We start from the raw sequence: 206,152 nt of genomic DNA, 5'->3' as shown, positions 1-206,152 counted from the left end.
ACTGGGCAGCTAAATGTCTTTGGATCCCACAAACATTCTCCTGCAAATGCTCACTCTTCCCAATCCACCAGGCCTACTCCAACCATAGCTCCAGAGCAGCTAAACAAGCTTTTGTATAATTGAGAGGCCTTAGTTTATGACCTCCCTGACAATATTTTATATTCCCTACTAGACCTTTATTCAGATTAAAGTTTCAAAATGAGGCTTATTTTGTCTTCAATTTCCCAACAGGTGAGAAGCAGGAGATGGCCAATTTCCATCGTTGCAACCAGACTGTGGAACGGCCTGCCGGATGAGATCCATCTACTTACATCCTTAGACAGCTTTAAAAAGGCTGTTAAGACGGATCTCTTCCGGCAGGCCTTCCCAGAATAGAGAACCCGGCCTTAGAAAAACGTCTGGGTAAGATACTGCTGTTCCCACTGGTTGCTTGTTGGTATGATGTTGTTGACCTTCTGGTCAGTTTTTAACTTGTATGTTTGTTTGTTTGTTGTTGTTTTTTGTTCTGTTTTTTAAATATTGCATTGAATTTAATACTTTTTTAAGGAGGAGAGGGTATCAGGGATTTTATATGTTTTGTATTTTTAACCTTGTTAGCCGCCCCGATTGTTCTCAGAGGGGCGGGATACAATTATTATTATTATTATTATTATTATTATTATTATTATTATTGTAGGCAATTTGCCAGAATTTGGAATTAATATGTTGAAAATGCTAATAGTTGTAACATAAAAAACTAGCAATGACTGGCCAAGAAAATTATTTGGGGGGTTGTGGTTAGGGTTGCCAGATTGAACACTGGAGACAACTCTTGTCCTTTAATGGTAATACAGTCAGCCTTCCATATTCATGGTTTTTTTGATCCATGGTTTCAAGCATCCAAGGTTTGAAAATATTTTTAAAATATATACATTTTAAAAAGCAAACCTTGATATTGCCATTTGATACATGGGGCACTATCTTACTGTGCCATTGTATTTAATGGGCTTGAGCATCCACAGAATTTGATATCCGTGAAGAGGGGGGGAGGGTCCTGGAACCAAACTCCAGAGGATACCGAGGGACCACTGTATAAAAGAGAGACTTTTAGCCGGCATTGCTTGTCACATAATTAGATAACAAGCAAGACCTGATGAAATTCCTCTTCTACACTGTCGTTAAAGATACAGGAGTCCTCTTCATTTTAATCTCTGGCAATATCAACCCAGTATACTGCTTTTAAAAAAAGATGAATTTTATGTTGGGCATAATTAGAAAGAGAATTGAAAATAAAGCTGTTGGTATTATACTGCCTTCATACAACTGTATGATGTGACCATGTCTGGAATGCTGTGTACAGTTCTGGTAAAGGCCGGCACTGAGGTGGAGTGGGGGCATGGCATCCCACGACACATGCCCCGACTCTGCCCCCATGCCTGTGTGATGCTGCGTGCCCCATTGCACAGTGGGCGGCATCATGGCGTTCCTCTGGTAGAGCAAGGACTGTACAGCTAAATATAAATAAAACAACACTTATTTTTCAAAGAGTTTGGCAAGGACGCTTTTCTGTGTGATATTTGGGTGACGCTGCAACACATGAGAAAACACCGCGGAGCTCTAATTATTGAGTTTGCAGTACATTAATTTACAATTACATTGCACTAAACATAATTCATGGATTTTATCATGCTTGAAGTCTCCTTCATTTATAGTCATGATTTGTTACCAAGGGAGGAAAAAGAGAGGGGGGCCATGTTAGGTAAGTGTCTCACTTGCTACAGAAGCACGCAGGGATTCTTGAGTTTGGCAGGCTAAAGGCTTACTTATTCATTTGGTAATTGTGGGAGAAGGTGTGAGCATGCAGCACATGGGGAGGAGAGAACAATGTTCTGGAAAACAATGGACTCCAGCTTCCTTTCCTTTCAGAAAATTGTTGCCAGCCAGCTCAGCTTCAGTCCTAATGGGTTTGATAAGTTCCCACAAATGTGGGTGGCTCCAATGCTTGCTCAAGGTAACCTACGGTGCCTGTGGGTGGTTCTGAGTTGAGTATGAGGGGAACATTGAACCATCTGGATAGATCCTTCCTTCCTGCAATTACCTTGTGAAAGGAAAAAGGCAGTAGTCCCCGAGACAAAAGAACGAGCTTGATCACTAGTTGGGAGTGGCTGATAAATAAGAGATATCTTTGGATAAAGATCTCAGAACTTGTTTGGGAACGGTCTTGAATTCTAACAGCTGTTCTTAAAAGTAAGCAAGACAATCCCACCTGGAACCACCAGTTTCCTGAAATGGTAGGTCCTACTAAGTGGTCTAATTTCTCCTTAGTAGTGTAAAGTGAGAATAAAAGAATCCAATTGTCTTAAATGGTCCTAATTTAGAACCCACCACTTACCTTCTGTAATTTTCAATACAACAGTTTTAAAGGTAAAGGATTAGGGAGGTGTGCCGGTCATATATGGAGATGTATTTTTTTAAAAAGGAAATTATTCTGAAAATGGCTATGTTTTCAACCATACTTTCAACAATTGGCTTTGCAGTAACCCAGATTAAAGCTCTTGGTGGTCTTTGTGTGAATCACTTGAGATTTTTTTCTCAGGAAGTATGCACCTTCTGAGGAAAGGCTAAAGATGGGTGAATCTGTTAATTTCACTTCCTTCCACTTCCAAATGTTGTAAACTTTGGAAAATTTTGTTAAAAAGTGAACCGAAAAAAAGTTCATCCATCCGCAGGGGACAGGCAAATCTGTCACTTTTGCTTCCTCTCATATTTATAAATTGTGGTAAATTTTGGTCATAAATGTATTGAATCAATATTCTCAATTCTTTCTAGTGGCGGCTCTATGATCATTCCTGCATTTTTATGTATTTATTAATTAAGCTTGTATTCACTCATTCCCCTAGAATTTAGATGGTACTTAGGATGGCTATTTACTAAATGTTTCAAAGGCCAAAGGTTTGGTGAATTAATTTTTTTAAAAAAGGACCTTTTGATCATACAGCTATTACCCAATATGGCTAATGATAATTCAAGCACAATATAAATGCAAGAAAAACAATAAGAAAATATAAAATAAAATAAAATTTAAAGTAAAAAACCAGCAAAAAGGCAGATAAAGCATGGATAAAATAAATAAAAATAAAATCAATTGCAATATATTTATTAATTATGTTAGCAGTCAAAGGCCTGGCAACCATAAAACAGACATAGGTATAACAATTCTATGGACACAATTATCCCTTTCCTCAGAGTTTGCATTTCTACTACCTCATCTGAGTTGTAAAGCTGTTTATGTCTGGGTTTTGTACAAAAAGAATTCTCTACATGTCTCTTCCTGAAAAGAAATGGAAGTGGTTGGTGGGGATGGAGTCACAATTCGACTAAGAGGATAAGTTATGTATGTAAAGGTGTGAAAGGACAAAATGAGTTTATCAAATCCACACAAAATGGAGAATCCAAGACCGTTTTTAGGATCATACTTAAGAGTCAACATCTTCTGATATTAGCAGCTCATTAAGATACTGTACTTTATACTGAGTTATAAAAGAGACCAAATTTCAAACAATTTCACACAGCTTTCTTGCACTGTATGCAGAATAATGACCCACGTTGTGACAGTTTGAGCACACTGTAATGTATAAATAATTGATTAACTATCTTTTCTACTTTGTTCTCTTCTCACCCTCATATTTTGACCTTCATCTTCCTTATTTGTTTGTTTTTCTCTTCCTCCTCTTTCTTCCTTCCCCCTCCTTTTCAATAAAAACTGAATATGTAATAAGTGAGTGCATTAAGTAAAAGTAAAATTGAAAATTAAAAAAGCCTGATGAATTTCAACACAGCTTTGGCCTAAATCCAGATTTTACTTCCAGCTATACTAGAGATGTACGAAAGCTTCATTTACACTGCAGAATTAATGCAATTTCAGGCCACTTCAAATGCCATGGCTCAAAGCTGTGGAATTCTGGGATTTATTTAGCAAGGCTAAACATTTTGGTCATGTTTATTGCTTGGCGAAAACTAGCAAGCCCTTTGCAGCAGAGGCGGCAGTAATAAATCTCGAGCTACCTCTTGCTTGCCTGCTTAGGCACCAGATGACACAAGGACAAGTTTTGTGGCCCAAAACAGAGGACATTTTGGAATTCCTCCCTGACCCCCAGATAGAAGGTTGAAGCATAGGACATGTCTGGGAAAAGGAGGACCACTGGGCACCCTGCATTGGAAGGACACTATGATGCTGACTTTTCACCAAAGCAATATATCTAGGTAGATTTTTCTCTCTTCAAAGACCAATATTTTTGTCCTCAGCATTTCTTCTTGAGTTTGGCAGAAGCTTGACACAGTTCTAAAGAGGCTTTTATCATTGGGAACTGCCTGCTGTGCTGTGCTATTTTCAGACAACACCATTTTATGTAATTTTAAACTAATAAAGTCTTTGCTCTATTGGATATTTTCTGGCATCTCACTGTTTTTTATCACAACATCAAGAACATCACGTAACTTGCCAGGATGTTATGCATGCCTGTGTCCTAGAACAATTTCTTGTTATCTTTGAAATATTGCTTGAACGCTCTTTGGATAACAGCAGTGGCGTTTGCAGGGAGGGTCTTTGGCAGAGGGAAGAATCATAGAATTGGAAGGGCTCCTTTCAGAAATAGGTGCATTTGAGAAGGCTCTGGGCAGCAGCCTGGATTATTCACTTTACTATGTTCCCAATAATTTTTTAACATCAGTTTAGCATCACACATTTTGTGTGACTTGAACTTTTTTAAAAAATCTTTTATTTCAGTTTCACAAATAATACTAAATCAACAACTTCATGACCTGAATTTTTTGAACTGCAGAATTTTTTCTTCGAACTCTGCCATTTGTGTCTGGTGGCACTTTTATTTTTAAAAGCTCTTCATTTTGGAAGAAAGCTGGCAGCACCCAGCTTATGGTTCATGCAGAGCAGATTGCATATAAAGCAGACAGACAGGGCCTGGAAATCAAATCAAGTGAATCGTGTTGATGCTTATAAAGCTTTGACAGGCCAGCCTCACATTAGCATGCATCCCTTTGAAAGGGTGGGTGGTGGTGGGGGGGGTGATGGAGCTTGCAAAGTGGGACTCTGTGTAACCTGCTTTGAAATACACAAATGCTACACAATTAACTGCATATTTTGTCAAAGTGTGCCAGTGATAAATTTCTAGAGGATATTAGTTTCATCTCTAATATTGTAAGATACACTATCAGTACAAGGGACTGCAAAATTACTGATAGCAACTAATTTGCATGTATGCTGAGCAACATATAACCAAATGTTAATTCAGGGTGATGCCTTCTGATTTGATGAGAGGAAGTTATATAAGGTCACCACTGCACAATTTAAGCCTAAATTGTGATTTAGATTCCTTTTGTCTTGAACTTCTGTTTGTGTAGCATTACTAGTATTGTGTAGTATTACATCAGCAATACATTTAATTGAAAAAATACTATGGGAATTAGTTATTAAAACTAGACTTTTAATAATCTATTATGATAACTACTTTCCTAGCATGCTGCAAGAGAACTTGAAAATGTTTTGGACAAAATTGTATGGCGGATCAACAGGATTGTTCCCAACCAATTCCTAAGCAGTTCCTTTATAGCAATTTTTCAGAAAAAGGAGGGACAGTTTGCCCCACTTTATCATGCAAGGAAGCACACTAGTTTTATTTCTTGCACCAACAGCAAAGAGTGACAAAATCAGATAGTCTTGATGTCCTGCTTTAATTCTAGCACCATCATCAGAGGACTGTAGAGTTCTATAATCACAGGACCATAAAGCTGGAAAGGGCGTCATAATCCATTGAGTCTAGCCCTCTACTCAATACAGACACTCCAGTTAGAACATCCCCAGCAGTTTGCCATCAACCTCTTTTTGAAGACCCCCACTACCTCTCTAGGTAGTTGATACCACTGTTGAACTGCTCTTACTGTCAAGAAGTTCCTCTTAATGTTCAGTCTCGCTCTGTGTGTATCTGCCTTCGAGTCACCTGTTGACTTATGGTGATCCCATGAATTTCCTAAGGTTTTCTTAGACAAGAAATACGCAAGGTGGTTTTGCCAGTTGCTTCCTCTGAATTATAGCCTACAGCACCTAGTGTTCATTGGCAGTCTACCATACAAGTTTTAAACAGGACTGGCTCTGTTTAGCTTCCAAGATCAGATGGGGTCTGATGTCTTCAGGCTATTCAGGCCCATCAGCTGAAATGTACCCTCATATAACTTAAAACCATTAGATTCAGCCCTACCTCTGGGGTAGCAAACCTGCCTCCTCCTCTCTGTAACATCCCTTTAGATATTTAAAGAGTGCAAACATGTCACCCCTCACTCTTCTCTTCACCAAGCTGAATATGCCCAGCTCCTTCAACCTTTCTTCTTATGTTTTGTTTTCCATGCCTCTTATCATCCTTTTTGCACTTCTGTGAACCTGCTCCAACTTGTCTATATCCTTCTTAAAATGAGATGCACAAAACTGAGCATAGTGCTTAATATGAGGCCTGACTAGCACAGAATACTGATCCCCTTGACTTGGAAACTATGGTTGTATTAATGCAGGCAAAAATATTGTCTTCTTTGCGGCAGCATCACACTGCTGGCTGACATTCAGTTTACAGTCAACGATAATCCCAAGGTCCTTTTCACATGTACTACTGCTAAGACACATCTTCCCCCATCATCTTATTAATGTCTATTGAAGGTAAAAATGTTCAGATGTGACAATGGCTGCAGAAGTCTAAATTGGCTACAGCTGGAGGCTAAAGTCCAAAGCCGCAGCCGGATGTTCAAAGTCAACTGAACAAGACTAAATGTAAATATGATATGTCTTCAGTCTGAGCAGGGATTGGTTTCTATGATGTTTATCACACTATACTCTTAACGAGCCATGATTCCAGTGTGACTCCTCTAGCTGCCTCCTGCTGCATTCTGGGATTGGCAGTTTTAAGGAGGGGTATTTAGAATTCTCAGGCACAGAAGTTCTCTGCCTGAGAATTCTAAATACCCCTCCTTAAAACTGCCAATCCCAGAATGCAGCAGGAGGCAGCTAGAGGAGTCAAAGTGGAATAGTAGCACTTTAAGAGTATAGTGTGATAAACCTCTATGTTGCATAGCAGTTTGTACAGAAGGAGGCTGGACTTAGTTGTCACATCATGGGAATATTGTATACAGTTGGTCCTTCTTATACACAGATTTTTTATACACGGATTCAAGCATACACCGTTTGAAAATGTTCAAAAAAGTATAAATTTCAAATATGAAACCTTGATTTTTCATTTTTTATAAGGGACACCATTTTGCTATGCCATTATATTGAACGGGACTTGAGCATATACAGATTTTGTTATCCACGGGGGATCTTGGAACCAAACCCCAGCGTATAACAAGGGTCCACTGTATAAGAAAAAACGCTGTTCTGGTGAATTGTGGGAGTTTGGGAGTTCTGAGAGTTTGGTGATAGTGTGGTGTGACAGTAAGAGTTTTTGTACAGTAGTGACTAGCTCGTGTTATTAGAAACAAAGTAATAAAGCCCTCTAAGGAGTGAAACTGCTGGGAGTGTGATTCTTTGATTCAGCAGCTGTTTCTCCAGGCATTGTTCCAGCAAGCTGAAAGCCTGTTTGGATTTTCGCTCTGATCCCGAGTTGGAGAGAAACCGGCATCTTCATCCAGTTGGCACCAGACCAGCAAGGTTCATCACCCAAAATATCAACACATCTACCTGCATGTTTTTTCTGGTCTAAATGAAGAATGTTGCATTTGTCTTTGTAGAATTTCATTCTGTTAGTTTCAGACTTTTATTAGTTTCCATTATTTTCACCCTCTTTGCTTTGTTTTATCAGTTCAGCACCTGGTATGGAATCGAGGGCATTCCAACAGGGACAAGAGCTTCAGTTAAACCACACTGGATGCTGCACTAAAGGAAGGGATATGATGTCCTATTATGATGGCTCTTAGGTTCGACTGCAGATGCAAAGTATGATATAGAACAGTCCAGTCTATGCAGCAGCCTTCTGAAACCTGGGCTCCATCCAGATGTGCTGTAGTACTACTTCCATCATCCTCAATTATGGCTACTGGCATGCTAGTTGATGATAACAGGAATGATATTTCAGTTCACCTGGAGCTTGGCATGCATTATATTTAAATGGGCTTAAGGAAACTGAACCATGCACAGGATATGAATCAGCCTCCCAACCTATTCCCAAATATACATACATAGGATTGGGTTACCTGTCTCAAGTCAAATAGTGATACTGGGGGGGGGGGGGGGGGGGAGAATGAGTTGCTAGGCACGATAAAGTTCTAAAGCAAAACTTTAATAAATTAATATGCATGCCCAATAAAAATACAAAATGACAATTTAAAAACAACAACAACAACAAAACAATCCTCACTCATTCAGTATTTCCATCTTTAACTGGAATAATACAGAAAGGCATTATTTAAAGTGGCAGTCAGAATGTTTCTGGTATAAGAAAATGTATCCCATCATTTAACAAATGCTATGAAACCTTAGAAGAAATGATCTTTCAAGGCAGGAAAAGAACAACAGGCGATGTCACTAAACAGCTGGAGGTTGTGGTCCACTGCAATCTGCTCCCTTACTCCTCCTTCCCGGTCCTAAGGAAATGTCCAAAACCAATGATGGAACATAAAAAGAAACTCACAACTTTACATCAAGAAACATGCTAAGGTACAATCACAGACTATTCAAGAATACAGATGCTGTGCTGTTTCTATCATGTTGTTTGTACAACAAACTTCACAAGAGAGGGTCAGCAAGAAGCAGATCACATAAGCTTGTATTTCCTGCACTATATGACAAAACAACCCAGATCTACCAGCATTGGCAGGTACAGTATGTGTCGATCTTTCTCCAGCATGGTCTGAATAATGCTGCAGAAGCAACAGAATAAGTATATTTCATACACTGAAATCTTACAATAGGAATCCAGCTACAGGAGCTGGCTCAATTACTTCAAAACATTCCTTCATCGTCCCCAGATTTTCACTGCTGTCCATTTAAAAAACAGGTGCACACACCCATATATATGTTCAAAATAAAATATCTTCATTTTTTATAAGCATTTCCACCACAAGTCTCTGGTAACGGATGTCATTCAGGGCAGCCATTGCATCAAGTTCTGGTGCTCGCATTAGCGTTGGCCCAAAAACAATGCCAAGGTTCTCTGCATTCATGAGATTCTCTTTTTCATGGAGTGTTACCCTGTAACAAGGATGGTAGAAGTTAAAATGCAAGCTGCCACCAGACATTATTAGCTGCTGTCCTGATCCCATGAACATGGAGTTGAAAAGCCATATCACCACTACATATTAAAACCAAATAGGATTCTTTATAAACAAAAATAGAAACAAGAAAAGACAACCTCCATCTCATCTGAACCTTTGGTCGGACATTCTGGACTAGATTTAGATTTCTGGACTATTGATACTGATATCAAAATTGATTGATACCATTGCCCCTGTCTCCCCCCCCCCCCCTTAGAGGAAGACTCATTTCTAGCGCTAATCTGTCTGAAATTTTAGTGTATTCATATTGGACAGTTTTAATTTTTTTGATGTTTAATCTTTCTTTAGGGGTTGATCACTGTTTTTATGATGGGGGAGGGTTGGGATCTTGGGGTTTTTAAATTGTAATTTTAAATTGTTTGATGTTTTAATTATACTGTTGGAATCCGCTTTGATTCCTTTGTGAAAAAGCAGAATACAAATAAAAATATTATTATTTATACAAAGACAGCACTGGACTTTAAAATGACCACTTACATTGAACAGAACCCAAGAAGGGGACCTGCAACACAATTCAAAGTTGTGAGATGAACTGTTTTATTTTGCTTTATTTTTGTGATATGTTTTGTATATAGTTCTTTATAATACATTTTTTTAAAATAAATGTTAAAAAAACCAAACTAGGATTTATCTGTCATGGCTTCAACCCTGAGACAGAAGGATAATTCCCAGAGTTCCTTTAGTCATCAGTCATAGCATCGTTTCACCAAGGCTTGTAGAGAACCTGTGGCGACAAGGCTGACTGAAAGGCGACAAGGCTGACTGAAGGTGGGGGTGGGAAACAAACACAATCAAAATGCATGGGGTGATAATAAATGTACTGGTCTTGAAAATGCTTTGAATACTTGGGCATCATGGATAAGTGTCAAGACAGCACACTTTCCCTTTAGCACCCCACAGATGCTTTCAGCTAACAGGTACTGCTAGAAGTGATATCTCCTGCATCAGTCCTTGTGAATAAAAAGCCTTTTCCTCCTTCTTTCAAAATACTGGAACCCAAGATCATCTGATGCAGATGAACGGTGGGAGACTCAGGACAGACAGAAGGATGTATAACTTAGCTATGGAACATTCCCAACACAAGGTGTGGTGGTGACTATGGACTTGGATAGCTTTAAAAGGGGTTTAGACAACTTCTTAGTGGATAACTCTATTAGTGGTGACTGGGGTTTGGTTCCAAGTCCTCCCTGTGGATAACATGATATGTGGGTGCTCAACTTCCATTATATACAATAGCATAGTAAAATGGTATCCCTTATATCAATGGCATAATCAATGTTTGCTGTTTGGAATTTGTTTTTTTTAATATTTTCAAGTCAAGGATGATTGAGTCTATGGATGCAGAAACCATGGATGAGGAGGGCCAGCTGTATATTCTTTCTCCAAGATGAGAGAAATACTGTATCCGAGAGAAGTGTCTGGCTGTGTTTCCATAGCCAAAAGCAGACTAGTAACATTATCCATTAAGATCTGTGAGGACTTGCAAAGGTGACGCCAGTTGTCATTGGTCTGTGTCTGACTACTGGGACACAGCCAGATGCTACTCCAACCCCCTCTGTTCCACCAGCACTGAATGGTTGATATGTTTACTGTCGGAGAGCCAGCATGGTGTAGTGGTATGAGCACTGGACTAAAAATCTGGAGATCAGGGTTTGAATCCTTGCTCAGCCGTGGAAACCCACTGGGTGACCTTGGGCAAGTGACTCACAGAACACCTGGCCAAGTATACTCCATTGATTGCCTCAAGTCAGAAATGATTTAAAGGCGCACAACAGCAACAACAATGTTTTCAATGTGCAACGGGATCTCGTAGCACCTTTGAGACTAACTGAAATGATGGTATGAACTTTTGTAGACTTCTGTCTACTTCCTCAGATGTATCAGTACACTGATTTTTCAGACTTACATGTCTAAGTCTTTGAACACTTACTGTAGTTTAAAAAATGCATTTTGATGTTACTTTCAAGCTGGCTTGGAAGGATTTGTATCCTAAAAAGACACTATAGAAATAATTTAAATAAATAACTAAACAACTAAATGGCTTTCCCTTATCCTAACATATCTTACAAGGTTATTTATTTAGAAGAAAGATTAAAAGTCTCCAGGTAAAAGAGTACTACAGGCATTTATAAGAGGCTCATCGTTTCCTCTTCTATATTCATTACATAAGCAGAAAAAGTGTCATCTAAAGACATATTGCCATCTAAAGATATATTGCATACTTACTGCATACACTAAGTACAGTAAAACTGATTGTACTCTCCCTTCTACTAGCTCCTGCTTTAATAACATAGCATACAAATAGCTGTCTTGAGAGGCTGTGCTTGGCTTTATGGCAGTTAATTGCCTCTCTCAGAACAAATTTGTATTTGTAAATTAGTTTGTGAATAGATTATACAAAAGCTCTGATGTATATTACTGACTTTCAATTCAAAATAAACCCATTTAAGGACTTAGTCATAAATGACTGAACATCCATTGTAATGAAGGCACGCGAATTATAAAGAAAACATAACAATGGCCTTTTCACTGAGGCACTGTCAAATGCACTATGTGGAATTAAATTATTTCAGATACTTACAATGATAGCCAGGAAGTGTTAGTTGTTGGGTAAATTGTTCCTAAGTTCTTCAACAACCTCTATACTTTCTATTTACAGTTATTCTGAATATAGTAAGCAGGCTGGCCAAATAAATTTGATAAGACTCCATTAGCTGTTCCCTCTCTGCATGCATGTCTGAGTGAGCATGCCTATAAAAAGTTAAATGCTACCTTATGTTGGCTGTTGCTAGGCACTTAAAAAATTCAGGGCCCATGACCACAGGAGATAAATCTGCATAAAACTTGCATATCCTCATTCATAGCTATATGTTCTCATTTAGAAATAATACTAGGATTTGTTTAAATTTTACAGAAGGCAAAAGTCATCAAATAAATCAATTTATTATTCCAAATTAAACATATTCTTCAAATAATATGCACCCTACCTCAGATCATCCCAAATCTGCAATTCTTCTTCAGTTCAAATTAATTTGCAATAATATGAAGAAAAAGGAAAGAGTGGCTGGTAGTATTTCTTATCTGGTACAGACCGGTACAGACTGGCGCCAAAAGTAGGGCTCGGGAGAGCAGAGCATCCGCATGCTCCCAAGCCCTACCATGCATCATCTTGAAACACTGCAGTTTACACAGCGCGCATGATGATGATGTGCCTTGTGCGCTGTGTCCAAACGGTGCAGATGTCACAGCACAGCTCCAGGGCACTTAAGGCACCTTAGCAGCAGTAGGGAAAGGAGCCGCTTTTGTGGTTCCTTTTTCCCATTTGGTTGGATTGGCCATGATCTGGGGGAGAAAGGAGCAGCCTCTGTCCGCCTCTTTCTCCCAATCTATATAGGCCCATGGTCTAACCTAGGTGGGTTAAGCTTTGTAGCACAGACATCATTTCTTAGGTGCAATGGAATTTATGAAATCCATCGTGAGCAGGCTGGTTCTTAATCTCTCTTGTACAGAAATCAGCAAGTAAAGAACAAAAGCAAAATAAGTATTTTCCTGGGTCTTCTTACAAGAAAGAAATATGGAGTCCCTAGTCCATGAAGCTTGACCTATGGCCAGGTACTTTTGGACCAATACAGGCTTTCTGTGAGCTGCCCTGGGTCCCACTCTGGGAGAAATGTGATATATAAATAAAAATAAATAAATAATAAATAGATCTTCTGAAAATTTACAAAAAATTTAATTTACCATTTTCACTGAGAATAAAGATAAGGACCTTTCACTTTCATACCTCTTTAAATGTGCCATGAGGTAACGTAAGGTTTCACAGTGAGCAGGAGGAAGCAGCTTCAGTGCTTCATGAAGTATTTCCAACTGTTCATCAGGATCTGTGGTTTCTGAAATGGAAAATATGAACATCAAAAGTAAGCCAAAAGGTGCAGAAAAAAAAAGAAGGTACTTGGCAGTTGGATCTAGCCTAATATAGTGAATTGTCAGTGTCATCTGAGAGAACTGCTTCCACAGAGACAAGCAGAAAAGGAGGTAAAAGGGAAAGGATTCAGCCCTCCCATACCCCTCTTTAGGTAAGTGGGTGGACAAAGGGTGGTCCTGGGGTTGCATGGCCTTCAAGAATCTATTGACATCCTCCAAGCTCTCCAGATTCCTCTGACTGATTTTTGGTCATAAACTGGAGGTGGGGGAGGAGGTGAATTGCCTCTTCTAGAAGCCATTCACCTGTGAACTAGGCAATTTATTTTTCAAATAGTTTGCAGAGCACCATTCAACTTAAAAAGAACAACAACAAAACCAAATGTTGAGTCTTGCATACATCCAGCTTTGGGTGATTTGGGATTTGCGTGTGTGCATGTGGTGACATTTCTGGTAGTTCACATGGCCTTGGAGGGTCTTGGGGCATAAAACTGTCCCCCCCCCCCCCCCGACTGCTGTTGCTCAGTCTTGGCTTATGTGGTTAAGTGATCCATGTGAGAAAACAGATCTACTGGAGGGCTGAGTATTCTAGGACTATCTGATCCATTCACATGGCATGTCTCACAGGGGACAAAACTGTCTATATTAGCTAAGTATGATGGATGATTTTCTTATGCAGTTTGGGCAAATACAAATTATGTAGTATTTCTGTGAAGAAATCAGTATCTTTTGAGAAAAAGATGCTGCCTCGTGTGTTCAAATTTTGTGTTCAAAATTATTTTCTACAAAAAGTTAACTTGTACAAAGATATTTTCTGGTAAGACACATGACATGTATTCTTATACAAATGGTTTTCCCTGAAGTCTCAAAAGTATGAATAGTGCTTGAAAATGGTAGAAACTTTTGCAGTTTTGCGGAGCGAGGAAAAAAATAGCTGAAATTATTCATTCTTGTGTGCAGGAACACAATAAGAAAATACTTATATCAATGCTGTTTAGGGTGCTGAAGTGTAAATGAAACGCTGTTCTCTCTTGCATGGTTACAGATTACTCCCACACGTTACTTAGATCCAAGTAAATAGAACATGCAAATCCTTAACCAGTGTTTCTCAATCTTTGGACCTCCTGAGATTTCAGACTCCAGTTCTGAAAATATATGACCACTGACTAAGCTGGCTAGGCTTTGGGGAGTTGAAGTCCAAAAACTCTGGAGGATCAAAAATTGCAAGCTACTGACATATATAGTACTAAATGACAATAACAAGCACTAAAACATTCATTTGTTGAATAATATAATATAATGCTTACTTGCAGATTCTATAAATTTGGGGTAGGCATCATATGTGATTAGTGGAATTGGCAAATCCCTGAAGTACAGTTTAAGTGCACCTGTGATAATATTGATATCTTCATACATATTAACAGAAATATCTGCTTTTTCCCCATCTGTGTATGAAAAGGGAAAAAAAGTATAGACTATTACCAGAGTGAAACAATTAATAATTGCAATTATGTTACAGGCATAATTTAGGCAGGGTTTATACCAGGGGTAGGCAACCTGCGGCCCGCGGGCCGGATGCGGCCCGGCGAGGCCTTGGGACCGGCCCCAGCCCGGTCCTGCCGCCGATTGCCGCCGGGGCCTTTGGGGGGCAATTGTCTATAGAAGCCTCAGAAACATGCATTTATATTAACATTTTTTAAAAAATCAGCAATTTTTTTTGCATGTCCTCCATTTTTTTTAAAAAAAGTGTCTTCCATTTGAAAAATTTGTCCTACATTTGTTCTGGTTTATTTATATATTTAAATTTTTAAAAAATTATTTAATTATTTATTTTTTGGCTTCGGCCCCCCCAGTTGTCTGAGGGACAGCAACCTGGCCCCCGGCTCAAAAAGATTGCCTATCCCTGGTTTATACAGATAAAACACAAGCAAGAATTTTTTAAAAAGTATTCTGACATGAAGATCACTGTGGTAGACTTCTGTGTGTTTTAACATGGACAACGCTGCTCTTGTATGCCCTCACTGTCTTCTGTGACTGGGCAGCAGGCAATAGGTGCATTTCACCTGCCCTGTCTTTCCAAGGCCATAAGACAAAAGTGAGACAATTGCGTCAGGTTTCAGAGCACAGGAAATGGTCAGTCATGAGCATGTATACATTTACATCGCTATAGAAATAAACTATAATAATAATAATAATACTTGTGGAAGGCTACCAAGACTGCTCCAGAGAGCCTCTTCTATATCTCCAGCTCTGGCATGGAGTGGGTTACTGGCAGGCTTTGGAGAGTTGTCATCATCATCTTGTTGCTGTGTGCCTTAAAAGTCAATTTGACTTATGACGACCTTACCATTAGGTTTTCTTGGCAATAATTGTTCAGAGGGGGTTTGCCATTGCCTTCCTCTGAGGCTGAGAGAGTGTGATTTGCCCAAGGTTACCCAGTGGGTTTCCATGGCTGAGTGGGGATGTGAACCTTGGTCTCCAGAGTCACTGGCAGCATCTGCATTGCAGAAATAATCTGGTTTGACACAACTTTAACTGCCGTGGCTCATTGCTATTGAACTTTAGGAACTGTAGTTTGTTGTGGCACCAGAACTTTGCTCCAGTGCCACAACAAAACTACAGTTTTTAGAATTCCATAGCAATGAATCATGGCAGTTAAAGTGGTGTCAAACTGGATTATTTCTTCAATGTGAATGCAGCCGCAGTCCAACACTCAAACCACTACACCACGCTGGCTCCTAAAACTGCTTAGAAAAAGACCAGCAAGCTGCCCACTAGACTCAACCAGTGGCCAAACACCTTGTTTTGAGAGGAGACAGCTCAGAATCAGGCATCTGGCCATGGCTGGCTCCAAGAGGAGCCTTGGGACAGACTTAAGTTTGAGGAAAGGCACCTGAAAGCCAGGCATTTGGACACTGCTGATTCTGTGGAGAGCTGTGTTGGTTGCTTTTTGGAACTGGCCTTGTTCTCTCCAGAGGGCAGGTACTTGTCCTCCTGCCTCAAATGGTTGGAATGGCAAATCTGCTACTATGTGTTCTCAAGAGACTTTAACTGTCTTAGTGAGACTTGGGTAGAAAAGTAGGGCTTGACAAATAGACCTCCATTTATTTTAAACCCACCAGGAGTAAAATGACATACAGCAACAGATGTGAGTTGATGCTCTCCTTCCTTTCCTTACCCTATGATGTGATTGTCATGATGTGCCCTTCCCTTCTTTCACTTCACTGCCAGTAGCACCCAATGCTAGAGTTGTGCTGGGGAGGAGAAAAGCCTGATAATGACAGTGTCACCATGCCTGAAGTGGGAGAGGAAGAACAGACACAGAGAGGCTGTGTCTGGTGGCAGAGCTCTCTGCCATAATGTGTAGCAGCAGCATCTGGTAGATTAGTAGGAATGGGGCAGGAAAAGAGAAAAAGCTGTAATGGGCAAAAAGGGAACATGCGTGGGAGGGGATGGAAAGGCTTCACTGAGAAGGCTACTAAAAGACAGATTGGTTTACATAGCAATGACTGGTTATATTATTTATGCCCACTGTAGCACTTTTCCCACTAAGGATGCAGAAAACAGTAACTTTTAAGTTACTTCTGCACAATCTCAAAAACATGGGGATGGATAAAAGAGGTCAGCAAAATGGGTATGAAGTAGGAAGCAGTTCCTTGTTGTAATGTGTGGTGTCTTCTCCTGTTTTTTGCTACCATAAATACCCTTTAGTGCAGGAGTACAGTGTTGTGCTCCTCCTATGCCACAGGGTTCAGCACGGAGTCAAACAGCCCCAAAGTTCCTTCCCTAGAGCAAAGGTACCTATCACGAGTACCTCCGTTTTCTCTGGATTCAACTTGAGTTTGTTTTCCCTCATCCAGCCCATTACCAACTCAAGGCAGGCATTCAGAGGAAAGTTTCCATCCTTAGTCACTGCAACAGTCGGAGGCATAGAGAAGCATATTTCGGTGTCATCAGCGTACTAATAACACCGCACTTCATGTCTCCGGATGATCTCTCCCAGTGGCTTCATGTATGTTAAACAGCATGGGGGACAGAATGGCACCCTGAGGGACGCCAGATGTCAGCTCTCTTTAAGCATCACCATCTGGAACCTGCCTGAGAGGTAGGAACAGAGCCACTGAAGCACAGTGCCCCCAATACCTAGCTCCCTCAGGCATTCCAGAAGAAAACCGTGGTTAATGGTATTGAATGCCGCTGAGATGTCCAAGAGCACCCTGTCAATGCCCAGTTGGAAGGCAGCTGCCCTCTCGATCACTTTGCCCAAAAATGGTAAAAGGGAGACCGATGTATAGTTATTTCTCACCACGGGGTCAAGGGAGGGTTTTTCAAAAGCAGTTTGACCACTGCTTGTTTTAAATCTGATTAAAATTTACCCTCCCCAAAGATCTTAATAAAATTTTTACTGCATTCCCCCCCCCCCCCCGGCGGTCAACCATGAAGGGCAAGGATTGAGGGGGCAGGCTATCCTTACACTTCCAAGAAGCTTGTCCACTTCATCAGTATTTACAAACACAAAATGATCCAATTTAACATAGTCCATGGAGTCAATGGACACCTCTTTTCACTCGCTGCCCCTCACTCCTGGAACCTTCTTCCCCCGTGAACAAGAGCCATCACTTCTTTAACCAGCTTCAAAACGGAGTTGAAGACCATCCTGTTCAGAGAAGCGTTCCCAGGCCTTGCATAATTGACAGACTGTTCAATGGCAGGGATCCAAGTACCTTGCTTGGGAGTGCATAGCAGGATTTTTGGTGATTCTTTCTTGATCAGATGATCCAGCCCACCCACCACACTGTATTACAAGCCCTGCAAGTCCAGGCATGTTTTTAAAAAATGACTTGCTACCTAGCATGGGGAAGTGGGGATGGGGCAGGCAGATTGTTCTTGAAACACAAGTAAAAATTCCCACTGGGCATGTAAAGCTAGCTCTTTGGGCTATGGCCAGTAATGGTCTAATATAAAGTATACCTCGATCAAAAGCCATTTTGACATCTTCAATTAGGTCACTGAATCCTGATACTCTGTAGAGTCCTTCAGAATTGAGACCTGTTAAAGTTAAAAACATCATTACATCAAATTTAATATTTATTTTTCTGACAGTCTTTTTCTTTACCAATAGCATTGTGTACATCTGAGCTAAGCTTCAAAAGCCTTGCCTTTCTTTCTGAGCATAATTTCTGTGCCAGGCCTCACTGCTAAACAGATAGCATTTTTATGATCACTACCCAATAATTCTGTGTAAATATGTTCCTGGTAATGATTTCTGGAATGGGAAACGTGCCATAAATTTACAAAGGAAATGTGAAATCTAACTACTCACATTAGAGTATTTAAACAGATTTGCATCTATTTAAATATCATATGAACAGCAATCAAGCAAAGAGTCATTAGACAGGGAAAACTTAGAGGAGGAAATAATGTGTAATAACTGAGAGCATAGCTATAGTTATCTATGTTACTTATTGTTCCTTACAAAACTATATTGTTAAGAGGAACTTCAATACAAGAAACAGCAGGCAGGGATATCATTCCAGAGCAATGCAAATAAAATATCTGTATCTCATAAATAGTATAACAATATTGTATGACTATATAGTATTATAATGCCATAATCCTTATTATAAACACGAGAGAAAGGGATATATCAGAGACAATATTTTAAACATCAATGCAATGTTAAATATTAATTGTTCAGAGAAATAACCACTTATAAAATGTTCTAGGCAAAACTGCTTTGATCTTAAATTCAGCTAAACCCCAGCTGACAGAAATCAATCTAAAGGGATTATTAGCAAGACAACCAAATCATTTAAGCATGCCTTACCTCTAGATTCAATTTCCCTGATGCACATATCTACCACCATTGGTCTTTTTGTGAAGTGTGCTTTTACTAGTGTTGTGAGATCACAACTATACACTTTTTTAACATGCTTCAGGTCTGGTTTGCAGTCATTTGGAACCATCTTGGAACATTGCTTATGAACATTTAAGCCACAATCTGATGGAAATAAGAAAAGGAATAAAAAGTGTTATCCCAATACTGAACAGTAGAATCATAGTTATAAAAGACTGCTCTAGAGAATCTGGTACTTAGGCAAAGGTTTGTGCAGGACTTGAATAACTCTATCACTTTCATTAGAAATACCTATACCTAGTATACTGATCAGCCATGATCAGTACTGATTTCTGACTCACAATTAATTGACAATAGGGAAAATGAATAAGATCCCCCTCCCCACCTCCTTCTTACATTTCATTATCTCTTCATTGCTGTATCAGTCTTCACAATGCTTCCACTACGTAGGCAGGCTACTGAATACTTGTCAATCAGAGAGCTTAAACATTGGTGGACCAAATTACGGGGCAGGATTGTCAGTGTTTCTATATGATTCTCCATTCAACAGCAAACCAAAACTTGGGCACGTAAGTTCTAAAAGTCTGATAGGCAGCAGAACAAATATGTAGCATAGGCGCGTTACAGACCGCCCGTTTGGGGCGGCCTGTAACCGGCCCTTTCCCCGCTGGATCGGGGCCTCAGCTGCCACAACAGCAGCCTCCGAGGCCCTGATCCGCCACTTTCCAGGCCGCGGGGAAGCTGTAAAATGCCACTTCCCCGCAGCCTGGAAAGGGGTGTCCTTGGGGCTTCAAGCCCCAAGGACACCCGGTGGCGGCGGGGAGGAGGAGAAAGGGTCCGCTTGGCCCCTTTCTCCTCTGCGTTGCTGGCGCAGCCATGTAAAGGCTGTGCCAAGCGATGCAAAGCTGGAAGGAGCTCCGAAACGGAGCTCCTTCCGGGGCCGCAGAAAGGGTGTCCTAGGCACCCTCGCATGGCCCCACTATGTCACAACCACGCCGCCCTATTTAGGGACGTAGTCATGGTGGCGCCCGTGTGCATAGGGCACCACCATTTTGTATGGACTCGGTCCATACTAGGGTTAGGGGCGTCAAGAAATGACGCCCCTTCCTAACCCTAGTACGGACCCAGTCCGTACTTTTATGCTCATTTGTAACGGGCCATAGGTTTCTAATGTAACACAGACTATACTCATTATTGTGAAATAAGCTTGCATAGTCTAAAAGAGCAATAAGACAGCAGCAGATAAGCAGAGCAATGTACATTTATATATTGAGATGCTCCCTATCAAAGAGAGGAAGGCGTAAGAACTGCCTCTAATATCCTTGAGACTATGCTCTAATCTGCACTGCAGAAATAATGTAATTTGACCCCACTTTAACTGCCATGGATCAATGCTATGGAATTCTGGAATTTGTAATTTTGTGAGATATTTAGGCTTTTCTAAAGGAAGCTCTGCTGCTACAACAAACTACCAATTCCAGAATTCCATAGCAGAGCCATGGCAGTAAAAGTGGTGTCAAACTGCATTATTTTTTTGCAACGGAGTAGATTAGACCTATGTGTGCAGCAGGGAAATCAATGAGGCAAAGCACAAAATGGTCCCTCATCTCATTTCTTGTTAAAAAAAGCAACCAAGCTGACAGTGTTGGTGATGAGCAGCATCCTTCACCACAGCTGCGGTATAGGCTGCTAGCAAGAGTGTGCGTGAGGCAGTGAAACTGCTCTATGTTTTCTGTCCAAACTCTAAAAGAGCCATCCTCGGTGCTGAAAACCCATCCCTCCAAATGGTTTAGGATGCTGGGTATCCAGACTGAAACCCAGAACTCCACTTACCTCCAAACCACCAGTGCCTGCTGCACAGTTGGTGAAGAAGAAGGCAAGTTCCACATGACAGACTTGTGTTTTGTTCTAGCCTTCAAGCATCGGCTGTTTCACTCTGCCTATATGATCAGATAAATTTATGGAAAATGTGTCTAGACTGCACACATTTCTGGAGAATAGGTGTAGAACACCAGTGGCTTAGAGTCAAACAATGACAGGGATTTTTGCTGCCACAGCCTGCTCTGTAGGTTTGGAACCATCTGTATAATGGCCATGATTCAAAGCATAATGAACATGGTGTGACTGGTCACGGGGAGAGTTGGGGTGTCCCTTGACATCACCAGGGGTTGGGAGACCTGAGGAGGCGGCATCACCAATGGAGAGAACGGAGATTTCTCTTTTGGTTTTGGAGGGGAGAGAGGGGCTGGGATCAGGAGAGGAAGGGTCTATATAGGATGGAGGAAGGTGGAGGCCGAAGGGTTAAAGGAGAAGGAGAGGCAGATGAGGAGAAATATGGAAGAGGAAAGCTAGAAAAGGTGGTTGTGGACAGGGAGAGGGGAGGTGTCCCAACTCCACCCTTGGGGAGGGAAGGATGGACGGCAGCATTGTAGAGGGGCCACTTCGGAGTGCCAGTTTGGGGTGTGAGCGCAGAAGAGTCTTGGTGGGAAGATGCTCTAGGACAGTTAGCCAGTCTGGCTCCCCAACATCCCGACAGGCCAAGAGCACAGGCATTCACCAGGCTGGTGGAAGGAGAAGGGGACTGGTGCGACACCAGAGGGAGAAGGTGAACATTAGGGTCTAGAACCCTGCTTATAAAGAAGGTGGATTGGGAAGTTTCTGAAAAGAAACTGAAGCCCTAAGGGATGAACACAAAAGGGCAACCTTGATAGACTACTGAAGATAAGAAGGGAAGCTAGAAGGTTAAGAAGATTGGCTAGAGGGTCTAGTGTTTATGCTGGAAAAGAGCATATATTTATATGTTAAATAAAGCTGAACTCAGTTGGAAGCATCACCTTGACTCTGCTGTGTTTTGTTGCCACATGGAAGCAAATAGACATCTTAAACTGCCAGCCCTGGGCTAGAAGGGTGGGACCACTAGGGGCCCCGCAACACATGGATGGGCAGAAATAGGTTTGGGTAGATCTTTAGGTGATTTGCAAGAGTGACTCTCCATTCCTAGTTAATCAACAATAGGAATAATGAGTAAGCGTCTTTCCATGCTTTCATCCTGGAGTGAATATACACTCAAAGCACATGGCTCACTGGGGCAATAAGCAGATCTCATTGTTATAATGAAAACAAAGAAATCACACATCTAAATCGCATATCTGAAATCAATTTCCTCACACCATTGGTCTGATCTAGTTGAGTTCTTTTTATGTTGGCCACAGATCAGTGTTAGAGATCAGATGGTAGAGTCAGAGTTGGAGGGGAGGTTAGATTTTCAGTAACATCTTATAGTTATGCCTCTGACTACCGTATATACTCAACTATAAGTCAACCTCATGTATAAGTCGAGGTCAGGTTTTGGGGCGAAAATGGTGGATTTTGATATGATCCATGTATATGTCGAGGGTAAAATTTAGGGACATGTGACAAAAGATTTATAGGATGAAGCAAAGGAAAATGATGCCAAAGAGCTTAACAAAATTCCAGCAGGCATAACTGTTTGGGCTCCCACTAAAAGCTGGATGGATGAGAGAGCACAGGGGAGGTCAGTGCTTTCAGGACAGATTACACTTTTGCTTTTCACCAAGGGATGGTTCCCTTTTTATAAGGATTAAAGTACATCATTTACACTGACCCATGGACAAGTCGACTCAGTTTTTTTGGGTCAATTTTTTGACTAAAAGTTCTAGACTTATACACGAGCATAAACAGTATATATGGTCCCGAGATTATAGCACAAACTATGAAGCTAACTTTCTATGGCAATTCTGGTGAAAGGATCTCAAATAATACGACTGCCTGAGCCTTTGGATAATAGCTACAGGAATCAACGATACTGAGCTACATAGGATCATGGTCTGATTGTATGGCAGCATTCAAACATTATAATAAACTATAGTTTATTGGTATGTGAAAGAGATGGCATGAGCCTCATTTGTGTAATACTACAAGTTCTCTCTTCCTTCTAGTGTGGTTGCTTCTGCTTCTATCTCTAGCCCTTACCTGCAATTTGTGACCTTGGCTGAATGTTTTACTGAAACAAACCAACATCAAAATGTGGTGTATGAAGTCAGTTCTTTTCAATAAACTATGGTTATGGTTAGCCACAGTTTAAGGAGATGATCAGAATGGGGGGGGGGGGGGGAAGCTGGGAGTAAAAGGCATACTCCCAACAAAGTTGTGCAATCATGCTGAAGACTTTCAGATGCATCGTCCTTATCCAGGATTTAAATCATGAAGATCCAGGAATGCTCCAGCAGCAAGCCATTCACGGGGAAGTCTCGGGAATGGTTTCTTGCTGGAGCATTCCTGGATCTCCATGGGTTAATTCCTGGATAAGCGTGACATCATCTGAAAATTTTCAGCGCGATCTCATGACTTTGTTGGGAGTATGCCTTTTTCTTCCCCTAGTTCCCCCTGTCTGATAATCTCCTAATGCTAAATAATAATGCTAAATTGCTCTTGAAGAAAAACTGCTGTTGATTAAAGCAAGCAAGCAGATTATTATTGTTGTTGTTGTTGTTTATATAGTGATGTAGATTTGCACAACGCTGTACATAAAACAATAAATATATAAGAGTAAGCCTGCCTATGGCGTACAATCTAAGAGCTTTTAAACTTCTTTGCACAGCTATACTAGAAGAGAAGGGCTAAGGCTTATTGTTATGTCTATCTGTATGTTTTCCAGCACTGGCAGCTTTTATCCCAGGTAGAGGTAATTCCCAATTCAACTACCCACAGCCCTTTGAGATGCCATCGTGTGCTCCTTTGTTTATGCAAAACATGTTATTTACTATCAAACTATGACCCTTCTGCATTTGTTGGAGTATGAAAAAAGACAGTTAAATGTGTGTGAGAGACAGAAGGAAGTGGCCTTCAATGTCTGGGTACAGCAGAACTTTATTATGAAAATTAATCATGTGAATTCATTGTCAGTCTCTTCTAAAAATCAGCAGTCTTCCTTATCTCGCTACTCTCAGATTGTCCAAATGTTCTGCAGTTTTCTCAGGCCACCAAAGGCAGAAGAGATATGATACATTTAATTTTATTAGCTGGCAGAAATCTTCAAAACATTTTGAATCAGCTGTTCAGATACTATGAGTTGAAATATCTGGAATAAGTTGTTCATTCCCCATGTTTTTCTAGGACATCATGGGAAAGACTTAATATTTAAGAACAAAAAAGATTGATTCTAGCATTCTCCACTGTAAGCTGAAATAATGTGCTTTCATTAATGCATGAGCAAACATAGGAACTTTAAGCACTGTATTAAGAATGCCCCAAGAGGACCCATTTCAAATATTTGCTGAGAGTACAATAAGCAGAGCTGTCACTTTCTCTTCTATTACTGATTTGATTTCAGTCAGCTTTAACCTTCATTGTACTTCTAATTCACTGGAATATACAGTTGCTGAGCGTGCTTTATAGAAATATCACTGTATGTTAAATGCATGACCATCATATTTTATAAGCTACATTGGGGAAGAGTATGTATTCTGTCACTTTTGAGAGTAAATAGCAATGGGGGGAGGGAAAGGAATTACATGCTCCTCAGGAAGACAGCTAGGAAACTGTTACAGTTACATGATTGCTGTGAACTCAGAACTGGACTGGGGGTAACGGCATGCATAGGCTTCTTGTGAGTCCCATTTGGGGAATGTTCAGGGACATTTGACCACTAAATGTATCAATGATTGATTATTCAACAGGTCTATAGCTGAGGAATGAAGCTGTAATGAGAGACAATTAAAGGGTTATCATCCTAGGAAAGTCTTTTTTCACATGTGGAATTTATAAACAATCTATCAATGATGGAATTTGGACAATACATTCACCCTGTTTTTGCAGAAAGTACAGTCTTTGTCTTGTTCTTTCTTATATCTCCCCAAAGCAACGGCTCATATAATTAGCACAGGATTGGTAGATATGGGCCATCAACAGCTGTAGATGTTAACCACAGGCTAGTTGGGGGAAAAGGAGGTAGTCAGGCCTGTTGGAAAGCAATTGGGAAGCTCTGAACTCGTCTTGCTCCAACCTACCATTTTCTTTGTTCCTAAGCCAGGCAGCCATTTTGTTCCATGATTTCTTGGACCACAGCAGCAATCTGGCAGAAATGAGAGATAAGGCTGTCTAGTTTGGCACCAACTCAATCTATCTTCCTTACAAAATGCTGCTAGGCTGACTTTACAATATTGCATTTAAATTACCAGGACTGCTGAGGAAGCAGGTAAAAGGGGACACTGCATTCAAAGAGGAAACCTTTTGAGATTTTACTACTTACTTTTGAGAAAGTAGAGTTAATTTTAAAAAGTGCAATATAAAATACATAAGAACATAAAGTGAGCCCTGCTGGATTAGACAAAAGGCTTATCTAGTTCCACATTCTGTTCACAGAATGGCCCATCAGTTGCCTACGGGAAGCCCACAATGAAATCATGAGAGCACCTGCTCACTAACTACTTGACAGTTCAGACTATTTGTTGACTTATGGCAACCCTTTTTTGACTTATGGATTTTCTGGGGTTAGAAGTGTGTGATTTCCTCAAGGTCACTCAGTGGGTTTCCATGGCCAAGTGGGGAACTGAACTCTGAATCCAAGATTCAAAATAACTATTACTGTATTATTTTTAAGAGTAAATATAGAAAGACTAGTTCAAAAGACTGTCTCTGAAGCTGCCTTTCATCTAAGTTTTTCTGTTTGCCTCTTTGTTTATACAAACTGCCTTGGCAGTCCTGTTTTTCTTGATCATCCATCACAAGTTAATGTCAAGTGAAGCTAAAACTGAACTTCATGTATTTATTTATCCTATTTATATTTTGTACTTTCTCTAAGAGGTTTAGGACATTGTTCATGGGCATCATAACAATTCTGTCAAGAGAGTAAGGTGGTTTTGCCCATGCTATCCAGCACTCTTCATAGCTAAAATTCCAGTTTTACCACAGGAAATTTCTGTCTAGACCAGGAATCCAGAACTATGTCTGTCAAAAGCAATGAAGGAATTGTTGCTACATAGGTTTATCCACAATTATCAAGATGACACGACAAAAAAGGAGGCAGTACTGCCCTAAAAACCACACATCCTGCCCCCGTCAGCACAGATGTATCTAGTTCATATTTTAATGCCCTATTGGAAGGGGGCATGGATTAGTACAGTCAAAGGTGAAGGATGACGCAAGATGTGATCTGGAGGACCTCAGCATGTTCACACCTGCACTACCGCAACACAAAAACCAAAGCATTTTTGTCCAGTGCACATTACCTGTTCTCTCAATAATATGTAATACTCACTGTATTCAGAGGGCACCAAATTTGTTTTATGAGACATGGTTATGGTATATATGACAAAAACTTGTTTGAACTGAATGTAAAGATGTCCAATGTGATCTAATACGTGTTTGCATGTGAAAAAAAAAATGCCTCCAGAAACAAACATCTATATTTGATGGTAAAGAGAGAATATAACTTCGAAAGTTATATTTCCCCCACATACAGTTCTCTCAAAGTGAGAGAAAATGTAGGTAACATGTATAAAATAGGACATAACTGGCTCTTTTAAAAGTTGATTTGGCTAGACAGTAAGAAATCTGGCATGGCCCATATGTTAATCATGCACACTTAAAAGACTATGGCAATACAACATCTATTTACTAATTCGCCATTTATAAATTGACTTTAAAATTCAAATCTGGTTTGCAAAGTATTACCAAAGCTTTACTGGAAAGCATCGTAGTAACACCAATGCATTTTATGAAGGCAGAAATCAACAGATACACATTACAGTTGTAGTGTCATGTAACTTCCCAGCTAGACATGAAGCTCCCTGGTTAGTTCTGGACCATTCACAACCAGAATTCGCAACTACAGCTACCAGAATTCTCCAGTTAGTACAAACAAACAAACAAATAAATAAAGGAATAATGTTTTCAAAGTTTGCTCACAATAAACATGCCTACTTGTTTCTTCTCAAGTAAATAACTACAGGAAGGGAAAATGCTGCCAAGGAGATGCAGCTGCTTTAGCTTTAATACTGCAAGTTCAGTAAAGCAAAAATAAAACTAAGAAAAATTGAAAGGCTGAGAAAGAAGAGAAGCCCTGGAACCAAATTTATTCTCTTGTTTTGTTCAGAATGAAGCAGGCAGCCACTTTCCTTTTTTCTCGCTCCCACTCAAGGCTTTGGAAAAATCTGGCCCTAAAGGATTATTTTAATGTAGGTGGCTATGCACAGTGCGTGAAAGAACATTATATAAACCATATCCATCCAGGAGACAAACCACCCACATGCTAGAGAAGAGAGAAAGTGCAGGCTAGTTGCCATGGTATGTCATGCACTGCTGAAAAGATATTCTGATTATAAATTCACTTTGAAAAAAAGACCAGCAAGCTCTGAGGCTAAAGATTAATTTACTGCTTATTGGTGCAAACTCAGTATTGTTCCCCCATCCCCACACCTATTTCGATGAGCATGCAATATTGTAAAGGGAATCCTAAAATGTGCTGCTTGTGAGGTTTTGCTTACAAGCCAACCAACACCTGAATTCAGAATGGTCACTGTACAATTTTCTTGTCTGGCATGGCTTTTATGCAAGTTAGCAGATTCTATCCAATATTTATGAAGTTTGCACTACAAAAATAAAATGGTTCGCAATAAATAAAAATAAATAAAAATAAAGTAATAAACAAAACAACTTAACTTTTGAATGCTTTCAGTAAGAAAGCACTTGAAGGTCACAGAAGAGCTTGGAAAATGTTATACTGCAGCCGTTCAAAAGGGCACAGTAGTAGGATGGAGCTCTAGGCCATTCTGGGTTACAAAGCATTGCCCTATCACTGCTAAATGGTGGATGCTTCTGCACACCATTCTACTCATTCTTTTAAAAAGTAATGTTAAGAGCTCTGGGACACAGACTGAAATTTTCCAGAAGACTACCAACAAGCCAAAAGAAGTGAAAATGAACTTCTAAAATGAGAAGTTCTTGCCCATGGTTCAAAGCCATGGAGAGTCACACCTGTCCCATTCTGGGGTCCTCAAGCTCTCCAAGGACTGCACCCCATCACTGGAACTGTTTTTGATAACTTCCAGTTGGAATTTTAGGCTGTTGGATATGTTTTTGTGTTTGTATGTGGATAGCAATATAAGAGGGAATCACATCTCCCGGAGGCCTCAAGATACCACATGTAGTCCACAAACCATACAATACCAAACCCAGTTCTAGCTGAAGAAGAATATACTGCCTCTCATCTAGCCCTGGTTCTTAATCCCAGATTTGTCAAGGCAGCTGTAGTACTATGAGCATGTAATCTGCACATGTTTGGAGGCATCTCACTTCTACTCCTTCCCCCTGTGCTTTTGGCATCTAAAATAGTGCTGTCAAAAGTCCCACCTCAGAGGAAGTCCTGCTCTCAAAGAAATACAAGTGGCTTGAATCTTGATCTTTCTTGCAAAATTACTCCACGCTCACACTCTCTCACAAGCAGCCTGAAGTAAATTACATTTAGTATGGCAAACTTGCTTATTTGGATTGCAGCTATGAAATACACCTTCAGCAGCCTACACCACTCCGGTGTTTTGTATAGCCCTCCTATGCAAACTGGGTACATATGATTGGGTATTCTCCACAATGTACTCAGGCACCTATGACAACTAGGACTCGCACTTAAATGCTTTTTCATTATTTTCCTACAACACGAAACCCCAAACATACATTTTTGACAGCAAGATATTTGAGCATACATGAAATACAATGCACATTCTGTATATGAATTGACTAAACATGGAATATTTTGTGTAATATTCACATATTTTCCCCTTTCATGTGGTATTTATTTCTGATATGAACCATTACCTGAAATAAATTAATTTCCTGTTTCAGAAGTTTGAATTTTGCCTTGTCTTGGCATGAAGTTTATGCATTTGTCTACAGCTTCATTTAATTTTGCCTGATTTATCCAACTATATCCCCATTTAATAACTTCATTTCTTTTTGGTTTTAAAAAATTCAGACTCTTCAGTTATATCCTAGACTCAATCTCTCTTTTTGATTCTTGTAACTGGTAATTATATGTAACTGGGGAAGCCTTAAGGTTTAATTTACTGTTTTTGTTGCACCTACTGCTGTTTAATGATTATTTTACAATTGTTTTAGTCTATATTTTATGACTTTTATTATTTTTATGTGACAAGGCAGAATGCCAAATCACCAATATATTGCATGATTAACACAAAGAGCTGATTTACTTTTTTGTCATACCAGTGGGAATCTTTCTATTAGCTACAACCGGAATCACTTCAGGATTGAGAGAGCAAATTTTAATATGAAATGGAAAACCAGCTGAAGATGGCAGCAACATATAAAAGCAAACAACCTATATCATTAGTTACCTGCACATTTCACTCCCTGAGCAATGAGGCCCCACATAAAGTTGGCACAATATTCACACCAGTGTGGACCCCTAAACGTGTGAACCTGAAAAACAGAAGAAACTAATGAATAATCACAGTGAGTATGATACATTTTCAAAAATGTATACCAAACTACCTCTCTCTCTCCCTCTTAAAAAACAAAACAAAACACTGATTATCCTTAGTTGTATAATGTACCAAGCACATAGCACAAGATGTCAGAAACACAAACATAAGGAGAAAGAATTAAACTGGAACTACACAGCCAACATCCTCTTTAGCCTGAAAATAATTCTGAATACATTACCTGAAAGGGCTTTCCTCTATATGAAGACTGTATGCTTGAGGAAGAGTATGCACAACACAGTAGATGCCTGTATGGGCTACTTCCTAACAAGATACATTCAGCAGCCTAGTATTTGAGCAGTTGAGCTTGCATTTCTACTCAGAGAGAACAGGACAACTCAAATCTGTTGTCCAGTGACGTGCTTCTTTCACAGCAGCATTTAAAAGGTATCTGTATACTATCATTTTTATTTAGAAAGGTACTGCTCTTACTCCCAATTGTCAAAACTGGGATTAACCTGACATTGCATGGCATTCTCTACCCTCTCCCAGGTCTAGGCTTGGGATGCAGGCTTGGAATTGACCATGCAAGATCAAACAAGCAAGCCCTGGGATTCTTTTTTTACTTATTCTTGCAGTGGGCAAAACAAGAATGAGTCCTCAACTGTTTCCAGCAAATAAGGGGTGTTAAAGGCACCTTTGAATTGGCTTAGAAATAAGCCACACTATGCCCTGCTTTTAAAAATAATACTTCAGTTAATTCTAGGACATTTTTATTTGACTTTGAGAGAATTTCTAATAAGCAAATGGGAATGAAAACTATTGAAAGGTTCAAAAGAATCAAAAGGTTTATATCCTCCAGTTGTATCTCTCTCCTGGCAAAGATCAAAAATGCATGCTTAGAGGTCATCTTGTATTGCTTCATAATCCTCAACTGACAAACAATACAACTAACAGAGCCATTTTTACCTCCATTTACAGAGGACCCTTGGTATCTACTGGAATTTGGCTCCAAGACTCCCCCCCCCCCCAATGGATATCAAAATCCATGGATGCTCAAGTCTCTTTATGTAATGGTGTCCCTTACATAAAATGGCAAAACCAAAGTTTGGTTTTGGTAATTTTTGTTGTATGTGAATCTGTGGGTGCAGAACTATGAATACAGAAGGTCGAATGTAATACCAGCAGCAGGCAATTGCATTTGAATTAAGCACTGGACATGGTCCCATCCATACATTTCAGTTTTCTATAGTGCCTTTCTCATGCCCATTGATCAAGGCAATCTGCAGCAACAAAACCATGATGCAGAATAACAACAGATTAGAGCTATAAATTCAGTATCAGTGCTACAAGGGAAAATGCATTGTTTGTTTTTGGAATGTTAACACTAAAGGCTTAGGGGCTATATCAGGAAATATTCCATTTCAGTGTATTATAATAATAATAATAATAATAATAATAATAATAATTTTATTTTTATTTTCCTGCCTCTCCCAAGTGAATCGAGATGGGATTACAACCCAGTGTCAATACACAATATACAAGCTCAATCACAATATTAAAAACCATGGTAAAATACTAGTTAATAAACAATTAAAATGACACTATGAAAAGTGAGAGAGGAGGGAGATATTTCAATTTAGGTCAAAGGATAGAGCAGTAACTCTTATAGGAGATCTGGTGGGTAAGCTCTCCAGAAGAGATCCATCTTAACTACCTTCTTAAAAGCTTCCAAGGAGGTAATAAGACGGATCTCCTCTGGGAAACTGTTCCACAGTTTAGGAGCAGCTGCAGTGAAAGCTTTTTGGGAAGTGGAAGTTAGTCTTGTTGTATATATGATTCCAAGAGATTCTTCCCCAATATTTTAAGAGTGCGGGGCGGATTATATAGGGAGAAGCGTTCCTGCAAGTTACTCGGGCGCAAGCCACATAGGGCTTTAAAGGTAATAAGCAACACCTTGTATTGCGCCCGGAAGCTAATCAGCAGCCAGTGAAGACCTTTTAAAATTGGTGTTATATGGTCAAACCTTGATGAACCAGTGACCAGTCTGGCTGCCATATTCTGAACTAATTGAAGCTTCTGAACTTGGTACAAGGGTAGCCCCATGTAGAACACGTTACAGAAATCAAGATGAGAGATTACCAGAGCATGTACCACTGCTTAAAGGTCCTTCCGGTCCAGGTAGGGTCGCAGCTGGCATATCAACCAGAGTTGATACCAAGCACTCCTGGCTGTCGCATCTACTTGAGATGACAACTGTAGAGACGGATCCAGGAGTACTCCCAGACTGTGAACTTCGTCCTTTAGGGGAAGTGTAACCCTATCCAGGACTAGGTGACAAAGTTCCTTCCCTAGAGCAAAGGTATCTATTGCGAGTACCTCCGTTTTCTCTGGATTCAACTTGAGTTTGTTTTCCCTCATCCAGCCCATTACCAACTTCAAGGCAGGCATTCAGAAGAAAGATTCCATCCTTAGTCACTGCATCGGAGGCATAGAGAAGCATATTTGGGTGTCATCAGCGTACTAATAACACCGCACTTCATGTCTCCGGATGATCTCTCCCAGTGGCTTCATGTATGTTAAACAGCAGATGTCAGCTCTCTTTAAGCATCACCATCTGGAACCTGCCTGAGAGGTAGGAACAGAGCCACTGAAGCACAGTGCCCCCAATACCTAGCTCCCTCAGGCATTCCAGAAGAAAACCATGGTCAATGGTATTGAATGCCACTGAGATGTCCAAGAGCACCCTGTCAATGCCCAGTTGGAAGGCAGCTGCCCTCTCGATCACTTTGCCCAAAAATGGTAAAAGGGAGACTGATGTATAGTTATTTCTCACCACGGGGTCAAGGGAGGGTTTTTCAAAAGCAGTTTGACCACCGCTTGTTTTAAATCTGATGAAAATTTACCCTCCCCAAAGATCTTAATAAAAATTTTACTGCATTCCCCCCCCCCTCCCGGCGGTCAACCATGAAGGGCAAGGATTGAGGGGGCAGGCTATCCTTACACTTCCAAGAAGCTTGTCCACTTCATCGGTATTTACAAACACAAAATGATCCAATTTAACATAGTCCATGGAGTCAACGGACACCTCTTTTCACTTGCTGCCCCTCACTCCTGGAACCTTCTTCCCCCGCGAACAAGAGCCATCACTTCTTTAACCAGCTTCAAAATGGAGTTGAAGACCATCCTGTTCAGAGAAGCGTTCCCAGGCCTTGCATAATTCTCGCTTGCCTCCCCGGATGAAGATTAACCATCCATTATGAAGCCAAGCCCTCCCTCCAGTCCACCTGCCTTGGTCCAGGCCTTGTAGGTAGAGAGGAACTGCTGGACTTCATCCCCTTCCCCACCACTACTCCCTTCTCTTTTTGTGTGGTGTCTTTTTAGATTGTAAGCCTGAGGGCAGGGAACCGTCTAATTAAAAAGACTGTATGTACAGCGCTGTGTAAATTTACAGCGCTTTATAAATAAAGGTTAATAATAATAATAATTACAGAATCTGTTAAATTGCCTGCTTCCAGATCAGCTCTTATCAGAGATTTTATCTGCAAAAAAATCCATTAAAAGCATCACAGCAGGCTATAGTTGGTTCCAGGATGGGAGGTACCTGAGTCAATGTTTTAACCACCCTGAACAGCTCTGCTGGACGAGACTCTGCAGATGCAATATGTGCAGCATAGAAGGATTTATTTGTTGCATCTATTGCCACTCCATAGGGATCCAAAAAGTTTCTATGGCGTGTCTTGTCAAGATAAGCGTTGATGTTTCCGCCAGCGCGCTCTAGTCATTGCGCGGCCCGCTTCATTTTACGAAGGTCTTGCATGTATCATGGTTTCCTATTAGAAGCGGTCCAGAATGGACACTTGGGAACGATAATGTCTATAGCCCTGGTAAGATCATTATTCCAGGTATCAACCAAGGCTTCGACAGAATCGCCATCATTTCCAACCATAAAACCTTCTAGGGCTTCCTGGAACCTAGCTGGTTTCATCAGCCTTCCAGGGCGGACCATTCTAATAGGTCCTCCACCCCCAAGGGGGATATGGGTAGTGGCCTTTAGTTCCACTTTGACCAGGAAATGGTCTGTCCATGACAGAGCAGAGATCCTAATCACTTCTGCCCATGGCTGTTCCTGATCCGTACTAAAGACCACTTCGAGTCTGTTACATGCACAATGTGTTGGCCCTGAAACTAATTGGGACAGGCCCATGGCTGTCATGGAAGTCATGAACTCCCGATCTGCATCTGTTAGATCTGCTGAGCCAGACTCGAAGGGAATGTTGAGGTCCCCCAGGACCAAAAGCCTGGGAGACTCCAGCACCAGCTCTGAGACCAGCTGTGTCAGCTCGGCCAGGGAGTCTGTTAGGCAACGGGGTGGACAGTAGATCAACAGAATCCCCAGACTGTCCCTACTTGGTAAGTACACAAATTATGAACATGCAATGGGCATATTTGTGGTTCAGTGGAAAGGTTAAAGCCAAGGAAGGTTTTTCTTCAGAATGTTGTTGCTTGTATAATCATCTGGTGGACAACATGACTACAAACAAAAAACACCCACTGATGCAAAGAAGGATTCAAGGCTAAGAATGAAAGTGAGAAATACAGTATGACTGCCATATCCGCAGCAGATCTATTCCCATGGTTACAGCAGACAAGTGAAACTCTAGTTAACAGTGAATGCCATATTTCCAGCAGAAGCTGGCTACAGAGTCATACTGGATGCCTAGAGAGGTGGTCTCTAGAGGCATCTGGAGGTCCCCCACCTGACTTTATGGTAAATCTCTGCTGGAAGTTAATCACAGAGTCACACTGGAGAATTTCCAGATTCCTAGAGAGACCTTTTCCCCCTGGATGCGGTTACATGAAACTGTACTTACCAGTCCTGCAGATGCAGGGGTCGTACCCACTATGTTAAGGCTGATTTTATCATGATAGAGTTCATGCTGTACCACAACATTCTTAGCACAGAAAATCACCACCATTGCTAATCAATGTGTTTTCTTTGAGCTTATTCATTGAAATGTGAGTTTGAGTTTTTTTAAATCTCTAGATGAATAGTTAAATAAAACCAATGACTGATTCATTTCATCTTACTAGTTATGCCAATCTGTTACAGCAGAAATGGCAAGGAATACTGGGATGCCTAAAATCTAACACTGGCCACATTCCAGCAAAAGTTTAGCAATCCTGTTGATTTTAATGGGAAAGAATTAAGCAAACATTTAATATCTGCTTACATTTATTTCCTCCACTCTACTGTATCTTCACACCAATGCTTAAAATTAGGCCAGACTAACAGAGCTTGGCTGGAGCATGATCACCCAGTGAGTTTCACACATCAATGGGGACTTGACCCTGGATCTCCCAAGTACCAATCCAATGCTCTAATGGTTATATCATGCCTTGATACAAACTGTCCATTACACCACATTGCTGCTGCTGCAGTAACCTCTTGACAAGTGTGTATATAGTATTTATTTATTTATTATAAAAGTTGCTGTCTGTCTCTCTACTAAACTTAGTCATAAATTTCAGTAAGGCCTTTGACAAAGTTTCCCATAACATTCTTGCAAACAAGCTTGTAAAATGTGGGCTAGACAAGGTAACTGTTACATGGATTTGTAATTGATTGACTGTCCGAACCCAAAGAATGCTCAACAATGGCTCCTTTTCATCCTGGAGAGAAGTCACAGGGTTCTGTCCTGGTCCCAGTGCTATTCAACATCTTTATCATGATGACAGAATTGGGGGCATACTTATCAATTTGCAGATGCCACCAAATTAGGAGGAATAGCTAATACTCCAGAGGACAGGATCAAAATTCAAAACAACCTCAATAGACAAGAAAGCTGGGCCAAAGCTAACAAAATGAAATTCAACACGGAGAAATGTAAGGTACTGCACTTAGGGCAGAAAAATAAAATGCACAGATATAGGATGGGGGACACCTGGCTGAATGAGACTACACGTGAAAGGTATCTCCAAGTAGACCACAAGTTGAACATGAGACAACAGTGTGATGCGGCAGCTAAAAAGGCCAATGCGATTTTAGACTGCATCAATAAAAGTATAGTGTCTAGAGGGAAGTAAATATCAGTAAATATCTGAAGGGATGTCATACTGAGGAGGCAGTTAGCTTGTTGTCTGCTGCTCCAGAGACTAGGACCCAGAGCAATCGATGCAAGCTCCAGGAAAAGAGATTCCACCTCAACATTAGGAGGAACTTCCTGACAGGAAGGGCTGTTCAATAGTGGAACAAACTCCCTTGGAGTGTGGTGGAATCTCCTTCCTTGGAGGTCTTTAAACAGAGGCTGGGTGGCCATATGTCGGGGAGGCTTTGATTGAGAGTTCCTGCATGGCAGGGGGTTGGACTGGATGGCCCTTGTGGTCTCTTCCAACTCTATGATTCTATGATTCGAAATGAAGAAAAAGTGAAGAGAGCAAAAAAATCAAAAACGGTCTTTTGATAGTGTTATTTTTAATTTTTATTTAACTGTTACTAATAAACTAGATAGATTGTAGTTAAAGAAAAGACCGTAGTTAAAGAAAAGACTTAACAGAGAGAAATAAGGGGTTAGGGCATCATATAACTGTCCTACAGGAATGCATATCATGTCGCCAGACAAGATGTACCTTTAGTGTGCATGTTCTCTATATTAATCCCTGCTTTCCATCTGTAAGCCCTAGTCTTTTGGCCTATGAAATCACATTTGGAATAAAGAGTGAACCCTGTGGCATGTCTCCTTCTTGGGGATTCTTTCCCCAATAGTCCCCAATCCTACCTATAGCCTTTAAGTTTAAGGGCGCTGAACGTAACAAAGCAGAGAGTGTGACATAGTGGTTTGGGCACTGGGCTATGATATGGAAACCAGGGTTTGATTCCCAGCTAGCCCATGAAACCCACTGGGTGACCTTGGACATATCACATACTCTCACCCTCAGGGGAAGGCAACAGCAAACCTTCTCTGAGCAAATCTTGCCAAGAAAACTCCATGACAGGTTCGCCTTAGGGTCACCATAAGTCAGAAACAACTTGAAGGTGCACAACAATAATAAGGGAGAAGCCAGAGAGTACCTAAATAAAAGGGAGAGTGTACTGGGCCATCCTGGAACAAGTGCTGACATTTGGGGGATCTATACCATGGAAAGCTGTTGCAGCATAAACTGTCACGCAGAAGATGGGTGGGTTGAGATTTTTTCTTCTTGGTCTGTTCAAAGCAATACAGTCTCTTCCTTGCCTTGCAATGAGCCAGCTGTTGTGTGGGAAGCTCAAGTTCCCTACTAAATTCTACTCCCCTTTTTTTCTTCTGTAGATAATTGATCCAATACAGGGAGAGGTGTGATACAAATAAATTGTCAGGGATGATGGGAGTTGTTGCACTTCACCTCAGGCTGTAACTCACCACCAAGTTAATGAAGCTGAGCTGACCAGTTTTGGCCAATGGTTATTGCTTTCTTCCAAAGCAGCAGAGTTTCTGAGAATAAGCTGAAGACCCTGACAAACCTCTTCAGGCTTTCTCACTCTTCTTCCTCAGATGTCTCCAACACCATCAGGATTTGCTGGCTCTTGTTTCTTCACTCAAGACACCAAACAACTTAGTAGTCTTAAACAAAAGTACTACTTTATTCTACTATATACTATATACAGTTACAATTCTTGCTTTCATAATATGCCCAACTATCCTACCATCCAACATCCTACAACAACCAACCAACATCACATTAACAAAACTGGCAATTATTATAGCTATTGTTAGCTGCCACCCAGTGGGTGTGTACATTCACATGATTGGTTGACTTTGTTCACCCCAGACTCAAGTCCAACCCATGAATATGATCTGATTATCTTGTCCATGAAACAAGTCTCAGGTGTTGCCAATATACATTCCAAAATTTGTCCTTGGCTCCCAAGACCTCCAAATTAGATCACCTTTTACACCTGTGTGATTTCCCTGTCTATACATGCTTAGTCATTTTGCTTCTCACATACATATTTTATTTCTATAACTGCATATCCCATGTTGCATTTCTTGACATAAATATTATTATTATTATTGTTGTTAAGCAACTAATCAGTGGAAGGTATTTAATTAGTTAATTAGGCTCCCTTTGAATGTTAACAATTATTACCACTTTTAAACTTTTACAGTTTACTAATGCCACCTCTTGTAAACATCCCAGAAAAAAATTAAAGCATGAGCTGAACATGCTTAGCTAAACATTTTGTGAAATAAATATCATTTCCTTTTAATGACTTTATATTTTATCAATATTTTATTAAAAAATTATACTGTATTCAGAAAGTCACATAATCCAAGGAAATATCAACAATTTCTCCCTCCGTCCCTTCTACGACCCTCTTAACTTCAATTATTCCCTTTGGTTATATAGAGACAGTTGACTAATCTGGACATAAAAGTCATTCAGGAGATCTAGGGAAACAAATTTTAAAATATGTAGGAAAGGATTGATTTTCTGATACTGTATTTTTTTTAAAAAAATGGTCGCCAAGATTACTCCATTCTTTTCTTTTAGACAAAACTGATCTGGTATACATACTGAGCCTGCCTTGAATTGTGGCCAACAACTTTGTTCAGGACATCAGAGGACACTGGGACATTTTGCAGTGGGCACTCCAGCATCCTTCATTACTGCATATAAATAGCAAGTTTATCAACAAGGACAGCAGCAGGACTGTATGCTGAATAGCCAAACACTCTTTTTTGGCCCTCACTCCTTCCCAGTTGAAGTTCTGTCATTGCTTGTTGACTTTCCTGTAGATACTCAAGGTGTCAGCAGGAACGTGAAGAAGTGGAAACTGTATTTTAGTGGGGTTACAGGCAAACTGGTACAGGAAGTGGAAGACAATGGATCTATATTCCTTTGAAGGATAAATTGATACCTAAACAGTACAACACAAAACAGCCTGTATATCAACATTTGCATCTGAGTAGTTTTATGATGTTGGTATTTTTGGAGCCAGCATGGTGAGGGAAACCCACTGGGTGACTCTGAGCAGGTCACATTCTCTCAGCCTCAGGGGAATGTAAAGGCAAACCCCCTCTTAACAAAGCTCACCAACAAAACCCCATGATACATTTACCTTAAGAGTCATCATAAATTGGAAAGAACGTGAAGGCACATAACAAGAACAACAATTTTCTGATTATTATTTATAGCATTTTATGATATTGGTTTTATTGTATATGTAGTTACTGCTATGGTCCACTTTGAGTTTCTTTCTTTTTAAAAAAATAGGCAGGAAATACACCACTGACACTATCACTACCATTTCACTAAAGAATATACATCTCTTTCAGAACCCTAAGTTACAAATCCTACAAAATCGGCAGCCAAAAGCTAATTTTTGTAGCTATATATAGATATGCACACGATTATTATACAAAAGCTGAGAACGAAATGAATTAGTTTGGCTAGGAAGCTCTAGCTAATTTGGAGGAAACGCTGCTGACGATAAGGGGCTGTGACACACCATATCAAGTCCTTGAGGCAAGTGCCTTGGCTGCCTCATTAGAGTCCTTCTACACTTCATCACATAGGGGAGCTTTCCAGCTCCTCAGGCCACGCCACGCACATGCAAAAGCAGAAGACTCACAAGCAGCAGTGTGTCAAAGCTAGATTTGCCTAAAAAATGTACACAGAGGTTCTTATTAACTAGGAAGAAAAAGTCTATTTTCATAGTCTTAATAATGTTTTGAAATCCAGACAAAGCAGTGGGGTGTGTTACTTTTGCATTATGCATACAGCACTAATGAAATGCCAATGATGAAGAGAATAAACACAGAGTGGAGTCCTAAATGGAACCAAGTTGCCTTGTATCCAGTTCACCAGTAGGTTTTTTTTTTAACCAATTAGGACTGAGAACAATTTTTAAAAGAACTGTGACTGCAAGAAGCCGTCAACTGTAATTAACATGTGATGTAATGTAAGCACTGAATTTCATGTATTTTGACTAGCATTCACAAGAATGTAGACACAGACATGCTATACTCTGGTTGTCATCAGAATTATTGGAATGTAAAAGATTGGTTTTGATTAACATGATGAGTTTACTCTAGATCTGGACTTGTTCAACTTCTGGGTACTGCTATCATGACCAGATAGGCCCACTTTATTTGACAGCTACCCAAGTGTAAGTAACTGTGTGAAAAACAGGTATTTGTACATCAGTTTATCTTGACAGACATTAGACATGCAAAAGGTAAAGAAAAACAGAACAAACTGAGCCAACATCCTGTAGGTAGTGAATGATAAACTCTGGACTGAATCTATACTGACTGTGTGGCTCTAATAGCAAAACTGCTGAAATGCAAACATTATTTTGCTGTCTGCATTGTGTCAGCTCAGGAACTGTGGTTCAAAAAGATTTGCTGATTGCAGGAATTCAGTCAGAAGTAGCTGACCACAGTTAGACAGCTTCAACACTCTGGTACCAAAAGAGACATCAGGTCTGGTTCAGAGCCTGTGAAAACTTTTAAGACCAAAACTCCCTTTACAGGAGGAGCAGACATGTTACATCTGGTCCCATGATTCTAGAGATTTCTTTTGTTTAAACAGAATGACTGAAAAAACCCTGAAGCCACTGAGAATGCAGTTTGAAAGACCAAGAGCTTCCTAGCCCTTACGTTTCTGAGCTATTTTCCCACCAAAAACACCTCCCTGCAAAGCCTCTGTTTCTCTAATAGGAGAAAAATGAATATCTGTACCCTCTTTTGTTATTGAGGTATAAGCGGTTGTAAGGGAGATTTGGATCTAAAATGACACAAAAGCAAGAATTAAGAGCTTTCAAAGGATTATGAAACCTTACTCCTACACAGAGGACACCCCTTTCAAACTGTGGTTTCAATGGCTATGTTTTGCACTCAGACATGTCATTTTAGCAACTAAAGGCTTTCATGGCTGGCATCCATAGTTTTTTGTGGGTTTTTCAGGCTATGTGGCCATGTTCTAGAAGAGTTTCTTCCTGAAGTTTCACCAGCATCTGAAGATGCCAGCCACAGATGCTGGCAAAACGTCAGGAAGAAACTCTTCTAGAACATGGCCACATAGCCCGAAAACCCCACAAAAAACTAACTATATATAAAACATTGTTCTGCCACAGGCTGCCTAGCAGGCCAATATCTAGTTGTCAAATCTCACTTTGAAAATAGCATATAACACATTTAAAAAACAACAATTATGTTTTACATGTTTCTGAGGCCTATTTTGTACCTGCTTTCAGGTTGTTTCTTGCCATTAGAACTTCATCACTGCCATGCAAGCTTCATTATTCTGTGTAAATTTTTAGGCATTTGGGGATTTTTTTAAAAAAAGTAACTCAGAAAAAGAGACTCTCTTCTTCATATGATATTTGCTTTAGTCACAATGTCACATTGGCAGGGTAATACCCCACCCCGTTCTCCCAGCATAAGAACTTGACTTACTGTAATTCAACAAAAACAATTTTCTCAAATAAGGCATTCTCTGCATTCTTATAAAATGCCAGGTTTTTAAAAGCATTTTATGAAGAAGTCCCTTTACAGTTAAATCAGTTTAAAATCTTTCAGTGTAGATGGACCCAGCATGCCCATTAACTATGCATCCTCAAGCCCTGCAGCAAAAATGAGTGCCACGCGGCTTGACTGCTATCAAGTCTTTTTGCTGTGCTGTGATTCAGTGATTCCAAATAGGAGAATCCAAACATTTTTGTTTAAACAAAGTTCTTTAAACCATCATGGCAGGGTCTCTAATTTAAAACAAACAAGGCTTATATTATCTGATCAAGTCATGGAAAAGTGTACATTACTTAAACAAGATGGCTCCTGGTTTTTGTTCAAAACATGCTATTTGATTTTAATTCTTTGCCTGTTTTAATTTTATATATCCTAGTGATCCTAAGAGTACTATAATGGGTTTCTATGCTCCATACCCTAGAGACCACCCTCTTCCCCTATTAGCCATCATAATCTCTACAGTTAACACAGAGCAGTCTTTTGATAGTGCGTCCTGTGTATCAACTGTGATTGGTGAGGGCACACAGATTCTTCTCTTCTGTCCCTCATCATTCCCATGAAGTTGTGCTAAAAACAGTGTTGTTCAAACTCCTATTTAAAAATAAAATAAATTTCATACTGTTTGGTTGCCAAGGAGACATTTTAGCTGTAGGGTTTATTCCCCATTTTTACATGATTTCAGCATTCATCAAGTCTTCCAGTCAGAAAAAAAATTATAAAGCAGTCACAAATCTGACAGAAGAGGGTAGGATATGCATTTACATGCATTGGAAAATCATCAGAAGTACTCATAACATTTCTGGATGAGTTACCTGACATTCCTATAGCACTGATATTGCAACGTGGTCCACTAAAGTGCACAGCAACTGCATCATGGTTTGCTTTAAGGACTGAAATTAAGAAATCAGTAAAATCTAACAGGAATACTGTTACGCATATTTTAAACCTGGGTGAGCAACTCTGGTGGACCTAAGGAACCAATTTTCTGCTTCTGGGACCCTCTGAATGCCACACAGGCTGTTAAAACACCAACCCAACCCATGCAAAACCAAAAACCAAACCCCTAAGCTAAACAATTCAAATACAAATCTGGAAGTGGTTGGACATCCATTTCTGGGTTTAAAAAACAGGGCCGCTGCAAACCTATTTTAAAGGTGAATCCCAGAGAGAAACTTCACCCTTTTCTTGGGATTTGAAGGGAGGAAGCTGTGGCCCATAAAAATAGCCCCAAGGGCACATTTTGCCAACCCCTACTTTCATCCTTTGGAAATCAGTGCAGCTTGAATCTATAAAGCCACCAGGTCTGATCTGATCTTGGAAGCTAAACAGGGACAGCCCTAGTTAGTACTCAGATGGGAGACCGCCAAAGAACAGGTTGTGTAGACCAGTGATGGTGAAACTTTTAGAGGCCAAGTGCTCAAACTAACCCAAAACCCACTTATTTATTGCCAAGCGCCATGTCCCTCTGGCTTTCCAGTAACAAACTCTGGCAAACACTGTGCTGGGGCGACGGCACATGTGCCCACAGAGAGGGCTCTGAGTGCCACCTTTGGCACGTGTGCCATAGGTTCGCCATCACTGGTGTAGACAATGGGCCGGAACAGACAGGCCAAATAAAGCTGCTTCAAGTCACTTTGAAGGTATGCTGTTTAAATGATGCATGCATCCTAAGAGGCCTGAAGCCGCGCCAAAGCCAAGCTTTATTTGACCTGTCTGTTCGGGCCCAATATTTCAGAGGAAGGAACTGGTAAAACCACCCACAAAACTAAGGAAACCCTATGAAAAAAAATCCATGGGGTAGCTGTATGACAACAGGTCACTTGAAGGCACACAAATGTGCACACACACAAGACCTCTACAACATAAAGAGGTAAAAAGGACATAGATTTTTCCAAAAGCACCAGAGGAATATCAAGTGCATCATCTTGTATACAAGATATCAGCAAGACAACCTCCTCCTGCCTGCAAGTTATACTATAATTGATGCAAAATTTTGAGTTTGGGGGATAATTTGTATGGTGCTGTTTGTATGATATAAACACTTCATATTCATTACACAGATCTAAATCCTAACAACAAACCCGTAGTATTGCCTCTCTGTGCTACAGAGAGAAAAGTCATTTACTTATATAGTCAGCTCAAAGAAAAAACAAGACTCAAAGGCTTCCCAATTCGCACCCAATTTCTTTAGATTTTAAACCAGGGGTAGGCAACTTAGCCCTAAATTCTGTTGTTAGTCCTGAGACAGAGTTGAATCTGTTAGATTTATCTATGTGCTCACTCATCATTTAACGATCAAGTCAATGGGTCTCCTCTAGTTCAAATTAATAAACAGAATTTTAGCCCTGGTGACCTCTACATGTTTTGGTGTACAACTCCTACAACTCCATCTAGTGTGGCCAAGGTTCAGCAACTACAGGAGTTGCAGTCCAAAATATCTGGAAGGCAACAGATAGAAATAATCTGCATGCTTAGGGTTGCCATTCATCAGGACCTCCAAACCGGGACAAATGTAGGACAAAATTTTCAAATGTAGGACACATTTTTTTGTGTCCTACATTTGAATAGGAGCCTCGGAGGCTTTCCCTCTTGGCCTGGGCCCCGCCCTTGGCGGGGGCAGAGCCCAAGCGGGAAGGGACTCCTCCCCTTCAGGGAGGCTTTCCCTCTTGGTCTGGGCCACGCCCTCGGCGGGGGTGGAGCCCAAGTGGGGAGGGACTCCTCCCCTTCAGGGAGGCTTTCCCTCTTGGCCTGGGCCCCGCCCTCGGCGGGGGCGGAGCCCAAGCAGGGAGGGACTCCTCCCCTTCAGGGAGGCTTTCCCTCTCGGTCTGGGCCACGCCCTCGGCGGGGCCGGGGCCCAAGCAGTGACAGACTCCTCCCCTTCAGGGAGGCTTTCCCTCTCAGCCTGGGCCCTGCCCTTGGCAGGGGCGGAGCCCAAACGGGGAGGGACTCCTCCCCTTCAGGGAGGCTTTCCCTGCAGGCCTTGGCCCAAGCTGCGAGGGAAAGCCTCCCTTAGCTTGCCATATCTCACCCGGGGGTGGGGGCAATCCCGGGGGCAGTGCCAAACCGGGGCGGGACCGTGCAGACCCACCCCAAACCAGGAAAGTCCCGCCCACAGGCGGGAAATGGCAAGCCTATGCATGCTAGACAAAGTACAACTTCTGTCCTCCAGGCAATACTGTATTATAATAAAGTACCATCTAATATAGCAATGACTCTCCTAAACATCTGCAGTCCAGAGCTCTGTGTATATTCAGGTGTGTGCACATGTGTGTCTTATTCTGATTTATTCTTGTGGAGGGGAAGGGGGTTGAATTCACGTGTGCATTACATTTGTTGTTCTGTGCCTTCTGGTTGTTTCCAACCTATGACAACTCTAAGGTGAACCTACTGTGGGTTCTTCTGGGGTTCAGAAGGTATGACTTATCCACGGTCACCCAGTGGGTTTCCATGACCAAGTGGGGAAACAAACACCTATCTCCAGTGTCTTAGTCCTACGCTCAAAACATCACACCACGCTGGCTCTCACACATTATATTATTGAATGACACATTCTGCATGCACACTGGAGGCCCCATTTCTAAAACTGATCATTGTACTGGAGCAACTGACTGCTGACTGTTTTGAAAGGAAAGGATACAGAGATTTTATGTAAGGCGACAGCAAGGACCACATTTTTATACCCTCACCACAACTGCCAGCATCTTTTTTATAACATAAAATCATTGTAGTATACCCTTTGATACGGCTGTTTCTAGTCTTGTAAAGTCCTTAATTAAATATGCAACCATTTAATTAGATGGGTGAAAAAAGCTGTATATTAATCATACTGGAAGAGGGTACCCACCCCAAAAAATATAGTTTTCCTCAGCTGTTAAGAAAGAAATAAGCCATCACATTAAAAAAAAAATTAATCCAGAAATGATTAGAGGCTACATAAGAAAACTATGTTTAAATCTAGAGTTATCAGCTTTAACAGCCCTCTCGTAAAGATGTACTCTTTTCATCAGAGTCACTTTATTAATGAGGGAGGAAATATAAGCTAGGAAGTAGAAGAAATGTAGACCATCTGCTGTGTCCAGATGCAACAGAGCATGCTTCTGGCATCTAAAACTATTTCATAGCAATGAGCAAAGAAAGGTTGGTTAATACTTTGATCACAGATGGGATTTAAAAAAAACCTTTTGGTACCTTTGAACTGCTGACAGAAACTGAATTATACTAATTATGAATACTACACACACACACACACACACACACACACACACACACACACACAGAGAGAGAGAGAGAGAGAGAGAGAGAGAGAGAGAGAAACACACATACTCACATAAAGCATTACTAATAATCACATCAACTTCAACACTTTTAAAGCCATTTCAATTAATTAAATGCACAAGATGTTATTTTAGTGAAATGACACTGCTGATATGTTTTGGTTCTGCTTCAGAACAAACCACATCACAGTCTAAAAAATCCTTGAACATTTAGCTAGCTTTTGTTTAATGAAGCAGGTGAATGGCTTACCTTGAAACTGTGAACCTTCTCATATTTTGGAATGTGTTCGTTTTCTTTCAGAGTTGCTCTTCTGACAAGTGATGTCAGCTGCGAATAAGCAAAGAGTTTAAGAGGTTGCCAGATTGTCACAGATGACTTTTGGAAGCCCAGTCGCATTCCCAGGGCTGCTATCAATAAATCTCTTTGACGGCTCCCCTGTTTCGAGTTGTGAACGGCAGATCTATTAGCCTTTTGCCCTGACCAAGACTCTTTGGATGGCATTTTGGAACTGGCAGGAGAGAAGAAGGAGGGGAGGAACCCAACAAAAACACCCCACAACTTCTGTACTGATTTCAAACTGAGTTACAGTAAAATAAAAGCAGCATTACTCCCAGTGCCTAAAATGAGCAGTAGAAATGTATCACTATAATGTTGATGCTGTTATTATGGCTCTTTTCTCCCCTCAAAATGCCAGTTCAGACACTCTAAAAAAGGTTTCTAATTTAAGCAAAAAAAACTTAGAGGAGTCTGGATATAAAGAACAGTCATGGTTAACAAAAGAAAGCCCTGAGTATCTTCATCCATTTAGAGACTCGTGCATTGAGTGTCACATAGGCAGATCTCTAGAATCCTTTCTTCCCTACTCAACCATAGTGATGATCATTTTGTATCAAAAGATGCTCTCATACTGCATATAATCAGTTTCCAGTTAACAGACACCCTGCTAACCTCAGTCTAGCAAGGATAGGGAGGAGGGTGGGCTTTAGCAGGCAGCAATGAATCAGGACTGGTTAGATTAAGAGAGCACGTAACCAATGAAAAGCCAGGAACTGAATTTAAGTAGTGTGCTACTCAATGCACAAATCTCCCTCCTCCTCCTCCCACATGAGGCTTTCTTGCTGGAGAGAGAGAAAACGAAAGAGAGAGAGAGAGAGAGAGAGAGAGAGAGAGAGAGATCAGCAGGAAGATAATGAGCAATGAGTGAGTCATGCATCATTGCAAAATGGCATCTCTACCATTTAAAAACTGAGGAGACTGCAATGCAATGGGTGTCAAAGTTAAAGAGCAAACAGAAAAGGCAAGAAAACCTTATATGACACGGATGATTTAGATGAACATTAATTTCACTGTTCACTGCTATTCACACATGGAGATTTTCCCCCCTCCCCATTTATCACAATTCTGTGATGATGCAAAATATCTTTTATTTCCACTTGTCATGTACCTCCCTCTGGCCCTATTATTTTGAAAGGATTTCACAACAACTCTCCTCTATATTGCCATCTTGCATCTTGTACAATTCCCATGGCAGCAAAATGAATAGGGGAAGAAGATATAATTCTACCAATTTACAAGGGCTATTTCTTACAGCCAGCCTGCCCGTGGAAACAACTACGGACATGTTAACAAGCAACATTTTGCTGCAATGCCCTGAACTTAACCATAACTCTGAATTCATGGTTCCTATCGTGAACTTTCCTCCAAGGTGCTGTATTGTTCTCAAAGGGAATCAGGAAAAACCCACACATGGCATTCAATGTTATTTTCCCCAAGATGACCTTGAAATAAATGAGTGGCAATCCCTTTCCTTTTCAATCAAGCAAATTAAATGAAAAGATCTATGAGTGGGCTAATAAAATATTTATAAAATGTTTTGATCTTATGGCCAAATAGCTTTAGGTGTCTTTGATAACAGATGCTATTATAATTTGTTTTTGCCGTTGCTTGTTGTTGCGTTTCATTTTCACAAAAATTCTCAAAGGCAATCATAACAAAACACAATTAAATTAACATTAATTTTTTTAAAATGAAACAGCCAGTTGACAAGAAGCATAATTACTCCAAATCACCAAGTCTGGAAAACTCAATGGTAAGCAAATATTTTTTACTCTGTCAATGGAAGCACTTCCACACTGAAAGTTTATTCAGTCTCAAAAGAGTGATAATTTTAATTGGGGTGGAAAATGTGTGACCAGATGCTGGATTACAATTGCCACCAGCACCAGCCACCACTTATCAGACTGAGGGATATTGGGAGTCACTGTTCAGGTCCATTTGGAAGGTCATACACTGACCAGCCCTTTTCTACATGATGAGAAGTGGCCGCACTGGGGAAGGCCCTCTTCTGATACCAGTAGCAATCCAGCAAGCCATAGTATGTTCTTCTACAGAAAACAAAGACCAGGATAACTTAGTTTCAAGCTGCTTAGGGCCATACAAGCCAACAACACCAACACCATGAACAAGTACTTAACTGTTGTTGTTGTGTGCCTTCGTTTCCAACTTATGACAACCCTATCATGGGCATTTCTTGGCAAGGTTTCTTCAGAGGGGATTTTGCCTTTGCTGTTTGTTCTCTGAGGCTAGGAAAGTGTGACTTGCCAAACGTTACTCAGTGGGTTTCTAAGGCTGAAAGGGGATCTGAATCCTTGTCTCCAGGGTCGTAGTCCAATGCTCAAACCACTACACACAACGGCTCTCTGTGTATTTAAGAGGCAGCCAATTTTCAGCACAGAAATCATAGGTAAGTGGTAAGGACCTTCACTGAGCATTCAACTGGGATGGAAACAATTTTCAAATGTTCTAGGAAAGAAATTGTGTCCAACCCCCCCAAAGGCAGCACACACACCCTGAAACTGCCCTGCTCCCCAGGTTCTCAAGTAATACTCATTACCCAATGTTGTGCAATGAGTGGATGTGGGAGAGTCAGGAGCTGATTATGAAAGTGATAGCCTTCGAATCCTTGGCTGCTTTCCCCTTCATCTTCCTGACGCTGCTCAGGACAGGTAGGGGAGAAAAGCAGCTGAGGATCTGGAGGTTACTGCCTCTCAGATGCATGGCTGCTTTCCCCCCAGCCCCTGATATTCTGTGGGGTGAGTGAGATGGAAAGGCATACTTTTCATAGCAGTCTTGGGTGGGGAGAAAGTCACCAGCAGTGTGTGTGTGTCAGGGGAGATTCCTCTGCCCTTCCCATACATGACATCAGGGGGAGGTAGGTGAGGATTTTGAAGACTACAGCATAGTTTTATAAGATGTCTAGCTGTGGAGAGAACATTTAAATTGTTTGTACTCCCTTGCAGGAATAAATAATTTAACACAGCACATCCCTATATTCTACTTTTGCATTCTGTATGTGGAACTGCAGGTTCCAAATCAGTCTCAAGTGTAGCATGACATGAAATGCATTGTTAGTGGTTCTCAAAGTCTGGTTCTCCAGATATTTTGGATTTCACTTCTTCCAAGTCCCAGCCAGTATGGTCAATGTTCACTAATTCTGGGAATTCCAAATTTCTGAAGGACAAGTATTTGAGAAGCACTGCAATAAGTAATCCCAAGCGTCTCACACATATAAGCTGTGATCTAGAATACAAATGTTGTGTGCACTTATTAATAAATAAATAAAGGAAACCAATTTCTCTGCTATTTAGAGTTTTGCTTGCCACACATTTGCTTGTATGTATACAACAAGCTGATTGTGACCAGAGACTACTAATCATTTTATAGCAGTTTGGTCCAAAACTAATTTACTGACCAGCTGTTTGTCAAATAGTAGTGGCATCTTCTCTCATTCTACATCACTAGTCCAGAAGTCTAAAGCAGGAAATTCAATTCCAACAGCCATTCTTGTGATAAAATGAACTTGGGACAATTTTGATATCTCTGTGTTAAGAGAGTTTAGGCTTGATCTGTTCTAGGATCCATTTGTTTGTCTTTTTGGCTGTCCTTGGTATCAGAAATGGAAAAAATAAGGTGTAACATTTTGGTATTCCGCAAGACAACTTTGAGGCTAAGGAACTAATATACACCACTTCTCAACATGATATGGAAATGTGGCCACCATCTATGAATTGATGAAATCTGCATTAGCACAATTTATAGTTCCGTTATTTTAAAATGGTAGATGTGTTGTAGCAGACATAGTTTTAGAAAACACATTTCCTCGTATGTATAGGAAAACAGAGAAAGAGTCTTCTGAAATGTTGCTTGCCATTTGGACGTTTAAAACATGGCTGTTTGAAACACAGCAAAGTAGATTTTTTGCTATCTTATAAACTAAAAAGGTACAGATTTGAAAAAAATCTACAGTGATTAAATCATGTACCTTTTTAGTCTATAAGATGGCAAAACTGCATAGAAATGTATGTACAGAGGTGCATATGTGTGTTTATGTGTTCCAGAGCTTGGAAAATAACTTTTAGAAGTAATATGTTCCATTATTCATTGAAGTGTCTAAAAAATGACCTGCTCCTGTTTCCTACTAATGTGAGGAAAAGTGTTAACTTATGTTACTTATTGTATTGCTTGTTGCTTTTCAATTACATTCTGTTCACTTTTTCATGGGGGAAAATACCATGCTATATAAAAGGCTCTTACAAACAACTTATGAAAATAACTAAAAACTGTTACTTGTTATACCAACAAATCAACCTTATTCCTACTTATTAACATAAATTTTAAAATATATTTTTGCTATACCCATGATACTCCACCCCACTCCTACTCTTTTAGTAACTGGTAATGATATTAACTGTAACTTGTTACTTTCAAACTTGTTTTCCTGATTGTGCCTCCTGGTGCTGTGCCACCAATCTATACATGTCACTCATATTTTCTGCACAAGGGCCTACATGAATTTGCTCCATCACCTGATGAACCCTCATGTATGCACACTTTTTTTTTTAGAATACAAAGCCTACACATGCTGTGTTATTCTGGTGCAAAAGATACAATTAACACCCTGTAAAGACTGGGGGGGGGGGGGGGGAAAGCAGGTGTGATCCCAACCTCCCCTCCACAGTTACATTCCCCACCCATCTTGGCCATCTGCCCATAGCTTTTATGAAACTGCACTGATCCTCCAGGAAAATAAAGTATTTTCCAGTTCAATTACCAGTAGAAATAAACAACCTACTAATTTCACACTAGCATAATTAGACTGTACCTTCTGAGGTCCTTGAAATATCATAAAAAATTGTAAGCATTAATATAAATCATTTTGATATTTTCCTTCCCTCCCTATGGCAAGAATATATTTATATTTTTATGTGCTTATTTCTTAGCTGCGTTTCCCTCTCTGTTTCTTAAAACCTGATTTATTTTCAGTTATAGTTTAGGGTCACATGAGCAGAAAATGATTTCCGAATCCTGAAAATTAAATCTAGAGAATGCTAATAAAAAGCTGAATCAAAACTGCCTGACAGGGAAAGGTCACCCATTTACTACCACAATTATGAAAAGGGGATTTTAATCTGAAAAGGTAGATTTAAGTTAATGACTTTCCATTCTCATGCAACTCAGTTACAGCAACCTATGGAATACTGGCTACAAGACTTACATGAATTAATGCCACCTTGATCACAGGAAGAATTTTATTGGTGGTGTTTTAAATTAGTCTGCTGAATTCAGAAATGAGTATATTATTTATGAAGTTACATATTATCCAGGCTAAGAAAACCCCAATCAATTAAAAATAGGTTATTTTATATAAAACAGTGCTAGGCAACTGTGGAAGACTAGGGGATTACATTAGCCTTCCAGGAGACCTTGGAGGGTTGTATCCTTCCCCTGACAACAAAATAAATAATTGTTGTCTCCATTTTTTGAAGGTACAAGGTAGCATGGGACATGGGTTGTGGGCCTTCCTAGGTGACTACAGGGCATGTTGGGATATTTTGAGGTAATTTTGAAAAAACCCCAAATAAATTGTTTTGACTCCTGGGGAAGGTCAAGGGAGCTCCAAGCATGTGGAAATGTCCCCTTCATCCTGTGGAGATAGTTTTGGGGAATTATGGAGAATTTTTTTTAATGGGGGGGGGGGAACCTAAGGGGCTGGACTTTGCTTACCCCAATATAAGAAAACTGCAAACCCATCGTAACAGTCACACATCATTATATTAGAATATTAGAACCAGATTAGAATTTTCCTCTTCCAGACAAAGTATTGGGCTATAAATTGAATGACAGCATTCCATGTCATCATATTTCCAATTTCTATGTAAAGCTGTGAAAGTGAAAAAAGCTGAAAGACAATCAAATCATTTGAAATGTGCTGGAGAAGAGTTCTATGGTTACTGTGGGCTGCTAAAAAGTCAAATAGAGTGGGCCCTTGGTATCTGCTGGGGTTTGGATCCAGGACCCCCGAGGATACCAAAATCCATGGATGCTCAAGTCCCATGAAATACAGTGTCACAGTAAAATGGTGTTCCTTATATAAAATAGCAAAATCAAGGTTTGTGAAGTCGAAGGCTTTCATGGCCAGCATCCACAGTTTTTTGTGGGTTTTTTGGGCTATGTGGCCATGTTCTAGAAAAGTTTATTCCTGATGTTTTGCCAGCATCTGTGGTTGGCATGTTCTCTGGGAATAGTGCTTGGTAAGGTAGAAAGTAGTAGGAAAAGAGGACGTTTGCATTACACATGGATAAACTGATTCCTCAATCAAGGAAGCCAAGTCTTGAATGCACAGATTCAGAAACACTTTGGAAGTACATATGGTGGAGGGGAAACTGGATCTGATCTTTTGCATCAAAAACCTTCTGGGAATGGAAGAAGCCGGTGTGGGAGTGGCATGCAGGTGTGGCATTTAGATGATGCACACCCCCATGCCAGCGGCACACCACCCGCCTGCCCACCTATATGGCAGGCAGTGTCATGGTGCTGCTTTGGAGCGGCATTCAGATGATGCACACTAAAAGGAGTGCCAGAAAGTGCCGCTATGGCAACTTTTGCAGGCTCTGAAAGGAGTGGCATTTTGCCATTTCTTTTAGAGCCGGCAAAGTGCCAGTTCGGGGCTGTGGCATGCAATTACCACAGTCCCGATCTGGCACTGAAAGGGGTGTCATAAAACTGCTGCTTTGGGGCGTTCTGTTTTGCCTCAAACTCTATATTTGAATATAACTTATTTTATTCATATTCCCATATTGTTGAATGCCTATGGACAAGTAGCTTACATCAGAATACAACAAGTAGGTTTTATCACTGTCCCAGTTCCTTTACAAGTATTCGCTTCTTCTTCAGTACCAGTTTTGTTCGTGAGGCAGCACTCTGGTGTTCATTAGTTTTCGTCATGACAGTCTACTTATAAACTGTCTTAAAGATAGCCTAGAAAGAACCAGATTTACACCAGATGCTTGAGGGTAAGCTACAAAACAAGAAATGAAAATAAAATAAAATGATGAAGGGATGCTCATCAAATCTGTAGATGATATCAAACTGAGAGGAGTAGCTGATTTCACAGAAGACAGAATTAGGATTTAGAACGACCTCAGAAAATTGAAGATTGGGCCAAAACACACAAAACAAATGTCAAGCGGGATAAATGTACAGTATGGTTCTTACATTTATTGAATCACAGAACTGAAAAGGTAGAAGGGCCACATCTAATGCAACCGCTGCCCACTGGTTCTGAGGTTCTTACATTTAGGTAAGAAGATCAGGTGCACAAATAGGAACAGTGACACTTGGCTTCTCAGCAGGTGTAAAGGAATATTGGGGCTCTTAGGAGACCATGAACTGAGTGTGAATCATCAATGCAATTTTAGACTCTTATCAAAAGATGTATATAATGTTTAGGTCAAGGGAAGTAATGTGTGCTTGTGTGTGCCTTCAAGTTGCCTGCTGACTTATGGTGAGCCCATGAATTTCATACCGTTTCATAGGTAAGGGATACTCAGAGGTGGTTTTGGCAGTTATTTCCTCTGAAATATAGCCCATAGCTCCTGGTATTCCTTAGCAGTCTCCCATCCAAGTACTATCTTGGGCTGACCCTGCTTAGTTTTCAAGATCAGATGGAATCTGGTACCTTTAGGGTATGTAGGCCAGTTAAGGAAAGCAATAGTAATAACATAGCTCTATTCTGTTTTGGTCAGTCTCACCTGCAGTATTGTATCTAGGGCACCACAGTTTAAGCGGTGGTATTTAAAGTGGTGCTTATATTGACAAGCTGAAACATGTTCACAAGAGAGTGACCAAGATGCAAAGGGGCCTGGAAATGAACCCATGAGGAATGGCTGAGGAAGCAGGATAAGGTCAGCCTGGAGAAAAGAAGACTGAGAGGCAATATGATACTGTCAAGTGTCTGAAGAATTGTCCCACTGAAGAGGAAGCAAGTAGGGCCAGAATTAACGGATGCAAATTACAAGAAAGGACATTCTGAATGAACATTAGGAAGAATTTACAGATGGCAACAACTGTTTGACAGTAGAATGGACTATCCCAGAAAGTGGTAGACTCACCTTTGTTGGAGGTTTTAAAACAGAGGTTGGAGGGGCTTAAGATGTGGTTTCCTTCATTGGCAGAGGCTTTGACTGGATGTGTTCCTTCCAACTAAATTCAATGGTTCTACGACCTTCTAAAGTGCTGATTTATAAACTACTGAAACCTTGAGTGTTATCTTTCTCTTTCATATGCCTATACACCCCTTGCCTCATTATAGTTGGAGGTGGGGAAATGTTTGTGTGACTAAATAGTTGTTCTTGTTCATAGCATTGAAAGGAAATCCACTTTTGTGTAAGGGCAAATGACCCTTTGGGAGCTTGTAACCAGCTAGCAGATTTTCTGTGTCAGAAAAGAGAAATGAGAGAGGTTTCTGAGTCTTTCATTAAAAATGCAAATAACTTGCCATGGTATGAATTTTCAGAAAGCCCATCAATGCAATAGTGGTACACCTCACAGTGGCAGATGTCTAGTAGGCAATGCATTATTCCTTGGTGTGAAAATAGAATACCTCCAGCCATAATTCTTCAGTATTTCCACAGGCCACTGAATGAACTTTGAGCTTAACTAGATCCTCATAGATGTGTAAGTTAAAAATCCTATCTGACATACATTTGTAGGTCTTCAATTCATATAGCTGATTCAGCTCCAGAGTGTATTTTGCTTCTATAAACATCATTTGTTATAGAGTTAACTACACATATGTTATCCAAATAGATATTCCAAAACAGCAAATGAAAACTGCAGAATAGCCAAAGCATTTCAAGGTGTCTATTCACCATTCACTAACTGATATCTCTGCCAAAACAAGTTAACACTTTGTCTCTTGGAAAATAATTATAAATCACCAGAATAAATCAAGCAAATGTTAACCTGCAGAAGATTAAATCTTTATTTTCTTTCAAATTATTTTGTTATTTACCTACTTTGTTTTAGCATTTTCAACAAAATTCCATAACAGTTGTGCTAAGGTTCCCTAATTCCTACAAATAAAAGTTCTTTAGAAGTATCCATTCTCAGTATTATGTGAAATTTGGTCACATAACTGTCATCTTCAGTCTACAGTAAAATGACTCAGCCTTGTTAATAGGTATCCCTATGAAATGATATCTGAGACTGATATAAACCAACACTGTAAAGAGAAAGAATTTTACCTATCGCTCATTGTACAAACAGCAAGAAGTCAGTGTGGCAGAACAGCAAGTTCATTTCAAAAGGTATATCACAGCCCTGAACAACTTCAAAGCAAGTTTATACTTTAAACGGGCCTCCTCATGTTCGTGGGCAAATGAAGTAATTGAAGGTACAGACCTGTATCATCTTATTCTTCTAGGTTTCTAGCCAGTGTCATAATTGTTGTGTATCCTGTGAAAGTCTGATCTCACCCCCATAACTAGGTGACTGCTAAAATACTGTGGTGTTAGTAATTTAGTTCACCAGTGCATCTGAAGAAGTGGACTGAAATTCAAAAATAAATGTTAATTTCAAAGGTCCAGCTAGATTCCTTCTACCCCCACCCTTTCCTTTTAAGCTGAAGTCTCTTTTTGAATAACAATTTCCCTAGTTACCCTTCTCCCTTACTACAGAACCTGCTCTGATGTCCTTTTCAGGAAGGTGCGGTTTCTATACAGGACAGCGACCTCTGCAAAAGATGTTTCTTTTGTCAACTTTGGAGGTGGTAGCAACAGAAGTGAGAGAGTAAGCGTCCACATACATAGCACCAAGGATGGAGAGGATAACAGCAGAAAAGCCAGAAAGGGCTGCTCAATGGCTAGCAAAGGAGGAAGGTCTGATATACAAGCTGCTTCTGCTATTATCTCCAATCAGTGAGTGGCAATATGGAAGTATTTTAATTTGTGTACAGAGCTGAACTGTGCTTTGCAAGCAAAAAATATGTTGTGCTGGTACTTACAGATACATAGAGAAGTGACTGATACTTTGTATGCTTAGTGGGAAATTGTCCAAATAAGACAGGAAACAAGGAAAAGGGAATGGCTGTGGGGAAGGGGACCAAGTCCAGCAGATACTGCCCCTTCTTCTATCCCCCTAGAGAAGTGATTCCCAAAATCTGGTCCTCCAGGTATTTTGGACTTCAAGTCCCAGAAGGCCCAGCCATTTTGGTCAACAGTCAGTAATTCTAGAAGTTGAAGTCCAAAATATCTGGAGAGCGAAAGCTTGGAAATTGCTGCTCCAGAGAAATGGTTCCCAACCTTTGTCTTCCAGATGTTTTGGGCTTTAGCTCCCATAATTCTCAACTGTTGGTAGAGTTGGCTGGGGTCACTGGGATCTGAAGTTCAAAACAAATGGAAAACCACAGCTCTAGAAGCCTTTGCAGTGGCAGTTAGGGTGGAATTTGCCATGGAATTTTGCCATCAGTTCTCCAATTCTAATCTATGATGATTATTTATTTTAAAAACTACATGCACCGATACCTGTATATTCTTCTAAATATTGATTTTGACAGTATTTTTATGTTACAGACATTATACTCTGTTTGACTTCTCTATTATATTTGTAAATGTTGATATTAACTATTCTGTTTGTTAATTGTTTTATGATTTGTATTTTTTAAAATGTCATCATCTGAAGTATGTGGATGCATTTAAGACTTAAGTGAAAAAAACAATAAAATATACAGCGAGCCTTCTGTATTGGCAAGCTAGCCATCCATGGCTAGGACATCCTGTGGATCACCCCAACCCATATTAGTCAATGGTGGCATGTGTCTATGGGCGTGCTGATGAAGGTGTACACACATTGCCACCCATTAACTAATATTGGCTTGAGTTCCTACATTTTTTTTCCATTGGGGGAGGAGGGGTGCTGGAACCAAACCCCCATGGACAGGAAGGTCACACTGTATTGAGAAAAGAACATATACTAAACATATTCTTGCTTCTGTTGTGTGTGCTGTGTGCCTTCAAGTCATTTCCAACTTATGGGGACTCTGAGACGAACCTATCATAGAGTTTTCCTGGCAAGATTTATTCAGAGGAGGTTTGTCATTGCCTTCTCCTGAGGCTGAAAGCACATGATTTGCCCAAGGTCACCCAGTGGGTTTCCATTGCTGAGTGGAAATTGAACCTTGGTCCCACGAGTCGTAGACCAACTCTCAAACCACTACGCCGCTTCTATGGCTTTTAAATTAACTTAATTGCATTAATACATTTAATGTGTTTTATGTGTAGGGATGTTAAAAGATAGCATGCAACTGGACTGCACATAGGAGAATCAATATATTAAGATAATAAAGACTTGATAAATTTAGGCTTTGGAAAGGCAGAGCTGGTTTTGGCAGAGTTATCACACACTGTCAACTTCCAGACTATGTACATATTCAAAAGAGTGGGTCTCATGCGTTTAAAAGGCAGCCTTTCATCAAGTATTGTAGAACTGACCCCACATACTGACATGTCAAAACAACAGACTGGAATCTCTCATTGGCAATGTCATTACTACAGATGCACTACTTTTAACCTAACGCAAGATTCTTCAGCAGGTCCATCCTGTTCTGAATCTAAGACCTATAGTTTCTTCACCACAGAACAAGAGGTTGTTTGCTAGTAGGGAATACATAGCAGAGTAATGACTTGTTACACAGAACCATCTATATGTAAAAGCATTCTGTTTCTAATTAAAGCACAGAAGTTAGCAGTAAACAAATCAATGTCTATGTTGAACTACTGAAGACAACAATGAAAAAAAAACTGTAGCTGAAAGAAAATATTTATGGAATAGGCTTTATAACTGAGTAACTAAAAGTAAATGTTGTTGGAGACTCATTTTGACTCCTGATCAAATATATTTTATTTGATTAAGAGCAAATGTAAATACACACAGCAGCTAATAGACCTCTTATTGATTGTACTGATTGCATGTACAGCGTTGTGTAAATCTACACGCTATATAAATAAAGTATAATAATAATACAGTGCGCCCGCATCATACGCGGGTGCGCTTTACGCGGCTTTCAGCATACACTGAAAGCCGCACTGGGAAAAGGGGCGGCACGTCCCATAAGGAATAATGGGGAGTGTACCCGTGGTGTGTGCGCACCATTCATTTAAATGGGCTCGAGCATAGGTGGAATTCCCTTTACATGGGGGAGTCTGGAATGGATCCCCAGCATAAAGGAAGGGTAGAATGTAATAATAATAATAATAATAATAATAATAATAATAATAATTTCAAATAATGGATACACCCATTTCAACTACAGTTGGCCCTTGGAACTCGCAGGGATCCATTCTGCCCCCCCCCCCCAGTTCCAAATATCACACATATTCAAGCCCTATAGGTTTGAATGGGGCACGTGTATGCAAGGCGCACGCCCCATTGCCGTTAATGATGGTTGCCCCTCCGCAGATTTCCAAGTCTGCAAATCTCAAGTCCGCGGACTTGGAGGGGCAAGTGTATATTTATGATAGATTTTGTGATATAAAATATAACATGTAGCTCAATAGGCTTCCAGCAAACTTTCACACTTTGACTGAAATTTAAAAAGCCCAGGAAGATATAAGGGCCAAAACTTAATAGAAAAAAACAATCACTTAAACATCACAAAGCATACATGTTTAACCTGATAAACAGTTCTTACATATGCTAATTGCTACATGATTATTCCAAGTATGAACCATTTTTTAATTTTATAGGAGCCAAATTTTAACAAAGTAACTTACTCTTTTTTCTACTGTGTCATTATCTCCTGTAGACTCTTTGCCATCAAACGTATCTCTCACAGCCACTGTATGCTTCTTGTTTGTTGGCTCTCTGTTTAAAGTTGTATATCCTATGTGTTCATAAATTGGATTTATTGTCATCTTGGCAATGTATTCTGCTGCCTTGGTTTCAATATAAAGGGTGATCAATCCATCTGTCACCAGATCGTGTATTGACTCAAAACGTTTCTCGCCAACAAAGTGTTTTCCATCATAGTAGAGCCTGAAGTTTCTGGTCTGGTTTCCAAATCTGCCACAGTGGAACAGAAAAATACCTTTTTAGTTCAGTGAGATGATTTTGCACACAGTAAAGAGTCTAAGATGCTAGAATATTCTGGATGAGAAATAGAAAATGCTCAATCTTTGGATTCAATTTCCAGCTTCAACTACTGTGCACAAAACAGAACTACAGGAAAAAACAACCAAAAAGCCAGCCATGGAAGGAAAGCCGAAGATGTGCTTGGACTTGTAAGACATGATTTGTCCTCCAGTAAAACTTAATTATTTTGTAGACAGGCTGAAATATACTTTTTAAAAAAGTACTATGCTTTACTATGAAGGAGAAACTGTTCATAGAGGAGTCTCTGTTGCAGAATATTAGTACAAAGATCTGATGCAGTTCTGTATCTGTATGCCCTGTGGGAAGAGGTCATTTTAGATATAGTTGTCCTTAAGTGCCAATAATACCACTGGTTGGAACTACTGCCAGAATGCAGGGATGTGTGACAGAATAAGACAAGGACAAGCATTCTTCATTTGGGGCAAAGACCAAGGACTAACTCTTCTAGCTTTGTATAGAAGCTGCCTTGTACTCAGTTTATTAAATCTGCAGTTCAAGGAAATCTTTGTAACATCATAATTGGATCTGTTAGAACTGAAAGTTGATTTTGCAATCTGAGTTGGAATTCACATTTTTTTCATTAGAACAAGCTGAATTTTTGTACTCTAAGAAACATTCGATTTAAAGACTGGTATCTTAGGATGTTTGCAATAAATCCTAGGTGGTTAGACATTGGTGGATAGTGGATAGTGCATAGGTCTCTGGGGTACAGTCAACACAATTTCTTGTCATAACCCGTTGCTGTTTACTCAAGCATCAATCACACTGACCAGGCAATAGCAATGGCAGTATAATCTGGAAAGTGCTGATCTGAAGGATGCATTCATGTAGTTTTCAGGAGTCCACATGCAACACAGGTGGGGTTGTTTGGCCCACAATACAAACCCATCGCCAGCTGAAAATGATGACAAGAAAACTGATGTTCTAGAGAACACACAATTTCTCTCAGAATGTTTCATGAAATCCCAGTGGTGAAGATGCTCACATATATTAGGTAACAAATGAGAAACAAGTCCCAAGATGAAAATGGCAGCTTTGATGGGTAGATTGCCATAGCAATCCTGTGTCCTAAGTGTAATTGTACAAAAAGGAGACATTTAATAAGGACTTCTAATGTGACAGTATGACTAAGACAGGAGAAACTGCATCTTCAGAAAGCCTTTCCTCTTAAAGGACAGAGAAACTATGCTCTCTTTTGTCAATTATGTACATAAGGTGATTTCATACAGTGATTGATTTGAAGGCCCAGCATCTAGGATATACAGTTGGCCCTCCGTTTTCATGGGAGATCTGTTCTGGACCTCACCATGAAAACAGAGGCTCGCGCATATTCATGCTCATAGGCTTGAATGAGGTGTGCCCCGTGCGTGTGGTCTCATTGGAAAAAGTGGAGTTTGCCCTCCGCGGATATTCGATCGCAGTGGATCGAAGGTCCACAAGTTAGGAGGGGTGACTATATTCATATTTTAATACTGGACCATTAGGCAGAAACAATTTAGTAGCAATTCAAAACTTTCATACTTGGATCAATAAGCAATAGCAATGTTGGTCCTTCAAGGTAAGGTCCATACAATGAATTTGCACACAGCACAGCTATAGACTCATAGAGTTCGAAACCTCAAGGGCCACCCAGTCTAACCCCATTGTACAGGAAGACACAGTCAAAGCCCTCCCTGTGACAGATGCAGCCTTTGTTTAAAGACCTCCAAAGAAGAAGACTACACCACTGTTTGAGGGACCATGTTTTACTGTCAAACAGCTCTTACTGTCAGGAAGTTCTTCCTAATGTTGAGATTCTTCTTTTCTGTAGTGTGCATCTATTGCTCCATGTCCCAGTAGTGGAACAGATGGGCAAAATAAAGTGGTTTCCATTGGCTTTGAAGGCAGGGTGTTTAGATGACACTCAAGGGCCACACACCTCCAAAGCGGCTGGAAACCCGATTGATGCTGTGCTCCAGGGCTAAAAATCAGAGCAAAAAGAAGCCGATTTGGGCTGAAGATATGGACCTTCAACCATGCATATAAACACCCTGACACGACAGTGGTTCTGAAGGAGTGATAACTCCCAATCCTAACACTACATACGAATGGTCCAATGGCAATTGCCAATGAGGCAAATGTGTGAAGAACATTCTTATTACCATTAAATTCTAGACTTTTGGGTACACTGATGAGATAGGTTCTTACCCTGAAAGGCCACTAAAATATGCATCTTACTAACAGTGGTTGTCTATATGCCTTTCCCTGGGTCTCAGTTTTTGCGGGGGGGGGGGGGGGGGAGGTGTCCGGAACGGATCCCCTGCAAAAACGAAGGGCCAACTGTAAAAGGAAAAGAATGGGGAGTGTGACAACTCCAATGGATGTAATGACAGCATACACAAAGAGACAGTGCAACGGGGGGAATGGGGTGAAAGGGGCATGTAGTGTGGGCCTCCATGAGTGTGCTTTGCTCACACAACAATTCACCAATGCAATGTACGGGCAGAGCATCATATGTGCGAATGTGCAGCTGTTCAAAGCAGTGGTCATGCAATAGGATGACATCTGGGTGGACGTGGGAGGTACAGTCTTTCCTTCTTATAAACTGATTTTTTATACACAGATTCAAGCATCCAGGTTTTGAAAATGTTCAAAAAAGTATACATTTCAAATATCAAACCTTGCTTTTCCATTTTTTATAAGGGACACCATTTTGTTATGTCATTATATTTAATGGGACTTGAGCATCCACGGATTTTGTTATCCACAGGGGATCTTGGAACCAAACTCCAGCGTATAATAAGGGTCCACTGTACTTTGGGGTCACTGGCAATGTGTTTGGGCAACAAAAAAAGTTACCCAGTGGTGCAGGTTGACAAATCTGCTTGTCAATGATCAACCTCGATTAAGATGTAAATTGCAGCATCTTCTAAGAATCAGATTTATTCACCACTTCTAATGGAAGTGTGCATGCATTTACATTTGTAGACTACACAGACATTGGGGGCCACGAAAAACATGATAACAACAGGCAATGATACAAATATATGTCTTTAAGCACAGCGGACTGACTCATGCAACCTTTGGCAAGATTAGTTTAGAGGGGATTCGCCACTGTCGTCTCTAAGGTTGAACGAGTGCAACTTGCCCATGGTCACCCAATCAGTTTCTATGGCTGGTTTGGGGATTTGAACCCTGTTCTTTCAGTCCTTGTCCAACACCCAAACCACTATAACAAGCTGCCCCCCCCCAAAAAAAAAAGCAGACTGTGAGCTTAAGTAAACTGGGCCTTCTCATCCTTGTTGCCACACTATAGCTTTCCACTTTCCTGAGCTTGCACATTTCTGCAAACTCCTCCCTCCCACTGTATTCTTCCTACTTAACTCCTGGCAGCAGCTTTTTTGAGAGGTAAAGGAGAGATGAAGCTAGAAGGAAGGGGTTCAAAAGTTCCACTATGTACTGAGATTTCCACTTGTACAACTCTAGCTACAACCCAGCATGCTGGGACACAGTTACAAAATGCATGGAAAGGTTTGCAGAACTGAAGGTCACTTCTCAATCTTCTTGTCTCATTAGATTATTATAATTTTTTATCACCCATCAACACAAAAAATAAAATCACAGGCACATTTCTCAAAGACTGTCACTGCTAAGTATATCAGAAGACTGGCAACACTCCTCAGATGTCAAATGAAAATTCTGATCAACAAGATGTGCAAAGTACAAGTCAATGGAGAGAAAAGCTACAACCAAATCTAATCAGGATTCTGCACAGAATAAACTAATATAGTGATGGTTGTCATAGCTTAATCAAAACAGAAGTATACATCATGGATGACAAGGTACTGCCATCAAAAACAACAGACACATTTCCCTTCCCCCACCTATTCCCACAATCTCTACTGTTGTGATTCTTGCTTCAGCTCCCCATAAGATGGCATCTTAACTTGGGATGGACAAAGAAGGATATTTCAATTTCATTTTTATGTATTCATAAGTGTGTTCTGTTTTCTTATTAATCTGTGATTTAAAACATCAGGACATTAAAATTTAAATGCACATGTTTAGGATACATATGTGTATACAGGACCACCTTAAGTTGGAAACAACTTGAAGGCACACAACAACAATAAACCCTAAAATAGTCAATTATAAATGCATTCTGGTACTTGATTTGAGCCAAAACCTGCCCTACAAAATTCAGAGAAGTGTAGAATCTGAACCAGATTGTAAAGGTTAGTTTTTGGACTACAAGTCCAAAAATCCCCTGCCCAGCTGGCTGAAAGGTATTTGGAACTGAAGTCCTAAAATGTAGATTTCCTAACTCATGAGGACAATGGTTTTCTGACTTGCATATTAATTCAAAGGTGGCAATCAGGTTGACTTGGTCTGACGAGCAGACCAAACCAAACCCTTGAGCTTCCACCTAAGAGAAGGAAAAGGGAGATGGGCTCTTTCTTTTATATGAGAATGTATTTCTTATTTTTGATAGGTATGTGTCAAATCTCCTGAAGAAAGCTGAAGATTATTGGAGGCTTGGAAAGCCATGGCTGGAAAAGGTAAGAAGCAGTGTACAAGGGTGCTGGTATAGTTCAATGCATGGAAAGGTTTGGGGTTGGTTGCTTAAGCTAATAAAATGCCAGGAGCAAATAGATGCCAGCTAATGAAAAGTCATCTCTTGAAACTGCCAGTTATATTAAATAAATGTTACTTTGGTTGAGCAGGAGATACTTCTTGACAGGGGGTCCTTGGGCCAACAAGTCTCCTTCTGGGAATGGACAGCCTCAGAAAGTAGACTCCTGGATATCATTGGGAGAGCATCTCTTCCATTTCTATGAACAGTATGTGCATTCTAAGACTGTGTTTGAAAATTCTTCTGATGCTCAGATTTTAATTATCAGCTGCAGAACAATCTGGTCTTCTAATGGTCACTATTCTTTTGGGGCAAATAGTTGTGAAGACACTAATGTTAGTTGCAAGGCCTGAGTCAAAACAATACTGGCCACATCTCTAATCCTGAATGCACAATGGTATCTACTTTGGATCACTAGAATACCCAGCAGGAATCACTGAAGAGAATGTAGTCCAATGAAAATGATTTTCTTATCATTGATCTTAATTGCAATAACTTCTGATCAGTGCCCATAAAAATATTTTTAAAATATATTTATTAATATATAAGTAACCTTACCCTAGGACATTGTGCAGTTCTTTTTGTATAGTTGTAGTCTTATAATATACAACCTAATACATAACTAATTATGCTCATATAGATATTTGAAGCTTGAAAATTAAGCATATACATTTTTGTTTTCAAATTTTGTTTTCCTTTAACATTCTGCAATGTGACGCTATTTCCTAAAGCCAATAATTTCACTCTCTTATCTGGGAAATTATAAATTCTGTTTCCACACTGAAATCTCAGTTTGTCTGGAGATATTTGGGGAATCTCAGTCTTTTCTTCCCTGGAAGAAAAATGAACCTTCTTACTGAGAAAGAGTGCATTTTCTTATTATAAAATGAGTAATAAGGCATAAATAAAATTACAAAAGGTCTTGCATTTATCCTGAAGTTTTACATGATATCCAACTGCATCAGTAACATAGAAAAAGATATATTTAGACCAATTTTAAGCTTTTTTTGGGGGGCTTATTAGAGGTGTTCAGAAAATAGTAGGCTAGGGAAGCTCCAGGTGACAAAATGGCATTTTTTACAGTAACAAACATAGTCATATGTCATGTTAGGTAGTATTCGGATACAAAGTATTCTCCTGGTTTGCCTCCTCTTTCCAACCATTGGCCCTTTGGTTTGGAATATGAAGACAATTATTACTTTATAGAGCTTTTATAAGGACGGAAATGGCAATATTCTTTGGACACTTGAAATGTATTATGTAAATGCTGTTATCATCCATTGCCATGAGATACCATCATCAAAATACTGTTTTTCAGCCCCACATTTTGTATTTTACCTGAACTCATTTAACTTTCTGCCACCAGGAAATGGAACAGTTCCCATTTGGCTAATCTTACAATGTTAGAAATACAATGATAACAGAAGCTGTCATGACAGCTGCTTTTTGTTTATTAAACAGGAAATTAGATGTATATAGCTGCATATGCTTATGTCTTAACAGAGGCTCACTGGAAATGCTATTCCAGGAATATACAAAATGGACTTTGACAATGTCATCAGGACATTTGTAATGGATCTATTGTGCATTTATTTGCAAGCATCAGAACTAAAATAAACGACTTAGCTGCATTAAAACTTGTTTGGAATGGCTGTGTCTGGTCTTTCTGACTGACCAGCAGGATGGAATAAATTAAACAAGCTGGGAGAGGGTGATAGATTGAGAAAGATACTTCTGGTCTTTAAAAAAACCCAAAAAACATCCATAACATTTAAAACCTTGCATCCTGAACTAAGCAAGGGGGAGGTCAGGAAGATTTTCAGATTTTATTTTACTTTACTTCTTCAGAGGCCATCCACCTGGCACAGATGTAACTCTCTTCTAGGAGAGAACAGAGGGAAGGGAGAAATTACAGCTGACAGACATTGAAAACACACTGCAGAAATAATCCAGTTTGAGACTGCTTTAACTGCCCTGGCTCAATACTAGCAAATTCTAGGAACTGTAGTTTTGGGAGACATTTAGCCTTCCCTGTCAGACGGCTCTGGTGCCAATAAACTACAATTCCCAGGACTCCCTAGCAGTGAGCCAGGACCATTAAAGCAGTCTCAAACTGGATTATTTCTGCAGTGTGTTTTGTACCAGAATCACACAGATGGAAGAGGCTAATCTCTGATACTAAGCCAAAGAGCCAGAGTTGTCTGAAAATGACTCCAGTGGTTATGTGGCCAGCATGACTGCACTGAACACTGTTACTTTCTCACCGAAGTGGTACCTATTTATCTACTTGCATTTGCTTGATTTTGAACTGCTAGGGTGGCAGAAGCTGGGACTAGTGACAGGAGCTCACTCCATCATGCAGCACGCAGGCCTCAAACTGTCAACCTTCCAATCATTACTTTTAAAAAAGAAGTCATTTCAGAATATAATTTTTAAAAGATAAAAATTATCTCACACACCCTTCTGTCAAAGTCTTCCCTAGTTTGCATCCATTGATTCTTACCAGTCCTTAGAACTGAGGTCCCTGGCAGGAAGCTGATTTTGCCAATATCCTTCTGGCAACTACATCATGTGCTCTTCCATTTAGCTATGCAATTCTTTTGATTCAGACTGAAGTGAGCATATACATTTTAAACTGGAATAATTTCATAAATCTATGGAAGACCAGGTTATTTAACTATATGTATAAAACTCCAGTTCAGTAACTTAACATCAGCATAATGCTATTCATGTGATCCTAGATGGGTGGGAAGCACATGTAAAAGAAAAGGAATATACTCAGCTAGTCCCTAGCTATCAGTCAATGCAGAATGTATTGCTGCATGTTAGCTCTAGTGAGCTTATCCCCAAAACCTGTTATTATGCTGAATGGTGTGTAATGCTGTAATGGAAGAGAGGATTTTTTTTGCCTTCCTTAGCAATATTTCCTGTTCTGCATGGATAAAATCTCAGCAGGAATTATCTCCAAAGTACTAAAATATATTACCCAGTCTCTGACTACGTTGCCAATAATTGATGAAGATATGGGAGCAGGTGGAAGTCTGTTGCTAACAGAACAGCTAAGGATAACCTAAGGGTTCTGGCCAAAAGAAGACAGGACTGATGATAAATGACAGATTGCAGTGGGAGGCAACAGTGGTGGAAAGGAGAACAAGCACAAAGAAAGAAACATAAAGGAAGAAAAGAGATAACAGTTTGGGGGGGGGGGGGGTAAGTGGCCAGGTAATTCATTATACATCAACTGTAGATTATTGTTACAAATACAGGATACAGCACTAATCATAACACTACTGACCACTAGCTAGCTAACACAGGGTTAGACCCACCAGACATTGTTGGACTATGGCTCCTACCAGGCTTCTGACTGTTCACAAGGGCTCATGGGAGCTACAATCCAAAAAATATCTGCAGGATCTTTTAAAGCAAGATACCATACTGCATATAGTCTAGCTGGGCAAATAACTTGGGAAAACCTAATACTGAAGAATATTGACAAGAGAGAGGAGAAAGGCAGGCAGAAGAAAGAAAGGTTCCAATACTACTTCTGACAGCCATTAGGGGTTTTTCTGAGTTTTTATTTTGTTTTGTTTCATGCACAATATTCTATGTGTTGAATTAAAATGACCAATGACCCCTGGGCATCCTCCAAATGTCCTGGACTATGACTGCCCTAATACATGAGCACTGGCAATGTTGTCTAGAGGACTGTAGGCCAAAATATCTGCTTGCATCAGACTATCAGTGACACACTAGAAATGCAGCACATAAGGGATGGTATACCAGTTGAAGAAATACATGCCCCTGCTAGCCTAGGAATCTAATCAGGCGAGTTCCTGCTGAATTAGAATTAAATAACTGATCACACTACTCTGGTATAGTCCCATTATTCCATTTTAAATGCGATGGCAACATCCTATGGAATCCTGGGATATGCAGTTTAGGGATGGGCATTTAGCATTCTCAGCCAGAGATCTCTTGCCCCTCATTAAACTACAAATCCCAGAATGCCACAGGATGCTGCCATGGCAGCTAAAGTGGAATATAATATTATAATAGTGTAGTGTGATAAGGCTATAATGTCCTTAACTACTTATGTTTCATTCTAAAAATATTTCCACTTTAATCTAGAAGATGGCCCACTGATACCAGAGATACTAATGCTCCTGAACCCTTAAGTGTGAAGCATTTGCTCTCTTGGATGAGAATTCAAACCGCATTAACTTGCAAAGGATCTCACTTTTTCCTGTAATCTAGGGAATTTAATTTAATTAATTTTAATAGTTTGCTTCTCCCACCCTACCTTCATATAGCCACTCCCCATGTGTGTGTGTTTTTTTTAAATTTGGTATGTTTACATCTCACCTTTCTTCTTATCATAGAGTTCATGATGGTAAATATGAGGGTTTCCAGTGAAGATTTCCTATCTAGTCACTGGACACACTCATACCTGCTTAGCTTTATCAAGCTAGTTACCTCACGTGTCCTTAGGACAATGCCTTTGAGCATTCAACTATGTCCTCGTCCCTTTGCCTCCCTCTGCCACGCCCCTGCCTTTTTTATGTTGTCCCACTTTTCTGTTATTTTGCTCATTGTTTATTGAGTCCCTATTCAGTTATTTGACTTCTTGCGCTCAAATCTCCTCTCCACCTCTCCACCTCATGCTTAAAAAGGCACCCCCTTCTCTCAAAACACACACACACACACACACACCACCCTGTCAAATTTACATCACCAATATTGCTTCCAGGCTTCATGTGAGAGGACTTCCCTAACTATTATTCATTCTTCCAGCACCGACTTTGCCGTTACATTCAGCGTTGCAAATTTCCAGGGAATTCCCTGGAATCTGGGGAATTTAAAACATTCCGGAGAATATCTTTGAGGCTTATTGATAACACTGGTTACATTGTTTGCAAATATTCAGTGTCCTAGATGGCAAGGAAGAACCCGAAAGGAAAATTAATCCAAATTAAAGCTCTCTTTCTCTCTGTTTTTAATCTCTCTCCAAATAAATCTGACCTTCACAGTGCACTTTATATTAAAGGGTCTTTAAAATTTCTCCATAATTTTCAAATTACACTTCTAATCAAATTTGGCTTGCCATTTTGCTTAGCAGTGCCATATTTCCCCCCTGTATTTCTGATAATGCAACAATAGGACCTGCAGAAAATGGAAACCATAGTAACTAGCTAAACACTGTGCAGCAGCAGGCAATGGCAGTGGATCACCTCAAAAGAACATGGAGTGCTCCTGCGCTCAGACGCCTCCCACCATCAGCACAATTCCTCCATGCTTCCCTTTTAACTTTGTCCTAATTAAACAAGTTTCCAACAACAAAACTGACACTAGGGATGATGTCTTATTGTTGTCGTCATCCCTTATAGGGCATTAAGCAGGGCCTACTGTTTAGCTGACTTTAAAGGCAGACTTAATACCCTCTGGAATTAATTAGGAATTTCTTGTTCCTTTTTGCTGTAAGGAATTTCTGATTTACATTACAATGTATTCTGTAACTCTTTCATTCTCACTCCGATTCATGGACATGTATGCAAGAATTTGCTTTGCTTATGTTTTTTTTCCTTTCTGCCTTTAAAAAGGTTTGCTTGCATGATGCACAGAACTGATTACTTAATATCAATGGGCATTTCTTAAGAAGTAACAAAACAGTATCTTAAATAAGTTTTAAGTTTTTTTTCAAAGTAGTGAATCATTTTAAAATCACCTCCCAAATTCTGTATTCTTTCACAACAATCCACTCTATTTAATGTTACCATGTTCACCCTCAAGCCTATAATTCAACTCATTGCACACTGGGCTGAGAACAATGAGTCACACAGCAAATTCTAGTGACCACAGCCAAGACCAACTGCCAGAGAGTCCTATTAGATCTGAAATACAACCTTAAGCTTACTGTTTTGTTTTTAACCCATGTGAAGCGACCATTTAGATACTGTGTACTGTCTGTTCTAAGGTGGGTATTATATATCAAGGTCTTGATCTATCCCAGTTAAGATGCCTGGATACATGCATTTTAATATAGTACTTAAGTTTACTGTTTTGTTTTTAAGCCATGTCAAGGGACCATTTAGATACTGTGTACTGTCTGTTCTAAGGTGGGTATTATATATCAAGGTCTTGATCTATCCCAGTTAAGATGTCTGGATTCATGCATTTTAAAACAGTACTGCTGTACAACATCAAGTCAATCCTAAAATATAATATGGCCTCTATTAACATTAAACTAAAGCTTACCAGTCCCCGAAGGCCATCCTACAAAGGAAAAAGTGCACAGCTCCTTGAGAGGCTTACCTATATCTGGACTTTGCAGGAATTCTGTAACTGATGATCAGCATCTGGGAATAGCATGAGGGCAATGAAAATAGTAATAACCAAGATATAATTCTGAAGACGCTGCAATGGGATACAGAGAGGAAATACTGTCTACTGTACACAAGGCTCTCAGTTCTAAAGGACAGTTGCCCTGTCATTATATCTTGGTCTCATCCATTGAGCCAGGGACTGAGAGTCATAGGAGGCTGCTGGACGAATATCATGGGAAAAGAGAAGCTAACCACCTCCCAACCATTGCCAGAAAAGGATCTGCTGCATGAAGCCTGCTTTGCCCTTTTCTGACAGAAAAAAAAATCTCTTATTAGTAATGAGATCAAACTGGCCTCAACCACTGACCAGAGAAGAAACTGCTTTTCCAGTGTTTCCTGCCCTCTTCCCTCCTCCCTCCTGCTTCCTTTTATGTTGTGTTGATCTACTGGGTGACCTTGGGCAAGTCACACTTTCTCAGCTTCAGAGAATGACAATGGCAAACCCCCTCTGATGAAACCTGCCAAGAAAACCCCATGATAGAGTAATTGGGAAATGACTTGAAAGGACACCAATAACAACATCAGGAACTGCCTCATTTTTAAATATAAATATAATGCTTAGACAACTTTAGCTGCTATATAATAGAATAGTAAGACTAAGGAGGAGGAGCAAGGTGAAACCACCACTGGCTTTAGAAACAGTCTCCTGAGCTTATCAATCGAAAACATTTTTATACTGTCTCCTAATACAACTCCGGGCCTCTTACAATAAAAATCAATGGAAAAAGTGATGCATTTGTCCCACTCCCATACAACCATAAAAATCAACCATAAAAATATTAGGCATATATCAGTTCCAGATGCTAAGATGTATTTCAGGGAGTGCTGGAATAAAGATGCTTCATCCTCAACACCCTTGAAACCCTTGAACAGTCATTTCAGGAGAGCAATATTTGTAAGACACCACAATATATCCCAAGGCAACAGTATCCTAAAGTGCGGCTTGCAGTCAAAAATGAATGTGATTTCTTATGAGGCAAATGTGTGAAGAACATTCTTATTACCATTAAATTCTAGACTTTTGGGTACACTGATGAGATAGGTTCTTACCCTGAAAGGCCACTAAAATATGCATCTTACTAACAGTGGTTGTCTATATGCCTTTCCCTGGGTCTCAGTTTTTGCGGGGGGGGGGGGGGAGGTGTCCGGAACGGATCCCCTGCAAAAACGAAGGGCCAACTGTAAAAGGAAAAGAATGGGGAGTGTTTACAGTTAAGCAAGAGCACAAAATAAACCAGTGTCAAATTCCTGTCTGTCTTGCATCTTATTCAATTTGTGTTAACATACTGTTATGCGTGACTCTATGAATATCTGGATGAGCATCACAGTGTTCTGCATGATGATGACCTCCATCCACACTTGTGCATACATAAAAGTAAGGCAGTGATGAGCACAATATTTCAGTTTAAATATCTAAATACTATAATATGTTCCTGTTTTTATATAGCAGCTAAGCCTAAACAAATGCAATACCTACTGCTTTAGAGGCTTTGTAAATCTGTACTTCCTATTGATACGTCAAATACAACCAGCAAAGTACTTTAATGATTCAATCATAGATGCGTTAGGCATGACCAAGATTGTTGAAAAATCAGAATTTTGTCATGTAACTCTATCAAAGGCCCAGAACAGACATGCTAAATGAAGTGGCTTCTGGCTGCCTTAGAGGTGTGATGTTCAAATGGCACATGCCTCCAAGGTGGCCTAAAGTCATGCCGAAGCTGCATTCTGGTCCTTTGGACTGGAACAAAAAGAAGCTGGGATAATCTGGCTCCTGGCAGTGTGGGCTGAGTCCTTTGGGTGCAATCTGCTTTAGGAGCAGGCTATACAGTCAGTGTGGTTCTGACCCACTTGCAGTCATAGCAGACTTGGACTGCTCTTTTGTGCCCATCTGTTCCAGTCCTTAGATTTACATGTATAAAAGTGAGACAACAGAGCATAAAAACAACATCCACAGAGACTATTATTTAATTACAATGAAGGCTTCATGACAGTTAAAGATTATTTTCAAATGGTCACATTTCTCATATACGACTCATGCTTTGGTTGTGTTATGAAGAAGCTATTGGTTTAAGCACACAGAATACTGCCTGCCCATGATTTTGCTTGTGCGTACAATGGACTCTTCCCATCTGCAGGGTTTCAGTTCAACCCCCATCCCCATGGATGGGAAAAATGTGGATGTTACATCCCATATTATTCAATGGGCAGCAATGTGGCTATGTCAGCCCACACGAGCCACCAATGAATAACATGGGGCATGGTGCGCCATGGACTCCAGTTTATGAATCACTAGCCACTGATGTAGTGGGCCCAATGTATTAAGAATCTAAATCCTATTGAAAAAGACTCAACAACCTACAAGCTCTCCAGTTCCACAGACAAAAATAGCTAACATCTGCCATTATTTGTGTCTTTAAACCAGCAAATAGTCATTTCAGCTAAAATCATTTTCGTGCAACTTGATGAATTCTGAAATCAATGCGAGCTTTAATCCTGTCAGTAGTCTCAACAAGAGTAGACCCAATGAACAGTAGGCCAATACATATGTAAATCCCGCTGATTCAATGGATCTATTCTAGTGAGGACTAACAGTAGAATTCAAGACTATGTATACTTTTTAATAAAAATGTTCAAGTGTGATAAGGAATATATTAAACAAGTATACTCCAAGAACTTGATCCAGCGAGACACTACTCGCACACATTAAGCAATTAGGATGAAAAAGAATCATAGAATCATAGAATCGTAGAGTTGGAAGAGACCACAAGGGCCATCCAGCCCAACCCCCTGCCATGCAGGAAATCCAAATCAAAGCATCCCCGACAGATGGCCATCCAACTTCTGCTTAAAGACCTCCAAAGAGGGAAAGTCCACTACACTCCGAAGGAGTTTGTTCCACTGTCGAACAGCCCTTACTGTCAGGAAGTTCCTCCTAATGTTGAGGTGGAATCTCTTTTCCTGCAGCTTGGATCCATTGTTCCTGGTCCTGTTCTCTGGAGCAGCAGAAAACAAGCTTGTTCCCTCCTCGATGAAACCCCTTCAAATATTTAAACAGAGCTATCATATCACCTCTTAATCTTCCTTTCTCCAGGCTAAACATCCCCAGCTCCCTAAGTCGTTCCGCATAGGACATGGTTTTCAGACCCTTCACCATTTTAGTCATCCTCCTTTGGACACGCTCCAGTTTCTCAATGTCCTTTTTGAATTGTGGTGCCCAGAACTGGACACAGTATTCCAGGTGGGGCCTGACCAAAGCAGAATACAGTGGCACTATTACTTCTCTTGATCTAGACACTATACTGTTATTGATGCAGCCTAAAATTGCATTGGTCTTTTTAGCTGCCACATTGCACTGTTCACTCATGTTCAACTTGTGGTCTACTTGGACTCCAAGATCCCTTTCACATGTAGTTTCATTCAGCCAGGTGTCCCCCATAATCCTATATATGTGCATTTTGTTTTTCTGCCCTAAGTGCAGTACCTTACATTTCTCCGTGTTGAATTTCATTTTGTTAGCTTTGGCCCAGCTTTCAAGTCTATTCAGGTCATTTTGAATTTTGATCCTGTCCACTGGAGTATTAGCTATTCCTCCTAATTTGGTGTCATCTGCAAATTTGATAAGTATGCTCCCAATTCTGTCATCCAGGTCATTGATAAAGATTTTGAATAACACTGGCCCCAGGAAAGAGCCCTGTGGGACCCCACTGGTCACGTCTCTCCAGGATGAAAAGGAGCCATTGTTGAGCACCCTTTGGCTTTGGTTGGTCAACCAATCACAAATCCATGTAACAACTGCCACATTTTACAAGCTTGTTTGCAAGAATGTCATGGGAAACCTTGTCAAAGGCCTTACTGAAATCAAGATATACTATATCCACAGCATTCCCTTCATCTACCAAGCTAGTAATTTTATCAAAGAAAGAGATTAGATTTGTCTGGCATGACTTGTTTCTCTGAAACCCGTCTTGACTTTTTGTGATTATGGAATTGCCTTCTAAATGTTCACAGACTGCTCAATGATCTGCTCCAGAATCTTTCCTGGTATTGATGTCAGACTAACTGGACAATAATTGTTGGGATCCTCTTTTTTTCCTTTTGAAGATGGGGACGTTTGCCCTCCTCCAGTCTGCTGGGACCTCTCCTGTTCTCCAGGAGTTCTCAAAGACTATTATTGACAATGGCTCCAATATAACATTTGCCAGTTCTTTCAATACCCTTGGATGTAGTTCATCTGGTCCTGGAGACTTAAATTCATTTAGATTAACAAGGTATTCCTCTACTATCTCTTTACTTATTCTGTACTGAAATTCCCCTAATCTGTCCTCTGCTCCATTATCCTCAGGTTGAGCACCCTTTTCCTTTTCTGAGAAGACTGAGGCAAAGAAGGTGTTGAGTAATTCTGCCTTTTCTCTGTCCCCTGTTAGCATTTTGCCATCTTCTCCACGCAGTGGCCCTACCATTTCCTTCTTCTTCCTTTTGCTGCGGACATATCCAAAAAAGCCCTTTTTATTCTTTTTAACCTCTCTAGCAAGCCTGAGTTCATTCTGTGCTTTAGCTTTTCTGACTTCACCCCTACACATGCCTGCTATTTCTTTGAATTCCTTTTTCGTGATTTCCCCTTTTTTCCATTTCTTATACATGTTCCGTTTCAAACTTAGCTCGGTTGAAAGTTCCTTAGTCATCCATCCTGGTTTCTTGAGACACCTCCCGTTTTTCTTTCTCACTGGAACTGTTTGAAATTGTGCCTTCAGTATCTCCCTTTTGAGAAACTCCCATCCATCCTGAACTCCCTTATCTTTTAGTATTTCTGACCATGGGATCACCCTCAATACTTCTCTAAGTTTACTGAAATCCACTCTCCTAAAGTCTAGAATGCGTGTCTGACTCTGCCTGGCTTTTCCTTTCCATTGTATAATAAACTCCAGGAGAACATGGTCACTTCCACTTAATAATCTCACCACTTGCACCTCATTAACCAAGTCATCCTTGTTGGTTAGGATTAGATCTAAAATAGCTGATCCCCTTGTTGCCTCTTCCACCTTTTGGACCATGAAATTGTCTTCCAAGCAAGTGAGGAATTTGCTAGACCTTGAGGATTTTGCTGAGTTTGACTTCCAGCAAATATCAGGGTAGTTGAAGTCGCCCATCACTACTACATCTCTCCTTTCTGAGTGTGTGGTCATCTGTTCTAGAAAGGCATAATCCAATTCCTCCATCTGACTTGGGGGTCTGTAGTAGACTCCCACCATAACATCCTTGTTGTTTCCCTCCCCTTTAATTTTTATCCAGATGCTCTCCACCTGGCTTCCATGATTGATGTCCTGGATTTCTTCACTGGTGTAAATATCTCTGACATATAGTGCTATTCCTCCTCCTTTCCTGTTTGACCTATTTCTCTTAAAAAGGTTATACCCCACTATTTCCATATTCCAATTATGAGACTCATCCCACCAGGTTTCAGTGATGCCTATTATATCATATTTGCTTTGTTGTACTAGAAGTTCAAGTTCATCTTGCTTATTTCCCATGCTCTGTGCATTAGTGTAGAGACATCACAGACCATGGGTCCCCTTTACTTGCTGCCTGTGCAAGTTTTTTTTGCCTCCCACTGTTGGGTCCTTGCACTTTTTTTCTTGTTTCCTCTATGTCAGTTTGACTATTTTCACCATCCCTTTTGCCTTCCTTAATATTGTCTCCCTCCCCCACGGAACTCAGTTTAAAACCCTCCTGATCAAGTTCTTGAGACTGTTGGCAAAAACATTTCTTCCAACTGGCGTGAGATGCAACCCGTCCGTTGCAAGAAGTCCCTCCTCATGGAACCGCAGCCCATGATTGAAGAATCCAAATTGTTCTCGGCGGCACCATCTGCAGAGCCAGTTGTTCACATCTGCTATTTTCCTCTCCCTTCCTGGATCGTGCCCTTCAACTGGCAGAAGAGACAAGATGACAACCTGTGCATCCATTCCTTTCAGCTTCCTACCAAGCGCCTCGTAATCCCATCTGATGTTCTGAAGGCTGTGTCTTGCAGTATCATTGGTTCCCACATGGACCAAAAGGAAGGGATATTGGTCAGTAGGCTTGACTAGTCTTGTCAGCCTCTCTGTCACATCATGGATCTTTGCCCCGGGGAGACAACACACCTCTCGAGACATCTTGTCAGGCCTACAAATCACTGCTTCTGTACCCCTCAGCAAAGAGTCCCCCACTACGACCACACGCCTCCTCCGAGGCTTAGCAGTGACTGTTCCCTCGAGTGGGACTCTCAGGCTCCCCTGCTCTGTCCCTGAAGTCTGTCCATGCTGCTCTTTCTTGTCCTCCTTGATAAGGGAAAGAGCTTCAAATTGATTCTCTAGCTGCAAGCTCCCAGAACAATCCCTTCTTGGCCTACTTCTCTGTGTGACATTCCTCCAGCTGTCTGCCTCCTGTGTAGGTGAAGTGACCTCCTCCGCTCCAGCAACTTCCTCTGCGTGGTACTCGTCCAGGATTGTTAGTTCTGTTGTGTCCAGGAAATCCTCCTGCTCCCAAATTTGCTGAAGTGTAGCTACTCTGGACTCCAACTGCTGCACTTTCTCCTCCAAGAGGGCTACCAACTTGCACTTGGGGCATGTGAAGTTCTCCACTTCTGTAGGCAAGAAGACAAACATCCCACAAGTGTTGCAGGTGACTGCAGTGGTTCCATCAGTATCCATACTGAAAAGTCTTAGAAAATTACTGGCACAGGACTGTGGGCTTCCTCCTCACTCCTCCTCCTTCCTGTAGCAGGAACTGCTCTGGAAAGGCTCTGGGCGGAGCGATATAGAGCTAGTCTTCTAGAGACAAGAGACATGTCCAGAATTAACTGAGATATGGCAAAAGTTCCAAATCAATAAAAAGTATTGTTTTGGACTTCTGGAGTCCCATTGGAAATTAAAGAAGTACTATTTAGAGCTAAAGATAGGCCTGTTCCATTAAATAGAATAGTTTTTCTTCATAAGAACATCCCTGCTGGATCAGACCAAAGGCCTATGTAAGTGCAGTGTCCCACTCCCCCAGTTACCAACCAGATGTGGCATAAAGCCTCAAAAGCAGGACATGAGGCAATAGCCCACTCTCACAGTTGTTCCTAATCAAGTGGTAAACTTAACATATCACCAAAAAGTATTTAATAGTGCTACAAATTGTACGGATGCTATTTACTTTTTAATACCAGCCACAGGAAAAGGATAAAAGATATTTCCAACAAGAAAATAAAACTAATGTCACAATTAATGAAAACATAAGATTTCAAGGCGAGATGGAGAGTAAAGGGGTGAATGTTGAAAGAAAGCAGATGCCTGTCCTTTCCTCCCTATTGGGAAGGAAAGGAACATTAGAAAAAGTTGAAAATCCCAGCTGCTGTAGACATTGATGCTCAAAGATAAAAAATATTTATAGTTCAGGTACTGCATGCAACAAAGAGAGAGAAGGCAACAATAAGAAGAATAAAGTATTCAAGGCTGTTTTGAAACACAATTAAATAAACAATCTAAGGAATTTTGAAATGGGTACAATTTATACACTGCTGGGCTGGATGAAAAGTTTACTTCAGAGGTGAACATGTGGCTCTCCACATGTTGTTGGACTGCAACTTCCATCAGACTTAGCATCACTGACAGTAAGGGCTGGTGGGAGCTGTAGTTCAACAACATTCAGAGAGATAGAATCATAGAATTGGAAGAGACCACAAGGGCCATCCAGTCCAACCCCCTGCCATGCAGGAAATCTAAATCAAAGCATCCCCGACAGATGGCCATCCAGCCTCTGTTTGAACACCTCTAAGCAAGGTGACTCCACCACTCTCTGAGAGAGTTTGTTCCACTGTTGAACAGCTCTTACTGTCAGGAAGTCCCTCCTAATGTTGAGGTGGAATCTCTTTTCCTGCAGTTTGCATCCATTGTTCCGCGTTCTAGTCTCTGGAGCAGCAGAAAACAAGCTTGCTCCTTCTTCAATATGACATCCCTTCAAATATTTAAACAGGGCTATCATCATATCACCTCTTTCGCGTATGGTTTACACCTTCTTAGAGCCCTTAGGCTCTGGAACTCCCTTCTAAGGAGGACAGAATGACCTGTTTTTTCTTGCTCTTCTGTTGGCAAACAAAGAGTTCTTCATTCCAACTGGCTTTTTAGAAAATATTATATTTTAAAAAGAGTTTTCAAAATTGAGTTGTACTACTATATTATTATTTTTTAAATAGATGGATAGGTGAGTACTGGCTTGCTGGTTCCGAAGTTCATGCCATTATATTTTCATGTTGTACCACAGCATAAAACTTGCAAATTCAAAATGACCTTAATAGATTAGAAAGCTGGCCAAAATTAACAAAATGAATTTCAACAGGGAGAAAGGTAGGATATGACACTTGGGCAGTAAAAATGAAATGCACAGATGTAGGACTGGTGACACCTGGCTTGAAGGCAGTACATGCAAAAGGCATTTAGGAGTCTTAATGGATCACAGGCTTAATACGAGTCAGCAATGTGATGCAGCAGCTAAAAAAGCCAATGCAGTTCTAGGTTGCATCAATAGGAGTACAGTGTGTAGATCAAGAGAAATAACACCACTCTATTCTGCTTTGGCCAGTTGTCACCTGCAATACTGTATCCAGTTCTGGGCACCACAGTTTAACAAGTATGTGGACAAGCGGGGATGTGGCCGGAGGAGGTAGACCAAATTGGTGAAAGGTCTGGAAACCAAGCCCTATGAGGATCAGCTTAGGGAGCTGGGTATGTTTAGCCTGGAGAAGAGAAGGTTAGGAGGCAACATGATAGCCATTTTTAAATATATGAAGGATGTCTTATTTAGGATGGAGCAAGCTTATTTTTTGCTGCTCCTGAGACTAGGACACAGAGCAATGGATTCCAGGTACAGGAAAAAGGTGCACTTGGCCCTCTCCTTTGCCACAGCAGCAAAGGTGTCCTCATGAGGCCTCCACCACCGTGGCAAGCCAGCAGAGGGGTCCTTGGCCCTCTTTTTTTGCTGTGATGTCAGAGGTCTTGCCATGAAGAGGCGCCATGACAAAGCTGACAGAGGGGTGCTTGGCCATCTCCTCTGTTGTGATGGCAGAGGTCTCCTTGGGAAAGCACAGACCATAGTCTGAGAAGCCAAATCTTTCTTGATGGCACCATATATGGAGCCAATTTTTCATTTCTTGTATTTTTCTCCCTATCCCTGGGCTAAATCCCAGGAAAGAGCAATAAAATAACAGCCTGTGTCCAAAGGTCCTTTAGTTTTCTCCCTAGGGCCTCATAGACTCTTGCCATATTTCAAAGCTGTCTTGCCATGTTTTTGTTCTATCATGGTATCAGAAAGAAGGGATAATGGTCAGTGGGTTTGATGAATCTTGTCAGCCTCTTCGTTACCTGTTTCCCCCTTGTTTAAGAAAACAGGCCCCCACACCACTGCTTCTGTTCATCACACCCATGCCTTCAGAGGCGCAAGACTCTGCCCCTGTGATCCATAATTGCTGGTTAAGGGGAGAGCTTGGAATTGACTGTGTAGCTCCAAGCTTGAAGCATGGCTCTTGGTAGTTCTACTTTTGCATGTCACTTTCCTCCAAGTTATGCCCTCCTGTGTTTTGGAACTGCCACCCTCCCAAAAGGCATCTTTCATCCAGAAGAGTCTGCTCCACTTTCTCCAAAATGGCTTCACCCTCCCTGGTAAGTCAAAGAGCATATACACAGACCTCAAGCTACTGCCCCTTCTCCAATAAGGCAACCAACCTGCATTTGCACCATGTATAGCATGGCAGACCTTCCAGCAAGAAAACAAAAACAGCACAGATGTTGCAGGTTACTGGAAGTCTGTCACCATCCATGTTTGTCATCCTATATTCACAGTGGCACAGTTGTACCGGCTTCTCCCTTAAGGTCTCGACAAAATGCCCTCCCATGTTTGTTCATCTCTTACCTCCCAAATCCTGTGCTCAAGGAAAGTATAAACAAAAACAAACAAAGCACCTACTCAAGCCTCCAAACAATGCAGTCAATCATCTGACCCTGAAAACACAAGCTCCTCTCCTCAAAGACCCCTCCCCAGAGGTAATAAGTGCCAAATCCAAACCCTCTGCAGGACAGGCCCTTGCCCTAATGCCCCTCCCCCAAGTGGGTCCCCCAGAGATGCATTCTTCTTTTGTGTCACCCCCTTCAGCCTTTATTCCTCCAGCCATTTCTATTCTGCATTCACCATCTCTTCTAACCTCCTCCTTTCTGGCAGAACCAATAAAAGCATCACCATTCTTTTGGTGGTTCTGTTTGTTTCCTCTCCTTTGCATCTGCTACTTTTACCTGTCTGTTCTCTCCCTGCCACTGTTCCTTTTCTCTGCAAGAAACCTATGAGACCTTCTGCTTTGGGTTAGGGTCTCAAGGGAGGATGCTCTGTCACTTTGCTGCACTACAGAAGTGCCAGTGTCCAGGAAGTTGACAGTGCTGCTGCAATCATCACCAGTGACTGGCTAAGTGGGCAAATAAAAGAGGGGGGGGGGGAGAGAGAGAGAGAGGTTTACCCATGACTGATGTCATTTTTTTTTATTTGCATCTCCCAGTATGAGGAATATTAAAATGAAGATACACCTCAATTGTGTTCTGACCCTTTCTTGCTCTGCCCTACTTGGACAAATGAATGCCCAATATCAAAACTGACTCCCAAGAGAAGCTGCCCTACTGTGGCCCAAAACAGACAGGGAGACGGGAGCAGCTTCTGACCACTCCAGGGACTTGACTTTAGATGACACACTAGAAGCTACACTGGGGTTGCGCTGGGGCCACCTAAGGCAGCCCAAAACCAGCCCCAAAAGGAGTGGATATTTTCAGCTCCTTTCCATTGTCCATTTGGGACCGTGGCAGCAGGTGCCCTTGGGACCATTGTGTGTGATTGCTGCAGTCCTGGGGTGATTGGGTCAGGGGCGGCCCCTGGCCACTCCTGCCTGCCTGTCTGTTTTGCCCCAATGTACCCTAGGCAGAATGCTGAGAAGGATTCCAGAATCCACCTGTGAAGAATATGTTGCCTGCTACACTGACTCTTATTGCTGTGTGTCTGTAGCTATTGATGTGTCTCTAGTTGCAAAGATCAGGAAGATGGAATGAGCCCTTCCAGTCCTCAGGGTCATAAAGAATGTTACATTACACAATTCACAATATTATAACTATTATTTTTCAAAAGCAGGGTATGTATATGAGTGGTTGTAGTAACTTGCTGTAAGAAAGTTTGCATTACTGGATCACAATTACGACAAGCTATCTGAGGATGATTTAAGGTGACAGTTCTGTCAGTAAGCAAGAGCCTCATCAATTTCAATATACAGCAAGTTGCAAGGAAAAGAAAAGACAAAAGACATCTTATTCAAAATAAAAGAACTTCAGAGCCAAGAATTTGCAAATTGGTCAGAGGGTTGGATGGCTTAGTCAAGATCTTCTTCAACTGCTCTAAAGAAAATAATCAGTCTGACAGTTTTTTTTTTTTAATGAAGTCAATGTAGGTCAGGGGTAGGCAACCCTTTTGAGCCGGGGGCCGGGTTGCTGTCCCTCAGACAACTGGGGGGCCGAAGCCAAAAAACAAATAATTAAATAATTTTTAAAAAATTAAATAAATAAATAAACCAGGACAAATGTAGGACAAAATTTTCAAATGGAGGGCACTTTTTAAATAAAAAATGGAGGACACGTGAAAAAATTTGCTGATTTTTTAAAAAATGTTAAGATAAATGCATGTTTCTGAGGCTTCTATAGACAATTGCCCCATCATGCCCCTCGCACAAGACGCCAAAGGCCCCGGCGGCAGGACTGGGCTGGGGCCGGTCCCAAGGCCTCGCTGGGCCGCATCCGGCCCGCAGGTTGCCTATCCCTGATGTAGGTCATGTTTTTTGGGTTCAACTGGTTGAAAGTTTGACCATTTCTGAAAACAGCACCATTTCAAAAGGGAAACAAACCCCTGCTCTTATGGAATTAGTTTATGCTGAATGACTTTTAATATACAGTCAGCTCTGTATTGGTGGGCTAGTCTTCTGCGGATTGGATCATCCGCAAATCACCCTGCCTCATTATTGTCAATGGTGGTGCGTGTGTGCAGCACACACCACACAAACACAGGCACACACACATTGTGTAACTACTGACAATAATGGACCTGAGATCACACTTTTTTTAGTATCTGAGGGGGGCGAACAGAACCCCCTGCAAAATGGAGGACCAGCTGGACACACTGAATTTGCACAGGCAGCATAAATTCTCACTTGCACATCAGCTAGATATAATCATGGATCCAGCAATATAATCAGCAGGAGTCATAACTCACATATCATCTCATATCTGCTTGAGATGGTGAAGACCTTATTAATGCTTCCGCATCAAATGATTATGGAAAGGAATCGAGTCAATGCACCCTGCTTCACAAACAAGCAGAATTATTTGAAAGTACATTGCGCCTTTTTTTTTATGTGGGGGATCCGTTCCAGACACACACACACCCCGTGTAAAAAAACCCACATATGCTTGAGCCCCATTGAAAGTAATGGGGCTCGTGCATGTGGCGGTGGGGCGCACGCGCCCCATTAATCTAAATGGGACGCACCGCCCCGTGCCCCCCTTGCGGCTTTCAGCATATGCTGAAAGTCGCGTATAGTGTGTCCGTGTATGATGCGGGTGCATTGTATTCTAGGCAATGGACTACATTAAAAGACAATTGACAGGGTGTATATTCCCCCCTCCCAGAGAGCTATGATTATGATGAACTGAAATGCCCAATGTTTGTTTTTCTCTTTTTACACCCCAAGGAGTTAAAACTCAATACTATTTCCGTTAGCATTTACACATCACCAACAACCAATTATGCTCTACAGAATAACACAAAGGGTAGGGGAGAAGATTTCTACCCTCAAGGACCTTACACACTTAATTTTGACATTATAAAGAATCTAATAGAGAAGATGAGTAAAGGATGCAAAAGCAGAGTTAGAGGTAAAAGGAGAGGAAGATTTAAAATAAACATTTGACCAGATTTTGAACTACCTGTTAAGTTAAAAAAAAACCTTTAAAATGCTACCAGAAATAGGCCACAAAACCATAAATAAGCCAAACCTTGACTATTTTCGGAAGTCCCATAAATAAAATTAGAAAATAGTTAATTCTAATATCATCCCTAGCATCTTCATAAATATTCTAATAATCTAGAAATAAAATATTAATTATCAACCTTAAAGCCAAAGTGTATGTTCCAGGTTGCCGCTGGCTTTCACGAATAAGATAACTTCCCTCTGCTACGTTCAATAATTGATCTGCTTCTTCTCTTGATATCATCCCATGAAACCTGAAAAACAAAGATAATCTTTATCAGCATAAATGAAAAGAGTTGTTTCAAAAGAAATATATACCAGAAAAAAACCCCTCAGCCTTTTCATTTTTAAAATGAAAAAGCATCCTTTATTTTCCAAGAGTGCATAACAAACTAAGTCAGTTTTGAATAGAATTATGCTAATTTTTCTACTTAGCATGTGGCTGGCTTGACTATTTTCAGATGGTAGGGCTTTGTTGAGTGTGGGTATACATGTACAAGCACCCCTCTGTATCCATGGATTCTTTATCCATCAATTCAAGCATCCATTGAAAATATTTTTTAAAACAATTTCAAAAAGCAAACATTAATGTTGCCATTTTATATAAGGGATATTGTTTTATTATGCCATTGTATTTAATGGGGCTTGATAATCCACAGATTTTGTTATCCATGAGGGGGTCTTCAAATCAAACCCCACTGGACATCAAGGGCCCACTGTACACATATCCATACGCATCCTATAGAACAAGTTTTTTTTTTACAAGAAGCAGTTACTAGTTTGATTTAGAAAGGTATGCCCATGTTATCTTATATAACTATTCATCCAACACTAAGACTTATCTTTGCCAACAATGTGTTCAAACAGTAGTCAGTCAGATAACTATAGGAAGCCAGCTGGCAGGAAAAGAGGACAAGCTGTACCTTCTCTTTTGTTCTCCAGCAACTGATAGAGACATAGCACCTTATATACTTGAGGAAACATGTAAGCATCATGACTATAATCCTTGATGGTCCCATCCTCCGTGAATTTATCAAATCCTGTTATAAAGCCACCCAAGTGGGTTGCCATGATACAATATAAGTATGCACTATGTAAAGAAGTACAGTACTTCATTTTATCTGTCCCAAATTTCCCACCTTTTAGTATTAGTAGATGACCCTGTATTCCAATATTACATAAGTGTGTATAGGTGGGGCGGGGGGGGGGGGGAGAAGCTTCTCCATACCTGCTTTCTCCACATGATTCACAATTGTATACACAACTACCATTATCCTCTTAGTTCTTTTCCCCAAGCTAACAGCCCCAAGTATTGTAATATTTCACCACAGGGGAGTTGCTCCAGTCTGTTCATCATTTCGGTTGCCCCTTTCTGTACCTTTTCCAGCACTGCAGTAACTGGATATACCCAATATTCTAGATGCTGTCAGATGTATGTATGTAAGTAACAGCAGTGTGATCCTGGCAATTCTGTTTTCAGCTCCCTTTCTAATTAAGTACAACAAGAACTTCTTTTTGCAACAGCCACACACCGAATGGACATTTTCACTGAATCATCTACACAACCCTGACACACAGCTGCACATCCTTCTTAACATTCCAGCTACATGTTCTTCTCAACAATAAGCCTTTTTGACAGCAGGCCAGGTCCCTAAGGACACATCTTAAATTTAAATAATCATCTCTATATTAATCTACATAATTTACATATATCTGTCCCAAGAGCATCCACAATTCCTTCCCTTTACAACCTATAATCATTTTCGCTTTCTGTCCATGAACAAATTAAAGTATCTTTGATCAATAAAATTTAAGTCACAAAAAAGCAACAAACCAGAGCCCCTATTTTTTTTTAAAAAATTATGTATGCCCCTTTCTATACAGTAGAAAGAGAAAATGCTATATTTTTCAAGAAATCCACATTCCCCCAGGATATAGGATGTAAACTATAAGACGTGGTACAAGTGAAAAATGACTGGTGGCTAGGATTGTACTATTCTACTTTTTCCAACTTGGGCATTTAATTTACATATATTGCAGATTATTCTAATTATGCAAATTACTCTAATTTGCATTCTAAATGTGCAAATCAGGCATATTAAACTTTTTACAGTTAAAACTGACCAGAAAGCACTAATAAAATTAATATTTAAAATGAGAGATCTCTGCTTTATCATGGAATTTACTATATGACAGTGAGCCACCACTACTTCTCAACGAACCTATTTCACAAGATTGCTGAGAGAATTAAAAGGTAGAGGAAAGCCATGTGAAGTAGACATGTGCATTCATAGTGCAGTACAAATAAAAGAATAACAACAACAATATTAACATTTTTCTCATGCACAGATGAATGTATAAATGGGCTCTAAGATGGAGTTGGCATTTTTCCATATTTCAAAGAATGGATCTTTAAATTCCTTAATCTGGCATTGTTATCCATTATAACTACAGTTTCAAATATGTGCGCCCTTTAGAAACATGGAAGGTCACTAATGCAAACTGGCACACTTAGGCCCGATACAGACGGGCAGAATGGAGTGCCGAGATCATGCCCCTTTCTGCCCCAGATCGTTGCCGTGGCAACCGCACGGACACGGCAACAATCCACTCTAAAAAGGACCTGCGAAACGCAGCTCCTTTCTGTGCTGCTGCCAAGGTGCCATTAGCGCCCTGGAGTGGCACTGTGCCGTCACTCATGCACTGAAGCGTTTAGAGGTGGTGCACAAGGCACATCATCAGTGCGTGTGCCATTTAAACATGCGTGCCAAAATGGCACCGGGAGAGTGTGGCACATATAGACGCTCCGTGCTCCCCAGCCCTAATTTTGGTCTCAGACCGCTGCAAATCAGGCCCAATACAGACGGGCAGAAAAGAGTGCCAAGTCATTGACCCTTTCTGCTGCGGATCGTTTTTGTAGCAACTGCACAGACGCAGCAACAATCCGCTCTAAAAAGGACCTGAGAAATTCAACTCCTTTATGTGCTGCTGCCAAGGCGCCATTAGCACCCTGGAGTGGCACTGTGCCATTGCTCCTGCGCTGCGCTGTTTAGAGGCGGCGCACTAGTGATGTCATCAGTGAGCGTACCATCTAAACACGCGTGCACGCCATTTAAATGCGTGCACACACCAAAATAGCACCGGGAGAGTGTAGAGCGTGCGGACGCTCCGTGCTCCCCAGCCTTAATTTTGGCCCCAGGCCGCTGCAAAGCGGTGGTCTGTACCAGGTCTCAGCCAATAAGTAACAAATCAATTTAATATTAATATATGTAATCAAATACCAAATGATCAATAATAAAACTATGGATTCCAAAAGAACAAATGCCATATTCAGAGATGGCAAAGAGAACAATCCTGCTCTAAATTTATACATTAAATAAAAGTGTCCAAAGATTTCTTTTTACCATTGCAAAATACATAAATGAAATATTTTCTTATGACCCGCTTGCTTGCATTAACAAAGGATTGTGCTGATCCCTGAGCAACTAAGCTTCTCTTTAACACTGTTTAACCAATGTCACTAGATTAAGAGAGTGCAAGAACAAATTAGCTATAAATTTCTCTATCCATACTCATAGGGACAAACATGAGCACTCTACTTTCATTTTCTCTTTTGTTTTGTTTTCCTTTAAAAAATGCTTGCATTTTATTTTATTCAGATGAAAGCATGAAAATGTGTGAAGTAAAGCAATTTGTTTCAAGATCAAAAACGGGTAACCTGTCATCAGAAATGCACAGGAATTTGACTTGACTGCTGAGGATGTGCACGTCAACATTTCTTTCTGTGACCTACTCATGACTGAATAAGAATGCATGTGTTGAAGCCACAAGTGAATTATGAAATAATCTTATCTCTGTTATTGTCTCTGAATGCTGGAAGTTAAATTAAGATATTTTATGAGTTCAGGGACAGAAAGAACAGTAGCCATTGGGCACTGTTTTGGTACTTTCACTCTACTTTAAAACATTATCTCATAGCTCAAGGTAATGGATTTACAGCAGTACATTACTTACTCTCTTCCATAGTATTTTGGTCTCTTCTCTACCTGTTGGGGAAAAAAAAGAAAGAGCTACATTTTACTTGGAACAATATAAGACTCATAAAATATTATTTTCATTTATTATTTAGTTTATCTTCAGATTAGCTGCATAGAAGTTGAGACCTCATGATTTCTCCAACCACTAGAATGTAACAAAACCTCAATTTCATCAACTGTTGACATGGAAGAAATATTGCCACATTACTCTGTTTGAACTATAAAAACAAAAAGTCAAAGAAAGGCTTTTTATATAGCTTATCATCTCTAGATTGTTTTAACTGATAATGTAAGTGGGATACCACGACTTTATTCACAGATGTCTCAAATATATATTCATAGATACCTCATAAATTATTAAGACCTGCTTCACACCATATTTATTTTATGGAAATCACTTACATATGGGAAAACTTTGCAATTACTGCAAGTAAGCCACAACCTAAATCATGGCACATATTGTTTATACGCTTGTCTGAGACCACAATGAGTATGGCACTATGTGATCTAAGGACGATATGGCTGTATGAGCTATTTGGTATTTTTCAAAGATGAAAACATTATTAAGATAACAACATCCTAAATGGATCTGATCAACCCGAGCTGCCAAGGCTTGCAATGATTCATCTGAAGGCTCTGTTGCCTCAGGCTGCATCTACACTGCAGAATTAATGCAGTGGGCTTCAATTCTGGGATTTATAATTTTATGAGATATGTATCCTTCTCTGTGAGAGAATTCTGGTGCCACATCGAACTACAAACCCCAGGATTCCAAAGGATGAAGCCATGACAGTTAAAGCAGTATCAAACTGCATTAATTCTGCAGTGTGGCAGCAGCCTAACACTGTAAAGTGGCACTAACCTTCTTGCAAAGGTGTGCAAGCATATGCTGATATTTGGGCATGTGAGCTTAATGAGGGACTGGAGAAAGTTTCTCTATGCAATGGCTTCTTTTTCTTTTTCACTAGTTCTGTTGCTGACAGTTTCAATTAAGCCACTCTTAGGGGGGCAACTAGGCTTGAGCCAATGAATTTGTAAGATTCAGACCTGTCTCTTTATTTTCAACATGGTAATACAATAAGCCCTCCATATCCACTGAATTTTTATCTACCAAATCAAACATCCATGGTTTGAATTTTTTAAAAAAACATATAAATTTCAAAAGGCAAACCTTGATTTTCCCATTATAGAAAAAGATCACCATCTTACTATGCCATTGTATATATTGGGACTTGAGCATCCATGGATTTTGGTATCTATGGGGGGTTCTGCACCTAAACTCCAGCAGATACCAAGAGTCTACTGTATTTACAAACTACTTCAAAAAGAGTTGGGTATATCGTGTCTAGGATCAGCAATCAGCAGGACCCACCATGGCTGCCAATGTAGTCCCTTACTTTTTATTCTTTGTTATTACCTGTCATTGTGAAAAGGAACACCAGCCAGATCAGTAAAGTCACCACAATATTTGCTATTCCCTGTGCCTGTGGGCCCTGCCACCCATGTATACTGTGGTGGGAGTAGGGCTAGAGACACTGGAAATAATTCTCTCTTCAGTGTCTGGACTCAGAGAGTTCGGAGTGCCTGCTGCTGCACTTTCTGTACAGCTGCTCATGCCTATTGGTCCCCTTTATCCCCGATAAGATTTGTCTGTATTCGTGAAGGGACAGAAAGAGGTTCCCTAGCCCAGGTCCCCCTCCCCTCAAAAAACCCTGGTGCCACCACTAAAGGGGGTACATACTGGCCACTATTCAATGGGGTGCTTCTGAAAGCAGAAACAACCTACTCTCCCTCCTGACCCCTGCCATATATTCAAGAAACACATATGCTGACAACATGCCAAGGCAGATTTTTGATGCCAGGGTGGGCTATAGGAAGAAGGGTAAGAAAGGTACCACAAGTGCAGCATTGCGTTTAGCCCTCTAAAGAATGCTAAAGAAACAGTAACTGTGCTACAGGGGCAGAATGGGAGTCTGAAAGAGGCATGGTCATGCGTAGTCTGGTTTGATGCAAAAATCAGAGTGGAAGACAAATGCAACTACAAAACAGCTAAATGGTCTGGTGTCACCATTTATTATGTTTTACACTAAGCACTGTCTTGACACATCAGCCAGATTTAGCATGCATATAATATGCACAGGGCAATGTTCATAAACATAATCTCCTCTTCAGGAACCAGTTTAATAGGAAATACATTTGCTTGTGTCTTGACCATTTACAAAGGGTTTCTTAGGACAAGGTTGTTTGGAGATACCCAGGCTTCTTGGTAATTATTACCGCATTAGAATGAAGTCTTATTATGAAGCAATGAGGGGAGCCATGCTAATTAATGCAATCATTTGGTCCGCTTGATATCTTTTCATTTAAGATTATTTTAACTTTGTGGTGAGATGCCCAGCTGTGACAGCAAAGGACATTTAAGTGTGTTTATGTCACACAAACAAACATGCAGCACAATAACCACAATGAGGCTTATAGCTTTGGGGAAAAAAAGAGTCTCAAAAATGTTGATTACAATCAAGATGGATTAATTAAATCAGTGAGAGATAACCATGTTTGATTTTTAAAGATATACCATCTCTTCCCTATGAAGCTACCACAACTAGAGATAGCATGGTTCTTTCTCTGAGACTAGCTCTGCTTTGGTGTAATCTTAGTAGTGTAAAAACCAGTATACATTGATTGATAGTGAGGCATCTTAGAAACAGTCTGCTGTTGGAGTGATTTGAGATAAAGTCTATCCAAACCTATACAAGCATCACACAAAACAATATGCACTGTCTTGTCTGATTCCCCTGATCATAATTCAGCTCTTCTTTTCCAAATAACCCACTCAACACTGACAATAAGAAGGCCAAATAAACAGACATGATTGTTGTGAAGACTTACAAACAGCCAGTACACAAACCAAGACTGGCCTTCACCCCTTTCCAGACTTCGCAAGGAATTAACTTCACCCCACCCCGCCTCACTATTGTGGTACTGTCTCTTTTTGTTGATCCTTGGTATCATTGACAGAAACCAAGACAGAGATTATGTTCTACCTCCAACCCTGATAACCAACAGAGTTAAACCCCTTTAAATGATAAAACATGTATCCTCTTGTCCCTCTGCCCAACAAAATAATCAGCCAGTTTGTGGCTGAAACAACAACAAGCTCCTCAGGGTTATAGTTCAGAATTAAGGCACGTTCCAGACGCGCAAAAAGTGTGTACTAGGTACGTACTAGGGTTAGGAAAGGGCGTCCTTTCTGGACGCCCTAACCCTAGTACGTACCTAGTACGTACAAAATGGCAGCACCCATTCTACATGGGTGCCGCCATTGGGACGTCACGACTGCGCCGCCTCCAAACAGAGCGGCGCGGAAGTGACGTCCTGGCGCTGCGCTAGGGCACCTGGTGCAACCTTTCCGCGGCGCCAGAAGGAGCTCCGAAACGGAGCTCCTTCCAGGTTTGTGGCACTGGGCACAGCTTTTACACGGCTGCGCCAGCGTCACAAAAGAGAAAGGGGCCGAGTGGCCCCTTTCTTTTCGTCCCCACCACTGTCGGGGTGTCCTTGGGGCATGAAGCCCCAAGGACACCACTTTCCAGGCCATGGGGAAGCGGCCTTTTGCCGCTTCCCCGCAACCTGGAAAGCAGCGGATTGGGGCCTCAGAGGCTGCTGCTGTGGCAGCTGAGGCCCCGATCCGGCAGGGAAAGGGGCAGGAACAGGCCGCCCCAAAAGGGCAGGCTGTAAACCGCCAAAGAGTCCCTTTTATAATGCTGAGAGCCAGTATGGCATAGTAGTTTGTGTTGGACAGAGAAGACTCTATGATCCTAGAGATCAGGGTTCAATTCCCAGCTCATCTGTGAAACCCACTGGGTGACCTTGGACCAAGTCACATGCTGTCAATATCAGGGTAAGGCAATGGCAAACCTCTTCTGAACAAATCTGGCCAAGACAAAAACCACAATAGATTCTCCTTTAGGGTCACTGTAAGTCAGAAATGATTTGAAGGCACATAACAACAATTTAAAATGACTGGTCCATTAATTGGGGCACCATTCTGTTAAACCTTGTGGGGATTGTATCATTTGCATTTCAAATTATTATTCAGGTTTTGACCATGTGAGTTACACTGTGCTGAATATGTTATTTAACACTTCAACAGGAACGAGGAGTAATCCCCCCATTACACATCAGGGATAAGCTCCAAAATTTCTTCATTTAAAATCTAAAAAAAATTTAAAAAGTGGGAGCTTATCCCTAATGCACATTAACAGATTTAATTATCCCTGCTATGCTAGAAGGTTTTACTTTCTGTTACTTCCAATCTGTTTTCACATCTTAACAGCTCAATTACTTTGAGAGGATAGTACTGGCTGCCCCGACATCTCATTTCCCTTTACTGAAGCCCTCAGAGAAACTCATCCTAAAGGCCAGCCAAAAGATTTTTTAAAAAACCAAGCAAAATGGTCAAGTACATTAACAATTGAAGATCACTAAACATCTTACTGCTGTATAATTTTACAGTATGACTTGAGTACTCAGATTTGTGCAAACAGTTATAAGATGCATGTATGTTTCCCACACTCCAAAACACATATAGCAAACAAATTTGCTGCTTAGTGTGGAGTAACAAGTCTGTGGTGTGGTTTGGTTGTTGGATTGGTATTTGGAAGATTAGGGTTTTAGTCCCCACTGAGCCACAAAACTGAGAGGCCCACTGCTCTTGCTCAACCCAACCACCTCACAGGATTGTTTGGAGAACAGAATGAGGAAATAGAGAACCATACCACCTTGAACTCATTGGAGGAAAAGAATGATAAATAAATAAAACCTACTTTGATCAGAATGTTTATCCACATTTCAGTGCAAGAGAAGCTGAATGATGATTTGAGCCGAACATATTAGGGAACCCACCCCAAGAAACTATCATTTCAATGAGAATATTCCATTTTACAGCTCTAAAACAAGGGTCAATGCTTGTAATCTCCATATTTTCAATCCAAATTAAAAATCTATGTTGGTTACAATTAAATTCTGTTTGAAAATGACTTTCTTCACTTTTGTCAAACTGTAGTATAAAGAGCCAGCAACATGTAGTGATTTGTGTGTTGGACTATGACTCTGTAGTTTGTTGTTGTTGTTAACTGCCCTCAAGCCAATCTCAACCCATGAGAACCCTGTGGATGAGACATCTCCAAGACTCCTGGTCCTCCACTACCCTGCTGAGTTCCTGTACACTTATATCCGTGACCTCCTTAATAGAGTCCATCCATCTAGCACGTAGCCTTCCTCTCTTTCTACTTTCTTCCACCTTTCCTAGTGAGTCGTGCCTTCTCATGATGTGTCTGAAGTACGGCAGCCTAAGTTTTGTCATCTTGGCTTCCAGAGAGATTTCTGGCTTGATCTGCTCTAGGACCCATTTGTTTGTGTTTTCAGCTGTCCACGGAGTCCTCAGCACTCTTCTCCAGCATCACATCTCAAATGAACTGATTTTTTTCTTGTCTTCTTTCTTAACTGTCCAGCTCTCACATCCATACATGGTAATAGTGAATATAATGGCTTGTATGATTCTAATTTTTATGCTTAGTTGTATTTATTTGCATTTTAGTCTCTTTTCTATTTCTTTCATAGCCACCCTCCCCATTCTTAATCTTCTTTTGATTTCCTGGCTGCAGTCCCCGTTTCTATCAATGTTTGATCCCAGATATGAAAACTCTTTTATTATTTCTATTTCTTCATTGTCTAGGTTGAATTTGTGAAGATTCTCAATAGCCATTAATTTGGGGGCTTTTGCACTTTCTTCCTTGATCTTCCTTACTAGTTGTTCCAGGTCTTTGAGGTTTTCTGCTAGTATTATGGTGTCATCTGCATATCACAGAATGTTGTTGTTCCTTCCTCCTGTTTTCACTCCTCCTTCTTCTATGTCCAAGCCTGCTTTTCTTACAATATGTTCTGCATATAAGTTGAACAGGTAGGGTGATAAGTTGCAGCCTTGTCTGACCTCTTTGCCAAGTGGGAACCATTCTGTTTCTCCATGTTCTGTTTTGACACTAGCCTCTTGTCCTGAGTACAGGTTCCTCAACAGGACTATCAGATGTGTTGGCATGCCAATGTCTTTAAGTGGGTTCCATAGCCTTTCATGACTGATGAAGTCAAAGGCTTTGCTGTAGTCCAGTGATGGCGAACCTATGGCACGCGTGCCAGAGGTGGCACTCAGAGCCCTCTCTGTGGGCACACATGCTGTCTCCCTAGCACAGAGTTTGCCAGAGTTTCTTACTAGAAAGCCAGAGGGACATGGCACTTTGTATTAAATAAGTGGGGTCTGGGTTGCAGTTTGGGCACTCGGTCTGTAAAAGGTTCACCATCACTGCTGTAGTCTATAAAGTACACACTGATTTTCTTTTGGAATTCCCTCATGTACTCCATTAGCCATCGTATGTTTGCAATGTGGTCCCTAGTGCTTCTTCCTTTCCTGAACCCCACTTGGACCACTGGGATTTCTCTCCTTGTATGGTTGGAGTCTATGTTGCAGACTTTTGAGCATAATTTTTGTTGCATGGGAAATTAGTGCTATGGTCCTATAGTTGCTTCAGTCTTTTGTGTCTCCTTTTTTGTGAAGGATATATATCGATGGTTTCCAATCTGTTAGCTATCATTTTGTTTTCCATGTCTGCTGACATATGTTAGTAAGCGCTGCAGTTGGCTCTGTGAGTGTGAATTACAACAGATGATTGGGGTATTGTCTGTTCCTGGTGATTTGTTTTTCACCATTTTCTTTATTGTAGCTTCCACCTCACTTTTTAGAATTTGGGGTTCATTTTCATATGGCTCTTCATTCCACATGTCATTCATTTTATCATCTCTTTTATATAACTCTTCTGCGAATTGCATCCAACATCTTTTTATTCCTTCTTAGCCTTGAATTATGTTAATTTTATTGTCATAGAGAGTCCTGGTCCTTGGTTTGAAATTTCCTTTGATTTCCCAGATCATGTGAAATAGATTTCTTGTTCTTCCCATTTTGTTGTTATCTTCAATTTCACTGCATTGGTCAATGTAGCAATTTTCTTTATCTTTCTGCACAAGCCGTTGTACTGTTGCAGGCATAATTCTTAGTTTGTTACTATCTCCCTTTTGTTTTGCTTCTCTTTTTTCCCTTTATTACTTGTAGTGTTTTGTCTGTCATCCATGGTTTCTTCTCTCTCTTTTTGTCTATTGAGTGTCTGTCTGCATTCTTCTTTTATATGTCTCTGGCTTCGGACCATAGTTCTTCTGGTTCACCATTTATTATGCTTAGTAGTGCAAATCTGTTCCTTATATTGTCACTAAATTCTGATAAGATATTGTTATATCATGTTTTGGTATAATGACTGGTTTTCTTTTCTTCTTGAGTATTACTCTTATTTTTCATATGAGTAGTTTGTGATCTGAGCCACAGTCGGCGTCTGGTCTAGTGATTGGGCGGCATATAAATAAATCCTATTATTATTATTATTATTATTATTATTATTATTATTAGTCTTGGACACAAGTATAGAACTTCACCATCTTTTACTTCTGATTATATAATCTATTCGTTTTTTGTGTTGACCATCTGTTGATATCCATATGTATAGCCTTCTTTCTGGTTGAATGAAAAATGTGTTTGCAATGAATAGGTTGTTAACATCACAAAAATCTATCACATGCTCACCTGCTTCATTTCTTTTGCCTAAACCAAATCTGCCTACTGTTTTTGATTCTTCTTTGCTTCCAACCTTTGAATTCCAGTGACTCTGGAGACCAGGGTACAAATTCCCTCTTGGCCATGGAAACCCTCTGGGTAACCTTGAGCCAATCACACAGTCTCAGCCTCAGAGGAAAACTATGGTAAACCTCCCATGAACAAATTTTAACCAAGAAAATCCTGCTTAGGGTTGCTGTAAGTTGTGAATGATTTAAAGCAGATGACAACAACAAATATTAAGAAGATATACAAATGACAAAGAGAATAAAAATCATTTTAAAGTAAAACATTTCTATATCCAGCATTTGTATGTACAAAGCAAATGGCCTCTTGACTAAATTTGCTTTGCTAAGCTTCTCAGACCCTTTCAGGCCCTCCCAGGCTAATACATACATAAATCCAATTTCTGAATAAGCATGAATGTAATTGCTTTCCTGATCTAAGACCCTAATTCCTATGGAATTCCAAATAAACCAGAGATAAAATGAGACTGCTGGTGTTTTGGGGTTTGTGTGTGTGTGTGTGGGGGGGGCTTTTCCAATCTGAATTGAGACACATATAACTTATGCCATCTGAATATAACGTATGCCATCTTCTTTTGTTCAGATAGCCAGCAGTGTCAGGGCACTCAGCTAGACACAGGACACCAGGGCACCAAGATGCCTATACTGCAATTATAATCAAATCCTATATGTCTGAAAACTTAACTGACTCTCTGTAGTTTTCAGTAAAGTAGGAGTGTGCAAGCTATTTTCCAAACCCCATGTTTAGATCAGGAATGCAATTACAGCCCATAACAGCCCCCACAAGACAAAACTGGAATTGAATGGAAGGCCACTTCTGTTTCATGAACCCTTTTCCCTTACATATTTGCAGCCGACAAGAACAATTCACATGAAAGGTAGTACCTTCTTTTATGACAAAATCACCAATTCTCTCCAAAAGCGGGAAAGGGTGTGTTTTTTTTAACCAAAACAAGCGAACAGTGGGCTCAGGAGTGTTCTGGGATTCCAGGAGCTTAGAAAGTGAACTGGAAGGCTACACATGATCCCTGGGCCTCCCACATGTACTATGAAGGAATGATGGAAGTTAAAACAACTTGTAAGTAGCCACTTGCCTGCATAAAACTCTGTCCAGGCAACAAGACATTGGCATTTTGTTTATTCTGGATTGTGTTCAGTCAATGAAAGATCACCCAACTGCAGTTTGGGGCTTTCTCCTTGGACCTGTCTATACTGGCCAGAATACGCAGAGCTGTTTCCAGAATATTCTGGCTCTAGAGATGCCCCAGATTCCCTCCATTACCTTTGCACTCTGTAGTGACGTCAAGCAGGTACACACATGTCCTGCTGTACTGCCACCACTGTGAGTTCTTCCCTCTGTGGTCAGAAACGAGGTACCCAGCATGGTCACCTTGTTGTGACCACAGAGGGAGCAACTCACACCAGCGACAGTACAGCAGGATGTGTGTACAAACAGCTGCCATGCATCACTATCGAGTTCTCCAAATGTTCCTGCAAAATTCAAAGCAAAAAGTAAGCTTTTAAATACCAGTTTAGGCAAGGGATTTTAATGAAGTTTTAGATCCTTTGTTAGACAGAAGTACACTGTGACATATGGCACCCCTAAGGTGAAACTATCATGGGATTTTCTTGGCATGATTTGTTCAGGAGGGGTTGCCTTTGTCTTCCTCTGAGGCTGAGAGAGTAGGACGTGCATGCCACTGCCATCAATACAAGTGAATCCCTAGACAAGGAAAACAGGCATAACGTGCTGGACTTTTATTTGTTGTTGTTGTTGTTTTTACAATTTTATTTTTAAATAATTATACAAAGTAAAATTACATCGTGAGGCTCTTAGATACACATCTTGATAGTATTACAGCCATAAAGAATATGGAGATAAAAAAGGAGAAATCATAAATTTCAATAAAAGCAGACCAAATGGCTGAATAAAAATCCAATATGAATTTCATTTTTAAAAAAAATCACTTCCAAAGATCTTTATAATATTATATATTACAATCTGTTTGCTTGCTTCACATGCCTCTTTAAGACATGTTTCCTTCACAACAGGAAAAACTGCGCAAGAGGATATTTTGCAGAGAAGGCAAAAGCCTCCTAGGAAGGTGAGCTCACACAGGACTTAGTAAGTACTAATGATGATGAAAGAGACTGGAAGACAGCAGAACTCTTTGGAAGGCCAGTGACATTCATAGGACAAGTGGTAGATTGGCAAAGGAAGGGAAGCAGGGCCTGCATTCATATGCTAGTTTGAACTAAGCCAAATTTTTGGCTTCAGCTGTATAGTCCATGAAAACAGTGAACATATAGAAAATGGTATCTATTCTGCTCTTGCCTTATTAAAGTGCTCCAGTGTATATAAACAGTAAGCATACTTGCCCTCTTTTTTGCAGCACTTTTCTTTTTCTCTTACTGCCAAACAGTGAAAGGCACTCCAACCTTGAGTTTGAGGTTTAGTGGTATTTATTACAACTTATTCCTTAAAGACCATGATTTGTTTGGACAGAACACAATATAGCTGGCAAGATAGCTATGTTTTTTTCAAATTGCTTGCCACTGAAAGGAAAATGGAAAAAAAAATCCTTTAACAGGTGGAAACAGGCAGACTGATCTGTCATGCTAGCACTTCTGTAGCAGTATGTCAATAGGGCATTGCATGTGTTACCTGTCTAGGGAACATGTGCATGCACAGTCCTGGTCAAATTGCCAGTGGCAGTGCAAAGTCACTTGTGAGAAAGAAAAGCCCAGAACAGAATATTGGTGTCACTGCTTATAATTTAAGACTTCAAACTAGAACATTCCAGGCTAGGCAGAACTGGGAACATGTGCAGTGTTCCTGCTGGATTATTACTCCCCCATCATTCCTTTATCAAATGTCATGATAGCTGGATTGATGGGAGTTGCAATCCTACCGCTCCTGGAAGGTGACACATAGAGCTTCTGACAAGATGGAAACCTGAATGTAATACTCATTGCTGTATATTGTTTCATCTCCAGATCCTGAGATTCATATGTGAAGGCTCATATATATGTTTATGAATGTGAGAGCCCATGCATAACCTTTAACAGATCAGCATAATTGTGGGTTATTATTCTGATAAGGACAGGTTGCTTACGTGTAACGATATTTCTTAGAGTGGTCATCTGTGAATTTATACAAATGGGTTATTCTGTGCCTGCACAGCTAGCTTCGGAACCTTCTTGGAGATATTAGAGGCGTTTTGGCGGTAGCCCCTTCCACTCTCCAACTGCCTTATTATCCGGTTTCCCACCTAAACCCTCAGTTCCATGGACGCTGAGTAGCAGCAGCCCAGGACCGAAGGAGAGGCAGGCAGGGCACAAATGTGTGGGGAGGGTGGGAGGGATTTGTGTGAATTCACAGATGACCACTCAAAGAAATACCAGTACAGGTAAGCAACCTGTCCTGCTTCTTCATGGTCTCTGCGAATAACACAAATGGGTTAGACTAGCAAACTTCGGTTTGTGGAGGTGGGAAAGGCACTAGAAAGGCATATTGACCCCAAATAGAATCACCAGTTGGGAAACCGAGCCAAAGAGCAGGTAAACATGGGGACGAACAGTCCCGCTGACATAACGAGTTGTGTAGAAAATCAAATACTAAGACATAGTGGAAACAGCCCCCAATGCAGGTGAAACATGCCCATTGGCAGAAAAACAGGCTGTCAACTAACCGTATGTTGCACGGACTGTAGATAAACCTTGACGGTCCATAATAAATCGCAGGTGTAAACTAAGGTCAGGGGAGAAATCCAGACCTAGATAGCACAATTTTGTTGGCAATGGAGATTATGCCAAAGCTACCAAATAGCTGGGTGGCGTGGAACAGAAGGAAGCTCACTACTGTAAGCAGTTAGGGGAAGACAACAAACAAGAAGGTCTGGTATACAGACATTGTCTAATCCAAAGGGTGGATTGAATCCAACATGAAGGGCAAAGGGCTCACAGCAATGCGAGGCTGCATTGGCCGGGACATTGATAACCAGGAAAGAGGGACTTACAAAGCCCTCAAATTTGTGTGTGTCTTTCAAAGGAAAAAGGACAGTGACCTGATAAAGCCTCTCAAAGGTAAAGCCATCCAGTTGGTTTGACCCTGTAGAGCTGGATACTGGTGAGAACCGAAGTCAAGGCAGCCAACAGTAGCTCCTCCTCAGGAGTTAGGGACGCAAGCAAGGCAAACAGCCCTGAGACAGGTTGTCTGCAGCAAAAAGAGTGTCTTTATGCTTAAGTGAGGAAACAAGGCCAGTGGCCATTTTATAAGTTTTCCTCAGAGATAAGAGGTGAAAAGTGCACCAGTGAAGCAGGCGCCATTTAAAAAATTTTGTTCAGTAGTACAAAGGGACTTTGCCAAGCGTGCCAATAAGGCAGGCATCATTTTAAAAACTTTTCCTCAAGAGTAAAGGGTTTGTTTTTGTTTTGTTTTTAAAAAGTGGGATTCTGTCAAGCACACCAACTGAGGTGATCAAAAAATTTTGTCAGAAAGGGAGAGGGCCTTGCCAATGCGAAGGTTAAGCAAATTTACCTCAGAATTTAAATCACGTTTAAGTAGACGATTTTCTTTTTTAAAAAATCGCAGTGCAGGCTGCCATTAAAACAGCTGCAACTCAGAGGTTAAATTCACATTTAAGTATGCGACTCCCTAAGAAATCCCAGTGTAAGTTGTCATTAAAGCAACTTTACCTCAGAATTTAAATTCTTATTTAAATATATGATTCTCTAAGATATCGTACTGTTTTGCTTTAAAATATGAACACGATGTTAAAAAATTACCACCAAAACGCAAATTGATCCTGTCAAATCGAGTTTTTTGTAAAGTCTGACAGGAAAACGAATCTCTGAAGAGTTCCTAGAAGCTGCTACTGTGGCGGACAAAAGGAACTGAGGGTTTAGGCAGGAAAGCGGCTAATAAGGCAGTTGCAGAGTGGAAGGGCTACCGCCAAAATGCCTCTAATATGTCTAAGAAGGCTCCGAAGCTAGCTGTGCAGGCACAGAATAACCCATTAGTGTGATTCCCAGAGACCACGAAGAAGAAATACAAATATCTTACACTATTATTAAAATCTCAGCCTCAGTGCTACAGGAAGGAAAGAGGACTAACATTATCCAAGAGAGAGCTCTTGTTAGAATATTTATTAATAGGATGAAAAGCAAAACTGCTAATTTTTCCTGAACGCTTTCTTATCTTAATGAATAGCAATCAATATTAGCTAGATAAATACCAAAATGCCTGCCAAAATCAATATTCTCGTGAACCAGTATTTTCTTTTAAAACACAGACTACTTCACACCCATTAGAGCTGTATTTTTCATCCTAGAGGTTTAAAGCACATTTGGAAGAACTGCATCTGGCAAGTGAAAGAGAACTGCACAAAGAAACTCTGATTTAATTCAATAAATTAATCCTGTTTGTGATCTAAGCAGTATAAGCTATTAAGACTATGACAGAACTATGCTCCCATGTATTTAAGGCTATGTCAAAATGACAAACACATTTTGAAGATTAATTTCCTCTTTCCTTGGATACATGATGAAAGTGTTGCAATACATTTCAAAACTTTAATCATTTTCAGTGTCTATTTAGCAATTTAGCATGAATGGAGTTTTGTATCTGTATTGTAACTAGTCAAATCTCACTCTGTAGCACATTAAAAATGGAAATTGATGTTATTCCATGATCCAGCAGTGGACTGTAGAATAGATAAAACTGTTCACTTAAAAACAAAAAAATTACTAACATGATGATTTCAGCTATTGGATTTTTTTTATATGTTTAATTTTTATACAGTTGGATGAGAGAGAAACCCTATCATGATAACATTCTCCTTTTAATTCCCAGACCATCAAAGAGATTAGACAGCACTGATCATCTGCTCTGTTGCAAGGATGGGGTTTCTTCCAAAAGACACTGCTTAGCTCTAGAGATTTCTAAACAGCTCTGTGCTGGTGGGGGGCAACCTACATCATGTGAATCACCAAGACCATAAAGAAGAACAATTAATAGCATAAAAAGGACAAAAGGGCGGGGATGGAATCTAGCAGCATCTTTTAGACTAAATGATTTATATAAACATAGGCTTTTGTGATATTAATCCACTTCCTCAGATATACACACAATACAGTGATAGTACAACCTGTGCCTTTAGTGTCACTTTTCAGAGCATCTGAGGAAGTAGGCTGATAGTCATGAAAGCTCATGATAAAATATAAATCATTAAAGATGCTGCTAGATTCCTCCTCCTCCTCCTCCTCCTCCTCTGTTTTTATGCTGCTACAGACTAACATGACTGTTTTTTTTAATCTAGTTGTAGTAGGTTCATCCACTAGTAATTTTTAGGAAAACACAGACATGACTGCTATCATGATCCCAGCAGACTGGAGAAGGGCAGCAATGGATTCAAGCTACAGAGAAAAAATATTCCATCTAAACATTAGGAAGAGCTTCCTGACAGTAAGAGCTGTTTGACAGTGGAAAATGCTATTTTGGAGTGTAGTGGAATCTCCTTCTTTGAAGGATTTTAAACCGAGGCTGGGTGACAATCTATCAGGTAGGGAGTTGGACTGGATTATAACTCTATGATTCTACAATACTTTTCATGTAATATCTAATTTGTCCACTGGATAAAGCTGCAATAAAGGCCATGAGGGTAATTTAACATATATCTTTCATTAATAATGAAAAGATTTGAGTTAAGTACAGGTGGCCTATGTATCCATGGATTCCAAGCCCATAGATTCTACTATTGACAGCTTGACAATATTTTTTAAGAAATTCCAAAAGGCAAACCTTGATTTTGTCATTTTATATAAGGGACATCATTTTATTATGCCAATGTATATAATGGGACTTGAATATCCATGGGAGGTCCTGGAACTAAACTCTAGTGGATATCAAGGGCCCACTGAAATGTCTTTTTTCACTTTCAAAATGTGTTTACAAGATGGCACATGAAAAGCAGTATTTTATTCTCACTGGGAAGATTAGTGTTTAACCTTGAGATGTCAGAGTATCCTGGTACTCACCTGCCCATAGATTTTCCTCATAGCATTCCACTTACATCTGAATGCAAGAAACCACATGGATAAATGAAGCAAATTCATCAGGGACTGCCTGAAGGAAGAGGCCCTTCCCTCCTTAACTGTCATCTTAGCCTGAAAGGGAGCGAGCAGGCAGACCAGCAACATCAGGGACTGCCTGAAGGACGAGACTTCTCCCTCCTTTAACTGTCACCTTGTTTTTTGTATTGTATTACAATTTTTACTGTACACCGCTATGATCATTGCGGAATAGCGGTCTATAAATAAAACGTATTTATTATTATTATTATTATTATTATTATTATTATTATTATTGTTTCACATGCCATTATTAACCTTCCCTTGAGAAGGTGGCAAGTGTAACTCTGAGCCTGTATATTCCCACTAATTTATGTTTAATTAGAATTTGCTGCTGTCGTGTGCCTTCAAGTGATTTCTGACTTATGGTGATTCTAAGGCTAACCTATCACCTTTTGTTCAGAGGAGGTTTACAGTGGCCTTCTTGAGAGGCTGAGAGAATGTGACGTACCCAAAGTCAGCAGTAGGTTTCCATGTCTTAGTCCAACACTCAAACTAATACACCATTCTGGATCTAGCATCCACAAATGCACCAAGGCACATGGAGAACAAGGTAGCACTACCATAAACACACCGTTTAATATTTTAACAAGAAACTGGAAACACATTTTTAAATGATAAAGCTTCCTCACACTGTAGAAGAGAACCTATAGCCCAAGCATCTAACTACAAAGGGTCCAATGGATGTATCACCCCTCCCAGAAAATGGAGAAATTTGTATAGGTATGTATGCACATGTATATGGACATGTTTGTTACCTTCCAGTTGAGAAGGCAGGAAGCATGTGAAGGGGAATCTCACTGTTTATTTTATAATCATTTTTATTAAATTTAAACACAACCACAATCTAATTTGATACATACAAGTTAAGTCTCCCTTATCCCAAATGCTTGGGACCAGAAGTGTTTGGGATTTCAGATTTTTTCAGATTTTGGAATATTTCCATATACATAGTGAGATATCTTGTAGATGGGAGCCAAGCCTAAACATGAAATTCATTTATGTTTCACATACACTTTATATACGTAGCCTGAAGGCAATTCTACACGACATTTTTAATAATTATGTGCATGAAACAACGTTTGTGCACACACTGAACCATCAGAAAACAAAGGTTTCGCTATGATAGCCACCTATGTAGACAATTCTGGATTTTGGAGTATTTGGGATTTCACAGTTCCAGGTAAGTGATACTTAACCTATATATCTATAACAAATATAAACAAACAACAATTAAGAAACAAACTTAACTAAACAGCTAAACAAAAACAAACATACACTACTGACTTGATATATACAACTATTACTATACTTTCTTATACCGTGCACCCGCGTCATACACAGACACGTTTTAAGCGGCTTTCAGCATACGCTGAAAGCTGTGCGGGGAGGAAGGGGCAGCGTATCCCATAGGGATAAACGGTGTGTGAGCCCATGGCGCGCATGCGCCGCCACGTGCACAAGCCCCATTCATTTAAATGGGGCTTGAGCATAGGCATTATTTCTTTCATGTGGGGGAGTCCGAAATGGTTCCCATGCGTAAACAAAGGGCGCACTGTATATATAACTACAGTGGGTCCTTGCCTTATGTGCAAGGATCCCCCTGCATAAGGCAAGTTCCACGTATGCTCGAGCCCCATTCAAAATAATGGGGCTTGTGCATGTGCAGCGGGCAAATGCACTATTTCCTTTATGTCGTGTGGCTTTCAGCGTAAGCTGAATGCCACGTATGGGGCACCCACATATGACATGGGCGCACTGTATATTTATGTCTCTACACAAACCCTTTTTTATCTTACAAAACCCAAAACTGACTCATATCCCCAATGAGACTGCAAGTATGTGTTAAACAATCCCCCCTTCTTAAAATTAATCAAAGATTTCTCTTTAATCAATGTTGTCAGTTTATCCCTTTCAGCCATCTTCATCAGCCAATCTTCTTGTGTTGGGGTATCCATGTCCTTCCATCTCTGAACTAATATTATTCTTGCTGCTGTGATTACATATTGTAAAATATTCTCATATTTTTTGAGAATCCCACTGTTCTGAGACTGGAGATAAACAGCATTTTCATATTCAACATTCCCAGTAGGAAAGTGGAAAGAGTTGCGGGGAAGAGGTGAAATTCTGTCTTGATCTATGACCAGAGATAGCAATATCATTGTAGAAAGGGGCACAGAATTCCAGAGGAGGAAACTCGGGCCACTTTCAGTCTTTGCTGGGGTAAGGGTGATTCAGAAGTGCCCTTCCAATACCGGTATCTCCCACCCCAAGACAGCTTATCTGGATAGCAACAGCAAACTCCTTTAGAACTAAACAGTCACCATTTTCATTTCCTACTATGTTTCCAACACAGTGTCAGGCATCATGCAAAATGAAGATGGTAGGTAAGGGCGAGGAGATCAAAGGCTGGACATGTAACAATCAGTTCTGCTGGAACACTCAGACTTAGAAGGACTACAAAGTAAACTAAAGAACAATATACAATAGTCAATCAAGCCTTCAATATTGTTTTCTTAGTTTTCATGGTACCCACCTCAGATGTGCAGGTAATCCTTCTAGGATGGGGAGCTTCTTGTTGCAACTGATATACTAGGAGAAGGGAAAGGTGAATCAGTTTTCATTTTAATGCTTGCCACATATCTGAATGTAAAGCAAGCATCTGTATATTAGCTTTTAATTTTATGTTTGAAGTAGTTCCTGAAATAGTGATCTCTTCACACTAAGGATCAGTGATCATCATTATCTCGTCTGTATGCCATTTTTTCAGAAAAAAACATATGTCCAGAGATGATTGGCAATATATAACGAAATTACAATAAAATGTATTGCAAAATATAAACAATTATATAAAAGAAGGAGGTACACAGCACCACAATTATCAGCATGACTTGGTGGTGGTGATAGTGGAGATTTAATGCATTATTTAGCATTTAGACACTGCTTTGATAAGAGGTGCAGATACTGGAATATAACTCCCATAATTTTTAACTTTATATGTTTTAAATTTTATATTTGTATTTTTTATATTTTTTACAATTTTAATTGTATGATTTTAATTGTTGTTTTAATGTGCTTTATATATGTTGTTAGCCACCTTGGGTCCCACTTTGGGAGAAAGGTGGGACAAAAATAAATAAATAAATAAATAAAATCTGCAGATATTGGAATATAACTCCCATCAGCATTAGCAGTTTAGCCAATGTCTATCAACATCGCAAGGCCAGACATTCCCCATCCCTGACTTGGGTTATGGTCAGATCACCTTAAAATACATTACACACCCACAAATCACTACAAATTCACAAGTGTAGTGAAAGTAATCAATAACATACAGATTTTTTTTTTGAAAGATGGTGTCTTCCCAACAATAGTTCATAATAAAGGCTGAGAACCCTTAATGCTACAGGCTGTTGTGGCATGTACACTAAACAGCAGACAAACAATGCAAAAGCTCACTGCTTTGCAAAAGCATTATTTTTCAGAGATTTATTATTCTTATTTTGCATCCAGAGGCAACACACGTGCATTTCTTTATGACAAGTGCTGGATGTATGACTGTTGTGATTAATGATGTTTAATATAAGTGACACAATGCGTGCCAATTTTATCCTTTAATCATCAGCTTGAAGACAAAAGACTGCTTCAAATCACTTTCTGTGTTAATGGTTTTATATTAAGTAACTGGCTTGGCATATGACGAGCGACTGATATAATAAGTTATGACTTGCAAGCAGCACTGTGGGACACTTAAGAGGCTCTGAATCAGACAAAGGTTCTGACAATAGTGATTATGGGATAGCAGCTGTGGGGAACAGATCCTTAAAGGCACCACATTTCTTTCAAGGCTTCAGAGAGGGAAAGAAAAAATCCTAGGCGCAAATAAAATCAAAGGAAGGTTGGCACTGGATTGACTTCAATACAGAACTAACTTAAATCACAGTAGAACAGTGTAATGAAACACTGATAATAATAGTTAAGTCCCATGGCTGAGCTACTTGGCAGCAGGAATGGCAGCCTGAGAGTAAAAATAAACAAACAAAAGATACACCACTCCAACGTTCATTTCTTTTTTTCTTAATCCCTAACCAAAAAATGTGTGTGTGTGTGTGTGTGTGTGTGTGTGTGTGTGTGTGTATCTTTTGATCAATACCTATACATTTTGTTTTTTAAGAACATGGTACTTGTATTGTCTCAGCGCAGGCTTTTAAAAGAGAACACAAGCTAATAAGGTGCACAAATTAGAGTTCCAAATATCAATAACTAGGCTCTTGTAAGCCTAGAAACACAAACGAGTTTGTTCAGGGTCTTTTAAGGTTTTCAGTTTTGTTTTGTTTATTTACTGATGCACATCCATGCTTATAAGTAGATTCAGAATGAGGAGCAAGCAGTTTTCTGAAGATCTCTCATTTTCTAAATTGGATTAGTCATTCTCTAATAAAGGGCTTTTTTGTTTTCTGTGAGAGAGATGATGGAAAGTGGACTAGCATGTCCTTCAGGCATGCCACAGCAGCTAAAATCAATTCTCATATTGGGCTTGAAGTGCCATGAGTTTTATATTCAGTGCTTAATAAGACTAAAAGTACATAAACCTGAGTATATGCAACTGCCTGCTTCAGTTTTTTTAAAAACTTCCTTGCTTCAATTGGTTTTAGTAGGAAAAAACTGGGCAGTCAAAATCTCTTCAACATCAATAAATTCTGTTAGTATATTAATGTTCTGAGCATCCAGCCTAGCAATTCACTTGATGTCAGAGAGCACAAAGTACAATCAGTCATATTGACAGCAAGCAGGATATGTGTGGACTTCGACTTAACTGGATGAATTTGAAAATAGTAAGAATACCCATTTGGGAGATAGAGAAAGGAGGCGGGCATTAAAAATAAAAATTCTACTCAAATACTCACAGTAAGATTTCCAAACTGGTGGCCTGTACTCATCAGTATCTGAAACAACAACAAAAATTGATGATGCTGCAAAAGAACTGTAGAAAATACTTAAGGACAAAAGTGTTAATAAAATTTAACAGAAATATAGACAAAATCTAGGCAAAATATATAGTTTCTATTAACCTTTTCATTTTCAAGCTGATTATCTGAAACCAGAGCTTGAAACATCATCCTCATTGTCAAGTCATTTATAACCAAATTTTTCCTTTATAACCAACCTTTTCCCCAAAACTGGGACACAAGACAGCTTACAAAAGATGAAATAAACACTGTAGTTTGCTCTGCCAAATGAACCCTATTTAAGGAGGGTTTTTAACAAGTAAAACAAGTGGGCTATGAGAGGTAAAAAAAAATTGCAACAGAACCTTGAAGGTTAATGTTTTCTTATTCAACTCTGGGTTGATTCAAATTAATAAAACATAAAAGAAACAGAATGTTTGAAAACTGTACAAAAAGAACTAATAACAGGATTTCAAAACACTTAAAGATCTTCTGTTCATAAGTTTAAGAGAATTTGTTCACTTGAAGGCTCTGAACTAGTTCTACCATACTCTCAAGGGACATCATTTACAGATGCTAGCAGCTATTGCTGTGCCCAGGGACTCATCTTCAAGGTCATTCCAAAATCATCTGCCCAGTCACAGACAATCAGCAATTCTTACTTCTGCATAGATGGGATTCTATTTGGATTCTTAAACCATTAATCACCACCTCGCAGCTATTGTTTATTTCATTTTAATTCACGGTTTTCATGTGTTTATACTGCAGCAACTAATTAACTTTATGCATGTTTTGTTGATGTCTGTCTCCCAAGTACATTTATATACAAGTATGCTGGTAAAGGAGGATGGTTCAGCCTTGGTCAAAACTGCTTTCTCTAGAAATGTAAGTAAAAATGCTCCTAAAATTTCATCAGTTGTGAAGGCTGATTCATGCAATATACTTCCCTTGAAGACTCTTAGTGTGAACATCATGTGTATACATTATCATTTCTTCTGCTTTTTCTTTTGGCACTTTTGCTCTCAGCCAAATATTAAAATGATAGTCTGGTCACATCTGGGCTGGCCCTACCATAAGGAAGAACGAAGAAACTGCTTCAGGCAGCAAATGCTGAGTGGTGGTGACAGAGTGGGCATTCTTTCTGAGGTCCCTGGATAGTTCCCTTTGTCGGAGGAGAGAAACGTGTGGGCCAAACAGCCTACCCTGCACCCTTTAAACTAATCTAGTACCCTCTGGTGCCGTGGAGGACATTATCCTGTCACCAATGTTGAAGTAAAATTCAACTGCCAGTCCAGTTGCCTATGTATGAAATGATATAGGCAGGGAAAGCTTGTCCTCTAGCAGAAACATCTTGAGTAGATTCTGAGTTACAGGTCCCATTTTACACACACATAGTTCATCATTATTTGCCTTCAGCATTAAATGGTAGCATGCATGTGTAGAATCAGCTATCACCTATCATTTGCTGCCAACTAAGTCACAAAGTTTTATAGAGATAGTTCACACTAAGAGTCTTCAAGAGAAATATATTGTGTGAATCAGCCTTCATAACTGATGAAACTCTAGGAGCATTTTACTTACGTTTCTAGACAAAACAATTTTGCCAGATGCTGAACCTTCCTCCTTTATCAGCATACTTGTAAAATGAATTGTTTAAAGTGAGAAACGGTTTAGGGTAAGAAACCATGTGTTCAGCTACATAAAACACATGGCAAGATAGTAAATAACTTTTGGTTGGACTGGCATCACTATGAGATACATCTCAATTAAAAGAAATTAATATGACAATGGAAGAGCAAGACTATTTTTTGCCAAAGTCCAAACATCTTGATTACATCTCAACCAAGAAAAGTTTGCACATAAGTAAATATTTACAATTCAGATTGCTGGAAGGAGTGATTTATGCCATACAGGTGTTCAGAAATGTTTCGTTTTAAAACACCGCTTACAAGCCTTCCTCCCTTAATCTTGTTTGCGCAACTGAGGCCATCTACATTATGGAACAAAATACCAAATACTGTATTATCTGAGAAACCTACTTCACCAGTGACAGCTAAGCAGAAGACTTCTGTAGTATTTTTCTTTGCCTTTGAGAGGGTGCTCATATATTATTTAAAGATGGTGAAAGTATCACCTCTTAATTTAAAAAAAACCACTGAGATCCCAATGTTACACTCTAATGAACAGCAGTATCTGTGAGGCCTCAGTACAGGGACACCTAGTCCTTGGATTATAAATTGGTCAAGCCCTGCACTAGGGCAGAAACACACTGCACTATAGACACACTGATACAGAATATTTCTATCACATTTTGGGGTGGGGGGCACAGCAAGGAGACAGAACCATCCACCAACCTCACTAAACTGGTCACTAAACTAGAAAAACATGGTCACTAAACTAGCAAAACAACTGATGTGGTGATGAAATGGAACAAGATAAGGTAAGTGAAGGTGGGTTTATAGATGAAATCTGATATTGCACCAACAGACTTCAATTCAAGCAAAGAGACATCCCTCTCCTGCTCTCTGTCAGGTCCTTCTCACCTGAGAGGTAGCATTATTTTACTAGAAAGGTGCGGCTAGATACAGTCTCTTGCATTTATATCTGAGAAGTCAATTAACAAAAGTAAATAAGAAGCAGGATGGTGTCAAGAGCCAAAATTCTGTTTTAGAGGTATAAACAAAGGGATGCAGAAAGTGCATTAAAATGACCTTCCTATAAGACTTTGTAATGACAGTATTATTATTATTATCATTACTACTACTCTTATTATTATTACTCATATCCCACCTTTCTTCCAATAAAAGAATTCAAGGTGCCATACAGCAAATGTAGGGTTTACTTAATGCCTATTTTCTTTAGAGTGAATGAGAGCAAAGATTTGGTGTAGAAGATTAATAGCTTTTAACAACCAAATCCATAAATATGAGGAAGGCAACATTTCCTTAGTGCTGTCCATATGGGCCAATGCTGGATGAGGCTGATTTGAGTTGGAATCCAATACTGTACCACAGGTTCTCCACATTTGGATTAAAGACATTCTAGTGGCCTACGTTTTATCCTTTGGTTAGTAAAACATAACGAATTGTGTTTAATTAGACTGTGAAGAACAATGCAACCTTGGAAGCTCCTTGTGCCTATCCTTGTCTTTTCAGAACATACAAAACAAAAAGACAAATTAATTTTCAAAAATGTCATTTCTTTCTTTAAAATTTAGAGAGATATCTTTTGTATAATTTTTAAACAAGGAAGGGTTTTGATGCTCTCTAAGGTGAACACAAACCTTTGGCTCTTATCTGACGTATTTTGCTTTCCCTTGAATCACAGAAGCTGCTTTAATTTTCATTAATATAAGAACTAATCTCCTTTCATTTAGGATTTTCTAATACATTAAGCACTAGAAATATTCATGCAGCGTTAACAATGGGTTTTAATAGATTGCAGCAAAGAAATTAAATAGTGTGGTCCCAAGGAAGCCATAATTCAGGTCCCTAAAGCATATACAATAATCTGCAATACTACAGGGGGAATAATTAAAAATAAAACACTATTTTAAAGAAATTTTCTGTTGGAAGACACACTGCCATAGATATTTGTAGAGCACAACATATGCAAAGTATTAACTCTTTGCATTCTGTATCAGCATTTACAATCTTGGAGAATCTTATGTTTTAAGGAGTTGTGCAGTAAGTTGTATAATACTTCGTTTAGGCTGCAAAAGTTTACAAATTCAAGTGGAAATAAATCTTATTGAATTTTCAGAGCAGACATACACAGGAGTGCATTATTAACCTCTCTTCCTTAATATTATGAATTTTATCCCAGTGTAATTTGATTATTTTCAGCACACATATTAAGTGATAAAGATATGGACATATTTTGTAAAAACCACACTTGTGGTATGATCAAGTTACAGCATCATACAAAGTTATACACTACAAGAATTTATCTTGTAAAAACTGTAAATACATCTGTGCAATTTTACTGCATATCTGGCCACTTGATATTATATAATAGAGTGATATACTTCTCAGATAACAGATCCAAAGTTATTAAAAATCAAATTGACTTTTAAAAACAGATGGTAGTGATTTATTTTTACCTTTTTATTTCAGCCACAAAAACAAGGCCTCAAGGGAACTAACAAGTAAAATACAATCCAAACCAATCAGTAATTAAGTTGAAATTCTAAGCATGGAATACATGCTTAGAAAACTAAATCACACGTAACTCTAGGAGTGCAAACTTAACACTCTTGAGTACCACAGCAAAAAGATGCAGGCTAGAATTTACATATGTGTCATAAGGGAAGGAACCAGATGTTTCTGACAAGAATTTTTGCAACCTCAATCTAACAGATTTACTTTAGTATGTTACATGCCCTCCCACATACACAAACCAACCAATTTGTTGTTCTAGGTAGGACACGCTCTGTGGTCTGAATAACAGAATTTATAAAGGTTGCTCATCACCTTTAAATGAGTCCTCTTGATACCTATAAATGTAGCAAAAAAAACCACTAACCTTTCACTCTCTAAACAGAAGGGGAATTGCATGAAGTGACCCTGAAGTGATGTTCTTTTTTTTTCTTTTTTTACTGGATTTCTGATTCATATCTGACCAGAATTCTTTTTGTTTTAACTATTTTACCTTCATTTTGGAAAGCTCTTTGTTCAAGTAACTTAGTGCTTTTTCTGCCACAAAAAGGACTCCTCCCTTTGCACATATCTTCACCTTTATATATACATACAACACCCTCCTCTTTTCCCCATCTTACTTTTAAATTGACAGTTCACATGGACTGTCCATATGTCACATGTGTCATTCATAAATGCCTTGTTCTCATTCTGTACATGTAAGTACACATGAATGTGTGTCTATTTAGTTACACACATGCTTCCATTCCCAGCTTAACAAAACAACTGCAGCTCTTGCTCAGCTGCACATAGGGTTGCCATAGCTGAGGACCTCCAAACCGGGACAAATGTAGGACAAGGTTCAAAAATGTAGGACTTTTTTTTTTTTTTTTTTTAATTTCCTGGCCAGGAAATTAAAAAAAAAAAAAAGGTCCTACATTTTTGAACCTTGTCCTCCCTCTCCTTCCTGGCTTGGGAGGAAGCCTCAGGCTGCTCCCAGGCCGGGAAGGAGCGTGGGGGCCACCTGTCATCACGGCCATCGCCGCGGTGGCAAGCGGCCTCGCAGAGGCCTTGGAGGACCTCGCAGCCGGAGCTCCGACCGCGGAGCCGCTTCCAGGGCCTCCAAAGGGGCCTGGGGAGAGCTTCTCCCAAGCCCCAAAGGCCTTGGAGGACTGCTCCGCGATCGCGGAGCCTCTTCCAAGGCCTCCAAAGGGGCCTGGGGAGAGCTTCTCCCAAGCCTCAGAGGTCTTGGAAGAGTGCTCCGCGATCGCGGAGCCTCTTCCAAGGCCTCCAAAGGGGCCTGGGCAGAGCTTCTCCCAAGCCTCAGAGGCCTTGGAGGACTGCTCTGCGATCGCAGAGCCTCTTCCAAGGCCTCCAAAGGGGCCTGGGGAGAGCTTCTCCCAAGCCTCAGAGGCCTTGGAAGAGTGCTCCGCGATCGCGGAGCCGCTTCCAAGGCCTCCAAAGGGGCCTGGGGAGAGCTTCTCCCAAGCCCCAGCCTCCAGGCCCTCGCTGGGAGGGGGGTGTCCCGGGGGCGGGGCCAAACCGGGGCGGGACCGTGTGGACCCGCCCCAAACCGGGAAAGTCCCGCCCCAAGGCGGGATATGGCAAGCCTAGCTGCACAGGACTCAGCTTACTTAACACTGAGGCACCAGTGGACAAGGGGACACAAAAGTTCTTTCATTTTGAAAAACAAAACAGAACAAAACACTATATAGTTTTTGTTAGGATTATGTGCTCTCTTTATCTCTGGCAACCCATCTAAAAAGATTAAGAAATAGAAGAACTAAACATTTTATCCTCTAGGTTACAGGGATGCATGTCCTTCAGGCATCCCTTTTCTATGGCCTGTTCGCCCCAAACAAATTTTCCTTGCAGTCAGTTGATCAGCTGTAGCGAAAAGACAAAAATTGGGCCCAGGAGGAGGAAATCTTTCTTCAAAGCTAACCATAGACTTAAAGTAGACATCAAGACAAAATATGATACAAAACGTAGGCCTGTGACTCCCAACACCATCACTCCCTGCACCCTGGGTATGATTTTTTAAAATATCTTTTGCCTGATGAAGAAGCCAGAGAAGCTTTGAAAGGTTGCATGATTGGTGTTGTGTATTTTGGCTGGCCAATAACAGTATTGTGAATAAAAGTGTTATGTGGATTTTGTTCAGGGACGTAGCTAGGATTTTAGGAAGGGGGGGGGGGGTCCAGACTAAGTGCCACCTTTATAATGGGGCTTGGGCGAGGCGGCGAAGCAGCACACACCATTCATTTTTCTAATGGAAGGGGGGGGGGGTCCGGACCCCAAGAACCCCCCCCCCCCCCCCTTGGCTACATCTCTGTTTTGTTTTATTTTGATGTATGGCCAGGATGGCTACTCCTAAATGTGTTTCCTGGATCTGAAGATACCGGATTTATCTTCAACAGGGTAATCCTAAACAAGAGGGAAACAAGGACTGGGACTTAACTCTTTGAAATGTCTACCTCCAACAAAAGTAAAATATTTTGGACTAAGCTTGATGCATTTTACCTACATGGCACCTAATAGTTTTCGAGATATGATAGTACAGAGACTTTGATAAATTCAAAGTTCTCTGCACAAGATGCATAGTCCTTTGTGAAGTCCTTTGGCTTCACAAAACACAGAGGCACGCTGGATCCACATTGCTGCTGCTAATGAAGTTTAAATTTTACTGACCCCACCTGACCAAGAGGGGAGTGGCCTGCATTGAGATTCCTCCAAGCCAACTGAACAGGGATGACATCTGAATCAAAACGTATGCCTATCATTCTAATACCGTCAGCCCCCCTTCCCCAGTATGATTTTAAAATCCTTTTCTCTTTTGTCTGATGAAGAAACCTGTGGAGTTTCAAAAGCCTGCACAATGTGTTTTGTACATTTTGGCTGGCCAATAAAAGCATCACTTTTTTGTGGATTTTGGATTTTGTTTTGCTGTATTTTGTAAAGGGCCAGTATGGCTACCCCAAATACATTTCATAAAGACTTGGAACTATTCAAAGGGGCATTTAATTGAATTCCATTACCCTAGCCTAAATACCCTAAAGGCAATAGATCCCCCCTGATCTTGGAAGCTAAGCAGGGTCAGCCTTACTTAGTACTTGTTAGAAGACCATCAAGAAATACCAGGTGACGTCAGCTCGATTTCAGAGGAAGGAACTGGCACAACCACCTCTGAGTATTCTTTGCCTAAAAAACCCTATGAAGATAATGGGATTGCTGTAAATCAACCAGCAATCCGAAGGCACACAGACACACAGCTAAAGTAACTGTAAAAGATAACCACTCAACCTGCTTAAAAGCCTCCAACAAAACAGAGTTTACCACCTTCCATGGTAGTCTTTTCCACTGTCACACAACTCATACTTTCTGGAAGTTCTTCCTAATACTTAATCAAAACCTCCTTTTTGGCAAGCTGAACTGAATCAGGGTTGCTACTTCCATTAAGTGGTTGGAGATAAAAGCAATTTAAAGGCCTTTATGTTTTAAATTTCTTCACATTTTAAAAGTATTTAAATAGCAGGGTATTTAAGATTTTAAGTGCAAATAATTGCACTGTGTTTTGCATGACTGAAAGGAGTTGTGGTGGGGCATATTTCTAAAAAGGCATGCAGAGAACTGAGCTGTGCTTTGTACACTTAGTGCAGAAAATGTCCCCACTTGTGGTGCCTGCATCACCAGCACACCTGACATGTGGCTTTCTTCTGTATCCTGAGCTAGCCCCACAGGTATTCTTCCTGAAAAGTACCATGTGAATTTCCCTAGGTAGTAAAGATTATCCCTTCATGTGGTTCATAATCATTTAATTTTCTCAAAAGAAACAATGGCAATGTAGTTTGAAAAATGGAATTTAGTAGTGGAAAAAGATGCTTAACTTTTCCTTCTGCCATTCGTCTGATCCAGATAACACACTCTCTCTCACATACACTCACACACCCCTGGCTGCTTTTCTGTTCAGGAACTAAGAGATGCAGAGACTCAGGCTGTATAATAATCCAATTTTACACCACTTTAACTGCCATGACTCAATGTTATGGAATTTTGGGAATTGTACTTTTATGAGATTTAGCCTACTCTGTCAGAGAGCTCTGGTGCCACAACAAACTAAAATTCTTAGGCTTAGGTCTAGACTATTTGAGAGACCATGTCTTCCTATACAAACCACAAAGAGCCCTAAGATCATCAGGAGAAGGCTTTCTCTCGGTCCCACCACCATCCCAGGCTCACCTGGTGAGGACATGAGAGAGAGCCTTCTCAGTGGCTGCTCCCACCCTGTGGAACTTCCTTCTGTGGGAGACTAGGTTGGTCCCCTCACTATTGGCCTTTTGCATGCAGGCTAAGACCTTTTTATTTATAATAATAATAATAATAAAATTTTATTTATATATCGCTTTTCCATTGATCAAAGAGGTTTAACAACATATACAACTTACAATATAAATATAAAAAACATGAATATATTAAAAGCCCCCATATACAAATTAACAATAAACATATCTCATGCCAGCTCAACAATGCTGTCAGGAGGGGAGGGAGAGCATTCAGGAGCCAGGAGTCAGGGGTATGCCTGCTCGAAAAAGTGTGTTTTCAGCCCCTTCTTAAATTGGTCTAAGGAGGTGGCCGAGCGAAGCTCGCAGGGGAGCGAGTTCCAGAGCTTGGGGGCCGAGGTAGAAAAGGCCCTCCTGGTGGTAATAGCCAATCTGGCCTCCGGAACTCTTAACATTTGCTTCCCAGCTGATCTGAGTGTGCGGGGCGGATTGTATGGAGAGAGGCGGTCCTCCAAGTACCCTGGGCCCAAGCCATTTAGGGCTTTATATTTAAACAGGCTTTTTAAGATCTGGCAGGCTTGGTTTGACAGCAAACTCATTTGAGCCCTGTAGCCAATGTTGGCTGTATGGCAGAGTAAGCTGGCAAATTCAGAAACGTGGTTCCAGCTCCCAGTAGAGATAACAGCAACTGGATGTCTTCCAGGAACTGAAGAAATGCAGAAACCTCCGGGGACACACAGCAACTGATGCCAGGCTTCAGCTGATAAACGACCAGACAAGCCAAGTCTCCCAAAGTGCTTTATTTACAGTGCTATAATACAGATCTCTCAAACGAATACCAAACTCCTACTACAACCCACAAGCAATTACTGGAAGCCCCTGAGTTTATATACCCTTCAGACCATGTGGTAATAATTTAAAAAAATCTCAAACACTAAACTGTCAGGAGATATTGCACACATTTCTTTCATAACATCTAGTTTGGTCTTTAGATACCAAATATGTTTTATGCTTGTACTATGAGATGTTACAGAACACAGTGCTTAATGAATGCATCAGTGAATTACAACTGGAATTCTAGTATCAGGCCAAAGCTATAGATATTTTTATTGAAGAGAAATGCACAGATATCCATAACATCAGATAACACCTCAGAAAGAAATCAACAACCCTGAAAGGCAAATTTGTCAAATTCATGATCAGTATGTTTTAACAACTCTTTGACAGGAACTTTTCTTATGTTCATCTTAAATCTGATATGACCCCCACTGGCTCATCTATATTATACATTTTATATAATGCTGCATTTTGTTCATTTTAAAACCCACTCTCAAAATATAATATTTTGAATCCAAAACATCTATCCCTCTTACCTGTCAACTGTTTAATTACAGAATTTTCTTGGAGGCAGAGGCAGTATCTCATTCTTTACTCTGTAAAAAGTACAATACTGTCTTCTTACAGTGTTCCTTAAGCACTCCTAAAGCTAAAGGCTTGACAGAGATCATGAAAAGGAAAGCCTGTGCATGCAATGTGCTTCATAAAGACAGATGGACTTGTTAGCTATGGCTTTATAATGTTGTCCACCTCATGTAAGCTTTTAAAAAATTGTGATTATAAATTATAAAAAGACTTTATTGATATCAGAAGAAATAATCTACCCAGAATGATGAAGTTTTGGTGAACAGTCAGGAGCCTGAAAGATGAAAAGCGCCATCTTGTGGAAATTGCTTTCAGTTTTCAGCAGGCATTTTCACATTTTCTTAACATCTCTTAACAGGATGGCAGCACTAAGACACATCAACAAGCATGCCCACAAAAAAAGGGATGAGCTGCAGCTGTGCATACTCCATCTCCTTTCCTTCACAGGAGGGAGGAGATAAAAAAAAAACTTCTAAAACAAGGGTGGTTCAAATGTGTAATGCAGTACACCCAAAACATGCCATTGCATTTTCAATTCCCAGGCATGGTTGTGAAAGCTGGCCAATAAAGAAAACTGATAAAAAAATCTATTCATTTGAAATGTGGTGCTGGGGTAGAGTTCAACAGATACTATGGTCTGTTCAAAAACAAACAAAAAACCCAACCCTAACAAACAGATCTACCCACAAATCATGACTGAACTTTCACTAGAAAATGACTAAATTGACTGTTGTACTTTGGACAGATCATGCAATTACATGTTTCTATGTGCCTTCAAGTCATTTCTTACTTTGGGTTAACCTAAGGTGAATTTATAATGGGGTTTTCTTGGCAAGATTTGTCCAGAGTGGGTTTGCCATTGCTTTCCTCTGGGGCTGAGAGAATGTGACTTGTTCAAAGTCACCGTTTCTATGGCCAAGGAAAAATTTGAACCCTTGTCTCCCAGAGTATCAGGTGTTGTAGGCTTATTTCAGAGGAAGGAACTGGGAAAATCACTGCTGAAAACTCCTTGGCTAAGAAAACTGTATGAAGTTCATGGAGTCACCATAAGTCAACATGAGACGAGGGCACATACACACAGAGACACTTCCAGAGTCCTAGTCCAATATTCAGAGCACTACACTACACTAGCTTTAAAATGGCATGAATCATTGGAAAAGACAATAACGTTTGAAAAAGTAGAAAGCAAGGTAAAGAAATATTGGAGTCAAATTCACGCATGTATAACTAAAAGTCTTGGGATAGATTTTGATCTAACCCCAGAAATTTATCTGTTAAACATGACTAATAGAATACCCTGGGAAACAGAGAAAAGACACTGGCGTAAAATCTTATACATGGTTTCAGCAGGAAGGTTATTACTAGCACAATATTGGAAAAACAACGAAACACCATCAATAGATGAGTGGCTACTGAAGATATATGACATGATGGGAATGGACAGATTAACTAGAATTATTCAGGGAATAGATGAGGAAGAAGTGGAAAGGGAATGGGAGTCACTAAAAAATTTCTGTGAAGACAGATGGAAAGGTGTGTAAATCAATGTAAATTTAACAGTACTATTAAGCAATCTTAGTTAACACATAGAAAATAGGGCGTTATAAAATAAGTAAGCAAATGTTTAGACTGGAGTAATAGAAGAAATATAAAGTGTTATAAGGGAACTCTAATATGGAGAGTAACAAACACATAGGCAAATGTTGTACTATAGGAAGTTTATTTGTTATCAAGATTTTTGAAGATACAGGATCATCATATGTAATAGTTCTGATTTGAGATGTTGGAAGCTTCTGATTAGTTTGTGTTGATAATGTTGAATGATGCATATCTTTGTATTTTAAGCAATAAAATTTATTTTTAAAAAAAAGTAGAAAGCAGTAGGAAAAGAGGGGGACCTCAGTATAGATGACAGCTGGAAGGAGGGAAGGGAGGCTCTTCCTCTTCAGGCCCAATGCTGTTAAGCCTGTCCTTTCATTCCCTCTCAGGCCAGAAGATAACAGTTGGAAGGAGGGAGGGGAGGGCTCTTCCTCTTCAGGCCCAATGGCGTTGGGTAGGAAGGGCCCAACAGATCTAGCATAGAGTTGTCACTCATAGTGGACTAGCAGACAAGTTGTAAGTTCATGAATGTTTTCTATGCAAGGCTTTATTGTACATTCCACAAAATTTCATAGGATCCTGACAATGATCTCTTTCACTTTAAAATTTCAGTGTTATCCCACTGCTGCTGTCATCTTTTTTTCCAACTTGAAAAGAAAACACCCTAAATTAAAGACAGGAGCTGAATTTTAAATATAACAAGTGCTTTCTACAGAATTGTATACACACAAGCTGAGGTCTCATCATTCACTGTGATGCTTCTTGCTTAAAAATTCCTCACTTACCTACCATTAGCTCAGTGCCATTTGCTTGCATTGTTGTAATGAGCAGAGTAATTAATACAAAGAAGGAGAAGTACTTAGGTGACTGGCTAAATAATGCCACTCTGTGAACTAAACCTTAACAGGCATACCCAGAATGTAGGCTCATTAGCCTGGGACAAGGCTGAGTGCACTGTAGCAGGTACTTCCTTAGCCATGGGGTAAAAAGAAATACCATAAGACTACAATTGTTTCCCATATCTTTGCTCCCCCCTCACCCCAAGCTACATTAAAACAACATCCAAGCCTATTTCATATAAATGGGATTATATGAAGGAGCCTTACCATGTGCAAACTCCCAAAGGCCAAGAGGGAAGGAAGGCTCATTTAATGCAACAAGCATGTTGAAGCCTTATGGTGTGACAGAATCTTAATGGTATTTTGCAGGAATTCCCATTAAAAGGTTTATATAAACCACCACAAAATACCTTTCTGGATTTATGGTTTGGCGCATATGGGCTATGTTGCCTCCAGCACCCCTGATTTAAAACAAACATAGCAAGAGAACTTGATTATCCTCTCATTCCCCCCCCAAATATACATAGCTGCCAGCTCAAGACTGAGGCACCAGGTAGTGCCCCAAGGGCACCATGCCTTTCATGTAGACTGTATTTTGTACAAAGCATTGGTGTAAAGGTAATAATAAGTTTTAAAAAGCAAGAGCCTGGGGCTTTAAAATGCTGGAAGCTTGGGCTAAAGGAGAAACTGAATTCTTAGGAAACAAGAAAGTTCCCATGAGAGGTACAGAAAGTTCATCCACTCCTTTTGATGACCTACAGTGGGCCCCAGACTTCTCACACAAAGGCAAAAGCCTATAAGAACCTGGACCCTTCAAAACTGTTCAGAGCACATGAAGGGGCCTTTATAATGAGCTAGATGCAACTTGTCCATTTAGCTCTGAAAGGGAGCAGCTTCTAAGATTTCAGACAGGGATATTTCCCAGGCCTTCCTGAGGGGACTAGGACTTACTACTGACAAAGCCTGAGACAACGTCCTCCCCACTCCCAAACATTAGACGTATATGAACAGGGGAAGCTATTCATATACTTCTCATGTTTGAGACTGGGGAGGACATTCTCTCTATATATATTCTCTCTCTCTCTCTACCTATACATATGCAAAGATAAATAAATATAGATTTATTCACATTGTTTTATTCATTTCATCTTGCCTCAAGATCTCTGGAAACAGCAGAACAGAAATGTTCCTAAATAATCTTTTATAAACTACTTCGAGGATCAAGTTTAGTTACATGTTGCAGTGGTATTCCAAAACATTTTGCTATAAAAATAAGCACATTTATACAAAAATGGGCACATTTACCAGAAGAGCAGTTGTGGCCATTCTCAAAATTCACAGCGTTCTACTGCCTTGTTAAATGCCATATGCTGGTGCAGGAAGAGTAGGCTGTATCCCCCAAGAGTTCAATGCTGCCAGCTGTCCTCTCCATTTAAAACAGCCATTATAGGAATTTGGCCACAAGGTGGAGTAGCTGGATAACATAACAAATTTCACTGTTACACAGAGAATCAGAGATGACTTCATGATTCTGTATGACATATAAGCTTTTAGGTAGGTGTTTTCAAGTGTATTCTGTTATAAGACCATGGCCAAGATCCTGTTCAATGGTGGTGCAACAGAATATTCTGCTGATAGTTTTACAATGCACTGATTAGCATGAACGTCCTGGAAGAGGCTAGCCCCATTGACAGCTGCCTGGTTCTTTGAAGCCTGGATTTGTTCACCAGCTCCCTCATTACCACTTGTGCAGGGAGGTCCTGAATACCTCCCTGTGTGAGCAATGAGAATGTCAAACTTGCTTTGTGAGTTGTCTGACTGTGCAAGATCCTGGCCTATTCTATTTATATCAACAGAATCAGCAGAATTGTTATGGTATTTCCTTGGTTAGATGCAATGCTGGTATTAGTATCAACATGATAAATGATATGGTAATTTGTCACCCATAAAACTAAGATGAGGTTCTCCTTCCTCACACATTCTTGTTGAGACCCAATTAAGAAGAGATCACAACCAAAATTCAGACATCTGAAACTGTTACCATGGCCTTCTGAATACTGAAACCCCAGCTGTAAAATTTTTTCCCCTCAAGATTTGTCTGGCACACTGATTAATTTTTGGCCACAAATGAAAACTATTATTTGCTACTAGGTCTTTTATGGATATTTGGGCTATATATCAAAAGAAGATAGTCAAAGGATGATGTATGCTGAATTTGATAATAATGTATTAAATAATGTGGCAATCCTATGGTCAGTTCACAATGAAGAGTGAGATATTTAAACCTTATCAATAAAACAAATAAATTATATTCTTTCTACCTGGACAACCAGGCAATATCCTCTGAAAATATTGTTTTATGTTCACCATGAGTTGACTGCTAACAGTGAACTTCTGAATAAAATTCTGCAATTCAAATGTGAAGGGATGTCATAAACACATGCCCATGCAGTCCTTCTGAGTTGTATGCAGTTTAACCTGCCATGCAATAGCTGACTTTCCCTTCCCATTTCTGCACCTTACAATAGCTAAAGTGTTCAAGGACTGTGTGTGGTGCAGGCATGATCTACTACAAGACACCTGTTCTCAACACTAATTGTTGCATCTAATTACATGACTCAAAAAGCACATTCCTCTACACATTTGCTTGTAATAGCTGAAGTTCAAATAGACTCAAAATACAGAGCAGTCCAGGCCTTTCCCAAGGTTATATGTATTCAAATGAACTTGCCTCCTTTCATCTTTTTCTCATTCAAGGCCAAACTACTGGTTAAACGTCTGAAAACTGAAGGTGGGGAGAGAAGACCCACAAGAGCAGTTTAGAATACAGAAATGGATCAGGAAAGAATTAAGGACTCTACAGAATCAAGGAGTCTGTTTGTTTCTTTAAAAGGGCTGCTGGTCTTCATTACATTTGTTAATTTATATCCTATCATTCTGCCAAATAATGGCACCCAAGTCAGCTAACAGTAAAAATCAATTAAAACACAAAACCTTATCAATATACATATACTATACATATGTTTTGGCCCCAAAATTTCAACAACACATTAGTACGCATATTTCAACACAACTTTATCTTCCCCAACCAGGTGCCCTCCAGATGTGTCAGACCAATGTTACTCAGGGTATCTGATGCACAGGACTGGCTTTCCCTCCACTAGTGGTACTATAACTTTATCCATTGGCTACAATTGCTTCTTTTTCTCCAGCAAACTTTCTGTAGATATGCGGCTAACATCTTGCAGACCAGCACTGGTCCAGGGAATACCACTTTGAGTAGCATTGTGTTTAGACTACAAAACTGGTCACACTGTCTGCATGGGAACTGTAGCTCAACACATCTGTAAGTCAAAAGCCACACCTATAATTATGTCAGAGATTCCCTCCTTCAAAAAGGCCATCTATGCATGTTTATCCTTGGGCCCTGCATTCTCAGCTGTTTTAGCTTCCTTCTGTCAGAAGCTAAAATAAGTTCCTATTACAAGAGTCTTCAAAGGCATAACCATGTTAGTGTAAAAAATAGGAAGGGAGGAGGAGGAGGAGGAGGAATAGGAATGTACCAGCTCCAACTGCAAGAGTTTTCTAGACTCTGCTTGTACACATCTGCATCACGCAAAATCCATTTGTATAAGTACTCTCTTTCCTGTACATTCCTATCGCTTATTACGGAAAGCTCAGTGAGGGATAAGAGATGAATTCCAGTAACATCTTTACCCAACCTGTACTAGGGCCTTGCTACACATGGATTCCTGTAATAAAAGCCTGGTGCTGCTTTACCTAGGGAAACATCTACTTTGATAGAAGGTGGTGTAGAAAACAGAAAGCAGCAGGAGGAAGACATGTTTAATCTTGTCCTTTTTGCTTTGGAGCTCCAAACTATAAGCCCTTGGTATCCACAGACTTGGTATCCGCAGATTCAAGCATCTGCAAACAGCAAACCTGTGTTGTCCCCAATGGCGGCGTGTGCTCACTGCCATGCCACCATTAGGGACAGCCCGTTGTCCCATGATGGCACATGCATGTGGCCATGCTGCCATTAATTCCCGTTATCCTTAACATGATTGCACCACCACTAGGGATAATGGGAGCTGTCCCTAATGGTGGTGCAGCCGTGAACACGCACTACCATTGGAAACAACAGAACTTAAGCATTCACAGATTTGGGTATCCATGGTGAGGGGGTCTGGAATGGATCCCCTGGGGATACCAAAGGCCAATTATACCACTCAGTTGCCTCCTCTTCCTTTTCTATTGCTTCCCTACTTCTAGGATGTGGCTTTTCTCTAGAAAAAACACTCACTGGGGCAGTTATAATAAATAAACAAATAATATGTAATAACAACCAAGCAACAAGTAAAAGACATCTCAGTTTTATACATCTATTTTAATATTTTTAACATTTAACAATTCCATATTAAAAATAAATAATTTAAACAAGATAAAAGCATATTAAACAATTCAAACAAGTTAAAGGAAGCATTTACATACTTAAAAGTAAATTATGTCCCAAAAGCTTTAATAAAAATTAGACACCACAGCTGAGAAAACTCTCTTCCGTGTATTTTTTCATCATATTATGCTCAACTGATGGGACACCTGGAAGACTTTCAAGTCAAATGCAGGAATTTATAGAATGTTGATGCTCTGTAAAAATCCATGCCTGCCAGTGGCTGAAACTGCTTACTCCTAGGAGCTGATTTTTGTCTTCTTTCTTCCTCCTCCTCTTCCAGAAATTAAATCAACAATGAGTGGCCACAAAGAATTTCCCACTGAAAACAGCCTCCCCCAACCCATGCCCTAAGTGATGTGAATTGGCATGGCTGATTAGATCAGAGGCAGGCTGAGGTCCACACTGAACTATGGAACTCACTCAGGGGCCGTGGATCACTCACTCTTTTCCAGCCTGTTTTACTTCATATGTCTACTGTAAGCAAGCTTGCAAAATGTGGGCTAGACAATTTAACTGTTACATAGATCTGTAATTGGTTGACCAGCCGAAACCAAAGGGTGCTCAACAATGGCTCCTTTTCATCCTGGAGAGAAGTCACAGGGTTCTGTCCTGGGCCCAGTGCTATTCAACATATTTATCAACGACTTGGATGACAGAACTGGGGGCATACTTATCAAATTTGCAGATGACACCAAACTAGGAGGAGTAGTTAATATCCCAGAGAACAGGATCAATATTCAAAATGACCTGAATAGATGAGAAAGCTGGACCAAAGCTAACAAAATGAACTTCAACAGGGAGAAATGTAACGTACTGCACTTAGGGTGGAAAAGTGAAATGCACAGGTATAGGATGGGGGACACCTGGCTGAATGAAACTACGTGTGAAAGGGATCTGGGAGTCCAAGTAGACCACAAATTCAACATGGGTCAACAGTGCGATGCAGCAGCTAACAAGGCCAATGCGATTTTAGGCTGCATCAATAGAAGTATAGTGTCTAGATCAAGAGAAGTAATAGTGCCACTCTATTCTGTTCGGGTCAGGCCCCACCTGGAATACTGTGTCCAGTTCTGGGCACCACAATTTTAAAAGGATGTTGAGAAACTGGAGCATGTCCAAAGGAGGGCGACCAAAATGGTGAAGGGTCTGGAAACCATGTCCTATGAGGAAAGACTCAAGGAGCTGGGGATGTTTAGCCTGGAGAAGAGAAGGTTAAGAGGAGATATGATAGCCCTGTTTAAATACTTGAAGGGATGTCATATTGAGGAGGGAGCTGACTTGTTTTCTGCTGCTCCAGAGGCTAGGACCTGGAACATTGGATGCAAGCTCCAGGAAAAGATTGCACCTCAACATTAGGAGGAACTTCCTGACAGGGCTGTTTGACAGTGGAACACATTCCTTTGGAGTGTAGTGGAGTCTCCTTTCGTAGAGATCTTTAAGCAGAGGCTGGTCATCTGTCGGGGATGCTTTGATTGAGATTTCCTGCATGGCAGGGGGTTGGACTGGATGGGCCTTGCAGTCTCTTCCAACTCTATGATTCTATGATAAAGATAAAGTGTTGGGAGGAGGATGAGATTATGAGCATTGTCTTAAAACTACTGAAGTAAAGTGTTTTTTCCACTTTACACTGGAGTAGAGACAAATATAAATGTAATGAATAAATAAACAGATAGTTCCACTTAAGATCACTACATATAAGTAACCAAAATTAGTGAAATACAAAGTACTCATGATAGCAACATACCCTTAAATATGGTTTTACCCTATCTTATAGGAAGGTCAGTGGCCTAATTTAGAGGCAAAAGAGACATAGAAGATGGGAAATCCTGAGCTATTCCCACATTTATTTCTTTGCTCCCACTCTCCCCCTGTCTTTCACCAAAACATGCATGTATGATCATTTGTGCTTCATACAACCTGGCTGAAGGAAAAGTGACACTGAGGACAGACTGTAAAACAAGGATTAGTATGCTTTCCAATATTCCTTAGTGCTGTATTATACTGACCTCAGCACCTATATTTACTACTTTTTGCAGAGCACTAAATTGATCAGCTGTTACTGAAATTTTTCATCATCAGGTGTGAACTTGAGCCTACAGGTCCCCAAATTATTTTATCTGCTGAAACCAATTTAGCAGCTAACAGGTCAATTTTGTTTTCTGAGCTTCCAAGCAGGCTTTCTCTTCAATTTTAGTCAAGAGAATGCACTGTCAGCAAAAAGAGAGAGAGATCTTTTCAAGGTTGCTATCCTTATTTGCTTCATTAGATTTTTCAAATTAGATAAGAGTTTCACTGTATCAGTTATTTTCGGAAGTGAACACAGGCAGCTCATTCTTAAGGCTTGATATACTTTTCAAATGGTGCAGATCTGGACCTAGTTTGGAGGGAGTAGAACTTGGAAAGACAGTGGGCCCTTGGTATCCACTGGGGTTTGGTTCCAGCATGGGTGTTCCAACTCCGATTATGTACAATGACATAGTAAAATGGTGTCCCTTATATAAAATGGCAAAATTAAGATTTGTTATACATATATTTTCAAGCTGTGAATGGTTGAATCCATGGATATGGAGGGCAACTGTAAGGTACTGCAATTAACAATGTCACCTCTGTAACACATACAAAGACATCATAATACACGTGTCCCTCCCCATCCATGGACTTGGGAGTCCACGGTCTTGCTCCTTTGCGGACGGCAAGTACGGCAAGCATTTTTTCTGATTTGTGCACGGGGGGGGGGGTCCAGAATGGATCCCCCACAAATCGAGAGAGATGCCTGTATATACTACAATGACAGGCAGCACAGTTTCCTTTTAATGTAACAAGTTCTGGGTACTCATTTCTCCTAAAATACTCCTAACATTCTGTGAGATTTTTGTTAGCTTCCATGATTTAAGTATCTTACAATAATTCAAACAGTACATAAAAACTAACATATTACTGTAACTCTTTAAATAACTATGGGTAATGTACCTGTATATACTCAACTATAAGCTAACCTCATGTATAAATCGAGGGCAGGTTTTATGAATTTTGATATGCCCTATGTTTAAATTGAGGGTAAAACTTAGGGGCATACAACAAAGGATGTAAAGAATGAACAAAAGAAAAATGATTTCCAAGAATGCTGCTATTTTCCTGTCCAAACATTCGAAAAGCACACAGCCTCTGGCTGAAGCACCATCAGGATATCCTTCAGCTGGCACTTTGTCTAGAAAGATGGTTTTGCTGTGCCCATCTCCTGCAGGACAGGGAAAGCCTGGTTACAGCAAAGCTGTCTTCCTGATCAATGAACCAGTAGGAGGGATGTTCTTCTAAAGCAGTGGTTCCCAAGCTTTGGTCCTACAGATGTTTGAAACTTCAATTCCCCAAATTCCTAACCATTGGCTAAACTGGCTGGGGCTTTTGGGAGCTGAGTCCAAAACACCTGGAGGACCAAAGTTTGGGAACCACTGCTCTAAGAGCTACTTCACACATAAGTGTATTATGAGAACTGCTGTAGATTTTCTCATATTTGCATTGATGGTTAATTATCTTTCTTGTGCAAACTAGCATATATTCACATCCATTCACCCTCCCTCTGCTAAAAAATTCAGACATCTGAAATAATGCAAAGCAGACAGACAGACACACAAGTGATAATGCACATTTCTGTGGATTTCTGAGAATACACGCAGTTTTGCACTGAGTCTAAGAAGCTTTTCAGGGCCTTCACACGAAAACCTGGAATCCCCATAGCTCACATGTGGCCAGATCACATTCTGTATGTAGACAGGCTCTCAGCTAGTACTTACTTGAGTTGGGGAGCCAGCATTGCTCTGCCAAGGCTGGAGGAAAACCAACAAGGAGCAACGCCTCCAGAAGCACCAGCTTTACCCCTCCCTTACCTTTTACATGAAGAGAAGTCAAAGGAGGATAATCTTGAGCAGCTGGCTGAGTTCCAAATTTGGGAATCAGTCATTTCCTCAAAGCCTGAGATGAGCAAAACAACTGAACTGTGGCTTAGAAGATGTCCTTAGTCACTTCCTCACTGCATCTCCTGAGAAAGAGGGACTTTGCAAAAGGGAGCATGGCTCTGGGGAGAGATTTTGCCTAAATTCTTCCCAGGCCAGATAAACAGACTTATGCTGGATGCTCCCCATCACTGCAGGATACATCACAGCACTCTCTGGACTGCAGCACTGTTTGGTTCTCAAACCAATTTTGATGGACAGCCCTGAATCCTGACAGTCCTGCCAAAAAACAAGTTGTCCATAGCTTCAATTGAAATGTAAAATACATTATTTCAATCCGTAAGAAACAGCAACATCCTGAATTTTAATGTTAGATGTGTCAGGGATGATGGGAGTTGTTGCTGTTCACCTCTGGCTCGAACTCACCACCTTGTTACGCACCGGCGCTGACCAGTTTTGGCCAGTGGTTAAAGCTTTGCTCTAAAGCAGCAGAGTTACAGAGAATAGGCTGAAGACCCTGACAAACTCTCCAAGCCTTCTCACTCTTGCTTCCACAGAAGTCTTCCCACTTCTTCAGGATCCAGCTGGCTCTTGTATCTTCACTCAAGACACCAGACAACTCAGTAGTCTTATATAAAAGATCTACTTTATTCTACTATATACAGCTCCAAAACTATCCAATACAACTCCTCCACTACTACTACCCACAAAATACATTGGGATTCATAGCACTTATTATAGTCATTGCAAAATACCACCCACTGTTGTCTGTTTCCACCCAGTGGGCGTGTACATCCACTCTCATTGGTTCTCTTGGTTCAACCCACAATTAATGATTTCATCATCTCACCTTGACCACTTAACAATTCTCAGGTGTGTTCAATTATCCACTTTACATTTCTGTCCTTGGCATTTAGGACTTGTTAATTCCATTACCTTTTACACCTGTGTGGCTCTTAATTGCTTCTGCTGAGTCACCCTGACTCTCACATACATGTTTTATTTCTTTCACTGTATATCCCATGTTGCATTTTCCTTAACAAGATGTATATGACCAAAACCTAGTACCTGAACATATTGCCTATGACCTTCTCTAAATGAAGGTACTTCAAATATTTATGGCAAAGAAAGGAAGGTTATGAATTTGAGACTAAAGTCAGCCTATTTTTGAAGGAACAAAATATAAAAATTGGCCATCCACAGTGCAGTTAACCTTCTAAAAATATAGTAGCAGTGGACTTCTGAAAAATGCTGAAAGGAAGCACCAAATGCCCAGGCTTTTCATACTAGCACCATCTTTAGCCTGACATTTTCCATAGGCTTTTGAAAATACAACAAGCTCCTACAACACTTGTTTACTGTGAATAACAGTTGAAATATTTAAACCATGCTTGCAATATCTCCATCAGAAAACATCAATATTCTGATAAAAGTAGCTGTCAATTTTGTTGCTTCTTGGTGCCCATTCCTAGGATCCATCAAAAGGGATAAAACAGTAATACAGTCAGTCCTCTGTATTGGCAGTCTAATAAATAATAATAAAATAATAATAATATTTATTTGTATTCTGCTTTTTCACAAAGGAATCAAAGTGGATTTCAACAGTATAAATAAAACATCAAACAATTAAAAAATACAATTTAAAAAACCCCAAACCCCAATGCTGCCCCCATCATAAAAACAGTGCTCAACCCATAAAAAGAGATTAAACATCAAAAAATTTCAAACTGTCCAATAGAAATACACTAAAATTTCGGGCAGATTAGCGCTGGAAATGAGTCTTCCTCTAGAGGACGGGGGGACAGGGGCGATGGTATCAATCAATTTTGATATCAGTATCAATACAAGGGGAGGCAAGTCTAATGGATCTAATGGGTCTAACCTAGTCTGGAAAGGCCTGCCGGAAGAGATCCATCTTAATAGCCTTTTAAAAGGCTTCCAAGGTGGTAACATGGCAGATCTCGTTCAGGAGGTCGTTCCAGAGCCTGGGAGTGGCTGATGAGAAAGTCCTCTGGGTCACTACTGAAAGTTTGGTCTTCTTAGGTTGTAGCAGATTCTTCCCAGAGGACTGAAGTATGTGGGGTGGATTGTATGGAAGTAGGTGCTCCCACAAGTAGTCAGGACCCAAGCCATGTAGGGCTTTAAAGGCTAGAACCAACACCTTGTACCTTGCCCGGAAACTGACAGGCAGCCAGTGGAGAGATTTTAGAACCGGTGTAATATGGGCAGTTCTGGATGTGCCCATTGTGGTGCATAGAACACGTCTGACCAATCAGAAGGCAGCTGAGGACCAGCCAATAGAATGTGGGCTGGGACTTTTGAAAATTCTATCCTGATAGGGGAGATAGTCAGTTGAAATTTAACAGTTAGAATGAACAGTTAGCTGGTTGGCAGTTTGGCAGTGGGGGTATTTTGGAAAACCTTGAGAGAAAAGGTTTTATGAAGTCCAGAGAAGGACAATCTTTTGAGAAGAGTCTGGCATTGAGGGACTCAGAGATAACCCAACTTTAGGAAGGGAGTTTTGGGGTTATCATAATCCTGAGGGATTTCATAGCCGGTGTGGCTGACATCAAACATACTTAATATACTTCTATTGGTTCAGATAAACTTTTATTCTTGTTTTGAAATCATTTGACTTGTGTTGTGAGAACAAACCACACTACTCTTCTTTAAAACCTGAAGGTGTGGGACATCATACTAAAGAACAGTGTGGGGGTCCTTCTCGCCAATAAATTGGTGGCAGGTGGTGTGTGTGCATCACGAAAAGTGGTGGTAAAGGGGTGGGAGAATAAAACTCCAAGAGCTGCCACAATATTAAGCAGTAGTTGAGTGACTGGGTGTCACTGTGACGTGCCACACCTGTGACCAGCCTGGCTGCCATGTTTTGTACCAATTGAAGTTGCCGAACTTGGCACGAGCGTAGCCCCATGTAGAGCGCGTTGCAGAAGTTGAGTCGAGAGGTTACCAGTGCATGTACTACTGTTTCAAGGTCTCCCTGCTCCAGGAAGGGGTGCAGCTGGCGTATCAGCCGAAACTCATAACAAGTGCTCCTGACTGTCACATCAACCTGAGCCATTAGTTGAAGCGACGAGTCCAGGAGCACCCCCAAACCATCCATGGCTTGAGGCATCCATGTTTTTTTAATGCTCATAGGTAATTTAACAAACAAAATGCATATTCTCCCCGCTGGTAAAAATCTAGAAGAGAAGCAAGCAGGTTAGCTGCCCTACAGTCTCATTTCTTGCTAGTTTTCTTATACCCAGAAGCTATTTTACATGAAGGAGCATTCAAAAATGGTATATACAACATCTACAGTCTGAAATGGGATTTGTATCCACTCTACCATTTTAACCACTCTTTCACTTATTTCTCTAGACAACCCCCCCTCCCCCAATTTATTAATCAATTTAGCCTGCCCTACAAATGGAACAGGACAAGGTAGGAAAATCCTAAGGTGGGAGAATGCAATATATCATTAACATAGGTGATAATAATGTGAATTCTCATTGTATAGTTCAACCCCCATATACACAGGACTGGTACCCATAATTTCACTTACCCACCACCAAAAAAAGTTCTCTCTGGGCATTTTCTAGGTTCTCCTGTATGATTCTACAGTATGTTTTTTTCTGAAAGCAGACCACAGAGTCCTTCAGGAGGACCTAGAGATTCCTAGAGAAGTATTCTCTCTAGGCATTTCTAGAGCCTCCAGCATGACTCTGTGGTATGCTTGTGCCAGAAGTAATTCACTTTAGTAGCATTTGCTATTACTGGTGGTTTCATGTTTGTGCAATAAGTCCGAGAACATATTCCCCATGGATATGGGAGGTGTATTATATTTTTTAAAAACCTCTCCCTATATGTAGGAAGCTAGCTCAACCAGGAGAAATGCCTTAGCTCAACCATCTTGTACAGTGGGCCCTCTCCTTATGCTTATCCTTATGCCTATGCTCGAGCCCCATAGGAAATAATGGGGCTCATGCATGTGGCGGAGCGGTGCACACGCACCGCAGGTGCATGCGCCATTGTTTCCCTCCCCAAGCGTAAGCGGCAAGCTGCGTAAAATGCATCCGCGCATAGCATGGGCTGTGATGAACTGACTAAAAAACCAGCCAATCAGAAGCCAGAGACCCTAAGCCAATCAGGTGCTGGCTGAGGAGTTTAAAGATTCCGCTTGGCAGTTTTAGTCAGTTAGGGTTTAGAATGTTGAGGGATGAGGCTGGTGTTGAGTTGGGGAACAGTAGAGTCCAAGAGAGGACTGTATTCCGATAGTTCCTGAGGGAACAGTATTTTGTTAGAGGGGGTGTTGATAATAGACCAAGAAAGGGTCTGATAGGTCCAGAAAGGGACAGTATTAGGTTGGGAGTCTAGAAACAAGAGACTCAGTGTAGCCAGACTAAAAAGAGGGGTTTCAGTTACATGATTTCCAGAGAGATATTACAGCCTTGGTGGCAGAGTTAGTAAAAAGAATTGCCTAAAGAGGGACAGGGAAGTCCTGAGGGGGTTAAAGAATATCTGGGGAAAGAGGAATAACAATAACGAAGTAAAGAGTACCAATGTAACGAAGTAACATGTGCCTGAACTAACAGCTGATTAATGCCATTCAGTTCAGATAATATCTGTTCAAATCCTTTGTTTAATAAAGTTCATATTTTGTTTTATCTAAAGGCTTGTCTGGCATATATATTATATCCACGCTACTATATTATATAATACTGTGAACCTGCCACATATTAAAGGGGGTTCGTTACATAAATTAGTGGCAGCAGGGGGGAATTAGAAAACCCCATAGGACTGCCATAAGGTGAAGGGGTGTTGTCGTCACACGGGCGCACTCTACTAGCTTTCTAGCTGGTCCTGGATGTTTTTAATGTAAGGAAACGTCTAAAAATGTTATCTGCCATCTGGAAATCTGAAATAATATAGTTAGACCTGCAACAGAATATTACAATATAAAGTACTGCTGCTCAGGATTCCAGCCAGCCATGTCCTTTTCCAGGATACTCCTATCCAACTCCCACCCTGATTTTCTCTCCCTCTTCTCCAACCATCAATCAACTTTCTATTCACACTGAGCATGCTCAGCCAACATTCAGCTGTTTGGGGTTCTATCTCCATTTTTGTGGTCTTTTGGGTAAAGCAGGGGTGTCACTGAGGGGTGTAGGGAGTGCGGACCACACTAGTTGATACCCAAAGGAGGGTGTGTAACAGCACTTCTTTCCAAATATCTGCCTTTTGGCAGAAATAGGCCATGGTGTTCGCCTGCATTCCTGGAGCTCAGGGGAAGAGATAGCTCCAACTGCCTTCCTCGAAGAGGACCAGCCCTCCCTTCAGCCACCATCTGGGAGAGAGAGGCAGACGAGCTCCAACTGCCTTCCTCGAAGAGGACCAGCCCTCCCTTCAGCCACCATCTGGAAGGGGAGAGAGAGGCAGGTGAGCTCCAACTGCCTTCCTCGAAGAGGACCAGCCCTCCCTTCAGCCACCATCTGGGAGAGAGAGGCAGGTGAGCTCCAACTGCCTTCCTCGAAGAGGACCAGCCCTCCCTTCAGCCACCATCTGGAAGGGGAGAGAGAGGCAGGTGAGCTCCAACTGCCTTCCTCGAAGAGGACCAGCCCTCCCTTCAGCCACCATCTGGGAGAGAGAGGCAGGTGAGCTCCAACTGCCTTCCTCGAAGAGGACCAGCCCTCCCTTCAGCCACCATCTGGAAGGGGAGAGAGAGGCAGGTGAGCTCCAACTGCCTTCCTCGAAGAGGACCAGCCCTCCCTTCAGCCACCATCTGGGAGAGAGAGGCAGGTGAGCTCCAACTGCTTTCCTCGAAGAGGACCAGCCCTCCCTTCAGCCACCATCTGGGAGAGAAAGGCAGGTGAGCTCCAACTGCCTTCCTCGAAGAGGACCAGCCCTCCCTTCAGCCACCATCTGGGAGAGAGAGGCAGGTGAGCTCCAACTGCCTTCCTCGAAGAGGACCAGCCCTCCCTTCAGCCACCATCTGGAAGGGGAGAGAGAGGCAGGTGAGCTCCAACTGCCTTCCTCGAAGAGGACCAGCCCTCCCTTCAGCCACCATCTGGGAGAGAGAGGCAGGTGAGCTCCAACTGCCTTCCTCGAAGAGGACCAGCCCTCCCTTCAGCCACCATCTGGGAGAGAGAGGCAGGTGAGCTCCAACTGCCTTCCTCGAAGAGGACCAGCCCTCCCTTCAGCCACCATCTGGGAGAGAGAGGCAGGTGAGCTCCAACTGCCTTCCTCGAAGAGGACCAGCCCTCCCTTCAGCCACCATCTGGAAGGGGAGAGAGAGGCAGGTGAGCTCCAACTGCCTTCCTCAAAGAGGACCAGCCCTCCCTTCAGCCACCATCTGGGAGAGAAAGGCAGGTGAGCTCCAACTGCCTTCCTCGAAGAGGACCAGCCCTCCCTTCAGCCACCATCTGGGAGAGAGAGGCAGGTGAGCTCCAACTGCCTTCCTCGAAGAGGACCAGCCCTCCCTTCAGCCACCATCTGGAAGGGGAGAGAGAGGCAGGTGAGCTCCAACTGCCTTCCTCGAACAGGACCAACCCTCCCTTCAGCCACCATCTGGGAGAGAGAGGCAGGTGAGCTCCAACTGCCTTCCTCGAAGAGGACCAGCCCTCCCTTCGGCCACCATCTGGGAGAGAGAGGCAGGTGAGCTCCAACTGCCTTCCTCGAAGAGGACCAGCCCTCCCTTCAGCCACCATCTGGGAGAGAGAGGCAGGTGAGCTCCAACTGCCTTCCTCAAAGAGGACCAGCCCTCCCTTCAGCCACCATCTGGGAGAGAAAGGCAGGTGAGCTCCAACTGCCTTCCTCGAAGAGGACCAGCCCTCCCTTCAGCCACCATCTGGGAGAGAGAGGCAGGTGAGCTCCAACTGCCTTCCTCGAAGAGGACCAGCCCTCCCTTCAACCACCATCTGGGAGAGAGAGGCAGGTGAGCTCCAACTGCCTTCCTCGAAGAGGACCAGCCCTCCCTTCAGCCACCATCTGGAAGGGGAGAGAGAGGCAGGTGAGCTCCAACTGCCTTCCTCGAAGAGGACCAGCCCTCCCTTCAGCCACCATCTGGAAGGGGAGAGAGAGGCAGACGAGCTCCAACTGCCTTGCCTGGAAGAAGTCAAGCCCTCCCTTCAGCCACCATCTTGAAGGGAGAGAGAGGGGCAGGCGAGGTCCAACTGCCTTGCCTGGAAGAAGACAAGCCCTCCCTTCAGCCACCATCTTGAAGGGGAGAGAGGCAGGCGAGCTCCACCAGGCCTGCCTTGAAGAAGCAGAGTCCTCCCTCCGGTCCATCTGCCTTGGTCCAGGCCTCAGAAGGAGAGAAGAATGCTGGACCTGATCCCCTCCCCCCTCACCATTCCCTTCTCCTTGTGTGTCGTGTCTTTTAGATTGTAAGCCTGCGGGCAGGGAACTGTCTGGTTAAAAAATAATAATAAATGTAAACCGCCCTGATAGCCATTAGGGCTGAAGGGCGGGATATAAATACCTAAATAAAAATTTTAAAAAAATAGCATGAGTGGTGTGAGGTTCAGTGGAAAGGAGAGCCTATGGGGTTTTTTTAAATTAATTTTAACAAAAAAATAAAAATATATATTTAAAAATATTAAGAACATCACATCTTACCAAATTTTCACTTTAGCCAATGAAACTATGTACAAGTAAATACATTTAGGCTGTGCATATGACATTGTAATTTAAAGGTATAATTTTAATTTTGCTCATTGTTTATGTCACAAACATTCATGATATACAGAAATTAGATTTATCGGTAAGATTAGTACAAAAACATTACTAAGTATTTTATATGGTGTGGTATGGCAAAAGGTCAATGGGGGGTTGACACCATGAGTTACAGCACTAAGTAATGCCACTGGCCTAAAGATTGTTTTGTATGTCTGTAAACTTCGGAGATCTTTCAGGCATGCAGATAAGCTAGCTCAGGGGTAGGCAGTCTTTTTGAGCCAGGGGCCGGGTTGCTGTCCCTCAGACAACTGGGGGGCCGAAGCCAAAAAATAAAAAATTAAATAATTTTTTAAAAATTTAAATAAATAAATAAACCGGAACAAATGTAGGACAAAATTTTCAAATAGTGGACACTTTTTTTAAAAAAGTGGAGGACACGCAAAAAAAAATTGCTGATTTTTAAAAAAATGTTAATATAAATGCATGTTTCTGAGGCTTCTATAGACAATTGCCCCTGCGCGCGAGAGGCCAAAGGCCCCGGTGGCAATCTGCGGCAGGACCGGGCTGGGGCCAGTCCCAAGGCCTCACCAGGCCGCATCCGGCCCGCAGGCCGGAGGTTGCCTACCCCTGAGCTAGCTGATACTGAGAATTTATTTACTATTGGTATGTACTATTTGACTATCAGTTCCTCATTCTGTTGGTTGTAGATGTGCAGACTCACATGAGATGGCATGGAAGCAAAAAAAAAAACAACAAAACAAAACAAAACCCTCAAAGGAGGTATATTCTTTTGCTCTATTTCTAAAACCACCAGTGAATGTGTTTGAAGAGGTATAGCTTTATTTACAGGTAAACTACATGTTATATGCTGTGCATAATAGTGTTGCCCAACTACTGTAGTTTCTCACTCTTTTCCTCTTCCCACTTCTCTGCTTTAAGGCAACCTACCCATCCCTCCTGCAGCTCTTTAACCCTCTGCAGACAAAGCATAGTCCTTTATACTGGGAACCTGTACACACAGGCCAAAAGTTCCATCCCTCCCTTCCAAAAGCCGTGTTCCCCTCAGCCTCGCATCATCATTGATGCAGGCCAACAGCCCAAGGCTAGGATCAACCAGCTTGGACGCTGATGTGGCAGTCTTGCACTGACTCCAACCCAAAGGTGCCTTACCACAGGGCAAAAAGACCACCTGCTTGCCGCAGAACTTCTTGAAAACTTTGCCGTGACAGTCAGCATTCCACACAGCCCCACATAGCCCTTACCTGCTGCCACTGTCATGTCTTCTCTAAAGATCTTCATCACAGGCTGTGATGTCGGATGGGGGCACTGGCAATGTGGATGTAGTCAGGCGCTCCATTTTCATCCTTATGGGCCGTAATGGAGATCTTCGGGGAAGATACAAAGGCAGCAGCAAGTAACTGATGTTGGGCGGCAGTGGCCCTATGGTGCAGTGGCCAGAAGGCATGTAAACTCCTGCTGGTAGCTGTGCTAGCCTGAGGACTGAACCAGGTCGGAAACAGGGGCAATCTGGCCCATGGTATCCTGTCTGACAGCTCAGGCTCAGGAACAAACATCAGGTTGGCTTCCTTTCTAGAGCAGGCAAAGGCACATCAATTTTTAAAAGAGCACCAGTGCTGCACAAGGCTGGTGGATGGTTTCTCAATGTAAATTATGGGGCAGGGGGAGAGCACTAGTCTAGATGTAAAATTTATGGATATGTGCAAGCCGTTAGTGGGGAATACTGTTACCAAACACAGGGATGGGCAAAGTGCTGCCTGTAGGTTTAAAGCCCTACATGTCTCAGGCCCAAGTTACTTGAAGGAACGTCTCTCCCTACACAATTTGCCCCGCACACTCAGAACAATTACTAGAGCATCCAAAAATCAGATTGAAATCGACCTATAACAGGACATTTACTGCTGCTGCCCCCAGACTTTGGAACAACCTGCCGGAAGAGATCCGTCGTATCAACACCTTAGTTGCTTTCAAGAAAGCACTTAAGACAGATCTCTTCTGGCGGGCTTATCTATTTGACCCACCATAACTGAATCTGGGTAACACTCTATCTTCCATTAATCATATATAGGTATGGACTTGTGTTCATTTATTGAATTTGCCTTGTTAATTAATTGATGTAATTTTGGATAACTCTGTGCTTGTTGTAATGGTGATTTTATCTGAGGTACTCCCACCTCGATCCATGGGGAGAGGCGGGAAATATAAATAAAGTTGTTGTTGTTATTATATGCAGCTCCTGGACCCCACTTTATGGTCCCATTAATCTTCCAAAGTATCCCAACTCCCACAATTTGTGTGTTTTGCCACAGCAAAAACATGCAAGCATGCAAAAACCACAGCAAAAGCCTGCAAAACTTGCAAAAACAATCTCATTGTCACATAAAAAGCTCCCCAGAACACCCTCCGCTCCCTCAAAATGACAATAGGAAGTGGTGCAAAATCTCTTCTGTTTGCCATTTTGAGAAAGATTCTAATGACGACAGAGGTATTGGGGAGCACTGTCCGGGGGTTGTAACTTGCTGGAGAGACATTGGAGGAGAGAGATTGGCCCCTAGCCTCCATGCAGTTGCCCACCCCTGCTCTAATAACATAAACATGTAATAACATGTATTACATAGCATGCATTACATATTTACGGAGTGCACATCAGAATGACAACTCACTCTGTTTAGTACAACCTTTTCCAGATAAGCATACAGTGGACCCTTGTTATACACTGGGGTTTGGTTCCAAGATCCCCCGTGTATAACAAAATCCGTGGATGCTCAAGTCCCATTAAATATAATGACATAGCAAAATGGTGTCCGTTATAAAAAATGGAAAATCAAGGTTTGATACTTGAAATTTATACTTTTTTTTTTAACATTTTCAAACCGTGGATGCTTGAATCCATGTATAAAAAATCTGTGTATAAGAAGGGCCAACTGTATATAGGGCTCCACAGACGCAAGAGTATTGATGCCTTGCACACATTTATCTACATTCCTTTGCAAGTCTGTTTAATCCACTGGTTCAAATGGGACAAGACTTTTATTATACTTCCCTGAATACGTCAACTCTTATCTGAACAAACAAGAAGCTGTGGGATGTCGAGTACAGGAAAGGGTGATCAAAACTCCAGGATAACATCACCCCCTCCAAATTAATTACTGCACCATCCTAGTTATGTCCACTCGGCCTGAGTCAGGCTGAGTGGACATAAAGATCTGATTCAGTACTAAAGGCAATTTCTAGCATAAGGTGTGTACACAGCCAAACTAATGGGAAGGGTTTATTGACAATGGATGTGGTAAAAGGAATAGGTACCGTATATACAGAATAAATCTTTGGGGAAACAGGACAAAAAACAAAAAGCATAGCATATACACACTAGACAAGATTCAGACTTGCAAGAACAAAAACATGAAGCATAAAGATAGAATCATGTAGCAAAGACATGAAGCAAATGTGAGGTAAATGAGCAAGTGAAATAAAATCTGCCTTTATCTGAAGAGCACACTACACCCAAGGTAAATTTTATTAACCAACTGCGAGACCAAAAGCCCAGATATTTGTTTAGCATCCCATGGGAACTTAACTAAGAAAATATTTTTACTGCTGGTCCTCACTGTTTTTGTTGTTATTGTGTGCCTTCAAGTCGTTTCTAACGTATGGTGACCCTAAGACAACCTTATCACAGAGTTTTATGGTGTTGAGAATGTGTGATTCACCCAAAGTAATTTCCATGGCCAAGCAGGTAATCAAACCCTGGTCTCCAGAGCCATAGTCCAACTATCAAAGCAGTACACCATGCTGGCCTCACTATAGCATTTACTAAACCAAAATAATGACACAGTAAGTGCAGGAAATAATGAAACCTGAATCCTCAGGTTGTCAGGGATTTAGAAATTTGCAGAATAATGGTTTCCATGACATCCTCACTAGGAATTTTATGGAGAGTCTAAAGAACATCATCTTCCATTTTTAAGCTTCTTGCATTTCTCACTTCTTTGCAAATTTGTTAAGCGGAAAAGCTGAATTACCTGAATAATGTCTTTTGACTGACATTATTATGACCAATCTGTCTGGAACAAGGCTAACTCGTGGCCGTCAAGATGTTTTTTCCATCATCTCTCATAGTTGGCTATGCTGGCTAGGACCAATGGAAGTTACAGTTCAACAATAACATATGAAGACCCACAGATTCCTTACAGTGGTGTGGAAGCCTTATTAAGTGTGATTAGCTTAAGCATTTATAATTGCTGCCTTTGGGCCGGTACAGACCTCCCAAAAAGGGAGGCCTGCCGGCATCTTTTTTCTCCCTGTAGGGAAGCCACAACCGCCAAACTGCACGGCTTTCCTGTGGAGAAAAAAGAACTCGCGAAAAGCAAGTTCTTTTTGTGCTGCACCAGTTATGCCTGAGTGTGCCAATGGCGTACTCGTGATGTAACTGGCGTGGCGCGACATGCAGATGCTATGCGTCAGTCACGTCACAATGCCAGCACCCATATACATGGGGCACCACCATTCTTACTGCACTGCGCCATACTAGGTTTAGGGACTGTGTGGTTGCCACACAGTCCCCTTAACCCTAGTACGCCGCCAGCACAGAGCATTTGGTCCGTCTGGACCAGGCCTTAGCTTCATATAAGTAAACTGCAAATATACTTACAATGATAAACAGAGGGAGAGAGATTCAAATTGCTGCATCATATGCTAGAGGGATGTTTGCCACTATTGTTCAATTGAGAGAGGTAAAAAGGTCATCCACGAATAAAGGTCCAGGTTGAAAGGCCAAAATACATAGGATGCTTGCTTCTCTTACTTTCAAATTAGACCAAAGTTCACTAGCAAAAACAATTTCCAACATCCACCTTTGAAAGGATCTTCCAAAAAATACCCCCATTTTCTTCTGATACCATCTCCCCTTCCCAGTTTTCACATATCTAGTTAGCCATATTAGTCAACTATAGGTACGATTCAAATACTTATCTTATTCTACCAGATGAGCTAACAGTAATTTAAGTGGGAAGTCCTTTGTAAAGATGGCAGAGGAAAGAATGATTAAATAAACTTCAATGCACTCTCCAAGTTCCAGTGTTCTGGTGAACATCAGTCACTAACAACATTTTAAGGTTGCTGTTTTGTTTAAATCATGGGATCAACTCAAGAAGTCAGTGAAGATAATACCAAGCTACAGAGCTCATTAGTCTGTCTTGGTAGAGTTTTCTACTTTTCTACAGCTAAGTCATTTATCTAGTCCCGTTTGGACTACTCTAATGCACTCTACGTGGAGATGGCTTTGGAAACTGTTCAGAAACTTCAGCGGATACAAAATGCCACAGCTAGAATGTTGACTGGAGCCAGTTACAGGGTGCATATAACTCCTGTATTGAAACAGCTTCACAGGCTACCAGTTTGTTTCCAGGCATAATTCAAAGTGCTGGTCATGACCTATAAAGCCCTACACAGTTAGAGCCCTTAGATTCTCAGGAAAAAGCTTTCTCTCGGTCTTACCACCATCCCAGGCTTGCTTGGTGATGAAACGAAAGATAGCCTTCTCGGTGGCTGCTCTCACCATCTGGAACTCTCCACCACAGGGGGTTAGGCTGGCCTTTTGCCGGCAAGTAAAAACATTTTTATGAAGGAAGGCTTTTTAAAATCATGCAAGGGTGGCTTTATTTGGAGGAGTTGTTTTAGATTGTTTTTACACTTTTGTATGTTTTAAAATTTAACTTTGTAGTATTTTGATTAGGTTATTTTAATTGTCTTTTAAAAATTTGTTTCAATGTGTTTTTATACTTTGAGCCAACTTGGGCCCCTTTTGGGGAGAAAGGCAGCATAGAAATAAAATAAAACAGAATAAAAAAAATAAACTATCCATCCATTCATCCATCTATCAGCTCATGCTGATACTATGAATCAGCCATGGGAAATGCAAAATCACAAAAGTATGGTTTTCTTAAAATGAGGAATGTGTGTATGTGTGTGTGTGTACCTTCAAATCACCTGTTGACCTATAGTGACCGCCTGAATTTACTAGGAATTTCTTAGATGAAGAATATTCAGAGGTGGTTTTGCCAATTCTTTCCTCTAAAATATAGCCTACAACATCTGGTATTGCTGGCAATCTCCCATCCAAGTACTAACTCTGCTTAGCCACCAAGATCAGATAGATCTGATGCCTTAAGGGTATTTAGGCCTCATAATGAGGGCTGTTTGTTGTTGTGTGCCTTCAAGTTGTTTCTGACTTATGATCACCGTAAGGCCAACCTATCATGGGGTTTTCTTGGGTAGTTTCTTTCAGAAGGGGTTTTGCCATTACCATCCTCTGAGGGTAAAAATGTGTGCCCAAGGTCACCCAGTGAATTTACATAGCCAAGCTAGGGTTCAAACCGTAGTCTCCAGAATCACAGTCCAACACTCAGACCATATATGCTGCCTTAAAATTGGGGCTAGCATTTGCTAATTTTTTTTGTGAACCATTACAAGCCTTTATGGGTGGTGAGGCAGTGTGGGGAACAGCTTGGCGAAAATGGGGCCACATGATGACCCTGAAGCCTTTCTCAACGTGTTTGAGAGGGTGGCTGCGGCGGCTCGTTGGTCCCTGGACCAGTGGGCCTTGATTTTGGTCCCATACCTGACAGGCTCCGCCCAAGAGGTCCTCGATACCCTAACCCCAGAAGAGGCTGGGGACTACGAAAAGTTGAAGGCCGCTGTCCTCAACACAATGAACATATCAAAGGACACTTATCGCAGGAGGCTACATGACCTCAAGTGGAAAGCTGGCCTCCATCCACACACCTTAGGCCAGAGGGTGCAAGCCAACAATCTCTGCTGGCTAAAGCCTGCGGTTTGGAGTGCGGCCGAGGTGACCGAGGTCAACATGGTGGAGCAATATATCAATGCCATTCTGGCCCCGGCCTGAAGTTGGGTCCAGTGTCATCTGCCCAAGACTCTGGAAGAGGCGGTGGCCTTGATGGAAGCTTTTGTGGGGGCCGAGGAGGCTGAGACCCCCTGGTGGCACGCCCTGAACATGGCAGGAGCTCGGAACATCAGACCCGAAGCCAGCGAGACGGGACTGGGAAAAGGGAAAGAGAAGCCGAACCTTCACCCAACCACCAGGGAAGAGCCAGAGAACTGAAAAGGAGGGGGGCACTGCGAAGGGGTTCTCCTCTGCCAGGCCCAAAGGAGGGTCTGAAAAAGCTGCTGACCTGCTTTACCTGCAGCATGGAAGACCATTTACAAAGAGACTGCCCGGTGATGGATTGTTCGTGGGCTGAGACCTGGGAGACCACACAGGTAAATGGGAATGGACAAGAGGCTAAGATAGTGCAGGCCAAAGTGGAAGGGCAGTGGGTGGAAGCTATGGTAGATTCGGGATGCGGACGGTCCCTTATTAGAGAAGGGGAATATACTGGCACCCCAGAAGTAATGTGGGTACGGTGTATCCATGGGGATGTCAAGCCATACTGTACCGTGAGGGTCATGGTGACCAATGAGGGGGTGACATGGAGGCTACAGGTGGGAGTGGTCCCTACCCTGACTAGATTACCCAGGTGTCCAAGTGGCCCCAACCCAATACTAAACAACAGGTGCGGCAATTTTTGGGTGGGCTACTACCACAAATTCATACCTGACTTTTTTAGCAGCACCACTGATGGAACTGACAAAAAGTTGAGCACCTCGGGTGGTTAAATGGTCACCCCAAGAACAACGGGCCTTTAACGTCATTAAACATAAACTGCTTACATACCCTGTACTCCGGGCATCAGACTTTTCCAAGCCCTTCCTGCTACACAGACGCCTCAGAAGTAGGGTTGGGGGCCGTATTATCCCAAGTCTGGGAGGACAGGAAGCATCCCAACTTCTTCTTGAGTCGAAAGCTTAAACCACCATAGCAAAAATACTCGGCTGTGGAATGGGCTATCCTTGCCCTTCAGTACTATTTTGGGGGGGGGGGGGCGTTCACCTTGGTAACCAACCACGCCCCATTACAATGGTTAGCAGTGATGAAAGATAACAACCCACGCTTAACATGCTGGTACTTAGTTCTTCAGCCTTATGCCTTTGTAGTACAACATCAGTCCAAATCTCATCACGCTAATGCAGATTTCTTTTCCCGGCAGGGCCCATCACTAGTAGATGTGGGACCCACCCTATTGGCCTGGGGGCTCTGTCAAAGGGTAGAGGAAAGGGAGGAATCAGGTTGGGGTCCCGCACGGGAAGACGGCGGACGAGAGGACCCTGAAGAAGCTGTGAGGGAAGGGAAGGTAACAGATGTGGCAGGCGCTTGGGACTTTTGTTATTCCACCGCTGCCACCAATTTATGTGACACACACAATTAAGTTTCATTGATGACAGCATCCTGGGCCTTTTTATCCCACTGCTGCCACCAAAATATGTGAAGACAACACTCTTTCACCTTATTTCTTCTCCTTAAGATGGCAGTCTTATGGGGTTTTCTAATCCCACCTCTGCCACCCGTGTTTGGTAATGTGAGTAGCATGGTATTAACTCAAGTCCAGGCGTGTCCTTCTTGAATCAAACAAATAAAACTTTATTTACAAGAAGGTTTAAAAGTATTGTTTTTGATATATCTTACGTTATTATTACTTTCACTTTGTTACAGTTACCATTGGTTTTATAAATCTCTAACTAAGTCACTAGTTTCTTATAACTAAGATTCACTCAGTCTTTCTATTAAGTTTCTCTTTTAAACTTAGTCCTAACAGCCACCAAAGCTAACAATATCCCCCAGGATATCACACTCCAGCCACTCCCTTTTCTAGAGTCCTGGAAGTATAACGGTAGGGAGCCCTTTTCTACTCAGACGCTACCCCTAATCGTCCTTCTCTATCCTTGGAACCCTCACTCTCAGGATTCCAAGGCCTAACTGTCCCTCTCTGGATGCCCGTTCCTTGAGAAGCCAGATCTGGCCACGGTGGTACATGCCTTGGTTACATCCCGTTTGGACTACTGTAATGGGCTCTACATAGGACTGCCTTTGAAAAGTGTTTGGAAAATTCAACTGGTTCAAAGAGCTGCTGCCAGGCTGTTAACAGGCGCCGATTACAGAGCCCATACAACTCCCCTGTTGAAACAGCTTCATTGGCTACCAGTTCGTTCCCGGGCACAATTCAAGGTACTGGTTATATCCAACAAAGCCCTACATGGCTCAGGTCCACATTATTTGGCAGACCGTTTCTCCTGGTATGAACCTGCCCGGACTCTGAGATCCTCTGGAGAAGCCCTTCTCTCCATCCCAACACCTTCACAAACACGGTTGGTGGGGACACGAGAGAGGGCCTTCTCAGTGGCTGCCCAAGAACGGCTCCCTCCTTGATGGCTTTTCGACAGCAGGTGAAGACCTACCTGTTCAAACAGGCATTTAAGGAATCACTATAAGAACAGGCAGGAATGTTGGACTAGTTTAATCATTCTGTTTAATGCATGTCATTTATCTATTTATTTTTAAAATATTTTAATTGTACTTTTTGTTTGTTTGTTTGTTTTTTAATTGCTGTGAAGCCGCTCTGAGCCCCAGTCCTGGGAAAAGAGCAGGATATAAATAAATAAATAAATAAATAAAAGGTAGCAAGACCCTCTTGCTCTGAAAAACAAATCCTATCTGAAGTTCTTAACTGTCACAACAGAACTTTCAATCTCTCCCTGCCAGCATCTCATTGGCTGAGGGCAGCTGGCTCGTGATTGGCTGCCACTGTTGCTAAGCTAATCCATCTCTTCTCCACAGCGGATTCAGAGGAAACAGCTGTGGCAGGGGTGGGGCCGGAGTTGGGTCCAAAGGGCAGAAAAGGGGAGGAGGAGGAGGCGGAGCTTGGGGAGGGGAACAGAAGAAGCCGATGGGAGGTGAGGAGGCGACGGGCTATGAGGAAGATATAGCGGCCCAGGTGCAAGAGGTGTGGTCGGCGGAGATAGGTCGCCACCTGCAAGGTCAACGAGAAGGTGGTGTGTGCAGGCGTGAACGAGACTCTCCCTCGGAAGGCTTCTTTGCTGGCCAGGTACACCTGTCTGTATTGGAGGAGCCCTACCAAGTTTGGCTGGTAATTGGCCCAGGACCGCCTGATTAAAGCTAATGTACCTAATAACTTGGCTGCTTCAGCTACGGTTTTAGGCTGTTGGTCCTGAACCAACACCTATATTCCTGTGGAGTAACGTTATAAAACTGTTCCTAATGGGATATTAGGGGAAGGTGTTGGCTGGCTAACTGACGTCCAGGGCCCAGGGGTGTGAAGAGACAGCATACCTGACAGAGGAGCTGGCCCCAAAGCCTAAACCCAGCCAAGACCAATGGAGGTGGTGAAGTAACCAGTCTCTCTTCCCTGTAGGTGTGGCAGTTAAAGTTGTGTTAATAAAGTACGGTTGAGCATCACCCAGCGTCTGCAACTTTTTCCACCATGGATTTGCATCCCAACCACTCACCCACCGGAGCAGTTATGGGCCCAGCGACACTACTTCTAAAGCAATATTTTACCAACACAGGAGCAAGTAATTTCTGATCCTGACTTTTACATTATTATTTTTAAGACATGATTTTACATGCTGTAAGAGACCTTTGCTATACTTCTACATCAAAAGAATGGGGACCAATGCTTTGTTTTTGGGACCCTCTGAACACACATGGACTACCCAAAATGCTAACGATAAATAAATAAATAGAATCCAGAAGTTACCAAAATGCAATTTTTTTGTTTGAAAATAAATTCTTTCAGTGTAAAGAGCCTGTGAAACCTATTTAAAAGGTGAAGTGCTACTCCTGGATGATTCCAGGAGAAACATTTGTGTGTGCTGTATGCCTTCAAGTCATTTCCCACTTACGGTGATTCTACGTGAACCTATCACAGGGTTTTCTTGGCAAGATTTGTTTGGTGGTTTGCCTTTGCGTTCCTCTAAGGCTAAGAAAGTGTGACTAGCCTATGGTGAGAAATCGAAGGCCAGTGATTCACCCAGTGAATTTTCACAGACAACTATGGATTGAAACCCTGGTCTCCAGAGTCCTAGTCAAACTATTACACTATTTTGGCTCTCAGAAACAATCTGCCCTCTCTTTTTTGCCACAATCGATCCCACCAACTAGGGTTAACCAGGGTGGCAGATGCCTGAAATGAAACTGCATGAACTATGAACCACATGGGAAGACATGCACATTAAGTAGTTTGCCAGTATAACGAAAGCAGCATTCACATACCAGTGAATCATTACCATGAAAGGTTTACAGTGATGTGCTAGAAGTGTTAAAATGCTGCTTAAAACTGGGGTAGGCACCATTTGGACCTCCAAGTATTGTCGGGCTTCAGCTGCCATCATCAATTACACTGACCAAACACCTGGATAATTTCAACAGAAAAGAAGAAACCCTTAAAGTAAACAAGGTTTGGCTACCAGTCCTCAAAGATAGCAAGATAAAGACTCAACTAATACAAATGAGAAATCTCCAAGCAGACAATGAACACTATCAAGCAGACATTAATCCTCTTTTGCAGACCCTCCCACCCTGAGGTTTGCCATTAGCAACAAAACAATATACATGCAAATCATTCCTGCCTTTACAGGTCACACAATATATATTCCCAAATCCTTTCCAGGCAAACATTTTCTGAAGATGCCAGCCACAGATGCTGGTGAAACATCAAAAAGAAACTCTTCTAGAATATGGCCACATAGCCTGAAAAGCCCACAAAAAACTATGGATGCCAACCATGAAAGCCTTCGACTTCAAACATAATAATCCTAGATGATTTACATAAGTTTAATGCAGACAGTGAAGAAACTGAAATAGTCTATGTGTCTATGTGACACACGCAACTAAGTTTTATTGATGACAGCACCCTGGGCCTATTTAACCCACTGCTGCCACCAATTTATGTGACGTCCACCCACAAGTCTCTCCTCTGATGGACAACACCACTGTGTCTACTGTTTGGGCAGCGTAGTTTGATTGTAAAACACCGGCCACGTATTTCTTAAATAATAACAAAAGTTTATTGTAAGGCAAGAAAATAAACTGTAACTTGATTTCAAAGTTGTTATTGTTGACTTCTTACTTTAGGCTTGGTAATTTAGTTACAAATTGATACTTCTCTTAATATTACCTCAGCCCCAAAGGCACTATTATCCTTCCGCATATAACCTGACCAAACTCCTATTTCAGAGTCTGACTTGTACCTAACACTGTCCTACTTTGTACTTATCAGACCCTTCCGTGGTCTATCAACAACTCTAATCTGTTCCCTCAGGAACTCCCGGAACACACTCCCTCTCTCAGGCTTAACTGTTCCCCTCCAACTGTCAGAATCCTCACCCTCAGAATTCTCAACCCTAACTGAACAAACCACTGTCACACGGAATCTTCCAATTCTTCAGCCAGCACCTGATTGGCTGAGCTCTAGCTGCCTTCTCATTGGTCAGCTTGAGGTTCTATTCACCAGAGTCTAAGATTTTCCATACCTTGGATCAGTCATTGATCAGAATGTAGATTGCAGTCAAGAAATCAGAAGCCTGGGACTTGGAAAGGCAACTATGAACGAACTAGGCAAGATCTTGAAATGCAAAGATATTTCACTGAATACTACATTATATGCCCTTATACATGCCATTGTATTTCCCATCATTATGTATGGATGTGAGAGTTGGACAGTGAAGAAAGCTGAGGGGAATAAAATTAACTCATTTGAGATGTGGTGCTGGAGAAAAGTTTTAAAGATATTGTGGACTGCTAAAAAGGCAAGTCTTTAGAAGACTCAGAAGATCCTAGAGCAAATCAAGCCTGAACTCTCCTTTGAAAGGAGGATGACTAAATTGCAGCTGTTGTATTTTGGTCATATCATGAGAAGACATACCGCATGACTCCCTAGAAAAAACATTAATGCTAGGTGAGGTAAAGGACAGCAGGAAAAGAGAAATATCACATTAGAGAAAATAGACTCAATCAAGGAAGCCACAGCCATGAGTCTGTAAGAACTGAACAGCAGTGTCCAGTCAACATAAGTTGAGGCTGACTTGAAGGCAGTTAGCAACAATGGAGAGTAAATTCCTAGTGCAAGACTTGAATGGAGAATTGCAACATAAGCTGTTCTGCCAGATATTCATTAGTAATTTTATTTTTAAAGAAGAGGATGTTCTCAAATAACCGGAAATGTAATTTCAGTACACAGCTCTGAAGCTAAATCTAAGTGAATTCTTTACAAAATACTTACAAATAGCACACTGAAGTACTTCTAACACATATAAAAACAATTATGGAGAGGATAGTCTGGGGGAGGATTGTATTCTTAACAAACGCTTGCATTCACAGTATGTGTCACACAAATCTCAGCAAAATTCGAAATAAAAATAAACTGCATCTCTACAGCATTATGTGGAAACACATTATGCATATATTACAATTATGCAAAATTACTCAGTAGAAAGCACGCCTCAAATTAAGAAACAGCAACAGGTTATTTATGTAATGAAATCTGCTTCCACAAATGGCACGTTAATATCAAGATTATTTTTGCTTCACTTTACTGTAACCAAGTGCTTTTTAATTGCCAAGTTAGGAATGTGCACAATTAAGCTTAATTAAGTTTAAATATATTAATATGCCAGCATATAAAACTCATCTGTTTTAATATTTTATTTACCAGAATCTTTGCCTGCTGCTGAAAACAGGCAGCATCAAACAAAATCCCCCCCAAACCCCTAATTTCATCCATGTGTAGTTTTTTTAAAGAACTTTTAAGACTGTTTAGAAAATGAGGATCAGATGTCCCCATATTTGCTCACCTCTCATTTGCTGTCTCTATGATCTTCCCTTTGAGAGGGGAGGCAAATTATGTTAGACTTTAACCACTACTCAAAAAGTCCAGTCTTTTGCAGTCTGGAGGTAACTTCTCCCAGAAGAGGCTGGACAATTAAAAGGGAGGGTGTTTCCAATGTTCCTTTGAGTCAACATATCTCACTGGTACAAATGCAATTCACAGGTTTAGTCTCCCTTATCTGGAATACTGAAATATTAACCAAAACTTTTTCATTGGTGGCTGAAAAAGAGACACTTTTTGTTAAGTAGCCAAAAACTTTGTTTCATGCACAAAATTATTTAAGATACTGTATAAAATTACCTTCAAGCTATGTGTATATGGTATACATGAATGAATTTGTGTTTATATTTGGGTTCCAGCTCCAAGATATCCCATTATGTATATGCAAGTATTCTAAAATCCAGATAAACCTGAAACATTTATGGTCCCTAGCATTTCAGATAAGGGAGACTTTATATAGATTTTTCCCTCCCCTATGTGAACAGAAATGAAAGAACAGATTATATAGTGGCTGAAATAGAGATACCTTTTGTTCAGTGTACAAAAGCTTTGTTTCATGAACAAAATTATTTATTGTATAAAATCACCTTCAGGCTGTATATAGGCTGTATGTGAAACATAAATGAATTTTGTGTTTATATTTGGGTCCCATTTCCAAAATGTCTCATTAAGTATATGCAAGTACTGTATTCCAAAATCTGAAAAAATCCAAAACACTTCTGGAAATGATAGAACAGATGGTATGAAAAAGTCTGGCACTAAATTCACCAAATGCCAATAAACATTGTGTGTGTGTGTGTGTGTGTGTGTGTCTTCAGGTTGCCCGTTGACTTATGGCAACCCCATGAATCTCATAGGGTTTTCTTAGGCAAGTAGCATTCAGAGGTTTTGCCAATTCTTTCTTCTGAAATATAGTCTACAGCACTTAGTAGTGATTGGCCGTCTCCCATCATTTACATTTAAACAGGAGATCCACTGAAGAAGTCAGTGAAGAGATTACCAAGCTAAAGAACTCATTAGCCTGTCTAGTATTAGCCTGTCTACTTTACTATGGCTGAGTCATTTATCTACTGTATCTGTCTTATCAGCCCTTGCTGGTACCATAAATCATCCCTGGGACATGCAAAATCACAAGAGTGTGGCTTTCTTAAAATGAGGAGTGCATGTCTGCCTTCAAATCGCCTGTTGACCGATGGCGACCCCTGAATTTAATAGGAATTTCTTAGGCACAGAGATCTAGAGCTGGTTTTGCCTCTGAAACAGAGCCGACAGTATTCTTTTTGGTATTGGTATTCCTATTTCAAACTAAACCCCACCTTTCAAAAGGCTTCTCCATTGTCTTATAATGGACTTATACGGTTAATTATTTGTGTTATGTGATATCTCTGTAGTAAAGATTACATATACATGTGTGTGTGTATGAATGTGTATATATGTATCTGTACTGTATATGTCTATATGTATATGTGTGTGTGTATATATATATGAATGTATATATATATATGTGTGTGTGTATAAATATATGTATATGTTTTTAATGCTGTGAAGCTGCTCTGAGTCCCAGTTCTGGGAAAAGAGCAGGATACAAATGAATACTGTACTATAATAATAATAATAAGTGTGTGTGTGTGTGTGTGTGTGTATATATATATATATATAGTTTCCTGTGGTGACTAGATAGGGTTTCCTTAGGCAAGGAATGCTCAGAGGTAGTTATCCAGGTGCTTCCCCTGCAACAGAGCCGGTATGCGTTGTCGGTCTCCCACCCAAGGACTAACCAGGGCGGACCCTGCTTAGCTTCCCAGATCAAAGGGACTTTGAGGGTATTTAGTGACTTTTAGGATATACAGGTGCCAAAAGGGGCTCCAGGAGCAGTCCCACACCCACAAGAGCCACTGCCTGAAGGGGAAACAATGGGAGAGAAGGAGAGAGGAGGGGAAGGGGAGGGGAGGAAGGGGCATCCGCCTTGTCTGTCTCCCTGCTGGCCATCCTGATCAGGAACCACGCCGAAGGAGGAGGAGGAGGAGGAGGAGGAGGAGAAGCCCGGGGCGCCCCCTCCCTAGCCTCCCCAGGAATGCCCCCCATCCCTCCTTCTTGCTACTCACCGAACAAGGTGAGCAGCGCCATGGCAGAGGGCCGGTCGGGGTCCCTGGCAGCCGCTGGACGTAGGCTTCTGCACAAGACACGCGCAAAACAGCCAGGACAGCGCTGCAATCAAAGTTAGTGCTCCCTCAGGAAGAGGAGGCAGAGAGAGAGAGGACTCCAGGCGCGGAGAAGGAAGGGCTCTCGCCTCCCCCAGGGACTACTCTCCCTTCGGGGCGTCGTCTTCCCCTGGTCCTCCTCCTTGGCCGCCTTCAGGGTCTGGTGGCCATCTTGCTTCTCCACATGACCGGCTTCTCCTCCTCCTCCTCCTCCTTCGCGGCTTTCCAGGCCCTGCGCGCGTTTCCATGGCAACCGAGGCCTAGGCCCAGGCGAAGACCAACCCAGGCCTTCGCCTTCAGGGCAGGGCAAGCGGGGGTTGGGGGCCGCCCTAGGAGTGGGGAGCTCCTTCCCGCTCCCCTCCACTCCTAGTAGTTGTTACACACTGTTGTTTTATTTTTAAAGGGGGGGGGGTCTCCATCTCCAGTAACAAGAGCCAAGTTGGCAAGTGTTTTGGAGGAGATGCAAGTGTGTGTGTGTATACCATGGAGACCCTCTTGTTCTCCCCCAGGGTGGCCAGATATGTCCTCCTCGCCACAAAGGAGGACGAGGCAATGGCATCCCTAGGGCTGGTGTCACCCAGTGTGGTAACTCACGGTGTCACCCACTCACCCCGTTGAGCTCCTCCTCCCGTTTCACACCATACAGAACCCTTAGGGATGCTTTTTGCACCAATGTTACTTATAAATCATAATTCCCATATAGCGCCGGATGTCGTAGTTGTGACACGAACAGCTAGCAAAATTAAAATTAGAACTTACAATTACAATACCATATGCACAATCTAAATGTGTTTTTCATATGCCTAGTGAAGATTTGGTTAAAATGTGATGTTTTTATTTTTTTTTAATTATTAATTAAAATGACATGTTACAAATCATACAAATTAGATTGTAAGCCTGAGGGCAGGGAACCATCTAATTAAAAGACTGTATGTACAGTGCTGTGTAAATTTACAGCACTATATAAATAAAGCTTAATATAATAATATCATTTTTACTAATTAAGCAAGTTACATAATCTAAAAGCTTCAACATGAATACAAGAGCAGTGTATTTTGTGACATTTCCCCATATTTTCCTCTATAGATCCTCTCCTACCTTCCCTCTCTTATAAACTTAACATAATTTGCCATTTCCCAATCTTCTCTCTCTCCTTACCTTCTCTTCTCTTTATCCCAACTTTCTTGAACTTTCTTACACCCTCTTCACTAACATTCTATATCTTTCATTTCATCTTCTCTTCTTCCCCACTCATACCTTCCATATAACCTACTTAAACGTTTAGCCACAGCTCCTATCAAAAATGTGATGTTTATAAAGAAAATTGTAAAAGAATTAAAAAATTCAATTTTTTTTAATTTAAAATTTTGAAATTGTAATTTTAAAAAATTCTGGGGTCTCTCCTTTCTCCTCCCCCCAAGCTTCTCCCCACTCCCACCTTCTCTTAAAGCACCCCCCTAATGATGCCACTGGGATGAGGCACCACAAAAATGTAGCTCATTCAAGAAAAAGGGATGACATCACCCAATCAAAAGCTCAAAACACTCCTATGAATGTCAATTCATGCTTCTTAGTGGGTGTACAGACTGTCACTTTGTGCCGGCCTAGACCCAAACCAGGGTTCCACAAGGGCGGAGTGTTTACACGCTCAAAGCCCTTGTGGTGGCACCTGGGCGCCATTTTGGCATGCACCCATCCAGACGGCATGTGCCATGATGACGTCGTTCATGCACAGTGCCCAAACAGCACTGCGCACAAGTGGCGTCATAAGGTCGCACCACAGCACTTATGGCGTCCCTGTAGCAGAGGAAATAGGAGATGCATTTCACGGCTCCTTTTTGTACTGGGTTGGGATGTGGCATGCAGTAGCCACATCCCCAACCCAGCGCTTCCAGGGGCAGCATTAAAGCCACCTCTTACGGGCTGATTGTACAGCCCCTTAGTCATGATGCCCTAAATGGAGAATGTTTTAGAATTCCTCCTAGACCAGTGGTTCCCAGACTTTGGTCTTTCAGATATTTTTGGACTTCAGCTCCCAAAATTCCTGGCTACTGGTCAAACGGATTAGGGCTTCTGGCAGTTGAAGTCCAAAACAGGATCACAGTTTGAGAACCACGGTCCTAGAAAGAAGGTTGAAATGTAGGGCAGGTTCTGGGGAAGGTGGACCTCTAGGTGGTCACCCAGGTCCCCCCTCCCCGCCTTCATTTGCATCTCCTCCAAAACACTTGCTAACTTGACTGCTGCTGCTGCTGCTGTTGTTGTCAACTGCCCTCCAGTCAACCTCAATTCATGGCAATGCTGTGGATGAGACATCTCCAAGACCCCCTGTCCTCCACTGCTATGCTTCAGTCCTACAGATTCAAGTCTACGATCTCCCTAATTGAGTCTGTCTATCTGGCCTGCAGTCTTCCTCACTTTCTACTGCCTTCGGCCTTTCCCAGTATCATTGTTTTTTCTAATGATTCATGCTTTCTTATAATGTGTCCAAAGTAGGACAGCCTAAGTTTAGTAATCTTGGCTTTAAGGGAGAGTTCTGGCTTGATCTGTTCAATAACCCATTTGTTTGTCTTCTTGGCCCTTCACTGTATCCTCAACACTTTTCTCCAGCTTGTTGTTGCTATTGTGTGCTTTCAAGTAACTTCTGACTTATGGCAACTCTAAGGCAGTTTTATCATGAGGTTTTCTTGGCAAGATTTGTTCAGAGGAGGTTTGCCATTGGTTTCTTCTGAGGCTGAGAGCATGTGACTTGCCCAAGGTCACCCAGTGGGTTTCATGGACAAGCAGGGAATCGAACCCATTTGGGCAGGACTGAAAGCAGATGCCAAAACACCCCAATGATAGCTTTCTCTTAAGGCTGCCATAAGTCAGAAAAGACTTGAAGGCACACAACAACAACAACAACAACAACAACAACAACATTACTATCTTACTCAAAAAGTATCTTAATTCTGCCTAAACTAAATTTTCAGATCTTAAAAAGAACAAGGAGCTAGAGTCAGGAAATATTCCTTTTTCGGATTACCACTGCCAGAATCCCCATATTAGTTGTGGTGTTCTGGGGATGTTTAAAGGTTCTGTAGCCAGAGAAAAGCTGCTGTTGTTTTGAGGAGTGCTTCTAAGCTATCTGATGTGGGGGACTGGGAATTCTACCGTCCCCCCCCCCCCCCCCACACACACACATACACTCACACAATGTGCCAGGAACTGGTAGGATATTTGTGCCCACTGTTTACAACTGTTCTTTCTTCAAAGCTCTCCAGGTACCAGCCCCAGTTCATTTACCCACCTTGGATCCCACTTTGGGAGAAAGCAGGAAAAAAATGAAATAGATGATGATGATGATGATGATGATGATGATGATGATGATGATGATAGAGTACCGCTTTGAGTAGCACTATTATAGACCCTTCAGGATGGCATGAATTGCATCGAGAGAGAAAGCAAACCTCCCTTTCCTTTGTAATATACCAGCAGAATTTGGAATGGGATTGGGAAGGACTATATGAACAGAGCAAAGAAAGGCATTAAAAGTACAAAAATTGTAATTCAGAGCAACCCCTCCCCCAAGATTCATTTGTGCATCAAAAAACACTGATTGAAGCTGGTTGATCTTGTTGCTGCACATTCCAGCAAGTGAAGCTAGTCCTTAACACTGTTATGTCCTTGTAATAGCTTTCACAGTAATTTCCTCATATAAGGGGGAAGAAAAGCAAAACGTAATCACAGGCTGGAGTGGGGAACTGTTCAACATATTTAAAAGGGCTATTGCTCTAATTTAACTTTTCCTCTTGAGCTGTTCCCAGCTGTCCACTAAATCACAATAAGCATTCAGCATACATTGAAAACTGTGTGATAAAACCATTCAAAAAAGGATTTCATGTTTGAACCCAAGAAAAACTAGAAACATATGCACATGTGGAAGTGACAAGAGGTTTTCAAAGATTTCTGCAATTTCCTTACATCATATTGTGTCACTAGTCTGGCCTAGCTAGGATTTTACTACCCAGGCCCTGTTAGTGTTTCACTGCCAACATGTGTTATAAATTGGCAAGGACACACAGTGTTTTTAAGCAAAGAGAAATTGACTGAATCTAGGAAGGAAGTGCTGAAGCAGGGGTGACTTAGCCTGTCCTTCCAACAATTGTGAAACCAGTGGTACAGTCAAAAGGAGGGCAGAAGCAATTGCTTATCCTTCTTCCAAAATCCCTGAAAGAGTCCTAGTGGTGTTAGTATACATGCAACTGGCATTTCACCGACAGATATAAGGACACACCTCTAACAATCAGATACTCATTGATCAAGGTCACTGACTGTAAGAACACTTCTCTGCCTCCCCCTACACTTGTAACAGAGATCACTTAAATTTCTACTCCATTTTCTGAGGGCTGTATTAAATTATCCAGCAATTAGCCCACTCGGCCACGGAAACCCACTGGGTAACTTTGGGCAAGCCACCTCTCTCAGAGGAAGGCAAAGGCCCTCTGAACAAATCTTGCCAAAAAACCCCAGTGACAGGGTTGTCAGGATGCTCTTAAGTAGGGAGATTCTTGACACACAAGAACAACATCTGTCTTCTACCCATTCAAAAGCAAGGAGAACAAAGGGTAGTTATGATTTTAAATACATATATCTTTTTTAAAAAATAATTATATTTGAATCATAATCCACAATATGCTTCAACATTGGACACCTCAGAGTGTTCATGTGAACATATTCACAGACCACAAAATTATTATTATGAATTGTTATAACTTTATTTATACACTGCCATTTATCTAAACTAGGAGCCCAAATGGTTTAGTAGAGATAACGTATCAACTTTGCCTTCTGGGACTGAACTTCTAGAGACCTCTGGGGTGGGAGTTGTTAAGCACCCCTGCATACCTCACACTGTATTTTGGGGTCGTCATATTTTTACATTTTATAACTGGAGATAACGTGTTTTTGAGAAATCAGTGACCTTTCACAAACAATAGGTTAGGTTCCCAGGCAAAAAGCACTGTTTCTCCCAAGGCATGTGTACATCCAGGTAAACAAAATAATCAGATCTAAAGTTCTCCTTCCTCCCCCCAAGTAATCTGCATTTCTTCTCAAAACACAAGACAATGGATCTCTTCACACCCAATGCAATAAGCCAATGTCTCTTACTTGGTCAGATAGCCCATCACCTAAGGCTAGTTTTAAGGTATAAACATGGTTTACAAACCTAGCCTCTGTGCATAAAGTCCAGCCCACATACATACTGGCACTTTGTGCATGTTCTGTTTTGCCCTTGTCTGATTCAATCCAGCTTTCCACGGTCTTCTCCTCAGAAAGGTAATTCTAACCCCACTGCAATTCCCCCAAAATAAAACTTTCAGTACTTCATTTTGGTTAGCTCTTTATGTTGTGTTTGTGTGAATTGCTGTCTTGTGCATGTGATTGCACTCTGCATATTTTTCTAAATAAATAAAACCTTCTTAATTCACCCCAAACCCAAAATTCACCAAGATATATACCCAGTTAGTACTGGTATATATTGATACACACAGTCCAAAGGTTACTGAAGCCTTTTGCAAAGCTAATTTCCCCAACATTTGATGTAACACTGATAGTCGATGGGGACTCCCCATTCTCCCTCCACCTGTTCTTTCAGTAACAGAGTTGAACCTTAAAGAGTGGCAGCTCCAGGAATACACACTAAAATGATCAGGCAGGAACTTTTCAAATGAGATAAAAGAAAAGTAAGTGATTTATCAGGGAGAGATATTGCAGAAAACAAAACATATAAATTAATTAATTAATAAAATATGCTATATAAAAAAAGAATAACAACAAACAAACATACAAGAAAAAACCCTGACAGACATTAAAATAACCAAAACCTATGAATCACATATTCCTTACACTTTTCAGTACCAGCAGGATTAAAATATTGAAGTATAACAATTCACACAATACACTCTTTACTACATTTTGCTTGTTGTATATCTCTTATATGTTTTTATATTTGTTATATAGTAATTCTATTTGCTTGCATATTTCATATTTACTATAGACATACAGTAAAAAATTCTGCTGAATTTGCAAGTGTGTGTCTCTAATTGTATTACAGTTACTTCCTTTCAGATTGTAATAATCTTGCTTCATGTCTTTCATTTGACATTTCTCTTTCTAGAATCAGACATTGAAACTTCTATTCATATTGTAGTTGATTATCTTTATCTTCTAAATTATAATTTTATCTTATATCTCCTATAATTTCTTTCTTAATTGTTTTAAACTCACTTATTCTATTATCAATAAGAAATTTCCAAATTTGCACAGATTTTCCACTTATTTCACCCAATTTCTCAACAAGCCTTCCTATTTCTCAACTTTTTCTAGGCTTGGCCATTGTCTGTTCCATTATTTTCTTAACTGCTTCCATTATTCCGCTATTTGACTTAATTACTTGTCCTGTATCAAAGCAGTTATCTTATCTCAACCATTTGGATCATGAGCATTCATTAAGTAAACATAACAGGTTAGTGATTTGTGTCAATAGGCTAGTGATCTGTGGATTTGACTGCCCACAGATTGCCCTCCCCATATTATTCAGTGGATACATGCATATCACTTCCCATTTAATAATATGGGACTTGAGCATCCACTTTTTTCCCTGTCTGTGAGAGAGCCTGGAACTGAACCCTGGCGGATGAGAAAGGTTCACTGTAACAAATAATAACTGTTATTAATTATTAATTATGTGATAGGATGCATACCCCATTGGGTCTATGATAATATGCCTGCTCCAATACGGTAATTCTCTCTTTGGAACAAACAATACCTTGTCCTGCACAGAAAATGCACATGACCTCCTGAAAACATCTGAAATGTTCATGAAGTAGCAGATGACCCATGTTTCAGCACTTGATATTTAGAAATATAACATCTTACTAGGCGTGGGCTATAATGGCATGGATGCCATCCAAGTTACAGAGGACATCTGCAGATCCATCTCAACGTGTCAGATGTTGCTCAAGCATGAAGAGATATAGTGCTGATGATAGGCTGGCTATTAATAGCATATCTACAATTTAACACAGAAGCAGAGGCATATTTCCATCTCAACATTGCAAATGTGCATCTCACAGCACCCATGTACATGTCCTTTTTCTTTTGAATCAAGTTCCCTGTCTCAAAATGGATTCACAATTTTCCTAATAATGGCATCAGTGAATGGATCCACATGAGGGCTCTGTACCAGCTCCAGTGCACAGTTTCCAGTCTCAGTTTGACCCTGTTAATGACACACTCACTTGTTTTAATACAAACTCAAACTTCGATGCCTTACTATATATGTAGTTAACTGGGGATATAAAGTATGAAGTGTGAGACAGCAAATTTTACATAGCTAGAAAGGTGTATCCTTGGGCTTTTCTGTCTCAAAGGACAGGTTGCCGCACTGGAAATCCAGTGCACAGAGGAAAATTAATGTTCGTTTTGTGTGGGGTGGGGTTGAAGGGAAGTAATATAATTCACAAAGCAGGAAAGCAGGAAGATGTACCATCTGTTAGCATATCAGTACTGGTTTGTTGTTGTTGGGTGTCTTATGGTTACTTCTGACTTTCAGTGACCCTAAGGTGAACCTCTCCCAGAATTTTCTGGGACTGAGAGTGTGTGACCATGGCTGAGGGGGGAATTGAACCCTGGTCTCCAGAACCCAAGTCCTATGCTCAAAGCACTATGCCACGCTGGCTCTGTTTCAGTATTGGTGCTAAGACCTAAATCCAAATGGTACTAACACTGTAGCACCAGCCATGGAACTGAATTTTGTTTCATTCCTTTCATCCTGGATCCTTCAGAATTCCTTTAAAACCAGCCCCAGATTACTTCCCAAGAGCTGGGCTTTGGGTGTGTGGGAGCAAATCCTCCAATTGTCCTGATTTGGCAGGGACAGCTTTGATTAATCCCCTGTTGTGATTTATCCCACTTTCTCAGATCGTTTTATAATGCCCCCGTTTCTCCTCCTTCCTCCCAACACTTTCCCTCTTTATTTTCATCTTATTTCAGTTGCCGCAAACAGAGTTCAAAGTGCAAAAGTAGTTTGCATTAGTTAACTCAGCAAGGAGAAAAGACAGGAATAGCAGTCTTGCCCCTCTCGGGAGGCTCAGGCAAAAACAAACTAATGCAACCTCTTTCATTTACTTCCTCATTAATAATTTGTGCCATATTAACCTCACTCTGATGTTGACTGGCCACTCTTGTTTTGCTTTTCATCTGTGAAAAGTTGGCAGGTATGCAGGAATGCATAACCATCCTGTTTCCTTTGAATTCTGTCAGTAGATAGTGGAAGACAAGTGTTGACTTGAGCCTATTTTCCAGATTTGAAATTATTGGGGGAAAAGGAAAAATATGATTGTGATGATGATAATTTTTATTTATTTATAGCTTCCATTCCCCCAAGTTTGGAACTCAAAGCAGCTTAGTACAGATTAAAAAACACATAGTTAAAATTAACAAAATATAAAACTTAAAAAGAGATGAAACAATAAAAAAATTAAATTCAGTTAAAATATAAACCATTAAACACACACACACACACACACACACACACACACACACACACACACACCCCAGTACAAAAAATAGAAAAACTCAGCACATTTAGATGGGACAAGGCTTATACAGTCAACCATCAAACACTTATTGAAATAGAAAAGTATTTTTGTTGTTGCTGTTGTTGTTGTGTGCCTTCAAGGTGTTTCTGATTTATGGCAACCCTAAAATGAACCTATCATATTTTTGTTTTTGTTTTTTGGCAAGATTTGTTCAGAGGAGCTTTGCCTTTGCCCTGAGAAGTATTTACTGGATTGCAAAAAGAAAGTGTCAGTGGTGGTGCCTAGGTTTTTAAAAAGGCAAGGAGGCGAATAAAAAATCCTAGAAAAATGTGATAAATTTTAAAGCAAGAAAGGAAGAGATGTGAAATAATATTAGAACAACAAAGTTCTACATTTGAGTCCTCCCTGGCAGAACAGTTTATTTAGCAATTGTGGCTTTGAATTTGTTCATTTTCCACTCCAATGTAAGTTCTGCCTGCTATACTGTATTTCCTCCCCATCAAACAGCAAACTATTGTTTGAATCATTTTAAGCACATGGGCAGAAGCACAATATGTAAGTACAGTTAAATAAATAAATGTACAGAGTTTATAAGTTATGAAATAAAATACAGTAAAGCCATTCCACAGTCAAAACAACAGAAAACAAATACCTAGCTCAGAATAAATGAAAAAGAAAACAAGCAGGCAGATATAACAATGGATTTAAAGAAATGAAATAAGAACTTCTCAGATCAGAGGTTTGCAGAGTCTAAAACAGAAGACATGGACAACAAATATAAGAAGTATCACAGAAGGTTTTCATTATTTTATGATAATAGATAAAGTGCTATTACAAATTGGGTGCCAATTGAACAATGTCTTGGTTTTCAAAATATTTTAAATCAGGAAGGATCACATTTTGTGATTTGGATTGCAACCCTCTGCTAACTTCTCTGAAAGTATGCCTGCAATGAATACAAGAACACTTAATGCCAGGTACTCATGTCTAGGATTGGACTATAATTAGATCTTTAACTAAGCATAAACCAAGGCATATGGTTGTGAAATAGTTATGCCTCAGGGTTAAGGAAGCAATAAGCCTGGAGAGCTGGGTATGGAAAAGGTTTATAGACAATTGGTTGTGTGGTTGTTGTTTTTGTTTGTTTCTTGTTTTTGTGTTTGAAAATGTTCTGGTATTTCAATCGATTAAAAGAAACCCAGAAGGAAATAATATACATTCTCAAAAAGGAACTAAATAATAACATATTTACAGATGTGACATTCCATTACTGAAGAAAGCATGTACTAGTTTAAAAACTAAGCAGACTCCCCCCCCCATACTTTCAGGGGGAAAGATACTATTCTTTCCTCAAAGTGAGTGATCCAGATGGCAAAATAAATAACCACAGCTATATTAAACTTAAAAAAAACAATTGGTATTTATATAGAAATGCTCTATGAAATGGAAGGTTCACTTCCTCTTGCACAAAACAAATTGCCCCTTCCCTTGATCTGGACTCTCAGAGATGGCTTGAGATGAGGCACAAGGCTAGGAAATTTCCTGCACTGCAGAAATACAGTAAAACAGTTTGATAGCACTTGAACTGCCATGGTGGAATGCTATGCAATTCTGGTATTTGTAGTTTTGTGAGATATTTAGCCTTTTCTGTCAGAGAGCTCTAGTGTCATAGCAAACTACAAATCCCAGGATTACATAGCATTGAGCCATGACAGCTAAAGTGATGTCAAACTGCATTATTTCTGCAACACAGATGCAACCTGGGTCACAGAAGCAAAGGGAAATGGGAACATTGGGATGAATTAAATGGAGCAGCCTTATACAAACAATAGTGCCTTTTTGCTTCTCAAGCAGATTCAAGTATATTTCAATAAATAGAATGTAATTATTTCCTCAGTGTACAGATCAAATGACATCAAGAACAAGTTTTTTGAAAAATTGTTCAGCTCTTCAGAAATAAATATGAACACAGCAGTAAACCTTCTATTTAGGTAAGTGTCTGTAGTATTTGATTTTACCCAATAGGACATTTTTAAGGCATTGTAGAAAATGATAACAATATCACAGGTATCTGGAGCAATTGGATGCAGGAGAATTATATTTCCAACGTCAATACATCCATCTCATATACAAACAGTTGTACAAAATGAAATTTCTATGCATGCCAATTCTGATAAATATTGCTGGCCATGCTTTCTTATGGTTGACTAGAATATCAAAGTAGTGGATAATCAGGTGTTATCTTGCCATCACTGTTATCTCTCATATGGCTGTGCAGGGCAGGAGTGTATCATTCAATTTGAAAGTAATTAAGAAATTAGAATTGGTTAGAGAAGAGTTAGATTTATAAAATTATTATAAATTATAACAAGAACCAAATGTTTGCTAAACATAATTTGAAAAGGGAGTATGGATGCAAATATGCCAAATATGGTGTAGTGGTCTGAGTGCTGGAGTACAGCTCTGGAGACCAGGGTTTGAACCCTATTGGGTTACCTTGGGCAGATCACACGCTCTCAGCTTTGGGGGAAGGCAATGGTAAACCTCTTCTGAACAAACTGTGCCCAGAAAACCCCATGATAGGTTTGCCTTTTGGGTTGGCATAAGTCGAAAAATGTCTTGAAGGCATACAACAACAATAACAGCAGCAGCAGCAGCAAATGCATTGTGAATATCTGAAGCTAAGTGTGATAATGAGGGATAAAATCTCAAAAGAGGTTCTTCTACCAGTTTCATTAGAATAGGTGCATGATAGAAATTGAGATTCAGTGTGGTGTAGTGGTTTGAGTGCTGGACTATGATGCTGAAGATCAGAGTTCAGTTCTCCACTTGGCTATGGAAACAGACTGGGTGACCTTGGGTGAGTCACACACTCTCAACCCCATATAATGACCTTAGGGTCATTATAAGTCAGAAATGACTTAAGGCACACAACAACAAATATTATAGACTATATTTCATGAACTGATATAGAGGTTTTTGAAGCTCCACAGCCTTATCAGATATACCTCTCAGCATTAAAAAAAAAACCCCATAAAGCTGGTGATCCTCATGACCAGTTAACAATCGAATTCTTAAACATACATTTTTAAAAAAGAAAAAAGCTTGGTATCATCACTTAGGGAAACTTAGGGGTCATTCCCACTTACTGAAAAATCCGAATCTCGATCCGGCTCCACTCCGCTATGCCAAATCGATTCCAAAAGGTCCCTTGTCCACAAATGAATGGGGACCTTTTGGAATCGCTGTTTTTTGGTAAGGACCTTTGTCCCCATTTATTGGCACCTGCTCCCCAGCCTGGCTTTGGCCCCTCCCCCGACCTCCATGCTCCCTCCCCCAAGCCCACCCATGGCCCCTTCTGCGCTTGCCTTGGCCCCTTCCCCGGTTGGGTCTGAGGTTGAGAGTGTGTGATTTGCCCAAGGGAGGTGGGTGACTCAGCGAGGATTAGAACCCTGGATGTCCTTGGGACTCAGGGCATGGGTGGGGAGCAGGCGGGGAGCCCTTTCTCTGTCTCTGCCGGGCCGGGCCCCTCTCACTGCTCCAGAGTGCGTGTGGTGCCAGCTCTTCCGGGGGAGAACCTTTTGGCCCTGGATGTGCTCTGACGACATCAGTGCATTGGGCCAGAGGCTGGTAGCACGGTGGGTTGGAGGAGGAGGAGGAGGAGGAGGTGCCCCGGAGGGCAGAGGGGGCACCCGCCACCAACTCTCCAGGTCCCTCCCTCCATCCCTCACCAACCTGAATCACCACTAAACGGAGAGGAGGAGAAGGAGGAGGAGGAGGAGGGAGGCAAGGCCAGGTGGAGGGAACGCGGACACCAGGGAATGGAGCCAGGAGGAAGAGGAGGAGAAGGATGGGGGAGATTGGTTTTTTTTAAAATAACACTAATCACAAAATTGGTAGAATGGCTTAGCAGCTACTTGTTTCTATAAATAGTTGCTTTGCCAGTCAATCAATTTTGTGCTTATTTTTTTTTTTTAAAGGACCCCAAAAGGCAGCACTGGGTGTGCATGTGTGGCATCTCTGGGGATGGATGACCCACACTCTTCTGCCATTTATCTCTCCCCTTTTAAAAAAATGTATTTGTTCTGGCGTTCCCACTGTTAGGAATCATGTCAGAATTGATTTTTGCCAAAAGAACCATGAAAAACCGGCTACCAAAATGCCCTGGGCTTTTGGTTTTTGCCCCATGGTTTTCTCACTGGAATCGATCCAATGAGGATTGGGATCGATTTCCAGTGGGAACTAGGGGCACATACATCGAACCAGGATTCGAGGCTTTTCCCAGTGGGAATGACCTCTTAGAGAAACAGACTTCCTAATACTTGGAACCCAGAGACATTGGAAATCATATAGATGCTGAATATTCACACCATACAGAATCCTTAGCAATGCTTTTTTTACACTAACATTACTTGTAAATCATAATTCCCATATACCACTGAATGTAATGCTAATAGTTGTGACATAAACAACTAACAAAATTAAATTTATACCTTCAAATTACAATATCATATGCACAACCTAAATGTATTTACATATGTATAATGAAGAGTTTATTAAAATGTGATTTTTTAAAGAAAATTTAAAAAGAATATTTTTTAAAATTCAACATTTTTTAAAAAAATTAAATTTGAAATTCGAATTTTAAATAAATTCTGGGGCCTCTCCTTTCTCCTCCCACTGAGCTTCACCCCACTCTCACCTTCTCTTCAAGCATTTTAAAGAAAAGCAGATGAATGCCACAGCCCATTTCTGCCAAAAAGTAGGCGTTTGAGGAGCAATGGTATCACCCCCCCATTGGATGTCGCCTGATGTGATCCTGCATCCTCCTAGTGTCGCCACAGTTCCTCAAAAGGGGTTTCCCATTGCCATCCTTGAGGCTGAGAAAATGTTACTTGCCAAGGGTCACCCAGTGCTTTCCAGAGTCATAGTCCAATGCTCAGACTACTACACCATGCTGGCTCCTTAAGATTAATACTGTATGGTAAACACAGTACATTAGTTGCAATTCTGAAGAAAATATGTATTCCCTTAAAATATTTTGACTTGCCACTAGATGGTGCCTGATTTCATATTATGAAACAATACAAAGCCAGGGTTTTGCAAGAAGGATAAACAATGGAGAAAAATAGAGTCAGATTATTCAGTGCTTTTAAAGCTATAAATGTGGGTGGTGACTAGCTACCCCCCCCCCCCAATGTTCCAAGGACTGGTACCATATTTCTGCCCATTTGCTACAATAATTTATTCGTTGCAGACTCTCTGGAACCAGCACTGGTTCATAGGCTACCACTTTGAGCACCACTGATATTACTGAGCTTATATACTTGCTTGATTTGATGGTATTTGTTAGTTAAGTTAGAACACTTCTGTTTTCACATTTTTTTTTGTTTACTTTGCTTATAGAATATATCTACAGTCGTTCCTCTATATTCACGTTTTTGTTATATCCATGGAATCAAGCATCCATGGGTTGAAAATATTCCAAATAATGTAAATTCCCAAAAAGCAAACCTTGTTTTTGGCATTTTATATAAGAAGAACCATTTTACTATGCCACTGTATTCAAGAGGACTTGAGCATCCATGAATTTTGATATCCACGGGGGGTCCTGGAACCAAACCCCATAGGTTACCAAGGGTCCATTGTATCTTTGTCTAAACACTGGTCTATACACAGTATTTACTGGCGTGCATTTGGACTTCAGGTACATGCCTTTAGGAGAGCCAGCATAGTGTAGTGGTTTGAGCAGTGGTCTATGCAGTGGTCTATGAGTCTGAAGACCTGGGTTCAAATCTCATCTTAGCCGTGAAACCACTGGGTGACCTTGGGCAAGTGACACTCTCTAGACCTTAGAGGAAGGCAAAGGCCAACCCACTGAACAAATCTTGCCAAGAAAACCCAGTGGCAGTTTCACATTAAAGTAATCAGAAATCAGAAATTACTTCATGGCACACAACAACAACAAACATACTTTTAGTTTCTCGTACAGGTCTGAAAATACTGGTAGTGCTTATTAAAATTACTATTTTGTAATGCTGATGTAATCTTTAATTCTGCCAATAGAAATTACCTAAAAAAAATTACAACTGAATACCAGGTGCTGCATGTTATGTTTCAGAGGAAGGAACTGGCAAAACTACTTATGAGTATTTTTTGCCTAAAAGAAAACACTATGAAAAGTCATGGAGTCACCATAAGTCAACAAGTTACTTGAAGGTGCACACATACACACACATGTTCTTACAAGGTATAATCACAACACACTTTTCCAGATTGATAGCCATTTTAGTCCACCACAGAAAATACAGGAACTCATGCAGAACCATAACTAATTTTTATGGCATTGGATGTATTTTCCCAATCATTTATGAGACACAGGCATATCTATGTACACATGTACATACAAAGTCTAAAAGCTGCAATTTTGCAAAAGACACATTTCAAAAGGAAATTGGAATAGATCGAGATATTTTATTCTGTTTGTCGAGATCTTTGAAACATTACCTTTTTAGACTACAACTCTTGGGATTTTCCAGTGATCATGCTGATTGTGGAGGGGTTCTGGGAAATGTAGACCAAACAATGTAATTTACCCAAGACCTAGTTTTGGCCATCAATAATTAACTTAGAAATACTGGGATAATAATAACCCTCTTCACACTTCAGTCTCAGGAAGGGACAAAATGGACCCAATGAGTTTGTGGGATCATGCACTTAATCACATTGCGAAGGTCACACAGCTCCTCTTGAGCTCCTCACATGGCAAGGCATAATTTTGGTAATAAGGAATATTTTCCATCTCTGTAGTCAAGAAAACTGGATTTTCGGTGTTCTAGATTACACAAAGACATTTTACCAGTTTGGAAGGCTTACTGCTGTGGGAAATATCATTCAAAATATGCACAACCTTAGGCCAGGCTGAACATGCAGCTCCATAGCTTCCTTGTATTTATTAATGAAGGTGCTCTCACCAGTTACTGCTGTTGTGAAGAGTTAGTTGCTTAATAAAATTTAGGAAATCTAGTCTGACAGTCTAGTTGCCATCTGAACTTGCTGCAGGCATTATTTTTCTTTTCTGCAGCATTGACCTAAGATATTTTGGTCCTGAGGGTCCACTGGCACCTCTGTTCCCTGGCCCCAATGTAGAGACCTGAAGAATTAAGTCTTACTTTACTTTATTTGACTTTACTGTCATAATATTTTTGTTAACCTTTAAAATGGTTAGTACAGTATTTAACTGGGAATTGAATCATTCTTCAATGCTGGCATTGGGGCAGATAGTGGATTTTAATCCATGAATGCTTACACTAAAATCATTTTTGTTGTTAATACTCTGAGATTACACAGGCAGTTGGCAGGATGCAGCCCTGATTTCATGGACTGTGGCTGGGACCCAATTCACAATCAAATCCTACTGCAGACAGGCTCCTAGTAACTTCCAGTCCATTACACAAACCTAGCTGAAATAAAATACCAAAGACTTAAAACAAATTTAGTCCCATCTGTTTCAGTCGTATTAAATTGGCTCCTATCCAAATACTTCAGCTGTGGGTTAGGCCGGTAGTATTGATTTCTTGCTCTAAATGAGAGCTATTTAGAAGAGCTTATTACTAGCAAATTCACAATCGCTCCCACACAATCCTACTATATTTTCTTTAAAACATAAGCTCTCACAGGAGAGATTATATTGCATCAAATGCAATGTCAAATATCTTGGAACACAATTTTTTGTTTTGTAACTTCTCTGAGAAGGAAAAGATTTATGGCAGTTATAAATATGTAGAAGCCATTGTTCGCCATTTTTATTCTGCTCTATTAGAAGCTAAGGGAGGGGGATGACCACAGGAGGAGAAGGATGGCCATTTAGAAAAGGACCACTGTGCCACTCTAGATCTATTCTGCCAGGCCATCCAAGAAAATGTATCTTTGTCCAAAGGGTCCTTTACGTGCTACATAGTTATAGCACTATGATTTCATTTTAACTATCCTGCCTGCCACCTGTGGAATCCTGGAATTTATAGTTTGGTCAGAGGCACCAGAGGAGCTCCCTAGCTGAGGATTCCAAAGGGCTGAAAAGCCCAGGATTCCATAGGGCACAGTTTGTTGCCATAGTAGTTGCAGTGTAATCATAACACTATAATTGTGCATTTTGAAGGGCCCACAGGTGTGATACATTGTAAAGTGGCTAGAAGCCACAACCAATCCATTTTCTACCATACCTCTGAGACCTCTTCAGGTAGAACCAGACCCTTTTCTGCCAATGGGAAGTAACTGGAAGATCATTTCCCTTTGGGGCAGGAAGAAACATACACCCCAGGTATTAAATATTATATAATATTAAAATTGACAGATGTATCTTCTGGAGGCCTCCCCAAGGAGTATTATTGTTCATTTTTAGGCCTATATTTTGTGCTGGTGGAGAGCCAGCATGGTGTGGTGGTTTAAGCATTGGACTATGACTCTGGAGACCAGGGTTTGATTCCCAGCTTGGCCATGGAAACTCACTGGGTGACCTTGGGCAAGGCCCACTCTCTCAGCCTCAGAGGAAGACAAAGGCAAACCCCCTCTGAAAAACATGCCAAGAAAACTTTGTGATAGGTTTGTGTTAGTTGAAAATGACTTGAAGGCATACAACAACAACACTTTTTTTGCTGCTGTTAATGATAATGATGACAACAATGATGATGTGTGATGTGGAGTCTCCCTATGGTCACACAGTCTTGGTAGTCAACATGCAGCCCATTGGCCACACAGTTCTGACTCCTGACCTTGACCCCAGCTGCAGAGTATTCCCCTATGCCCATAAAATGGGATGGAGAAGCCCTATTTAGCATTTTGAAACCAGACAAACACATAAGGAGGTGGAACATACAAACCCTGCCCCCTCTTCCTGTTCCCGTCATGTGGAGGGCTTCTGGACAGGAAAGTTTCCTCTGTCCTTGAAAGCTCCCCATCCAATACAAAATCCTGGAAATTCAGGTTCTGAATCATTGGCTAGGCTGTCTCCTTCAAGAAGTCACCCTCCATAGGCACAGGATGATGGGAATTAATAATAATCCACCCCAACTCCCCTCTACTGTGTGCAGATGCAGTGCAAGCAGAACTTGGGATATCTTTGAAAGGTTTATCCATGATTAGGGTTGCCATCCCTGAGGACCTCCAAACCAGGAAAAATATAGGACAAGGTTTAAAAATGTAGGACCTTTTTTTTTTTTTAATTTCCTGGCCAGGAAATTAAAAAAAAGGTCCTACATTTTAAAACCTTGACATCCTTCCCAGCTTGGGAGGAAGCCTCGGGCTCCTCTCAGGCTGGGAAGGGGCGCGGGGGTAGGGTTGCCATAAGCCGGCTGGGGGCGGGACAATCCCGGGTTTTGACCACTAGGGGGCGTCCCTGCACGGTTTCCTCCTTGTCCCGGGTGGATGAGGTTGCCTTTGCTGGCCCTTGCAGAGCTGCGCGCAGGGCTAATGAGGAGGACTTCCTCCTCCTCAGGCTGGGTCCTCCAGGCCTGAGCCTGTGAGGGCTGGCAGGGGGCGGGGCTGTTCCAGCCCCAGTCTGCCCCCATTGGCCAGCCAGACTCAGGAGGAGGAGTTCCTCCTCTGTTGGGCTGGGCTGCAGCCAGAGGGGAAAGGAAAGGGCCATTTCCTTTGCCCTTTTTTGGTGCCAGGGAGGAGGAGGAGGAGGAGGAGGATGAAAAGGAAGAGAAGGAGAAGGAGAAGGAGGAAGTACTGTATGTGTTTTTTAAACTGTATTTTTAAAGTGCATTTTAAGCTGTATTTTTTAAACTGTATTTTAAAGTGCATTTTAAAGCTGTATTTTTAAAGTGCATTTTAAGCTGTATTTTTTAAACTGTATTTTTAAAGTGCATTTTAAAGTGCCTTTTCTGTGTATTTTTGATGCTTTTAATGCTAACAATTGTCCCTTGCTTCGACAAGGATAGTGTGGTGATGATGTGATTTGAGTCAGCTTCTGAAGTTGAGAGAGTGTCACCTTCCAAAGTGTGGTTTTGGTGTATTTTTTGTGCTTTTAATGCTAACAAGTCTCCCTTGTTGTGACAATGATGGTGATGATGATGGTGATGGTGATATTGATATCAGCAAGCCTCTCAGGCATGGCCAATGTTAGCTGCTCTGATTTTTACAAACTCATGTGCAGTGAAAAAAAATCAAAGTCCCTTGACTAAGTACACACTTCTGAGAAGTAGAGTTGGTGCAAGAAACCTGAAACGGCAAATCCACTTCTTGTGAAACCACCTTGACATGTTCAATATGCATAGCCATGTTAAACCATGCTAAGTGTTAAACTCAAGGGGTTTGATTATGGAATAAGCCTCTGAACTATGCAAGAGGCCGTGTTAAGTAAAGCCACGGGAAGTGCCCAAATGTGCTGTTGTGTGTGTTTTGGAATGGAGGGGGGTGGTTTGGGCAGAAAAGGAAGTCCATTTCTGCCATCTGACTAGGAATAATGCCCAAATGTCCTCCATTTTGATCATGCCTAAGAAACATGCATTTATATTAACATTTTTAAAAAGCATCAATTTTTTCCGCATGTCCTCCATTTTTATAAAATGTGCCCTACATTTGAAAAGGTTGTCCTACATTTGCCCTACATTTGTCCCGGTTTGGAGGTCCTGACTTATGGCAACCCTACGCGGGGGCCGCCCATCATTGCGGCCATCGCCGTGGTGGCAAGCGGCCTCCTCCTCCTCCCAGGCCCCGGTGAGGCCTTGGAGGACTCCGCGATCGCGGAGCCACCCCAGGGCCTCGCTGTGGGGGAATCCCAGGGGCGGGGCGGGACCATGCAGACCCACCCCAAACCAGGAAAGTCCCGCCCCCAGGCAGGATATGGCAGCGCTATCCATGATGGATATTTTCCTGCCAATCCCCAGGATTCCACACTTGTGCAAAGGGCTGGGATGAATGGGGATATCTCAGCTCTAGTTGTTTCCAGATGAGATGGATTATCTCCATCTATTTCGATCTGGCTTTGTAAAATGCTATTATAAAATGACCTCTGCATTTCAGAAACACATTCTTTAAGAGCACAAGAAAATAGGAGTTTTTTCTTATTAAGGCAACCTCTCTCCCAAGATGGCCAGGCCAGTAGTGAATAAGCTTTATGATAGCCAGGAACCAGGAAAGTGGGCAAGATATGCACCATAAAGACCAGTTTGGCAGGGAGGGTGCAGGGTCTCTCTCTCTCTCTCTCTCTCTCTCTCTCTCTCTCTCTCTCTCTGATATAAAGTTGTTGGGAAGGCATTGTTCTTCATTGCTCCATGATTTATTAGTTGCTTTCTGAAAGCCTGATATACTTGACTATATCTAGATGCAAGAATCTCTTCTTTCCAGCTGGATTACACCTTGGGGGTTAGCTGTATGGCACAAAGAGAGGACAAGTGACATGCCAACTGGGCCATCCTTTACAGACTCTAGTAGCTCCTTGTCCCTTTGGAATGGATGGATAAAGTTTTGTAACCCCAGTATGAAGCCTGATCTGTCAGAGTGCATCCACCCTCTCTTGCGTTGGCTGGAGCTTACTGAATTCCCTCCAAAGTTTGGTCATGACTCCTTGTCCAGAGTGACCAGACATCCTCCTTTTCCAGGAGGAATTTCAAAATGCCCTCCATTTTGAGCATGGCTAAGAAGCATGAATTTATATTTATATGGTTTTTGAGCTTTTATTCTCTAATGTCATCCATTTTTCTTGAATGTCCTCCATTTTTCCTCCTTTGCAATTATGACATCTGGTCACCCTGTCCTTAGCAACTAACCTATTGTCAGTGGACAAGCAGAAATTCTGCCAGATTGTGGCATATATGGGCATATCATAAGTGAGGAAGCATCACTGCAGTTCAGAATTCCTCTGATACAAGTCAGAATGTCTCTTCAGTTTTCTCGTCCTTCAGCCACCAACATCAGAATATGACTGTGTCTGGGCATGCTCATCCTACTCCTTACTTGCCTTTTAAGACAGTTGTGGAACACTTTTGTCCAGATGCTGGTTATAATTGCCTTTCATCTCTTTCTCTCTCTCCCTACAATAATTAGTAACTGGCTTAAAATGGGCCAGGGCCCCCCATTTCCACCAGAGGAAACTAGGCAGCTTGTTCCTGCCACCTGTTGTCCATGAGAAGTGTACTTACCTGCCATTCGGCATGTCCCTGAATTTGACAGAGAAACTTCCACATTTGCTTTTCACACACGGGCAAGAAGTGAATAAGCTCACCAGCTAAAAAATTAATGCAGCTGATGAACACAGCTAACAAATGTTTCCCATCATTTGGTGACAAATACACAGCATCTGTTCTGCGTTTAACCACATTATCTATTTTCCTCCACAAAAATAATTAGCTCTTTAGCACACTATTGCTCCGTTTCTGTTATAAGACTGGGAAAACAAAGCTATCATAAATTAGAAAGTCAGCCTCTTCTTCTATGAGATAGAAAAATAAAGGCTGTACAACCCAATCCTTTTAGAGGTGGAAGACTAGGAAAGTGTCAGGGACACAAATGCTTTTATCAGGGAATACGTGCAAAATGACTCCCTAGTCTACAGTCCCTACGCTCAAGATACATCCAGCGTAGGGTTGCTGGCATATCTGCAGGAAATGTGGCTTATGGCACAGTTGCCACATTTAAAAGGAAAAGTGAAATTCCCACTTCACACTGAATTATAAGCCAATCATTTTACTAATACATGGTCCTCCACATCTGCTGGGGTTAAGGATGAAGGACCCCTGTGAATGCAGAAAAAACGCAAATAAAAAACCGCTATTCTTCTTACTTAAGAGAACACCTCTCCAGGATTCTCCAGGTCTTCCAGTGCGACTCTATGGTTAATATCTGCAAGAAGCTGATCATAGAGTCATGCTGGAGGATCTACAAATACCTAGAGAACTATTTTCTCTAGGAACTTGTAGGTTCTCCAGCACAACTCTATCGTCAACCTTTGGCAAAGTTATGCTGGAAGACTTAGAGATTCCTAGACAGAACATATTAATAATAATTTAAAAAAATCAAATGTGCAAAAGTCAAAGCAACAAATGTGGAGGGCTAATTGTATTACCATTCTGAGAAAATAGACAAAGATAAAACCACACAGGTACAAGGCATCCAGAATAAGAGTCAGGCTTTGACATGTGAATAGGGAGTATCAGACACCTGATGTAGGTGACACCTTTCATGACATCTACTGCTGTTTGCCAGTGGTTAAGCCTCTCGGGCATTAGATACTGCATTCTGTTTAATGGTGAACAATCCATGTGGAAGTGGATTGGATGATGAATGAATTTTCTGTAGGCAGGACTATGACTCTGGAGACCAGGGTTCAAATTCCAATTCAGCCATGGAAACCCACTGGGTGATCTTGGGAAAGTCACATACTCTTGAAGGATGGCAATGGCAAACCCCCTCTGAAGAATCTTGCCAAGAAAACTGTATGATAGTCTTAGGGTCATCATAATTTGGAAAAAAGGCACACAACAACTACAAAAAGACACAGTAAATGTGTGAGGAGAAAGATGTGAGGGAATGCCTTGACAGCCTTCCATCGTAGGCCTCCAGTCAATCAATTCCCCACTTTCTCCTAGCTTGGGACCAAGGCAGCTCACAGTGTTTGTGTATGTGTTTGTGTGTGTGTGCCCGCACTCTGTCTCTCTCCATCGTATCTAATAATCTTTCTTTCATAGCACAGAAGAGCTTAAACATGTTGGTTGTGTCCCATGTCAAAGGAGGCTAAAAAAGGGGAAATAGAAATAAAATTTGGAGAGGCACATCTTTGGTTTCCCATATCAGCATCTCCCTCTTCAGAGTCCATGGATATAGATTTTTTTCTCTTATGTGCTAATAGATTTGTCTCAATCTAAAGCAAGAGTGGGCAACTGTGGAAGGCTAGGGGAGCACATTAACCCCCTAGGATACCTTGGAAAGGCCCCACCCCTGTCACTCCTACTCCTCTAAAAAAAACTACCTCTAAATGCCCTATGGGGAACAAAGGGAGATTTTCTTCATTTTCTGGAGGCCCTCCTGGACAATTTTAGACCCAGGGGAGGCCATTTAAAAACAACAACAATAACTGGAAGGGAGCAGAGGTTGCTACTTGTTTCCAAAAAGGCCTCTTTGGGGACTAAATTGGCTCAGAGTGTGTTCAAAACATGGTAGAAATGCCCTCTGTGCCCACTTGAGGGCATGTTGGTGGCACATTTGCAAAACTATGATGTTTTTGGAGGGCTTGGAAAGTTCCAAATGTGATGAAATGTCCTCCAGAGCCTGCCCCAAGGCATTTTGGAGCAAAAAGTTATTTTATTTATTTGTTTGTTTTGCATTTTTTTTATCTCCTGTCACCCCTAATCTAAAGCATCCCTCACTCTAATAGAGGGAATCAATTAGAATCAGTCATAGAGATGGAAGGGACCACAAGGGGCACCTAGTCCAACCCCCTGCCATGTAGGAATACACTGTGAAAGCCCTCCTAAAAGATTCTTGTCCTGCTTAAAGACCTCCAAAGATGGTCTACCCTCCCCCCCCCCCCCAAAGCAGTTGAACAGTTCTTACAGTGTTATATTCTAATGTTTAGCTGGAGATTTTTGTCTTGTAACTTGAATTCATATTTTTGTATTCTAGAATGGCATAGTGGTTTGACCAGGGTTCAATTCCCTGATCAGCCATGAAACCCACTGGGTGACCTTGGGCAAATCACACTCTCTCAGCCTTAGGGGAAGGCAATGGTAAACCTCCTCTGAGCAAATCTTGCCAACGAAACCCCATGATAGCTTCACTTTAGTTAAAAACGACTTGAAGGCATACAACAAAAAAGTCTGTTGAGCAGCAGAAAACAAGCTTGCTCCATCTTCTACATGACATCCCTTCAAGTATTTAAAGATAGCTATCATGTCACCTCTCATTCTTTTCTTGTCTAGACTAAACATACCCAGATCCTTAAACCATTTCCCATAAGTTTTGCTCGTCAAACCTTTGATAATTGTGGTCACTCTTTTCTGGACATGTTACAAGTTGTCAATACACTTGAAAGGTGGTGCTCAGAACTGTATTCCAGATGAAGTCTGACCGAAACAGAATAGAGTGGGACTACTGTTTCCTCTAGACATTACAGGTATACCTCAGTTAACAAAGCAGATGTGTTCCTTGGCTTTACTTCTGCTTTCTCTTTTTCTTTTTCCTTTGCTCTACACACATGCTCAGCAAGTGATTTTAAAGGCAGCTGTTTACCTTGCCTGTTGTACATAAGTACATACAACTATAGTAGGATTATTCAGACTAGAAGCCCATTCTTACCCAGGACAAGCTTTATTGCCTCGTTTTACTGCAGACATGCTGCTGTAACCCAAAGCTGAAAGTCTGTCTTTCTCCAACTCTCCTTCACCATCCTCCCAACCAATGGCATTGTCAACCCTGGTGTCACCTGGTGTGTGTGTGTGTGTGGGGGGGGGTCATGGTTGCCCTGGTGTGTAGTGAAAAGACCATGCTCACCTCTCTCCTTCACTGTGGTGCCAGTGGCCTCCTCATGAGGGGAGTGCCACCACTGTGGGGAACCAGAGCCCGGGGCTCCCGGCCTTTGTTCCCCATGGTGGCAGTGGCCTCCTTGCAAGGAACCACCACTGCCATTGGGAGGCAGGGCCAAGGGTACTTGCTCCTCCTGCCAATGGGGGGGATAGCCTGACTGGGTGTCACCCCTCTTTTGGGGTGTCACCCTGTGTGGGCTGCACCACCACACCACCCCTAGTCATGCCACTGCTCCCAATGCCAATGCTGAAAAAACAAACAAAACCCAAACAGAACAAAACAAAAACCCTAATGCCAGACAGAAAACAAGAAGAGGTGGGCTCCCATAACAAGACTTTGCAAAATGGAGCCTCTCTGTGAGAGGCTTTGAGGTAAAACAGACGGCCAACAAAAATGAAGTCTGGAAGAGAAAATATCAGGTTTTCAAAAGCCTGCGTAAAGTTTAGTGGAAAGACAAATTCTGGTTCAGTTTCGTTACATTGGCTCAGAAGCAGAATAAACCTGGAGGCTAATTTGGCTTTGTATGGATCCAGCATGCATCCTCAGTATGTAGGATTAGTATAAACACATTCTAGTTACTACTCATTTTATCTCTGTAGACAAAAGCAATCATCTGAGATTGAGTTTGGGGTTAGGGTTAGGGTGAAGGTTAGGGTTAGGTTTAGGGTTAGGGTTAGGGATAGGTATAAATATTTTTATTTAAAAAAATACATCCTACTAACAAATTTGCTACTTCAACTGTTACAAAAACCATTATATCATTACAAAACATTAAACATTATAAAACCCTTATAACTATAAATCTTCTTCTTTTACTTTTGTAATTACACTTATTTCAAACGTTTCAAAACCCAGAAAATTACATTCTAATACATAAATAATCTAGAACCAAAAATCTCATACGTGACATAAACATATGACAAGAGTATTTGCGCAATGTATGCCTCTCAGGTGATGCCCGGTGTGGCCTCTGTCAGCCATGGCCAGAAGTTCCTCCATTTGTTGGAAGACATTCTGCCTCGTTCTATTACACTCAGAGTCTTGATTTTGCTCAATACAAAACGGACAGCAATACTAACATCCGATTGCGTTTGGGTCACTAACTCTTTCTTTCTCTGGAAAACCAAAGCTAGCAAAACAGACAGATTTACCAGTCAAATTGTTGACCAAGGGACTTCCCAAAATGAGTCCACTGTCCCCCCTTTGTGTCCTCTCCTCCTTTTCCTCTCCGGCCTTCGACGCGGTCCTCTGACTCCGGCTCTAGTCCAGAGGCCACCGCTTCCCAGGGCTGACTGGCTAGATCTGGCCAATCCAAAGCAGCGGCTACCTTCTCCCAAGTGTCCTTGGCCAAGGGACAGTCTTTTATGAAGTGTTCTGTGGTCTCTTTGTACAGTTTTCCAGTCACACAAGATTGTTTTTGACACAAAAGTCTAGGACACATTTGCTCTGCTTCCTTCAACCAAAGCTGATTCCCCTTTAAACAATATATTTGGTGGTAAAATCACCACCGAGTGTCCCAGAGACCAAAGGGGACCCTCCGGTCCGTGAAACACTCAATGCTTTGGGGCCATTCTTTTAAATAGAGAGGCAACTGGTTCTTCTTGATGTCCTTTTCCATCTGCGGCTGAAAGAAAACCACCCTCATCATTTCCCAATATACAAAACCCTTCAAGGTCCTGATAGATCCCGCCTTGGTCCGAAACCACTCTGCCAGGACTCTGTTTTGCTGAATCTGCCCATAGACCTCCCTGAGGAAGTCGGGGCCGGCCTGTTTCATGGTGGCCGTCACCCAGAAAGGCACCGGTTCTTCCTCCCGCCACCATTTCTCAGCCCAGCTCTCATTCACCCAGTGATTGGCAAACAGGGCCAGCCACCCCTCCAGGCCAGATCCATGATAAAACCATTGGCTGAGTTTCCCAAAGTTCTGGCTGAGGAAAGCTGAGAGGATCCTGAGTCTCAGCGCAGGCAGGTCTAGCCCCCCTTGCTCCGTTTTCCTATAGGCTACGGCCCGAGCTAAAGGGAAAAAGGCTGTTCCCCAGAGAAAACGGAAGACCAGTTTTTCCGCCTCCTTTAAGACATTTTGGGGAGGAGGGTACACTGCGGCAAGAGTCAAGGCCTGTGGCATAAGGTAAGTCTTTATATACACTGCTTTCTGGTAAACATTTAACTGCCATGGTTTCCATCTATCAAAGCATGCCTTTATTTTTTCCAACCACAGATACCAATTCTTTTCCCACCCGAAAAGTTTAATAGAGGACATTAATAGAGGGTTAGGATTAGGATTAGGGTTAGCATTAGGGTTAGCGTTAGGATTAGGGTTAATATTAGGGTTAGGATTAGGGTTAGGTTTAGGGTTAGGATTAGGGTTCAGGTCATTATTAGGGTTAGGGTTTGGATTAGGGTTAGCGTTAGGTTTAGGATTAGGGTTGGGATAGGGGTTAGGATTAGGGTTAGGGTTATGATTAGGGTTAGGATTAGGGTTAGGATTAGGATTAGAGTTAGGATTAGGTTTAGGGTTAGCATTAGGGTAAGGGTTGGGATTAGGGTTAGGATTAGGGTTAGGATTAGTGTTAGGGTTAGGATTACGGTTACTGTAAGGGTTAGGATTAGGGATATGGTTAGGATTAGGGTTAGCGTTATGATTAGGGTTAGGGTTAGGTTTAGGGTTACGGTTAGGGTTAGGGATTAGGGATAGGATTAGGGTTTGGATTAGGGTTAGGGTTAGGATTAGAGTTAGTATAATGGTTAGGATTAGGGTTAGGGTTGGGTTGGGGTCAGGGTTAGGTTTACGGTTAGGTTTAGGGTTAGGCTTAGGGTTATGATTAGGATTTGGGATAGGGTTAGTGTTAGAGTTAGGGTTAGGGTTAGGGTTAGTGTTAGGGTTAGGGTTAAGGTTAGGGTTAGGAATAGGGTTAGGGTAAGGGTAAGGATTCGGGTTACGAATAGGGTTAGGGTTACGGTTAGGGTTAAGTTTAGGGTTAGGGTTAGGTTTAGGATTAGGGTTAGGGTTACGATTACGGTTTCGATTAGGGTTAGGATTAGGGTTAGGATAAGGTTTAGGATTTGGGTTAGGATTAGGGTTAGGTTTAGGTTTTGGGTTAGCCTTAGGGTTAGTGTTAGTGTTAGGATAAGGGTTAGGATTGGGGTTAGAGTTAGGTTTAGGGTTAGGATTAGAGTCATTATTAGGGTTAGGGTTAGGATTAGGGTTAGGGTTTGGATTAGGGTTAGGGGTAGGATTAGGGTTAATATTAGGGTTAGGATTAGCGTTAGGGTTAGGTTCAGGGTTAGGGTTAGGGTCATTATTAGGGTTAGGATTAGCCTTAGGGGTAGGGTTTGGATTAGGGTTAGGGTTGGGTTTGGGATTAGGGTTAGGATTGGGGTTAGGTTTAGGGTTAGTGTTGGGATTAGGGTTGGGATTAGGGTTAGGGTGAAGATTAGGGTTAGGATTAGGGTTATGATTACGGTTTCGATTAGGGTTAGGATAAGGTTTAGGATTTGGGTTAGGATTTGGGTTAGGATTAGGTTTAGGATTAGCTTTAGGGTTAGTGTTAGTGTTAGGATAAGGGTTAGGATTGGGGTTAGGGTTAGGATTAGGATTAGGGATAGGGTTAGCGTTAGAGTTAGGGTTAGGGTTAGGGTTGGGATTAGGGTTTGGATTAGGATTAGTGTTAGGGTTAGGGTTAAAGTTAGGGTTAGGATTAGGGTTAGGGTAAGGATTCGGGTTACGAATAGGGTTAGGGTTAGGGTTACGGTTAGGGTTAATTTTAGGATTAGGGTTAGGATTAGGGTTAGGGTTAGGATTAGGGTTACGATTACGGTTTCGATTAGGGTTAGGATAAGGTTTAGGATTTGGGTTAGGATTTGGGTTAGGATTAGAGTAAGGATTAGGTTTAGGATTAGCCTTATGGTTAGTGTTAGTGTTAGGATAAGGGTTAGGATTGGGGTTAGAGTTAGGTTTAGGGTTAGGATTAGGGTCATTATTAGGGTTAGGGTTAGGGTTAGGGTTTGGATTAGGGTTAGGATTAGGGTTAGGGGTAGGGTTATGGTCATGGGTTAGGATTAGGGGTTAGGGTTAGGATTAGGGTTAATATTAGGGTTAGGATTAGCGTTAGGGTTAGGTTCAGGGTTAGGGTTAGGGTCATTATTAGGGTTAGGGTTAACGTTAGGGGTAGGGTTTGGATTAGGGTTAGGATTAGGTTTGGGATTAGGGTTAGGGTTCGGTTTAAGGTTAGGGTTGGGATTAGGGTTAGGGTGAAGATTAGGGTTAGGATTTTGGTTACGATTACGGTTTCGATTAGGGTTAGGATTAGGGTTAGGATAAGGTTTAGGATTTGGGTTAGGATTAGGGTTAGGATTAGGTTTAGGATTAGCCTTAGGGTTAGTGTTAGTGCTAGGATAAGGGTTAGGATTGGGGTTAGGGTTAGGGTTAGGATTAGGGTCATTATTAGGGTTAGGGTTAGGATTAGGGTTAGGGTTTGATTAGGGTTAGGATTAGGGTTAGGATTAGGGTTAGGGGTAGGGTTATGGTTATGGGTTAGGGTTAGGTTTTAGGGTTAGGATTAGGGTTAATATTAGGGTTACGATTAGCCTTAGGGTTAGGTTCAGGGTTAGGGTTAGGGTCATTATTAGGGTTAGGATTACCGTTAGGGGTAGAGTTTGGATTAGGGTTAGGTTTAGGATTAGGGTTAGGGTTGGGGTTAGGTTTAGGGATAGTGTTGGGATTAGGGTTGGGATTAGGGTTAAGGTGAAGATTAGGGTTAGGGTTAGGATTAGTGTTAGGGATAGGGTTAGGATTAGGGTTAGGGTTAGGATTAGGGTTACGATTACGGTTTCGATTAGGGTTAGGATAAGGTTTAGGATTTGGGTTAGGATTTGGGTTAGGATTAGAGTAAGGATTAGGTTTAGGATTAGCCTTATGGTTAGTGTTAGTGTTAGGATAAGGGTTAGGATTGGGGTTAGAGTTAGGTTTAGGGTTAGGATTAGGGTCATTATTAGGGTTAGGGTTAGGGTTAGGGTTAGGGTTTGGATTAGGGTTAGGATTAGGGTTAGGGGTAGGGTTATGGTCATGGGTTAGGATTAGGGGTTAGGGTTAGGATTAGGGTTAATATTAGGGTTAGGATTAGCGTTAGGGTTACGTTCAGGGTTAGGGTTAGGGTCATTATTAGGGTTAGGGTTAACGTTAGGGGTAGGGTTTGGATTAGGGTTAGGATTAGGTTTGGGATTAGGGTTAGGGTTCGGTTTAAGGTTAGTGTTGGGATTAGGGTTGGGATTAGGGTTAGGGTGAAGATTAGGGTTAGGATTTTGGTTACGATTACGGTTTCGATTAGGGTTAGGATTAGGGTTAGGATAAGGTTTAGGATTTGGGTTAGGATTAGGGTTAGGATTAGGTTTAGGATTAGCCTTAGGGTTAGTGTTAGTGTTAGGATAAGGGTTAGGATTGGGGTTAGGGTTAGGGTTAGGATTAGGGTCATTATTAGGGTTAGGATTAGGATTAGGGTTTGGATTAGGGTTAGGATTAGGGTTAGGGGTAGGGTTACGGTTGGGGTTAGGTTTAGGGTTAGTGTTGGGATTAGTGTTGGGGTTAGGGTTAGGGTGAAGATTAGGGTTAGGGTTAGGATTAGGGTTACGATTACGGTTTCGAATAGAGTTAGGATAAGGTTTAGGATTTGGGTTAGGATTAGGGTTAGGATTAGGTTTAGGATTAGCCTTAGGGTTAGTGTTAGTGCTAGGATAAGGGTTAGGATTGGGGTTAGGGTTAGGGTTAGGATTAGGGTTAGGGTTTGATTAGGGTTAGGATTAGGGTTAGGATTAGGGTTAGGGGTAGGGTTATGGTTATGGGTTAGGGTTAGGTTTTAGGGTTAGGATTAGGGTTAATATTAGGGTTACGATTAGCCTTAGGGTTAGGTTCAGGGTTAGGGTTAGGGTCATTATTAGGGTTAGGATTACCGTTAGGGGTAGAGTTTGGATTAGGGTTAGGTTTAGGATTAGGGTTAGGGTTGGGGTTAGGTTTAGGGATAGTGTTGGGATTAGGGTTGGGATTAGGGTTAAGGTGAAGATTAGGGTTAGGGTTAGGATTAGTGTTAGGGATAGGGTTAGGATTAGGGTTAGCGTTAGGATTAGGGTTAGGATTAGGGTTAATATGGTTAGGATTAGGTTTAGGGTTAGGATTAGGGTTAGGGTTAGGGTTAGGGTTAGGGTTAGGGTTAGGAGTAGGGGTAGGGTTAGGATTAGGGTTACGGTTACAGTTCAGATTAGGGTTAGGGTTTAGGGTAAGGGTTAGGGTTAGGGTTAGGAGTAAAATTAGGATTAGGCTTCGGGTTAGCCTTAGGGTTGGGGTTAGGGTTACTGTTAGGGTTTGGATTAGTATTAGCGTTAGGGTTAGGGTTCAGGGTTAGGGTTAAGATTAGAGTTAGGGTTAGGATTAGGGTTTGGATTCGGGTTAGTGGTAGGGTTAGGATTAGGGTTATGGTTAGGATTAGGGTTAGGGTTTAGGGTAACGGTTAGGGTTTAGGGGAAGGGTTAGGATTAGGATTAGGATTAAGGTTTGGATTAGGGTTAGGATTTGGGTTAGGGTTAGGATTACGGTTATGGTTAGGGTTAGGATTAGGGTTATGATTAGGGTTAGGATTAGGGTTATGGTTAGGATTAGAGTTAGGGTTAGGATAAGGATAGGGGTTAGGATTAGGGTTAGTGTTAGGATTAGGGTTAGGATTAGGGTTAGATTTCGGGTTAGGATTAGGGTTAGGATTAGGGTTAGGATTAGGCTTCGGGTTAGCATTAGAGGTAGGGTTAGGGTTGGGATTAGGGTTAGGATTAGGGTTAGGGTTCGGATTAGTGTTACTGTTAGGGTTAGGGTTAGGGTTAGGATTTGGGTTAGCGTTCGGATTAGGGTTAGTGTTAGGATTAGGGTTAGGATTAGGGTTAGCATTATGATTAGCGTTAGGGTTAGGATTAGGGTTTGGATTTGGATTAGGGTTAGGGTTAGGATTAGGGTTTGGATTAGGGTTAGGCTTAGTTTTAGTCTTAGCGTTGGGTTGGGGTTAATATTAGGGTTAGGGTTATCATTAGGGTTCGGATTAGGGTTCGGATTAGGGTTAGGATTAGGGTTAAGGTTAGGATTAGGGTTACGGTAAGTGTTACAATTAGGGTTAGGATTAGTGTCAGGGTCAGGGTTAGGGTCATTATTAGGGTTAGGGTTAGGATTAGTGTTACGGTTGGGGTTAGGATTAGGGTTAGGATTAGGTTTAGGGTCAGGGTTTGTGTTAGGATTAGGGTTAGGATTAGGGTTAGGATTAGGGTTTGGATTAGGGCTAGGGTTAGGATTAGGTTTAGGGTTATTGTTAGAGTTAGGGCTAGGATTCGGGTTCGGGTTAGGATTAGGATAAGGGTTAGGATTAAGGTTAGAGTTAGGATTAGGGCTAGTGTTACAGTTAGGGTTAGGGTTAGGGTTACGGTTAGGGTTAGGGTTAGTGTTTGGATTAGGGTTGGGATTAGGGTTAGGATTAGGGTTAGGGTTTGGATTAGGATTAGCGTTAGGGTAGGGGTTTGTGTTAGGGTTCGGATTAGTCTTAGGGTTAGGGTGAGTGTTAGGATTAGGGTTAGGATTAGGATCAGTTTTAGGGTTTGGATTAGGGTTAGGGTTAGCATTAGAGTTAGGGTTAGGGTTAGGGTTGGGATTAGGGTTAGATTTAGGGTTAGGATTAGGGTTAGGGTTAGGATTAGTGTTACTGTTAGGGTTAGGATTAGCATTAGGATTAGGGTTACCGTTAGTATAAGGGTTAGGATTAGGATTAGGGTTAGGATTAGGGTTTGGATTAGGGTTAGGTTCAGGGTTATTGTTAGGATTAGGGTTAGGGTTAGGATTAGGGTTTGTATTAGGGTTAGGATTAGAGTTAGTATATGGATTAGGGTTAGGGTTGGGTTGGGATTAGGATTAGGGTTAGGTTTAGGGTTAGGCTTAGGTTTAGTCTTAGTGTTATGATTAGGATTAGGGATAGGGTTAGCATTAGTGAGGGTTAGGCTTGGGATTAGGGTTACAATTAGGGTTTGGGTTAGGATTAGGGTTAGGGTTAAGGTTAGGATTAGGAATAGGGTTAGAATTAGGGTTAGGGTTATGGTTATGGGTCAGGGTTAGGATTAGGGTTAGTGTTAGGATTAGGGTTAGCGTTAGGTTTAGGGTTAGGGTAGGGGTTAGGATTAGGGTTAAGGTTAGGATTAGGGTTAGGGTTAGGATTAGTGTTAGGGTTAGGGATAGGGTTAGTATTAGGGTTAGGATTAGGGTTAGGATTTGGATTAGAGTTAATGTTAGGATTCGGGTTCGAGTAGGGGTTAGGATTAGGGTTAAGGTTAGGATTAGAGTTAGGGTTAGGATTAGTGTTAGGGTTAGGGATAGGGTAAGGATTAGGGGTAGCATTAGGATTAGGGTTAGGGGTAGGGTTTAGGGGTAGGGGTAGGGTTAGGATTAGGGTTAGGGGTAGGGTTTAGGGGTAGGGGTAGGGGTCGGGTTAGGATTAGGGTTACGGTTAGAGTTAGGATTAAGGTTAGGTCTAGGATTCGGGTTAGGATTAGACTTAGGGTTAGTTTTAGGATTAGGGTTAGGATTAGGTTTAGAATTAGGGTTAAGTTTAGGATTAGGGTTACGATTAGGGTGAGGGGGTTAGGTTTTGGATTAGGTTTAGGGTTAGAATTAGGGTTAGGATTAGGGTTAGGGTTAGGGTTTGGATTAGGGTTAGGGTTAGGTTTGGGATTAGGGTTAGGGTTGGGGTTAGGTTTAGGGTGAGTGTTGGGATTAAGGTTGGGATTAGGGTTAGGGTTAGGATTAGGGTTAGAATTAGGGTTAGGTTTAGGCTTAGGGTTAGGGTTAGGGTTATTGTTAGAGTTAGGGTTAGGTTTGGGGTAGGGATTAGGGTTCAGATTAGGGTTAGGATTAGGGTTAGGATTAGTGTTAGGGTTAGAGTTAGGGAAAGGTAAGGGTTAGGATAAGGGTTAGGATTAGGGTTAGCGTTACGACTAGGGTTAGGATTAGGTTTAGGGTTACGGTTAGGATTAGGGTTAGGGGTTAGGGTTATGGTTTGGATTAGGATTTGGATTTGGATTAGGGTTAGAGTAGGGGTTAGGGTTAGGGTTCGGATTAGTTTTAGGGTTAGGGTTAGGATTAGGGTCAGTCTTAGGGTTCGGATTAGGGTTAGGGTTAGTATTAGGTTTAGGGTTAGCATTAGAGTTGGGATTAGGGTTAGACTTAGGGTTAGGATTAGGATTATTGTTACTGTAAGGGTTAGGATTAGGGTTAGCATTAGGATTAGGGTTAGCATTAGGATTAGGGTTAGCGTTAGGATTAGGGTTAGGATTAGTATTAGGGTTAGGGTTAGGTTTACGGTTACGGTTAGAATTAGGGTTAGGGTTAGGATTAGGGTTAGGGTTAGGGTTAGAGTTAGTATAATGGTTAGGGTTAGGATTAGGGTTAGGGTTGGGTTGGGGTTAGCATTAGAGTTAGGTTTAGGGTTAGGGTTGGGATTAGGGTTAGTATTAGGATTTGGATTAGGATTAGTGTTAGGGTTAGGGTTAAGGTTAGGGTTAGGAAAAGGGTTAGGGTATGGATTCGGGTTATGAATAGGGTTAGGGTTAGGGTTAAGTTTAGGGTTAGGATTAGGGTTAGGGTTAGGATTAGGGTTAGCATTAGGGTTACGATTACGGTTTCGATTAGTGTTAGGATTAGGGTTAGGATAAGGTTTAGGATTTGGGTTACGATTTGGGTTACGATTAGGGTTAGGATTAGGTTTAGGATTAGCCTTAGGGTTAGTGTTAGTGTTAGGATAAGGGTTAGGATTGGGGTTAGGGTTAGGATTAGGGTCATTATTAGGGTTAGGATTAGGGTTACGGTTTGGATTAGGGGTAGGGGTAGGGTTATGGTTATGGTTTAGGGTGTATGGGTTAGGGTTAGGGTTAGGATTGGGGTTAATATTAGGGTTAGGATTAGCATTAGGGTTAGGTTCAGGGTTAGGGTTAGGGTCATTATTAGTGTTATGATTAGCGTTAGGGGTAGGGTTTGGATTAGGGTTAGGTTTAGCATTAGGGTTAGGGTTGGCATTAGGTTTAGGGTTAGTGTTGGGATTAGGGTTGGGATTAGGGTTAGGGTTAGGATTAGTGTTAGGGATAGGGTTAGGGTTAGGATTAGGATTAGCGTTAGGGTTAGGGTTAGGATTAGGGTTAATATTAGGGCTAGGATTAGGGTTAGGGTTCAGGTCATTATTAGGGTTAGGATTAGGGTTAGGGTTTGGATTAGGGTTAGCGTTAGGTTTAGGCTTAGTGTTAGGGTAAAGATTAGGATCAGGGTTAGGGTTAGAGTTAGGATTAGGTTTAGGGTTAGGGTTCATGTTAGGATTAGGGTTACGGTTTGGATTAGGTTTAGGATTAGGGTTAGCATTAGGGTTAGGGTTAGCGTTAGGGTTAGAGTTGGGATTAGGTTTAGGGTTGGGTTTAGGGTTAGGATTAGGGTTATGGTTAGGATTAGTGTTAGGGTTAGGATTAGGGTTAGCGTTAGGTTTAGGGGTAAGGGTTCAGGGTTAGGGTTAGGGTTAGGATTAGCGTTAGGGTTAGGATTAGGGTTTGGATTAGGAGTAGGGGTAGGGGTAGGATTAGGGTTAGGGTTTAGTGTTCAGATTAGGGTTAGGGTTTAGGGTAAGGGTTAGGGTTAGGAGTAAAATTAGGATTAGGCTTCGGGTTAGCCTTAGGGTTGGGGTTAGGGTTACTGTTAGGGTTTGGATTAGGGTTAGGGTTAGGATTAGAGTTAGTATAATGGTTAGGATTAGCATTAGGGTTGGGTTGAGGTTAGGATTAGGGTTAATATTAGGGTTAGGATTAGCGTTAGGGTTAGGTTCAGGGTTAGGGTTAGGGTCATTATTAGGGTTAGCATTAGCGTTAGGGGTAGGGTTTGGATTAGGGTTAGGATTAGGGTTTGGATTGGGGTTAGGGTTGGGTTGGGGTTAGGATTAGGGTTATTTTTAGGTTTAGTTTTAGGGTTATGATTAGGATTAGGGTTAGTGTTAGAGTTATTGTTAGATTTAGGGCTAGGATTAGGGTTATTTTTATGGTTAGGCTTAGGTTTAGGCTTAGGGTTAGGGTTAGGATTAGGGTTAGTGTTAGGGTTAGGATTAGGGTTAGTGTTAGGGTTAGGGGTAAGGGTTCAGGGTTAGGGTTAGGGTTAGGATTAGCGTTAGGGTTAGGATTAGGGTTTGGATTAGGGTTAGGGGTAGGGTTAGGATTAGGGTTACGGTTAGGATTATGGTTAGGGTTACGGTTAGGATTATGGTTAGGGTTTAGGGTATGGGTTAGGATTATGGTTTGGATTAGGGTTAGGGTTAGGATTTGGGTTAGGGTTAGGATTAGGGTTATGATTAGGGTTAGGATTAAGTTTAGGGTCATTATTAGGGTTAGGATTAGGGTAGGGATTAGGGTTAGGGTTGGGATTAGGATTGGGGTTAGTGTTAGGATTAGGGTTCGGATTAGGGTTAGTTTTAGGGTTAGGATTAGGGTTATGATTATGGTTAGGATTAGGCTTCGGGTTAGCATTAGAGTTAGGGTTAGGGTTGGGGTTAGGGTTACTGTTAGGGTTTGGGTTAGGGATAGGGTTAGGATTAGGGTTAGAGTTCGGATTAGGGTTAGCATTAGGATTAGGGTTAGAATTAGGGTTAGGATTAGCGTTAGGGTTAGGATTAGGGTTTGGATTAGGGTTAGGTTTAGGGTTATGGTTAGGATTAGGGTTAGGATTAGGGTTAGGGTTAGGGTTAGGGTTAGTATAAGGGTTAGGGTTAGGGTTAGGTTGGGGTTAGGATTAGGGTTAATATTAGGGTTCGGGTTATCATTAGTGTTAGGGTTAGGGTTAGGGTTAGGGTTAGGGTTAGGGTTAGGAGTAGGGGTAGGGTTAGGATTAGGGTTACGGTTACAGTTCAGATTAGGGTTAGGGTTTAGGGTAAGGGTTAGGGTTAGGGTTAGGAGTAAAATTAGGATTAGGCTTCGGGTTAGCCTTAGGGTTGGGGTTAGGGTTACTGTTAGGGTTTGGATTAGGATTAGGGTTAGGATTAGAGTTAGTATAATGGTTAGGATTAGCATTAGGGTTGGGTTGAGGTTAGGATTAGGGTTAATATTAGGGTTAGGATTAGCGTTAGGGTTAGGTTCAGGGTTAGGGTTAGGGTCATTATTAGGGTTAGCATTAGCGTTAGGGGTAGGGTTTGGATTAGGGTTAGGATTAGGGTTTGGATTGGGGTTAGGGTTGGGTTGGGGTTAGGATTAGGGTTATGATTAGGATTAGGGTTAGTGTTAGAGTTAGGGTTAGATTTAGGGCTAGGATTAGGGTTATTTTTATGGTTAGGCTTAGGTTTAGGCTTAGGGTTAGGGTTAGGATTAGGGTTAGTGTTAGGGTTAGGATTAGGGTTAGCGTTAGGGTTAGGGGTAAGGGTTCAGGGTTAGGGTTAGGGTTAGGATTAGCGTTAGGGTTAGGATTAGGGTTTGGATTAGGGTTAGGATTAGGGTTACGGTTAGGATTATGGTTAGGGTTTAGGGTATGGGTTAGGATTATGGTTTGGATTAGGGTTAGGGTTAGGATTTGGGTTAGGGTTAGGATTAGGGTTATGATTAGGGTTAGGATTAAGTTTAGGGTCATTATTAGGGTTAGGATTAGGGTAGGGATTAGGGTTAGGGTTGGGATTAGGATTGGGGTTAGTGTTAGGATTAGGGTTCGGATTAGGGTTAGTTTTAGGGTTAGGATTAGGGTTAGGATTAAGGTTAGGATTAGGCTTCGGGTTAGCATTAGAGTTAGGGTTAGGGTTAGGGTTGGGGTTAGGGTTACTGTTAGGGTTTGGGTTAGGGATAGGGTTAGGATTAGGGTTAGAGTTCGGATTAGGGTTAGCATTAGGATTAGGGTTAGAATTAGGGTTAGGATTAGCGTTAGGGTTAGGATTAGGGTTTGGATTAGGGTTAGGTTTAGGGTTATGGTTAGGATTAGGGTTAGGATTAGGGTTAGGGTTAGTATAAGGGTTAGGGTTAGGCTTAGGCTTAGGCTTGGGTTGGGGTTAGGATTAGGGTTAATATTAGGGTTAGGGTTATCATTAGGGTTAGGATTAGGGTTAGGGTTAAGGTCAGGATTAGGGTTACAGTAAGGGTTTGAATTAGGGTTAGGGTTAGAATTAGGGATAGGATTAGGGTTAGGGTTAGGGTTTGGATTAGGGTTAGGGTTAGGATTAGGGTTTGGATTAGGAGTAGGGGTAGGGTTAGGATTAGGGTTACGGTTACAGTTCAGATTAGGGTTAGGGTTTAGGGTAAGGGTTAGGGTTAGGGTTAGGGTTAGGAGTAAAATTAGGATTAGGCTTCGGGTTAGCCTTAGGGTTGGGGTTAGGGTTACTGTTAGGGTTTGGATTAGGGTTAGGGTTAGGATTAGAGTTAGTATAATGGTTAGGATTAGCATTAGGGTTGGGTTGAGGTTAGGATTAGGGTTAATATTAGGGTTAGGATTAGCGTTAGGGTTAGGTTCAGGGTTAGGGTTAGGGTCATTATTAGGGTTAGCATTAGCGTTAGGGGTAGGGTTTGGATTAGGGTTAGGATTAGGGTTTGGATTGGGGTTAGGGTTGGGTTGGGGTTAGGATTAGGGTTATGATTAGGATTAGGGTTAGTGTTAGAGTTAGGGTTAGATTTAGGGCTAGGATTAGGGTTATTTTTATGGTTAGGCTTAGGTTTAGGCTTAGGGTTAGGGTTAGGATTAGGGTTAGTGTTAGGGTTAGGATTAGGGTTAGCGTTAGGGTTAGGGGTAAGGGTTCAGGGTTAGGGTTAGGATTAGCGTTAGGGTTAGGATTAGGGTTTGGATTAGGGTTAGGGGTAGGGTTAGGATTAGGGTTAAGGTTAGGATTATGGTTAGGGTTTAGGGTATGGGTTAGGATTATGGTTTGGATTAGGGTTAGGGTTAGGATTTGGGTTAGGGTTAGGATTAGGGTTATGATTAGGGTTAGGATTAGGTTTAGGGTCATTATTAGGGTTAGGATTAGGGCAGGGATTAGGGTTAGAGTTGGGATCAGGATTGGGGTTAGTGTTAGGATTAGGGTTCGGATTAGGGTTAGTTTTAGGGTTAGGATTAGGGTTAGGATTAAGGTTAGGATTAGGCTTCGGGTTAGCATTAGAGTTAGGGTTAGGGTTAGGGTTGGGGTTAGGGTTACTGTTAGGGTTTGGGTTAGGGATAGGGTTAGGATTAGGGTTAGAGTTCGGATTAGGGTTAGCATTAGGATTAGGGTTAGAATTAGGGTTAGGATTAGCGTTAGGGTTAGGATTAGGGTTAGGTTTAGGGTTATGGTTAGGATTAGGGTTAGGATTAGGGTTAGGGTTAGGGTTAGGGTTAGGGTTAGTATAAGGGTTAGGGTTAGGCTTAGGCTTAGGCTTGGGTTGGGGTTAGGATTAGGGTTAATATTAGGGTTAGGGTTATCATTAGGGTTAGGATTAGGGTTAAGGTTAGGATTAGGGTTACAGTAAGGGTTTGAATTAGGGTTAGGGTTAGAATTAGGGATAGGATTAGGGTTAGGGTTTGGATTAGGGTTAGGGTTAGGTTTAGGATTAGTGTTAGGGTTAGGATTAGGGTTAGCGTTAGGTTTAGGGGTAAGGGTTCAGGGTTAGGGTTAGGGTTAGGATTAGCGTTAGGGTTAGGATTAGGGTTTGGATTAGGAGTAGGGGTAGGGTTAGGATTAGGGTTACGGTTACAGTTCAGATTAGGGTTAGGGTTTAGGGTAAGGGTTAGGGTTAGGGTTAGGGTTAGGGTTAGGGTTAGGAGTAAAATTAGGATTAGGCTTCGGGTTAGCCTTAGGGTTGGGGTTAGGGTTACTGTTAGGGTTTGGATTAGGGTTAGGGTTAGGATTAGAGTTAGTATAATGGTTAGGATTAGCATTAGGGTTGGGTTGCGGTTAGGATTAGGGTTAATATTAGGGTTAGGATTAGCGTTAGGGTTAGGTTCAGGATTAGGGTTAGGGTCATTATTAGGGTTAGCATTAGCGTTAGGGGTAGGGTTTGGATTAGGGTTAGGATTAGGGTTTGGATTGGGGTTAGGGTTGGGTTGGGGTTAGGATTAAGGTTATGATTAGGATTAGGGTTAGTGTTAGAGTTAGGGTTAGATTTAGGGCTAGGATTAGGGTTATTTTTATGGTTAGGCTTAGGTTTAGGCTTAGGGTTAGGGTTAGGATTAGTGTTAGTGTTAGGGTTAGGATTAGGATTAGCGTTAGTGTTAGGGGTAAGGGTTCAGGGTTAGGGTTAGGGTTAGGGTTAGGATTAGCGTTAGGGTTAGGATTAGGGTTTGGATTACGGTTAGGGGTAGGGTTAGGATTAGGGTTACGGTTAGGATTATGGTTAGGGTTTAGGGTATGGGTTAGGATTATGGTTTGGATTAGGGTTAGGGTTAGGATTTGGGTTAGGGTTAGGATTAGGGTTATGATTAGGGTTAGGATTAGGTTTAGGGTCATTATTAGGGTTAGGATTAGGGCAGGGATTAGGGTTAGAGTTGGGATTAGTATTGGGGTTAGTGTTAGGATTAGGGTTCGGATTAGGGTTAGTTTTAGGGTTAGGATTAGGGTTAGGATTAAGGTTAGGATTAGGCTTCGGGTTAGCATTAGAGTTAGGGTTAGGGTTAGGGTTGGGGTTAGGGTTACTGTTAGGGTTTGGGTTAGGGATAGGGTTAGGATTAGGGTTAGAGTTCGGATTAGGGTTAGCATTAGGATTAGGGTTAGAATTAGGGTTAGGATTAGCGTTAGGGTTAGGATTAGGGTTTGGATTAGGGTTAGGGTTAGGTTTAGGGTTATGGTTAGGATTAGGGTTAGGATTAGGGTTAGGGTTAGGGTTAGTATAAGGGTTAGGGTTAGGGTTAGGCTTAGGCTTGGGTTGGGGTTAGGATTAGGGTTAATATTAGGGTTAGGGTTATCATTAGGGTTAGGATTAGGGTTAAGGTTAGGATTAGGGTTACAGTAAGGGTTTGAATTAGGGTTAGGGTTAGAATTAGGGATAGGATTAGGGTTAGGGTTTGGATTAGGGTTAGGGTTAGGTTTAGGATTAGTGTTAGGGTTAGGATTAGGGTTAGCGTTAGGTTTAGGGGTAAGGGTTCAGGGTTAGGGTTAGGGTTAGGATTAGCGTTAGGGTTAGGATTAGGGTTTGGATTAGGAGTAGGGGTAGGGTTAGGATTAGGGTTACGGTTACAGTTCAGATTAGGGTTAGGGTTTAGGGTAAGGGTTAGGGTTAGGGTTAGGGTTAGGGTTAGGAGTAAAATTAGGATTAGGCTTCGGGTTAGCCTTAGGGTTGGGGTTAGGGTTACTGTTAGGGTTTGGATTAGGGTTAGGGTTAGGATTAGAGTTAGTATAATGGTTAGGATTAGCATTAGGGTTGGGTTGAGGTTAGGATTAGGGTTAATATTAGGGTTAGGATTAGCGTTAGGGTTAGGTTCAGGATTAGGGTTAGGGTCATTATTAGGGTTAGCATTAGCGTTAGGGGTAGGGTTTGGATTAGGGTTAGGATTAGGGTTTGGATTGGGGTTAGGGTTGGGTTGGGGTTAGGATTAGGGTTATGATTAGGATTAGGGTTAGTGTTAGAGTTAGGGTTAGATTTAGGGCTAGGATTAGGGTTATTTTTATGGTTAGGCTTAGGTTTAGGCTTAGGGTTAAGGTTAGGATTAGTGTTAGTGTTAGGGTTAGGATTAGGGTTAGCGTTAGGGGTAAGGGTTCAGGGTTAGGGTTAGGATTAGCGTTAGGGTTAGGATTAGGGTTTGGATTAGGGTTAGGGGTAGGGTTAGTATTAGGGTTACGGTTAGGATTATGGTTAGGGTTTAGGGTAAGAGTTAGGGTTTAGGGTAAGGGTTAGGATTATGGTTTGGATTAGGGTTAGGGTTAGGATTTGGGTTAGGGTTAGGATTTGGGTTAGGGTTAGGATTAGGGTTATGGTTAGGGTTAGGATTGGGGTTATGATTAGGGTTGGGATTAGGGTTATGATTAGGGTTAGGATTAGGTTTAGGGTCATTATTAGGGTTAGGATTAGGGTAGGGGTTAGGGTTAGGGTTGGGAGTAGGATTAGGGTTAGTTTTAGGATTAGGATTCGGATTAGGGTTAGATTTAGGGTTAGGATTAGAGTTAGGATTAGGGTTAAGATTAGGCTTTGGGTTAAGGTTAGGATTAGGGTTAGGGTTGGGATTAGGGTTAGGATTAGGGTTAGGGATAGGGTTAGGATTAAGGTTAGCGTTTGGATTAGGGCTAGCGTTAGGATTAGGGTTAGAATTAGGGTTTGGATTAGCGTTAGGGTTAGGATTAGGGTTTGGATTTGGATTAGGGTTTGGATTAGGGTTAGCGTTAAGTTTAGGGTTATGGTTAGGATTAGGGTTAGGGGTTAGGGTTAGGGTTAGGATTAAGGTTTGGATTAGGGTTAGTATAAGGGTTAGGCTTAGATTTAGGCTTAGGGTTGGGTTGGGTTTAGGATTAGGATTAGGGTTAATATTAGGGTTAGGATTAGGGTTAGCGTTAGGTTTAGGGGTAAGGGTTCACGGTTAGGGTTAGGATTAGCGTTAGGGTTTGGATTAGGGTTAGGGTTAGGGTTAGGGTTACGGTTAGGGTTTGGGTTAGGGATAGGGTTAGGATTAGGGTTAGAGTTCGGATTAGGGTTAGCATTAGGATTAGGGTTAGAATTAGGGTTAGGATTAGCGTTAGGATTAGGATTAGGGTTTGGATTAGGGTTAGGGTTAGGTTTAGGGTTATGGTTAGGATTAGGGTTAGGATTAGGGTTAGGGTTAGGGTTAGTATAAGGGTTAGGGTTAGGGTTAGGCTTAGGCTTGTGTTGGGGTTAGGATTAGGGTTAATATTAGGGTTAGGGTTATCATTAGGGTTAGGATTAGGGTTAAGGTTAGGATTAGGGTTACAGTAAGGGTTTGAATTAGGGTTAGGGTTAGAATTAGGGATAGGATTAGGGTTAGGGTTAGGGTTTGGATTAGGGTTAGGGTTAGGTTTAGGATTAGTGTTAGGGTTAGGGTTAGGGTTAGCGTTAGGTTTAGGGGTTAGGGTTAGGGTTAGGGTTAGGGTTAGGGTTAGGGTTAGAGTTCGGATTAGGGTTAGCATTAGGATTAGGGTTAGAATTAGGGTTAGGATTAGCGTTAGGATTAGGATTAGGGTTTGGATTAGGGTTAGGGTTAGGTTTAGCGTTATGGTTAGGATTAGGGTTAGGATTAGGGTTAGGATTAGGGTTAGGGTTAGTATAAGGGTTAGGGTTAGGGTTAGGCTTAGGCTTGGGTTGGGGTTAGGATTAGGGTTAATATTAGGGTTAGGGTTATCATTAGGGTTAGGATTAGGGTTAAGGTTAGGATTAGGGTTACAGTAAGGGTTTGAATTAGGGTTAGGGTTAGAATTAGGGATAGGATTAGGGTTAGGGTTAGGGTTTGGATTAGGGTTAGGGTTAGGTTTAGGATTAGTGTTAGGGTTAGGATTAGGGTTAGCGTTAGGTTTAGGGGTAAGGGTTCAGGGTTAGGGTTAGGGTTAGGATTAGCGTTAGGGTTAGGATTAGGGTTTGGATTAGGAGTAGGGGTAGGGTTAGGATTAGGGTTACGGTTACAGTTCAGATTAGGGTTAGGGTTTAGGGTTAGGGTTAGGGTTAGGTTTAGGAGTAAAATTAGGATTAGGCTTCGGGTTAGCCTTAGGGTTGGGGTTAGGGTTACTGTTAGGGTTTGGATTAGGGTTAGGGTTAGGATTAGAGTTAGTATAATGGTTAGGATTAGCATTAGGGTTGGGTTGAGGTTAGGATTAGGGTTAATATTAGGGTTAGGATTAGCGTTAGGGTTAGGTTCAGGATTAGGGTTAGGGTCATTATTAGGGTTAGCATTAGCGTTAGGGGTAGGGTTTGGATTAGGGTTAGGATTAGGGTTTGGATTGGGGTTAGGGTTGGGTTGGGGTTAGGATTAAGGTTATGATTAGGATTAGGGTTAGTGTTAAGAGTTAGGGTTAGATTTAGGGCTAGGATTAGGGTTATTTTTATGGTTAGGCTTAGGTTTAGGTTTAGGGTTAGGGTTAGGATTAGTGTTAGTGTTAGGGTTAGGATTAGGGTTAGCGTTAGTGTTAGGGGTAAGGGTTCAGGGTTAGGGTTAGGGTTAGGGTTAGGATTAGCGTTAGGGTTAGGATTAGGGTTTGGATTAGGGTTAGGGGTAGGGTTAGGATTAGGGTTACGGTTAGGATTATGGTTAGGGTTTAGGGTATGGGTTAGGATTATGGTTTGGATTAGGGTTAGGGTTAGGATTTGGGTTAGGGTTAGGATTAGGGTTATGATTAGGGTTAGGATTAGGTTTAGGGTCATTATTAGGGTTAGGATTAGGGCAGGGATTAGGGTTAGAGTTGGGATTAGTATTGGGGTTAGTGTTAGGATTAGGGTTCGGATTAGGGTTAGTTTTAGGGTTAGGATTAGGGTTAGGATTAAGGTTAGGATTAGGCTTCGGGTTAGCATTAGAGTTAGGGTTAGGGTTAGGGTTGGGGTTAGGGTTACTGTTAGGGTTTGGGTTAGGGATAGGGTTAGGATTAGGGTTAGAGTTCGGATTAGGGTTAGCATTAGGATTAGGGTTAGAATTAGGGTTAGGATTAGCGTTAGGGTTAGGATTAGGGTTTGGATTAGGGTTAGGGTTAGGTTTAGGGTTATGGTTAGGATTAGGGTTAGGATTAGGGTTAGGGTTAGGGTTAGTATAAGGGTTAGGGTTAGGGTTAGGCTTAGGCTTGGGTTGGGGTTAGGATTAGGGTTAATATTAGGGTTAGGGTTATCATTAGGGTTAGGATTAGGGTTAAGGTTAGGATTAGGGTTACAGTAAGGGTTTGAATTAGGGTTAGGGTTAGAATTAGGGATAGGATTAGGGTTAGGGTTAGGGTTTGGATTAGGGTTAGGTTTAGGATTAGTGTTAGGGTTAGGATTAGGGTTAGCGTTAGGTTTAGGGGTAAGGGTTCAGGGTTAGGGTTAGGGTTAGGATTAGGGTTTGGATTAGGAGTAGGGGTAGGGTTAGGATTAGGGTTACGGTTACAGTTCAGATTAGGGTTAGGGTTTAGGGTAAGGGTTAGGGTTAGGGTTAGGGTTAGGAGTAAAATTAGGATTAGGCTTCGGGTTAGCCTTAGGGTTGGGGTTAGGGTTACTGTTAGGGTTTGGATTAGGGTTAGGGTTAGGATTAGAGTTAGTATAATGGTTAGGATTAGCATTAGGGTTGGGTTGAGGTTAGGATTAGGGTTAATATTAGGGTTAGGATTAGCGTTAGGGTTAGGTTCAGGATTAGGGTTAGGGTCATTATTAGGGTTAGCATTAGCGTTAGGGGTAGGGTTTGGATTAGGGTTAGGATTAGGGTTTGGATTGGGGTTAGGGTTGGGTTGGGGTTAGGATTAGGGTTATGATTAGGATTAGGGTTAGTGTTAGAGTTAGGGTTAGATTTAGGGCTAGGATTAGGGTTATTTTTATGGTTAGGCTTAGGTTTAGGCTTAGGGTTAAGGTTAGGATTAGTGTTAGTGTTAGGGTTAGGATTAGGGTTAGCGTTAGGGGTAAGGGTTCAGGGTTAGGGTTAGGATTAGCGTTAGGGTTAGGATTAGGGTTTGGATTAGGGTTAGGGGTAGGGTTAGTATTAGGGTTACGGTTAGGATTATGGTTAGGGTTTAGGGTAAGAGGGTTTAGGGTAAGGGTTAGGATTATGGTTTGGATTAGGGTTAGGGTTAGGATTTGGGTTAGGGTTAGGATTAGGGTTATGGTTAGGGTTAGGATTGGGGTTATGATTAGGGTTGGGATTAGGGTTATGATTAGGGTTAGGATTAGGTTTAGGGTCATTATTAGGGTTAGGATTAGGGTAGGGGTTAGGGTTAGGGTTGGGAGTAGGATTAGGGTTAGTTTTAGGATTAGGATTCGGATTAGGGTTAGATTTAGGGTTAGGATTAGAGTTAGGATTAGGGTTAAGATTAGGCTTTGGGTTAAGGTTAGGATTAGGGTTAGGGTTGGGATTAGGGTTAGGATTAGGGTTAGGGATAGGGTTAGGATTAAGGTTAGCGTTTGGATTAGGGCTAGCGTTAGGATTAGGGTTAGAATTAGGGTTTGGATTAGCGTTAGGGTTAGGATTAGGGTTTGGATTAGGGTTTGGATTAGGGTTAGCGTTAAGTTTAGGGTTATGGTTAGGATTAGGGTTAGGGGTTAGGGTTAGGATTAAGGTTTGGATTAGGGTTAGTATAAGGGTTAGGCTTAGATTTAGGCTTAGGGTTGGGTTGGGTTTAGGATTAGGATTAGGGTTAATATTAGGGTTAGGATTAGGGTTAGCGTTAGGTTTAGGGGTAAGGGTTCACGGTTAGGGTTAGGATTAGCGTTAGGGTTTGGATTAGGGTTAGGGTTAGGGTTAGGGTTACGGTTAGGATTACGGTTAGGGTTTAGGGTAAGGGTTTAGGGTAAGGGTTAGGATTATGGTTTGGATTAGGGTTAGGGTTAGGATTTGGGTTCGGGTTAGGATTAGGGTTAGGATTAGGGTTATGGTTAGGGTTATGATTAGGGTTATGATTAGGGTTATGGTTATGATTAGGGTTAGGGTTAGGATTAGGTTTAGGGTCATTATTAGGGTTAGGATTAGGGTAGGGGTTACGGTTAGGGTTGGGAGTAGGATTAGTCTTAGTGTTAGGATTAGACTTTGGGTTAGGGTTAGGGTTAGGGTTAGGGTTGGGATTAGGGATAGGGTTAGGATTAGGGTTAGCATTCGGATTAGGGCTAGCGTTAGGATTAGGGTTAGGATTAGGGTAAAGGTTAGAGTTAGGGTTAGAGTTAGGATTAGGATTAGGGTCAGGGTTCATGTTAGGATTAGGGTTAGGATTAGGTTTAGGATTAGGGTTAGGATTAGGGTTAGGATTAGCATTAGGATTAGGATTTGGATTAGGGTTTCGATTAGGGTTAGGGTTAGGTTTAGGGTTATGGTTAGGATTAGGGTTAGCGTTTACGATTAGGGTTAGCGTAAAGGTTAGGGTTAGAGTTAGGATTCTGCTTAGGGTCAGGGTTAGGGTCAGGGTTAGATTTTGGATTAGGGTTAGTATAAGGATTAGGATTAGGTTTAGGGTTGGGTTTAGGGTTAGGATTAGGGTTAGGGTTTGGATTAGGATTAGGGCTAGGGTTAGGATTAGGGTTAGGGTTACGATTAGGATTACGGTTAGGGTTTAGGGTAAGGGTTAGGGTTTAGGGCAAGGGTTAGGATTATGGTTTGGATTAGGGTTAGGGTTAGGATTTGGGTTCGGGTTAGGATTAGGGTTATGGTTAGGGTTAGGATTAGGGTTATGATTAGGGTTAGGATTAGGGTTATGGTTATGATTAGGGTTAGGGTTAGGATTAGGTTTAGGGTCATTATTAGGGTTAGGATTAGGGTAGGGGTTACGGTTAGGGTTGGGAGTAGGATTAGGATTAGTGTTAGGATTAGACTTTGGGTTAGGGTTAGGATTAGGGTTAGGGTTGGGATTAGGGTTAGGGTAAAGGTTAGGGTTAGAGTTAGGATTAGGCATAGGGTAAGGGTTAGGGTTACGGTTTGGATTAGGGTTAGTATAAGGATTAGGATTAGGTTTAGGTTTAGGGTTGGGTTTAGGATTAGGATTAGGGTTAATATTAGGGTTAGGATTAGCGTTAGGGTTCGTTCAGCGTTAGGGTTATGATTAAGGTTAGGATTAGGGTTAGAATTAGGGTTATGATTAAGATTAGGGTTAGGGATAAGGGTTAGGGTTATGGTTAGGATTAGGGTTACGATTAGGGTCATGATTACGGTTTCGATTAGGGTTAGGATTAGGGTTAGGATAAGGTTTAGGATTTGGGTTACGATTAGGGTTAGGATTAGCCTTAGGGTTAGTGTTAGGATAAGGGTTAGGATTGGGGTTAGGTTTAGGGTTAGGATTAGGGTCATTATTACGGTTAGGATTAGGGTTAGGGTTTGGATTAGGGTTAGGGTTAGGATTAGCCTTAGGGTTAGTGTTAGGATAAGGGTTAGGATTGGGGTTAGGTTTAGGGTTAGGATTAGGGTCATTATTACGGTTAGGATTAGGGTTAGGGTTTGGATTAGGGTTAGGGTTAGGATTAGCCTTAGGGTTAGTGTTAGGATAAGGGTTAGGATTGGGGTTAGGTTTAGGGTTAGGATTAGGGTCATTATTACGGTTAGGATTAGGGTTAGGGTTTGGATTAGGGTTAGGGTTAGGATTAGGGGTAGGGTTATGGTTATGGGTTAGGGTTAGGATTAGGGTTAATATTAGAGTTAGGATTAGCGTTAGGGTTCGGTTCAGGGTTAGGGTCATTATTAGGGTTAGGATTAGCGTTAGGGTTTGGATTAGGGTTAGGGTTAGGGTTAGGGTTACGGTTAGGATTACGGTTAGGGTTTAGGGTAAGGGTTTAGGGTAAGGGTTAGGATTATGGTTTGGATTAGGGTTAGGGTTAGGATTTGGGTTCGGGTTAGGATTAGGGTTAGGATTAGGGTTATGGTTAGGGTTATGATTAGGGTTATGATTAGGGTTATGGTTATGATTAGGGTTAGGGTTAGGATTAGGTTTAGGGTCATTATTAGGGTTAGGATTAGGGTAGGGGTTACGGTTAGGGTTGGGAGTAGGATTAGTCTTAGTGTTAGGATTAGACTTTGGGTTAGGGTTAGGGTTAGGGTTAGGGTTGGGATTAGGGATAGGGTTAGGATTAGGGTTAGCATTCGGATTAGGGCTAGCGTTAGGATTAGGGTTAGGATTAGGGTAAAGGTTAGAGTTAGGGTTAGAGTTAGGATTAGGATTAGGGTCAGGGTTCATGTTAGGATTAGGGTTAGGATTAGGATTAGGTTTAGGATTAGGGTTAGGATTAGGGTTAGGATTAGCATTAGGATTAGGATTTGGATTAGGGTTTCGATTAGGGTTAGGGTTAGGTTTAGGGTTATGGTTAGGATTAGGGTTAGCGTTTACGATTAGGGTTAGCGTAAAGGTTAGGGTTAGAGTTAGGATTCTGCTTAGGGTCAGGGTTAGGGTCAGGGTTAGGGTTTGGATTAGGGTTAGTATAAGGATTAGGATTAGGTTTAGGGTTGGGTTTAGGGTTAGGATTAGGGTTAGGGTTTGGATTAGGATTAGGGCTAGGGTTAGGATTAGGGTTAGGGTTACGATTAGGATTACGGTTAGGGTTTAGGGTAAGGGTTAGGGTTTAGGGCAAGGGTTAGGATTATGGTTTGGATTAGGGTTAGGGTTAGGATTTGGGTTCGGGTTAGGATTAGGGTTATGGTTAGGGTTAGGATTAGGGTTATGATTAGGGTTAGGATTAGGGTTATGGTTATGATTAGGGTTAGGGTTAGGATTAGGTTTAGGGTCATTATTAGGGTTAGGATTAGGGTAGGGGTTACGGTTAGGGTTGGGAGTAGGATTAGGATTAGTGTTAGGATTAGACTTTGGGTTAGGGTTAGGATTAGGGTTAGGGTTGGGATTAGGGTTAGGGTAAAGGTTAGGGTTAGAGTTAGGATTAGGCATAGGGTAAGGGTTAGGGTTACGGTTTGGATTAGGGTTAGTATAAGGATTAGGATTAGGTTTAGGTTTAGGGTTGGGTTTAGGATTAGGATTAGGGTTAATATTAGGGTTAGGATTAGCGTTAGGGTTCGTTCAGCGTTAGGGTTATGATTAAGGTTAGGATTAGGGTTAGAATTAGGGTTATGATTAAGATTAGGGTTAGGGATTAGGGTTAGGGTTATGGTTAGGATTAGGGTTACGATTAGGGTCATGATTACGGTTTCGATTAGGGTTAGGATTAGGGTTAGGATAAGGTTTAGGATTTGGGTTACGATTAGGGTTAGGATTAGCCTTAGGGTTAGTGTTAGGATAAGGGTTAGGATTGGGGTTAGGTTTAGGGTTAGGATTAGGGTCATTATTACGGTTAGGATTAGGGTTAGGGTTTGGATTAGGGTTAGGGTTAGGATTAGCCTTAGGGTTAGTGTTAGGATAAGGGTTAGGATTGGGGTTAGGTTTAGGGTTAGGATTAGGGTCATTATTACGGTTAGGATTAGGGTTAGGGTTTGGATTAGGGTTAGGGTTAGGATTAGCCTTAGGGTTAGTGTTAGGATAAGGGTTAGGATTGGGGTTAGGTTTAGGGTTAGGATTAGGGTCATTATTACGGTTAGGATTAGGGTTAGGGTTTGGATTAGGGTTAGGATTAGGGGTAGGGTTATGGTTATGGGTTAGGGTTAGGATTAGGGTTAATATTAGAGTTAGGATTAGCGTTAGGGTTCGGTTCAGGGTTAGGGTCATTATTAGGGTTAGGATTAGCGTTAGGGGTAGGGTTTGGATTAGGGTTAGGGTTAGGATTAGGGTTAGGGTTGGCGTTAGGTTTAGGGTTAGTGTTGGGATTAGGGTTACGGTGAAGATTAGGGTTAGGATTAATGTTGGTGTTAGGGATAGGGTTAGGATAAGGGTTAGGATTAGCGTTAGCGTTAGGGTTAGGATTAGGGTTAATATTAGGGTTAGGATTAGGGTTAGGTTTAGGGTTAGGATTAGGGTTCGGGTCATTATTAGGATTAGGGTTAGGGTTTGGATTAGGGTTAGCATTAGGTTTAGGTTTAGGGTTAGAGTTAGGATTAGGATTAGGGTCAGGGTTCATGTTAGGATTAGGGTTAGGATTAAGTTTAGGGTTAGCGTTAGTGTTAGGGTTAGGGTTGGGATTAGGTTTACGATTGGCTTTAGGGTTAGGATTAGGGTTAGGGTTAGGATTAGTGTTAGTGTTAGGATTACGGTTAGGGTTTGGGTTAGAGATAGGATTAGGATTAGGGTTAACGTTCGGATTAGGGCTAGTGTTAGGATTAGGATTAGTGTTAGGGTTAGGATTAGAGTTTGGATTTGGATTAGGGTTTGGATTAGGGTTAGGTTTAGGGTTATGGTTAGGATTAGGGTTAGGGTTTAGGGTTACGGTTAGGATTAGGGTTTGGATTAGAGTTAGTATAAGGATTAGGATTAGGTTTAGGGTTGGGTTGGATTTAGGATTAGGATTATGGTTAATATTAGGGTTAGGATTAGCGTTAGGGTTAGGTTCAGGGTTAGGGTTAGGGTCATTATTAGGGTTAGCTTTAGCTTTAGGGGTAGGGTTTGGATTAGGGTTAGGGTTAGGATTAGGGTTGGGGTTAGGATTAGCCTTAGGGTTAGTGTTAGGATTAGGATTGGGGTTAGGGTCATTGTTAATGTTAGAGTCAGGATTAGGGTTAGGGTTTGGATTAGGGTTAGGTTTAGGGTTAGGAGTAGGGTTAGGGTTAGTGTTAGAGTCAGGGTTGGGATTAGGTTTAGGGTTAGGATTAGTGTTAATGTTAGGGATAGGTTTAGGGTTAGGATAAAGGTTAGGATTAGGGTTAGAGTTAGGATTAGGGTTAATATTAGGGTTAGGATTAGGGTTAGGGTTAGAGTTAGTATAAGGGTTAGATTTAGGGTTCGGGTTAGGGTTGGGTTGGGGCTAGGATTAGGATTAGCATTAGGGTTAATATTAGGGTTAGGGTTATCATTAGGGTTAGGATTAGGGTTAAGGTTAGGATTAGGGTTAGGATTAGGGTTTGGATTAGGGTTAGTTAGGTTTAGGGTTAGGATTAGGGTTAGGATGAGGGTTAGGATAAGATTAGGGTTTGGATTAGGGTTAGGATTAGCGTTAGGATTTAGGTTAGGATTATTGTTATTAATAGGGTTAGGATTAGGGTTAGGGTTAGCGTTAGAGTTGGGATTAGGGTTAGGATTAGGGTTAGAATTAGGGTTAGGATTAGGGTTGGGTTAGGATTAGGGTTAGGATTAAGGTTTGGGTTAGGATTAAGGTTAGGATTAGGGTTATTATTAGGGTTAGGGTTTGGATTAGGGTTATGTTTCAGTTAGGTTTAGGGTTAAGATGGCATTAGGGTTAGGGTTAGGGTTCAGGTTTAGTTAGGGTTATGGTTTGGTTAGGGTTTAATTAAGGTTAGTGTTAGGGTTAGGTTTACAATTAGGGGTAGGTTTGGGGTTTGGTTAGCATCAAGGTTAGGGTTATGGTTTAATTAGGGTTAGGGTTTAGTTTAGGTTTAGGGTCAGGGTTAGGGTTGGAGTTTAGCCTTAGTTTAGGGTTAGGCCTTAAGGTTTAGGGTTAGGGTTAAGATTGGGTTTAGGGTTAGGGTTAGGCTTCAGGGTTTCCTTTACAGTTAGGGTAAGGGTTTAGGCTTTAGGGTTAGTGTAAGGATTAAGGATTAGAGTTAAGGTTAACATTTACGTTAAGGGTTCGGGTTTAGGGTTCGGGTTTGGGGTCATGGTTTGGATTAAGCATTAGGGTTGATGCTAATTAACCAGGAGCCCTGGTGGTGCAGTGGTTAAATGCCTGTACTGCAGCCACTCACTCAAAACCGCAAGACCAGCAAAAGGGCTCAAGCTTGACTCAGGGTTGCATCCTTCCGAGGGCACTAAAATGAGTACCCAGATTGTTGGGGGCAAATTAGCTTACAGTTTTAAACCGCTTAGACACTGCTTAGGCGGTATGAAGCTGTATATAAATGAAGCTTATTTCTTAAGGTTAGAATTAGTGTTCGTGTTAGAATTATGGTTTGGGTTTAGGTTTGGGTTAGGATTTAGTTAGGGTTAGGGTTTTAGAATTAGGGTTTGTTTAGGGTTAGGGTTAGGGTTAGGTTAGGGTTAAAGATAGGTTTTAGTTAGGGTTAGGGTTTAGTTAGGGTTAGCATTAAGGTTAGGGTTTGGTTAGGGTTTAGAGTTAGGATTATGGTTAGGGTTATGATTTAATTTGGTTTAGGGTTATAGTTAGGGCTAGGGTTAGGCTTAGGGTTTAGTTAGCATTACGGTTAGGGTTATGGTTAGGGTTAGCATTAGCGTTAGGGTTAGGTTAGGCTTAAAGGTAGGTTTTAGTTAGGGTTTGGGTTTAGTTAGGGTTAGCATTAAGGTTAGGGTTTGGTTAAGGTTAGGACTAGGGTTTAATTAGGGTTAGGGTTAGGGTTAGGTTTACACTTAGGGTTAGGGTTAGGGTTAAGGTTAGCTTTAGGTTTAGGCTTCAGGGTTTACCTTACGGTTAGGGTTAGGTTTTAGGCTTTAGGATTAGGGTAAGGATTAAGGGTTAGAGTTAGGGTTAATGTTTAGGTTAAGGGTTCAGGTTTAGGGTTTGGGTTTAGGGTCAAGGTTTGGATTAAACATTAGGGTTAGGGTTAGGTTAGGATTCAAGTTTAGCCTTAGTTTAGGGTTAGGCTTTAAGCTTTAGGGTTAGGGTTAGGCTTTAGGGTAAGGATTAAGGGTTAGATTCAGTGTTAACGTTTAGGTTAAGGGTTCAGGTTTAGGGTCAAGGTTTGGATTAAGCATTAGGGTTAGGGTTAAGGTTTGCTTAGGGTTAGCGTGAGGGTTAGGGTTAGAGTTAGCGTTCACGTTAAAATTAGGGTTTGGATTAAGGTTACCACAATTAAAAAAGGATGTTGAGAAACTGGAGTGTGTCCAAAGGAGGGCGACTAAAATGGTGAAGGGTCTGGAAACCTTGCCCTATGAGGAACGCCTTAGGGAGCTGGGGATGTTTAGCCTGGAGAAAAGAAGGTTAAGAGGTGATATGATAGCCCTGTTTAAATATTTGAAGAGTTGTCATATTGAGGAGGGAGCTAGTTTGTTTTCTGCTGCTCCAGAGACTAGGACCCAGAACAATGGGTGCAAGCTCCAGGAAAAGAGATTCCACCTCAACATTAGGAGGAACTCCCTGACAGTAAGGGCTGTTTGACAGTGGAACACACTCCCTCGGAGTGTAGTGGAGTCTCCTTCTTTGGAGGTCTTTAAACAGAGGCTGGATGGCCATCTGTCGGGGATGCTTTGATTTAGATTTCCTGCGTGGCAGGGGGTTGGACTGGATGGCCTTTGTGGTCTCTTCCAACTCTATGGTTCTATGATAGGATGGGGTAACTAGAAAATGTAGGACATGTCCTACAAATGTAGGATTTCCTTTAAATCCACCCAAGGTCACCAGGGTTAGTGTTAGGATTAAGGGATAGGGTTTAAGGTTAGTGTTCAGGGTTTAGGGTTAGTGTGTTTAGGGATAGGGTTAGTGTTTTGTGTTAGGATTAGTGTTAGGGTCAGGATTTGGGGTTTGGGTTAGGGATTAGGGTTAGAGTCAAGGGATTAGGGTTAGGGTTTAGAGTTAGGGTTTAGGGTTAGGATACGGGTTAGAGTTAGGGTTCAGTGTTTAGGGTTAAGGTTAGGGTTAGTGTCAGGTTTAGGGTTTAGGGTTATGTTCAGAGTTAAGGTAGTGTTTAGGGGTTAGGGTTAGTGTTAGGTTTAGTGTTAGGTTTAAGGCTAGATTTAGGGTTAGGGTACAAAGACCTCAAAAACCAGAAACACCAGCACTGTTGAAGACAATCGATTTAACTAAGAAATAGGTCTTCAGCTGATAGGATGGGACAACCACAAAATGTAGGGTTAGGGTTTAAGGGTTAGGATTAGAGTTGAAAGTCCTTCAAAAACAAGCACCTTTGAAGACAGTCGATTTCACTAAGAAGTAGGTCTTGGGCTGATAGGTGAAAATGTTTGGCTCATGGTGGGTGTGTTTCAAATTGAGATTTCTTCTGGTGTGATGGGATTTCCAACTCTGGCTCTATCAGTGTAAAAATGAAGCATGCGCCCTATAAATTTGGACCAACCTGAAAATGTAGGACACATCCTACAAATGTATTGTTTGAAAGATAATGAGGTAGGAAGCTTCAGCTGTAGATGAGCTGTTGGATGGTGTGGCTTATGAGGCACAGATTTTTAAAAATTTAATCACCATTAAGCAGCTCTGGCTGTTTCTATTATTTTTGTTCTTCAAAACATGACACTATGCATGCATCAATCATAAGAATAACTTTTGTTACAAAATATAGATTGGTGCTTGTTCCACAAGCCCAATTGATTTCTGGCAGAGGATGAAAATGTTAATACTTTGAGGTTTATATGGTTTACCGTTGCTGGTGCAGTTAGATGTTCCCCCTTCCTAAACTGCAAGGTTAGATTTCATCCCATGCATGTTTACTTGAAACTTTGTCTACCTAGCTCTACAGACTTAATTCCTTCTGTGCCTGGAAGCAATCAGCTGCTTTTGGGGGACAATTATAATGTAATAAAGTTACACCTGAAAAGTAACACAAAGTGGGAATGATACTTTATTGCTATAATAAGCAATGCTTTCTAATTACTTTTAGAAAGACCTTTAAGGGACATTTCACGGGATATATTAATAGGATCTCTTCCGGTCTTATGTTTTTCTCTTATTGATCTTATGTTTGAAGGAAAGGTAATGTGAAGCAGCAGAAAAGCAATAACCAGTGCAATGAGGAATCCAACAAGTAAATTTCAGAACATTATAATAGTTTACTTTTAACGCATTATAACAAGTTACGGGAATAAATTATTCTTAAAAGCAGTTTCCCAAACTCTGAATGTTACTTCTATGTTGGCCTGGATAAACTGAAATCTACTTCAGTTTAAAAGAAGCAAATTTCAAACATTAGTGTTTTATGTGTTTACAGATAATTTCTTTCTTGCAGAACAGTATGCTGGCTAGAATCCTGCAGGCGAGTTACAAATGCGTAAGTGCTGTATTATATAACTACACAGGGAACCCTGTCTGGATCTCCCCCAGCCCCTACTTACTAGGCAGCTGCCACAGTAATCAATGGTGGCCGGGGGGGGGGGGGTCTATTCCCATCACTTGTGAAGCAGCTGTCCAGTGCCTCTCACTGTCCAGAACTATCTCTGATGTGACAGGCAGAAACAGGACCTGTCATAATTTCTCCTTGTGCCAGGTGATGGTAGTAGTGGATTGTATCCCAGTTAACAGGGGAACAGACCCCTCCCGCCTAATATCTCAGGACTGGAGACTTTCACGGTCATTGTATATTGGTCGCTATATGTTGGGAACAACCTGAAGACGTACAACAAAAACAAATGTATCCTGTAAATTAGG

General features: G+C 41.2%; 1 protein-coding gene across 4 annotated transcripts; it reads right to left on the bottom strand.

The window, feature by feature from the left end:
* Window positions 1-8,311: 8,311 nt before the first annotated feature.
* On the bottom strand, window positions 8,312-151,267 carry LOC149313733 (N-chimaerin). Of its 4 annotated transcripts, none has more exons than XM_089519713.1 (13): window positions 151,008-151,267; window positions 106,691-106,729; window positions 104,320-104,375; window positions 86,893-86,924; window positions 83,019-83,132; window positions 58,439-58,727; window positions 45,579-45,656; window positions 29,458-29,542; window positions 19,058-19,231; window positions 18,202-18,279; window positions 14,538-14,675; window positions 13,094-13,199; window positions 8,312-9,226 (listed from the first exon to the last, which is right to left on the bottom strand). In XM_089519713.1, exons 1-13 carry the CDS (start codon window positions 151,027-151,029, stop codon window positions 9,055-9,057), a joined length of 1,383 nt encoding a protein of 460 aa, XP_089375839.1. In that variant the 5' UTR covers window positions 151,030-151,267; the 3' UTR covers window positions 8,312-9,054. The 4 variants fall into 4 exon arrangements, with proteins under 4 accessions (XP_089375839.1, XP_089375838.1, XP_089375841.1 ...); XM_089519712.1 differs by lacking the exon at window positions 151,008-151,267 and adding an exon at window positions 136,345-136,435; XM_089519715.1 differs by lacking the exon at window positions 104,320-104,375 and having other exon boundaries at window positions 151,008-151,266.
* Window positions 151,268-206,152: the final 54,885 nt, after the last annotated feature.

Source organism: Sceloporus occidentalis, unplaced genomic scaffold (genome assembly GCF_023333645.1).
Source record: "Sceloporus occidentalis isolate IW3139 unplaced genomic scaffold, rSceOcc1.0.p SCAF_4, whole genome shotgun sequence".
Taxonomy (NCBI): domain Eukaryota; kingdom Metazoa; phylum Chordata; class Lepidosauria; order Squamata; family Phrynosomatidae; genus Sceloporus; species Sceloporus occidentalis.
This window is presented reverse-complemented; position numbering and strand designations above follow the sequence as displayed.

Excerpts from the sequence above, each read along its gene's own strand:
- LOC149313733 (XM_089519712.1), bottom strand. The coding sequence starts at position 136,381 with ATGAAGATCTTTAGAGAAGACATGACAGTGGCAGCAG. Across the intron at positions 19,232-29,457 it reads TCAGGGAGTGAAATGTGCAG|ATTGTGGCTTAAATGTTCAT; the intron begins GTAACTAATGAT and ends TATTTCCATCAG. Across the intron at positions 13,200-14,537 it reads CAAATTTATAGAATCTGCAA|AAACCACAGATCCTGATGAA; the intron begins GTAAGCATTATA and ends TTTCCATTTCAG.